We start from the raw sequence: 288,358 nt of genomic DNA, 5'->3' as shown, positions 1-288,358 counted from the left end.
TTCCTCTCTAAGTGTTTGCAGACCACTTCCTTAATGATCTTTTCCAGAATCTTGTCTGGTATTGATGTGAGGCTGACCGGACGGTAATTGTTTGGGTCATCCCTTTTTTCCCTTCTTTAGGATAGGGACCACATTTGCCCTCCTCCAATCTGCAAGATGATTGGAGAACAGGATAAGTCCCAGCAGATTGGAGGAGGCCAATTGCCAGTGGTTCCAAAATGACTTCCACTAGTTCTTTCAATACTTTTGGATGTAATTGATCCGGCCCTGGGGATTTGAATTCGTTAGTTTCAAAGGTGCCACAAGATCCCTATGCATGTGGCTTACATTGTAATGTGCACGTAAGCAGCACTAGGCACAACAAGACTTGGGGTTTGAAGTATATAATATTCCCCTACCACCACCAAGCATGTTTTCTGAGAATTCACAGGGACCGTTCCCTGTGCTAAATTTTCCAAAGTCATCTTCACATTCTCTGAGGATTGACACTTTTGCTCATGATAAGGGAGAGAGGTTCAAGTTGATGCTATAGCTCCAGACATGGGAAAGGAGAACATGTCTGGTCTTGATTCTGGTCTTGATTTAGTCTGGTCTAAAACTGTAAATGTAGGCTGATCTCAATATACAAAACTTGGCCACCATGAGATCTGTCTACTTCAAATGGATAGATACCAACTTTGCTGCATCCCTGCGGCATTCAACATTGTGAGGCCCGTGAGGCTGTGCTCATTTTATCTGGATAAGATAAGTATCTGTGATGTGATTTACAACACTGCCACTGATATTGATAGACATCAGCTTCAAGGTCTTTCTCAACATACTGAGAACCACACCTCATGCAGGAGAGATCTTTTCAAATGCTCACACCCCCCCCCCCCAAATTGCTCTTGGGCCTTCAAAAGATAGATGCACAGCATGGGACCCTAACCCCAGTCAGTTTAGCACTGCTCAGTATACAGAAATTCCTTTTTTAGAAAGTTTATATAAAAGGATACGAGGTGTGCAAGGATACCTCCTCAATTTGTTGCACCTCAAGTACTTGCTGAGGTCATTGTGAACTTTAGCCTATTCTCAGAATGGAGCTCAACTTTTAAGGGTTCCTTGAAATTCTCTTAAGAATGATATTTAATCATTCACAAAGAAAGAAAGAAAAAGAAAACTTCAGTCTCCAAAACACTCTCCCATCATTATCCTTCTGATTTTATTATAGAACTGGATTTTGCAATGGAACACAGATTAGAGTCTGCACAAAAGATCACAGTATTGTATTTGCCAGTAAGTCCTATTATAGATTATACAGCGATGGGACCAAAAAAGAAGAGAGTGAAAAGAACTGATTTGTACCAGTGATCACCTTTCATAGAGTGAAAGCTTTAAAAGCACAATCTTTTCATTTTCTCAAGAAACATCACAAGACCAGGGACATGACTGTATGTGACGGCCTTATCTTGTTCCTGTAAAAAGCCAAATGTGCAACAGTTTGTTAATAGGGCTGAAATGAGACCCAAACTATTGTCATCGATTTGCAAGGTAACTCAACAGCATTGTTAACAACTTCAACAAAGAATGGAACAGACTGAATGACAAACCTGGAAATCTACAGATGTCAGAGAACAAAGGGAGAAAGGATTAAAGCAGTTAATGGGGGGAGGGTAATACTGTTTTTTTTTTTAAAAGAAAAAAAAACATAAAGAGTCTGCCAAAGAGGTGGAGGAGTTGACGGCCTGAACCGATGAAACAGGGAAAGAATGATTGAGAGAAGAGAAGACAGTTTAGTGGTGCTAGTGATCAAAGTCTGGCAAAATTAACACTGATATTTTATATTCTTGCAGAGAACACACCTTAATATGAACAGTAATCAGGTTAATACGTAATATCATCATAATTTTCCAGTGCTTATCTTAATTTACATTCATCCACTAGTTGTAATCCTTGCAACAACAGGATTAGGTAAGTCAGTATCATTGTGACCCATAGTGGGGATGGGGGAGATTAAGGATTATGGATCAAAGACTGAGAGTGTTGGGGGTTAAGGACTGGTGATTAAGGAGCTGTCCAAGGTGCTCAGTTTTCTTCTCAAAACAATGTATTGGATAATTTGGACTAAAATAGTGAACAGATCAACTATCCTACTGACATGGGACCCAGCAGGCACTTAGTAAATTTATGGTATAGGTTAACCAGAATTTTCTTGGAGCATAGCTCAATCACTTAGCCACATGCCAAGGAATATCACTTCCCATGATACCTATAACAGATACATTTTGACAACATGGGAAAAACAACACATTATCACTAATGACATGATGTATAATTATTATTGGGAGGGAGGTCCCAATCCCAGGTCTTAGGAAAAGGCTTGTATGTAAAACTCATTCCCTTTTTAATGTAAACTGTATTTTTTTTATTTACTTTATTTACTGTATTGAAGTGACTGGCTTGATTTTGAAAGAGCTGGGGGTGGCCACAGCTGACAGGGAGCTCTGGCGTGGGCTGGTCCATGAGGTCATGAAGAGTCGGAAGCGACTGAACAAATAAACAACAACAACAAACTGTATTTATTTACTGTATTTCTCACCCCAAAGGGGATTCAGGGTGGTCTTACAATGAGCAGCAATTCGATGCCACATCAACAGACAATAAAATAAACATATATATTAAAACAAAAAAATTAAAAGCAATGTAAAAATTTAAAACATTATTAAAATCATGCAGTCTGAGAACATAGACATATTTCTGAAGGACTACAAGGATGTATCTTTTTTTTAAAAAAAAGCAAAAGAAGCAGAAAAGTAACATACTAATGAATTGCCAATAAAGTGTTGTTATGACAAAAAAAATGTCCAGCATCCTTTCTAAAAGTCAGGTTAGTCACAGAAAGAGGAAAGAGAAGCAGGGCAGAAGGAGAGAATTGTGGCAGAAGACAGAATAAATCTGGTGTATTTGGGGCTCATGATTTGCTCAAACCTGGCAAACATGCATTCAATGAAAACACCCCTGAAATAAAAGCACACCAGCAAGCTACCAGAAACCTGGCTCTAAGGCACAAATCAGCTACACTTGAGTGATAATTTTTTTCCGCAGACCCACATTTTTGACAGACCTTTCTCTCACTAAATGACAGTTCATCTATCTTTCTCTTATTTAATGCCTGTAAGGACATTTTTTAAATTTATTCTGGTTCTGGCCCAACAGCTGTTTTTCACTTTTTAAAGCCTTTTTGTTTCATAAGCCTAGATTCAAACCTGCTTTCTCTCCTTTCACTCTGAATCATTGCTTCAGTATTGTTTTCTTTTCCGTTTCCAAAAGGCATAACTATGCCTGTCTTATTCCTCCACTCCACCTTGCTTCAGGCTCTAAAATTCAATTACAGAATTTATCCCCTTGCAAACTAACTTTAGGGATAAATAGAAGTAACTATCATTTTATTATTGCCTGGTTCCTTGAAGCATCTCTTTTCTGCTTTCAACAGCTTCAAATCAAATAAGCTTGCATCTTCCTTATTTGAAATACTCCCAAAAAAACGAAGTTTTTTGCTGCCAGCTCTCCACTTACACCTTTGCAGAAAGGGGGCTAGTCACACGTACAATGCCGGTTGAGTTTTTCCTCAAAGAGCCCCGAAAGGAGAAGCAGAAGAGGAAGAAGTGGGAAGGATTCTGCTTACACAAGTCCCTTGTAAAAAACAGTCATCTCCAATGTTAAGGCTCCAAGAGAAAAAACTCAGTGGGTGCTGGATATATGACTTGTCCCCCCGCCCCCAATCTCCTCATATCCACATTCACTATGTATATGCAAATATAGGTATTCCAAAATCCCCAAAAGCTTTGGTTCCAAGCATTTTGATGAAGGGAGACCCATTCTGTACTGAAAAAAAGAATTCCTAACATCTAGTTTTACAGAATGTTCCTCCAAGTATTAAAATGACAGATATTGGTCACTACAGATTTCAAACTAACCAATTCCTGGTATCTTTGTGTGTTTTCACAACACTCAAAATCAGTTGTCTATGTAACCACTCTCGTCTGAGAAATGGTATGGCAAGCCCTTCAAAGGTGTCCTTCTCTGCCTTACACAACAATCCCCACTCACATTATATGCCTTCTGTTGATATAAATGGGCCAAAATAGTGGTTAGATACAATCCCAGACCTAATCAAATATAGCCTTTTTGTGGGTAACACTCCCTACTCTTGGCCTTATCTCCTTTGTTCTTCCCATCTATCTCCTATATGACCACTCATAAAGCCAGCTCGACGGCCCACTGGTGGAGAAGCATGTTAAACCACTGAGCTACTGAACTTGCTGACTGAAAGATTGGTGGTTTGAATCCAAGGAGCAGGGTGATCTCCCCCCGTTAGCCCCAGCTTCTGCCAACCTAGCAGTTCAAAAACATGCAAGTGTGAGTAGATCAAAAGGTCAGAAGGTAATGGGACTCCATGCAGTCATGCTAGCCACATGACCTTGGATGCGTCAATGAACAACACTGGCTCTTTGGCTTAGAAAGAGTTGAACATGACTAGACTTAATGTCAGGGAAAACCTTTACCTTTAAAGCCAGAGCCTGGAAAAAATTGAGTTTCCAGAGAACCCTAGGCAACCTGAACCACAGGCATACTAGTTAGGTGAGTCTTGCAGTTCTAATCTTAAAATGTAATTTTTCCAAACTCTGTGCTTCACACGTACGATTTACACTATTGACAAAGAATACTTGGTGCTATGAACAGTTGTCTTTCCTAAGTATATCATTCTTAGATTCTACTTTGTGATCCTACCTTTCTCTCAAGAATGTGACTCGAAAAGATTTGTTACGAAATAAATAAATGCTATCAAAAGGAAAAAATGTATAAAAGTACTAAAACAAAATTTGAAAACATAGAATCATAGAGTTGAAAGAGACCTTGTGGGCCATCCAGTCCAACCCCCTGCCAAGAAGCAGCAAAATCATATTCAAAACACCCCCGACAGATGGCCATCCAGCCTCTGTTTAAAAGCCTCCAAAGAAGGAGCCTCTACTACACTCTGGGGCAGAGAGTTCCACTGCTGAACAGGTCTCACAGTCAGGAAGTTCTTCCTCATGTTCAGGTGGAATCTCCTTTCCTGTAGTTTGAGGCCATTGTTCCACGTCCTTGTCTTCGGGGCAGCAGAAAACAAGCTTGCTCCCTCCTCCCTATCACTTCCCCTCACATATTTATACATGGCTATCATGTCTATACATGTGCATTAATGAAAACATAGCACCTGACCTGTTAAAAGCTGGCAAGTAAGATCATTTGCTACTGGCCCTATCAGAAAACAGGAGAAAATCTTTGCCGAAAGACAATATGGAGCAAATCAATTTTAGCCTCCATTGGCAGGCAGTTCCATAAACTTGTGAGCAGCTACAGAGGAAACTCTGCAGTAATTTTTCATATTGCCAATATAATGGGTTTTTAAAAAGTATTTATTTCTCTACTGATTCCTTTTATGTAGTTGGCACAAAGAAACTGCCATAGATCTTATTTTTCTTGGTTTCGCTTTTCTAACAAGGACATATTGGAGCCTTGCCATTTCTTTCTTTTCCTTCTCTTACAAAAAGCCCTCTCTATTATAAAAACATTAGCAACTAACCTTTCTTCCCCTCTCTTTCTCCTTCTCCTCCCCTTACCCCTAGCATTCTTTTATTTGCTTAAATATCCTTGACTGCAAGACATCTCGTACAGAACGTTCATCCATTTTTAATTCATTTAATCTCCTGGAAACCATGTACTTCTGAACTGAAGGGCCTCTGACAATGACACATATAGAAGTCTTTAGAGACTCAGCTCTTTTGTTGGATTCAGAGATGAGACTGTGTGGATACAAAAGACTCTGCTCCAATGAATAGTTGTTAACAGGACAGCCCATTCAAAAGCAGAAGTAACAGTTGTCTCCTCAACTCACCCCCATAAAAGAAAACATGCTGAAGAAGGGAGCACGTGTGTACAAATGCTGCCAGATTATCAACCAATGCCCCATGCTTTTCAACACTGCTGAGTCAAACTGAGTCCCAATCCAACCAAAACTGAATGAGCTTCGTGACCCCTGTCCTGTGGGTTTGGGTCAGACCTAGATCTTCCTCTGATCTCCATTATTAGCATATCTTTCCTAACTGGAGAACAGTGCATTTCCTAAATTCCTTTGATGTTTTGGGTGGCAATCATAACATGGAAACCAGTCCTTAAATAGGAGCTATCTAGATGCCACAATTTGTGCTACAGTGCCAAAGGAGATGTAGACAGATGGGTAGGGCAGGAACACAGTATGGCTGAATTTACAGAAATAACTGTGCATCTTCAAGGGGGCAACAGAATAGAAAACAAGTAGTCAAAGATTTCCCTATGCCATTCCCTCTTTCTCTTGCCTTTTCTGTTCCTTCTTTGCCTTCATCTCAGGTTCACGTCATCTCCTCTTATACACTTCTTATCCTCCTCCACCACCTCATTAGTGATGAAGCAAAGTGGTACATAACTAATATACTTTTAGGAAACCTCAGTGTTTCTGTCACTGAAATGTCAGTCTAATCAAATGTTCTATTAACTAAAAACAGTGTTTTCCTAATGATTCCAAACATCAGCTACCATATAACTACCACAGAAGAAGTGGGACCCTGGTGTCACACTATGATGGTCCACTTGCCCACAGGGCAGGGCTTTATAGAGCCAGTCTTGTGCTCCACCTGCATGGTTTTCTTCTTTCTCCCTTTGACAAATAAACCAAGCAATTAAGGATAGTAGTAGGTAAGTGTCTGTCTGATGTGTGTCCCAATTCCTGTCCCCATTAGGGGAGTAGTAGGGAGCTTGATTGCAGGCAAGAGATCCTTCCCCACCCATTGCCACACTTAACACATTTTTGACCTTCTCAAAGATCAGACTGGGAAAGAGGAGTTGCCAGAGGATCTCCTCTTCAAGGAATTATAGAAGTCCTCAGAGGGACACATTTCTTTTTGGGGTTGATAAGATGCATCTTCGGGATGAAAGGATTGTGACCTTAACAAAACTTCCTTATTTTCTTCCTAATTCACTTGTCCAGGAAACACAGCAGGATGGTACATAAATCAGCCTTAAAACATAACATTCAGAAACATTGACATTTAACTGACATTTAGGCATTTTGACCATAATGAATGTATAATAGATCCTCGATATCCACTGGGGTTTGTTACTGAACCCCTCATGATACCAAAAGCTGTAGATGCTCAACTCCCATTACATAAAAACTTAGATAAAATAGCAAACAACTCAAATGAGTACTAAGAGAGCCTGAGGATGTGTGAAATTGCAGAAGCTACAGTAATGTATACCTATACATCAGTGTAGTGTGCTCAATGTGTAGCTTTTTGGATTTTTTCCCTAGAATATTTTTGAGTTGTTGGTTAGTTTCATAAAGGTGGAATCAGCCTGTTTCCTTGGCTGTCCCTTTAAATATAGATCAAAACAGGGAATACAAATCAGAATACAAAAAGCAGCCCCTTTCACTACAATCCTGTATGTATTTACACAGAATGTAAATGCTGTTGTGTGCAGCAGGAGTGCATCCTAGCTAAGTGTATACAGAATTGTGGCAGACGTCTGATCTTCTAGGTTTTCAACCCCTCTCCTATTGTACATGAACAGAATTTGAAAGCAGTTAACAGATGCATCTTTATTCAAAGAAACATATTTTCAGTTGGTAGATGTATGAAATGAATGAGATGAAACAATGCTTGAAAATATGAATATTATGCAAATTCAATTGGGCATCATTGGATGCAGATCCCTGTCCAAAGTGTTTGTTGCTGTGTGCCTTCAAGCTGACTTATGGCAGCTCCCATCATAGGTTGTCCTGCCAACATTTTTTCAGAGGAGGTTTGCCATTGCCTTTCTCTGAGGCTGGTAAAATGTACCTAGTGGTCACACAGTGGGTTTCCATGGCTGAGTAGAGCTTTGAACCCTGTTATCCTGGAGTCTTAGTCCAACATTCAATCTACTGTACCATACTGGTTCTCAGGTATGAAATGGTCCTATCACATGAAGCATTATCCCTTTGGTATAGCAAGCTGCCTTGTACTTGGTTGTCCTATTTATCTATTTTGTCCAGTATCACAGAGCCTAATATATCTGAAGGTAGCAAACCTGCCCCAAATTTTAGTCTGATTATTACAGAAACCTAACCAATTTAGAGGGTAGGGGATGCCTCTTTCAAAGTTTGGACTAAAAGCAAGAGCAGATTCGGCAGGCTACAGATATAGTGGCTAGCTACAAACCACTTCTGCAGTATTTTATCTGGCTGATAGAATCATAGAGTTGAAAGAGACCACATGGACCATTTAGTCAAACCCCCTGCCATTTAGGAAAAGCGCAATCAAAGCATCCCTGACAGACGGCCATACAGCCTCTATTCAAAAACCTCTAAGGAAGGAGCTTCCACCAGACTCTAAGACAGAGGGTTCCACTACTGAACAGCTCTTGCAGTCAGGAAGTTCTTCCTAATGTTTAGGTGGAATCATCTTCCTGTTATTTGTACCCATTGCTCCTAGTCCTAGTTTCCAGGGCAGCAGAAAACAAGCCTGCTCTCTGTTCTCTTCTGAAGGCTAAACATACCCAGCCCTCTAAAATGCTCCTCCTAAGGTATGGTCTCCAGACCTTGGATCATTTTAGTTGCCCTTCACTGGACACCTTCCTGCTTGTCATGATTCTGCACTCCACATTTAGCCTTTCTACGATCAGTTATCTGATGTGTTCAGTGGGAGGTAAGAGAAAAGAGTTGAACCTGGTACTTTCACCAAGAGAAGTAAATGTGCTATTAATGCATTTCAGTCTCCCTTACATAAATGCATGGAAGACAAAGTAGTCCTGAGACTGACGACCTTGTCACACGGCTGCCAGTGTCACTCTGCTTTGTTGGGGCATAGGGAATCCAGTGCCTCACACCCCAGCTGAAGGCGATCACATGAGATGAAGCATGGAATGTGTGTAGAGCATGTGGCTTCACCCAATTGTGTCTCACAGCAACAAGGGAAGACTCTCATGTGCTAGCTCCACCCTCACATGTGCCAGCTCCACCCTCCTTAACCCACGGAGGTGCACCAGCATCATCTGATGCGAGCTGGCTGGCTTGGTGGGGACCGGGGCTAAATCAGCACATGCCACCAAATTTAGCCCCATTTGAAGAGGTCCCTAAAGCTACACTTAATCGTGTAGTTCTTCTTACTTCCATTTTATTTTCTCCACTTTATATTTTCCTGGTGGGAATGGAAAATTTCCCAGAGCAGAGACTGAAATGGGAATGAAGGAGAGGGAAGCATCATACCTTTTGGCAATCCACTTACAAAATATATCAGCAGCAGCCCACAAAGGTAAAATTAATGGGATGAATATGGAATGACTCCCTTTTTTATCTGGAGGCTGAGCTTCCTGCTTTTAATGCATCTATTCATCTGAATGGTACTAAATATGAATGATGGGATGCAGAACACCCTTGGAGCACAAAATCCTCTTAACGTTGCCTGTTCTGATATAGAGCAAACTCTCTGCCCAGCATGAAGCTTCCTTGGCAAAAAATTTGCATTATGTTATTGATCGTCTGGTATTTTTGCACGTTTGACCTAAGCTCTTTTGACTCGTTTCTCTTTAACTGGCATACTTGTCAGCTGTCACTCGAGCTCTAGCCTGATTTTATTGACAGCCCTTTCACTTCAGGATGGGCTGGCATCAGGGTATATTATATTTCATTCTTTTCACCTGCTGGATGGAGTGCCAGAACAGCCGGGCCGCTTCACTGGGAGGTTCAGTCTTTTCTCCCCCTCACCAGCCCCACCCCTTCCTCAGTCTCCCTGGCCTAGCTCCTTTCCTTCAGTCTTTTGTGTGCTCTTGAAAGAAACTGGCATAATCTCTTCTTTGACTCTTTCCCCCAAAGGCCTTATCCTAAAGGGCCTGTTCTTTTCTGCCTTTATTGCTTTTCAGCTATTATCTGATATGCTATCTTCTTTTTAAACTGTTCTATCAAAGTCCCATTTTAACAGCTCAGCAGATTGCCAATATGGCTTCTTCCTGTACAGGCAGTCCCCAAGTCATGAGCAAGATAGGTTCTGTAGGTTTGTTCTTAAGTTGAATTTGCATGTAAGTAAGAACAGGTACATTTTTAAGTCTAACTCAAGCCATACACACACACACACACACACACACACACGTATATGTATATATAAGCTTTGCATACCATAGGGAAGGCTTAACAACCCCATGTCTTGTGTCCCAAAGCGGGAATACTTCTATCCCTAAACACCACACCAGTTCACTAAAATCAGAAAGCATTTTACTGAAGGATATATGTAAGCAAAGCAGTAAAAATGGCAGAAACAGTATAGTCCAAAACAGTATACTCTCAAAGGTAACATAGACCATAAACTTCAAGGTACAAAGGCAAAAACACAAGATCCAAGGTTGCAACATCCAAAAGGACAAGACAGCATGGATATCCAAATACACAGAACAGGAACCTGGCTAAACTTAAAACCCACTTGGAAACAAGACGATCATGATATTTCAACGTTGACCAGACTGAGTTAAAATCCTTTCCCTGTCTCATATAAAACTTTTCCTGACTCATGAAATGAAAGGAAAACATTCGGTATGCCTTTACAACCAGATAAGGATTTTTTTCCCTTCTTTTCTAATAGATAGGCTGACCTTCGGTGACCTTGGGAACTTTCTCTTAGTTTACAAAAGTCCTGTTTTCTATCTTCAGTCTCATTAACTTCTGCACCTGACAAATCACCCTTAGAAGACAGTGTCTCAGAGAAAAGCTGCTGTGGGCCCCTTTCAGGAATTTGAACTTGAGAATCTACAGGAGATGCACCCCATTCATGAGAAACCTCAGACCTTTCAGCAAGGCCAGAATCAGGCCTTTCAACAAGGCCAGGACTTGACATCTCTGACCCAGGAAAAACCATAATCCCATATCAGAACCAATCACAGGTTGAACTACAACACAGTTTTTGTTGTCTGTTTTCCTGTTCAGAACATTTCATCTCACTTTCTGTCCCTGTGATAATTGAATTTTGAAAAATGTGGCTTGTTGTGGAAACAAGAATTGATGATAACGCTTTGGTGGAGACACTTTTCTCCATGATAACTTTTTCAGGAGTAAATTTCCCTTCCTAGAGGCAGATTTCCCTCATTTCCTATTGTCTCAGTCCTGTTCTTAACTATGAGTTGTTTGAAAGCTGGATGGTTATAATTCGGGGACTGCCTGTACTGCAGAATGGATCAGATTGCAGCCGATTGCAATCCCTGAGAAAAGGTGTCTTAAGTTTCCCTCTGCTATTCTGCTCATTCATTTAAGATAGCAGCAACAATCACTCCTCCTGGATCATGTAAATTTTATCATTATAGGCCCCAGGCAAAGTAGTGCACTGGATCCTACCTACACAAACACTCGCACAGGAATAAACATGTAAATTATTGATAAAATAAACTTATATTTATTGGTACCACCAACAAAATCAATGCTTGTTTTCTCTTTCTCCTCTGCAGCTCGTTTCCTCTTCTGTCCGCCACTTTCTTACACTTCTCCACCACAGAACAGAATTCTTGGAACTCAAATAATGGAGATTCTGCTTTTTTTTATTTTTTTTAATAATTTTTTTATTGCAGTAAAATGTGAATACATGGAAAGTGGGGGAATAATTGTGAAGGAGATAGAAAAGTAGGAAATAATAGTAAGCAAGAAGTAGGCGGTGAAGGGGGAGGGGAGCAAAAGAAAAGAAAAAAAAAGAAAAAATATCCAAAAAGAATCAAAGAGTCCAATAAAAAAAAAAAGGTCAAAAATCAAAAGTCAGAATAATAGTAAAAGTCAAAAAATAAAAATAAAAATAAAAACGTGGGTGGACTTCCATCTGTTCTTTGAAGATCTTCTATGTTTGTTTGAAAAAACAAGGTGTAGAGTTAAAAAAGAGATAGTGAGAGCCGGGTAAGAAAAAAAAAAAAGACCCGGCTTTCGTTCTCAGTGTTTCAGACTGCTTTCCTGTGGCACAGTTGTTTATCTTCTAACTTGTTACATATTAAGAAATGACCTCTATTTTTTGTTGCTTAAAATAATTTTTCACTGAGTCCCAGTTTGTTTGTTTTTTCGGTTTTCCTTCATTCGGCATTAGCCAGTATGTTAACTCATCCATATTCATTATTTCAAGTATCTTGCTTTGCCATTCTTCTATTTGTGGTATTTCTTTCAACCTCCAATTCTTGGCATAGACAATTCTGGCTGCTGTGATTAGGTAATTAAAAATAATGTCTTTATTTTTGTCTCCTATAATATCAAACATTCCCAACAAGAAGAACTCTGGTTCCTTTCTCATTTTTATGTCAAGTATCTTTTGAATATCGGTATGTATTATTTTCCAATATTTCTTAGCTTTTGGACAAGACCACCACATATGAAAGAAGGATCCTGTGTGCTGTTCGCATTTCCAACATCTGTCCGATATGTTTTTGTGGAATTTTGAAATCTTTTGTGGTGTAATATACCATCTGTGTATCATTTTTAGTTGATTTTCCTTCAAGTTATAGGAGTAGGTGTATTTCATTTTCTGATTCCACACCCTCTCCCACTGGTCTAAGCGAATTTGATGTCCTATGTTTTGTGCCCATTTAATCATAGTTTCTTTTATTTGCTCGGTTTCTGTTATCCATTCTAATAATTTTTTGTAGATTTTTGTAATTATTTTATTATTTGTCCTCATAATAGTGTCCCAGAAACCTTCTTTAGCCCCAAAGTTTAGTTCTTTGTCAATCTTATAGCAGTCCCGGATTTGCCTGTAGTTTAACCATGATAGGGTAGTAAAAATTTCTTTAATCTCATTTTCTTCTTTCAATTCATATTTCCCATTCTCTTTCCTCAATAAGTCCTCATATGTTGGCCAGGTCTCCCAGCCTAGCTCTCTCCTGTGAAAAGCTTCCAGAGGTGACAGCCATAGTGGTGTGTTACTGTAAAATCTTCTTTTATATTTTTCCCATATTTTAATTAGTCCCGCTCTGATGTAATGGTTAGTAAAGTTTTTTTCAATTTTAATTTTATCATACCACAGGTAGGCATGCCAACCCCGTCTCAGATCCGCCCCTTCTAATGTCAACACATTCTTCTTTGTTAACATAGTCCAGTCTTTAATCCAGCTAAGTCCACATGCTTCATAATATGTTTTCAAATCTGGTAATCCAAATCCGCCTCTTCTTTTTTCATCCAGTAAAACCAATCGTTTTATTCTTGGTTTCTTCCCTTGCCATATAAATTTGGAAATATCCTTATTCCATATATTAAAGATATTCATATTTCTGATTATTGGCAGGGATTGAAAAAGAAATAGCATTTTTGGTAGTATATTCATTTTGATTACCGAGATTCGGCCTAATAAAGATAATTTAAGGTTTTTCCAGTTGTCCAAATCTTTTCTAATCTCTTTCCATTTTTGTTCATAGTTATTTTTCAATAGTTGGGAGTTTTTGGCTGTCAGCGTAATCCCCAAATATTTTATCTTTTCGACTACCTGGAATTCTGTCAGTTTTGTGAGTTCTTCTTTTTTGCTTTTTGAGAGATTTTTTGTTAGTACCACTGTCTTTTTCTTATTGATTTTTAATCCTGCTACCCTCCCATATTGCTCAAATTTGTCCAACCATTTTGAAATATTTTCTGTTGGATTACTGATGATGCAGATTATGTCGTCTGCGTAGGCTCTTACTTTATAGTTTTCCTTGTTGATTCTGATCCCTCTTAATTCTGGGTCGTTTCTTATGTTATTTAGTAAAATTTCTATTGCCATTATAAATAAAAGGGGTGATAATGGACACCCCTGTCTTGTTCCTTTATTTATTTTTATATTCTTTGATTCTTGTTGGTTTATTAAAATTTTAGCCTCTTGAGAATCATATATTGCATCTATGGCATTGATAAATTGGTATCCGAGGTCTATTTCCTTCATTAAAAATTTTAAGTAATCCCAGTTAAGGTTATCAAATGCTTTTTCAGCATCTAAACTAAGTAGAGCTAATTCTTCTTGATTGTGTCTTTCGTAATATTCGATTGTGTTTAAAATAATTCTCACATTGTCTTTAATTTGCCTATTTGGGAGGAAGCCAGATTGTTCTTCTTTTACCCATTCATTTAAGAAGGTCTTTAGTCTTTCAGCTAGAATACTCGCAAAAATTTTGTAATCTGTGTTTAACAAAGAAATAGGCCTATAATTCTTGACATCTCGTGGATCTTGCTTTTCTTTGTGTATCATTGTGATGTGGGCTAGTTTCCATGATTCTGGTATTTTATTTTTTTGAGTCAGGATTCCATTCATTAATTTTAATAAATGTGGGGTTAGTTCATCTTTCATAACTTTATAGTAAGATGCTGTAAAGCCGTCTGGGCCCGGAGCTTTGTTCCCGTCCATTTTACTTATTGCCTTTTTAATTTCTTCCTCAGTTACTTCTTTATTCAGTTTTAGTCTTTGTTGGTCTGTTATTTTTGATAGATTTTGTTTACTTAGGAAGGCCATAACTTCTTCTTTTTTTATCTGATCACTAGCATAGAGTTTTTGGTAGTATTTAAAGAATTGTTTAATAATATCTTGGTTGTTTGTAAAATGTTTGCCCTCTGTTTCTATTTCTGTTATTATTTGTCTCTGTTTCTTCTGTTGGATTTTCCTGGAGAGCCATCTTCCAGGTTTGTTTGCGTGCTGGAAGTCTCTTTGTTTAATGAACTTCAGCTGTTTAGCTAACTGTTCTGTTTCTAATTTCTCTCTTTGGATATGCCAGAGTTTTAGTTCTTGTTTTATTTTTTTGTCAGTTGGGCTCTGTTTTAATTTTCCTTCTAGTATATTAATTTGTTGGTTTACCTTATCCATTTTTTGTCTTCTTAATTTTTGTTTATTTGCATTTTGTTGAATGAAATGGCCCCTCATTACTGCCTTACTGGCATCCCAAATTGTCTGTATTGAAACCTCCTGAGATGAATTTAGTTGAAAGTATTCTCTTAAAATTTCTTTATTTTTGTTTATATCTTCTTCAGATTTTATGAGATTGTCATTTAATCTCCATCTATAGGTTTTCTTTGATTCATTTAATATAAGTTCTATGGGGCAATGATCTGATATTGTTCTAGGTTGGATCTTAATATCTGCTGTCTTTGTAAGTATATTATTTGAGGCCCAGATCATATCGATCCTAGACCACGAGTCATGTCGATCTGAGAAGAAAGTGTAGTCAATTTCTTTTGGGTGTATTTTCCTCCAAAGGTCATTCAGATCAAATTCTTCTTTCAAATTTAGAAATCTTTGAGGTAATTGGTTCATTTTACTATTTTGATTCTTCTTTTTATTTTTTGATTTGTCTAATTTTGCTTCCATTACCCCATTAAAATCACCTGCTATAATTAAGTTATCAAATTTCTGATTGAGAAGGTTTTCTCGTAGATCTTTAATGAACCTTGTTTTAGGCCCATTTGGGGCGTATATATTACAGAAGAGCATCGTTTGACCATTTTCATTTAGAGTTATTCCAATCATTCTTCCGTCCTCATCTTTGAAGGCTAATTTAGGGTCTAATTTTGGGTTTGCATAGATGACTACTCCTCTTTTCTTCTCTTTAGCTGCTGAGTAAAATTCCATCCCTATACTTTTCTGGGTTAAGTTTGAGACTTGTTTCTGATTTATATGAGTTTCTTGAAGTGCCACTAAATCGAATTTACCCTTTCTTATTTGATTAAACACTTTTTTCGTTTAAACGGGGAGTTCAAACCATTGATATTAACACTCCAACACTTCAACTGCATCTTTAATCTTTATTTATTTAGTTTCGTTCAGTTGGTCAAGGTCCAGCTTAGGAGGGTTTGGGGTCATGGCCATGGTCAGCGTCGGGGAGAGGAATCTTGCTCTTTTCGTATCCCTGTCATCCGGATCATTTAGTGACTGGTCTCTTTCTATATCTCTCAGCAACTTTTTGTGAAAATTTTTTGCTTTGTCTTCAGAGGTGATCCAAATTCTTTCCTCTTTATATGTTACCATCATTCCTTCTGATCTTTCCCATCTAAATCGGATCTGATTCTTCTTTAATTCATCCGCTAGAAACTGGTATTTCTTTCTCTTCATCAGCGTGCTTATTGGGTATTCTTTCAGAATAAGGACTTTCTTCCCTTTATAGGACTGGGGATTCTTGTTATTTTCCCTCAGTATTTCTTCCCTCAAGCTTCTTCTGGAGAAGTGCACTATGACGTCACGGGCCACTTTATGTTTTTTGGCATAGCTTGTCATTATTCTGTATGATTTCTCAATATCGTCTGAAATGTCTTCTTCTGTAGCTTCTAAGAGATCAGCTATTATTTTACAGATCTTACTTCTTATGTTTTCTTTCGGTTCTTCCTCTATATTTCTGAATCGTAATTGAAATTCAGTCTCTTTTTGTTCTAATTTCTCTTGCCTTGCTTCAAGTTTGCTACAAGTAGCCTCTAAGGTCTTCACTTTTTCTTGCAGTATGTCTTGTTGTTGTTTTAGTTCTTGTTTATCCTGTTTAATTACATTGATATCAAGTTGTACTGAATTATAATTTTTTTTCATTTCACTTAATTCATTTGAGATCTCATTTTTCATCTCCAGCATTTTTTCCTGAAACTTTGTCTGATTTTCTTGGGCTACTTTTTGACTTTCAGATATTCTTAGTATTTCTTTCAAGATATCTTTTAGATTCGGATTGTCTGGAAGAGAATTTTTTCTTTGTGGTAGTTTTGGTTCTTCTTTTTCTTTTTCCGGTTTTGTCTTTGGTGTGGTCATTTTGTCTTTCAGTTAATTGTATTCAGTTAATATATTACTTGATTTAATAGCTGTATGTTACAGAGTTGTAATTTGTATGAATTTCTTTAAGTTTATTAATAAATTCAAAAATATGCAAATTGATTTATCTAGTAATTGGTGTAATTTTTAGAGTCCCGATTTTGTGGACTTTTGCTAAGGTACAGTATTTATTTACAATAATTAATTCTTATAGTTCCAATTGACTTAATTACCTTGATTACCTTGATTTTAATTATTTCATTAATTTAATTGTTTCATTCACTAATTAATTGTTTCATTCAGGTAATTAATTGAAGTTGGCTGAGTCAATTGGAATTGATAGGAAAAATTCAGTTAATATTAGGGTCTTTAATTTATCTTCTTTCTTCTATTCTTCACCCAAAACACCTCTCCGTTGCTCCCCTGCTATGCACCAATTTCTTTAGTTTTGCTCGGTCTGTCGTCAGCGCTTTGGATCTCCTCCGTCGTCCCCTTCAGTCCGTCAGTCCTGTTGTCCTGTTGTCCGTCGTCCGTCGCTCGCCCTCACTTTTCACCCCTCACTCCTTTAAACTTCTGTCCCTCGCCGTCCCTTGCCGCGCCGATCCTCTTCACTCCGTCTCCGTCGCCTCCTCTGTCCCCGTCGCCTCCTCCGTCTCCGTCCCCGTCACTCCGTCGCTCCGTCACTCCGCCTATTACTTTTTTTTAATTATTATTGGTTGATATTGTCTGTGTTTGTATTTGTTAGGTATTTATTTACTTATTTACTTATTTTATTTTGTGTGGCTTTTCTATTAGATGGAGTTACTTTATACTTATATTTGTATTTCCAGCTTCCTTATTGTCTAGGAGTCTTCTCTGTAATCAGGTTTGTCCCTCTATCTTCTTGTTTCCTGTTTCCTGTTCTCTATGGTCTTGCTTCTTCTGGCTGCAGCTTCCTGTTTCCTGTTTTCTTTCGCCAGTCAGTGAGTTGACTCTCTAGCCACATACACTTTCTTGTAACTTTGCTTTGGGAAGGAGGGAGCGTAGACAAAACAAATCCTCTCTCAAGGTCAGTATTTTTCCAAGATGTCTCTTTGTCTTTCTCTGTCTCCCCCCTCCACCTTTCCAAGTTTACTTCTGTAAGCCTTTATTTTTAACAGAAATTTCTCTTCTGCTTCTTGCCTTTACTAATTATCTTTCCTTTACTTTTGGAGAAAGCTGCATTAATCAATTCAGGGTCTTTTCCAATTAGATTATTTCTTTTAATTTCTGTCCCCTCCGTAGGGGTAATTAGTTCTTATCCTTCCCAGGAAGCTATTTGATCTTCAAATAAGAGATTCTTTCTTTTAAATACTCACTTTGTGCTGCTTATCCTTTCTTTTCTTGAAAGTGGAGGCGGCCAGCAGTGAGCCGGTTATACTACCGGCGCTGTCTCTTTAGCGGCCCGCTTGCCCTGTGGGCACCAGAGTTCCCGGGTCCGTGGACCCTCGCCCTTGAGGGGAGGGGGTCTCCTAGACCATCGGATGGTGCCCTGTGGGTTTAGCAGTCTGCCAGGTCTTTTCCACCTGGCAGAGGGAGCCTCAGAGAGGCTCTACCCGGTCGCAAAGGCGATGGCACTCGAGAGCTCTCAGAGTGCCCGTCCTGCCGCCATGCCATCCACCCGGAAGTCCCCGAGATTCTGCTTTTGATAATGGAAATTCACACTGTCACAAATTTTTGTCCCCAGCCATTAATTACCTCCTGCGAATTTGTTACAATATTCTGCTTCCATAATATTGCAAGCAATAAGAATGATAAACATTTCTCTTGTGAATGTAGACACGCACATTCTCTGTTACAAGTAATATTTTTTTTCTCCTACTGAGTTAACAAGAAATTTGAATATTGAGGCAGGTGGTCAGAAAATTAGTGTTAAATTCTGGTCTGTGCATAGATGAGCATGGGGCCCCTATGTTTGTGGGGCCCTCAGACAACTGCCCAGCATGTCTATGTGTTAAGACAATACTGCTGCATAATGATGTTGTTATTCATCCAACCCATAGCTAGATACATCTCCACTGCTCTCCACACTTCAATGGCCACTTAATGGCCAAGGAGGGAAACAAGAGTAAGGAAAGTTTTGAGATTATTAAAGGCTATACAGGAAAGATAGTGATGGTCATGAAATCATAAAGTTAGAAGAGACTACAAGAGCCATCAAATCAATTCATGACAGAAGGCTATCCAGCCTCTGTTTAAAAACCTCCAGAGAAGGAGACCACCACATTCTGAGGCAGCATATTCCACTATCAAACAACTCTTACCATCAAGTTATTCCTAATGTTTAGGTAGAATGTATTTTCCTGAGGCCCAAATCCATTGCTCTGTGTTCTAGTCTTTTCAGCAGCAGAAAACAAGCTTGCTCCTTCTTAGTATATCATTTCAACAATTTAAACATGGCTATCATGTCCCTTATTAACATTCTCTTCTCCAAGCTAAACATACCCAGCTCCCTAAGCTGCTTCTCATAGGGCTTGGCTCCCAGAACTTACAATTTGCATTTTGATGGGAAACTTGTAAATCTCTGATTTTTCTGGTGGTAAGTGATAAAGAAGGCACATCTGCTCTCCCATGTTCCTCTCCATTTTGCTGTTCAAACATGCTTAATAAGAAATTCTGGAGGCTACTACTGTTTACCTTTCCAGTTGCATGTAAATCTCAGAAAACCTCATGATAGGTTTGCCTCAAGGTCGCCATAAGTAAAACAAAAATGACTTGAAGGCACACAACATCAAAACAAACCCTCAGGATGCATCTACACTGTGGAATTAATGCAGTTTGAAACTACTTTGATGGCCATGGCTCAACACTATGGAATCCTACTAAAGTAGCTAATCATAAAATGGGTTGTTTCCTAACTCAGCTAACTTCCTAGCTTGGAGAACAACTAAGGACCTTTTCAAGAAAAAATATCATAGGGTTTTTTTTTCTCTTCAAAAACATTGTATTTTGCATCAAAAAAGCATTCTTCAACAAAACAAAACAAAAAACGCTGGATCTTATCACAGTGTTAAACCCATGTTTTAAGAAGGTTCAATGGTGATTTGATACACACTGGATACACACCCACACCATCACATTGGGATCTCTCCTTTCCATATCTAATAAAATAATGCACCTTTCATTTATCACACAGCAGAAGGATGACTCCTCTCATTCCACCAGATGTTCCCTGTAGCTGTCTTCCTTCTTTTTGTGGGGACAGATTTTGCACAACCATGCAACTTCCTGACCTCTGTCCAAATGGAGAAATGTAAAAACATATTTTTGGTCCTGTGGAGGTGCGCAGCTCCAAAATTAAAAAAAAAAACAATAAAAGGGAGGCACAGATCATGCATCTTTAAATCACTTATTTCAACAGGAAACCCACATTCTGACAAAACATTTCTTTCAGTGGGAAACCCAGTGATCTGATAAACCACTTTGTCAATGGGAAACTCACAATCAGTTAAACCACTTCTAGCCATGCAACACGATGATCTGTTAATCCACTTATTTCAATGGGAAACTTAAAATATATTAATAGAGGCAGAGCTTCTGACAACCATCAGATAGGTGTACCATTGCATGCTCCTCTGATTGGGCAGGGAGAAATAAAGGACAGGTGAAGATGATTAGGATCCCACTTTGTCTATGGGCTCCTATGGATTACTTACAAAACAAACCATGCATCATGGTGATGGGCCCCAAAAGGAACCAGTATGTAAAGCGTGTCAGAGATGGGGTATTTTATTGTGTGATAAAGTCCATTGTTGCTACATGTGTTATTGAAAAAAAGGAGGGTGTCTGCACAGGCTGAGTGATTCCAAGATTTTAAATTAAAAAATGACATTTTCCTTGCTCTGGTTGTAATAACAATGCAACATATTGTAAAGAATAGTCCTGGCCCCAGTCCTATTTTGAATGTGTGCCAATGTTGTTGTTTTAAAATATGTGGAATTATTCCAGACGTTTGATCCCTGATTTGTAGTCGGAGGTGGTACAACATAGCAATAGATGTCATCCCAAGAGATGGCTGATCTCAGGCAGGTCATGAAATACAGATGTTTGCACAATTTCAGGGATGTCAGGGACTTTCAGCAAGGAGAATTTCTTTTCACTTTTGTTGATTCTCAATTCCTTGATGCAAGAAATATGTGCCCTGGTGATAAAATGAATTGGAGACTTTTCCCCCTGCTGTATTTGTAAGTAATAATAACTTTATAATAACTTCATTCTTATATCCCGCCACTATCTTCCCAAAGGGACTCAGGCAGCTTATAGACAGCAAAAGTGCCTAAAAACAAACATAAAAGTGAACACAATATAAAATACAATACAATAAAACACATGTACATATAAAAACATCAACTCAGACTCAATAAAGCTGCGATCCTCTAACCATGGTGGTAAATTATTGGCATCATAGTCGGGCTGTAAACATTGGAATAAAATAAGTGCCAGCTTCAGTAATGGAGGGAGGGCATGGGATAAAGTACAGGATATGCAACTACTACGTAGGACAACTAGGGGCTAAATATTCTCAAAGACTTGATTGAAGAGCCACATCTTCAAGTCCCTACAAAAGGAGGACAGTGTGGGGGGCTATCTAATCTCCCTGGAGAGGAGTTCCAAAGCCGGAGGACCACCACTGAGAAAGCCCTCTCCTTTGTCCCCACTTGTGACGGTGGACAAAGTAAAGTTTTCATAGCTGTTGTATTGTATTAATTTGGATCTAAAACTCTGAATAATATGGTTAAAATAAACAGTATACAATCATATATTTTAATTTCTTGACCCTAGATATCCTAAAAGTTAAAAAAATCTTGTCTAATGTTGGAAGCCAAGCAGAGTCAGTCCTAGTTAGAACCTGAATGGGAGACCGCCAATGAATTTCAGATGCTGTAGGCTACATTTCAGAGGAAAGAAGCTGGCAAAACCACCTCTGAGTAATTGTATTCCTTGCATAAGAAAATAATATGAAATATTTGATCTCCATAAATCAACAGTCAACTTGAAGCACATATACACATTTCTTTTATTGTTATGACTTCCTTTTGAGAATGAGGGAATCTCTCAACCTGCACTGGCAGATGACTTCAGAAATTACTGTTCAAACATTATTCAGGGACGTAAAGTTAACAGGCAAATTCATTAATATTCATGGGTCTGATTCAACTAGTTAAGCGTTGTTGTTGTTCATGATGATGATGATGATGATGATGTTATTGTGTGCCTTTAACTCATTTTGGATGTACGTACCACAAGGTTTTCTTGGCAGAATTTGCTCAGAGGGGGGTTGCCAGTGCCTTTCTCCCCACCAGATACCAGTGAAATACATTTAAAGAGTAACTTACTCCCCCCTCCCCTCCAATTATGTAAATTGCATTACCTACTTTTGAATCCTTAGGTTTTTGTTTCCAAGAAATAGCAGGAATTGGTGAGGTTTACTTGACTTTTCCTTAGTCTCCAAATGCGCCAAATAATTCAATAATTTGACTGCCCTTAGCAAAAATGGCAAATGACTTTTGTAGTGCAACACATCTGGTCCAATTATGTTCCACAACAGACACCATAGCTGTGGATTATTTTTGTCCTTGGGTAAGAGCAGCTGGAAACTGATGATTGATGAAGGTGCCATGCAATCTGCCAAGAGAGAGCATCTTTCTCTAGCAGGACTTCCTGCCAACCAATTTATCTCCCACATTACAAATTCACCTGGGGGTATGAACAATATGGTCGCTGATATCTTGTGTTCCAAATCTCTCTCTTGTTCAGGATGATCCATGTGGTGTTATGACAAACACCTCAGCTGATCCTATAGTTATTGTTAAATAAAATCAGGTGTATAGCTATGGGGGGATTAGGGCATTGCCCACCCCCCCCCCACACACACACACACACACACACAATCTGACTTTAAGAGTTAGGCATCCGAAGAAAAGGGACAGATAAAGTTACAAAGAGACTCTGAACACAGCAGATACAAAACTTCTAGATGGGAACAATTTTCAATGTCTCACTTTCTGCGGTGATAGAAATTTGAGGACTGAATTGGTATTTCATTGGGGAAGAATTCTAATTTGGGGGAGAAATGCTCTCATTCTACCCTATACCTTGTATCTACTTCCCTGAAGATGAGCTATTTGTTGATAAGTTGCTAACAAATTAACAAGGCTATTCCAAGGATAACATTGGACTGCTGTCAGAGCAGTTGCATCTACTGCTTTGTGATTAAGGATATGTAAAAGCAATGCTAGCTGTTCTTCCTTTTTTTTCTTTTTCTTTTTTTTTAAAGAAATCTCTTTTTAGATCCAGGGCTGGCCTAAATTCTCAATCGAGATAAAAACACAGCCAAGAACTGGTAGGATTTTGGATTCTGTAGAATGAAAGGACTTGGGGTATGAAAAAACATTGAAATTGAACCGAGACCTCTGGTGAAGGTCACTATCACATGATGCCATGTGCATCCCACTGCTGGTCTGCTTCCTCCTTGTGATTAACTCACCCCTTGCTGTTGATAGCTTGCAATCCCTCAACATTCCCATGATCTTTCTTTGTGATGGGTTTGTTCCGCTTCTGTGTTGGCATTTCAGCAGTAAACTTGTGGCATGAGGTGGGATTCTCCTTCACTCCCACTCTCCCTTCTGCCCCTCACTATTCCTGAACTCTTGTTTTCTGTTTCTATAATATATCACAGTTATATTTACCTATTTTGTCTGTCATCACTGAAACTGCTAGACTGTTCTTTTTAAAAATTATGGAACAATTGAAGTATGGAAAGGAGAGGTTATGCAGATTTATGAAAGTGTGGAAAGAAGAGCTTATGAGGGCATGTGAAAGCATAATTGCTTCACCACTGATTGTAGAAGTGCCACAAGTGCATTAAGTAAGAGAGGCACAATATCACTTATTTCAGTGTATTCACTACTTGTGATTATGTGACTACCATGAAATAGAGGCACCATACAAAAAAGTTCAAAGTGTCTCATGTTCTGCCAAAACGGATACCACAAATCTTTCTCCAAGATCCCTTGTCCAATACTAATGGAAGCCCCAGGAGCTGTCTCTATATGGAGAAGGAAAGGGGATCTGAGATCAGGTCTCCTTTGGTATGACAGGCTTACAAACTCTCCTAAGGATGTAAAGTTGTGTTGTACATTATTTGAGCCCTTGAGAATTCAGTGGTAAGGAATACAGTATGTAACTGCCACACGTTGTTCAGTTCCAACCATTTGTGACTGGTGGCTCCCATCTTGGAGAGGGGGTGAATCTATTCTGGGGTTTAAACTAGACTTTAAATTATCTGTCCAAGGTGCTGTATGTATTAGGGGGCTAGGGTAGAGAACCCTGAATATCTCCCTTAAATTTTGTACCAAAACCCAGAGTAGGCTTCACTTCCACATTGAACCAGAAGCCACCAGCCTCCCCATGCAACTGCAAACAGCCATGGCCAACAACATTTGGAGAGCCACAGCTGCTCACTGCACTTGAAATATATTTGACTAACTAGCCATAGGTTACAATCACATTACAGCCAGTAATGCCGCTGAGAGTCAGTATTTGCCCATAAGCTGAATCTACTAGGTTTACAATTCTAAAGACTTTAAAGAACCTTGGTTACAGTCCAAGAAAACTCTAATAATTTTGTAATTCAACAAAAACTAATTATGGGTTAATTTTTATTTTCTGCGCTTGTGCAGTTTGCATAGTTGGCATGATTGCTCAGCCAGACACTGCCATCTTTTTGCAAAGCCCAGTCATTTGTTGCTGCAATGCAGAAGCAGGGATCATGCAGCCACTCACATGTGACTGAACTGCAGTTCCCAGCATTCCTCAGCATTGGCTATGACAGCTACATCTTCTGGGACTTACAGTCCAACATGAGCTGCATGATTTCCATTCTAGATGTGACCTTTTAGTTTCTTCCAATTTTTTTTAAAATTAAATTAAATTTAATTTTTTTTAAAATTCATTTCAATTATGTTTTTTATACTTTACTGCTTTAATTCTTTAATTAGCTGTTATATGTTTTCTGCATTTTTAAAAGTGTTTTTATTTGGTTAACTTATTATTGGGCTTGGTCCCACTTGTAAGCCCACCAAATCCCTTCAGGAAGATAGTGATGGGATATAAAAATAAAATTATTATTATTATTATTATTATTATTATTATTATTATTATTATTATTATTCTCTTTCAATGGTCTTCATCCCTGCACTGACACTACTTCTCACCCTTTTTCCAGCACATCCCTTAGGACCTGTCTCTTTTTCAGTTTCCGTGCATACGTTGGCTCCTCCTCCCTTATGCAAACCCTCTTGGCTAAAAGTACAGTGAAATTCTGTAAAGCTACTTCATGTCTGTTCTACGCCAAGTTTATCACACCATTATTCACCTGTGCAGTTTGAAATGATCACACCATCCATTCAGTTGCTAGTGGCAGTAAGCATCACTAGCTGAAGCCATTTAGTTAGGTTGGCCAATTGTTATCGAAAAATTAGATGCCAAAATTATGAATTATGAGATGTGACTCCATTGAGACATATAGTGCACTCGCATTGCCTTTTCCATTTTGCCTTGTAAATAACCTTTTACAAATGTCTTTGGGATGATGCCTCACCCCACCTTGGACTTCAGGAAATGACTCCCCAAATTTCTATAATAGCTTCACAATGAACTGGGAGATTAAGTTGGGGGAAACACAATAGCATAAGATCCCCTGAGTCCTTTTCCTGTTTCACCTGATACCATCTGGGTATCTTTGGGAATGTTCCCTCTCCTATGCCCCAAACCAGACCCACCCTTTCAGCACCTATTGTTTATCTGAAATAGTACCATTGTATCAAATGGAGTCAGAATATTAAGCCCATTATCGATTGTCCCACTGCATTCCTTTCTGATTGCACTCATGGGCAGATCAAAAAATGGACACACATTTCAAAATAGTCCAGTGACAATTTATTGAAGTTTCATGCAAAGACCAACCAGTGATGATATTGGATGGAGCCCTGGACCATTCAGGGAATGGATCACAGCCGGACAATTTCTGAATTTCAATCAGAAGTCAGTGTGGTTGACTTGAATGGCTGTCAAAATACAATAAATATGCTAAGTATTTGCAATCGTGATATGTCAGTTCTTTGACATGTTTTCTCCATTGACATCCTCTCTGGCCATGGAGAAATAAACCTCTGATTTTACCTTCAACCTGTCTGTGTCTCATTTGGCCTTCTGGGAAGCTAGACACACCAGGCTCTTGTGGAAGCTAAAACCACACAATACAATGATGCCTACCATATACTGATCTGCATTGGTCTGCATGTGAAAGCATCACATATTTGTCTCCTCCAATATATTTTTAAATCTTCCCTCTAAATTGGGGGTCCTTCAGATACCGTTGTGCTGCAGCTGTCATCACTAGCTACGTTGACTAGCTCTTTTGGGCCTTGGGGTCCAGCAACATTGTCAGGGCCTTAGGACTCCAATCCAGCCCCTAGCAGAGCAAAAAGAGATTGGTAGCTTAACCACAGTGACCAAAAGCTTTGTGATCTGGCAGAATTTGTATCTATCCTGTCCCCTTATGTTTCTTGCTGGACATTGACCATAGAATTGTACTGGAGGGCCTAGAGATTCCTAGAAAAGGAATCTCCCTGGGAAGCTCTAGGTCCTTCAACATAACTTTATGGTCAACTTTTAGCAGAAAATGTACACAGTCACGTTAGAGAATGTAGAGATCATATTAAACTGCAAAAAAATCTTCAAAAGTTAAATCTGCAAAGTGGAGGACTGACTGTACTTCATCAGATGCCTATCTGATGGAGTAAACTTAAGTGTATGAAAGCATATGTTGCCAACTTCTTTCTCTCAGTCCCTAATGCACTTCTGCAGTTTGACTGATGACAAGTTGAATGAAGATGAGACTTTTCCTGCAGAGATTATATTCTGATCTTCCTTTCTTTATTATATTTCTGGTTACCAGACCAGACACTACTTTTTCTCCTCTTTTCTTTTATAGTTGGAGAGCTAAAGTTATATCGCATCATAACTATAGCACTAGAACACTGTGGTTATGACAAACTTTTTAAAAAGTAAATGTGTGAGATAGGGAATGTGGATACTGGTGTAGAAGTATAGGGGAGGAATTGAGGGCATGGAAGGATGAGAGAAGGAAACTGCTGTTAACCACACCTCAATTAGGAAAAACATTTTATATGGTCATGGGAACAACCAAGATGAGGCATCATGTATAGCCCAGCATTTCGAAGGACTATTGCCCTATCTAAAAGAGCCTTGAACCAGAATTTGTCTCCCTGATTTATTATTTTATGGCAGTTTGCATAAAAACTTTTCTCACAAAAACAATATTCTCTACTGCATGTGTTGGCTTTTGTTTTTATATCCAAGGCAAATACATATTGATGTAGTGTGCCCTGGACTTTTTGTTCTATATTCATGTATTAAATGCCACACCATATATTGCCGTGGATTTGCATTTACATGCCAAGACGCAGTCCATTATTTATGATGCACCTGTAGGAGACAACGTTCTAAGCAACCATCATTTGTGGCCAACAAATGCAAAATGGCTGACTGCCAACAACAGTGGGAACAAGAGCCTTGTAAGAGATGAAGAAGCATTTTAACTATGCCAAAGAATACTACATGGAATGCATGCAGGCAAAAACACTGAAAGGAGCTATGAAAAGTCAACAAGACACACAAGCAAAAAAGAAAGCATCCAGGTAACCCTCTTTTTCTTAGAGTTGGACTGAGGCCTTGGTCCCAGGTGGCAAATTGCAAAGAGTAGAGGATCTAGACAAGGCCCCTGTCTGCTCTCTAGGCTGCTACAGCTGTCTGCCCATATGCTATTTGGTTTGCTTCATTGCCCTGTGGCCCATTGGCTACATATTTTCCAAGCTCACATTGCCGCCATCAATTTCTGTGAAGCTGCTCTCCATCTTTCACCCAGATCATACTGGTGTGAGCCAGCCAGTGTCATGGTATTATTTGTGGCAACTGCTTGCCTGGTTGATTCCTCCAATGGCTGCTGCTGCATTGATCAGCATCAGCCACTACGCTATCTCAATGGCCACATTTTTGGCCGCTTTCTGCCTGGCGAGTAACTATTTGAGAGAGAGAAAGCCAGGCTGATGGCTTGCTATTATAGATTTTTTTTCCTGTCTGGAATGCTATGAGAAAGGGAGGTAGTCACACAATCACCTGACAGAATGAGGTTCAAGCAAAAGAGGGGATGTGCTGATTCACTATGTTACAATACAGCCCCGTATCCATGGGAGTCATATTCACAATTTCACATATCTACATCTGACAATGTCCTCACAAGGCATTTTCTAGGTTCTCCAGTGTGACTCCATGGTATTCTTGGGCCACAAGTCCTTCAGTACAATAGAGTATACTATTATCCATGGTTTCATATACCCACATGAAGTCCATTAATGTATCCCTTACAAATATGAGGGCCATATGGTGCATAGCGTGGGTGAAACACCAGATTAGCTTCCCATGATGCAGTGCAAAATCAGGCAAATTACCAAGTTATTACAAAAAGTAGTGGAAGATGTCTATTGCTATAGTGCATATTTGTTCTCTCCTACATATTTTCCAATTATTGTGCATTGTTTTATAGTAATTGGCCATTGGAAGGCAAACGTATAATCTGCACACAGAAGAAATTCCACTAGGGCTCCCCGCTTTGCCTGGCATCCAGGAAGAAAAAGAGGGGCAGTGGGACAAATTTGTCACCCCGCATGCAGCTCCCTTTTCATAATGCTTTCCCCATCACATGGGGAAAGTGTCCCTCTCCTGGTGAGTCTCCATGCTGGCTCCATTGGAGTCAGCACAACACAAGAAGCCTCCCATGCTGAGGGGAAAGCATCCAGCAACGTTTTCACCCTCGGTGGGGGCATGGCCTCTGACAGATGTCATACAATGTCCGGCATTGGGCTCCATCCATTAGATGGGGTAAAAGTATTCTAGGAAGCTAAATTCACCCCATCTGATGAGGCTTCTAAACAGAGTTGCTTCAGGGAATACACATTTCCCTTTGCTTGTATCATACACACTCATACAAAACTCAATTTGAAGTAAATGAATCTCCAATGGGGGAAAAACATAGGTCAGAAAGTTTAGTTTTGGAAACACAGTACCAGAATCCTCAGATGGTATAGTTGGTGAACTTGCAGGCGGAAGGATTCTGGGAGCTATAGTCCAGAAAGTAATTTTTCAAAACTTTGTAAAACCTTGTTGTCTAAAATAATCCCTCACCACAAGTGAGCCTGCACACATTGTTACACCTCCCATCTTCCCTTGACTGAACTGAAAAAGCAGGAGCAGTGAGCAGCTGCTATGAGAGTAGTGTTGGGAGACATAAAACAAGCATTATATATTAGCCTGGAAAACATATTCTATTTTATCAAATGGCTTTAGTATTCCCTCTTCAAAACTTTGAATTTGCTTCAAAACTTTTTATAATATTCACCGTTAAAACTGAATTCTTTATTTCAAGTAGGCCAGTAATCCGCAAGGCTTATATGTATCTTACATATCTGTGCTGCAAGCATTGTAATACCATCTAATCCTGTCACATTTTTAAAGGGTCCTTTTTTCTGTTTTAAAGGGAGACATCTTCTCATGTCTAGTCTTAAGCGGGATGTACTACAAAATGTCACAATTAGAAGTCAATTTGCTTGTTATTATTATATTGTAACATATATGTTCCTGGGAATGAAGCCCATTAAACACAAAGGGATAAAGCCAACGCTTAAATAGAGTAGCTCTATTGAAATCCCGATATGTACAAAAGTGTCCACCTACCATTCAACTACTTAGTCAATGAGTGTACTGTCACCTAGATTTAGTTGACATTTTGAGTTCTGTATTGTGACATATATATATATATATATGTAACTATTCTGCCAATGTCCAGTAAAGGATCCTGTAGGGCAGTGGTTCCCAACCTGTGGCCATGAGACCTAAAATAAGGTCTGCAGCTCTAGATTATCAAATATGATTTTCTGTGGGTGAGCAGATGGCGACTACTGGATGGCACATGTTCTGTATTTGAAACTTGAGCTGATATGGTCTATCCAATGCAATTTTCTGAATCAGCTCCCTAAATAACCAAAACAAATCTAAAGTGGATCAAAAACTGGTTCATAACCCCTTGGGTACTGATGTTGGAAAGTGGTCCCTGGTCAAAGTAGTCCCTGGTCAAAGTGGTCCCTCATCAAAGTGGTCCCTAGTTAAGTAGTCCCTGGTGAAAGTGGTCCCTGGTCATGTGGTCCCTGGTCAAAGCGGTCTCTGGTCAAAGTGGTCCCTGGTCAAAGTGGTCCCTGGTCAAAAATGATTGGGAACCACTAATATAGAGCAGGCCAAAAGGAGAACAGAACATGACAAGAATATGTTTGGAATGTTTTTAAAAAGTGATAAAAGGCACGAGAGGAATAGGTAGAAAGACATGGGAAGCACCTTATTTATTTATTTATTTATTTACTTTGCTTATATACCGCTGTATCTCAAGCCCGAAGGCGACTCACAGCAACTCACTTCCCTTCTGTTCCTGAGGTGCAAGATTAAGGGATTAAGAAAGGATCCCAAACGTTCCCTAAATAATGTTAGGAAGCTCAAGGATTTTTTAAAATCAATCTCAGGACAAATATGTGTTTTCTTGCAGGCGACAAACTCAGTTTTATGAGAGCAAGTTTTTCTTGGGTAAATGATACTGAATTGCATATATAAAACCAAACTACCTTAAAATACGTTAGATCATGAGAGACACATATCACAATACAAGCAGTCCCCAAGTTATGAAAAAAAAGGTTCTGTAAGTTTGTTGAATTTGTACATTTCTTAAGTGTAACTCCAGCCATATATATATATATATATATATATATATATATATATGAAATACACACACACACACTGTCTATACTTGAGTATAAACCGACCCGACTATAAGCAGAGGTACCTAATTTTACCACAAAAAACTGGGGAAATGTATTGCCGAGTATAAGCCAAGCGTAGGAAATGCAGCAGCTTCTGTTAAATTTTAAAATAAAAATAGATACCAATAAAATTACATTAATTGAGGCTTCAGTAAGTTAAATGTTTTTGAATATTCACATAAAACTGAAATTTAAGATAAGACTGCCTGACTCTGATTAAATCATTATTGTAACCTTCTTCAGTATAAATGTGCTTACATATTCTTCTAATAATCACCATAGTTTATTTCAACTACACATTTTAGGGGGAATGCTGTGTGTATATGAATGAGGAAAAAGTGGGAAAGACTGGTGCCAGGAAGGTGTGTGCTGTGCAAGAGAAGAGGAGAGGAAGGAAAGTTGGGTTGCCGTGTGGAGAGTTGAGGGTCCTGGCAGGAAGTTGTGGGGCTGAAAGAAGCCCTTATTTCAACCCCACGCCTTCCCACTAGGACCCTCACCTGAGTATAAGCCGAGGGGGGACTTTTTCAGTCTAAAAAAGGGCTGAAAAACTAGGCTATTACTTGAGTATATACAGTACTTTGGATAGCATAGGGAATAGTTTACACCCCTGTTGTGTTTTTTTTCCTCTGTCTGTGCACCTGTTCAAAATATTTCATCTCACTTTCTGTCCCTGTGATAATTGGATTTTTTTAATGACTTCTTGTGAAAACATGGATTGGGGATAAAGCTTTGGTGGAGCAGCTTTCCCCCATCATAACTCCTGCAGGAGTGAACTTCCTTTCCAAGGAGTAAATTTGTCTCACTTCCTGTTGTTTCACCCCTGTTCATAACTATGAGTCATTTGTAAATCAGATGTTTGTAACTAGGGGACTGCCTGTACTATACTCTTCCTGGGAAATGCATTCCCCACTCTCCTGCTCCAGTAAGTACTAGCCAACTCTTTCTGCCTAGGTGTAATTTAATTTTGTGTAGAATCTTCTGCTGCTGCTGCATTCCTCCTTAGCACTAAAGAAATATGAAACACTGAAAGAAGAGGAGAATCAATTTATGGCTACAGATAAGAATTTTCACTTTCTCTCTCTCTGAGACTTACTGTTTTTCCAGCGTCCTCTTTCTGTCCAAGAAAAGACTGCATATTTCATGGTGAAATACGGTGCATGCCTATTAAGTGGTAAGCCATACTGATTTGCTTCCAGGGAAAAGTATACAAGGCTGCATTGCACCACAAAATCTTTTCCTGCTTAACTGTGGGGATCATTTGTACTGATTCAAGGCAATGTGAAGACTGAAGTTTGGCTACATACCATGGGTTGGAGAAGAAGTGCCATTGGGAACTTCACTTCCAGAAGCAAGGCACCATCAATGGTTGTTTAGACTAGAGATTTTTTAAATAAGTGTTGCTGGTTACCTGGTTGCATGATAAGCAGCACCTGTTCAAATTCAGGAGCCTGCTTCAATTATCAATCTAGCAATGCTAGGAAACTCTCAATTTCAAGCTTGCTCTCTGACCTGGACTGCCCTTTCAAACACACGTTGCACCAGAAAGCTAATTTATATTTTATGTAGACCCAAAACTTCATGATTTCACAGTAAATCAGGGGTTCTTAACCATTTTTGTTAATGACACTCAGCAACAGTATGTTGCACAATATACTGTCAAAGGCTTTCATGGCTGGAATGATTGGGTTGTTGTAGGTTTTTGGGGCTATATGGCCATATTCTAGAAGCATTCTCTCCTGACATGTTGCACAATAGTTTGTACACAGGACTGTGATCATATGTGACCTAGCATTGGGTCTAACAATCACCATAAAAAGTATCGATGAGCATAAGCAATTTTCAAGGTATGCAACAGCTATAATGTGATATGAAGCTGAGAAACAGTTTTGCCATGCATGTCCGATTTACTTCATAGGCCCCTTCCACACAGCTGAATAAAATCCCACGTTATCTGCTTTGAACTAAATTATATGGCAGTGTGGACTCAAATAACCCAGTTCAAAGCAGATATTGTGGGATTTTCTGCCTTTATATTCTGGGTTATATGGCTGTGTGGAAAGGCCCTTAGTTTAAAATGACTTCCCTTGGACCTAAACTAGCCCAGCAATTGGGCTGAGGTCTTAAGGTCCTCAAAACCAGCCTTGGGCAAAAAGAGATCTCAGGATGTGGCTTTGAACCTCCAGCTTTTATATGATCTTTCTGGGTGGGACATGAAGGTCCAAATTGTCCCATCTGGGGAGGCTCAGCTCCAAGCAAGAAGGTCTGTATGTCACCCAAGTTCAACTAGTGAGCTTGCTACAATCTACAAGGCTTCCTTGATTCCTTGCTGTAATTTATAGACTCTCCAGGAGGTCTATGTATTTACCTATTAGAGTCTCTTTTCCCTCCCAGGGCCCTTCCACACAGCCCTATAACCCAGAATATCAAGGCAGAAAATCCCCCAATATCTGCTTTGAACTGGGTTATCTGGGTCCACACTCAGATAATGTGGGGTTTTCTGCCTTGATATTCTGGGTTATAGGGTTGTGTGGAAGAGCCCTCGGTTATCTGAGTCCACACTGCCATATATTCCAGTTCAAAGCAGATAATGTGGGATTTTATTCAGCTGTGTGGAAAGGGGTCCCAGTTGTTGTAGTGCCAGGGCTCACACTCTATTTTGCTTTACATTCACCTTCTAGTTGGAAGCCAGTATGCTAAATTAAGAGTTGTTTATCCCATCTCTTTAACTGAGCAAGAAGGAACAACCCCTTCAGACCCGTCAGCTAAAATTTCTATTAATTTCTAAACAGGGAAATATATTGCGTACAATGGCTGTCACAAGGTCCCTCTACGGGGGAGAGAGGGCGGAATATACAACAAAGTAAATAAAATAAGGTTCCAGAAATTTCAACCTGGAATGATCCTGAACTGTCAGTCCCACTCCGTCAGCTTATTTTGGTCTACACGCAGAACCTATCATCTCCCCAGCTCTCTTATGTCATTAACAGTTAACATATTACAACCTATTTGGGTTTTAGATAGTTTATAATCCCTCAAAAAAAATCAATAAACTGCAGGTACAGCTTTGCCTCAGAACAAGGCAACTGTGTCCATGTGAGCGGCAGATGCTTGCAAGGGAATTCCAGATATTTCAATACTCAGAACTGCGGCTTTTACAGCATCGCCCTAACATAAAGCTGTGGGTACGGAAGACAGCAAACTTGAGCGGAGGCGTTTTGGGAACCAGAGACGCAAGGAGGCTTCTCTCTGTGATGAGTCAACCCTGAATTGCTGTCTGAGATCAGCTTCAGGCACAATAGAGATGGAGGGAGGTGGGAGAGCAGGAATGCAGGCACCATGTGCACCCTGTCGCTGCATATTTCCATCATCTGCCAAGCAGAATTTTCCTATCGGCCTTCATATCGTCCAGGAGATGAGCTACCTCCAAATGCAAATGTTCTATTTCCTGCTTGGCAGGGAAGCAAGCAGATATGAAATTCAAGGCAAGCATACTTCCTTCTTTTGTCTGCACTTTCATCAGGTCAACAGCTTTGCAGAAACCACCTGGATCTTTACAAAGTCGTTTGTTAAAATCTAAGGCTGACACCCACAACAACCCTTTATTGATCCTGAGAGTTATTCTCCATCCGGAAAGTCTTTATTTGTTTAATTAAAGCAGTTCATTGAGTCTTTCGTGGCAAAAAAAGAATAATAAAACTCTCAAGGTAGTTGACAATACCCCATCAATAAAATGAAACCAAAATCAAAACTCACTTATACTAACCAGCATTAAAATTAAGACGCTCCCCAAAAGCACATTAAGATCAATAACAAATTAAAACACATTTGATGCAGCAGCTCATTAAACACCTTGCTGAGGAAGCCACAGAGAATAAAAGGAGTCTTTAAAGTATGGAGGATGAGAAATTGGTTTGCATTTCAAAGTGATGTTAACAATTAATCAATATCCCATTTTTTCCACTATAGAAGACAATATGGAACTGCAACCATGAGTATGATGGAAAAGAAAGCACTACTAGTTGTGAAGAGAAAAAGGCTCTGATGGCAGGAGGAGGAGGAGGAGGAGGAGGAGGAGGAGGAGGAAGAAGAAGAAGAAGAAGAAGAAGAAGAAGAAGAAGAAGAAGAAGAAGAAGAAGGGGAAATAATCTGCTACCAGCAATAGTGACTGGCTTCAAATTGGCTTCAAATTGCCCATTCCTTGAATGCTCGGCTTTGGGAAAGGGTTGTCCTCAGAACCAAGGTGCTATGGAAAGAGTGGCTTAGACATGACACTCCACTCAGATCACCTTGGCTCCAAGGTCAGCTCCCCAACAATGTTCCCAGACAGCCCAACTCCTTGAAAGTAGACACTTCTCCTATTGCTGCCACCACTAGTGCCACTTTCCATGAGCATAGTGTGTCAAAGAGCTCAAATAACAGATTGTTAATAGAAGTGCCAGTCCAATCCAAAGCTGCGGGAGTTTCACAGAAATAAGAAGAACAAAGCTCTCTTTATTGCCCACCATCCCCAATAGGGTTTGTTCAAAAGGCTTTAAGGTGTCTAACATTGAATGTCATATTGGTCAGTGTCCTTGAAGGAAGTTCTGCACTGGGGAAATGTATGCCTTAAGGCAGTAGTTCACAACCTGTGGATCACAAGGTGTTTTGGCCTACAACTGCCAGAAATCCCAGCCAGTTAACCGGCTGTTAGGATTTCTGGGAGTTAAAGGCCAAAACATCTGGGGACCCACAGGTTGAGAACCACTGCCTTAAGGTTCTTTCCTTTCCAATGAATGCTGTGCCTGACGGAGGTTTCTTCCCTCCACTGCCATAGTGGTCGTACAAGTAGATTTTTTTAATGAGTATCTACTCTTCCTGCTGTAGCAAAATGGTGACCACTCAAAGGACTATCTTTTCACTCCCTTTTTGGTATCTTTCCTAAGAGAGGTTCCACTACTCAGTTTCTTCATCTTTTCCTTTCTTTAAAAGCTTGATCAAAACCTTCTTTTTCTGGAGGAAAACATTGCTCATTTTTATAATTACTCCAGTGAAAGCATCTTCAAAAGTGAATGCGACTCTGATGACCTGCTTCACTGAAGCTAACTAGTGTTATGCTTCACACTCTTATTTCACTTTAATATTTCCTTCTTACTTATCTTGTTTTATTACCTTGTAGGTATTTTATCTCTTTTTATTGCAAGCAGCTTTGAGAACCATTCTCGCCTGGGATTTATGTTTATGTAAATAATAAATAAATGTAGGCAACTATAAAAGTCCTTACAGCAATCCCTCTCCTTCTGTCTCCTACACATTCATAGGTAGAGAAAGATATGGGATAAGGAGAAAGAGCTATTAACCTAAGATAGGTAAGAGCCGCAGAGTTTTGGTTGCCCCTAAAGTATCCCCCATTTCAAATAGTTTCGATACTGTTGGCAACAGGCCCTCTCAGCTGAAAATGCTGCTGTTTAATGCCAAGTCAGAAAATGGAAAAATACCCTTGATCCACGACTGATCTTGGATGAGTATGCTGACCTGGTTTCTATTACAAAGACTTGGTTGGAGGAAGCTGGAGTGGGCACTCTCTCTCAGTTTAGTCCACCTGGGTTTTCTGTGGGGCAGCAAACAAGACCCAGAACAGGAGGGCGGGAGGCAGAGTTCCTGTTGTCTGTTGAACATCTGTCTTCATCACCAGATGTCCTGCTACACAGCTTGCTGTGTACTTAAAGGTGGATGGCTGGGGCAAAATAATGATTCTATAAATTTCCCTTCCTGGTCTTATCAATGGTGTTGGAGTGAGCTTTGTTGTGCTTGTGGACTTCAACATTCACATGGCAGCTACTCTGTCAGGAAGAGCTCAGGACTTCATTCTCCATGACAGCCACATGTCTCTTCCAAGTAGTATCTGCAGCCATCAGTGTTGCAGGACATACTTTGGACCTGGTTTTGTGTTCTAGAGAATGATATCCAAGTGTAGAGTTCTCTTGACTGATCACTACTTGATGGGGTTTAGACTAACCACCTCATCAATGTCTTCTCCCCACTTCCCTCCTTTGCCAGCACAGAGTCCCCTGAAGCCCATCACATTACACAGGGCAAGACTCTATGAGGTTTTGTTGCAGCAGCATTGCGACAGCGGAGTCCAGAGAAGTCAGGTGCCCACCCAACCCATCATAGGAAAAAGGCAGAGGAGCTGAAGAGGAAGTGGGGGCAGCATGGAAGGGATGGGAAGGGATGCCACGTAGCCTGGCAGCAGGGAATACAGCGAGACAGTTCTCTACGTTGCCCCACGATTTCCCCCTATGTCCCCGACTTCATAAAAGGCCATCTCATGAGATCCTGGGACTCAAACACTCTGCAGAGGGGGGTAATTAAGACAGCCCATGCTGAATGGATCCCTAATGGCCTTGGGGAGTTTTTTGTTGACTTGGCAGGTGATCCTATCAAAACCTTGACTAATATCTGGAATTGGGAAATGGCCAGGACAGTGGACAAGATTGTTCTTAAGCATCTCCACTCACTGACTGAAAGGTCAGTGGTTTGAAACCAGGGAATGGCGTGAGCTCCCATCTGTCAGCTCCAGGTTCTCATGCGGGGATATGAAAGACACCTCCCACAGAATGGTAAAAGATCTGGGCGTCCCCTGGGCAACATCCTTGCAGACAGCCAATTCTTTCACACCAGAAGTGATTTGCAGTTTCTCAAGTCGCTCCTAAAAAAACACCACTAGTGAACACCCTGGTTCATAAGGGAGTGGGTAGTGATTAATTGAGTAGGACAAGGTCCTAGAGCAACAATGGCAAAAGACTCCCTGTTTAAACAGCGGCATTGGCTACCAGTCTGTTTTCAGGCAGAATTCAAAGTGACTTTAAAAGGCCTAATTAGTTTTGATCCAAACTGTATAGGGCTTTTAAAGTTTAAAAAAAAACTTTATAATACATTTTTAGTGATGTTTAATGTTAATTCTGGGAACTGCAATCCAAATAAACGATCCTAAATTCCAGCTAGGTTTCAGTTTCTATTAAGAAACTTGCTATATTTGCTTGTTTTAGGAGAAACAATTTCAACTTTTTTTTGTAAAAGAGCAAAACAGAAAGAATTAAAAGGCCCTTTTTAATGAAAGATATTTGTTTGAGTTCACTTCTTTTATAGAGTCTATCGTGAGATAAAACCTATCCAAGAAACAAATGATGCAAAGAGCATACCCAAGGCACATTTTTAATATTTTTGTGTGGTTTTAAGTGGTATTTTGGTATTTGCTGACATTTCTCACTTGATTGGATTTCATGCACTGAAAAGACCAACAATTACAAGAACAAGACTGTATGCCCAAAATAATACTTTGGATTATTACTTCCTGTTATGGCCCCAAAAAACTTTCTCAACATAACAGAATCATTTCCTGCCTTGTAAAACTCTGATCAAATTGCATGTCAGTTGTCCAACATTTGCCAACCTTCATTATTTATTTTTTTAAAGATTTTGACATTATTATTATTTTTTTGCTCCAAACCCCCACAACACTTTCATCACTGCTTTTTGTTCATCCTTGGAGAAGCTGCTTCGTTCGTCCCCAGTAATTCCTCTGCTTTTCTGTTATTGCACAGTCCATGCATCCCAAGTACTTAGTGGCTTATCACATTCAAATATTCTCGTATCCTCATAAAGCAAATGAGTGCACTGCTCCCTGTTGGAGGTATTTTCAGAGCAGCGCCTACTAAAATGAACAAACGTAACACTTTCCTTCATTTCCAAATTTCTCATTTGAAATGAAATGCTATGAGAGCCCCTTCCAGCCCCTCTGTTAATAACAGTTCTGTGCCGGGTCGTGGCCCCCTCTCTTCCCCCCAGATCTCCCTCCGAGTCCTTTGTTCCCGGCTAATACATGACAGGGGGTGGGAGGTAGAGGAGGAAATCTGCTTTGATTTCTGACAACCGCTTTTTCACCTGGATGCTTCCTGCTGTCTTCTGGCTGCTGCCCTTTGCTTCACTAGATAACTCCGACATCCCGCGGGGTTACTCATCTGCTTCTCAGTCTGGCTTCAGCCGTTTCCCTTTAATAGCATTGGCAAAGCTATCCTTTGAATGCCCCAAAGGACTCTGAAAAAACTATAAAAAAAACAACAACACCCAGCCAACAGGATCTGACCTTGTTTTTCATCCTCCTAGTGCAGAAGAAAAAACAATTGGCAATCAGTTCCGTAAGGGAAGGCCTGGGATTCAAGCCCACCTGGGTCAGGTTGGTTCTTCTTCATTATTGATGGGGGGGGGGACTATTTTACCCATGCTTGATGACATTCTCTTCTCAGTTATGTCTATATACCTAGTCTGAGTCATAATTCAAATTGTTCTGCATGCATTACTTGGCAGGGAATTGAGGTTTCTCAATAAATAAGAGTCAAATCAAAATGTATCTCTCCTTATGAACCATCTAGGAACTTAAGATCATCTGGAGAGGCCCTGCTCTCAATCCCGCCTTCCTTGCAAGCACGTCTGGTGGGGACGAGAGACAGTGCCTTCTCAGCGGTGGCCCCTTGGCTGTGGAACTCCCTCCCTAGGGATATTAGATTGGCCACCTCCCTCCTGACCTTCGGAAAAAGAGTAAAAACTTGGTTCTTCAAACAAGCATTTGGAAATGCAGCTGAATAAATAATTATGAACTAGGAAGAATGAACTTGGAATGGCTAGACGATGCTGCTGGATAATAATTTTAACAGGACGACACTGGTGAGTTTTTGTTTGTAATGGTTTTTATATTTTTATAACATTATGCTGAATGTTTTAATTGTATTTTTATGAATGTATGACATCAAATTCTGCCAATTCTGTAATCCGCCTTGAGTCGCCTTAGGGCTTAGAAAGGTGGGATACAAATACAGTAAATAAATAAATAAATAAATAAAGAGTCTCAAAAGAGATCAAGAAGAGCTGCAATACATGCTAATGGCAGAGAACCAGTGGGCATCCAATTATTTAGAACCACGGTGTCCATAAGTCCACATCATTGGCCATGCTGGTTGGTGCTTCAGGAACCTGAAGTCTCAGACATAAGAAGGCACAAAGTCTCCTAATTCCCAGATGTTATTTCTCTCATTTATCCCCTACATCTCTACATGACCTGATTTGGCTTATGAGTGAGCTAGACCATACTGCTTTTTAATGCAAAAAAGTGGCAAGACCACCAGACTTCCTTGCAGATTGCAACAGAAAATACTGTCCATAGAAATATCCAATGGCTGGGAATAACAAAGGGGGAAACAGCCTTTCCAAAGACATGTCATGGTTATCCCTTGACTGGAAACCCCATGCTGGGATTGCAAATGTCATGTATTGTCCAAGCAGTGACAAAGGGGAAGGGTGGACTATCCAGCTCCTGTTGTCCCCCGGGCTGCTTGTTTGTATAGGTTCCATTGAGGTAGCTGATGGATCCAGTCAAATGCAAATGTAGCCTGATAAGATAATGGCAGATCTTCCCAGGACAAGAAAATGCAGGCAAAGATCACTGCAAGACTTCAGCTGGTGATTTCTCCAATAATTTCATATAGTAATACAAAAAGCATAAGATTATACACATATAAGAGAGGCCTGGTCCCCACAGATTGGGAGGTACACATACAGATTGGGGTACATAAGGCTTCCCTGGGTCCTGTTATGGGGAAGAAAAATATATTATAGAGAAGGACAGTGAGATGTTCACATGAGGGTCCCAGTACCCATGTTACCTATGCATACCTGCTATAAATATATAAAATGTAGAATATAGAATATAGAACATAGAACCTTGATCAAATGTACGCAGATTTAACATGGGAGGGGGTTCTGGTTAGGGTTGATGGTTCCTTTGCAGATTGACCAAGACTTAACTCTAATGATATCATTTCAGCCTGGTGTCCTTGGCAAAACTATGAATTGCCTGATTATTGGGGGGGGGGTCACCCTTGACTACATTAAAACACACCATGTGAGGAATATGTGTCAATATATAGTCAGCCTTCCATATTCACTGAGATAAGGAGTAAAGGATCTGTGTAAATGTGAAAAACCATGAATTAAACATGCTATTTGTTTAACTTGAGAAAATACGGTTCTAGGAATATCTAGGTTTTCCAGGATGACTTCCACCATATGTCAATCACAGACTAAAATTTGCAGTTTGGCGAGGTACCAACACTCTTGAGTAGGGAAAGCTAAAGAGCTTGTAAAACTACAAGACCCATGATTCTATAACATTGAGCCATAGTTGCTAATCTGGTGTGAACCTGTATTAATTATAGAATGTAGATTAGTGGTGTCAAACTTGTGGCCCTTCAGGTGCTTTAGACTTCAGTTCCCAGAATTCCTTACTATTGAACAAGTGACTAGAGCTTCTGAGAGTTGGAGTCCTAAACATCTGGAGGGCCACAAGTTTGACACCTCTGATGTAGATGCACTCTAGAACCCTAGGAGAATGGGATTTGAATCCTTCCTCAGTCATGGAAATTCACTAGGAAACCTTATGTGAGTTATATGCTCTCAGCCATGAAGGAAAGCAATATCACCCCCTTCTGAACATATCTTGCCAAGAATGATGGTGTCTCCATAGGTTGGAGTCAACATGAAGGCACATAACAAGAACAAAAACTCACCAAAACCACAGAAGCCTCCAGGAGGATGTCTAGATCCAGGACCCCCATAAATCAATGACCTCTATGACAAGTTATATTTCTAAACCCACACTAGAAGTGTCTGCCACCTACAATATTTCCATCTTGTCTGGATTATGTTTCAGTTGATCAGGGCTGAGAAGTATGCTAAACTTCTTTGCCACACAAAAGCAACAGGAAAAATTATGCTAATTATATGAAACATTTCTCCAACACAGAAAAGAAATATGAATCCAGTGAGGTCCTTTGGAACCTTGTTACAGAAATCTATCCTCTTGGGATGGGTCATGCTTTTTAGAAGAAAAATCCCAGTGCTTCTTAACAAACCATTAACAGCAACTCTTCCATACAAGGGTGGAATAACATTAATTAGTTGGACAAGAATAACATGAAAATTTGGGCTTCGTTTATAGCAGCCACCCTAATTGGTGGTGTGGAGATAATGTGTTAGTAGGAAATTGCATTTTTCAAATTTCAGAAGCATTTAGACAGGAAATCAAGTTGTACTGTGGAAAATGTAGCAAACTGCATGACCGGTAACAAAGAATAATTACTGACACATGCAAATGTATTGTCTAAATTTAGCTGCCTAATTACAATCATTGCTAAATTTCAATTTTCATGGTGTTCTAGATGACCACGAGTGTTAGACCATATGGCGGCACAAAGCTCTTGTTTAAATATGCTCTGAGTTTTTTTAAATTGTCTAAAAACATTGTAAAGAGCATCCAAGTCCTATCATCTTGTTAATGTGAAATAGGCATTATTTCCAAGGTTTTTAATCACACTACACAGCAACTTGATAGTCAAAACTTTGAAGCTTCTGCAATGTAAATGTGTTATCCATGAAATAACACTACATTTCTATACATCTGATTTAAACAGATACCAGAGCTGTTAAAAATAACTTTTAGGATCACTGTTCCAGAACACTAGAAATGATGCAAAGTAGTCCAAGGAAGTAACTTTTCCAGGTTCTGCCTCATCTCTCTCTTTCCAATTTAACTTTTTTTAAAAAAAAATCCCTTGCATTGCTTATGGAAAATGTGCAGGCACATATTTTCAAAAGGAAGGAGGAGGACACAGAAGTGGGGAGAAAATGGGGGAAATGGCTCTTCTGCCTTTCTCTCACTGTACTTCTTTAATGCATGGAAAGTACTTTCAAGAGCTTTCTGAGAATTCAGCTCTGCAATGCAGTACAGGCAGTTCACAGATTCCCGGTTCTGCCCAAGACAAGTGGCTTTTTATCTGCAAAAAAAGTAAGTGGAGAATTTGCCTCGCTGACAGATTGGGATGGTTCGGAGACTAATCATCCTTCACCACGCAAAGCACTCCTGTACCGGGCAACACTCTGCGGATGTTGTATTAACTAGGGATGCGGCGAGCATTCAAATGAGGGGGCTGCTGAAAAATAAGTGCCCATATTCAACTGCTTTGAAGCAGATTAGAAAAGGCCAGGACATGGCCTACAATCTGCTTTGGTAACAGAATGCTTCTTTCCTTCCTTAGTTAAGTGTCACAACTATGGTATTCTTTTAAACTATAACTTCCAGCATCTTCCACCCATCTTTGAGCCATGATAGAATTCAGAGCCCAAAATCCTAACTTTTGCAAGCCATGAAGAAGTTGTAATGGCAACTGCAAAGGATGTCCCCATTTCCTCAACAGTCTGGCAGGGCTTCTTTTCATACCATGGCATGGAAACATATGGTGTCTTTGCTGCCATGACCCACTGACTACAAAGTATGTAGTTTGGGTCAGAATGTGGAATATTGTTTGATCCCCGAAAGTCTTTTGCAACTTCTCCAACCAGATACATTAAAAAGACTGAGGCTTTGTGAATCTTTGACTCTTGTTGGGCTTACGAAACCTGGACCTTCGGTAATTGGATTTTAGCATGTTGCAATAAGAGGATAATAATTCAGTGCTGTCACTCACCATTGTTACTATCATCCTGACAGATCAGTTATCTAAGCCACCAGCAATGAACTTCAAACACACCTGTGTTTGAGGAAAGAAATCCCCTGTTTTAGCACATGCACACACAAAGTAGGTTGAATTATCTGTTCCAAAGCTGTGGTAGGACAAAACAATCCCTGGGTCTCACTCTCTCAGAGGCAAGGAACATGCCATCCAACAGGACTACCAGACCCAGAGATTGATTGCTGGATAGAGGATTTTGGGAATTATAGAAAAAAAAAACAGTTTCCCAATTTATTCCAGGCTTTACTGATAGCCCATTTATGAAGGCTAGTATCTTCAACTGTTCTTTCATTCAAATGGAGCTATACAACCAGAATCTTCCCCTCTTAGAATCAAAGAGTTGGAAGAGATCCAGGGCCATCCAATCCAACCCTTTCCCATGCACAGACACAGAATCAAAGTACCACTGACAAATTACTACCTTCCAGTCTCTGCTTGAAAACCACACTCCAAGCGGGATATTCCACTGCTCAACAGCTCTTACATCAGGAAGCTCTTCCTAATATTTAGGTGGAATCTTTTTTCCTGCAATTTAAATCCATTACTCCATATTCCAGTCTCCAGAACAGCAGCAAACAAGCTTGCCCCTTCCTCAATATGACATCCTTTCAAATATTTAATCATGTCCCCCTCTCAGTCTTCTTTCCTCCAAGTTAAACATACCCAGCTCCCTTTGTTTCCAAGTTGCATTGCTCTCATTTTGTATTGGCATAAATGCTCTTATACAAGTGGTGGCACTTTCTTGGAGGTTATGCAAAGGGAGTATCCCATTCCTGGTTATAGAAACCCTGTTGCACCAAAGCACTGTTGCACTGTTGAACTATTGGTTGTCCTGTCAAGTTGTCTCTGTAGCAGTTGCACAAAGGAGTGTGACTGCTTATGGTACAATCAGAGCCCTTCCATACAGCTATATAACCCATAATATCACGGCAGATAATCCACAATATCTGCTTTGAACTGGGTTATCTGAGTCTACACCGCCATATAACTCAGTTCAAAGCAGATAATGTGGGCTTTTAGACAGCTGTGTGGAAGGGGCCTCAGTGATACAGTAGTGCAACCCACTAATTCCGGTTTAGCTATGCTAGCAAACGTTTTCATTGCATAGTCAATACACAGGACACAATCTGTATTTCCAAAGTAACCTGTCATGCCATTGGGAATATAGGAATAAAAGAGCCTAGTGTTCTCAGAAGCAATTATACTACCTCTATTATAAGGCTTTATGCGCTTCTTTTCCAGGTTCATCCAAGATCTCAGGTGAAAAATATGTCTCTCCACCTTTGCCAGCTATTAATAGTGAAAGAACAGAGATGGCTACTGCCCACCAGGATCTGGACACTAACCCAGGATACCTGGATCAGCAGAGGAATAGGGTTTGAAGGTCCAGCCAAGATAGGAAGAAATATTCAGAAATGTTCTTAAAAGTGTCAAAAGTGCCATGAGAGCCTGGCAAGGAAAATCTGAGACAAGTGAAAACCTTTGCAGATCAGAGCTTACTCTGTATGAAAAATACACGTTTTCTTTGTGCAGAAAACAATAACAATGTGCTCCCCTATGCATCTTGCCAGCCATCATGTGAGACAGGCATATGTTTTTCTCACAGCAAACATTTCTTAAACAGACTCTGAAAGATCAGCCTTGGCTTATATGGATTGAAGTTAGGCTTACAGCTGTCAGGTTTGGGGACAGTGAAGTGTACATACTGCAATTTTAGTCTGTCTCCTGTTGTTTGTCTAGAAACACTATATAAGTTTGCATGGATTCCAGTTTTGGCAAGTTTTGTACTTTTCAGATGTAGGTTTCAATCATTTTGATAGACACGTCCTCCACTAGGAGCCAATTTAGATGCATTCCTGATGGGAATCGATCACCACTGAGTTGTTAAGATATTTTATTGGAAGGCCTTTTAGGAGAACTTTTAAAACAGGGGGTAAATGGCAAGTAGAGAAGAGCCCATTATCTAAATCCAAATTACACAGAGAAATATCTAGACTCCTAGGATAGTATATCAAGGGAACTGTGTTTAAACGGCAAATCTATTTATCCAGTCTACTGATGAGCCGAAGCTATATCCCTGAAATGTCTCACGTTTATATTATCTGTTTTTATTATATTTTGTTCTATGTGTTGTCAAAGGCTTTCATGGCTGGAATCACTAGGTTGCTGTGCATTTTCCAGGCTGTATGGCCATGTTCCAGAGGCATTATTTCCTGATATTTCACCCACATCGATGGCAGGCATCCTCAGATGTTGTGAGGTCTGTTGGAAGCTAAGCAAGTGAGGTTTATGTACGTATCTGTGGAATGTCCAGGGTGGGGGGGGGGGGGGACTCTTGTCTGTGTGAGGCAGGTGTGAATGTTGCAATGTGCCACCTTGATTAGCATTGAATGGCCTTACAGCTTCAAAGCCTGGCTGCTTCCTGCCTGGGGGAATCCTTTGTTAGCAGATGATTAGCTGGCCCTGATTTATTCTTGTCTGGAATTCCACTGTTTTTTGAATATTCCTCTTTATTTACAGTCCTGAATTTAGAGGGTTGTTTTAACATTGGTAGCCAGATTTTGTTCATTTTCAGGGTTTTGTCCTTTCTGTTGAAATTGTCCACATGCTTGTGGATTTTAATGGCTTCTCTGTGTAGCCTGACATGGTAGTAGTTAGAATGGTCCAGGATTTCTGTGTTCTCAAATAATATGCTGTCTCCGACTCCAGGTCGGTTCATCAGGTGTTCTGCTATGGTTGACTACTCTGGTTGAATTAGTCTTCAGTGCCTTCCATGTTCTTTGATTTGTGTTTGGGCATTTGCATTTGGTGGTCCCTATGTAGACTTGTCCACAGCTGCATGGCATATGGTAGACTCCTGCAGAGGTGAGAGGATCCCTCTTGTCCTTTGCTGAACATAGCATTTGTTGGATTTTCTTAGTGAGTCTGTAGATAGTTTGTATGTTGTGTTTCCTCATCAGCTTCCCTATGCGGTCAGTGGTTCCCTTGATGTATAGAGTTATTGATAGAAAAATACCTAGCAATGTTTAACCATGGGACACTCACAATTGAGAGGCATAGCAATGTTCATCTGGTTCATGTTGACCTGGCTGAATACTGCGATATGGAACTGCCTCCTCATACTGACTCATCTCATTGGTTAGAGTCACAGATGTTTATATGTCAGTAAATACAAGAGTTTGGATCCCTGTTATTACACAAGGGCTCTTTTGTTCCGGAACATTACATGAAATTATTAAGAAAAGGAAGAGTACAATAAAATATCTGAAATCAGAAGTTATTGAATGCATAATGTAATCCTTAGATATTTATCATTGTAAGTAAATCTCTTGAGACAGAGGCAGCAAATGTACACCGAATGTTCTCTCCCAGACTTGATGATTTCAGATAATGTAGAACAATTTCTTATTCTTTACATTAAAGCATTTGAACGAGACAGGCTTCTCATTTTGCAAACATTAGTAAACCATTACCAAAATTGGATATTGCATTTCCACTGTCTCTAAAAGCCCCTCTTTTCTTCTTAACATGAAAAGGTCTCTAAGCCATCATGTTTGCTGATGTGAAAATGGATTTCCCAGTTCTAGCACAATTGCTTTAGCAGAATTGATAACGGCCATAGTAATATGAGTGGCCTTGACTTCTTCCTAATGTTCATCCCAAAAGGAAATAAGTTTCTTCCTTAGACCAGAATGTTAATGGAAAATACTGACAACCCCACTTTCCTGTCCCATTCACTTGCCAGAAGAGATTATTTACACCAGAACTCTTCCTTTTAAAACAAATTAACAGGAATCCCACTGTTGTTACCTCTTAGCTAATTCTCATTAATATCTCACAAAAGGGAAACCTGTGGATCCAAAAGATTACAAGTAGGGAGAAGTTGACAAAAAGGTAACTTTTTGGAGCTCCAGTTTGGACCCTGAAAACAGCATGCTCCTCCATTCACTTACAAGTCAGATATGATCCCACTGGCAGGAAGAACACAATCTTTTACTTCCTTCCAATCTCCCAGAAGGTCCTTAATGTCCCAGAGGGAATCGGAACAGATTTGGACAGGAAAGATGTGTGTTGAGATAGATCAGTGGTTTCCAACCTTTTTTTGACCAGGGACCACTCTGAAACATTAGTACCAAAGGGGTAATGAATCAAGTTTTGGTCAACTTTAGATTTGGTTTGGTTATTCGGGATGCTGATTCAGAAAATTGCATTGGATAGACCACATCAGCTCTAGTTTCTGATACAGAACATAAGTCATCCAGTAGTTGTCATCTGCTCATCCACAGAAAACCATATTTAATAATCTAGAACTGATGTGGTAGCAGTAGTCTTTTGTGGGTAGTCAGCCTCTCCCTTCCCAACATCCTCCTTGTCTCAGCACTATAAGAGGGTTTTGCGAGACCAGTCACTCTCGTTGCCACGTGGTTTTCAGGCAACGGTGCAGCAATAGTGAGGCCGCAGACAATATTTTCATTCCTGGGGCCACCGGTGGTGCACGGAGCACAGGTTGGGAACCAGAGAGAGATAGGCAAACAGACAGATAGATAGATCCCACAACTACAAAGTTCCTTCTTTATTACGCAGATTGAAAATGTCATTTTTGAACTATAATTTCCAGAATCTCCTAGTCAATATAGTCAATCTAAAAAATGAACTTTTCTTTGTTCTGCTTTGTTAGGCTTATCTTTATACTGCCTGGGGAAGCAGGTGGAGGAGAGGAATTTTCCACCTGTCAGATGTTGTTGACTTTAGTTGATCTGTGCATATTGTAACTTGGATAGACAAGGAGGATCACTGTTTGCTTCTCTACCTCAAGCAACAGAATGCCTTGGGCAGGCCCTAAGTGGTCCTTGTAAGTGATGCCCATTGACCACTTCTAAAAATATGCCTTGTGCAGTGCAAAATATGTGTGCTCCTTTCAGAGAACCAGCAACTACATGCATGAAGCAAACTGCAGAGGGAGATTGTGGCTGTCCAGCAGCTGCCCGAGGACACAGGAAAGGACAAGACACAACAGATGGAGAAGCAGCAGGTTCTCCTGTAATTGCTGTGCCGTGTCAGCACAAATCATAGCACGGTCGCTTGCTGGCCATGTAACCAACAACTTCACAAGCACCTGTTCAGGCTAATTGCCCATTATTGCTTCTGAATCGTTCCTGGCTTGAGAGGTCCCCATCCAGCACTATCCTACTATGCTTTTCTGACATTAGCAATCACTTTGTGACTATGATATTGCTCATAGCAGACCAATTTAAAGGTTAACTAGCTATGGTAAAGAATCAAAGAAGAGAAGGACCTGGAGTTACAGCCTTGTGTGACCTCCTTTTGTTTAAAAGGCTTTTGGTAATGAGAAGTCATGATGGAAATGTGAAGTTTTCAGTCTTAGGACAAAGCTACATCTGACAAATGACTGGTGGAGGTGACTCCTATAGTGTGTGCAGGTATGTGGGAAGGGAAGGAAAGAAAAATATTCAAAAATGACAAATAAAATCTTTGAAAACTCTCAAAAACTGACATTTTTACCTCCAACAAAGGTAAAACTCTTCCATTTTGACTCCAATTGGGCAAGTTTTACCTATACAGCACCTATAGGTTTTTATGGATGTAACACTAAAGTCTCTTCTGAAGAAATTCTTTTTTTAAAAAAATAATCTTTATTGTGGTTTTTCACTGTTGTACATCAATTGGATGTTAATCATTGACATAACCAATGTATCTTAAAAACCCAAGGGAAGGGGAGGGGTAATGGGAGGGGGGGAGGGGAAAGGGCTAACTCCTAATATCGGGGGGGGGGGGGTAGTATGGGGAGATGGAGAGGTATCGGGTAGCCCTTATCTAGTAGGGGATGGGAAGAGGGAGGGGAGTGCATGTGGTGTGGGATGTGAGACTTGGAGTGTGTTAGTATTTGTTAGTATGATTTTATTTACTCATTGCTTCCCTCTTAGTTAGTTAGTGCCAGTGTTGTCTTCTTTGCTTTTCCTCTGTTTTCTTTTGCTTTTTTCCTCTGGTTCCATTTGTGGTCTTAGTTTCCTCCGAGATAGTTTTTAACTGGAGACCAGTCCGTTCTTGCCCCTTTAGCTGATTGTTTTGTTCTTATATATTGTGTTAAAGTGTCCATGTTCATTATGTCCATTAACTTTAATCTCCAGTCGTCTAGCTTGGGATTTTCCTCGTTTTTCCATTTATTTGCTAATACTAGTCTTGCTGCGGTAGCTATATGGAATAAGAGTCTGTCTTTGTTGTTGTCTGTTTCAAAATCCAAAATTCCAAGTAGATAGTATTCCGCTTTCTTTTCTATTTGTAAGTCCAGTATCTTGGTTGTTTCTCGATGTACCTCCGTCCAGAACTTTTTGGTCTTCTCGCACGTCCACCATAAATGTAAGAATGTGCCCTTCGTCTCTTTACACTTCCAGCATTTTTCATCAACATTTTGGTAATACTTTGCTAATTTGTTTGGCGTTAGATACCATTGAAACATCATCTTTGTCCAATTTTCCCTTAAGCTGAAAGAGTTAGTCCATTTTAGTTTAGTCTTCCAAACTTTATCCCATTCCGCTCTTTCAATTGGATGGCCTAGGATGCGTGTCCATTTTGTCATATAACCTTCTATTTTTTTCCCCCTGTTTTCCAATCTAGTAAAATCTTATACAGTTTTGTAATTCCCTTTTTCTCCGTTATCAAAATTCTTTCCCATTGTTTTTCATTATCGTCAAATCCTTCCTTTTTATCTTTGTTGAATGCGTCTGTTATTTGTCTATGTTGGAACCACGTAACTTCACCATACGTTGCCTTTATTTCTTCAAGAGTCTTGAGTTTGTATCCATCTCTTTCTTTTTTAAAGATATCTTTATATCTGGGCCATTTTTCCCATCCTAGCTCTCTTCTTTGTATAGCCTCCAATGGGGAGATCCAGAGAGGGGTCTTTTGGTAGAATTTACTTTTATATTTTTCCCAAATATTAATAAGCGACGATCTAATGAAGTGGTTGCCAATTTTTTTTTCTATTTTCTTCTTGTTGTACCATAGGTACGCGTGCCAACCACTGTGTAGGTCGTGTCCTTCTAGGGCTAGACTTTTTGGCTTATTGATGTTTGCCCAGTCCTTTACCCAAATCAGGCCGCAGGCATCGTGATAAGTTTGAAGATCCGGGAGTCCCAGTCCCTATACAGCACCTATAGGTTTTTATGGATGTAACACTAAAGTCTCTTCTGAAGAAATTCAATGTTCTCTGCATAAGTAAGGGACAGCTAGCTTCACACAGACTGGATATCAAGGGAAGTTGTTGTTTATTCGCTCAGTCACTTCTGACTCTTCGTAATCCCATGGATCAGCCCCCTGTTGACCATGGCAAACCCCAGCTCCTTCAAGGTCACGCCAGTCACTACAAGGATACTATCCATCCATCTTGCCCCTCTTCCTTTTTCCTTCCATTTCCCCCAGTATCATTGTCTTCTCCAAACTGTCCTGTTTGCTCATTATGTGGCCAATGTACTTCATCTTTGCCTCCGATATCCTTCCCTCCAGTTAGCAGTCAGAGTTTGGACTGGTTGGATCTTCTGGCGGTCCAAGGCACTCTCAGAATTTTCCTCCAGCACCACAGTTCAAAAGCATCTATCTTCCTTCGCTCAGCCTTCCTTATGATCCAGCTCTCACATCCGTAGGTTGCTACGGGAATACCATTGCTTTAACTCTGCAGATCTTCATTGCCAGTGTGATGTCTCTGCTCTTCACTATTTTATGAAGATTGGACATCGCTCTCCTCCCAAGAAGTAAACATCTGATTTCCTAGCTGCAGTCTGTGTCTGCAGTAATCTTCGCACCTAGAAACACAAAGTCTGTCACTGCCTCCACGTTTCCCCCCTCTATTTGCCAGTTATCAATCAGTCCCATTGCCATCATCTTGGGTTTTTTATGTTTAACTGCAACCCAGCTTTTGCACTTCTTCTTTCACCTTGATTAGAAGGCTCCTCAGCTCCTCCTCACTTTCAGCCATCAAAGTGGCTGGGAAGTTACTTTTCTGTTCTTAATGGAGTTCAGGGAGCAAAATGTATTAGGCTTGCCTTGGGAAATCAGTACAATATTGCTTTCATGAAAGTTCATTGGTTATTCTGTACACAAGAATAGGGTCAGGATGAAGATCTCTTTCCAATATTTGTACAAAGTTATAAAGTGAAAGAATAAAGAAAAATGGCTCAACTAAAAATTTAGAGCATATCAAGGGAAATGGGAGGATGGGGGAGACCAGGACCACAGACAACCTTCCTGGCTGGGTTCCCACCTCTCCTTCAATACACACATTTATGAGAGTTTAATTAGACTCGAGTCTCCAGGTAAGGGCCCAAAGTTCAGAGAAATCTTTTTCTTTCCATCTCACAGCTTGAAAAGGCAGTAGGCTGGCAAATGAGTCTGGTACCAAGGTAGAGAAAATTAAAGCTGTCTTTGACTTCATCCAAACCTCCCCTCCCACTCACACCCCTGTTTTCTTCTTCTTTTTCCTATCCTTTCAAAATTTCCAAGCCACTTTTAAACATTTCTGCTTTTTGGGGACCTGGGCTATTTATTGTACTTTTCTTTGAAGCCATTTAGGCTGTGCTTGCTGAACAGCAACAATCAATGGAGCATGAGGCAGAGACAATAAACCCCAATAGCTTCTACATAAATGGGAGCGTCTTGGGGAAAAACATCAAGCTGAGGTGGGCTAACAAGCCACATTTTATGCAGTAGTGCATTGTTTCAAACCAAATTTGTGACGCAGCAAGAGTTTCCAGATATCATGGGTCATCTCCAGGCAGGAGACAAGGGAGATAAATACTCCAGTTTCAGTGGATTCTGCTCCAGGCAAGGAGGAAGGACTGTGTGCAAATTTCAGCTTTATCTATTAAAGCAGAAACCTGCTCAGTTTTGCTAACTGATTTGCATGAGCAGTGGCAACCAATCTCCTCCCACCAGGAACACCAAGGAAAGACAGGTACAATGTATTGTCGAAGGCTTTTATGGCCGGAATCACTGGGTTGTAGGTTTTTTTCGGGCTATATGGCCATGTTCTAGAGGCATTCTCTCCTGATGTTTCGCCTGCATCTATGGCAAGCATCTTCAGAGGTTGTGAGGTCAGACCTCACAACCTCTGAGGATGCTTGCCATAGATGCAGGCGAAACTTTAGGAGAGAATGCCTCTAGAACATGGCCATATAGCCCAAAAAAGCCTACAACAACACAGATACAATGGTTTGAGATAACCAAAGGCCACAACTTGTTTATTGGTTACAATGAGAAAAAGGATTGGCAGCCATGCAGGTGACCTGGATCAAGAATCAGATAGCCTGATGCTGATGGATGTCACTTCACAACAGTAGGGGTCCCTGGCAGTGAGCCGACCGGTTCAGCCTGGGATACCGGTACTGCAGCACCCCTACACCAACCAGAATGCTCCCACCTCACCGATAAAGCGGGGAGGTATGCAAACTGGATCCAGGGCCAATGACACATGCCCACAAGTTGTGAGGAATGAAAATCCTAATCAGTTGAACAATAAATGCATACAACAATACAATTTCAGGGTGAGAGGGATGGAACAGCTGAGGGGCGACTGGCCCCCAGCCCTGGTCTGCCCCTGCTTTGCACTGGCTGACCAAAGCAGGGCCTGCGTGCAGCTGATCCGGGTGCAGGCTGGAGCAAACCCTTGATTGGCTGCCTGACTGAGCACACCAAGAAGCAAAGGGCGTGGGGACTCCTGGGAAGGAGGATGGCGGGTAAGGTGCGCCAGCCGCCGCAACCTCCCTGCCCGGTAAGTTGGACAGGGCATTTGTTTTTGCAACTTTCAAAGACTCTTGACAGCATCTAGGTTTTTCATTATTCAGTTTCCTTTATAACTGCCAGTGTCCTAATTATCTGCTCTGCTCTGCTCTGCCTCTATCTTCTGGCAATAAGCCAGAAATGGTCTTTCTTCTAACTCCCTATATAAAAGAGAAGGAATAATCTTGTCACTTTCTCTTGATCAGATGCCTCAGGTGATCTGCCTTAATTCACAAACAGGAAAACATGTTTGAATGACAAACTGTTCAATTGTGGTTGATACAAAATGCATAATTCTTAATGGCATCATAAGGGGCCATCCCTGCATCACATGTTTAGGCTGAGAAACCTCTGGGCCTTGACTGATCCTTAACTCACAACCCTGGGCTTTATACACATCAGGGCTATATCCCATCTCCAGTATCAAGGCTCAGTTTTATCTTGCTAAAGTTAAACTTGTTCAAATCCAAATTCAAACTGGTCCTGAAAGCCACACACACCTTGAAGCTATCTTATATTATGTTAGACCATATGTGACAATAGCCCTCTTGGCTGTTTTTTTCCCCCTTTTCCTCGGTGTATAAACTTATCAGTCGATAGGCTTTCTTATTTTCCTGTCTATTTTACCACCCATTATTGGTTGGCTTCCCTATCCAATTCCCATCTCCTCTCATCTGAGCAACTGACTGAGAGACCATAGGAACTTAAAACATTTTGACCTAAGGGGGAGATGTTTAATTCTCTGGAGAGACATAGAAATACACACATGATATGGAGGTTAGGTGGCATGTGGGTCAACAGTACAAGAGCAGAGAGAAGGGGCTTTGGTGGTTCTCTTTATCCCTTCCACCCATTCTGCTCCCTTCATTTGCCCCAGGGACACATGCACTTCCACTTTTTCCTGCAGGTTTGCTCAGGTTTGAATGACCAGTGAGGGGTACATTCATGCTGTCTTCTCCCTGCCACCTGTCTGATCCACTTTCCTCCCCACACATGTCTGAACACACATGTCCAGGTTTGAGTGACTGATGGGGAGGGGAACATGTGTGTCCTCTCTCTCCCCCTACAATCCCCTTCCCAGCCACCCACCAAATTCAGAGTGATTGATGGGAGATATGAATCATCTATCCAATCAGCTTTCCTCCATCAAACTGTCCCAGTGAATTAGTGAATGAGCTAGATACCCCTCGCACCCACACAAGTGAAAGAATGACTACATTTAATAAATTGTTCTCCTAGCAAGCAGAGAATCTCAGACCACACTTGTCAGACCTAAGTAATACGTTCCAACTGGTCTTACACTCCAACCCACCTGCACATTTGAGCACAAGACACACATTGGGGAAAAAACATTTTCTCAAAAAAAGTATAGAGTAAAAGAGGATTTTTTAAAAAAAAATCATATTAAAGTCCAAAAGAAGCAATTTCGCCTTGAAAGTAGAAGATTGTCATGTGTTCCAACACCAGCACTGAGGTAAAGACAGATTATTTTGCAGTTTAAGATCTAACCCTAATTGGAGCCACTCACTCCAATTTTTTCTCTAATAGATCACAACTCCAATTCCTCTTCCTCCTCCTTGATGGAGGAGAGCAGATACCATACCTGAGAGTTGACTTTTCACACTCAGAAATACATATTGTTCTTTTTTATAAAGTGTTTGTCAACATTCATTTGTAGCCTATGATTATGCTCCATACAAATGAAAAGGGACATATTTTCCATATGGTTGGGCAACTGACAGTAACTGCATTCAAAATATACAGTCAATAGCACCAGATTAATGACACTGCTGACAGCATGTGCAAATCATGTCCCGTAGCCACAGTTGCTTTAGCAAGCCTTGAAGGATAATTACATTGGAAGACTACTGGAGGTGACTAGGCCAGCTGGATCTGCTGATGTGTCCTTGCCTCACAACAGGAAGGTGGATGTGTGTATCATTTATCAAATAAGCAAGGGCAAATCCAGCAGGTTAACAATACTTCCTGGGTTACTTCTTTGCACACCTTTTGGCCAAGAGATCAGACATATGCAGCTCACACCTACAGTTGGCCACAAAGAAAATGATACACACACACACACACACATGCTTTCAGCAACTTTAATCAGGCCTAAGAAAGAGCTAAAAACAAAATCTATCCACTTATATAACGCTTTTGATTTTTTAAAAGTGCCTTGAATTATAAGCTGAGTATCATTGAATATAAGTGGGTAATCTTTTCATGGATGGAGACAATGGTTTTTTTAAAAGAGAAAAATGCCTCCATTTATGACTATAAAAATTCCAACCTATCCCTTTAAAAATAGGAGTGACACACAATGAAACTTTTTTCCCACAGCAGGAGATCCCAACATTTTGATCAGCTTCTTTTTACCTCCTCCATCTTCCATATAACTACCTATTTTTAAATACTATAAAAAAATGAAGCAATAAAAATCTTTTTAAAAAATACTTTATTAACAATAGCAACAAAGAAAAACAACTTTATTAAAGTGCGAGTCACTGCGTATGCCTCATAGATTCACTATGGGAAGGAAATGCAAAGAACAACTATGGGTGCTAGTACTAAAGCTTCCAGTGTTCCAAGATCTGCTATATTAGAGGATAAGATCAAACCCAGGGATAACAGAGTAGCATGGCCTCTCACTTTGACCAACCTATCTAAACACACTATATAAAAACAGTGAAAAAGTACTGGAACTTGGTGAGAGATGTACCGGGCTGTGAGAGCCCCCCCCCCCCAATTGCTCATAGGAGAACACAAAACATCAGGGATATTTTGATTCACTCAGATACAGATCCTAAGCCAGTGGCCTCTAAACCTATTCTAGTGGGAAACTATGCTTGTCATCACTGTTCTATATGTTCACAGTTTGTCCAAACTAAGTTCTTTCAGAACCAGCACACCAAAACTCAGTATAGAATCTACCGGCTCCACTGAGGGTGTAGTATATGCCATCATCTGTCCCTGCTCACTTATTTACATTGGTCAAACAAGCAGAGAAGTCAGGTTCAGGATCATTGAGCACAAAAGTAAAATCAGGAAACATTCTACTGATTCTATTCTGTATAAACATTTTGTGGACCTGAACCACAGCCCTGAATCATTCCAAGTACAGATTTTAGAGGTGGTTACACCACCCAGAGACACTGACTTCCAAACTAAACTTTTACAACGTGAATCCTTCTGGATCTTTACCCTGCAAACAGAACATCCAAAAGGGCTAAACAACACCAATTTATATGACTGTTTTTATAACAGAGTAGGTTTTACCCCAATGAATTCTTAACTGCTAACGATGTCACTATTACCTGACCAATGTACTTGCTATATCAGTAATGGGTTGAGTTATTTTGATCCTATACTCGCCACAGAATAAAACTTCTTGCAGGGTATATTACTCAACAAAGACTAGCTGTGAGTATTATATTAATTTTGTTTCATAGATATTGTATTTCTCTATAGTTTATAATTCATGTTGCAATGTAATATTACATTTAGCCACTATCTATGTCCTCTTAGGATCCACCCCTCCAGAAGACACTAGGTGAAGTGCTCACCTCAAAAGTTGAGCTTTTTGTGATAATTTGAGTAAGTAGAGTGTCTGTATATATTCTTACAAACTTGATATAACAAATTGTTCAATTGTATGTGTGTATTCATGATATGCGTTGTTTGTAGACCCAACCACCTGAGCAAGGCTTTTGCGAGTCGAAACCGGTCGTAGGTTGGAGTCAATTCATGTGACTACTGGAGTCTACTCATATGGAATAAAGAACAGGACATTTACTCACATGAAGACTGTGTTTTATATTTCAAGAGAAGACCAGTTGTTTCTACTTAATGTGAATGTGGCAGTCCTGTTTTTGTTATATGTGTATGTGTAATATATACATTTAGTTAATTTGGTTGTTTTCATATTGCCACAATCAGTGGATTTTGGTCTCCACAATAGCAGTGACATCATGTGATACCTGTTGCTGATTCACCACCTTCATGTGATGAAGCCATTAGGGGCTATTGATGGGTAAAGCCATGATTGCATCCTGATTCTGGGACTTTCCACTTGCAATGAGTCCAGGAGCATCTGGGGTGGTATCCTCTGCTCTCCACTCACTGGAAAGCAAAGGGGGAAATGGCATAGCTGGAGGGCAGAGTTATGATGTCCATCTGGAATTGAGGCTTCACACAGCCGAAACATTGCAGTCACAAGACACCAGTAACTGTGTGATGTCACATAATGATAAGGAGCTGCTGTTCCACATTGTGTTCTATGTTAATCCCTCTATGTTGTTATTTTATGTTATTCGGTGTTTTTACTGATTTTGGCTAAATTTTGTTGTATATTTTATGTGTTCTGTTTTGCACTGTTGTTGCCTTGTAAGTCCCCCTGAATCTCTTTAGGGAGATGGGACTGGATATTATTATTATTATTATTATTATTATTAGGATACAGGATGTCTGAATTCTGAGTCATTCATATTTCATATTGATGTTTCTGTGATGTCCGCAATGCAGCCCCAGCCCTGTTCATCCAGTAGAGAATATCAGTGTTTTCATGAGTACTGAGGCTGACTTATGAACTTTGGTGGACGTGAGGTGGGGATTAATGTCTAGTAAAGCTACAAGATCAGCCATGCTGAGGACATTTGGATGCAGCCTTCTCACCCATTCAAGCAGGAGATTAATGCTATCCGTTTTGACAATGCCTGTACTATGGGTTGTTCTCAAGTTATCAAACTCAGTGTCAGAAATACAAATGTGAACATCTGTCAGTCTTGATTTTGTTGAATTACTTTGAAATTCGCCTGCACTTTCATATTGTCTTCAGCACATTCTCTTCAGCTACAAAACTTGGCAGAATTTGCCTAGAAACTAGTGTATATTTTGACACATTTTCCTAGTGTGTGTATTGATTAAGTTCCACTAATCTGTGCATACTTCCATTAACCAAAGCATGTTTGTGTGTGCTTTCCCCCAGTCGTGCAGATTTCATTCATTCATGATCTAAAATGCAGACTTTGTCTCAGCCTCACAATCATTTGAATTCTGGAAACAAAGTTCATTTCATTTTGCAAGGAGTCTTGAGAGGTTTGAAAGGGCTGTTTTCCTCAAGACTGTCAAACATAAGAAAATGCTTTCCAATTTCTTGTTAGAATGCTTGTGCTAAAATTCAGTCTGGAGAGCTACGTGGGTATCTCTCCCTCCCACTCTCACTCACACACATGTATACACACGTAGCTTTTGCTGCAAATATTTGTTCCATTGGCATTTCTCTACTCTTCTCTTTTCAAGTTTTCCCACTGGTCTAATCTCTAATGACATACTAACACCTCCTCCTGCAAAATGAAAATTGCATAATGGAAAACTCTTCTCTTCTTCTTTTTTTTTTCATCAAAGGGATCGTTAAAATGTGAACAAAAAGCTTCCTCCTTTTTGACCTCACAAATGTACAATTACATTTATCAGCTTTGGACCATCTCCCTCTGAAGGCTTCAGGTTGAGCTACTGAAGCAGAGCGTACTGGCAAGTACTAAAAAGAGGTATTAGAGAGAATCTAATGAATCCTGACTACGCAGCACTGCTTTGTGCCTAAAGAATTCATCCCACCTTTTAAGACAACCTATCAATCCAGGATGGTGCAACACCCATCCAAAGTGCCCATCAAACATCAAATCAATTCCACAGGCCTGATCTCATGATGTGGTGATACATAGAGAAAGACCAAGATCTGGGGGGAAAAGCAACAGCAGTAATCAATATTCAGCCCCAGGATTGAAAACCCAAGGAGAAGGTGATAGATGTGCTTGAGAAACAAACATAGGCCTCATGGTGGGAGCAACCTAATGCCCTTGCACATGAATCACTGATGCTCATTTCTGTCTTTCATCCCATAGTAGTGTGTGTGTGTGTGTGTGTAGAGTACCAAGCTATCAACTAGAATAACAGTTGGGGTTCTTTCAGTATTCCTAGCATTCAAGTGAGTCACATGATTTGGGTGTCATGGAAGAGCAGCAGTTGATAGTTTTTATTCCTTTATGCTTGAACTGCCAGGAAATGGAAAGAGGATGCTCCTGAGATTTTTCTGACTCGGGTGCCCAAATAACCTGGTTGGTTTTGGGTACTATGCAACAATGGTTGTGCTCCATAAGATGGCCAATGTCTTAGGATGGATGGCTGAATCACATGGTTTTTTCCATACAATTTTTGTAGATTGAGAAATAGATTTAAGAAGAGCATGACAATTCTCAAATGCAATTTGCATCAGCCCTCACCAGCAGAGCCATTGCTGAGGAAGCAGAGCACTGTAATTCAACAATATCTGGAGGGTCACAATCCCCAGCTCTGCTCTAATGGAAAGGTCTCAAAGACCTCACTAACTACAGAATGGCCCCTTATCCATAACTTCAATATCCATAGTTTCATTCATTCATGCTTCAAAAAATATGATCCCAAAAGAGTGTTTAGGCCTCTCTAGATCCTTTGGTGTCATATGCTTCCAGATCAAGTATAGTCAACATATAGGGTTCATTATATTCCATGGTTTCAGGTATTCATAGTGCTATCTTGGAACATTGCTGTTGTTGTTGTTAGAACATGTCCCCTTCAGATATGAGGATCTACTGCATATGCAACAGAAACAAAAGTAGGCATTTGTTGTCATTTACAGAATTTGATATTCAAAATTTGCTTTGGTAAAGAGCCCCTGGTAGCGCAGTGGGTTAACCACTGAACTGCTGAACTTGCTGATCGAAAGGTCGCAGGTTTGAATCCGGGGAGCTTCTGCCAACCTAACAATTTGAAAACATGCAAATGAGTAGATCAATAGGTACCACTCCTGCAGGAAAGTAACGGCATGCCATATAGTCATTCTGGCCACATGACCTTTATATATGTGTGTGTGTGTGTGTGTGTGTATAGCCGAAACAGGTAGAATGATGTCATAATCCATCACCATTTCCGAATACATATCAAATATTGTTTTCATAGTGTTCTTATGTATTCCACCTTTATTTCCCACTTGTGTCTATTGATTTTACACCCTCACTTCCTCCTCCCAACCCCACCCTCTGGGAACAGGACTTGTCTTCATTCAAATATTATTTTAATTGAACAATCATGGAAAGCTCTTTATATCTTTCTTTTCCTTTGTCTTTTTCTATCAATCTTGCCCATTTCTGAACCCAGGTCTTTTTTATTCGGCATGACGTATATTTAACTCTTCTTTCAGAGATGTAGTCCTGAAGCATAAAATCTGCTAGGTAACCATACTATTTTTTAACTCCCCACTTTCTATGGTCTTTCCACCCCAGGACCACAGTTGCTTGGGTGGCAACTATCATGTATTTTTATAATTTCCCCCCAAGTTTTGATGTTTTTGTTCTTGTCTAATTTCTGGGTAAAAAATTCTTTTTTATTCAAAACCAATTTATGCCCTATTAATTCTTCCATTTCCTTCTTTACCTTCTTCTTAAAATGTTGTACTCTGTCACATTCCCACCACATGTGGATATAGGAGCCAACTTTTCCACATCTATGCCAACACAATTTTGTGGTAGCTTTAGTTATGTGAGCTAGTTTAATTGGGGTTCTGTACCATTTACTCAGTATTTTTCTTTGTGCTTCTCTAATCCTTATATACCTGATATTTTTTTATTGAAATGATCCAGTGTTCAATGTCAGATTCATTGTTATTTAGATCCTCTTTCCTTATTTCTATCAATGCTTGTTTCAAATTATATTGAGTCCCAATGCCGGTAATTTCTTATATATGAACCCCATGAGGCCTGAGCAACGACCCCTCACAAACTAATACCCATGCCAACATAAAGGCAGATCAGATAGCACACCAACTCCTGAAGAATTGGAAACCCAACTTTGCCACCAAAGTAGGAAAGAAACCAATAGCCTGACAAACAGAGATTGAGAACAACAACCTTCATGTACCCTTTACATCTACTGAATTGGACATGGCTCTCAATAAATGTAAAAATGGCAAAGCAGCTGGCCTGGATGATCTACGGATGAAACAAATCAAGAACTTTGGTCCCAAAGCAAGGCGCTGGCTGCTGGAGCTGATGAACAACTGCACTGCATCCTGTCAGATCCCCAAAATCTGGAGGAAAGCAAGAGTCATCGCCATCTTGAAGCCAGGCAAAGACCACAATGACCCAAAAAGCTACAGACCAATCTCCCTGTTGTGCCACCTCTACAAAGTTCTGGAGAGACTTATTTTGCATAGAATTACGGAAAAAATAGACCCATGTCTGATCCCACAGCAAGCTGGCTTCAGAAAATGCAAAAGCTGCACATCGCAAGTGTTGAACCTGACTCAGCACATAGAAGATGGCTTTGAAAGGCAGCAGATCATAGGAGCTGTCTTCATAGACCTGTCAGCAGCCTATGATACTGTGAACCACCGCCTCCTCCTGAGAAAAATGAGTAATCTCACAAAGGACCACCACCTCACCCGCCTCATAGGAAACCTGCTACAAAACAGGAGCTTTTTTGTTGAGTTCCAGGGCCAGAGAAGCAGATGGCGGAAACAGAAGAACGGCCTGCCTCAGGGGAGCGTGCTTGCTCCATCCATGTTCAACATCTACACAAATGACCAGCCATTGCCAGAAGGGACAGAGAGTTTCATCTATGCTGATGATCGTGCCATTACTGCTCAAGCAGGGAGCTTTGAGATGGTAGAACATAAGCTTTCCGAAGCTCTAGGTGCTCTTACTGCCTATTACAGGGAAAACCAGCTGATCCCCAACCCATCTAAAACACAGACATGTGCCTTTCATCTCAAGAACAGAGAAGCATCCCGAGCTCTGAAGATCACCTGGGAAGGAATCCCACTGGAGCATTGCAGCGCACCCAAATACCTGGGAGTCACTCTGGACCGTGCTCTTACCTACAAGAAGCACTGCCTGAACATCAAGCAAAAAGTGGGTGCCAGAAACAATATCACACAAAAGCTGACTGGCACAACCTGGGGATCACAACCAGATACAGTGAAGACATCTGCCCTTGCGCTGTGCTACTCTGCTGCTGAGTATGCATGCCCAGTGTGGAACACATCTCACCACACTAAAACGGTGGATGTGGCTCTTAATGAGACATGCCGCATTATCACGGGGTGTCTGCGCCCTACACCACTGGAGAAATTACACTGTCTAGCCGGTATCGCACCACCTGACATCCACCGGGAAGTGGCAGCCAATAGTGAAAGGACCAAGGCAGAGACATCTCCAGCTCATCCCCTGTTTGGGTATCAGCCAGCACGTCAACGACTTAAATCCAGACATAGTTTTCTAAGATCTACAGAGACACTCGCTGGAACACCTCAGCAGGCTCAAACCCAGAACTTCAACCAATGGCTGATACCAAATGAGAAACTCCCCCCTGGGCACACAGAGGACTGGGCGACTTAGAAGGCGCTGAACAGACTGCGCTCTAGCACCACAAGATGCAGAGCCAAGCTTCAGAAATGGGGCTACAAAGTGGAATCCTCGACATGCGAGTGCGGAGAGGAGCAAACTACAGACCACCTGCTGCAATGCAACCTGAGCCCTGCCACATGCACAATGGAGGACCTTCTTGCAGCAACACCAGAAGCACTCCAAGTGGCCAGATACTGGTCAAAGGACATTTAATCAACTACCAAACTCACACATTTTGTATTTTCTCTGTTTGTTTGCTTTGTTCTGTTAGAAATGTAATATAACTGACTGGCTGCCCTGACACGAGAAATAAAAAAAAATCAGGCCTTTCTCCTTTTCTAGTTTCCACTTTAAAACTTGATCAGAATCTGTTTCTGGGCCTTCCTTTTTCCTCCACTTCATGATCCTTTGTTTCAATCCATTCCAAAGGAGCCAGTTACATTGACCACATTTGTCCTTTATCATCTCCCAATCTTTCATTGTCCCATCTGGGTTTAGGAGGTCTTTTATCAATTTCATTCCTTTCTGTTACAAATTTGTTGTCACTTTGCCAAATATCTGTTCTTTTTTATTGTTTAGAAACCCTACTGGGAGTATATCTACTTTATTTATTGGGAATTTACTTTGCCATTTTTTCCAGCATTCCAGGGATGAGATCATTTGCCCCCTTTAATTTCTGTTAGAGTTTTATTGTTCATCTATCCTTTTAAGCACAAACAATGATCCCATCCATTAATTGTTTTTTCAGTTTTGGCCCATCTTCTTGAATCATTGAAATCTAATTCTATCAATCTTGTTAAATTAGGTGCACCCCATTCTCCGTTTCCTTCTGGAGAGTAAAATATTGAATTGGCAATTCTTTTTTTATTTGTTCCTACTATCCAAGTTTTTATTGATATTTCCCATATCTTGATGTTTTTGCTGGGAATACTATATGGGAGAACTTGGAACGAGAATAAAAATTTGGGGAGAATCTTCATTTTGACAATCTTAATTTTGCTTGACATATCCCACATGACCTTGAAGCGTCTACAGACAATGCTGGCTCTTTGGCTTAGAAATGGAGATGGGCACCAACCCCAAGAGTCGGACATGATTGGACTTAATGGCAAGGGAAAACCTTTACCTTTACCTACCCGGTAGGATCCCCCCCCCCAAAAAAGTATAGTAGTTTAGTATAATACAATGGAAAGCTGGGGTATCCACTCTATTTTGCCATTATTGTTGTTGTTGTTATTTGAAACACAACAAGATTAGTAGACAGCAAACAAGGTCACTATGCTGGCTGTTGTACTAGATCACACTTCGAACACTTCCCAACTGTCTAGGACTGTGTGATGTATTGGCGAATAATGCGTGCAGAGCCGAGTAAGGTGGTCTTTTGCAACTGAGAGATGGTAATTTTGTCAGCGCCAATTGTGTTTAAGTGCAGGCCAAGGTCTTTAGGCACTGCACCCAGTGTGCCAATCACCACTGGAAAAACCTTTACTGGCTTGTCCCAGAGTCGTCGTCGTCTTCTTCTTCTTCTACTTCTTCTTCTTGACACAAAAGAACAGTATGTCACAGCAAATGAGATCTCTATGCTATATTTCGTATCACAAAATCACAAGTTGAACACTTCCCAAGTGTCTAGGACTATGTGATGTATTTTCGAATGATGCTTGCAGATCCAAGTAAGGTGGCCTTTTGCAGTTGACAGATTGTGATTTTGTCAATGTTTATTGTTTCCAAATGCCGGCTGAGGTCTTTTGGTACAGCACCCAGTGTGCCGATGACCACTGGGACCACCTGTACTGGTTTATGCCAGAGCCTTTGCAGTTAGATTTTGAGGTACTGATAACAGCTGAGTTATTCCTGTTGTTTTTCCTCAATGTGGCTGTCACCTGGTATGGCATCATCAATAATCCAGACTTTTTTCTTTTCCACAATTGTGATGTCTGGGGTGTTGTGTTCCAAAACGTTTTCAGTCTGGATTCGAAAGTCCCACAGTATTTTTGCATTTTCATTTTCCACAACCTTTGCGGGTTTATGATCCCACCAATTCTTTGCTGCTGGCAGGTGGTACTATTATTATTATTATTATTATTATTATTATTATTATTATATGGAAAGATCCATCACTACCAAATTAGAGGAGTGTCACACATCTTTCACTGGTTATGATGAGTTAATTGATCCTGGGCAATTTAAAAGGGAATCTTTTATTGTGGCTGGGGCTGATGAAAGAGCACTTTTCTGCCCCTGTCTTAAGTGAATTCCTATCAACATCTGCTTTCTGTCACCTTTCTCCAATAATTCTATCAGATTTTGTCCTGAGAAAACACCTGGACTCATCTCCCCGCAAGGCTCCCTTTCCGCACCTGTTCTCTACAATAGTTTGATTAGATAAGACAGCTTAATATCCTGTTGACAACTTACATCTTCATAAGGGGACTTATGTCTTCAGGAATCAGAATAGGGCAGTTCTGTAATATCTGCATTTAGTAAAGGGCTGCAGTTATGCTACTGTTGTGGAGAGCCAGCAAAGTATCTGATGCCCATTAGGGGTGAGACACTACAGGATAGATATGCATCAGTCCCATTGGGCATCTGGACAATGGCTAGAGAGCAAAGGTGCACACTGGGATAGTCTGTTATGCATCTTCACAATTCACTAGCAGGGTTTCTTGTACTTCTGCTATGTAGCTAGATATGCATAAAGTTACACAATGCACACATTGATTAAGGAGTCTAGCCTATATTTTAACATTTGCATTTGGTACATTTTTAGCTAAAATTTGTAACTGTTGTAAACTGTTCCAAGGAGCCCCCAGTGGCGCAGTAGCTTAAACCACTGAGCTGCTGGACTTGCTGACCAAAAGGTCACAGGTTTGAATCCAGGGAGTGGTGTGAGCTCCCACTGTTAGCCCCAGCTTCTGCCAGTCTTGCAGTTCAAAAACATGCAAATGTGAGTAAATCAATAGGTACCAATAGGTAACAGTGCTCCATGCAGTCATGGCAGCCACATGACCTTGGAGGTGTCTACAGACAATGCCAGTTCTTCAGCTTAGAAATAGAGATGAGCACCAACCCCTAGAGTCAGACACGACTGGACTTAATGTCAGGGGAAAACCTTTACCTTTACTAAGCTGTTCCAGAGTCAAACTATATCCAGCTACCAGAATGGTACAGTGGGCCCTTTTATCCACTAGTGTTTGATTCCCAGAACCCCCTGCGGATATCAAAATTCATGGATGCTCAAGTCCCATTATATACAATAGTGTCGTAAAATGACGCGTCTTATATAAAATGGCAAAAACAACATTTGCCTTTCGTATTGGGGGGAGGGGGGAGTTTTCTTCAAGTTGTAGATGGTTGAATTTGTAGATACAGAATATGTGGATACAAAGAGTCAGCTGTATATTTCAAGAGTTGCCAACCCTAAGCAACACAAACAAATCTGTGAGTCTCTGAGACCCTTTCTTTTATACTGTCAGGGCAACAGACATATGATCCAGAAAACAGACTCTGGTGCCAGAACAGGCAAAGAGAGTTACAAAAAGCTGGGGGCTACAGTCACAGTTAGGCTAAGATCAACTGCTGCATTGGATAAACAAGATGAGAGAGAATTCAAAGACATGCTCACATTAGTCTGGGATATCAGTATGCAAAGGGAGCTTGTCGCACCTCAGAGACTAACTTAGAGAACAAAGTTGGTAGCATAAGCTTTGTAGACTACGTCTACTTCAAATATATGAAGTGAAGTGGTTAAGAACAGATTTTATAGGTGGACTATGTGTGTGTTTGAAGATGAGAGAGAGCAAGGCTAAGGAGAGCCATCATCCTGTGTTGATTAAATGTCTAATGCAGACTGCTGACAAACCTAGAAGTGGAGCTGGCACTTCTCCTTTGGATTTCTAGGTCAGATGACTGTTTTCTGACTGGGGGGGGGGTCTGACAACACTCGGAATAGGTGTTAGACTGATAACCTTGTTGGATTGCAGTGCTGATAAGTTACAGCCTTTGCTATTGGGGAAATGAATTAATTACAATCAACAGTAGGCAAGTGTTGGTTCTGAGCAGTCCCAAAATCGAATGAAGTCTGAGGTCTAAAGTGGAGTCTGAGGTCTGAGTTCATCTCAGAACAGATCATGTGGTCTGCAGCCCCTCCCACAACTACTCAGGAAAACATAGAGCAAAGGAAAGAGAGCTGCATACCAGAACATCTATACCAGTGGTTCTCAACCTGGGGTCCCCAGATGTTGTTGGCCTATAACTCCCAGAAATCCCAGCCAGTTCACCAGCTGTTAGGATTTCTGGTAGTTGAAGGCCAAAAACACCTGGGGACCCCAGGTTGAGAACCACTGATCTATACAATGGGTAAGCAACATGATTATATATAACAAATTACTAGGGGAGGCTTGAAGAAGGTTGTAATTTCCAACAATTTGTGATGTTTACAAGATACCTTCACCACTTTGAGCACCTTAGAGGATCTTCCCTTCAAAGTGGAAGGCATATCAGGTGAAGGAGCTAACATAAGCAATGGGCAGGAGACTGGCTGAGATTAACAGATGATGAGTGAGAAAGCTAGGAAAGGTTGTCCAAGGAAAATGTTAAAACCTTGCTCCCATATCCCCAAAACATTTGGAGACATGGGGGGTGGGGGGAAAGAAGACAATCAAGCAAGAACAGTGGTGTTAAAGAGGAATAAACAGGAAGAGAAATGAGAAATTGTAACATCTGGCTTGTTGGATAAAGAACAGTGTCTTTTGTGAAATGGAAAAACAGTCATGGGGATTATAAAAGGTTCTCTTGGGCAGAGCAAAACAGTTGTTTTTTTCAGAGTCTTTGGTTATTGGCAGCTTGGGTATTCTCGTGGGATTTTGAGTGTCTTGCTATATATTCAAATTAAATCAACAAGTATTCTTTGCAACCTTGAGTTATAAAGCCCTTTTCTTTGCCCAGAGTCAGATTCATCTCTCACTATAACCTTTTGTCATTGCTAGCAGCAGCTCTGTGGAATAAAAATAAAGCTATCACTTGCATCAGAAAAAAATAATAATTTCCTGAACATCCTGAGCAGCATCAAGACTATGGGTCCTTTGGGACTCAGCAGATTGCCAAGGAGGTATGTGTTTCTTTGTTTGTGTTTCTGGATAACTGAGTTGCTATTGGGTACACATGCCAGCGAATGCCATCAGGTATCTTGGGTGTTTTTAACATCTTTCTGTCCTATACGCTATTTGCAGTAGTGTAATTATAGAAGAAATGGGCAATGCTTGAAAGAGGTGAGCAGAGGTGTCTTGCTTTGCGGCAGATATTTGTGTGGCATGTAACTTGCATAGTGGTGACACAGAAACTGCAAAGCAAGCAATAGGCCCTGTCATGTAAGTGGAAGAAATCTAAGATATGATGAGAGAAAACTCTTGCCACAGGAATTGTGTGGTGTAATGTAAAAAATGTACTTCACGTCTGATCAGTCCACACACTATCTTGCCAGAGAAAGAAAATATGCCATGCAGATTATCAATAAAGAACAAGTAGTTTACTTTTTGTAATACAGAACATATATACAATCATGTGATCAGTTGCATCGCCTCACATAATGTCCTTTTAGAAAGATTTAAAATGGACAAAGAACGCCTTCCAGCAGCTCATGGAGCAAGAGCACACTCCAAACACTGTCTCTCTCTCCGTCACTCTGCAAGTACCTGCACAGCTCAAGCCTGAAAAATGTAACAGTAACCAAAACTCCCAGGCTCAGCTAGCTCCCTGGGCCCAACCAATCAGCTTTGGGCATCTTATTTTACCGTTAACACACACTAACTGATTTCTTTACATGCCCTAACAAATTGGCCCAAAGTGACAACAGGGAGCTGAAGATCATTCTCCATCTCTCTCAGGAAGGAAAATCTGAACCAAAATTACATACTTGGAAATGGAGAACAAATGTGTGTGTGTGTGTTTTTAAAAAAAACTTTTGTTCAGGGAAGAAAGAGAAGGCGGGAGAAGGGAGAGAGTGAGAGATTAAAATATCTTGAGTCTCTTAAAGTCTTTAATAATGTAAACTGTGTTAATAAATTCATTTCTTCAAATCTTCTGGAGCTGAAAGGGAAATTGAGAGATCCAGGGATCTTGGGGGTGTTAAAGTTAATTTGCAACTCTTCTGGATTTTAAAAGAAGCTGGCAAGCTGAACTGAACAAAGTCTATGTCAGGAAGGCCTAAGCAAGAGTGACAGGCCTGGGAATAAAGTGTGATGTCTTTTTCGCCCTCACATATTAAGCATTCAGATCACACTGTTAAAATCATTTTCTGCCCTAGACCTTTTAAATGATGTATTACTGCCTGGATTTTCACATGCTTTTTAAAATAAAAGAATGAAGATAAGATCCATGTCTGGGTTCCTTACTTTTCCCCCATCTCCATCTTCTTTCACTGAACAACAAAATAGCCTCATTTCCATTAAAATATTATAAGAACTTTGTACGTGCTTGATTCGTTTAATGTATACAGAATGAGAATCAAACCACCCTCATTAGGTCAACATGCACTAGACCTGGGAATCTGAAATAGATCTGTCCAAGGCTCAAAGGGTTGAGGAACATGGGATGGTTTAGGGATTTGGGGAACTGTATTCCAAAAGGGTTTTTTTCCCACACATGCATGTGTAATGCTTGTCATTTAAGCTATGGCTATATCGCAGTATTAGGGAAGAATCCTCTGGAAAGAAATTGCTTCCATTCAGACTGGACTGGATGGACTGATGTTTTGTTTAATCAACAGGCAACTTCCTAGGTTCCTGGGCTCAAAGGGATGGGGAGAGGTTTGGAAACTAGAACGTGGATACCTGGAAAGGTTCTAGAAAAGATAATTAAGCAGGCACTTAAGACTTTATCTCACAAAGCAGGCAAACTGGTATTGCCTTTGTGATGGTCTTCATCAAACGACACTGTATGCAAGTGCTACTGGTTTCTAGATCTTAGATACTGACACGTAAGACCCAGCATAATTATCTGTGCAATATAGTTGGAATTGACCCTGGATTGATGAATATGATTATTTGATTATCTGGCTTTGGATCTATGCACAATAGTCATCTAATGTTTACATATGTTGTTTTAATGTTGTTTTAAATCGTTGTTTAATTGCTTTTAATTGCTGTTGTTATTTGGGCATGGAATAATGCCACTTATGTAAGCCACACTGAGTCCCTTCGGGGTGAGAAGGGCAGGATATAAATGTGGTTAATAAATAAATAATAAATCAATAGCTCCCAATGCTGATATGTCCCCATTACTTCCTTTGGTGTGATGGCTCCTTTTCACTTCTGTACTGGTGTGCCAGCAGCAATGTGATGTAAGGAGCGGGATCCTCCTGTCTCCCCACTTCTTCTCCACTATTCCCAAACTGGCTGTTTCCTCTCTCTATCGATCTCTCTCTCGATCTCTACCACTGGTTCCCTACCTGTGGTCCATGGACCACCCATGGTCCGCAAGAACTAAAATATGGTCTGCAGCCTCACCGTTACTACACCGTTGTAACTGGTCTCGCGAAACCCTCTTATAGTGTCAAGGCTTACTAAATATAGTTTTATGTGGACAAGCAGATGGCGACTACCGGATGGCATATATTCTGTATCAGAAACTTGTACTGATGTTGTCTATCCAATGCAATTTTCTGAATCAGCACCCCAAATAATCAAGCAAATCTAGAATTGACCAAAACCTGATTCATAATCCTTTTGGTACTAATGTTAGAGTGGTCCCTGGTCAAAGTGGTCCCTGGTCCAAAAAAAGGTTGAGAACCACTGCTCTCCCCCCCCTATCTCTCCCTCCTCCCCCCCCCCCCCTCTACACACACACACATATGCTTTTTGATGCTGGAATTGTACAATTGTTGCTGTAGGAGGAGGAACTGTAGTGCAGGAAGGGTTACAGGGGATATAGAAATATGACTTGATGGCTTTTAACCTTCTCTGCCAAAGGAGCTAGTGCCTCACCAAACTACAACTCCCAAGATTCCACTGCACTGAATCATGGCAGTGGTGTCAACCTGCATGCATTCTACAATGTAGATGCACCCAAACTAAAGTGTAACATAGTTACACCACATAACAGGGTTATGTTATCTCTTTCTAAGTCACAGCCTTCACTTTTGGGGAAATGAATTAATTACAAGTAATGTGTGATTTGTAATGAGCCGCTTCCAAGCTCTGCTGAGGCTGAAGTGTCGCTTTGGCAAGGCCGTGTGGAAGCATCCAGTGTCATCTCTCCAGTATAATGAGGCCCCAGGATTATTACTTTGTGCCTGAACAGCCACTTGCTTATTCGTTTTTCTTAAATAAAAAAAAATCCTCTTCTGCATGTTAAATATCAGCCTCAGTCCTCTGTGACTCAAAAGACACAAAAACAAAGCTTGATTTCTAAACCAACACATGCTAAATAGCAGCTCTTTTAAAGTTTTTTTTTGCACTCGTCTGAATAATAACTGACTAGTTCGTTTAATAACTCACCGAAATGCTTAAATTAGAAAAAGATGCTGCTCTGTCGCTCAACAGGAAGCCTATTAGAGATTGTGTTGATTTGCGGCATGCAAAAAAACACAAGAAGTGGAAGAAATGGGAGCTTTATTCATATTAACTAGCTTGTTTCCAAGGTGAGGGCGGGGATGGGATAATACCCAAATTGTAAGAGCGCCATGAGAGATGACATGCAAGAATCATCAAAAGTGAGGGAAATTGACCCTGAGCGGCAGCAGCACTCTTTGGACTTAATAGGAGCAGCTGGTCAGTGAAGCATTTGCTCAGAATTTAACAAGGCTTCCATAATAAGAGGCAGGTGCCAATAAATCAAAGGGGAGAGCTCAGCTAAATGTGTTTTAATTTAAATTCATGTATGAGGTTGGCTGATTAGGGCTTCATTGCTCTTTCATAGGCTTTGACCCATTTTGGCAAGGGCTTTGGGAGTGAAGGTTGATTTTTTTATTTTTATTTTTGCAATGATAACACAGCTTTGATGAATATCCCATCCAGCCTGGTTTCATAGTTACCACCCTAGAGATCCAAGCATTCACCTTGTCCCTTCCATTTCAAGATCCTTCCCTAGAGCTGATATTCAGGTCTTAAGATGACCTCTTGTCATGGAGAACATGGATGAGGGTTTGCTGAGTGATGGCTCAGTCAGAACTAGAGCCTAACCAGGAATAAGAATTCCCTCAGCCAAATCTAGAAGGAATGACTATTCAGCCTGCTGGCCAGATGCAAGAGACTTCTGTTGAGCAGGCTGAAGAAGAGTGAAGTGTTCCTGCCTTTGTGAAATTAAGAAGAGAAAAGTCTCAGCTGAGGAGATCTTCCAAGTTTGTTGAAAAGAGGACCAGCAACAGGGATCATTTGTGAAAGTAGCATTTAAAGTACTGGAATATATTACTTGATTGCTGGCTGCAACTTCAATATCCATGCCAAGATCTTGGGACCCTGAACTCTCGTTCATGTTTGGAATCTGGGCTGCTCTAGAACTTCAGCTCTGGACTTGTAGACTCAACCTTGTCGCTTGGTTTCTCGTAATTGGTTCTTTATCCTGGACTGAGCATTTGGATTTCTCTTTAAGTATTCCCTGGAGTTTTGGTACTTCTGTGGGTTAATTGGTTATACGAGGGGTCTTCACTTCTTAAACAGAGGGCCAGTTCATGGTTCCTCAGATTGTTGGGGGCTGGACTACAGTTTGAAAAAAAAATGAACAAGTTCTTGTACATATCTTGTTTGTGGTGCAAAAACCCATGAAAACAATACAATATTTAAAATGATGAACAATTTTAACCAACACAAACTTACCAGTATTTCAGTAGGCAGTATAAACCTGCTTTTGACTGATGTTATAGTCAAGCTAATTAGGATTGCTGTTCTTCTGTGCCTTCAAATCGTTTCAGACTTAAGGCAACCCTAAGTATAAAGTTTAGGGCAGGGGCTGGGTGTCAGGATGACCGTACCAGTCAGGGAAGAAGCTGCTCCATTCCCCTGCCATAGAAGTGAAGAGGCTTGATAGAACGTAGAATATATAAGGCCAATTGGTGCTTTGAGAATTGAAACTATAGTTAGAGAAACTGTGAGAATGGTGTTTGCCCAGTAAGAGGATGGGGTGGGAATTGGTGTCTTGATATATATGGGATGTGAGGGGGGAAAACTTTAGAACTGTCTTTCTCTGATTCTGAGAAGAAACAAAGACTTGTTTTCAGTGATCATTGTTGTCAGTTGTCTTAATTCCTAAGATCTTCCAGGTTCTGTCACTGGGTAAATGACTGCATCTGGCCCATGGGCCTTAGTTTGGGGACCCTTGGGCTAGACTATGGACGGTTGTACACTCCTGGCTGCATTTAGAAATCAAGGCTCTCAACACCTCTATGCAGGACATGTGGTTGTGCTTTTCCATGGGTTTGGTGTGGGACAGTATAACCAGTTCCCCTTTCCAATTCTCAAATCAAAACATACACAGTGGTAGAAAACACAAAATAAACATGAATTCCCTGAATTCAGATCACATTCCCAGCTACCCAAACTCTATTCATATCTTATCAATTCTTCTCTTCCTATCTGGTTTTTACTCTGACTCCCCTGATTAACCCCTTTACAGAGAAGTCTCCAGGCTGCAATGTTTCCTTTGCCATATATGTCTCTTTATAGCCCACCTTGTTCAGCTTCTCTTTTTACAATAGCAATTTAGGCTCAGGCTTGCATACAGATGAAATAGAACTTGGAAAGACCAAGGGATGGGGTCATTTGATTCACAGAGATGAACCAATCAGATCGAGACATGGGGCCATTTGTAGCCATTCCTCATCTAGGACGTATCATTCAGAAATATTGACTACAAATTATATCACCAATCAGCACTGTAATGGTGACTGGCAATTGTGGATGCGATAGTCTCAACATGGAAAATGCTGTGCTAACCCATTGATTATGAATAACTGCAGAAGAGAAAGACAGGAAACAATGTAAATTGAAACAATACAAAGTTTTAAGCCATTGTGTTGAAGTCTCTCTTACCAGAAGGCAGTGGGGGGGAAACCTACAATATGGACTTAAAGAAAATAGAGGTACCTAAAGGTTCATCTACACTGTAGAATTAATACAGTTTCATGCCATGTTAATTGCCATGGCTCATTCTATAGAACCTGGGAGCTATAGATTGGTAAGACGCTAGTTCTGTTTGACTGAAAATGTTAAAAACCTCATAAAACTTAAACTCCCATGGTTCCATAGCATTGTGGCACAGCAGTTAAACCAGGAATGAGCAAACTTTCTCCCCAAGTTCCCCTCCCTGCCCTTTCCTCCCCTTCCTCTTCTCTTTTGGAGGCAGAAAATGAAGGAAAGACAGGAAACGTTTGGATTCTGAAAGGGTTGGCATTGGTCAGGATGAGATGGTGGATGGGAGAGAAAAGGTGTATCAATTAGACCCCATATTGCCTACTCCTGATATAGAATCCTAGAGCTGGAAGAGACCCCCAAGGGCCATCCAGTCCAACCCCCTGCCATGAAGGAAGGAACAGCAATAGACAGCCTCTGTGGAAAAGCCACCAGAGAAGGAGGCTCCATCACACTCTGAGGCAGCCTATGCCACACTTCAGGAAGTTCTTCCTAATCTTTTCAATCAGATCTCTTTCCCTGCCATTTGAAACCATTGCTCCCTTGGTCTCTAGAGCAGCAGAAAATTGGGTTTCCCCCTCCTCCTCAATGGGACACCCTTTAAAATCTCAAAACATGGTTCTCATGTTCCCTCTTTACTTTTCTCTTCTCCCAGCTAAACATCCCCCAGGTAGAAAGGAGGAAGGAAAAAGAAAAGGAAGAAAGGGTGGAAGTGAATGGAGGGAGGGAGGGAGTAAAGAGAGAAGGTAGGTAGGGAGGGAGGGAAGGAAGGAAGGAAAGAGAAAGAGGGAGAGAGGGAAGAAGGAAAGAGGGAAGAAAGGATGAAAGGGTGGGAGGGAATGGAGGGGGGAGGAAGGGAGGAAAGAGAGAAGGATAGACAAAAGGGAAGAGATGTGGGGGAAGGAGGGAAGAGAAAAGGAAGGCAGGGTGAAAGGGAAGGAAGGAAGGAGGATAGGACACGATAGGATAGGATAGGATAGGATAGGATAGGATAGGATAGGATAGGATAGGATAGGATAGGATAGGATAGGATAGGATAGGATGGTGAGAGAAAGGAGAGGCTGAGAAAAGAGCCCAGGGGGCCACATCAAACCCCCGGGCCTAGGCTTGCCCATATCTAAGTTAAACTAATGTCAGACTGCACCCTTATACAATCAATACACTATCTGTCATTTCAACAAGGCAATGAGATAGCAAGGATTACTCTGAGTTGTTTCGGTGGTAGAGTAGTACTGCAACAATCGGTTTTGCCTATTAAGTTAGAAGTGGCCTTAGAACAGCTCAAATTGAAAACACTCAGGCTCTTTTTATAGCACAGTATTATCTAGCAATGTCCTGTTCCCCCGGCCAAGTTCTTTCTCTTATAAATACTCAAGAAGAAAGTTCCATTCAGCAGAGATCCTTTTCCATTGATATAATCAAAGTTCCCTGTTTGTAGATTCAGCCCATGTTAGGGCCTCCCTGTTCTGCATGGCTGGATAGGACTAGTGATTAGCTGTCCTATAATTGCCACTTATTTAGCCATCTTCTGTTCTGCACAGTAAATGAGGGTGATGTTAGATTATTGGTTTCCTTCCCCCTTTGTTCTCTTATAATGAAATAGCGCTATCCATACTGCTTCTTATGCTGAACAAGCTACCAATGTTGCTTCTGATAATGGCAAGTTACCAGGGCAGCTGGTGGCTTTCAGGACAGTTGGGACGGTGAATCCAAATTGAGTTTTCATCTGAACTTTTAAAAAGAAGCCAGCTCTATTTTGGAAATAGGGTTAGTACTTTGGGTAGTTCTGGTGAAGTCTAGTATGAATTTACTGCCCCAGTGATACAGAAGCCACCACTCACACAGTTGGGATAGTGTGCAGTTCCCTTCCAATGTCTGGAATAACAGTTTTCAGTAAGCTATGATAAGCAGTAACTTCTATTCCCAAACACTGTAGTAGGAAGGCACACAAAGGGGCACCTCTCTGCCCCTGTCAGAAGTCATCCATCTTTGCTTTCCTTCCAGCAGCCTGGGACAACAACCGAAAAACATCCAGTAACTCAAAAACAAGGTTTCCACAGTGCCAAAATGAGTCATAAATATGCAGGAGTAAGGGGGAACCACTGAAACAGAAACATATTTGAACAGTAATGCTACATTCAAATCTCTTATCTGCAGCAAACTTAACATTGTGGTTAAATCAGCTTGTTTCATCATTCACAACAGATACATATGTATGAATGTTTTTAAATGTTTATCCATCAACCTTACCATTTGTAAGTTTGGTTTTTGTAGATTTGATTATTTGTGTATTTGATTAATGCGTTCACGCTAGGGAACTCTGGATTCTAAATCACAACTTTATGGCCAACTTCCAGTTGTGGAGAGCCCACTGTATTCTCTCTTGCTTTCTGCAATGAAACTCAGAGTAGCGCATAGGGATTTTCCAGAAGCCTTTCTATCCAGATATTAATGGAATCCAGTATCGCTTAGTTTCAATACTTTTATTTTATAAGATGACCTCTATTAAACATTTGATTGTACACTTATAACCTCACCACATTGGCAAATTTCCCCATTGTAGAACACTTCACCAGTGCAACCAGCACGGAGTCCACCGGATCTCTTCACATGATGCACAACTAATTCCAGTGGGCTCCATGCTGGCTGCGTCCATGAAGTTTTCTATGACAAGGAACTCTGAACACGGGAGATTACCCAGGTTCAGACTGGAAATGCTGGGGACAGTGTGGGAGCAAACCAAAAAGGTACACTTTCCGGCTTGTGATGGGCAAGCGGGTGATGCGGGGCGCTGGGCAACTGATTTGCCCCACTGCCCTATGGATTCCCCGCATCAATGATTTCTATGTGATGAAGTCCCAGAGTCATTTAACATGTTGTTGTTGTGTTCCTTCAAGTGAGTTCCTGCTTATGGAAACACCTAAGGATAATCTTTCTCATGTTTGCTTGGTAAAAAAAAATGTGAGAGGGAGTTGGCCTCTACGTCCTCTGAGATTGAGAGTGTGTGACTTGCCTAGGGTCACCCCACTGGTAGCCATAGCAGAGCGGAGATTCAGATGCTGATCACCACAATCACAATTTAATGCCCAAATCACTACACAATGCTGTCTCTCCCTGTTGAAGTATCTGCACAGAATTATACTGTCAATGCAAAAATTCTGCAACATTGTTGTCTGCACAATTGTAAACAATACCCCAAATTTCAGCCTCTTGTTAAATATAGTTTTTTCCCTCCAGAAAAACCAAAAATGAGTAGGACCCAAAAATGTCCCTGGAAGTCGATTTATTTTTGTTATAGGGCACATTTTTGTACCAGTTGCTGTAATATCTTAGGATTTCCGGAGTAATAGCACTACTTTAAAATGCCCCACACCATTTTTGGTGAACCATGAAGTGGTGAAGCAGAAGTGACATGCTCAACTTGTTTTCAGTTTTAGCCTATGGGAAGGAATACTGAAGTTCTTTGTTTTCAGGAATTTCTCCATAATAGATGTTCATTGTGGGGGTGGGAGGTAATCCAGTTTTATTTTCCTTTTAGTTCTGGCTGTCAGTGTGCAGGTGGAAGGCAATACATTCAGTTTTGCACATACAAATATTATTTTGGGTATAGTTCATCTTAATGCTCTGCGAGATGCTAGAATCCCTACAATTCACACAATGCATCTTCTTTTTTAAAAAATAACTTAGTGCAATGAAGTTTAACATAGTTCTGTGGGATTAACAAAACCAAGTAATACACACACATTCTTCTTGTCCAGGCCAGAACTATCATTCAGACTTGATTTAGAGCTACATCAAGCAGAAAAATGCAGAAGAGCTTATTTCTGGATGCAGCGCTGCGAAGGGAATCACTGACCATAGTTTCCATTTCATTTCTTCTGGGTGGAGTGGTGTCCAGGGTTTTAGCCAGGTGGCCCGCTGCTGTGGTGTTAGATTAATCTATATTCACTGTTTGAGAGACTTATTTTCAGCATGACCACCTTTGTCTGTCTTCATTGCAAGGTGCTCTCAGGCAAAACAAGTATGTATTTTGAAAGCCTGAGGAAGAAGGAAGCTCTCAATCTCGCAAGCCGCTGAGCAATAGGGAGAAGGGAGGGCACACACTCCCTCGGCGTCTGAAATTGTACTTGTTAGATAATAAGAACCACACATTATTTCTGGTTTACCAGGAAATAAATCCAGCTTCGCTTCAATGGGAAGACTTAGCTGCATTTGTACGGCCCTTTGGTTTCAAGGTGAAACCTTCTTCCTTTCTCCTCCCACCCCTTTAGTTTGAGCTTTGTGGAAATTCAAGCATATAAGTAGGGATTTTTTTGTCAAGAAAGTCATTTCTCTTGACTGTCCTTCTGCTCTGGGAGACTCTGGCTCCAGTCTCACCTTCAACAAGTTTTGGAGGCATATTTGACAGTAGGTGCAGTTTGATTACTCACGGGGCTGGCATGCCGTTTTGCACTCTGTGAAATTAAATGTGCTGCTCATGTGAATAAAAACAGCCAGACCTTGCCAGAAGGCCTCTGCATTACGGTTAGAAGTGGGGGAGGCAAAGCACATGAGGAGCTGTCACACAGGAAAGCAACCTCCCAGGCAAAAGTGGACAGGGAAAAATTGCAATGAAAAAAGTACAGTAAAAGACCAATGAAGCAAATGCACACACAGGTTGTATGAAATCTTTACAAGGCATTCGGAAACATACTAATTAGTACCTCATAGATTCATTAGGAGTTTGTGGTTTCTTTCATCTTTTCTAACTTTTTGTATGTCTTTCAAATGAGTGTATACTGTTTTATGTAGTGATTTTAATTGACTCTCTCTGGGAGCTTCCTTGGGTCCCACTCTGGAAGAAAGTCACATACAAATGAAATGATTGATTGACAGACTGTAGGTAGATAGATATTTCGAACCATGAAAAACCCAAAACTATTCTGGTTGAAACCTCATTGTTTGCTATTTTCACAGACACTTCAGTGAGTTCTTCTACTGTCTTTCTGTAACCCAAAAAGTCCAGAAATGAAGGTGTCCTAAGGCTTTTCATTTCTACCAAAAGCAATTTTTTTCTAAATTTGGTTGTTGTCGTCTGCCCTCAAGTCATTTTAAATGTAAGGTGATTCTAAGGAAAACCTATCAGACTTTTCTTGGAAGAATTAGGATTTTTTTTCCGTTGCTTTTCTAAGTTATGAGAGAGTATGACTTGCCAAAAATCACATAATAGATTTTCATGGCCAGGTGGGGATTTGAACCCTGGTCTCCCAGTATCTTATCCAGTACTCAAACCGCTGCACCTTTTAAAAACGAATGCCCCTTAATTAAAGACCAAGCTGCTCCAAAATATTACATCAGTAGTAGCTCACAATAATATACTGTTCCACAAGGGCTGTGTATTGTAACCCCTGTCTATATGAAATAGGATGAATGCACTTCTGATGTTATGTTCTGCTGAAGTAGACCCAAAGCCTCACTTCATATCTAAAACGTTTTTCCCTGACATTAAGTCCAGTCGTGTCCAACTCTGGAGGGTTAGTGCTGATGTCCATGTCTAAGCCGAAGAGCCAGCATTGTCCGTAAACATTTCCAAGGTCATGTGGCCAGCATGACTGCATGGAGTGCTGTTACCTTCCTACCAGAGCGGTACCTATTGATCTACTCACATTTGCATGTTTACGAACTGCTAGGTTGGCAGAAGCTGGGGCTAACAGCTCATGCCTCTCCCTGGATTCAAACCTGGAACCTCTTGGTCAGCAAGTTCAGCAGCTCAGTACTTTAACCCACTGCACCACTGGGGGCTCCACTGTTTTTACAAACACGTCTCTGTCTTTCTCTCTCTCTCTCAAGCTCACTTAGTAATATCCTGAAATATAATAGTCAAGCTGATGCTGGAAATAAGATTAAATTGTTATAGTAATAGCTTGCTCACTTGAGTGGAATTACATAGGAATTACAATGTCTTCAATAGGTCTATTGCATGAGGGTGGTATAACTTTATGAGTGCTTTTGAATGAGTGTCCCTCTTCATTACTGAGGCTTTTCCATCACTCAGTTATTATTGTGAATTTAGACAACAGCACTCCAAATCAAGACATGGATTGAGTGAGGGATTTACAATAACTCGATCTTTTTCAGTTTCCATGCTGATAAGAATTTTGGAATCTATTTTGTTGAAAAACAAGAAGGGGACAAAATGGGTTAGGAGTAGATCCAGTTGTGAGATTGATCATGGGAACATGAAGGACTGCTGTCAGTGACAAAGGTAGATACCTAGATTTTCAATAACTTTATATGGCATATAGAGTAAATATGAACTTGAGGAGAGCTCTGCTGGGTTCACCTAAAGGACAAGCCAGTCTAATACTCCATTCTTGTAATGGCCAACCAGATGCCTAAGGCAATACTCCTTTCTTCATCCTGTTCCCCAGCAACTAGTACTGAAAGACAGAATGCTTCCAAAAATGAAGGTGATACTTAGCATCCTGACTTAGTGCCATTAGCAATTTTATTCTCCTTGAATTTATCCAATGAATGACAGAAATGAATGGAAAACTGAAGAATAATTTGAGAGCCACTGGAGACTATGCTTGGATTCTAAACAATGTTGTGCTCACCTATTCTTGTGCTCTCAGCATTGCTGTCAACCAATCAAAAAGAAAGAAAAGGTTTAACTGCAAATAGTGAACATCTGAATTTACACATGTTTAATCTGTTGCATACTTTTAATAATGCTTATTGTGTATTTTCCTGTGTATTGATTTTCTGTTTTTGGTCCTTCAGTTTTTTTAATGTTGACTCTCAGAGTCCTTCACCATTAACTGTGTCGACTGGAGTTTCTTGGAATCAATGTTCCAAGATTGAGAACTTCTACTGTTTTCCTCCCTGCTGCTAAGACCTTAAAAAAAGAAACTGTTTTTTTATTATTTTAAAGAGGGTGTGTTTAGTTTTCTTATTCTGTGATTATTGTTATAGTTTGTAAGCTGCCAAGGGAACACTGTAATTAGGCAATATGTAGAATACGCAACTAATAAAATTAATATGTTCTTTAAGCCCTCCAGCTGTGTAAGAACTGTGTAAGATATTTGGGGATATCAGCTTGGTTTTCTGCATGTCTGGCATGTAATTGCATAGCAAGGCGAAAAGGATACAGGTTGTGCCTTGCATTCCTGTATTGCCTCTGTCTTTTTGCTTTCTTGGGTCAGTCTAACCCAACTGACTGAGTCAATCCACATTGATGCACAACCAATTGGTGATGCATCAATTGTAGGTATGGTGATGTAGGTATTTCCTGGGAGGGAAAGGAGTGAAATTGGTACTAACCTTGGTAAGTCTCCTTCTCCCCTTCCTAGGGCTTACTCTTCCATATATAGAATAAAGGAGAAGGAATGGGAGAGGAAGGGAATCATGCCCACTCAATCAAGCAGCGCTGCTGGGAACCATTGACTGGGTTTTACCATCAATGAAAATATGTGCTCCACCAACAATTTAAATACAATGCAGCAATGAGAGACAGACAATTACTTTCCACTTCTAAGAAGAGGGCTAGTGAATCTTTGGTTGACCTTCTGCTTGGGGGGGAGGGGGGAGTGTGAAGTTCTGTACAGGTGAAAATCTTCTCAATTTTCCTCTTCCTTCCTTTAAAACTAGGATGCTACTCATGATAAAGCCATTCAGTGGCCAGTTGGGAGAAATAAATGGCTGTTGCACCTCAGCTAGGGTTGACCTTGCTCAAGCACTCACCAGAAAGCCCAACGTTGAAATAAACAGTTTATTGAAAAAGCACACACAGTAAAAGAGTAAAACATCCAAATAGGTAAGATAAAAGGAGTCTCAAAAACCAGAGATAAATCTCCAATGCAAAGGTTAAAGCATGAACATAAATCCAAGGAGCAGGGTAAAATCATGAGCTTGAATAATCCAAAGACGAGGGATAAAACATCCACTTAAGTGATCTAAGAATCAAAGAACAATATATGAGCTTCAGTTCATGGTAAAATCCTCAAGACTTAAAGCAAACTTGACCAGGACATGACTTGAAGCGGGGACCAAGGCAAGAGTTCCTTGCTCTATCTGCTAAGTTGCTTGATCTAAAAACTGAAAGTAGTTTTCCCCCTTAGTAAGGACAGCAATGTTTGAAAGCATTCCTTCAGCCTTGAATAGATTCTTTCAGTGGTTTTTTCCCATCGCCTGACTTGTATCTGGAATTCTTCCCCCACAGAAGCAGTCTCAATCTCTCTTCCTCCCTTCTCTGCCTATCATCCAGCAAAACAGTTTCGTTTTCACAGAGAGTCCACCAAAACCCCCTCCATTCTCCCAACCGGGGAATAGCCATCCTATTTCAACATCCCCTCTGTCTGAACACCTTCAGAAACACCAGGCCCTCAGATCCTGCACCCCCAGACCCCTCATCATCATCCTCAGCTGACTGCACTATATCAAACCCCTCTGCATCATCCTCAGCTGGCTGAGCTACAACAATGGCTGTGTGTGTGGGTGTGTCTGTCTGTCTGTCTGTGTGTCCATGTCCCTATAGGCCTGTGGGTCCCAACCTTTGGTCCTCCAGTTGTTTTGGACTTCAGCTTCCATAAATCCCAGCTGTTATGAATTGTGTGAGCAGAAATCCAAAACACCTGAAGAACCAAATGTTGGGAACCACTGCTATAGGCAGATACACAATGACAAAGGCATCCTAATGAATTCGGAGAGGTCCTGAAGAATACCATCACACGATATTCCCAGAATATCGCTGTTTTGCATTCAGCTACAGGAGTATGGAGGATGCTTCATCATTGCTATCTACTTTCCACTGACCACCAAATGGCCATGCCACTGAGATCCCCAAGGCATCAGGTGAATTTTGAGGAGGTGAGTGCTGTTGTGCAAAGGAAGTGGTGAATCCTCCCCCCCCTTCTACAAAAAAAATACATTATTACTGTCAAGATGCCAGCCTTTTCCATTTCAGTTGCCAGTGAATTCAGAGGTATACACACATACACTCATTGCAACCAAACTCTTGTTGTATGATTGGTTTCCTGAGCAGCCAGAGCAGCACAGGACAAATGGCAAGACTTTATGATGCAGTTTATTCTTCAGAGAGATCCATTTCTGAGTTGTTTTTCTCTGCATTTTTTTTTTTTTTTGCATATGGGATGAGTCGTTTGGTATGCTTGATAAAATCAAGGACAATTAAACTAAATTGAGCTTTAATTTCAGACTGAGAACATCCTTGTGCAAATGAGCACGCATGCTGTGTTCTCCCCCTTGCTTTCTCTCTCTTCCTCTTCTACAATATCAGACACCACTGAAGAGATTCAGAAGCCAAACTAATAAAGAAAGGAAAATCCCACAACCATAACATGGCAAGCATGAGCCTATTGATTTATTAGATCATGGGGAAAGAGAACACAGAAATAGACAGAATTATATGATGGATCTCAGTTAATTATGATAAGCAATACTACTCCGAGAGGCATTCTTGACTATATGGAAGGTGAACTGATTGTTACCACCACCAATTAGATTCTGATCAAAGTACTAAGTGATCCAGATGTTGCTGAGATCCATAGGAACAGTATCTGCTAAGCAGCAGCTGTTGAATTACAGGCCACAGCAGACCTTTTCTAAAGCAAAGGCAGCAAGCAATATAGATGTGAAAAATCAATCTGTTTCTCACTGCATTTCTCAGAATCCCACCTGCATTTTTGTTCCATCAAACCCCTCATATCCTCCAACATTGTATAGATTAAAAACTGTCGCCAAGCAACATTACAGTCTGATCAAATAGAAAAAAAGTTATGAATGAGTAAGAACACACATGCTAGGAAAGGTTGCAGTGGTTTGCTTTTCCCTGCGAAAAATGCAATATTGTAGGTGTTCATCATTTTCTCCTGGTAAAATAACTGACCAATAACAACTTATATATATATATTGAACTCCGTTTGCAGTTGAACTCCGTTTGCAGCAGTTGAAGTAAACTGAGAACAAAAAAGATGCTACTAGAGGTGTGCATTTTTGTTAGTCTTCATAAGTTGTATCAAATTCATTAAATTTGTACTTATGAGGCAATATCCGATACGTGGGCATGGCTCATGCCAAAAATTTAAGAATCAAATTTACCTCACACTTTTTCATTTTAGTTTTGTAAATCTTGGAAGGCTTCCAAAGTGAGTTTCATATTCAGTGCAAGGAAGCAAAGCTGAAAGCAAAGCCAAAAAGGCTGTATTCGTGCCTTGCCTTTCCTCTGTAAATTAATGGAGTCTCGTCATTAAGAGAGGGGAACAGAGGGAGCAGTGTTTTCTGGGAACAGCACAGAACTCTGCAAAATGTAGTTTGTGAAAGGAAGAGCCCTATGGATGAGAATTCAAAGGGCCCTACGCTAAACTACATTTCCCAGAATGCAGTGCACTGCTCAGCCTCAGAGAGATTTGCACCTCTGTAGCCAGCCAGAGTTCAAATAAATTTAATATTCTACACTTTTATAAACATATTTTCTTTATTATTAAAAATGTTGTTTATAAAAACTTTTGGAAATTCCCCCAAAATCCATGGATAGGTGAAATGTTCAGAAATTTGGCAGGCTAAGATTGGTCATTGTGTTCTACCATTGTAGTGAGTTTCGCCCCAATAGCTTTAAAAATGAGGGAGAAAGGAGGCCCTGAAGTTTCCCCAATTGTAGTAATTATGCACATGCGCAATGACTATTAACAAAATAGCAACTACATTTTGTTACTCTTGTTATAGTAACAAATTTTTCCACTAACCATACTTTAGAAACACTTTAGAAATGAAACACCAGTGCTCCCCAGTTTTGTAATGACTTTTGAACCATTTTTAAATGGATCGCACATCCCTAGCATCTACACTGTTACAGAATGTCACTGTAGAATGAATGCAGTTTGGCACCACTTGAACTTTTATGGCTCAGTGCTATGGAGTCCTGGAATTGGTAGTTTGGTGAGGCACTAACACTTTTTGACCAAGAAGACGAAAGATGCTACAACTTCAATGATTCCATAGCATTCGGTGATGGCAGTTAGAGTGGTGTCAAACTGGATTAATTCTACAGTACAATGTTCCTTCACTTATCGTGGGGGTTCCGTTCCAGGACCACCCATGATAAGTGAAAATCTGCGAAGTAGAGACGCCATAGTAATTTTAATATTTATACATTATATATATTATATATTATTTTGTTATCTGCACTTCCTTACCCATCTCCTGGCCCATCCCAAATGCACCTGCCTGCCTCCCTGGCCCCCACAGATCCCGGCACAGCCTTCGGAGCCATGCAGGCAGCAGCAGGCCAGGGAGGCAGGCCTTCCCCGCCGCACCCCAGGCTGCCACACTTCCGGGGTCTGTGGAGGCCAGGGAGGCAGGCCTTCCCCGCCGCGCCTCAGACCGCTGCACTTCCAAGGTCACTGACCTCCACTGGATGTAAAAAATTTATAATCTATATTTTTTATTAATATTTTCAAAAACCCACGAAACAGCAAGTCTGCTAAAAGTGAACCGCAAATTAGCAAGGGAACACTGTATAGAACAAAAATTCTAAAGCCAAAGAACAAAAGTAGAAGGGGGGGAGACACCGGGAAATTTAAAAGCAGCTGAAAAAGTGGGATGATCAATGAGTAACCAGGGCTGTGCCTGTACAATTGGAAGGTATTTTTATTGCTAGCTCCAAGAAGACAAACATCTTTTCTGCCCCAATAAAATACAATTCAAAGCAGCTGTGGAAAAATACATTCTATAAACTGAAGGGACAAATAGTCTTTTCTCTTTTGCAGACTTTTAAGTCAGTCTTTTAGTTTCTCCCTCAATACAATTCCCACCTTGCTGCTTTGATGCCTCCTTCAGGAGGAGGGAGAGCATTAGGAAGCCTTTCTCTGGAAAGCTAATGGCTGCGAAATTCTCCCTCCAAAATCCCTGCAGCTAAAAGTGGATGTTCTGCCTCCATATTAACTCCCCATCTGCCTTCTATTCAGACAGCTCCCCTGCTCTGGTAGCTTTCATGCAAAGCCTGAGACTGCTGCATTTAGATGGGTTTTGATCTGGGGCTTTCTTTCAAAACCTTTGCTCTCTCTCTCTCTCTCTCTCTCTCACACACACACACACACACACACACACACACTCAAACACCTGGTCACAAGAGCCTTTTAGGAGTGAACAGCTGAGAGGATTGCTTGCAAAATGTGCTGTTTGAGAAAGGGAGGTCTGAGCTAATGGCTTCTCTCAGAGCTCAAAAAGGACGAGGGTAAGAGAGAGAGAGAGAAAACTCAATGCTTTCAAGAACCAAATCACCACGAAATAAAAATGATCCTGAACAATGAGTCCTTCTCTTTTTTCATTTTGCAGTGTCACTGATGGACATGAATCAGCCAACGAGTCATTAGATGGACACACAATCATTTTTTTTCTCCCCTTTTCCAAAGGTTCTGGATAATTTTTTAAAAAATGGAGAATGCTAAAAAGGCCCGTGAGCTTGCAGAACCCTAGTGTATCGTTTAATGAGAGACCACACAGGGCCAGAAAGAAAGAAAGAAAATGAATTTCACATCCATCCGAACCTCCTGTTATCACAGAAAGCCACAATGTCTGATGTTAGACAGCTTTAAAAAGTTACTAAATCAAATTCTTTGTATTCATGCCTTCCACTCATCATTTATGAGCCACACAGACAGCGTTTCATCCCTAAGCACAATAGTTGGATGATCAGCAGGTAATTATTCACATCATTTTTATCTCTTGAAGTGTTATGTATCTGTAAGGCATAAAAAGCATCTCACTACAACTTAGTGGTAATATTAACCCAATAGTGATACCACAAATGATACAGTTTTCCAGAATAACCTTAACCAAGGTTCAAACACAAGAAATAAATGTTTGTGGTTTTGTATGTGCCATTTTTTCAGGGGGTTTTTTATTGAAAGACATAGCCTTACTCTATTTGGGTTATCATCCTTTATAAATTTGTATATTCTCTATTTATTTACCATATTTATACCCTGCCCTTCTCACCCCGTAGAGGACTCAGAGGGGCTCACATATATAGGCAACAATTCGATGCCACATAAACATGCATCCAACAAAATAAACATATACAACAACAACAACAACAACAACAATAATAATAAACTTTATTTATATTCTGCTCTATCTCTCCCTTCATTATCCAAAAAGAAAATAAATTCTGATTTCAGTTGTAATTTTTATCATCTTCTAGCTATACTAATTTTCCTTGTTTTGCTAAGCTTTGCACTATATACTTTTATTTGATTGGCATGGTATTTATTTGTGTATTATTTATTTGCAGTATTTATACCCCGCCATTCTCACCCCAAAGAGAAAGGATGAGAACCCAAAGAGAGACTAAGAGCATGAAACAATAAAAGGAACAATAAGTGATACTTATGCATTATTACTAGAAGACAAACAGAAACAAGACCATCTTAGAGAATTATGGGAACTAGATTTGGGGAAAATCTTGAATATTCAAGAATATTGAATATACACATTGAATATATTTTATATATATATATATATATATTCAATATATATATTCTATATATATTTTATATATATATATATATATATATATATATATATATATATATATTCAATATATGCATTTAAAATATGTCTATAAGAATTAAAGAAAATTATTGTGACATAATATAGAGGTGGTATTTAACTCCAGTTAGATTAAATCAAATAGATGAGAAATATTCAAAACAATGTTGGAGAGGTTGTCAGGAAATAGGCTCATGTGTGGCACCACCATCTCCCTGAAAGGACTCGGGATGGCTTACAAAAGCACCACAAGGTGCAGCATACAATGTAAAATAGTACATGGATATAAAACAATATCATATAAAATTATAGGAATTATTAATTTAAAATTATAATAACAGCCAACAATCAACACATACAACATGCAAGAAAAATGGCAGAATTTAAAAACACAGAAGATCTAAGGATAACTAGCTGTCATCAATTCATAAATAAAGTTTATTATTATTTGTTATTATAGTTGTGAACAATGCCCAGCTGGCACCGTTTTGCTTGTAACAGAACAAGGAAAATATGGTTGGGACAAAAATGGTCCCAATAAATCTTTTGAGAATCTTCTGGATTGTGTGGCCAAAGAGCCCTCCTGTAAGCCAGGGCCATCTTCATACCCAACAATTCCTTGGAATTATCATCAGGGACAAAACATCCCCTGGATTTAGGCACTCAAGAGATTTTCTCCAATGTGCTAGGTGAAGGTTGAAGTGATTAAATTGTTCTAAGCTCTGTTACTGATTTTACTCTGCCTTGAGTATTTATTGTTGTAATTGTTGTTATTTGCTACCAAGTCAACTTTGACTTATAGCAATGAGAGATCTTCATGAGCCCTAATTGTCAAGAGTCCTTGCTCAGGTCTTGTAAACTCAGTGCTGTGGTTTCCTTTATTTAGTCGATCCATCTGCCTTGCAGTCTTCTCTTTTTTAATTGCCTTTAGTGTCACTCAGTAACATCCTTTTCAGAGAATCATGTCATCTCATGATATTACTGAAGTATGGAAGTCACTTTAGTCATTTTTGGGACCTAGTGAGAGTTTGGGCTGGATTTGCTCTTTATTGTCCATTGTATTTTTATAATTCTCCTCCGGTACCACCAGTCAATTACCTGAATACTCAGCTGGTTATGTGGGACCTCACGCTGCAACTGGAAATAACTTTCTACCAATGGTGATTACTATAAGAGCAGACAGATTTCATAGTAATGAGAGCAAGCAGAGAGCAACCAGAAACATAATATTGGAAGAGACCACATGGTCCATCCAGTTCATTCCCATTCTGCAATGTGGGAATGCATAATCAAAGCACTCCTGACAGTTGGCCATTCAGTATCATTTTTTTAAAAACCTCCAGAATTTTTCCTAACGTTTAAATGGAAGCTCTGTTCCTGCAATTTGAACCCATTCCTCCATGTCCTAGTCCCTGGAGCATCAGAAAACAAGCTTTCCCTCTCCTCAATATGACATCATTTCAAATATTTAAACATGTGTACAACGTCCCCTCCAGGCTAAACATACCCAGCTCCCTAAGCCACTCCTCATAAGGCATGGTTTGCAGACCTTGGCCATTTTGGCTGCCCTTCTCTGGACATCATCTTGCTTGTCAATATTCTTCTTGAATTGTGGTGCCCAGAACTGGATACAGTATTCAAGGTGAGATCTGACAAAAGCATTATTTTGTTGTCAAGGCTTTTTGCTCCAACAGCATTCAATTGGAGCCTGGCAACAAGGACATTGGGGAGTGTTTCAACATATTCATAACTCCCTATCTTTCACATCATAATCTAACATGGTCTTAAACTGATGGTTACCTAGTAATAGTTACCTCTCTGCAAGGTAGGGAGGGTGGATTGGGGAAAAGTATCAATTATCTGTATTATATTAAACCATTTTGCAACTAAATCCAACAAAAGAAAGTGAGGTTACTTCAAAAGCCAAAATATGCCTTGGTGTCATCTTTTTTTGGTCAACCAGAAGACACTGGCTTCTTCATCAGGGAAAGATATTTTTTAAAATTCTAGAATAGCAAAAGTGATGTTGAATGAATTCCAAGAGCCTACATGTCTGTTTCTGTAATTTGAGGTGTTGCACTGAGGATGTTTTCAAGCATGCAGAAAATTCAGCCACCAAATCTGTCTCTCTATCAATAAAGAAGTGGATGAACACCATGGGCAAAGTTGCTAAAACAGGTCCATACAATTTCAGTTCTTTATGGTAGCCACAGTGTCTTTTCCACTGAGATTTACTATGGCCCTATGTATTTCTGTAGCTGGAAACACAGAATCTTTCAGGAGAGGTAATTAACTCTTCCAAAATGGAGATTTTGGAGCTTCACTTGACAATGTGCTTGCTGGTTGGCCCACTAAAAGTATTTTCAAAGTGTATTTTGGATTTTGGTCTATGCATTGCCTTTTTGAAGGGCAAGTCCAGAAGGACCCAGCATTTCCATAATGGCTTTCAATTTAGAAGAGATTGCTTTTACATTTGAGATGTAGTAGGGAGGAGCAGTTGTGGCTGGCGTTGCCTCCTCAAAGCACAGTTCTGAACCTCTTATTTCAAGTTGCTTTGTTCCTAGAAGTCAGGTGTTATCCTGGCTTTCACGAGGCTTAACAAACAGTTGTGAGCTATAGACATCTCCCTGCACAATTTTCCATATGTTTCTGTGGGACATGTATGTAGAGAAAATCCTGCTAGAAACTGGTTCCCCATCAGCTAGAAAATACATCTTGATCTTCATACCATAATGTTTCAGGATTTCTCCACACTCCAGCTGAAATGATATCCAAATCCTACCATAACAACTTACCTGCCAACGTTTTCTGATGAAAACCAGGGCATGTTTGTACAAAACCGCAGAATGGGGTCAAACTGGCAAAAGTTATCAATGAGGAAGAACAGATAAGCTAAAAGAGGCTGCAGTAGTTTCTTTTGTTGGATCTACAACAGTGGTTCCCACCTTTTTTTTTTTTTTTTTTTTTGGCCAGGGACCACTTGAATAGAGACCACTTTGAACAGGGACCACTTGACCAGGGACCACTTTAACCGGGGAAAACTCCCCATCATTAGTACCAAAAGGGTTACAAATCATTTTTTGGTCAACTTTAGATTCCGTTTGGTTATTTGGGAGTGCTGATTTAGAAAATTGCATTGCGTAGACCGCATCAGCTCTAGTTTCTGATACAGAACATATGCCATTGAGTAGTCACCATCTGCTCACCCACAGAGAACCATATTTAATAATCTAGAGCCGATGTGGTAGTAGCAATCTTTTGTAGGTAGTCAGCCTCTCCCCTCTCAACATCCCCATTGCCTCAGAAACTATGAGAGGGTTTCGCAAGACCAGTCACTCTCGTTATCACGTGGTTTCGAGGCAATGGTGTAGTAATGGTGAGGCCATATAGACCATATTTTTGTTCTTGCTGACCACTGGTGGTCCACAGATGGAAGGTTGGGAACCACTGATCTACAAAAAAGAACAAGATTTTGCCACCCCTCCTTCCTGAGATTGAGTTCCTCTCAATCTACCTTTGTACTTTGAACTCAGTTTGCAGCAACTGAACTAAGTTGAGGACAAAGAGGGAAAGTTGGATAGAGAAACTGGAACATTTTAAAAGCAGCTCAAAAAGTGGGACAACAAGGATTAATCTAGACCTGCCAAATTGGAAAAGTTAAAGGATATGAGACAGAACTCTTAAATACATTTCCTAGCTTTTTGTTCAAACAGAAGCAAAATATGTCTCAACACTCAAAGGCTTACTGTCTCATCCACAAACACTATCTTACAAACGCAGGCTCAATTGCTGGTAAATATTGGGAAACTTTGACACTGGGGATTTTGTTGGAAAAATCAGCTTTAGAATTAAGAGATTTTTTCCTCCCCAAGTGTGTCGGAAGGACATAAAATGAATAGAAAGGGGTGGGAGAAAGGCAGACAAAGAAAGCATAGTTAACCAGCAGCTCAAAATAAAGTGTAAAAAGAATTATTGCATTGCTGGGAAGATATGAAGAGAGTTTAGTTGATAGAGTGTACAGAGAAAAATATACGTCCAACTGAATCACTTTGAATTTGTAACCCGGTGAAGTTGTCAAGCTATTAAATTATACAGGACACCCAGGCAAGAGTGAAAAAAATTACCTCCTGCCAAAGATTTGTTTAAGAAACATCAAAGCAGCTAAATTTAATCACATTGAGCTTAGTCTGGTATTCTCTTTCATTTTCAGCAAGTTTAGAAAATTAATAGTGTTATTGGCAAACATTTATTCAGATCGGCCATGCTATAACACTAGCCTGTGCATAGTTAAAGGTCTTTGCAATAGAATATTTTAGCCACTTCCCAGCCAATTTGGATTTGAGAATGCAGATGTGTGTGCTTCTGACAGATAAGAAACCACGAGCAAGGAAAAAATTAGGGCCTGTGAAAAATATACGCCCAGGATCACCATAGAAATAAATATCCATTGAACCAAATCAAGTTGTGTGTATCAAATAGTTTAAGTTGCTTGAAAGTGCCACTATATATAGGAATCAAGCCTCAAAGTTCTGGGGCACTTTCAGAAAATGTGGGACATATTTTGTCTCAGAGGTGTCTTGCTGGGATGAATGACACTCCTCCCAAGGAAGGTTTCTCAGGTGTGTGGAGGGATCAAGTTAGGTACACACGTGTGTGCCTTCAAGGTGTCTGTCAACTTACAGTGGTCATGAATTTCATAGATTTTCTTAAGCAAGGAATTCTGGGCACCACAATTGAAGGGAGATGTTGACAAGCTGGAATGTGTCCAGAGGAGGGCAACTAAAATGATCAAGGGTCTGGAGAACAAGCCCTATGAGGAGTGGCTTAAAGTGCTGGACATGTTTAGCCTGAAGAAGAGAAGGCTGTGAGGAGACATGATGACCATGTATAAATATGTGAGAGGAAGTCATAGGGAGGAGGGAGCAAACTTGTTTTCTGCTGCCCTGGAGACTAGGACGCAGAACAATGGCTTCAAACTACAAAAAAGAAGATTAGGAATAACTTTCTGACTGTGAGAGCTGTTCAGCAGTGGAACTCTCTGCACCAGAGTGTGTTGAGGCTCCTTCTCTGGAGGATTTTAAACAGAGGCTGGATGGTCATCTGTCGGGGGTGCTTTGAATGCGATTTTCCTGCTTCTAGGCAAGGGGTTGGACTGGATGGACCACAAAGTCTCTTCCAACCCAATGATTCTATGATTTTAATATTCACAGGTAGTTTGCCATTACCTTCCTCTGAAATACACCCTACACCAACTACTATCCTTGGCAGTCCGAAGTCACATACTAACCAGGCCTGACTTTGCTTAGCTTCCACGATCAGATGGAATCTGCTGCCTAACACACCAAATGGTGCCTACATTCAGAGCTGCTTATTTAATTAGTACATAGTAAAGTTTAAATCAGGGTTGCCTAACCTGGTGCCCTCCTCATGTTTTGAACTTCTCCTCCCACCAGTTCCAACTTATCACCGTTAATAGGAAGAGATTACTAAAGTTTGTATTCAGCAATATGTGGAGATACAAGGCTGGCAAAGACTCTTCTAAGTGCCTCACGTTCAGTGTGTGTGTGTGTGTTTGTAACTGTTTATAACCAAACCTATATCCAAATATCTCAAGGCAGGATACAGTCAAGAAAGCTATCTCAAAACTGTGTTAAATCAGTTGAAGTAATTTTAAACAATTCAGTAGAGTCAAAAATATAGTCCCATTATCCAACAGAATTCCAATCAATCTAGGATCTCAAAGAAGCAAAAGCTTGTTAAAACAAATAAGTTTTAACTAACCATGAAAATGAAGTTGACTCTGGCATCGGTTAGGTTTATGAGGAGAGAGCATTTCATAACACAAACACAATAGATGAGAAGGCCCTCTCCTACATAGCATTTTTGTGGTTGTTGTGTCCTTTCAAGTAGTTTCTAACCTATAGCAACCCTAAGGTGAATCTATCACAGGTTTTTCTTGGCAAGATTTTGTCAGAAGACGTTTGCCATTGCTTTCCTCTGAGGCCAAGATAGTATAACTGAATCTAGATCACCTGGCTGAGCAGAGATCCATAATCCTGGTTTCCAAAGTCATAATCCAATGCTCAAACCAATACACCATATGGCATACTATTCCCCAATACCTAAATAGAGGAAAGTTGTCTACCCACCCCACACTGTTTTATAGTACTACTTGGAAAGGCATATACAGGAAGAGATAGCATTGAGATTCCCAATATCTTCTTTGAGAGGCATCGCCAACATCTTGAACTTGGTCACACGATTTATAGCCATCAAATATACTTTGATCTAGAACAGGAATGGAAACTGAACAGCTCTCCTGGTGTTCCATCAGCACTAGCCAGCAATGAGTAGTTAAGAGGGAGCAAAAATATCACTACCAATATTTTTCATCATTGTTCCTTCTGACTTGTACATCTGAACATTGTAGTGCAACAAGCTCTGGATTCCCACCAGAACTTGTTGTTAGCCATGACTATAGCAGCAACCTTTATGGTCTGGTCACTCTTAGTCTGGGAGGACACCTTCTGACTTCAGTGGTCATGAGCCCCTCCTTCATCCCTTGAACATTATTCTGCAAGCAATTGGACACAAAGCACACAAATACAGTACAACCCCCTTATCCACAGACTCAATATCCACTTTCACTTACCAGCACTCGAAAATATATTCTACCCAGAAGTGTTTGTGGGCCTCTAGGTTCTCCAGAGTATGTTTCTGATCCAAGTATAGTCAAAATATAGGGCTTACTGTTATCCAGAATTTCAGATATCCACGGACAGTCCTTCCCATAAAATATACTGAGAAGTACTGCATAGTAACCAGGATGACCATACTGGCAGGTGACACCTGGGAGTTGTGGTCCAAAATGCAACTCTTCTAATTTTCCAAGTGACATGGTTAGATATGGGTTATTTTTTTTAACTGAGCAGTGCAATGTTCATCAATGTTGAGAGAGAGGTGAGGACACTAATTTTAAACTGCTCTTCCGTTTTCTTTATTTTCATCCTGGATAGGGGAAATAAGAAATGGCATCCAATTTTGTGGAAAGCAAAAAATAAGCAATGGTCCCACATGAAAGGGTCTTGGATCCCGACGTCCTTGATGATCAAAATTGTTAAAGGAAGCATGTATATTTGGCAACAGAAACTATAAAATGTCCAGTCTTGTGTAGTTCCTTTCTGTGTGCATGCATGCATCCACTTTTCTTGTGTTATATAATAATGAATACAAATAGAGTTCTTTCTGTCAATACAAATAAAAATGGACAAGAAAGAAACAAAACTGAGGTGGGGAAATTTTGACTAGTCGCAAAGGATTATAGGCATTGCTCCCCACCCAAAAAGCCTAAGAGCCAAATGTTCTTTGAGCTTGAATGGAAGCATAAAATGAAGTGTTTGTGAAAATAAATCCCCCAAATCCCCCGTGGCAGCTCTGACATGATTATCTTGGAGTCCTGTGTAATGGCTGTAGTAACATGGGCAATTTTCCCCTTTCCCACTGCATATGACAGTGAGCAACTAACTATACCTCCAGTCTTGAGAGGTACGCACTCTTGGAAATCTGGAAATAGGGAGTTTAAGGAATGAAATGGAAGGTTATACACTTGTATTTGAGGAATTATACATTCTATAAAATTAGAATTGCTTGTCATTCAACATATTGAAGGATGATATAATGAAAAACATGCTCATCAAATTTTTAGATAACACCAAATTAAAGGGATAATGGGTTGTTGTAGGTTTTTTGAGCTGTATGGCCCACTTTGACCAGGAACCATTTCACAATTATTACAAGATTAAAATTATTTTTTATGTGGAAGGAGTCTCATTTGGGCATTTTAATTGGGCACTGCATTTATACCTTCAATGGGGTAATTTCACAGGGAGCAATTTTCATCTACACTGAACATCACAGTTGGCCATGCTTACAAGCCCAAGCACACCAGAGATGTTAATGTGCTGCTTCCACCATAATTTGAGGGTTGATATATTTTTAAAGAAACAGATGTGGGTGAAGGTCATCCTCATGTTTGGGAGACTAGCTGGGGAGTTTGGAACCACCAAAAGTGGATGTGGGGAGCTGTTTGTGGACTGTGGGACAGACATTGTTGTCAGGACTAGACTGACAGCTGTTACTTATGCTGTGCCTTTTCTTCAGCTGTGCTTCAGACTGTGAAATGACATTCCAGAAGAGATTTGACACTCTGATTATGGTGTGTACCCTACCAGATAAGTACAGAATATATAATATGTCTAGTCGGGGTAGAATATAAAGAAATCAATAAGAATTCCTTTCCTATATGAACCCTGCATGGTAAAAGGATGTGGGTCCTCCAGATCCTCATAGTTTCAGATTTTTCTTCTGCCAGCTGCATACTCTGCAACCTGTCAGAGGCTCTCCTTCCAAAAAAAATCCCAGCATAGACATGTGGAGTGATTGCCCCTCTTGCAGAAGAACTCTACATGAAAGTGTTGGAAGACACGTAGCCCTTCTTTCTATAGCAATGAATCATGGAGACGACAGATGCCTTTCCATAGGCCTTGGAAAACCTTACTACAATGTCCCAGCCAGCATGTTTTCGGAGTTCTGCTTATGTAGAGTGAGCAGGGATAGCCACTAGGGCTGTGTGGCTGGCTCAAGCATACTTTTAATACATGATGAGTGTTTGATTGATTCACTCTAATGGGAACTTGGTCTGGCAAACAGAGAGATTTGGAGATGCAAAATCCACTGTGAGATATGGAGAAAAAGGGGAGCAGAAATGGTAGAAAATGGCCTGGAAAAACCTAGAGAGACATCCAACCTTATGGAGCTTGTGGGATAACACACACAGCCTCATGGATCCTGTGGGATTTTAATTGCTGTTATATATGTTTTCAGATTGTTTCAATTTATGGCAACTCTATGACTTTTCATACCACATAAATGTCAAACAAGTTCCCAAACTATATGTTCAATAGCAGCCCGTAGCTTCTATGTCAGTGAGGTTAATATATCTGCTTTAGATTTCAGTACGAAGGTTATAGGAACTACCAAATGTTATGAACCCTATCTCCAGAACAAGTTCAGCACCTTGGATACCTCCTTTTATGCAAGAGCTGGACCATAAGGAAGGCTGAGTGAAGGAAAATAGATGCTTTTGAACTGTGGTGTTGGAGGGAAATTCTGAGAATGTTTTGGACTGCAGGATCAAACCAGTCCATACTCCAGGAAATAATGCCCGACTGCTCACTGGAGGGAAGGATATTAGAGGCAAAGATGAAGTGCCACATAATGAGCAAACAGGAAAGCTTGGAGAAGATAATGATACTGGGAGAAAATGGAAGGAAAAAGGAAGAGGGGCCAGTCAAGGGCAAGATGGATGGATGTTATCCTTGAAGTGACTGGCTTGACCTTGAAGGAGCTGGGGGTAGTGACAACTGACAGGGAGCTGTGGCGTAGGCTGGTCCATGAGGTCACAAAGAGTCGGAAGCCACTGAACAAATAAACAACAATAACAACAAATGCAGTAATACTCAGGTTTACCATGCCAGTTACTAGGGGATCATAAGCCACTACTGAATGTACTTTTTAAATTACCCAACTCAGTTACCCAGACAAGGGTTCATACCTGAGAGAAAGATCCCTATTCAGCCTACAACATCTGGATAATGATGGTCTCCAGAGCTGACACTGCTTACTTTCCAAGATCAACTAGGATTGTTGCCTTTAAGGCAAGGAAAAATGATGGGACAGAGACAGATGGCAACATTTAAATAAAGACATGCAAGATACGTGAGCATAAATAGATAACTAAAAGCTAGCAAGTCTGGACTTGCAGATTAAGTTTCAAATTTTAATACTGTTCCGCCACTTATTTATTCTTTCAGAACACCAACAGAAATTCACTTACTCATGTGAATATGTTCCAACTGCCTGCAGAATTACCATTAATTTCAAAGAATTGATTTCTCTGCAAAAGAAATGCATTAAATCTTTTTTGGAAGTTGGTTTTTTTTTTTTTTTGGAGCAGAAAACAAAAGTACAGTTTTTAAAGACCAACAGCCCATGGTCAGTCTATCTGACAGCATAATCTCTGCCTCTTCTTCCAATTTTATATTATTTACAGAGTGTTCATTGGGTATGTATTTTATTTCTATTTTGGTAAGCTTGACACATGGAGCCCCCGGTGGTACAGTGGGTTAAACTCCTGTGCCGATAGACTGAAGACCGACGGGTCGCAGGTTTGAATCTGGGGAGAGCGTGGATGAGCCTTATCCCCATCTTTAAGATTCAAACTAAAGTCTAGAGCAGATTTATAACCAACAACTAAGGTTCCCCTGCATTCTGTGTTGTTTGCATAATGACCAAGATGTCCAAAGCTGCTCTGGTTATATGTTTGAAGAAGATGAGAAACCTAACCCAAAGGCATCCACCTCTTCTGCAAATCCTTACAAACAGCCATGGGCAGATTGGTGTGGACCACTTCTGGCTTTCCACAACTTTTTAAATGGCAATATACATCTGTCCTAACCAACATATTCTGTGATGAGGGATGATATTAATCCAATAACATGTGGAGGTTCACAAATTGGTCACTGCGTGGCAAGCCATTTTTAAAGATTTGGATGGATGATAAGAAAAAAACAGTTTGGTCAAGGTCCCAAAAGCATTCAAGGATTCTTTATTTAGGTTTCCTTTGGGTTTAGTACATGCGCCCACAATGCATGTGGGAGGCACAGTTGATGTTAAATCAAACAACTGTGTTTGCTTGATAAAATATGTTATTTTCCACAGAACACAAATGTGTTTTCTATTACCTCAGTCAAATTAAGGTCATATTTGCACAGCTGATCATCCAAAAACATATGGATGCTACAAGCTGCTGGCCTGAGATACAGACAACACTTCTCCCCCACCAACCTCAACATGCAGAGAATGCGGCATGAGCAACCGTGTGAAATATGGGACAGTCTTCTTCCTTCAATATTTAGGACACACCCTGTAGCTATCAAAGTAACTTCAAAGGTCAATATTAGAACTCAAAGGAAATGGTGCCATCCCAGTTACGACGCAGTGCATTTATGCCATCATTACTGAAGAAAGAAAATAATTGCAAGTATTTGGTTGTTTGTAACTAAACTTTCTACTCAGAAGGTGATTCCAGTTCTCTTCACCTTAAAGGTATAGATGATGCATGTCATTACTGTAGGTTTTTTTTTTTGTCGTGTCAGGAGCGACCTGAGAAACTGCAAGTCGCTTCTGGTATGAGAGAATTGGCCGTCTGCAAGGACGTTGCCCAGGGGACGCCCAGATGATTTTTGATGTTTTATCATCCTTGGGGGAGGCTTCTCTCATATCCCCGCATGAGGAGATGAAGCTGATAGAGGGAAATCATCTGCCTCTCCCCAGATTCGAACCTGCGACCTGTCGGTCTTCAGTTCTACCAGCGCAGGGGTTTAACCCACTGCGCCACCAGGGGCTCCTTGTAGGTATATTTATTATATCATGCAGAGTGTGAAAGGACTATATAATTTATAATGAAACCAGGATGTTCTCATAAGATGAAAAAAAGTAGACAAATGAAATTGAGCTAAATTTGGTAAAAAGAGTCCTTAAAGTTGTCGGTCATGTCAGATGAGATGGAGCATGTTGGCAACCATGATTTCAACTTCCACCTTCTGATGACTGCTCACTTTTGAGAAAGAGAAGACAGAATATTGGCTATCTCCCTTGAAGACAAGATGTGACCCAACATGAAGGGAGGAAACAAAATCCCTAAGTATTTAGGTCCAAGGATTTTAGGGGAGGGTGGTTCCAGAACTGTCTAACCCTCTGCTGCCATCCCAAGCACAATGGATTGCTTCCAACAGTTAGCAGTCTTGTGTCAGCAAGCCATGATCTGGCCCAGTTGACAATGATGGGATAAATTATCAATCAACCCCCTTTTCTTGGAGTGTTTATAGCTGGGTGTCTAGTTTTACACCAGAAACAGCCTTAACACAAGTGAAAGCAAATAAAAAAAGGCTTTACTTCAGCCAAACTAAAGATAATACATGCTCTTCGAATAACATAAAACAGAAGTCTTCACATCAGACAACAAAATAAAGTCTTTGGTAAACAGGCTTACAAGTTGCAAACGACAAGAGATTTGCCACTGGAACCACAATACTGTGCTGGTAACAGGAACTCCCCTGAAAATAGGTCACTAGCAGCCAGCACTGAGCCCCTGGCCTTCCTACTAATTTATAGCCCTGAACTTCCCAGCACAGCTATCCCTAGGGCGAGATCTGGTTGCTCAGCGTTTTTTCTGCTAACCTAACTAATCATCTTCTGCCCTCTTTCTCCCTTCGACATTCCAGAAACGTAGGGATTTCTGATAAATCTGCCACCTGTCCTCCTCCTTCTTCCTCCTCACTACTCACCCCAAATCCCTAAGTGCTGTTTCTTCCACCCCCTGTCCTCCTTCTCCCTCAGAATCAGAAGAGAAGTCCACAACACATGGGATGCAAAATGTCCAGAAATGTTATCAGTTTAACTCTAGTATTTGTCCACTTCCTGGCTGCCAACCATGCTAAGACAGGCAAAAGGAAAAGCTGGCCTCTGAAAAAGAGGTTCTCTGATCAAGATCTCAATAACTTCTCATCTCAGGTAGTCTACAGATTGTGGAGAGGTTAGGTTTCATGGCATGTAAACAAGCAGAACTTGAGATCTATAGGCTGCAGTTCCTCTCCAAAATCCCAAGTCTTGAAATGGACCATTTCTAAAAAATAAAAACAATCTGAAGTGAACTTAGCAAATAAGACAAACTAGCATTGCTGGCTGTCAGAATGGAAATGTGCCCTTTAAAATGGATGCCAGAAGCAATCACGGTCTAGTTCATTACAGGTTTAAAATGCCAACTGTATTTGCTGACTCAGGAAAGGTGCAGTTAACTCTCTCATAGTCATAGAATAGGCGGAGAGAGATGAAGGACAAAGAACAAAAATGAACAATATAGGAACAAAGATTTGGGGGCCTTTAGCTCTCTGGCCATGTTCTTGGGTCAAAGATATGTCAGAGCACCAAGGCAGAGATGGGATGTTGAGTTCATCACACATTTTCAGGCAAGCTCAAGACACTATGCTGCCGGAGGCCTCTTATTTCAATTATATTGCTAAGCTGATTTTCCTTTCAATTGATAATGGCAGCAGGTTAGTTTAAAATGAAAAGCAGGCTGCATTAAACCTGAACCCACAACTCTGTTCACCAACATGAAGGAACGGCTGAGGAACTGCGCCATTTTCCCAGTAAGCAAAATGCTCTTTTTAATGGTAGGAGGTTAGTCTTGCTGCTTATTCTATTTGCAATCATGGACTGAGCTAAAGAAATGAATTTCTAATTAGTTTGGAAATGTTTGCTGGCAGCGGAAATTGTAAATGAAAAAGTAACTTTTCCAAGTTCTGCTCTTGGAAGAAAGAAGGACTTGGTGATAAGAACTACACCAAAAAAAAAAAACAAACAAAAATGTAGTCCCCAACAAATAACAATCAGCAAGGATCTGCCGTGTTGTTGCGAGTCTTCAATTTGTTTCCAGTTTATGGCAACTCTAAGGGTTTTCTCGGGCTGGGAATGTGTAACTTGACCTACATCACCCAGTTGGTTTCCATGGTTGAATGGGGAATTTAACTCTGGTCTTCAGAATAGTAGGCCGGCACTCAAAACACTACATCACATTGACTCATATTATGATTACATTCCTTTCATTGATTTTTAAAAGACCAATTAAAATGTTAGAAGTGTGCTAGCTTCAAACACAATAAACTGTTTGAATAGTTACAACATTTCAAAATGACATAGGCACTCTTGATGACTGAGTCATTTTGTGCCATTGATTAAGCACCTATGTTTCGGAGGCACAGACACAGTTGTCCAAAATGAAGTCTTTCATGGATAATGAAAGACGTAGAAAGCTGTCCCTTGCTGTGAAGATGGCAACTTTCTACTGCACAATAATTTTAAATGCATGCTTTGCAATACATTAACATTAATGCAATCCTGAATGATGTGAGATAACTCATCCATATTAACATTTAAAAGCAATAAAATAGTCAATCAATGACAGGATTCACCCTGAAGGGCTTTTGGGTTAGTTATGACTAGTTCGCACTCCAAGTGCTCCAAAATGTTATGCCACTGTTTGGAGAGAGAACAGGCTTGATGGTCATCCCTGTATACATCCTTGACTTTTGATCAAGGCTAGTTGTAGGTATGTAAGACCATGTCCATTACATTCAAAGACTAGGTAGTAGGCAGCCACATCCATAAATAAAGCATTCCTAACCACAGCATTAGCTTGGTTCGGTTGGGACTTCACTTCAGCCATTCCATTTATACACATCCTACTCTTTTAAAGCAAGTTGCATTTTCGTATCATGGCAAATCCTTTCACTGTGCTTTTGATTAACCAGTTCACTAGACACTTCAGCCCCTCTAGCCACAACTCAATATCTGCCTATTCCATGTTACATTGTCCCTGCCCTATAGTTGTATTGCTCTAACTGATTTGAGCCTTCATTGCACTAGAGAAAAAAATCCAGTTTAAATCCAGTTTCTGCCTTCTGCAGAATTCTGGGATTTGTAGTTTAGTGAGGCTGTTAGAGGCTCCTCCCTGAACTGTAAACCCCAGAATTCTGCAGGAGGCAGAAACTGGATTTTAAGTGGATTTTTTTTCTAGTGTGATGAGGCCCATGGTCCTTCTAGCCTGGGTTCATCATCTGGCTCCTGCACTTTTCCATCAGCCCTATCCTCGTAATGGTATTGCATAAGCCCCGACCTCGCCCCTTAGTTCAGTATATGGTCTATATGGTCTCTATGTTAGGCTATTGGTTGGCTGTTGACTGTTTGCTTTATGATGTTAATATTTGTATAATTTTATTGTGTTATATTTGAATCTTTGTTTTACTGGGTTTGTCCCCCATCTAAGCTGCCCTGAGTCCCTTCGGGGAGATAGTGGCAGGATACAAAAATAAAGTTGTTATTATTATTATTATTATTATTATTATTATTATTAATGAATGTGAATAAAGATCGGGAAAGTTAAGGACAAAACCAAATAAATGCCCACCTTCCTATTCCCTTAGCCAAGCAAATTTCTGAGCATCTAGACTTTTCATATTAAGTTTATTTGCCTGGGGGGCAAAGCAAAGCAAGTATGGTCAAAAATCAAGACATTGGCTGGAATCCTAGTGGTTACTGAATATTAATTAATTCAATTAATTTCTGAATAGTGAGTCAATATGTAGGTAACTGTAACTGATTCAATGAATCTAAAATAGCAATTGACCACTAAAACTACATTCTTAAAAAAAACTAATTAAAATAACCTAAAGGAAATTGTCAATAAAATAAATCACACTTTGAGTATTGTAAGTTAATCTATGAGCGTGTATTATACGTCGGTGTGATTTCTGGACTTAAGATTCAACTCTGATGATGACAACGTACAAACTTTTTCGATGAAATGCATGCAACAGTACTACAGTTCCCAGTATAAGAAAACATCCCTCTTCAAGTACATACTAAATCTGAGTAACCCTGAATGAAGAATACCAAACCATATGTTTTTTTTAAAAAAAATCACTGTTAATCTAATTCTTTTGGAGCTTTCTCCACAAAGAATCCAGATGTCAGAAATGTATCTTCTTCTTGTCACACAAGATATTTTACAGCAGCAGTGCCTAGGCTACTGATTTGTTACCCCTCCCAGTTAAGTGTCATTTGTGCTCAAATGGTATGACTGTCTGCTATATGCCAGTATCCAAGTCATTTATAAAGATGTTGAACAACAGCAGAGCCAGGGCTGAACCCTGAGGCATTCCACTTGTCATTTCTTTCCAGGAGGATGAGGAATCATTGGCGAGTGCGTTTTTTAGTTCTTTCATTAATCCAGCTAGAAGTTAACAAAAATATTGAAATCCTGTGCTTTATCAGCTTGGCCACAATAGCAGACCTCTTTATAAGCCTTGCTGATGTTGAGATGTGTAACCACTATGGCAAACCCGAATCCACAAATGCTGTAACTCCATTCAAAGAGGGAGATTAGTCTTGCAAAAATTGTTTCTATCATGTTTTTCAAGACAATAAAGTAGGCATGGGCAAACTTTCTAACTTGGGGGACTCATGGCGGGCTGGAGCGGGGTGAGCAGGGTGGGTGGGCCAGGAGGGAGGGGGTCCTCCCCTCACAGCCCCTTCCCTTCCTCTTCTCTTTTGAAGACAGAAAGTGAAGTAAAGATGGTAAACATTTGGATCCCAAAAGGGATAGCCTTGGTCAGGATGAGATGGTGGATGGGGAAGAAAAAGTGTATCCATTAGACCTCATATTGCCTATTCCTGATATAAAATCCTAGAATCCTAGAATTGGAAGACTTCCAAAGGCCATCCAGTCCAACCCCCACCATGCAGGGAAGCACAATCAAAGCACTCCCAATAGACAGCCTCTGCGGAAAAGCCTCCATAGAAGAAAACTTCACCACACTCCTAGGCAGCCTAGGCCACTCTCTGGGAAGTTCTTTCTAATCTTTTCAGTCAATTCTCTTTCCTGCCATTTGAAACCATAGCTCCCTTGTGCCCTGGTCTCTAGAGCAGCAGAAAGTCAGTTTACCCCCTCCTCCCTTTGAAATCTTGAAACATGGTTCTCATGTTCCCTCTCTACCTTCTCTTCTCCCAGCTAAACATCTCCCAGGAGGAAAGGAGGAAAGAAAAAGAGAAGAAAGAAAAGGAGGAAGAGAAGGATGGATGGATGGGAGGAAGGGAAGAGAGAAGGAAGAATGGGGGGAAGAGAAGGAGGGAAGGAATGGTGGAAGGGAATGGAGGGAGGGAGGAAAGAGAGACTGGAGGAAAGACAAAAGGGACAGAAGGAAGGAGGGAAGGAAGGAAGGAAGGAAGGAAGGAAGGAGGGAGGGAGGAAAGAGGGAAAGAAGGAAGGGTAGAAGGGTAGAAGGGAAGGGAGGAAAAGGAAAGAGGGAAAGAAGGATAGGATGGTGTGAGAGAAGATGGCCTGAGAAAAGAACCCAAGGAGGTGCATTCGGGCCATGGGCCTGGGTTTGCCCATACCTGCAATAAAGACTAGCTCTAAGAATATATCTGTTTCTTCAGTAGCTTTGAAAGTTGTTAATCTTTCCTTAATATTTTGATTTATATAATGTATACCTATCTAGAGATGGAACCCTTCCTTAAATCATTAATTTAACCTTCCTCCCCGCCCCCCCAGAAAAGCACTGTTTTCCTTTTAGACGAAGATAGAGACAACATAGGTGTGGACTAGTTCCACCTTTCCCCTGCCATCAGGAGCATTTTCCCATCTGCTTTGTGCAGTGCATCTTCCACTTCCTTTTTCTTCCTCTTGTTCTAATCTAAAAAGATCTGAAAACATTCTTTTTTTTAAAAAAAATGCAAATCTGAGTGTCTTCTGAATTTCAGTCTTCCTGGCCTCCCTACAAACAGCAGCTATGCATCTGGATGATTCCTTGTTGGTTTGCCCCTCCCTCCATCTCCAATGCAAATTACTATTAAAATCTCCAGTATCCTGCTCTTTTTAGATGCCTCCCACTTTTCCTTCTTGTCTGATTTGCTTGTGATTTTTCCTTCTTACCTTTAAGAAATGCCATTTTGATTGGGCACTTCTGACCATTGGATCTCGCCCATTTATGACAAAGCACTGCCATAAATATATGTCAGTGTTTTGTTGCCCTCAATTATTCTCTGCACAACTCTCCAGATCATGCCCTTGCTTTCTATGCAACATTTTCCTACTCCCTCTGCTTTTACAAGTGTGATAATGATCTTATATTAATGCAAATGTCATAGGTCTATCTACTTACAGAAAAAGACAAAAAATAAAATACATAAGTATCCACAAACTATTACACATCCTGAATTTTTATGAAGATAGTATCTTCTGTTGTTCTTTCAACATTTCCTCTTACAGAATATGTAATCTGAAGTGCTGAGTGTTTTAACTTCCCTCTATTCAAATACTGCTTTTTATTTCTAGCTCTTCTGTATTTAAAAGCAAGCCATAGCTTTTTTCTTGAAGGTCTGGAAGAACCCCACTTTGTCATGCTATTGCCTATTTTTGAAATCCCTTTTTAAAAGTGTAGTTATCTGATTGCATTAATTTAAAATCAAAAACAAAAGTCGTCTTCAGTGTCCACGTTCTTTTCAATATCTATGTGTATTTACTATATATCATGGAATGTTAATCCTCCTATTTTAACCATCAGACCCTCAAAGGAGGACATTTCAATGCATGATATAGGCTTTCTTAGTTTAGGTTGCCACTTTGGAATCCCTAATGAATTATTTGTTTCTTTGGATTGGAGAAATTATGTTGTTCAGCATGCTAGCATTTGCAGATCAGCTTCATATATTCCTGATCAAGATCTTTTAGATTAGATTAATTTATAGCCAGTATGAACCATTTAGAAAACAGTGCATGAGAAGAAGCGACTTTTTGGACCAATTCAGAATCCAAGAACAACGTAGGGGGAAGAGGTCTGAACTCAGGTGTGGACCCAGTTTAGTCCTCCCACCATGAGCTGATCAATAAGGATTGATCAGACCAGGCAGTGTGTCATTACAGGGATGTGGCAGAACCAGAAAGTAAATGTCAATACTATGCAGGACCTGTCCACCTTACCCTCCCAATCCCACTTTTGCAAACTCAAATAAGCATCCAACCATAGCAGGTAAAAACAGCTGTGTATTTTGTTTTGCATATGCAGGGTTATATTTGAATTGACAAGCATTTTTTAATGTGAAAATGGCAATGGGAACGTTCAGATGGCATTTTAACTGCCCCCAACCCACACAAGTGGACTGGCAGAGGGGCCATTTTTTGTTACTGGATGGATGCCAGGCCTAGCATCAGCCTCCATCAGTAGGGCAAATGCCAGAACTGATATTTATTTATTTATTTCTCTCTCCTCCCCCCCCCCCTCCCCAAACTCTCTTTTCTTCCTTTTTGGTCAGAGTAGTAGTTTGGGATTGCTGCAAAGCAAAATGTCGAGTCTGGTTGCAATCTCATATCATCACTGTCCCAAGCGCGGTTGGTGGGGCTGAGGGAAAGGGTCTTCTCGGTGGTGGTCCCCTGGCTTTGGAACACCCTCCTCAGGGAGATTAGGCAGACTTCCACTATGTCCTCCTTCCAGAAAGAATTGAAGACCTGGAAGTTTGGACAAGCCTTTGAGAATGTCTAGCCCCAATGGTCCACAATTAATGACACAGTACTGCACTTTCGTCCCATGCCCTTGTTCATTAGCTACAACTTGCACTGTCCCATTCCCTTGTTCTTGTTTATAGTACACCATGTTTTATGACAGTTCTCACCATAGATTATTGGGCGCTGTTTTGAGTTTAAATTCTTGTTTTATATGCTATTGGTTTTATTTTATGCATTGTTTTAGGCACATTGTGCCATATGTAAGCTGCCCTGAGTCCCTTCGGGGAGATGGAGGCAGAGTACAAAAATAAAGTTGCTATTATTATCATTATCATTGCCATTATTATCTGGGTAACATATTCTAGAAATATATCCTAAATTATTTGTGTTCCCCTCTCTATCGTCCCTGCCATTTCTGTTTCCAAAGTCTTTTGATTCTCTTTAGCATGCTAGCAAGAAGAATGGGAACATTTGCTAGTTAGCCAACGAATTCTTTTGCTACAGTGCTAAAATAACGTTTGGCTCATGTACCTTTTACATAATGTATGGCTGAGCTGTGCTAAAATGACAAGAGCCAAAGTGAGCCAAAAAGACAAAAAATCCCCTGTAGATCTAGAACTTTTCCATCTCTTGTTCCACTGGAAATAGTGTCACTTTCCCACTTGCCTTTGTAAGTAGTGTTTTGTTGTTGTCATGTGTTCTCAATTGTGAGGCAGGTGATTCATTTTTTAGACGTGCCTTTTAAAGGGATTCCTTAAGTTCTAACTTCATTTACCTACTTTCTAACAAAGCTATTATCTCAGTACGAAAGGAAAATGGGAGATTCAAATATGCAAGCGTAACAGCAGTCGTATGTGGGACTTGTTTTCCTGGAGATCCAGTAAACCTTGTACGCAAACCCAAGGGCAGGAGAGCAAACAGCTGTCTTTAAAAATGTTAAGAAAGGTATTCACGAGACCCAACTCACAATCTCTCCTCTCTCCCTGTCCTTTTTTTTGGTCCAAAATTTCTTATGATACATTTGGCTCCTCAAGATGGGCATTTTATTTTCCTTTTAAAATCTCCTGCAGTCAGTTTTAGCAAAATGCTCTTTGAAATGTTTCATTGCCCTTTTGTCAATCTCTGTATAAGACACTGATGACTGGTCATTACCAAGAATGGGCCCATTTTTAATCTTTTTTCTTTAAGCAGGCAACTTAATTCATTCCTCATTGCCTGCCTGGGGCAATTTTATCAGCTGGAATCTTCCAACTCTCTTTGGTCTCCTTTCTGCAATCTTCTCCGAAAATGAGCTCTGCCAATGCAAATTCCTTTCTGAGATATCGTCTGTGGCTGTCGATTGGCTTGGTTCATTTTATCTATTTAAACCACGATGATTTCCATCATTATCCTCGCAGAGCATGGAATTATTTCACCATATTGCTTGCTGTTCTGTTTTTCGAGACTATGTTATGCAGGCACATGAAAGAAACATGCTTGAAAATGAATAGAATATTTTAAGTTGTAATTTCAGTTTAGAAAAAAAACACCCTTTATCTTAAAACATCAAAAGAGGGAATATAATACTTCAATAAAAATGCTATCACAATACCCTCCAGAAGGGCATTCAGTCGCTTTTCGTAATAGGGAGCACTTGCATTGAAAGGAAGTTCATACTTAATTTCAGTGCAAACTGCCAGCGTTTCTCACCTCTTCCATCCTCATCACACTTTTTGAGCAACAAAAAAGCTTTCTGCCAATTTGCTAAGACACTCTGCGATGACCCCAAGTCATTGCTGCCAATGACATTATTGAGGATAAGGAGAGTAAGCTGCCTTTCACCAGGAATGCGAATATGGTGACATGATTAAGAATATAGTATGATCTCCATAGACATAGAACCAATATATATGTTTTCACTTATCTATGGCTTCACCCAACTTTGCCCACCTATGTAGCATCATCTGAGACTGAGATTAGGGAGAAGGAGCTGATGTTGGTCTTAAAATGTCACCGGAAAGCCTTTCTGTGGTGAACTTTAAATGCTTGCACCTGGTATGGGAAGAGAAACAGGTGGAGATTGCCATGTGTTTACCTTGCTATTCAACTGCTTTGTTACAGTTGCTGAGGGGATTTTGAGTTGGGGATTTTTGAGACACCCCCTCTCCAGGATAATGTATTGGGGGATTTCAACAGCTACAGGATTGTCAAGTTGTCCAACCCAGGGTATCATGCCCTCTGCTAAATCTCTTGGGTTCTCTCAATGTAAGGCTGGTGACTCAACCACCTATGTTTAGCTTATGAGTTTGAGAGGGTTGTCAAGTTGGCAGCAAGGTCTTCAAAGTAAGACTTTCTGATGAGGTTTGGCTCCATTGCAGTAGTTCACCTATGAAAGTGGTTCATCTGCAAAAATATATGGAATCCCTGAACATTTTAGGAAAACTTTGGGATGCTAGAGCAGATGATTTTGTGTGGCAGTAGTCACTCTATAGAATAAAGATTGACTGGCTCCTGAATCCACTCCCATAAATGCTCCTGAGTCTACTCTCAGACTCTCTGGAGCCTGAGTGGCTTGGTAGTTTTCTACAGAGCTCCATGTGATGAGACAAACTGAACGTGAACGACAGCACTTTTAGAATAGGACTTGCTGTGATGTCCAAAATCATGTATGAACACATGTTTTCCAGGCAGCTGATGTATCACCTTGATCGGGAAAATCTCTGGAGGACAGGGACTGTTGCATCTTCTCCCAGTGCTTGCATGCAAGGATAGCCAGCCTGAAAGCTAATCCTAGAATGGGTTAGAGCCTGCAGATGTGTTTTCCATACCTTGGAGGTGGATAATTAAATTGTCCTGGGTAAGGTTGGATTTGCCCCACCCCAGGAACAGGCATATTTGGTGGTGGGGGGGGGGGTTGCTCTTGAGTTCCTCTCTGTCACTGGAGGCTCAAGTTGTCTCAGTGGCAAAGAACTTCCACGAGCAGCTTTAGCTGCTATCAGTGATCTCTGGTTTTTGATAAACTGTTTTCATGGGGTTTATTATTTGATTTTGTTTAACTACTGCTTCTGTTGTATATTTTTAAAATGTGAACGACTTTGAGATTTTTCAAAATTAAAAGTGGGCCAGATTTTTAAAAAAGAAAGAAAGAGAAGGGAATATGTCTAGATTTACCAGTTATTTTCCATTTCTTCAATATGAACTAGCGCTGTTGTGTCCAAAGTAAAGAGGATCACGGCAGGTGATAGTGAGCAAAGTAGGCAATGTCTTCTTCCAAGTCCCTTCCACACAGCTTAATAAAATCCACATTGAACTGGATTATATGGCAGTGTGGACTCAGGTAATCCAGTTCAAAACAGATATTGTGGGTTATCTGCCTTCATATGCTGGGTTATATGGTTGTGTGGAAGGGCCTCCAGTCTGTTTATCAACAGCTGCAATTATAGGTCCAAAGTGCCTTGCTGATGGCAGGAGGATTGTCAGAGAACTTAAATCTAAGCAAGGCAATAACAGAAGTAAACTTCTATTAGCTTGTCATTGATATTACTAAAACATTTAAAATACATTTTACAGTGGAGTGTAATGACATTTTCTTGGAATGTTGCTGCATGCAAACTTTTTGAATTATTTAATAGACCGCATTGTGGGTGGCTTCACATTCTATATTTCTTAAAAATAACAACAATCTGCTCAAGTTAAAGTTTTAATATTAAAGACAACTTTCCTGCTCACAACTTTAGCCTCACATGAGGGAAAGTTTTTCACCTCTTGCAACACTCCACTTTCTCTGAGGTCAGAAGTGTTGGACCCCCTATGAAAGTGGAAAAATAAATTTTAAATCTGCTCTTTTTAAGCCTGAGAGAAAAACTCTCTAAGGGCCCTTCCAGACAGACATATAACCCAGAATATCAAGACAGTAAATTCCACAATATCTGCTTTGAACTGGGTTATCTGAGTCCACACCAGTTCAAAGCAGATTTTATTCAGTTGTGTGGAAGGGGCCTCAAACTGGGACATGCAGGACACCTCTATGGAAGATTTAGAGATTCCTAACAAGAACATATTAATCAAGTCCACAAATAATCGGATCTGTAAAACTCAAACCTGCAAATGCGGAAGACTGAGTGTATTAGACGAGAACAGCCTTACTGAAACCACGTTTTCACTAGTTCTTCATGGTAATGTCATATCATTTTATAACTCTGATGAAGTCAAGAGTTTGATTCTTTGTGATGAAAATCTGAAACACTGGTACTCCATACCCAAATCTTAAGTCCCACAGAAAGGATGGCAGGAAAGTTTAAGAAGCAAACTAAACCTGCACAGTAAGACAGATGGCTTTTCTTATTAATGAAGTATAGAAACGAAGACGCATAGTCAATGAGCAAAATGTATGAAAGTAATACATTTCCTGGTAGCAGGCTAGGCTGTTGAAGCGTTTAATGACCAACTATCATACCAGATCTGGTATGCTGATGCTGGAGAAAAATTCGGAGAGTGCCTTGGACCTCAAGAAGATCAAACCAGTCCATACTCCAGGAAATAAAGCCCAACTGCTCACTGGAGGGAAGGATATCAGAGGCAAAGATGAAGTAATTTGGCCACATAATGAGAAGACAGGAAAGCTCGGAGAAGACAATGATGCTGGGGAAAATGGAAGGAAAAGGGGCCAATCAAGGGCAAGATGGATGGACGGTATCCTTGAAGTGACTGGCTTGACCTTGAAAGAGCTGGGGGTGGCCATGGCCGACAGGGAGCTCTGGTGTGGGCTGGTCCATGAGGTCACAAAGAGTTGGAAACAACTGAACGAATACACAACAACATCATACCAGGCCAGGATACTGAAGGACAAGAAAATATTGTTAGTATGAACTGAAAATTTAGAAGTGTGTTATAATATATCTGCATGACATGCTTCTAAATACGGGGTGAAACAGTTTTATTAATTTAGAAACCAAAATTTTATCCATGAGTACCATATGAAGACACAGTTGTCTTTCATGCATATTTATAAAATTCTATGCAAACTTCTGCACAGATTTGCCTAGGAAGCCTCTCAATGCTACAGGTGAAGAGAAAAATGAGTGACACCAGATCACAATTATTTGAGGAGGGAGGTCACCTTTAACTACATAAAAAGACTCAAAGTAATTTGTACCTTCACAGCTTGGAAGGACAGTGATAACATTTTAATAGACAGACTCCAAATGGCTACGGAACAAAGCACACACTGCATTTTCATTTATAAAACCAAGAAGACTTTTAAAACTTTAAAAATAGTAATATTAAATAGTGCTGTTTGGTTGCCATTACATAACAAATAAAACCTCCTCACCTAAATGGTTTTAACTCAAAACATACCTGCAAGTATAAACTATCAAAATACTAGTTTATTTTATGGTCAACATGTAAAAATGTCTATCATTGCATCTATTTCTACATATTAAAGATACTCTTTCGGCAAAAAGCAGTTTTTCTGTGCTGCCAGGACCACTACCCCCTGATAGGACCCAATGACACCTAGAAAGGTTACTTGATTCATTTTTTCCCAAATAGCAAAAATAAAATCCCTGTAGGAGACTACTGCTTGCTTTGAAAACAGAACACTTGAACTGATCTGAATATCTGGGACTTCATAACACTACTTAAGCAACAATAATCATTCATTTTTGTAACAGGTCATCCTCTTTGGGATTGAAGCTACATGCTTTTTTATTTCTCATCTAACATACCTCTTATAACTTCTGCCATGAAAACAATCTAATATCATGAACATGGTTAGTCCTTTGGAAAATCTATCTGATTTAAGTTTTGACATCATCCATTTACAATTATAATTGTACAAAAATGAAATGTTATTTTTTTCATATGTAGAATTGCTTGTGCTAATACTGCATAGAACCTAAAATAAAAGTTCAAAACTGATTCAGTAGATGAATATGCTTGTTCAAACTAAAAACAACACCCAATGCACATCCAAAAGGAGACTTACCCTTACGTAAGTTGTTTAATATCAAAAGGTTGTTTCTTTTAAAAAGTAGTGAACCTTGGTATTTTTTTTTATTTTGAAGAGTACACTGCATGAACATTCACTGCTTTTTAAATCAGTAATCTAAGGAACACAGAGGAACAATGCGAAGTGAAACACAAGAACAAATCTTAATTGGTTAATTAAAGGAAACAACATGCTCTTTGAAACATGACTTGTAAAAAAGGGGAGGGAGCTTTTGTCATGGCTTCACAGTTCAAGATTTCTAGTATAAAACCTTGGATTTGAAAGATACCTATCAAACAAGGTGGCTTTCCACATATTCCACACTTAGATCTAACCCTTTGGATTAAATCTTTCTAAATTCCACAAATCAATGTTCAACTTTCAAAGTATGGAACAAAACTGGAGTCCAGGATGCGGCATTCCAAAAAAAATGCGCTTAAGTATTTACAGAATGTTTACAATAACTTCTTGCAAAAGTTTTCCATCTGCACACATCATCTTGGAGAACTGTAAACAACATGTTCTGAAGCTTTGGTCCCTGGTGGCAGGTTATGGACGGGGTCTCTTTGGAGGAGGCGGCGGCATGAGTTCTGTGTCAGGATCCATGTGGTGCTTACGTGTCTGTTCTGGGGTCGCTGCTGCTGGCGTTGCTCCTGCCGTACACTTGTCAATGAATTCAAAGAGGATTTCCTTTGTCACTGGATATCGTATGCTGTTGCACACAGCTGGAGGGAGGAGACAATTATTTGATTATTAAAATATTTATTTCCCACTCTTTATCTAGAGATCTCAGAGCCACATACAATAAAATTACCAGATATGCTCATGTATTTGGGGTCAAAATTGTGGCTTTTGAGAAGGCCTAGTCTCTAGTTGTTCTATGCAAGAGTTATGCAGCCATGCACTTTTCCCCATGCCTTCGTTCCATGGTTACAGCTTTGCACTTATCCTATTCCCTTGTCCTATTGTTTACAACCTGGCCATGTTTACATTCACTACCGCCATTGGTTTATGGGTGTTGTTTTAACTTGAGTCTTAAATTGTTGTTCTTATGTCTATTTGTTTCATTCAATTCCATTTAATATTGTGTTTTATGTTATATTCTGTTTTTAGGCACATTGTGCTGTGTGTAAGCCACCCTGAGTCTTTCGGGAAGATGGAGGCAGGATACAAGAATAAAATAATAATAATAATAATAATAATAATTATTATTATTATTATTATTATTATTATATCACTTATGGATAAATAGGGGAGGGGTCATTACACAGCAAGGGGAAAACACCGATGTCACCCCAAGGGACCAGCCACCCTGGCAGTCAACATTTCCCCAAACAAGCATTCAAAAAGGCACCACAACAGAGAGAGTAGAAGAGTTTGGTAGTTCTTTTAGGTACTTCTGAGACAGACTATGCTCTTGCCTCTCCCCCCCCCCCCCCCCCAACTGACTTGCAGAATTCTGGGGAGCAGGTCCTCTTCCCACAAGCATAACAATGTTTCTTTCTGTTCCTTGAAATCCTAACTACCAATCTAAATGGGAGCTAAAATGAAAACTCTTAAACCAATATAAGGATTACAGTTTCCCCAATGGAAATACATGCTCTACAGTACATAAATTGTCTTTCTTGAGGTATTAAACCAGCATAACAAGAAATAACATTTCACAGTGGGTCACACTACTCCTAATCCGTGCACATCTGGGCTCTAGTCTATGAAAACGTATATTCCACTTTGGGTTGCCAGGCATCTTTGGAAGTTGTTGTTTGGTGGGGTGTGGGGAGACAAGGTAGAAGGCATTTTGTTTGTGCGTGTGAAAACATTTTAAAATCCAGGCAGCCATTTTCAAACGTTCCCAGCTTGTGGCCTCGATATGTGTCATGTGTTCTGTAAGTAAAAATGCATCAGATGTGACTGCGAATGGAAATGGTATCAACTGTTGTTGCTATTGAACTCACTTTTCTGCCTATCTGGCCATCAAAATATTGTCCATCAGGATTGCCCTGCTACGTGATTAATTGGGTTTTACCAGATTGTGGTTTCCCATATTCCCCACACAGTGCTTTCCAAAGCTAGGTGCCCCACAAGCGGTTCTGGCCCATCTCCCAACACTTTCCTGGCCTTCCTTCTCTGACATCAGAAAGACCATTGAGAAACCATTCAGATGACTAAAATTTGGTCCTCAAATACTGGGAAAGTCATCTATTGACCTAGCATGCGAACCACAAAAAAACCCTGATAGTCAGTTTGGCATTCCTTCATGTCTTCTGCAACATGTTAACATGACTACCCAACCAGGTTTTCAACAGTATTTCAAGTGTGTAGCAGTGTAATAGATTATGCAAAAGTATATTTGCCACCTTATGGGTTCAGTAGTTTATTTAGCACAGAATATACTTATATCATATAAACTTACATTAATTTTTAACTCTTCTATTTGACTTATGAAAGAAAGCTCCTCTTGAATGTCTCACTGTGTTCTTTTTATTATTTGAAGGGGAATTAGAATGTGTCACAGTCCATAAAGGGCACACCTTTGTCTTTAGCTTTCATTTGTTTAATTTCACCATTGTTTGCATACTATTTTAGGATCTGGAAATTACAATGTCTCCTCCTAATTTTGTCTTCTTCCATCTGGTGAACAATGATTGTGCCATTTTGAAAAGAACTGAAATTATCAGGGATTTTTCCCCAAAGACCCAGCTTACATAACGCATTCATATGTCAAGCTACTTTTTTTCCTGTTCATCTGAAGAAAAACAACAACCTACAAAAATCTCACATTACAATTGTCCTTGATCAAATCAATGTAGATAAAGAGATGTATTTTAAAACATTCACAAATGAAACAAATGTCCTTTGTATGCGAACACAGTTTTGGATACAGACTTGAAAAAAATCCCTATCCAAGTTAACCAATATATATTGAGAAAATATGAACAATTTGTTATACTCACCCATGGCAGTGCTATAAGCATTGGGAAAGCTTTTGTCTATCCTTTGTCTCATGAAGACCCAGCTATTGTTCTCAAATTTGCATTCTATGATCTTATTGTCATATTGTTTCAAGTCCTTTGTTACCTGTTTAAAACAAAAATTCCTGTAAGATTATGGAGAATAAAGTGCCTGCTAACTAATAACTTTTTTTCCCCCAGTCATACATATAGCTGCTCTGCACAGAACCTTTCAGAGCTGAGTGGAGCGCTTTGGTGGAAGCCTTTACCATTCAAATCTGCATATCTCAGTGTGGTTCCCACCATTTCCCTCTTGTTCTGGTCCAAGAACACAGTAGCCGAGAAAAGGAACATAAGATACACTTAGGGAGAGGAGGGAGAGTTGTGTGAGTTCACAGGACCACAGGAAGAACCACGGTTACAGGTAAACAACCTGTTATTCGCCTTCATGATCTCTGTAACTCACACATACAGATTAGCAAACTGTGCTCAAAAGAGGTCAGAAATTGAATCCTTACAGAATGGCCCTTCCAAAGTTTATCTCTCTTCATCCCCTCAATTTCACGTTGTAATGATGCACAAAAATTGACAATTAGGATATACAACTGCCTTGCCAATATTACTGAAGAATACGCTTGTTTAAAAAGCTTCAAAACAGAGACATTTTTCTGTAGTAACTAAGGCGCATAGGTAGGATAGGCTTCCTAACTGTTCCATAAAATTGTCTTCTAGCAGTAAATGCCTTGAGGCCATCATTGAAAATAGACAAGTTTTCCCTGTATTTGTGTGTGTGTGTGTGTGTGTATTAGAAAAACACAATTAAACCTTTGTTCTTCTGTGACCAATATAGAAGGTAAGAGCATTTCTGATATCCAATGTGTATGATTTTGATTCTAAATTAGTTTGCAGGATAAGAGCAAAATGTGGGACTATTTTTAATGAGTCATAAAAATAACTGTACAACGTGAGGATGGAAAGTGACTACAAGAATGAGCCCCACCTTGCATTTAGGAGAAAGAAAGACAGACAGATTGTGATGCAAGGCATGCCAGTCACTGGCCTTTCAAGAAGAGGTCACTGGAATTGGAAAAAAATACCTTTACAGTGAGTAGACAAAGATCGACTATAGACACAGCTCATAAAGCAGGAAGGGAACAATTGACAAGTCCCATGCTGGAACAGACAAAGAAACAGGTTGAAGCTTTTTTTAAAAGATACAATCAATGAGTGAAGAAACTGGATGGAATAAACCAAGTATCATGGGATGAACCAATAGAGTTGCCAAACAAACTTTTTAAGAGATGAAATCAATGGACCTTTTATCTCCCAGGAGTGATAACAGCAGCAAAACTTATTAAATGAGAAGGATTTAATAATAGCTCCTACCTAGTTGCTCAGTCTGTGTATGTCAGCATATGTTACAGAAATTGCAATGGGGATATATTTTCCTCACTGTCAAAGTGAGTATAAGCATATCAGGATGGTGAACTCTTTCTTGCTGGGCACAGTGGCAAGTTGCTGAAACTGAAAGGCAAATCATAGTTGCCTCAGCCACCAGGTAATGACTATGGCCTCTTCCACACAGGCTGAGAGAAACTGGCTTTTGAGAGGACACCTTTCCCTCAGAGCAAGCAGCAAAGTGGATTAGCCTCAGTTTCCTCCCGTCCCCTCAGCATGGTGGCAGGTTGTAGTCCTTTCCTGAGGAAAAGAAGAAGTGCCTCAGCTCTTTCCTCCCCTGTCCTTCTTTTCTTTTTTCCTCTGGGTTGCCTCTGTAGTTTCCTTCTCTTATGTGGAGAAAAACCATCAACTCTGCATTGTTCATTGCTCTCATTTGTGACGGAGAAACTTAGCATCACTATGAGAACCTCACAACAACTTCATAGTGAAGCTACATTTCCCCCTAGCAAATGACAGAAATGAATGGCAGGCAGTACCCAAGCTCCTCCCTCACAAGCGAACGGTGCAGAGTTGGCCATTTTGTCACCAGATCATGAGAAGACCTGATGCAAGATCTTCCTCTGAACATTTCCTGAAGTATAATGAGCCCCCAAAATCAGAGGAGCTCTGATTTTGTGACAGTGTTTGCATGTACATTTCTCCCAAGCACAGAGGGATGGCTGTCAGTGATTAAATGTTTGGTTTTTTTATGAAATACAGTTTTGAAGCCATAAAGAGCATAAAGACAGAAATACAGAAATAGCTCATTACATAAAGACTCCAAATGATCCAAGTGGTGATGAAGAATTTGAAGAGATCAGTCAGACAACAACAATGAAGAAAACCAAAGGTTACAGATGTTCCTATTCTAGCTGCTGAGCTATCATATACAAAAAGAAAATGTGGAGAAAAGGAAGGAGATGTGTACCTGGATACACACTTAAGAATGGGAGGGACTCCTGTCAAAAGTGCTCCACTAAACTCGGAGAGTGTAGAGTGAGCCATGGAGTTATGGGATGATACGTTGTAAATTGTGAACAAAAAGAAATTGTCAGTTTGCACTTTCTCTAATTAGAATGGGTGACCCTTTAAAACGAATTAGTTACAATGTGGAAAGTTAAAATGAGTCATTCCAGGATGCAGAGTGAAATAATGAAAGACAATAGTGTATAATTTACCACCAGGTAATTTATCCCGTTGTCTGAATTAATGAACTTTCAGAACTAATCTTCAAAATCATCCATAATATTGACATTACATCTCCCCTTAAGCTCAGAACAGCATGGCTGCACAAGAGACACAAAGGAGTCCAGGTATACAACAACCCAGCAAAATTCAACCAAACCTAGCAGAAGACAAACATACTTGGTTGCATCTATTATTTTTTGGCTGCAAGAATGGAAAAAGAGTCGGGCAGAAGGAATAGGAGGGCATATGGACCAGCAACATAGGCAAATAAATACAGATCTCTGATTTAAATTTCCAGCTAACACAGAAGTTTCCCTCTGTGCCTTTTTTTTTTTTTTTTGTATTCTAGTAAATACAAAAAGGCCTTTTTAAAGAAAGAAATGTCCAACAAATAGTAATAAAAATACCGGGAGTAATTGTGGTAGCGATTGTTGGAATTCAGTCCCTCACTGTCTAATTCTCAAGTCTTCAATGAGGAACAGTTTAGTTGGCTTAGTATAGACTAAGGGTTTCCCTTTCCTCACGTCTCCTGTATGGCAGTTGGAATATATCTAATTTCTTCTCTCCTGTTTCTTCTCCCATTCTGATCAGTTGTTTAAAATAGATACTTTTCTACTGCAAGCTTTCTGAAGCTGACTTTTGTCTTTTTACACTTTAGTATGGAGAGTATGTGCTATGTGCTTTGAGATCTCTCTCTGCTTGTGTGTCAGGAGAGATGTAGTGATTGGTGTTTTTTTCCTCTCTCTTCAAACCTTAGAAGAGATAGGTGTTAGGGTAGCACAGACCCAGTTCTTGATTATTAAGAAAAGCAGTTATTTCTTATTGTAAATAAACATTTTGTGTCTTTGTAAGATTGAATTCTGCATGTTTGCCTCCTAAGCTCTTAATTCTTTACAGCCACATAACATGGCACTTTACGTTTTGCTTACTAATGAGCTGATGCTCAACTTTTGTATCCTGCTTGTTTTTGGATGCTCTGCTATTTTTAGGGTAGTTTCCCCTAACAGCGATATTAATGATGATATGTGTAGACTTGCTCAAAAGTGCCATTGTTTTTAGGCTGGTATCAAAGTTAGGAGAAGGAGAATGGGGAGGAGGAGGAGAATGGGGAGGAGAATGGGGAGGAGAATGGGGAGGAGAATGGGGAGGAGGAGGAGGAGAAGGGAGAAGGGAGAAGGAGAAGAACTTTATTTTTCTACCCCGCCTCCATCTCCCCAAAGGGACTCAGGGCGGCTTACATGGGGCCAAGCCCAAAGCAGAATACAATTAAAAGCAAAGCAATAACAATTAAGACAACATAAAACAGCATAAAAACAGAGTAACAATAATAACAAGCAACAGCAGTAATAGCAGACTAATTTTGGAGGTGGGGGGAAAAGACCACTATGCGAGCTAGTTAAAGAATAAGGCGGTTCAATAAGGTGGATAACAATGTATAATGGCATCAGGAAATATCATGAAAACAGAGCGAAATTAACAGGATCAGAATCAATTCAATGTAATATGATACATGATATAATGCTAGTAAGTATCCTATTGATGCCTGTTTCATACTTTTGATCTAGCATGGATGTTCCCCTTTTAGCTTAGTTTTTTTTTTAAAAAAAACAAAGGCTAATGTTTCCAATTTTATGCATTTATTTATATGAGTTTTACTATTAGGCATGTTATTGTTTTACTATTCAGATAATAAACTTCCTGTTTGTTTCAGGCAGGATACCCTGTGCATCTTCTCAGCCACTGAAAATTTCCAAGTAACTATGGTAACTAGAAATGTTCTCCAGTTATAGAGAACATTTCGTTTTCCTGAACAAGACCCATGCTATGATTGCATTCATTGCCATTCGCTGTGCTACAGTCAAAGAAAGGAATAGCCTATGCCATGCCCAAGGCTGTATTTCAGATGTATCTTCCCTTTACAAACAAGACTGGACATTTCAATTTCACCAGCATCTACACTGTCTATTACTATAATGTCAATAGACAATCATTTAAGATTTTTTACAAAGCATTTTACTGCTAAAACAACACAAGTTTTGTTTTGAAGGAATTGTTCATTGACTAGGGCATCGCTGAAAGTTAATTTTTATGGACATATAAAATTGACATTTTAAATAATTGTTCTTATATAAAGCATCCCCTTTAAAATTCAAGAGCCTCCTCTCTGCCTAAGAAACCACAATTATTAATTTACTTAGCTTTTATTATGACAACTATACTGGCTTCTAAAAGAGGAATTGTGAAACTTTATCTTTCTAGCAGAGATGTTGATATCTTGGGAAGCTTTTGGTTTCTACACAGCTTTGCAGCCATTGAAAGGTGGTTTTTCCCCTCCAAATCATTCCCATCTTGTCTGCATGATTAACTCCCTGATGGGTCTTTCTTTCCACTTTCCGTAATCCTTTTCCGTGCAGCACGTTACACATTTCTCTATGTGTGAGAAAAGCATTCCTCAAACAGATGTTTCACAACCGTGGACATAATCGTCACACTCAGGAAAATGCAACATCCTTTTCTAATCCACAGTGAATATGCTTAAACACAGGAAGAAACTTAAGGCTGTGTAATGGCTTGGAAATGAATATTAACTGGCAGGAGCTGCCATGGAAAATGGTATTAATACACATCATTCCTGTTGAAGCAGGAAAAGGTTGTTAGCGAACCACCTGCTCAAGGGAGAGAAAGGGGAAGAGCCACTGCTTTAGGCAAAGACTTTCAGAGACCAGCAATCTTTGCAAGGCTTTGTCATCGATTTCTCATTCTTGTTGTGTTCCGAGGATGAAAATAGCAGAAAATTATGCGGTTGCTCTATTTGACTATGACAATTAAGCAGTTATTAACAATCTGTGTACTTGCTTGGCCATTCACTGGCAATCTGGAAAAAAATTTTCCAGAAAATGTTAACATCTAACAATGCAATGACCAAAATGTATTTTTCTATGAGAAACCGCTGATCAGTTGAAACAATGACAAGTTACCACAATTAGTTTGAACATAAAAGGAAGGGGCGGAGAAGAAATAGTAAGTTTGTTCTTTCCTGTATCATTTCTGTGACCACTATTGACCCCAATCAGCACACAGCTATACAAAACCACTGAGTAGCTAAGTCCCACTGATTCCAGTGGGGCTTACCGCCACATAATTAGGTATAGGACTGCAGTCTAAGTTGCTAGTAAAATTAAGAGGGAGGAAACATGATGAATGGACTCATTTTGGGGGGATTGTTTGTTCCCCAATTAATTATCCTTAAAAGCATTGGCGTAGGACATAACTATGTTGCTATGTCATACTCAGCAAGATTGTTCTTATAAAGGAACTATTTATTTATTTACCCTATTTATATCCCATCTTTTTCTACCCCAAAGGGGACTCAAGGTGGCTTTACATATAGGCAACTATTTAATGTCTTTGGACAACATAGTTAAAATATATTGAAGTTAAAAATTAAATTTAAAATTAATGCATACTAAAACATAAAAACATTGCATTCGGTATTAAAATCATGTCACCTACAATCGTAATCTGAGGCCGTTCCAACAATCATTGCACATATACTGTAGCTGTTATACCACTATTGTAAATCTCAGGTTTGTTTCCCTTCTGAAGGCCAGGAGGGAGGGGGCAGCTCTAATATCATTGGGGAGGGAGTTCCACAGCTGAAAGGTCACCACCGAGAAGGCCCTGTCTCTCGTCTCCACCAGTTGCGCCTGCGAAGGAGGCAGGGCCAAGAGCCAGGCCTTTCCAGATGATCCTAATCTCGGTTAAATCTAGTTAATATAAACTATCATTTATGTCCACTCTTCCATTTTAAAAGTAGACCCACATCATGCTGAAGACTAAATTAGCTGCCAGGTTTTCAGAGACTCATCTCTTCCAGGAGATCTACCCAGTCAATTTTTAACTATGAATTTTAAACTCATGTCCTATGTTTACTGTATTTTAATATTTGTTCTGTGTATTTTAATATATGCATTACAGAGAAATATGTTTTAATATAAGCATTTTACATATGATTTGTGAAGTGTTTTAACCATGTTGTGCCCCGCTTCAAGTTGCGAGCAGAAGTGGGTAAGAAATAAAATTATTGTGTTCCTGTGAGTTTTTCAGGCTGTATGGCCACATTTCTGTAGCATTTTCTCCTGATGCTTTGCCTCATCTGTGGCCTCCATCTTCAGAAGTCATAAGATGATGATGATGATGATGATTATTATTATTATTATTATTATATTAAGAATAACACTGTAATCCCCTAGAACTCAGAAAGTCTTGTTTCTGAGTAGACATGCATTAGATGTTGCTGCAATTTCACATAGAAAAACCCTTTTGTTAATTAAAGTAATTGCAGATATCAATTAAATCAGACACAAAGTGGCCAGATTTACCCAATTCCCATCTTTATCATTCCCTTTCAAAAGCATGTGCTCTTGCTCCTTACAACTACACCAGTATATATTGGTCTGTTACATCCTTCTTGTGAACTGGAACCTTGTGCCTATTCAGTCTCCTCCCAACGGCATTTCTTCCTTTATGTCTACCAGGTATGTAGCCGGGGGGGGGGGGGGGGGCTTGGGGGGCTTGACCCCCCCCCCTGAAATTCTGATGGTGGTCTGCGAGAAGGCCTTACTGGTACATTATTTAAACTGTTATGTTTATTCATATCATGATCTGATCACCATGCTCAATATATCTCATGTGCATGGGGGTATTGGGGTAACGATACAATAGGTTTGCTAGGGTAGACCCTCTTTCACTCAGACTCAGCCCCCCCAAACCAAACTCAGCCCCCCCCCCCAAAACAAAATCCTGGCTACGGGGCTGATGTCTACATATATTCTGTGATATGCTTAGTAACCAGCAACCACTTTACATGCATTAAAGCAGTGGTTCTCAACCTTGAGTCCCCAGATGTTTTTGGCCTACAACTCCCAGAAATCCCAGCCAGTTTACCAGCTGTTAGAATTTCTAGGAGTTGAGGGCCAAAACATCTGGGGATCCACAGGTTGAGAACCACTGTATTAAAGGAATATATAATAAAATTAACGAGTAAGTACTGCAAAGTCTTGCTTGCAGATCCATATATACTTATACACTTGCAAGGACCAAGGGACATGCTTCAACTGATAAGTCTGTGCGATCAATCATGGCTTTGTGTTTACTGCAGGAAATACAATGTAAACTATGTAAAAGTGCTATATATTTTTAAAAGGTCACTACATAGAAGCAAATGATTCCATACATAGGGTAAAGCATGGAATAACATGTATGTTTTGACGTATTCTTTACTTACTTAACAGGCCATACAACAGTGCAATGCTATGTTCTTGAAACAGTATTTTTCCATTCTGCCAAGCTTCCCAGCAGCTAGCTTTATTCAAGTTTTTAAAATTTAAATGAGAATTCATCACTGGGAACAATTATGCTAATACTGCCAGAAAATGTGTTTGCTTTGTTAAATTGAGCTTCAAAACCATTTCAATTGAATACACATTTGTGATCACAAGCAAAGCCTATTCTTATATCCATTCAAAATGTTTACTTTATTACAGCATATTACAAATATGCTGTCTAAAATGCAACAGCATGACTCTTCAATTTCTAGTCCATAATTTTATGATAATCATATGTAATAATATGCATGGGTCAACTTCTATGCCTAACAAAGCTCCAGATTGGTGTGATAGCAGCTCCATGTTCCCAGTGGCATAATATTCTCTGTATAGGAACATTCTTCAGTAAAAAGAAAATTGATTTAATCACATTTTTTCATTATTTTATAATATCTCATCTGGGCTGGGATACTTTAAAAGAACAAACGTGATGTCTGATCATGATATATTTCCAACAGCCAATCCTTGCTACTAAATAAATACTTATTTTATGAAACATATTCTGGATGGAGATTTAGCTTATAATGATAGTGTCTGGAGTAATTTTCATTTAGACAAGATCCAAATTGTATTTTGGGGGACTAAGTTATCATTTCAATCTTAGATTTTTAAATGTTTTGCCTTTTTGGTTTGCCTAAGGGCTTTTTCATGAAGCCAGATAAATTGTTAAATGATTCTCACTTCTTATGTAAATGAAAATGCCTTCTATATTACAACAATCCGAAATGCAGCATATCTCAAAGACTGGCTCAAAACTCCCTTGGGCATTTTCTTAAACAATAATCTCCATGACAAGCAGGGATATTTATGATAAACCATGGTGGCCTGCCATTAAATCAACTTCACCTAACCAAGAAATCAAGGCAGTATTTCCAGTTTGTTTACATGCAAAATAGATTAAGTTAACAAATGAAAGCAAAGTAATGATACAAAACACGATAGCCATGGTACATTTTTTATGAATGTTGAACTTGGATTCAAAGAGCCCTGGGTGCAAATCTCTCCTGGGAACCCACTGGGGGACAAGTTGCAATCTCCAAATATTAGAGGAATGGGATATCTTCTCTGAGTAAATTGTCCAAAGGATTTGTTCAGGTGTATCTTCAAGTTGCTTTCAGTTTATGGTGAACCTGGCTGCCATAAACTGGAGTCAACTTGAAGGCATATAACAAACACAAAAGATTGATACAACCTCTCACATGATAAATTACTTTCTGGTTAATTTTTATTTTATTTTTTGTTTATCTGGACTAGAAATAACACCTGCCACATTTTAGGGAATTGTGTGTGTGTGTGTGTGTGTCAGAAGTGACTTGAGCAACAACAAATTGCTTCTGCCCAGTGGACACCCGGATGTTTGATGTTTTACCATCCTGTAGGAGTCTTCTCTTATGTCCCTGCATGAGAAGCTAGAGCTCGACAGACAGGAGCTTACCTCACTCCCCAGATTTGAACCGCCAACATTTCAGTTGACCAGTCCTGCCAGCAGAAGCATTTAACCCATTGCGCCACCAGGCGGAATTAAAAAATCAGAAAATTTAGTATTCAAAAGAGTGATACCTTATTAGTCAACCAAAATACACAAAATGCACAATGCAAGCTTTTAAAGCTCTATGGTTTCTTTGTCAGGCAAAAGAGAGTTGGATTAATGGTCCTACACTTGGTCTTAGAAGTTTTTTTTTCTGTGGTTCTATTGAGGGATCTTGTCCTGTATGGATCATGTAGGTCACCCATGGTCAGGTTCTGGCTATATATTGCCATTGATATCACTTCTATACTCCATTTTGCACATTACAGCAACTAACATAGCAATAAACTACACTCTGTATGTTAGTAGTTGCCATAAAGATGATAGAGGTTCCAGCTGTACTCATGTCCTCTTGGCAGGTTTCCCACAGGCAACTCAAGATACAACACTTTTATGTACTAACGCATTGTGGAGCTATCCTCCTACTCATCAACCAGAGGTTCCCAGAAGACATCACGGTTCTGTTTCACCATTGCCTCACCACCAGCTACTTTCAGTGGGACAATGAATTCTATGAACAGAAAGATGGAGTAGCTATGGGGAGCCCTCTCAGCCCGGTCATAGCTAACTTCTACATGGAACACTTTGAAAAACAAGCCCTGGAGACAGCAACCAAAAAGCCCATCATATGGTTCAGATATGTGGATGACACTTTCACCATTTGGAGCCATGGGGAAGAAGAACTCATCAGGTTCCTGGACCATCTTAACAGCATCCACCCAAAAATCCAATTCACAATGGAAAAAGAAAATGAAGGAAGACTGCCTTTTCTAGATGTCCTAGTCATCCGTAAACCAGATCAACAATTGGGTCACACCGTCTACAGAAAAACCACACACACAGATAGATATCTACATAAAAACTCCAACCATCACCCAAGTAAAAAAAGAAGCACCATTAAAGCCTTTGCAGACCGTGCAAAAAGAATCTGCGAACCCCACCTCCTCCAAGATGAACTGAACCACCTAAACTGGGCTCTACAGGCCAATGGATACTCCACCTTAGACATCAGAAGAGCTGCAAGACCAAGAACAAGCCACGAGGGTAAAGATGAAGATCCATCCAGAGGAAAAGTGTTCCTGCCATACATCAAGGGAACCACTGACCGCATAGGGAAGCTGATGAGGAAACCCAACATACAAACGATCTACAGACCCACCAAGAAAATCAAACAAATGCTACGTTCAGCAAAGGACAAGAGGGATCCTCTCACCTCTGCAGGAGTCTACCGTATACCATGCAGCTGTGGACAAGTCTACATAGGGACCACCAAACGCAGCGCCCAAACACGAATCAAGGAACATGGAAGGCACTGCAGACTACTTCAACCAGAGAAATCAGCCATAGCAGAGCACCTGATGAACCAGCCTGGACACAGCATATTATTTGAGAACACAGAAATGCTGGACCACTCCAACAACCACCATGTCAGACTACACAGAGAAGCCATTGAAATCCATAAGCTTGTGGACAATTTCAACAGAAAGGAGGAGACCATGAAAATGAACAAAATCTGGCTACCAGTATTAAAAAACTCAAAAATTACAACAGCAAAACAGCAGAGAGGAAACAACCAAGCACAGCTTAACACCTCTCAACAAAAGATTCTCCCGGGCTCAGCCAGGCCTTCAAATGCTAATGAAGGTGGTTAGTTGAAACATTCACACCTAGCTCCAGCAGAGAAGAGCTCTTGGCCCCACCCCAGTCATTCCACAGATATATAAACCCATTGTCCTAGTTCCAACAGACCTCACAACCTGAGGATGCTTGCCATAGATGCAGGCAAAGCGTCAGGAGAAAATGCCTCTAGAACATGGCCATATAGCCCGAAAAAACCCACAAGAACCTATCCTCCTACAGTTTTTAGTGTCTTTTTCTTGTTGCTATCATGTATAATCTGGTGTCATCTGCAAAGCTTATAGCTGCACTATCACCCCTAAGTGGTTTTGTATTATGTAACATAAGGCATATGGCACTAAATTTGAAAGTGGCTGTTTATACAAGTATTGAGAGACTGAGGCAAATCATAAAATGTTTTCCATAGAAATGGCTTCAATATGCATGATTTTAGCTGTACAAACCAGCAAAAATTGAAAAACTCTGAGGCAATAAAGCTCATGATTGTTTGTAGATATCCGTATGTTGAAGCAATGAAAAGGATGCACCGCTCAAAATGTTCTACAAATGTCAAATCACTATTGTACTCCATGGATGAGAGAGCCGGACAATGATTTCTCATTAGAAATACAACCAAAGCAATTTTACGTGATGTACTAGCACAGGAGCAAGGGAAAACTAAGCAAAACTCTTTACTAAACAAAATCTCTTTCAAATTGTACTTGGTAATATTTAGACAGGAGTAGATAAGTCTCTTTTTTGTGGCTATCCACATCTCCTGTTTTTGCCTCTACTCAAGATTTGCTTTCACTCAATTAATTTCCTGGAGGCCTTTAAGAACAGCCATTTAAATAATGCATATATCCACATGTCCTGGTACTGTATGATATAAAAAACCTAGTTGTTCATAAACCATGGTTGACGTCCATTCACTTCTGGTTTTGATTTGGGGAGTAATTTTGGCGATTTCGGCAATCCCTAGGTCCAAAGGGCAGACAACTGGCCTCCAGAATTGCTGCTGATCTGGGGGAAGGCTACAAACTTATGCCATAATGAATTCTGATGAATCTCCTCCAACCAGCAGAACTATGGGGTTTGGATGATCCTCCCTTCACTTCTGCAGTTTCTACAAGTGGAGGAGACTTTGGGTGGAGAGGAACGGAATGGGATGACAGTTTTGTTACGCAAGCAGTCAAGTGAGAGCCCATCTTTTATAGACCTTAGGAACTTACTCAAGATAGTAGTCATACTCAAAATTGTACTGTTTTAAAATCAGTATATGTTTTGTAAATGTAAAATGAGTTACCACACTTTATGCTGTTTACAAAATAGTGTTAGCTTGAGAGATTTCTCCATATTTATCCCTTTTTTCTGAAAAGGTAAATTAACATATGTCTTCAGTGCTACCATCAATTTCATAATATGTATTGGAACATCTATACTGTGCATTTAAAAAGTAAAAGACAACAAAGAACATTTCCTTACAAAAGTTTATTGCTCATTTCTCATCTTACTGGGATATTTAGGGATTGGTAATAAAAGGAAAACAATGCCAGGGTTGCCAGAATTGAAAACTGCAAAAAAAAAGTTCTTGTACTTTTAATGGTTGTTTAGAAGAGGGATTGTTGTCAACAGGAGTTGCTTTGTCACACAATTTAGCAATGCCTACAGAAATTTCCTCTTCTACTCAACCACTGCCATCTTCAGATTTTCTTCTGCCAACATTATCAACAACATAATTTTACCAAAACAGAGAAATAAACTCCTAAGTGTTCTTACCTTAATTTGTGCAAATGGTCGATCTAAACTTCCAACATATAGAAATCCAACGTTCTGTGGGAGGAGCCTAAAAAAGGAAATGCCTTTTAAGAAAAGCCAATGCACCACACACTCTCATTATATAGATATGTTTCATGCTACACAAACATGAGTAAAAGAAACTGGTTTGTTCAGGGGTTAGTCAATCTACTGAATATATAAGACACTCTTTCATATTACGGTGGGCCTACTCGGTTGTAGCTGCTTCAAATATTTCATGTGGCTTCAATTAATTATAACTTTTATGGTTTTCATTTTTTTTAACTTAGTGAACTGCCTTGAGTAGGCTTTGCCTGAAAAAGAAGTAAGTATTTTGAACCTACAAACATAACTCCATACAACAGCAGGATTAAAAACAGCGCTTTAAAATCAAATGAACCACAGTTGAAACCTTAAATTGAGTGAGAAACCCATCTCTTCTCATACTCTCCTCCTTATTTCTTTGCATTTCATCTGCTCAACCAACTTTCTCCTTAGATAAGTAACCACAACAGGACAGGGTTCTTAGGAAGAAGAGCTAAAAGGTAGAATACTACCTGCCATCATTTCCTTTGTTCTTTAAATAATCCCCACATCCCCCATTTGGATGAGGCTATTCATTGTAACCTTCTCATCTAGAGATACACTGATAAGGTGACCTTTAAAATTAATGGTGGAGAAAAGTACAACTCACCAAATGTTTGTTGTACTTTTAACTCCATCACTCGTAGCATGGATAGCAAATGCTGAGGAATGCTGGGAGCTGCAGTCCAAGAACACCTGCAGTTCCCAATATGGTTTGCCTATCTTATGCAATCCTAGGATTTGCCATTTGTTATGACATCAAAGCTCACTGACAGAGAAGGTTAAAAAACTCACAAAACTACAAATCCCAGCATGCTCTAGCATGGAGCCATGGCAGTTAATGTGATACCAAACTGCTATATTTCTACAGTGTGAATCTAGGTTAAAACATTTTCTTTGGTTATGTTTCTCCCATCCAGAACTATAAGAAGTTGCATTTTTAAGTAAGGAAGCACCAAAATTCACAAGTACAATTTCATTACTGATTAGCATGTTTATTGGCTCAACTGAATGCAGAAAAGTAAATGTTTGATTGAGTCTGAAATGGTCAACATTTCCAAAGAATAAAGGTGTTAATTCAAATAGTGGTACTCTACAGAAAACACAGTTTTTTATGACTACTTTATTCAGCAGTGCAAAGCATTATATGACCATTACATGAAATTCTAAGAGTTTTGCCATGAATCACAGTGGTTAAACATTCAGGTGAGTGTAATAAACGCTAAAATTAATTCAGGGTCAAGATTAAAACAAACAGCAGTACCATTTCTATCACAATGTTGTACAGGTCTTTGTTGCTATTTATGTAAACATCTCCCTTAAGAGTTCCAAGCTATCAACAGGAAGAAAAGCAGTAGAAATTGCGATTAAAGGGAAATATCAAGGTTTGGTTTAGGGTTTTTTTTCCTGTTTGTTCTAAAGACCTTTTTGTTTTTGCTAAATATTGCCATTTGCAGTATTTATCAGTAGAGCTATATCATCTGACTAATCCTTAGGACACAGCCAGAGTTCCACATTTATTTATTCACATATGCAATTATAATGTGTAATAAAAATGAAAAAGACATGTTAATAAATAGTGTAACATGCCTTTACCCTGAACTGCCAGTTCCCCTATAGTGTGTTGAATATTTTGTCCAGTCCATTCATAAATTATTCAAATAATTGATCTTTCCTCATTCCTTTGGGAGATGATTATCCAGTCTAACAGCCACTGTTATTAGGCTCCCCCGCATTCCCACCAACTGTGAAGTCTCTAGTCTTTCCTTCCATTTCATGCCTTGTAAAGGTGTTTTTGTCTCCAACCAAATGAGGAAAGAAGTTCTTGGAACTATTCCTCAGTGTTTTTATATGGCTTTGGAATAACAAATTTCATTCCTATGTCTGCTTCTTGTTTTATAAACAAGATAATTAAGATTAGTTCTGGGAGGGAAAAAAAACAATATCTGAAAGATGAAAGCATTTCTTTTTCAGACTAGAGAAATATAACAGGGATAGATGACAGCCCTGCATTATCTATTCTTCTTAAATATTTGTATGATTTCAATATCTTAGAAGTATGGTTTGATGTTGTTTTTTTCCCTCCTGCTCCACATAATTCATTATTTTGTTCAGCTGACGACCTCTTCTGATATCTGTTACAATTCACATTTTCCAATCCAGACCTCTTATCTCCTCACTGCAGATGCATCAAGGTGAGAAATGGGCTAAAGTAACTCATGAAAAACATCATGCATACCTAGTTCAAAGCTGGTAAAGATGCTGGCTGCAATGTTAAAATAGTGTGTATATATACAAGTGTGTATAGCTTTCTGTAAGCAAAATAAAATTATTATTCCAACACAACACTCTGCGTAGCTTCGTCAGATGCAACCCTTACAGAATTCTAGTCTTGGCAATGCACTTGTCAGCTTATCCAATACAAGTAGCACTTGTCATATGAGTGATGACATTTTATTGTGTTAATTTACTACACGGTATAATTTTTCTTCTTTTCACTAAGCTCTCACCCATCTTGTCCACTGCTCACTTGCCTCTGCTGTTCCAAACTAAAAGCCGATGTTGTGCTGTGACATGACAAGGTGGCAGGTGCTGTTTCGAGACAACTTTCCTAAATAAGTGGGAAGGAGAATTGGGCAGATAGTGGACTACAGAGACAGTGGAAGATTCCATAAAAGCAGGTGAAGTGTGCATATAAAATATTAAACATAAACGTTTACTAACCATGTAACATTCTGACATTACTGTCTTGTGCAATCGTATATACATATAGTTATATTTAATTTAAAATATATGCAAATTTGTCTCATAAATTTATAAGACTCAGGTAAATCAGAATCACACTATGTCACTAAATTGGAAAATAATATGTTCCTGGTTTGAAAGTGTTATTTTCTGTTTAATTGTGCAGTACTTAGTTTGAAAGTAGTTGTTATACTCCAGAAACTCATTTTTGTAGCTTCCACAAACTATGTTGAAGTGGTTGTGACTTGATTAGATATTCATTGAAAAACTATAGCAAAATGTGCTGCAGGGTATCCCACAAAAACAAAGTTTTTGCAGTTTAATAAACTCTTATATGCATGCATACTTTGGATAGCATAGGGTGTTTGTTTTGCTGTGTGTGCCCGTTCAGAAGATTTCGCTTCACTTTCTGTCGCTGTGATACTTGAATTTTGAAAAATGTTGCTTCTTGTGAATACAAGGATTGGTGATAAAGCTTCAATGGAGGCACCTTTCCCCATAACTCTTCCAGGAGTGAATGTCCTCTCCTAAGGGCAGATTTCTCTCACTTCATATTGGCTCACTCCTTTCTTTTAACTATGAGTCATTTGTAAGTTGGATGTTTGGAACTCGGGGGCTGCCTGTACATGGAACGATTAATTCACATTGTGGTGACTAGTGGGTTTCTATTAAAATTAATCAACTGGCAAAAGACTTTAAAACATCATTGAAGTCTAGTAGTGCAATTGTATTCTGTTGATGTTCTTGTCATATAAATATTCTAACTGCAGTTGCTACTGCAGAAGCAGCAACAGTAATATAATCAGTGTAAATGACCACAACAGGACATGATATTAGTATAATTAACTCCATGCTGCATTAAAGCTCACCGAGACCCCTTCCACACAGCTGAATAAAATCCCACATTTTCTGCTTTGAATTGAAATATATGGCAGTGTGGACTCAGATAACCCAGTTAAAAGCAGATATTGTGGGATTTTCTGCCTTGGTATTCTGGATTATATGGCTGTGTGGAAGGGCCCCAAGTGATATGTCAACCATATCACACCCACAATTAAGAATCAACCTTTCTAATTAAACAGTACAAAAATGAATTGTTGAATGTTTTCAAGAAATTTCTGGCATATAGCAACTGTAAAGCAACCCTATCATGGGATTTTCTGGGGCTGAGAGTGTGTGAATCACCCAAGGTCATCCAGTTTGGTTTCCATGAATGAGAACAGAATCAATTGCTGGTTTCCAGAGTCGTCGTCCAAAACTCACACCATTACACCACACAAGTTGGAGCCCCCGGTGGTGCAATGGGTTAAATCCTTGTGCCAGCAGAACTGTTGACCAAAAGGTCGGGATTCAAATCTGGGGAGTGGGGTGAACTCCCATCTGTCAGCTCCAGCTTCTCATGCAGGGAAATGAGAGAAGTCTCCCACAGGATGGTAAACATTTTGGTGTCCCCTGAGCAACATCCTTGCAGATGGACAATTCTCTCACATCAGAAGCTATTTGCAGTTTCTCAAGTCACTCCTGACACAAAAAAAAGTCCCACACTAGTTAGCCATATAAAGCAACTTATTCTTCTACAGTCCAATCTTAGGAACTCTGACACAGAAGTAAATCACATCTTATTCACAGGTCAATGTGCATCTGCCTACTGTCCATGATTTTAACTTCTACCTTACCAAGAACACTATTAGTGTTTTATATTTACACTTATCTATTAGTACTATTACTAATAGTACTAAAAATTACTAATACCGCACAAATATAAACTATTTACTGCAGATAAGTACCAGTGAGAAATATGGAAGACACATTTCCCCCTATTTTTACCTTGTCTTTTCAGCCAAAAGGCTTGAAAACAGCTTTAAGAAAACACCATCTAAAATATTAACAACTGAAAATAATTTGACACCAGAATGTCAAAATGAAAATATTTCACTCATCCCCTGTCATACGCTGTAAGTGTGGCTTCACCTAGTGGGTTGTGGTAATTAAAATACTGTTTCCAAACAATTAAGCAAGGACTATTTACAAAATCTATCCCCCCCCCCTCTTCCCAAGCCTGAAATAACATAAATATCTGTAAACAGTGTAAATACAGCACCTAAAACAGATAATGTGATTCTAGGGTGCATTAATCAGTATAAAATATGCCATAGTTCAACGTATAATACTCACACGCCCTTTTTGGGGTGGCAAAAATCAGCATTTCTGATATTCTTTACATAATAGTCACATCCTTAGTTCACTTGGGTGTGACTATTGTGTAAGGAGGCATGAGCACAGGCAGCTGAGGCTTCATCCCCGGTGCTCCAGGGCTTCTTTCAGCTGGCAACGAAGGCAAACCTCATAGCTGTGGAGGGGAGAGGCGGGCGGACCGAGGTGGAAGAGACCCTTCAGGCCTCCTCCATCTCTAAGATTCTACTAGATTCCATTCAAAACTATAGTAGTAATAGTAGTAATTATTGTTGTTTGATTGTTTGTTTATTTCCCACCTCTTCTTGCGACTCAAGGTGGGGTACAACATATACATGCAGATAGATTTTCTATGAACTAATAACGTGAAATTTGCATGGCTGCTCTACATGTTGCTACATATTTAAGGCTCTCATGATAATAGCATTCTAAAACCAAACTAGTATTGATCCTACTATATGCTAGCCTTATTTCAGAAAAGTAAGGCAACTAGATTCTCCCCCCCTTTGTGGTACTAAAATTTAGGAAGCTTTATTCAGGAGGGCATTTCTTGGGACCCAAACCACTGGCTTCCTTCACCTATTCTTCTTTCTTGCTATATTTTATACCTAGCTGTTAATCTGAAATTCTATGAATGCACGTAAGTAAAAATATAAAATAAAATAAGCCAGTGCCTGATAACAGATGATTCAATTGGCACCATAATAGCTTCATTTTACTTGCTGAAGAATATTTCTCTAACTTAAATTATTCATGATCAAAAAGTACTCCAAAGCAATTGCCCTGTCACCTTCAAACCTCCCTCCAAAGATGTAACTTGCACTGGAACATGTTGTCTCTCTCTCTCTCTCTCTCTCTAGTTTTGCTTAAGAATTAGTCAACAAGATAATGGCACATATTTTACTTGGCCGATTAGAAAGCCACGCTATCTTCCCAGTGAGCTGCATAGGTAATCAACCTTTAAAGGTACTCATCGCATCCGGCATCCCAATTTGTTTTGCACTACTAGAGCAAAGGATTTTTACATTCCTCATTTAAAACATGTCGGGCCAAATCTAACCATTTTTTAAAACAAATATAAACACCATTTCCTTCATGGTTGATTATGCTCTTAAGAGGGAATCATCTTGTTTACAAAGAAAAACATCAACTGTGAACAGCAGTGCAGCCTGAGATCTATAGGTTTGGTTAATTATATTCCTACAAGGAAGCGCATGGAGATGTAGCTCTTAACACCACAGGATTTACAATTGTGAATAATATTTCCACAGTAAATGCTGTACCAAAGCAATCATGGCAGAGCCTGCAAATAAGGCTTTGTGTACATTGTTCTTTGTTTATTGCAATTAAATATATTTGCCCACAACCCAGCATCTAATCTGAACAACAGATAATGCCCAGAATTGTTCCAAAGACAACGGGAAACTCTTGTCATAAAAATAATTAGATTATTTATTGTGTACTGTTAACCAAGCAGGAAGTATGGGGTGAAAGGTAGAGAAGTTTGGATGGGAAGAAAAGAAGAAAGCGGTAGATATGCAGCCTTGGTGTCAAAGGCTGGTGACCGAGTAGAAAAATAAATTAGAATGAGATCCATAATAGGATGGAGTAGGGCTTCTTGATGGCAAATGCCTGCAGATCTGGGAGATGTCCCAAAAGACACAATACTTAATTTCCTGGGTTTAAATCATGAATCAATTATAGCCAAGGTGAGGATTTGCCGCAAATGTATTAATTCTGCTTAATTTTTTCCATTTCAATGATTTCACTAGAAAAATATACAAAAACAAATATGCCTTATTGTTGATCTGCAGCTATCAAAAAGATAGTTTTCTATCAACCAAAGTAATAATTATGAAAAATAAATACATTGATATATTGCAATGCATTGCCTGACTTTTCTTCTACTGCTGTTTTCATATGGCATTATACTTTTAAAAATAAATTATTTTGCAAAAGATGTAACTTAGCTCTAAGGCAACCAAAATAACATTTATGGACAAAAGGCAGGATAAGATGAAATTAGCCTGAAGTTCAGATGTTATATCTATTAAACACTATGCATATAAATGGCATTCTGAAGAAAGTTGACAAACAAAAGGATATCATCATGTTCTAATACAAGTCACTTTGGTTGGAATGCTGCTTCTCCAGTAACTGTTTGTAATTAGAAATGTGAGGGCCTAAAACACCCTAAGGACACTAAATCCCATTTGATATTGAAAGTCTAGGAGGGCTAACTCTGGTTCGTACTTGGATGAGTAATTGCTAACAAAAACCAGGTGCTGTAGACCGTGTTTCAGAAGAAGGAAATGGCAAAACCATCTTTATGCCTTGCCTAAGCAAACCCTATAAAATCCATGAGGTTACCATAAGTTGAAAGTCATATAAACACACAATTAAAAACTCCTCTGCCCATGATGGGACCTGCAGAGAAGGGCCTCCCAGCTGTCCTCAAAGCCTGGGAAGGATCACATGGTGAAAAAGCACTCCTTTAGGTCCTAAGCTGTTTTAGGATCTGAATCAGGCCTGGTAACTAACAAACATAGGAACCATTAGTACTACCCCATATTTGAAGAATCAATACGCACAATTTCAATTATACACAATTTTATTTATTCATCCGAAGGAAAATCATAGGATTCACTATTATCTGTGGTTTCACATATCCACATAAAGTCCAGGAACATAGCCCAGATATATATGGGGTTTGTACTGTGTTTAAAATCAATTACATATAAATATTTTTATTTAAGAAAGGAGACATAATAAAATACACAAATGTTCTTTTTAAATTCATAAAACTAACCAAACTACACAACTATATACTATTCAGTACAACTGAAATACAACTAACCAGTTATTAAAAATGCAATTACACTAGAAATCGTATTAGAAATTTTCTTTAAAAAGGAGCTCCTTAATTAAATCTTGTTTTAACTTCGTTGACTCATTAAAGTTGAACTCCCAATGTTAACTTAATCAATTAATCAGTGAATCAATCAATTAATTACTAAGGCATTTATTTATTGCAGGAATGAGAAACTATACAATGCGAGGAGGCCATAATAGCCCCCTTGACAACATGGAAGGCTGCAGTCCTGTCCCCCTCAAACCTTTTGTTTTTGCCCCTAAATACTCTTAAACACACTATGGAGCTGTGGGAGCCCCTGAGACACAGCTCCGTAGTGGAGCTGAGGAGAGAATGTTTTAACTACTAGAAGTGAGCAGAAATCACTTCTTGGGTGGAATAGTTTTGGATTAAAACCAGAAGAAAACGAGATCAACAAGGCAAACCAACCAGTAAGTTAGTACAATAATCCAGGCATGGCATAACCAAAGCCTGGACAAACGGAAGGGCAGTCTCAATAATCAATATCCTACAGATCCTAGGGATGTTCAAGATGTTCAACTTCTTAAGTACTGAGGCATATTAGTTCCTTGAGCTATTACTCAAATGACTATGTCTACATCACCTGCCTAAATATCTTTGGATCTGCATAGGTGGATGTCACTCCATTAGGGTAAAATTAAAATAATCTTACCATTGACATTATATATTATTTGGGGCATTTCATCTCCTATTCCTCAAGGTTTTTTTTAGAAAATCAACACTATTTTCAAGATATGGGGTTCTTCACCACCCATTTTTTTCACCCAAAAAGATGCAGCTGTCATTTTCAGAAAGTAGATTTGATTTTTTAGATTTGAGTTTAAATTAAAGACATATTTTCTAATTTGTACAAATTGCTAGCGAACACCAATAATTCAGATGCTCTTTGGGCGACTCTAACATTAACTTCTTTGGAACTTCTTTTAAGAAACAGACTGCACCCTCTAAGATAACTGTTGCCAGAATGGCTTAGCATATAACACCTTGTCAATTGCAATTTGACCTGTCTAGCCATGCTAAACTGTGAAAGATAATCCCAATTTGAAGATTGCAAAGATATGGATTGACTGTAGGAACAATATAGTAGATTCAGATCAAGATTTGTTGTCTTTTTCAGTACATGCAAGTTATGAACAAGATAGGTTCTATATATTTGTTCTTAAGTTGAATTTGCATGTAAGTGGGAATAGGTACATTTTTAAAGTTAACTCCAGCTGTGTGTGTGTGTGTGTGTGTGTGTGTAAGCTTTGGATAACATAAGGAAGGATTAACACTCCTGTGGTGCTTATTTGTCTCCCTTTCTGTGCTCCTGTTCAGAAGATTTCACCCAACTTTCTCTACCTGACATTTAACAAAAATGGCTTGTTGTAGAAACAAGGATTGGTGAGAAAGCTTCGGTGGAGACACCTTTTCCCCATGAGAACTAATTCAGAAGTACATTTCCCTCCCAAGGAACAGATTTCTTTCACTTCCTGTTTTCTCACCCCCATTTTTAACTGTGCGTCATTTGCAAGTTGGATGTTTGTAATTCAGGGACTGCCTGTATTGCAGCCTATCTAACAATTACTTGTGGATGCACTGCAGCAATATTTACACACACAACACTTTGAATGTCTATATATAGAGCATCTACTATGATTGCTTCAGTCGTCTTGCTGTTTTATAAACATCAATCATATCCTTAGAGAGTTTCAAACTAACTAGCCTAATTCATAAATGTTTCTTGGAAAGCACTGAATTTGATGTTAATGAAGTTAGAATTGAGTGGAACAGCAAATTAGATTTTCTCAGGCAAAATAACCTGTGGAAAACCGCCCCAGTTCCAATTTCTAAAACATTTTTAGACTAATGATTTAATGATATCTAGGACACTATGACATATTTACAGAAAGAACATTACATTACTTTATCTAGTGGGCCCTTGGTATCCAAATTGTGTCGCTTATATAAAATGACAAAATCAAGATTTGCTTTTGGGATTTTCTTTCTTTTGGGGAGGGGGGACTGTTGCAGTAGAGTGTGTTGAGCAAGCTACAACTGGTAGTAGGAGGGGAAAGAAGGCTGCTCAGGAGCTGTATCAAGAGCAGCAAAGGAAGCGAATTAGGGAGATATTTATGACACCTACAGATTCTGAATCATTTGAAGGTTTCTCAGATTCTGAAATGGAGGAGGAGGGAGATGGGGGCAGAGGCTTGAAACGGGTTACTCGGGAGCAAGAGTCAGATGAAGAGAGAGAAAGGAAGCAGATCCGTGAAATACTTAAAGCTCCAACTGAGGAGGAAGACTTCATGGGGTTCACGGAGAGTGATGGGACTGGGAGTGATGACGGGGAGGAGGATGGGTTAGATTGAACCCGTGTACAAGAGATCAGGGACATATGTACCCAACCCACATCAAGTGAGGAGTTTGAAGGGTTTTCAGGAGACTGGCAACCTGGTAATACATGGGGTGATCTAAGTCTTGACAGACGCTGGAAAAGTTGGAGGGACGGGTGGTGGCGAGCAGCTGTGGAAGCAAAGGCACCTGAGAGTGATGAAGACAGGGTGGAGTCCAGCTCCACCTCTGATGAGGAGTTATAGGATAAAAGTAAGGTATCAAACTATTGGAACTTTGCAGTAGGCAAAGTGTTGTATTGGGCTTGGGACTTTGTTGCTGCCATTACTCTCACCTTGGGTCCTGGGACTGCAGATCGCTGTGTTTCTGTGCTTCTACCGTCTGGAATCCTGTAAGTGCTGACTGCTATCTTCCTGCTGACTTCGGATTGTTTTTGGGATGACGACTTTGCGCTTTGGACTGCTACAGCTTCTTCTGGACATGCCTTGACCTTGGACTGATTCTAGACTGCGTTTTTGCTTGCTCCTACCTTGTTTATTGATGTTTATTGGACTCTGTGTTTTTGAAGCAGTTTGCTGATACTTTTTGTTATCCCAGATTATATTCCAGTATAATCCAGATTATATTTCAAGTTGTGCTTTTGCTTGGCTTTTTGCTACAGACTTTCAGTTTTTGCTAGTAACACTGATTAAGTGTTTCTAAGCTATTTTTGTTACTTTAATACTTTGTTGGACCTTTACCCTTGTGTTTGGCTCTGTTAAGGCTTCTGGTTCACAACAGGGACACTTTCAAGTAATTGATGGTTGAATACGTAAATAATCATTGGACACTGGGAGCCAACTGTATTACATTATATGTTACATTATATATTGTCTTTTGATTTTAGTTTGTTACATAACTACTTTACAAAAATTTGTATGTGGAAAAAATTAAAGGCTTCTTATCCTAGTGGAAGTAGTAATAATATGATACTCATGGGCGAACAATGCTGAATCATAAATTCTGGTAGCAATGGTAATAATGAGGAACCAGTTTCTAGGACAATTAATTGTACCTTTAAAATTTCCTCCTCTTTCTATCTATAAAAACCCTTTTCTTGAAAAAGACAATGGGAAAAAATAGTTGAGTAATTAGTCAGTAAAATGTGCATTTTCAGGAATGTACTGGTTCCAACATAATCTGATAGAAAAATAAAAAGTAAGATCTAGTTTTAAACTAAATAAAAAAAATCCTGTTTGAGAGGCAAATGGGAACCAATTCTCAAAGTTCAAAATTGTTTTTCGGTCTGTAACACAAAACATTAATTTCACTTGCAACAGGATAGGCTGAAATAATCTTTTAAAAAGATGGACATCCTTACATTTTTGGCAGCATATAACACCTCCAGCCTTAACACTGAAGCATACTTTCCATACTGGTGGAGGGGAAAATAATAGATGGACACATTGTACCATCTATCTATCTATGGTACAATGTGGCTAAACTTAATTTATTTCAAAAATTAAGAGTTATTCAAAACTAATTAGGTATTATTCTTTATTGCCTTTTTCCAATGTATTACATACACAGCTGGAGTAAATAGGCGAAAAAACTGGTTGCTAAAATGTCAATCACGGGCTCATTGCAATGATGTCTCTTATTCTTCAGTGGGCAGAACCAGGGAATCAATTTCAGCCCCAAAATGTACACTCACAGACAAGTCCAGGGCATGTTTTGAGGCTAAAATTACAGATTTCGATATGAACCATGGATAAGTAGAGGGCGATTCCACAGAGATAGGAGAGTACCCGTGTCACTTCAGGGAGCTAACCACCTCTGGCCACTGCCACCATTTCCCCAACCAGGCTTTCAAAGAAGCCAGAAGAGGCACCGCAGCAGAGAGAGTAGGGAATGTCAGTGCTATCGCCCAGGATGAACTAAGCCCTCGCCATTATACTCAGAGAAGAGGGTGGCTCCTTTTTTGATAAGAGTTAAGGTACAGTTCTTACACTGACCCAAAGATAAGTCAACTCAGGTTTTTGGACAGACTTTTTTTACTAAATTTTCTAAATGTATACATGAGCATATACATACAGCATACAGCATACATGGAGGGATGGCATTACTATAGTGAGAGGAAGAATTGAATCTATGGAGGAAATCTTAATCTGTGTCTTGTAAAACTAATTCCTGAGGGCTATCAACTTGGATGAACTTGGATATCTTATTACTCCATAAAGAAAGTAGAAAAGTGGTCACGGCGCCAGAGATAGCTCAAAATATTGCCACAACCCTAGTGTTTCTTATATGAGACATGCTGCAGTATAGGTGCACAAAAAGTACAACATGTTCCTTCAACCAAAAGAAAAACCTCTCAAAGAAAAGCAATAGCAAAGACTGGAGGAAAAATGTAAGCAGCAGCTTTTTGACTAAAGAGAGAAAAGGGTAAGGACCTTGAGAAGAAATGAGAAACTCACTCAAATGCTGCTTGCACAGCTGAGAGGGAATGGAGTAGGAAGTTTCAAGGTCTATCCCTTTCAGCTTGGGCAAGAAGGAAAAAAATCCACTTAAAGGGAAAATATAAGTATCAACTCCAGTACTTAAATTTCTAAACAGCACTTTGTATAGGAACAGACCCATACGTATGACTTTACCACAAAAACAAGCATTCAGTTCTGGCTAACCTACCATTCCTTAAAGTGCTGGAACATTTCATAAACTGATACCAATTTTGGTGCATCAAGAAAAGCAGGATTAGGTGTGCAATTCTAATGTGCCATCAAATCTAAGGTGCACCTCGATTTTAGCAATGCAATTTGGCCACATCAGGTGAGTGTTAGTCAAGTAAATATGGTAATTAAAATTGACTATAAGGCTAAAATTCACATAAAACAGTAGGCATTTTCCACATGCATTTATTTAGTGAAAGTATTGTAGTTCATATACTACGTACAAATTTGTAGATTTGCACTAATATAGCATTTGATTTTTCCCAGTCACTCGAAGCTATGTACAAAATCTTTTGTATCTTTCGATAACAAATCCACAATAATTAATTTCTGTTACACCAATCATTGCCATTTTTTTCAGAGAAATAACCTATTTCATTTATTTCTTAATATGAATGAGGTAATCCTGAGTTTTCATTATGCTGACATATACTTTTTTGGTTGACCAGAAAGTAATGTTTCTAATTTTGAAGAGAAAGATAAATGCTAGTTAGCAGATTCTAGCAGATGGACACTTCCAAAGACAATCTACTCTGCTCCGCACAGCAATGCACGATTAAAATCAAATAGTCTATAAAGGCCACAGAAGAGTTAAGATTATCCTATGCAAAATGAATAAAGATAAACTGCCCTAGCTTCAATATCTAAAATTTCTATAGATTTATAACTAATTCTGGTTCAGCAAAAACCAATGTTCGGAGAATTTTGGGTAGGACTACTGCCTTTTAGAACGAAATTGTCTATTTCAAGTAAATGCTGATTAGATAAAAGGCAAAGGTTTCCCCTTAACTTAAAGTCTAGTCATGTCTGACTCTGGGAGGTGGTGTTCATCTCCATTTCTAAGCCAAAGAGCCAGCATTGTCCATAGACACCTCCAAGGTCATGTGGCCCGCATAACTGCATGGAGCGCTGTTACCTTCCCCCCAAAGTGGTACCTATTGATCTACTCACATTTGCATGTTTTCAAACCGATAGGTTGGCAGAAGCGGGAACTCACCCTGTCCAGCGGATTCAAACCGCCAACCTTTCAGTCAGCAAGTTCTGCAGCTTAGTGGTTTAACCCGCTGTTCCACCGCGGCCCCGCTGATTACATAATGAAGATAATTATATAATCCTTGCAACATCTGACATGCTTAAAGGTAAATCATTTCTGCAAAGTGGTGTTTTTTAGATTAGACTAATGTTTGACATCTAAAAATGCACATGCAACATGATATTTAGAGTTCTTGATCAAAGCAAGATCAGTTCTTGGATGGGAGGCTACCAAAAAGTACTAGGTGATGTAGCCTACATTACAGAGAAAAGGAACTGGCAAAATCACTTCTGAGCATTCTTGCCTAATAAAACCCTATTGAATTCATGGGGTCACTACAAACCCTATTGAATTCATGGGGTCACTACAAACCCTATTGAATTCATGGGGTCACTACAAATCAACAGGATTCTGATGTATGGATTCTGATGGACTCTTTTTACTAAAGATGTATGTATTCTGATGGACTCTTTTTACTAAATAGTTTATACTCCAAGGTCAAAAATACAAATATTCACTATCCATTATTCAATTATCGAAATAATTACTACTATAGTTACACACAAATTTATATTCTGCAGATGTTACCTTCAATAAAATATATTGTAGACATATGGGCAGGTTATATTAATGAATATGTCTAGCACACATTCATAGCCTAGGTACTCTTCCCTGTCTTCTTTTTTTCTTTCTTTGTATTTAGACTTCAAAAAATCCAATAAATAAATATTGTGAATGGAAGTAATGTGAACCTTAAAAAAACAAGCCATCAAAGAAGCAGAATTTTCAAACTAGATGATTTAATTGAGAATAAAGATGGTCAGTTGAAGATTTTATTGATTACTCTCAAGTCAATATTTTGAAGTCAATCTCATGTTATCACCTCCCTTGGGCCACATTCTTATGACTTCTATAATTAAGTTAGTAATTCAATTCCTTCCCCCCAAGCACAGGTGACAGTTTTATAGCCAATTTTACGTAGGGACTGAAAGGAATTTGGAATCTGCTCCATGACCAACTTTTCTCAGCCCTTCGATTTTTTCTCAGTAGCACTTTCTTGTCTTCATGTCCTTTCATATCATATTTTCATCTCCTTATCCCTCTCATTTTTAGTTGCCTATTTCATGGGCTCTTTTTCATATGCAGCTTCATCACCCTACTTCCCAAGTACAGCCCTCCCAACAGTATCCTCTTGTGCCTAGGCAGCAAGTGGCATTATGTGTATATCCTACAGCACAGATACGGAAGATGAATGGGAAGAGTTTACATACCCTTCTCCACCAACTCTTGTTATTTTTAGGCGAAAATCCACCGAATTCAGACTGGGTGGCTTCCATTTCAAAATGTCATCACATCGTCCAGGCTTGTATTTCTTAAAGAAAGAATTAAAGGAAACTTATTTGACTCTATAAAAACCAGCATTTGATAATTTGGTTAGTATTTTCAAATGTAACTGTAAGGCCACACCAACTTAACCTACTTTCGTTGGTGTTTTAGCATAAGATAAGAAGTATTAGAACCAATACATGAAAGATGATCATGGGATTATTTGGAGATCAATATGTCCCACACACAGCTGAACTGTGGTTTAGAGGGATGAGAAGCTCTAAGTGAAATGTTAATAGTGGCTCATTTCCCCAAAATCCATGAAAATATGACCAAAATGTGATACGGTTTAACTATAGAATCATAGAATCAATGAGTTGGAAGACACCTTGTGGATCATCCAGTCCAACCGCTGCCAAGAAGCAGGATGTCTATCTCTTTATCCAACAAATTACTGGTTTAATAAATATAACACAACGCAATTTAGAAAAGTGTTGGAATAATGAAATTATTGTTAAAGATAAACTGGCATTACACTACATTAATGCCAATCATATAGCAAATGAAAAGAAATAAATCATTGTTCTGCAATTTCCAAAATTTTGAATAGATGCTGTAAATTTTAAAAAGCAGTCAGAGCATAAAGTACAACCAAAGTCAAACCTACGCACCCACTCCACTAAATTAGAGAGGACTTGTAACAGTGTTTGCAACATTGTTTTGTGAATGTTTTGCTATCTAGAAAAGGCACTATTTCGAGAAGCAGATGGGAAACTGAACCGATATGTTTGGCTGTACCAATCACACGTACAGAAAATTAAAAACCACATTATTGTGGGAAGCAATCAAATATTAACAACTCTGGTTCTAGTAGCAGCTTCTTCAATGATAGCAGCGGTTTTGACTACATTAGCAGGAGCCAAAGCAGCCATCCTCCAATGAGTGGGAATGCTCCTGAACTAGAACACACACCAAGATGCCAGTTGTGATTTGTGAGATTCTCATAGTAAGATAATGGGATGAAAAAGATTCTGGTCCTTCAGAATTATTTACTGTCAAATTCATGGAGCTTTATTAATACCAATCGTACATATTATCTTCTCCATTATATTGTGAGAGATATTAGAAAAACAACAGGATATGAGCATTGAATCTGATCCCCTCTGAAAGGTATCACATGCTTTATAACTAACCTGAAAAACAGGTTATAGATTAAAATTATCTTGTACAAGCTATGTGCATTAGCCCAGATAAATCAATGGGCTCAGACATGCCCAACTGTGCACAGGATCTAGCTACTACTCTAAAGATTGTATCTATTTCTTTTTATTTGTGTTTTCCACTTTCCTGCCCTTTCAGTCCCAGTGGCAGGAAAATATTAACCTGTGGATGGCTAACAGTCTCCGGGCCAATGTAATTTTTATCTTCCAGTTCGCACTTTATTGAGCATGTAAATCGATATATAATGAACATGGGATTCAATAGAATGATCACACATAGCAACTAGAAATTGCTCAGAAGAACTCCTTGAAGAGATCCTCCAAAAGGATCTCTACAAACAAGATGACAAGGTAATAAAATGTCAGAATTAGATGAACGACTTACGGACAAAGGAAAATCCTGACTTATCATATACATAAATAGTTCTGAATTGGCAATTCAAGAAAGAGACATTTGACTCAATGAAAATATTTGTTTTCTCTGCGACGGATTCCAATGGTAGAGGTGTGTGTAAAATAAGGCGAATTCCAGATCTCGTTTTGAAAAGATGTGAAGAAGAGTAATCCAAAGGAATATTTTTCCTACAAGGAGGGATTAAGGTATTTGGGACTTTTTAGTCCCACGCATCTTCATAATGACCAAGAGTGGAAAATAAATCATTATGCTAACAGAGCTTTCAAGCATGGATTAAAGTTATTTTAGACTGTGCTTCTGTAATGGATGCTCTAGGAATAAGCTATGTTGACATTAACTAGAATTACTTTTAGGACTGTGCTGTAAGATACTGGCCATTTCCACATATTCCAGTACTTTAATTCCACAAATTGTTCATTGTGCAAGTATGATAATGTTTTGCACATAACTCTGCATCTTCTCTGTGACTACTACTCTTTCGTTGCTCTGTCTCAATGGTTACCAACCTGTTGTCTATGGACCACCAGTGGTCCCCAAGAACTAAAATATGGTCAGCAGCCTTGCTGTTACTACACCATTGCAATGAGAGTGACTGGTTTTGTGAAACCCTCTTATAGTGATAAAGCAACGGGGATGTCGGGAGGGGAGAAGCTGAATACCCATGAAAGGCATGACAACAAGCTTCCTGACTACTGTTTCTCCTCCTCCTCCCTCCCCTTGAGCGGAGCTATTCCATGTGGTGCCTTGAAGAGGGAGGACCTTGGTGTCTTCATATTTAGGCCTGTTCCTAGGATTATTTGGGGTGCTGATTCAGTAAATTGCAGATTATTAAATATGGTTGTCTGTGGGCAAGCAGATGGCGACTAGCGGATGGCATATGTTCTGTATCAGAAACTAGAGCTGATGTGGTCTATCCAATGCAATTTTATGAATCAGCACCCCAGGTAACCAAACCGAATCTAAAATTGACTAAAAACTTATTTGTAACCTTTTGATACTAATGTTGGAGAGTGGTCTCTTGTCAAAGTGGTCCCCAGTCAAGTGGTCCCTGGTCAAAAAAAGGTTGGAAACCACTGCTCTATCTAGAATCTAGATCCTAGACAGCAGCCAGTATGTTTTGTTTAGTTTTTCACAGATCTGAATTTCACTGGATCTAGCTGTCTCAAAGAACAGAACAAGTTCCATCTGACAAGTTCCATTATATGTATATTGTCCTTGAATATTCATACCACTGTACTCACACTACAATTCAGTAATAATTGCTACTGATGCGCAGATTGAGACAGTACAGGTATATGTTTTAAAATAGCTGGCTTGGCTAAAATCTCATAGGTGATCACAGACAGATAAACTTCATTTTATCCTAGGAAAATAGGAAGAGAAAGAAGGATCTTACTCCTAGAGGTTTAGCTGATGAGTTTAGTTGACCAATGATATCACCTTTAATTGGCTGTGCATATGGTCAGACTTCCACATTTACAAGGGTTAGGCGTGCAGGACCATACAAAAATGAAACAAATGAATATTTTTAGGCCCCCATAACTTAAATCTGCCCACTTTCACCTTTGGAATAAACGAGCTCAAACACCTTCAAGCCCCACCGCAAGGTATGTTCTTGCTTGTTCAAAGGCAGAAACAAATAGCTGGGAATACCACCCAGCTCCAGGTAGCATGACAGCTCCTCCATCTGCCTGGTGGCTGGCAGGCTTCCTCACCTCCAGGCAGCAGGCCAGTCTCCTCTCTCACCTTTGAAACCAAAGAGCAAAAGCACCACAGGCAGAAGGGCTTCGAAGGTGCTTGTGCTGTTTCATTCCAAAGGCAGTAGTGGTCTGGTCTAGAAGAAAAAATCCTATTTTATTCTTAATGGCAAACCCACTGATAAACCTGCAAAAGTCAAGGTTTAACTGTATTGGTGAATACAAGACTTCTGAAACAGGATGAAAATGCATTCTTAAATGATACATATATGTGTTGCAATTATCTTCAAGAAACATTCCCTCTTCTGAAAGAATATTTCTTACCATTTGTAGAGGAAGTTTTTTTGAAGTAGAATTAAAAATATTTCAAGTTTTGCCAGTTAACTTAAGCAGCTTTGGAAGTGACAAAAACATTTAATCCATTAAGTGAACTAAGTTATTAATAAAACGTTGTAGTATACACAAAATATACAATACACAATGTTTGCATGAAAGTACACATAAAATGACTTCTAGGGATATTCACTTGAAAAAAAGTTAATGACAACTCTGAAATGCCCCAATTTGACTTATATTGTATTTGGTTCATTATTTTACTAATTAATTTTATAGACAATAGGATTTCAGGAGACAGAAACTGGAGCTTTTATACCATACACCACAGCTTCAAATAAAGGATGTTCTTGTTGAGCATTGCCACAGTATAGTGTTGAAAAAAGATGGGACATTGGGAAATGTTCGTTCCAGAAAAGGGTTAATTATTGCAGATTTGTGGGAAATGGCCCAAATTTCACAACATGATGTCTTCTTGCACAAATCAACCACCACAAGAATTTTGCACATGTCTACATTTAGGAAATGTAAAAATAACACACACACACACACTAATTGAATCGGTTGCCTGGTCACAACATTTTGATTGCCTAGCTAAGCAAATTTACAAGGTAACTTAATGAGAATATTTTTTAATTGACCTTTCTCCCCAAAATTAACATGAATAACATAATACATGAGATGCAGTATGCAAAGTGGTTTGAGCTTTGGACTGTGTCTCTGGAGAACATTGGACAAACCCTGCTTGGCCGTGGAAGCCCACTGGGTGACCACAGGCAAGTCTCCCAGCTTCAGAGGAACAAAGTAATGTTTTCACAAGTGAAGTAATTACTTTCCCCAAAAGTAATGAAAATATGAACTTCAAAGGTAATGTTCCATGCTATGGTTAAAATGCATGCACACTCCTAATATTCATTTCTGAAAACATGAATGATTTCTAGCCATCCGTTAGAGCAGTGGTTCTCAACCTGTGGGTCTCCAGATGTTTTGGCCTTCAATTCCCAGAAATCCTAGCAGCTGGTAAACCGGCTTTGGTTTCTGGGAGTTGTAGGCCAAAACACCTGGGGACTCACAGGTTGAGAACCACTGCCTTAGAGAAAGTTAGGCTGTTCTCCTCACAGACTTGCTTTGCTTATTCTTCACCATGTCTTATAATAACCATCACGTAGAAAGACTAAATATTGCATTGTGCCCAACAATGCAAGACTTCTCCTAATTTGTTTTCAGATGTAATTAGATTAAACATTTCAGGGGTAAAACTTAACTTTAGGCAGTAAAAGGGAGCAGCACTAGTTGGGCAAAAAACCCCACTATTTCATAATGCTCTTTGCCAACAGGGCACCAACATTTCAAACATTATCTATATTTTTAATAACTTGCCAAAATCTTCCTTCACCTTCCTTACTTTAACTGGTTTCAGCACTTCACAGCTCGGTCTTTATTTTCATCTGATGAATACCATCAGCAATAAATATTCAAAATAATGACTGTAAGGACATAGCTTAAACTGTATTGAAGTATAAAGCAGTTTTCAAGAAAGTTGTTCCGGGAAAACTGAATTTTTAAATCTACTCGCTTAAATGTTACATTTCTGTAGAAGGCAATTACAATCTGAACATGCCAATTGAAAACAACTGTCAGAAAGTCATCAAAATCAGGAGCAGCCAAAACACTCCTATAAAAACAAAAACTATTAACAGTATCCCTACACATATTGACATGCTATTTTAAGTGCACATTTTTGCCATCTGAACTACCCTATTCCTCGGTACTCTACTTTAATGACTTGCAGAAGGTTTCATGTGTTACATGAAAGCAAGTAATTAAAACTTGTTACCTGAATTCTATTACTGAAACATTACACAGTTGACTTATGTCTTATACTATTGAGATTTATAATGTTAAACATTAAATAAATGTATTCATCCTATCTAGTGCACTTTCAAATTTCAGACAAATGGGAGTTTATAAAAGTTTATTAGGACAAGTTGAGCATCCCTCATCTGGAATACCAAAATGCTCCAAAATGCAAAATTGGATGGATGAGATAGTGATAAATTTTGTTTCCTGCACAAAATCTTTATTATATTATATTATCTTCAGGCTACGTGTATGCACAGTATTTATGAAACACAAATGACTTGGATTCTGACATCAAGATATCTCATTATGTACAGATACAGATATGTAAATATATGTATTCCAAAATGTGCGGGGGTGAGAAGTGAAAATCCCAAACATCTCTGGTCCCAAGCATTTCATATAAGAAACATTCAACCTGAACATGTCTGAACCTGTATGTCAGAATAATAATAATAATAATAATAATAATAATAATAATAATAAACAACTTTATTTCTATACCGCCCTATCTCCCCGAGGGGGCTCAGAATTAACTCCTAGGACACATGATTAATTCAGATCATTGATCAAAGCTGTTGGAATTCAGTCACTCTTCCTGTTTATCCCATTGTTCTTCTGCAATTGTACATTGCAGGGGAAATCAGAAGTAGTGAGTAAACTGTGGTTCAAGAAGGTTTGTTTGCCCTTACTGATATTTTCACTGAGAAACATTTCCAAGAAACCCCAGGATCCTCCAGAACATAGTTATGAAATCACTAATTTAATAAGCTTGTTTTTAAGAAAATCAAACTACTGCTGATAGCTGAAGGCTACAAGACTTTACCGATGTGAACTCATTGATATATGTCTTTGTGAAACTCACATCTTTAGTGAGACGGTTTTTGTCAAGGAGTGCACTCCTGTACCCCATTGTTGAAATATAATTGTGTGTAATTAGTTAATTTCCATATGTTCTTTTTAAAAAATATTATAGCCAAATGGCAGCTGAAAGCTTCTGTTCATGCAATGCCCATAATTAAAATGTTCACATTTCGAGACAAAGCAAACCCTAAATGGAAAATAACAAGAACAAGAACAAGCACAACAATAGTAGCTGCTGCAGCAGCTAAATGGACAGAGTCTATGAAATCCGGTGCAAAGGAGTAAGCATTTGCAGCATAATCTACATTTTTCTAACTTAACCTTCTTCATCTCTGATAAGGGCATTTAGGGCTTACAACTCTGTCTATTTCTGACTCTATAGGTACACAGTGTCGTGTGTTTCTCTGGGTTATTTTTTTTAACCAGCTTGCCTGTCACATCTCCCCCTATGAACAATCTTGAAGATTAAGATCTTCTGGGCCCCGCTCTCGGTCCAAGTGACTGGAGGGGATGAGAGACAGGGCCTTCTTAGTGGTGGCCCCTCGGCTCTGGAACTCCCTCCCCATGAAATTAGATCAGCGTCCTCCCTCTTGGCCTTCAGAAAAAACATAAAGACACAGATATGGGACCAAGCCTTCGGGCAGTAAAGTAATGCAGTACAAGAAATGAATAGGACATAAGTACAATTTAAAATAGGAATGGCTTTATATTACGATTCTGAATTTTGTGATCTTAATGCTAAATTCACTGAGCTGCTGAACTTCTTGACTAAAAGATTGCAGGTTTGAATCCAAGGAGTGGTGTGAGCTCCCGCTGTCAGCCCCAGCTTCAGCCAACTTAGCAGTTCAAAAACATGCAAATGAGAGTAGATCAATAGATACTGCTCTGGCAGGAAGATAATGGCACTCCATGCAGTCATGCCACCCATATGATCTTGGAGGTGTATACAAACAATGCCGGCTCTTCAGCTTAGAAATGGAGATGAGCAACAACCCCCAGAGTTGGACATGACTGGACTTAATGTTAGGGAAAAACCTTTACCTTACCCTTAAGATGTTTTTAATTCTAAATTTAATTTTAAATGTCTGTTTGTGTTCTGTGTTCTAATTTTAAGGGAAAAAACCATTAAACATCTTACTGATGCAAAAGCCATCACTACTGCAATTTAAAATTCTACTGTAATCCGCATGAACAAAAGGCTTTAATAGTAAGAAGCAAAAAACTGATGGTATCAAAAGTCCAAACACCAAGCACCTCAGATCTTTATTGCCTCATAGCTTTTAGAAATTACATATGAATTTCCCCAATACCCTAAAAGTCAACTGAACTGGCCAAGAGTCACATCCAACCAACAAACATAACTACCATGCTTCCAAAAAAACAGAGGCTAAAAACATGTTCCCAACTGATAGCTCTCAATTGCCCTTGCATTTAGACTCAAAGTTGGGTTTACATTGGCAGCAAAAGATCAAGCACAAAAATAGCCCTAGCATTTTCTTTCCAGATTAAGGATCAAAGATATATTGATTTACTGAATAACTGCTTACCTCCAAAGATGCTAGAAACATTCTGACTTCTGCAGTGTGTTTCCATACATTTCCATTTATGATATAGTACATTAAAGCTTTATATTTCTTTAAATGGGAAACCTAAATCTGTGACTGGAATACCACACTTGGAACTGAAAATCCCAAGAGCCTAATCAAATTTTGGAGATTTTTTTCCATTATAAAGAACTACTCAGCTGTACACCTAAACTTATGAGAGAAGACTCTCAATCAACAGCAACCTGCCCTAGACTTACCCTCTACTATTTGAAAAGAGTGGGGAAATCACACAGAAGTGAAATTACTTTTTCTTCTTGGTTGAACTGCCACCTTAGCCTTAGACCCCTAGAAAAAAAATATAAAGCTAAACTTTCTGAGCAGCTCCAGCTCATTAGTCCCACTTGGCCGAGTCCCTTTGGCAAAGGGCATTTAGTTGGTACTGGCATACATGAAAAGATATGCACAATTTAAGCAGCAGTGTTCCTTGCTGCTATGTATTTCAAGAGTCTGACTAAATGCTTCTGATCACAAAACTCTCTCCCATAGACCATTACAAATTGCAAACGTACCAGGAGAAATTAGTGCCCCTTTCTCATCCTGTTACGAATCTTAATATTTACCTTGCTACAAAGTTAAAATGGTAGACCTAAGACTTGAAATATTTCTCATAAAGCATCACTTTCATCTGAATGAACTTATTTTGTTTATCCTCTTTTTCAACACAGCTGCAGATTAACGAGAGTGGGGATGTTTGTAAACTAAATTGTCAAATACAATTCCTTCAATGCATAAACTATGAAGAAACTTTAATGAAAGGTTGAATCTGGACACTGTTTCTCAATTATGTATATGGACCTGAAACGGTATTATTAAAAAATGTCAGGGATACAAATTTAATGAATATAATTCTAAATTTAGTCCACCAGTTCTAAGTGAAGAGGATCAAAAATATATGGATTGTATATTTTGCATATCTCTCTCCCTCTTTCTTCCTCTCTTTCTCAAATAAGAGGGGATACATGCATCATTATTACTGTTCAATGAGATATTTCTGGAACAAGTTTAATATATTTCTCAGAGCCACTTAAAATCTCTCTGTAAGAGCCACTGCTTCTGCTTACTGCAGACAAACTTGTTCATTAATATTTTCCAGATAGATCCTAGCTATCATCTAGACTGAAATATCAGACAGAAGAGAGCGAATAAATCAGATTTCGAAATAATATGTATTTTCAAAGTTAAAATAACATTGCAATGATTTTCAACAACACAATTTATTTTCTCTTTTTCATCGATCACAGATGAATGTGTGCATCTATCATATCTACAAACAGTAATAGGAGGCATGACTACAAAGACCGATATGCAGAAGATTCTAATAAAAATATAGAAAGAAAATAAGATTTAGAAAATGAGTTAGTATGGGTAGGACTGATGAAAGGAAGGACAAAATGTTGAGTACAGCTGTTATGATGTCCACTCCCATCATTCCATTCCATTCTCACTCCATGCTACTGAATCCCATGGCTCCTTGGTCTTCAAAGAGATACTGTGTGGATTTCTCCACTTTAGTCTGCCTCCTCTCCTCTGATCACAGTTCACAATCCCTTCATGCAAAGCTTCCTATCTGATTATTCAAGCCTTCTCCATTTCAGCAAATAATTTAGGACTGTGGGGCTCATTTTGTTGCTCTATTATCAACAACTACAAAGTTTTAATGATCTCTTGTGGATCATTCAGAGGTCTATAGCAGATCCAGATTCTCTTTTGCCTGTCTTAAATAATAATACTTGAATACATATCAAGACTTTGTGGTATTTCTTTTCTCACCCAAAAGGATACATCTTTAGCTCAGAGTTCAGACCTGACTGAATATCTAATTTTACAAGCCTACGAACTGCATTTCTTGATATACTATTGGGCAAATGGAATCATAATAAAACTTCTTTATAGCTACTTATATTTAAAGATTATAAAACATCTATTAGTTGATAAGGGAATTCACTGTAGAGATCCTACAGATTTCCAGAAGAAAACAGCAACAAACTTCATCCACATTCATTTTCTTTAATGATTCCTCATTCCCCTGTCCAATCCTATCATTAAAAAATGGAAACACGAGAATGAAGAAACTGACTTAAGGAGTTATATATGGTCAGTAATTGTAAAGCAGGGAGAGCACCAGCGTAACTAATTCCAGCAGCTAGTCTAAGAGTTCTGCTTCTACGAGATAAATGAAATAATCAGAAAGCAGTGGCATTTGCTGGTTTAGAACGTGTTATGGTGAATTTAGCAGTAGCAGTAATGATAGAATAGCTAAAACCCCATTCAAATCTGAATTAACAGTTTTCCTCATACCCATTCCATGGATTAAAAAAAGAGGTACAAACAATACTGTCTCTCTGCTGAACAACATAAAGACCTGGCAGCCTTGATCAATGTTTGCCCATAAGTCTGAAATTGCTTTACGTAATGCTCAGCACCAATGCAACTGGGAATCAGAATCGGCAGAATTTCTGTTTGGAGTGACAGAGTTGGTCAAAGTAACATAGTGGAATCCAGTAGAAACAACTGATGAAAAAATTCTGTTTTTATGACAATGTCTATGGTCTTCAAAACAATATTTGTCAGCAAAGCACAGACGTCCCCCATTTACAAGTTAAGCATTCATGGATATATTATTCACAAATTAATGTATTTTCAGCCACTTCTGCTCTTGCCATATATACAACTCAAAAATATGTTCTCTCTAGGCATTACTAGGTTTTTCAGTGCAATTCTGTTTTAGCATTTAAAAAAAATAATTATAGAAAGCAAGTGTTGTGCATGTATAGGGCGGGAAAGGTGGATCAGTCTGCACAACTTACAAAGTTTTCTATGGAAGGCCCTAAAAGAAAAATTAGGGCCTTTCATAAAAGCTTGAAGTTTACAACTTTCTGTATTTGAAAACCCAGGAGTATGGCTAATGTTAGCTGTAAACCTGTCGTGTCACTCTAATGAGTTTGTTTTCCATATTATGTTTTCTTCTTTTTAGAAGTCCAAATCATGCATGTGTTCCAAGAGTTACAGCCTTCATAGTGTAATACAATAAAAATTAGTGCTCCCAGACCTATTAACATAGAATTATTCTATATCATTTCATGTGCTCTGAAAGCAAATGGACTTAGTTAATACAATACAATCATTGAAGTGGCAATTGCTTTGATGCAGGGATCACGGTCAAAGCTTACTAATTAGACCTCTAGATTTCTGTTTCTGAAAATTCAGGAAACAGTAAAATGAGTGATGTGGCTAAGTAGAAATCATTGTATCTTCAGCATGTTCCCATGGATAAGAATAAGATAAACTATTAAACCTATACAGTGTCTCCACAATGACTGACACTTCTTGGTTGAAGGGTTCCCACCCTCAACCATTCTGAAGATTTTGAACAGCAATAAATAGAGAAAAGAATGTGTGGTTTTAAGACTCTTCAACAATCATATTTGTACTATCTGGCTTCCCATCCATGCCTCTTGTTGGAAAGCCAGCGTTAATCTTATGTAGTGTATGCAAAATGATGCCACAGATCAAGGGTGAGTAACTTCCAGCAGTTTGGAGACCACATCTATCACCATGTAGATTTCACAGAGTTGTCTTGTCTTGTTTTGATTTGAAAATTGCGCACAGTTTCCTGTTTCAGACCAGTCTAAAGAGTTTGGGGATGAAAATAGAATAAAAAGGCCAGTTGTACACTCTTTTCAACTGAATATATGAGGGGTTAGAGGGGTACTTAGAGGTTGCAATGGGAACTTGAGGTGGGGGGACCATACTTTGCCCAACATTACCATAAAAATGCAAGTGGTCATCACCAGCAGAAGCCAAAAAGCCATCTTCAACAGGCCCAGCTGCCTTGGCCCCTACAGATTATACTAAACAATCAAACCTATGCCGTAGTTGAATAGTAACCTTAATGGTAGGTCTCATGTCAGCACCCAGCATGATGCAAAAGGCCCATACAACTCAGCAGAGTTCATTGGGGCTGATGCATGTTTATGGCTTTAAAGATCAATTTCACTATCTTACAAATTGCAGCACTGAAATAGGAAGCGATAAAGTGAATGCCTGAGGCTACCTACACCTTTATTTCTCTTGGAGTTTCTGAGTTGTAGAGACCAGGTGAATTATAAAAATTGCAGCCACTTAAATCATAACAGGGGGACCCGGTCCCGCACATCCACATCAAACCCAAGGGGATATACTTCAAACTTCAACAAATTTTAAAATCTAAGCTAACACCATTTACAAGTAGTTATTAAAACCACCTAGCAGCCACCTAGCCATTTTTCCATATCAACAGCAGCCATACAAACTTAATAGCTCTTCATTATGCTTCTTGATGTCACTGCAGATGAGCACCTGTACTAGCTATATAGGGGAGAGGAACACTAACCAATAGTAGGGACAGAGCTGAGGAAAGTTTGCCAGATTTACTTGTCATGGGACTTCTCCCAAACCTAGCTCTTAATGTACCTATGATTTTTGGTTGATCCATAACCTCTAAGAATCTTTTTGTGATGCTTTGGATTGTAGAATATATGTATTTGCATATACATGCATTATCTTGGTGATCAGGCCCAAATCTAAACACAAAATTCAGTTATGTTTCATATATACAGGCAGCCTTCCACATTTGTGGATGAACTTTGCAGATTTGATTATGAATTAACAAAAATGTTCTCTCTAAGAATCTCAAGGTTCTCCAGTGTGACATGATTACCAGATTCTTCTGAAAGTTCATCACAGACTCAAGGAGCTAGAAACAGAGAGGTGTTCTCTCATGTTAAGAAATAACAACTATATTATTTACAATTTTTCACTTTCACAGAGTTCTGTGCCCATAAACCCAACAAATTTTGAGGGCAAACTATACCTTATACATATAGCCTGAATGCAATTTTATAATAGTATTTTGAATCATTTTGTGTTTGAAATTAAATTTGTGCACATCCATGTATATTTAGGATTTTAGAATTCCAGATAAAGAATGCTGAAATTGTATCACTTTTACAAACACACGGATTTACAGTTGGCATAACTCTAGAAATATTGTATATACAGATTTATAAATAAGCAACTGAAATTCACCTTCTGAGCGCTTCATATTTTTAATAAACTATGATGTGAATTGAGACTCAAAATATCATTGCACAACAACCAAGAAACAACATTATCTTTTAAAATGCATGTTCTGGTTTATAATTCTACAATGATGAGTTGTAATTACATTAAATTCTTATGCTCAGATCTAGATTAAAATAACAATAGTTATTAATTTAGAGGGAAGCATATTAACATTTTGCTTATTACCAAAAAAAAAGATATGGTAATTCGGGTTCTCACCAAACAAATTATTTTAAGAACAGAGAGCAAAACCCTCTATGTACCACCTTACTGAGAAACTATGGTATTTATATAGCTATGCAGTGAAATCCATCCTGATCCTTTCAATCCTCCCTTAGTAGTCAACATCAGCCACTGTGATAAACAAGAGTCTGTTCCTCAGTGTCAAGAAGCTGCTGACTAACATGCCCACCTTCTTGCACAAACAGTCTCCATTGTGACAGGCAGAAATAGGGTCCCTGTTGCACTTCCCCCTCAAGCTCCAGCCTGCTCGTACAAAGGGAAGGGGGCGTAACAGAGTAACAGTGGGACAGACCCACATCAACTGCAGTGGGTGTTGACTGGTAATTGGGAGTTGGGGGACTTCCCTGATCTCTATCCATCCCCTAAACAAGGAGTATGTGTAGGGATTGTGAATACAAAGTAGTCATTAATGCATAACCTCCAGTTGCTCATTTGTAAGTAATCAATAGGATTCTGCTAGAAATCTTATTTTAGAATGGACTATTTGCTAGGCAGTATGGTATAATGATTAGACTGTTAGACTTGTGAGACCAATGTTGAAATCAATGCCGTCTGGGGGATTCTAGCTGTTGTCCAAAAATGTACCATGTTTCGTTACAGGGTTGTTCTAAGGATAAAACTTCAAGGGGGGAATCATGTATGCCACTGTGAGCTCCTTGTGGAGTAAACACTGGAAAGAAATCCAACAAATAAACAGATATATTGAATTCTGGGCAACTCCTCTGAGATTACTATTGCTTCCAGCTTAACTACAGAAAAGTTGCATGTGCTTTTCAGAAGAAGGAAAGCAGAATTCATGTACTCTCGAGTCAAAAAGCAATACCAGCTCAGCAATCAGCATAGCATATACACAAGGCATGGGCAAACTTTGGCCCTCCACGTGTTTTGGACTTTGGTTTCCACAATTCCTAACAGCTGGTAAGTTGGATGGGATTTCTGGGAATTGAAGTTCAAAACACATGGAGGGCTGAAGTTTGCTCATGCCTGCTATATACCAACTGGAGACATTCAGATGATTAAATCCTGACTTAATAAGCTACTGTATGAATGAGTGATGAACACCATAAAGAGACAGCAAAGCAGCAAGAAAGAGGCTACATACGAGCATTCATGTGCATCCTGGCTTATTAAGAAAAAAATACATGGATTTATGGTTTTGCTTGACATCCAATCTAGATCAGCAACCCCTGTCACTGGGTTACTAGAAAGTTACAACTGCACAGGAGTGAACACAATGGTTCAGCTGGTTGTTTATAAATTGTACCATCAATATTTATGTCACTTTTCAGGGTAACACAAGCATAAAAGAAAGGTCCTTGCCATTAAAGATTTACAGTATGAATCAGCCATCCTCCAATTGCACTGGTCAGGAAAACAGTGTTTGAATGATGGTAATTCAACATAGCTAAATGGTACTGTGTATTTTAAGTTTGCTCAAAAATTTCAGCAGGAGAGACAGTGCAGATGTGAGAGAGGGGAGAGACAAAGCTTATATGAGCATTAAGTCAAAAGCACATCTGCTCTGTGCATTAATTGCATAACTAACATAACTTTAAATTCTACAGAGGTCTAGAGATCTTTCTCCTGGATTAATGATTTCTGGCTGCTGCTTTTTCCCTCCCATCTTTAACTTATTTTTGTCAGACACACTCAAGTGGGTGATGCTAGATAATTATACTAACAAGAGCTGAAAAAATATAATTACCTTTTCTTTCGACTACCTTTCATTTTATGTGAGATTTAAAATTTCAAAAGCAGCAGGATGCTGAAATATAATTTCATTTGAAAGAAGCATTTGCTTAATAAGAGAGGAATCCAGTTTAATTCTAAAGCAGCATTTCTCTCTTACTTCCTTCCATTTGATAGAAACCTTACTGACAATACAGAGGTAAAGAAACTAGTGGGGAATATTCTGCATAGCGACAGGAAGTGTCTAATTGTGGGACACTTGATTATCCATCTTCAGATACTAAACGAGCTGGTGTGATACTTAGCCCAAAGGCTCTTTCTACTTTCTTTTTATACACCTGGCTATCCAAATATCATTTCATGTAATCAATAACAATAATTTTGGGGACTCTGGCCAAACCCAGCACATGCAGAGGAGGAAGACTTATGGGAAGCCAACTAAGAACTTCATAGGTTCATATCACTAAACCCCTGCCTGTGGATCTTTAGGTATTTCTACGAAAGGTCACAAATTCTTGCCCTTCAAGTGTTTTAGACTTCAACTTCCAGAAGCCTCAACTGACTTGGCCAATGATCAGAGATTCTGGGAGTCAAAGTTCAAAACACCTAGAAGACTAACTTTTGGAAACACTGGTCTAAGGCCAGAAAAGTTCTGAGAAGTACTATGGGTTGTGATGTTGAATTCTGGAATTCACACCACAAAATTAAATTGGATACACCCTCAATCCATGGGAGAGTTTCGAATATAGGACAATACTGCTTTTATATTACAAGTTCATCACCAGGACATTGGAAGAAATCTTAACGGTACATTCTGAAGAAACCATCAAAACTATTAAAATCATGAAGACTAATACCCCAAACAAAGAAAGTGAATGCACTCAGTAGTATGAAGAAGTTTTAGTGTAGAAGTCAAGTCAAAAAAGTAATGCGACTGCAACAATATTGCAAATCAGTAATTTTATGAAGTTGCTCTCTATTATCTCGTTTTTCTGCCTTGTTTTTCTTGCATTCACTGTGTAAGAAAAATATGCTGAACAGAACAGTCATGATACTATGACCATTTCTTTCTAGAGGGAGAATAAAGAAGGAATAAAAGCAAGAAAAAATGAAGATGAAGTGCTAGCTTTAATAAGTATAAATGAAAAGCATTATTTAAAGTATGATAAAGGATAAACAAGTGTCAGGAATTCAAATAATTTCTGCATATAAAAATCTCAAACTGATACCCTTATAAATTTACCCTAGTAAATACTACATGTTTTTCAAAAAAATCAAGAAAAATAGTGCTTGTATACTTTTATATTAATCAATATACTAATCACAACATTGTCTGACATCTAAGAGCAAAGGCTCTCCTCACTCAAATTCATAACTTAGTTAATAAATCAAAGATTATACTATTGTTTTTATTGACCTGTTGTTTTTTTAAATTGGTGTCGAAGGCGAGAGGGCAAAAAGAACAGGCAAACATAGTCTGCATTTTTTTCCAACTGAGGTTTGTGTGCATGTTGTTTACACAAAGAAATATTACACCGCCCACAATGAATGTCAGAGGACAATACCCTTCCTAGGTTGAAGGCCCATCAACATTGGAAGTAAATGTCATGGAAACCAGAGCGCTCTCTCTCTCCATGGTAACATCCTCCCTGGAAAAGCACCTAGCTGCAACCACACTGAACAATATGTGACCTTGTCTTGGTGTATAATACTGCTTTCGCCTATACATATTACATGAACCCAACAATAAAAGATGTAATCAATTAATAATTTCAACTATAGCATTTTCGGTGTGGAGCTGAATATGTGTAGGAATAAACTGAGCAAACAATAGCAATTCACTACCAAGTGTCATTAATATTCGTTAAGGTATACATTTTAGATGTGTTTTTGTTCTGACAAGCCAAAAATCTTTATCTCTATAGAAGCACATAAATATGCTAGCAAGCACAGAACTCAGGCACTTGGAGATATATTTTTATTATTATTAAAAGTTTTACTTCTAAGAAAGTTTCTAACTGTCATGACAGATAAGATATAATAGAAAACTGGTGCTCGCCTTGTTTCTGATGTTTCAAAAGCTAAAGATGGGACTGAACAAGATTTTCAGAGATTTTCAAAGATGTTTGGTTTTGCTGTCTTAATAATTTGTAAAAGAACAGCAACATTTTTGTCAGTGAGCTTAATTTGTACATGTCACAAAATTAAACTTTTTAGCACAGAATTTAGAATACCTAGGTACACCATTTTAAAAATACAGAACACTCAGTTCTGGCAAAGATACTGCGTTATAGATAAGTAGACTGAAAGCGGGGGGGGGGGGGGGTAAATAGGCCATATATTGTCAATCAAGTATTCAAGAAAGCGTTGACTGTTCAGGGTCTTTGAAGCTATGCAAAACTATTATTTTATGTATTTATATCCTTTCTTCTTCAATTAAAAAACCCTCTAGGCAGCTTACAGAAGAAATCCACACAGTTGAAATTGATCAGTACCAAGGAGACTAGAACTCAGCTAACAATCTATTTTGAATAATTTATGACAGGTTTATCACCCTTTCCTTTGCAGAATATTCACAACCTGATCAGAAAGGCCTCACACAGTTATACAAATGCAATGCAGAAATTTTGAATATTTTAGCAATGAATCAATGGCCAATAAAATGACTTTTCACTACTAGCCTGTTACTAGGTGTTCATAATAGGCCTAAATAGGATGTCCACATGAATTAGACTGTGATGTATACCTAACTACAGGTCAAGAAATTATAGTAAAAAAAATAACACTGAAAACCTGAGTTGACGTCCGTGGGTCAGTGATAGTTTCTTATTTCTGTTACATAGGAATAAGATGAGAAGTTTCAAAGTGATCTCGAATAGACATAGCAAGGGTGCAAGCACAGTGCATGCCTGTTCTGAGCCGAACTACCCCCCCCCCCCCAATGCCTAGTCTGTCCCCTAAATTCCTTTGGGTCCCAGCTCCTGGTGATCATCGCTAGGCTTCTGCTGCCCCCTTGTGATGGTTGGTCCCTGGCAGAGGCAGAACAAAAGGATTACACTGGATAGGGGAAACAATGGGGTGCTCACTGCTCTCACAGCCCAGAGTATGACCAGCAAGAAGGGAAAACAGATATTCCTGGAGATGTGCCCCAGGAACTATGAATGGGTCATCGAGGGTGTCTGATAGGACAGGCCCAACCACCTCACTAAGGGCTGGGCTGGAGCACCGGCTCTTTGCCTTGGGGCAATGAGCAAATGTCCACCCATGACTGGCATGAGACAAGTGAATGTATGTGCATTCATTGGTCTGTCAATTTATGGGAACCCCATTAATTTCATAATGTGTTATTGGGCAAGGAATACTCAAAGGTGGTTTTGTCAGTTCCTTCCTACGAAATATAGTGTACAGCTCCTAATATTCACTGCTAGTTTATCATCCAAATACTACCCTGCTTAGGTTCCAAGATTTGAAAGGATCTGGTACTTTTAGGATATTTAAGTGATATAACTGCACTATTCAGTAAGATAATTTGAATTAGCAATTCCATTTAAACCTTAATACAAGAAAAGGCAAAAACACTAGTATCACATGGCTATTAAAGGTAAAAAAATATTGTACTGTTTAACTATCATTTAGTTATGGCGGGTGTCTACTTGCTATGTCTCTAGAGGTAGAAGTGGCGGGGTGTGGACTTTTGTGCCCAAAAGCTATCACAAAACCAGTTCATCTTTTTTTAAAGAAAAAAAATGTCAAAAAGGCTAACAAAGCATATGAGATGGAAGTCATGTCAGCTATTTCTTAATCTACACAAATGCAAAAATAGCATTAATACCTTAAAGTGTTCAAATGATTTGCTATAAGAAAACCCACTCCAAAACCAAATGCAAGAATATAATGGTTATGAGTTGTGTAACTTCACAAGAGTTATTTGTCATTGAACTCCCTTTAGTTCAGGGCTGGAATAATTGACATTACAATGGATGTGATTCAGTTTCATCAAAATGCTGTTCACATAAGAATGCAAAACAGTAATAATCTCTCTTGGGTTTAAAGAACAAACACTGAACGGCATTGCTGCGTTAAAAGTCTAACAGTGCTATATTAGCAAATGGAAAGTATTTTAAGGTAGCTTTGAAAATCTACAACATAAAAGAAAATACTTTCATTGGTACATTGGAACAGGAATGGACAACTATGGGGTGGCTGAGGGTCAATGTGCCATACAAACTCCCATGGGCTGAATTACTCCACTCGCTTCCAGCTGTCCATTTGCCAGATTTAGGAGGATTTTCTCTATGATGGAGAAGTTTTAGGGCACACAAACTTAAGCTAGCTTCCAGGGAAAATATTGCCCATAGATTACCCATGAAATTGAGGAGTTGGGAGTCCTTGAGGATTGCAAAAGATTTGGGGACTCTATATTCTCCATAGACTGCACTTTCCCCACTTCTGCATCAGACTAGAACAATATGGCAAAAAGCAGTAGATGAGTATTGAATAAAAATAATGAATAATTGAATAAATAATAGGAAAGGGTAACCTAAATTGTTACCATGTGGAGTGATAACCAACATAGAAATGAGCCAATGAAATAAATTGACACTTCCTAGTCTCTTGTCCTGCTTTGAAACACAATGAAAATTGGCCACCTTGCATCTTCTGCCTTGGTTCTACCACCTCCTTCATCCCCAATGCTGGTTCAACAAAAAAAACCTTCATTTGGTTGCAACTATTATTTCTCTTGTTTGGGGACTGGGTTCAATAAGCCCCTTCTCATTCTCAAGAGGCCTTTAAATGACCAGGGGTCTAAGGTTTATACTCAATCAGAGCTCACTCTTTAGCTATTTGAGTTCTAGCTTGGGTATAAGTGATACAAAGGGTAACTTGTGTCACATGAAAGTAGATATGTGCTTTTGGGTGGGAATCCACCTTTCTAGCGACTGACCTATTTATTCTTTTTAAAATATTTTATTGCAAGCAACCCTAACATCTTGAAATAAACTGTGGGGTATAAATGCTTAACTATAATATACATTATTTTCAAATAAATAAATAAACACCTCTAATGCTGCTATACAACTTTCTTGGTCCCAATATGTTGTGCAGCTGGGTCCATGGAACTAAAAGCAGAAAAGGACAAATGTTCCTATAAGTATGTGTGCCTTTCTCCTCTCTGCTGAATTGTTACAACATTAATGTATAGAAAGTGAAATATGTTTTCTGGTCCTGTCTCTTCACACTTTTCCTTATGAAAATTGTGTATATATAATGGCATTACATACATAAAACTATGGTGCAGTGCACCATAGTTTTATGTATGTAATGCCTTACAGATATATATATATATATATATATAGAGAGAGAGAGAGAGAGAGAGAGAGTTTAGCCTATGTCCCATTCCAATGCTGTATCCATGAGCTACGTGCAGCTGCCTGTAAAGGGATAGTTACCAGCAAAGGCATGGCTTTCCCTTCTTGCTTGTCTTAGGGCACATCTGCACTGCAGAACTAACACAGATTGAGACCACGTTAACTGTCATGGCTCAATGGTATTGAATAATGAGTTGTAGTTCTACAAGTTTTTCAGTCTTCCCTGGAAAAGAGTGCTGGTGCCTAACCAAAGTGCATTAATTATACTGTTTAAAATGTTCCTTCAATTCATTTCTTTCTTGACAAGATTCCTTTTACTCAAAGAGATTTTACTCCTGCGGCAAGATGTGGAAATTTGTCTTACGAATATCTATATGTCCATCTTCTCAAACAGACCACACTGTGTTATGCTGTATTTCCCGTTCTCTTATTCCTATGTGTTGGTGATTCAGAAAAGTGTTATGCAGTCTATGCAAGGCTGCGCGAGGGGATTTGAGTCCCTGTGTGCCAGGATCATCAGACCTGTCCATTTCTTACTGGTTTTGCTCCAGGGGTTACTGCTGTGGTGTCACTGTGACTGGCAAGTTGCACCCTGTGTGTGGTGAGACAATGTTACATTCTTACTGGTCTGAGTGAATTGCACAGCTAATGGGAGAACAATATTAGCAAGCCACTTTCTGACTAGCGTATGCTGGTGGTATTCTCAGGGTCACTGGAAAAGAGCCTGGTGTTGCTACGTTCTTTGAATGTTGAAGTGTTGTTTTCTTTTGAGCTTTACTGCATTGAGTACATAAGTTTCCAAGAACACCATGTGCATATTATATTAATCTACACAGACTGCTAGTTTGCATAGCCTATACAACTGCACAGTCTGTATGGTATACTTTAGCCTATGCATCAAGAAACTGGATTAGCATGGTCAAGACGGCGTTAAAATGATCTAGAAGAACAACTTCTGGGAAACATGCCATGGAAAATGTTCAGAATACATATTTATTCAGACCAGAAAATGCAGCTGTAAGGGTCAGAACCATCACAGAAGCCTGGCAGCATGTTTCTTACAAAAGGGCAGTCTAAAAACAATTAGAGATCTACACTGACATGGGAATTAGCCAATTTTAAATGTAATGGACTTAATTAAGAATATTTTTAGAGGAATAACAGAGGCATGGAGGGACATGACCACAAATAAAGATAAAAAGATTGGCTTCCATTCTCATATAAACCCTGCCCCTGGGTACAACTATATTAAAACTTTAAAAATACACCAAGAGGTCATACCTGTTACTATTGTGAAACACCTCAATTATTTTGAAAGACAACCAAATTTAAGCAGGGGCACATTCTATGAGGAAACAGCTCCAAAGACAGATTATTATCCAGAGACCCCTCCCAAATTAGCATTTCACCCTGCTTGGCTTGTTGATAGCTACATATTTAAATGCATTCATAAATTTATAAAAGCTATTTTTATTATCAAAAGAGAAAATGATAAAAAGAAAAGTATGATTCTTAACTTCATACAGATCAAAGGGGAAAATATTTAAAGATTAATTACAACATAGTTTCTGCACTAAACAGATTCTTTTCTTTAGCAATGAACTACTTATTAGATCAGAAGTTAATAGGTCATAAATTCCAGGTCACAACTCTAGGCATGGTTCTTCCCTAGATAATCAACTTACTAGAATTAATTAGACACTGGCACCATCATCATCATCATCATCATCACCAATTTATTGATTCATATAGCACCATCTCTGTACCTGGCACTTTAAAAACCAATAAAGCAGGCTTACAATCTAAATTACGTTGTTAATCAAACAAACAAAAGCCAAGATACAGAGGCCATATACAGAGGCCAAAAGCATTTCCTGTGGAGAGAAAGATTGTCTTTGGAGAAAAAGTAAGAAATGCCACCACTATGATTCTGAAACACAAGGAATAGAAACTTACAGGAAGTTTTTATTTCTGGGATGTGGGACCTCAAGATGGAAAAGACAAGCTACCTCAACTAGCATTACGGCTATAGCAGGTTCCCCAACAATGAACAAAATCTAAACCTTCTCTCAAAATGGAGGGGTATGCGGAGGGCTCCTCTAATATTTCAGTGTCAGTAATCAGAGCAGAAGGTAAAGGTAACGGTTTTCCCTTGACATTAAGTCCAGTCGTGTCCAACTCTGGGGGTTGGTGCTCATCTCCATTTCTAAGCTGAAGGGCCACCGTTGTCCGTAGACACCTCCAAGGTCATGTTGCCAGCATGGAGTGCTGTTACCTCAAGGTCATGTTGCCAGCATGGAGTGCTGTTCCCAACAAGGTAGTACCTACTGATCTACTCACATTTGCATTTTTCAAACTGCTAGATTTGCAGAAGCTGGGGCTAACAGCAGGAGCTCACACTGCTCCCCAGAATCGAACCTGTAACCTTTCAATCAGCAAGTTCAGCAGCTCAGTGCTTTAACCCACTGCACCACCGTGGGCTGAGAGCAGAAAGGGAAACACAATCTCACAAAGACTATGCAGCAACCTATCAATGCAGACTTTGTGGAGATACATGAAAACACCCTTGTCTCCTTGAACGCCAGGCTAGAATGTAGCACTTTGAGCATTCAAACTAGACCTTATTTTAACCAAAATGCACCTAGGGAGTCAGTGTGATGCAGTGGGCTGTTTGAGCACTGAACTAAAACTCATGGTTCAAATCCCCACTTAGCCATGGAATCCCTTCTGGGTGACTCTGGGCATGTCACATTTTCCCAGTTTCAGAAGAAGGCAAAAACAAATCCTCTCTGAACAAATCTTGCTAAGCAACCTCCGTGATAGGTTCAGCTCAGGGTCACCATAAGTCAGAAGCCACTAGAGAGCATAATAATAATGACAAAACTGTTCCCATCCACCCACGCAGGTTGAAAATGTAATGCTCCCTCTTCAATTTATGGAAATAGAGCATTGATTTTATCTCAATGAAAGTTTACATGAAAACAGACTGTTGAGAGTATATAGCTCAACAACTTCAAATGTAGTTTGCCATGGTTAAATAGCAGTTTTGCATTGCTCTGAAGGAAGAAAGGTGAGACTGTACAATGGCACACAGGTATGCAAAAGAGCCTTGCGTTTTGCTGCAAGTTGTTTTTGTACTCTGCATAGGAGCAGAAGCCATGCCTGGAGAGGAATTCCATCTGAGCCATTCCAGGAGATGGAATTCCATTCCATCTCCTAAGGGATATGCTCCTCCTCGGGCATAACCACACTACAGCACAGGTAACAGAAAAATCGAGCCAGAACTGAGATGAAACCTCTCCCATTGATGTCACTTTTGCTGAGTCAAAGAAGACATTGGGGGGAAGAAATTCAATTCATGTTTATCTTCCAAAGGCCAATAATAAAACAAAGCATGCTAAGTGCATAATACGTAAGTACTATGTTATGTCATATCATCTACTATGACAGAAGATAGCTTTCACAACTTGAGACTATGCCTGTTCATAAAATATATACTAAAAACTGTATTGTCTAGGTTGATCCCAAGAAAAGATCATTCCCTAAAAAAAAAGAAAAGAAAAGAAAAGAAAAGACTGACCCATCCAGGAACCACTTGATAATGTTTAACAAAAACATAAAATTGAAGAAAAACTAAAACAGTAATACTTCCATTCAGGAAGGACCAGTCCCAAGAGTACTTTCTAGACTCTAATCTAGATCAGATCATGGATAAGTCATTTTAATGTAAGACAGATTTTAGAAACATAAATCTAAACTTTAGAAAGAGGAACTAGTTAGCTTACTGTTTGTTGTTTGATTTATTATTTGAAAATGTAATGGAAACAAAAAGCTGGCTATTTGTGACTTTACTTTCTTTCAAGAGAAGCACTTGACTTAAACAGTTAGGAGGAAGAGTTTACACAAGCCAGACTCATAATACATATCACCTCTGGGATACTCCCTCAGTGTATTTACAGAGGATGGAAGACGCAAATACCATCGAGAATAAATTCTTCTAAATCACACATGTGAAAAGAAATAAAGAACATACAGAATAACAATTTCTCAGCTTTTCTTAGAATAACCTTTATTAGAGTCAGCACCTGGATTTAAGTTTTTTAATTTAAAAAGTATTTAATTTAAAAAATAATAACATTGGATTTCTTAAACAGAGCCACATGTGTTGTCCTCCTCTGTAATGCACTGTCCTCAGCTAGCCCTAACCATGGAGAAACATTCATGCTCATCTAAACAATCGTTCACACAACATGCAATAGCCATACGATTATTGATCAAAGTTTAGAAATAAGCTACAAGTAGGAAAAGTGAAGTGGGGAGATACATCAAAGAGGGGGACAGTTCAAAGACCCTACCGTCTTTATTTTGGTCCACTGACTCTTAGTGTTATCAAGCCACAATATCCCCTACCCCCCAAAATATTTATAGCACCCCATGAGACTTCAAGCAAATAATATGATTCCCCCCCCCCCCCCCCCCAATTAATTAGATTTTTTTTCCGGAGATCTGGTTGCAAAACGCCAAAGTGCTCAAGATTCTGGAATGGACCTAGAAGCAGGTGTACCCTACAAACTCTATCAATTCTAAACCCTTTAATTAAATGTATCAATTTAATGATTTTGTATAACTTGTATCTTTTATACAGTGTGTAAATTCCTTATATGAATTTACACTCTCTCTCTCTCTCTCTCTCTCTCTCTCTATATATATATATATATATATATATATATCACAAAATGTAACTTGAAGGCAGCCACTTCTCCATGACCCAGTTTACATAAGCCCTTGGGAAAGGGGACTGTGGTCAGGACCCCCCAAGAAATTTCCCAAGCCAAATAACTATCAGGGCCATTGTGTATATATGTAGATAGATGATCCTCTTTGCCAGGATTGTCCATTAAACCTGAGACTGAGTCTGCTGCTCCTGTGGAAGAGTGCATTCATTAACTTCCTATGCCTGCTGCCAAGGCCTTGATTGTCTAAAATCACCACCTTTTTCTTCTGAATCTTGCACCTTTGTCTCACACAGAACTGGACTCTTGAGTTAATTAGAAACTCATCAGCAGATCTACACCATTATTTCCTCATGGACTGTGTCCTCCCAGGGGGCATCTCTGCAATGGATTGGTTATTTGAACTGACCAACTACGGCTGCTGTTCTTCCTGCCATGGGAATCTCTTCCTGCAGGCTGTGACATCAAAGGAACCACCGGCCAATCCGGACACAGATCTTACCTAGCCTCTTTTTCAGCCAATTGGGGAGGAAGCAAGAAGTCTGTCAGAACTGTATAAAATGTCATGTATTTCTATGTGACTTTATGCTTGTACATTTTGAAGAAAAATGTTTGTACTTGTATCCTTTTTGGCTGAAATATAACAAACCTCTGATTGTGTTGCCTTCAACCTGGAGAGCTTGTTTCTTTGTCCTGGCTGATCTAATTTAGTGGATGCTCATCGGGTCCAGGCCTCTTAACTGAGGTCCTAGCTGAAATGACTACATTAGGATCTACTGGAGATTAAGGAAAGGAGAAGAATCTCTTTTCATTCATAGTGGCTGTTGAGGAGCACTTACTAAAAGCTTAAAAGCAACAAAATCCATTTGATCATTTTCGTTCCTAGAAGGGAATTTCATTTTCTTAAAGAACAATGAAACAGAAAGCTGTGTTTTTAGGCAGTAGCTGCAACTAATAATATATAAGTAGCATTTGTTCTGGGATACAAATGCAATCCAATAGTTGTTTACTCAACGATGAAGAAATACAAACCCTGTAAAGACTGGAATACTGTAATATAAAAGAAGAAAGTATGTTCCAAAATATGCACCACGTTTTCAGGGTAGAACCCTATGAGTTGTGTCTGTCAGATGAGGTTTCATCTGCCAGTGAAACCAGGAGGAAAATGTTGCCCCATCAGTCCTGCAGCTTCCTGTTTACTCTAAAAGCTGTTCCAAAATGCTGGGGAACCCTCTTTTAGCACTGCAGAAGACTTCTGGAGGAGAATATGGCAAAATCTCAAAGCAAATGCTTGTATAATAGTGGATTTAGCCTTAACAGTATGAAAACGATAACTTCAAGTGTTTATATCACAGGGAGCATTAACCTATATCTTTTTTCATCTTCATTCTTAAAATTGGATGGAATTCTCTTGATTAGTGGAGCCGCTGAATCAGTAACTGAGTGGTGGATTAACACAATGGTAAATCCCATTGATTCAATGGTTCTCCTCTAGTTTGGATTAACAATAAAATTCAGGCCACTTAAGCTTCAAATTGTGCTTAAGACTGAAAAAGAATCAGAAACACGACTCTTCTGGTCCCCCCTCTCTTCCCAAACTGTTTATCAAGCTAAATAATAGCAAGGATCATTCACTTTTTCCATATAGGGCATGAAATGCCTCCCCCTATCTCAGATATATAGATATGTTTATATTGCAGGTATTTGGTTGCTTTCTTTTTTTCTTTCAAATATATCCTCATATTAGGATTCATACTATTTCCACAAGACACAGCACAAGTGAAATTGAGTACAGCTAATGAGTATTAACAATAATAACAATATTAAATAATAATAATTATGCAGAGAATCTATTTCTAATTATGGTGTGCAGAGCCAAATCTTAGCTTTGCATATAGTTTCTAATTAACATTATTGAAAAACCTCTTGCCAACTCACACATTGCTTTTCTTAAAAATCATCAAGTATTAAGAAACAGAGATCACCAATTACACTCTGGGAGATGGTGCAGGGAAAATTGGCTCTGTGTTGTATTACAAAACATAACCTTTTGTGCAGTTTAATAGATTCTTAACTGGTACTAACTGAAATGCATTTTTACAATGCAGCAAAATGATGAAGCTAACCTGTTTCAGTTAGAATAATTTTTAAAAAACTCTAACACATCATGATAAAGTCCAGCTCACTGCATTTGTCAAAATGGTTCTCCTCAATGTTTGTATGTTAATTCTAACTTCATTCCTTCATTTTTTTGGTATTGTTGCTATGTATTCCATGGATCTCCCTGAAACCAAGATATTTGAAATATAGTTCAAAACACCATGATGGATTTTCTGTGCAAAAGCATCACTTGAAAGCATACTGAAATTTACCAGCTAATGATATCAGTTTAATTTGTGGCATAGACTTAACATATATGTATAAATCTAGGATTTTTTGTTACAAAAATCAACCTGAAAAATTAGTTAAGACTTATCCACAGGTCAATGTGAGTACTGTACTTAACACATATTTTTTTCAAATTTCCCCTTTCTGAGTAGTGACAAAAGCAAGAACTGAGTTCATCTTAGGGGAATCTAAAAAGCATTCTGACCCCCTCCCCCTTGATTCTCCAACTGTGGCACCACTTCTGGCCATTTTGAATCCCTGAGTGGGAAAGGATGGGAGTGGCCAGGGATAACCAGCCCTTGGAGGTGGCATTGGTGATTTCACCTTTCTGCTCACTGACCCTCAGTAAACATTGGCACTAAGACTGGTCCTCAGCTTACACATAAGGTCGACTTATACCTGAATATATATGGTAATAAGAAAGGGAAGAAAGTGAACTTTTTTCTGAAAAACAAGATCTACAGCATCAACATCATTCTGTCTAGAGACAAGATCAGATAATTTAGTGGATCTAAGAAATGAAATAATCAAAGTTACAGTGAAACTTATAACTTGAAAATAATGGCTAAACTTTTCCTGAGTACTCTATAGAAATGCTTCTGCTTCATCTTAATCTCTCCCTATTTGCAATCATTTTAGGTTAGCTTTATGAATGGAAATATGCTCTCTTCCCTTTTTCAGAGAGAGTCAATAATGCTGCTTCTACGAAAAGGGTAAAATCAATTTTGCTGTCTCTTTTGCATAAAAATCAAGTGGCCTCAGCCACCTAAAAGACATCCTACCAAAGAGTTTAATTTCCAAAGAATCTAGCTGAAATAATTTTTCCGATGAATAGGCATTATTGTTTCCTCAGAACAGTACCAATTTCAAGAAATAAAAGACTTTGGAAACAACACTTTGAACAAGCAAAAGAAAACAGGAAAACACCGATTCTGAATGACAATATGTAAGCCTACAATCTTGCTTAGAGGGAAAATTACTCTAATTTAATAGTAAACAACTACCATTAAATTAGCATATTTTTTTCTTTGAGAGATTATAGATTGACAAATAATTTTTATTTCAATTGTAAAACATTGGCACTTTGTGCATGCCTTCCTATATAAATAGTTAGAACGCAAAGCTTTCAACAAAGAAAGGATCTAACTGCAGATTTTATGCAAAAGAAAATAAGCTGAACCCTCAAGGTTACTGATGGCTGTTCTAGTCCCTTAATAAAATGCTCCAGGCTTTGGCAATATGTTAACTACAAAAAAAGTAGAAAACCGGACCAGAAATATTAATGAAAGCCTAGCAATATGGGACTTTAATTAGCTGTAGTTGTACAGCAAACTGATGGGGGAAAGGAAACTGACATTGAGGGGCACAGGAAAGACGAGAAGAACAAAAGCAAGGGGTCACACAAAAGAATCAATGGCAAGGAAATAGCATCTCATTTTCTGTCCCTAGCGTGCTTATGAATATCAACTGTGCGCATATTATAGATGGGAAAGCTTCAGGGCACTTCCCTTTGTAAAAGCAAGTACTTGGCATATCCCAAATACTATTCAGAAACAGGACTATTAGGAATATTTTAAACAACATCTCACAAGGTTATTCTCTTGCATTTTTGTACCGTAGAATCCATTTTACTAAAGTGGGTTGTGTATACATCACAAGAGTAGAGAGTCCATCCAGGCATATATAACATCTTTTGAAACAATCAGATTCTTTACAAAAGAATTAATGTTTGATATGCTATAATGCACAATGACCCCAAGGTATGAGATATCTGATACTAGGATTCTCAAATGCTAGAGATGCGAAAGCAGTTACTAACAATAATACACGTTGTTAACTCAACTGTCGGTGCCATTAAAGAAATCAATGTTAGAAATTTATTCAGATTGGGTCTATCTACAGACCACACCAGAAATATTTTTTTAATTGTAGGACCAGATTAATTTACTTAGCAGATAGTGTCAACATCTAGATAGAACACCAAAAGTCGCTTAATCATATCTATTTGTTTCACTCCCCTGACAAAATGCTCTTTGATTCAGAAGTGGCCTCTAACAATCTAACATAAGATGATGCTAGTGATTCCCCTCATTCCCCAACAACCTCTGATGCTTTCAAAGGGCTCCCCAACAACTCTGACACCCAGCAGCATGATGTGGTTTGAGTGCTGAACTATTACAATAAGAGACAAAGACTTAAATCTCTCTTCATGGATGGAAACCCACCAGGTGTCCTTGGGCAAGTCACACACACGTTCAACTTCAGAGAAAAACAAAGGAAAACTTTCTCTGGAAATAATCTTACAAAGAAAACCGTATGAGAAGACTGTCCTAAATTGGCACCAACGTGCAGGCATGTAACAACTACTCCCACCCACTGGAAAAGGTTGGAGAGTCAGCAGGGAGGAAAAAAGCTCTGTGGAAAATTGCCTCTGTCTGCTGATTCCAGTGGATCAATAAGTCTTCTGTCAACAGTAGCAAAAAATGAATATAACCCATATGTGATGAGTTTTCTCCTAAAGTGTATGTACACATTGCCATTGTACCAGATCCCACATGGTAAAATAGATAACTCATTTTGTTATTAACATCCACTCTATAGCTAGTTATATACAAAGCAGACACAGGGGGAAAATATGTTCTACACAGACTGATGACTAATAAACAACTTTTGCATTAAGTCTTCAGAAAGTCCTACAATTTGAAGTTAAGTATTACTTATTGCTTCTATTTCTTTTTGTTCCATATAATTATTTCTTCTGTAGCTTTTTTGTATTATCAGAAAAACGTCTAATCAATAGACATGGAGTTCTTTGTCCTGTTACTGTGGCACATAATATCCACGAGAAAGAAACAGCAATAAACAGTATACAATAATTCTGTGCCAGCTTTTATTTAATCCTTTAATGTGTTTAAACAAAAGGAAACAGATAAAATATCCAAAACAGACAACATAGAGGGAATATGCTAAAGTATTGTGGTATTTTATTTATATTAAGTGTATATGTGCATGTTAAAATATCTCATAAATTATTGTGGAGATTTCAAGGTAACAAAAGATACTATCAATTGAAACCAACTGGTTGTTTGCAAGCCCAAGAAGGGTGTATACAATAAAGTATTTTAAAAATCCTGCAAATCTCTTGGAAAGACAGGTGGACAAATGTCAGTGTGCTGGAAGAAGCAAAGACCACCAGCATTGAAGTGATGCTCCGTCAACTCCGCTAAACTGGCTATGTTGTCTGAATGCCTGATCACCGTCTTCAAAAGAAGTTACTCTACTCCCAGCTAAAGAACTGAAAACGGGATGTTGGTGGACAGGAGAAGAGATTTAAAGATGGGCTTAAAGCTAACTTTAAAAACTGTGGCATAAACTGAGAGAACTGGGAAACCCTAGCCCTTGAGCGCTCTAACTGGAGGTCAGCTGTGACCAGCAGTGCTCTGGAATTTGAAGAGGCACAAATGGAGGGAGAAAGGGAGAAACGTGCCAAGAGGAAGGCGTGTCAAGCTAAACCTGACCAGCACCACCTTCCACTTGGAAACTAATGCCCTCACTGTGGGTCAAGAAGAGGGTTCCACAGTCACCTACGTATCCACTGCCAAGACACTACACTTGGAAGGCCATCATACTCGAACAACAAGGGATCACCTAAGTAAGTAAGTATACAATAAAGTAATTGCTCTCATAAATATTCTGAATAAAAAAATCAATACCAGACAGTTCTCCATATCTAAAATACAGTTAATATAATTTTTGAAAAGACTAAGTCAACTTACTCCTGTAGGCTGGAAAATTAGTCCATCCACTTCATGACTGACTTCTTTAGCAAAATTTCCTTCAAGAAGCTGCAAAAGAACAGTAAATAATTACATGACTATGCAAATATGGCATAAAATAACCATGGCATATATAAGAGATACAGACAGATATTTAGAGCAGGGCTTCCTAAACTTTTTCCACGTTACTCATTTCTACCTGATAAATTTTTATGTGACCAAAAGTATTTAGGCATATGCAACTGGTATAAAAATCAAACATTTACTGACAATAAATTAGCATTTGAAAGACTTGCTAAATAGGCTGATTTTCCTTTTTATGAAGCATTTTCTGCAGATTGTAAACACTGTATATATAAATATCTAGGTAGTGTTCAGAAACCTTTCATTATTGCCCATTTGTGACTCCAACGCTGAGTTAAGGGATCCCATTTGGGGTCACGATACACAGTTCAAGAAGCAGTGATCTAGGACCACTACAATATAGAGTTGCCTCTCCATATCCATAAGGGATTCGTTCCAGGATTCCCCATAGGTACCAAAAAAGAAGGTAAGTTCATTATATAAAGGCACAAGAAATAAACTTGAACTCTATCAATTCCTTCTACTCCATTATACGTATGCACATCCCAAACACAATTTCCATCTTCATGGGCCTCAGCCTCTTTCCCTACCCACTCTGTCCACCACAAAGGTAACACTAATGCATATATGCAGGCCCCAGCCACCCCACCCTACTCTTCAACCTCACCTCCCCCACGAGGTACCTGCTATGTGCACCCATAATCCCCAGATCACCCTTGCCAGCTTTCAACACCCCTCACACCCCAAAGTATTTTCTATGTGCACAAAACCATCATTTCCCCCCACTATATACTGTTACACTGCATTGCGTTTGAATTTAAAGCATAAGCTGCTGGGCGAGAAGAGAAGCCTGTACATCACATCTAGACTTATCATCATCATGAGGGTGTTTTCTCTAAAATTACACTTCTCCCTACCTTTTCTCACCCATGCTTCTTCCTGTCATTCTGTAAATATAAAATATTTACTTTCCAAAGAAAATATTCTATTTAGAAACAATAGCCTTCTGTGGTTTTACAGTTTTACAGATTTTAAAAAACATAAATAGGTCTCTGGAGACAAAAATATTTCACAGCAATTTATGAGGATTAAAGCAACTACGAAAAACTGTTCTAAAATGGAACTGACTATATTTCCTTTCAAAACAGAATTGCAAACTACTGTACTTATTCCACCCAAAGATGAAGGTGAATACTCAAGACACTTATTAATAAAAGCAAAGACTTCCCCACAGCTTGCAGATAAAAACCCCACAATAACATTATAATGCATAACTAATTGGGCAGCTTGCCAATTTAAAACAAACCTGAAATCACAAATGACTGCTGCATACCTTCACCTACTCCCAGATCCATTCACACTAAGACACACAGCCATTTGGAAACTGAGCCCAACTATCTAAAAACTGCTTTTGCATTTTTCTCTCCAGCTACCCAAGTGGCTACGGGATATACACCTAGTTCTGAATGAACTTTGTAAATGGGAGGCTGAAGAGAACAAGAATGTTGTTGTTCATTCGTTCAGTCGTCTCCGACTCTTCGTGACCTCATGGACCAGTCCATGCCAGAGCTCCCTGTCGGCCGTCACCACCCCCAGCTCCTTCAAGGTCTGAACAAGGATATCTGCACCATAATAGAATTTTTTGAAGAGCTTTGAGAAAATGTATTGCAAATGAAACCAACTCGCATTCTCCTCAGAACCGCGCAGCTCTTCTAATGTTTTTAAACGCCACTCATTGTTCTCCTTTTAAAATAATTCTTTGTAAGTGTGCCACTTTTCACTGGGGATTTCCCTCTTGTGGATAGCCTCTGATGGTAAAATCCACAATGGGGTTTTGCTATAAAAAAATTCCCTTATGTTTCTCCCATACTTTTAGCAGTGCTGCTCTAACATAGTGATTGGTAAAGGGTTTTTTTCTTTCTATTTTTGCTTTGTTATACCAGAGATAAGCATGCCAGCCTCTTCTTAGGTCAAAGCCCCCTAATGTTAGCATCTTCTTGTTGGATAATGTGGCCCATTCCTTTACCCATGTAAGAGCGCATGCCTCAAAATACAATTGCAGGTTGGGGAGTGCAAGTCCCCCTCTGTTTTTTTAATCTGTTAGGGTTTTTAATTTTATTCTCTTTTTTCCGTTCCATATATACTTAGACACATCATTTTCCCATTTGGTGAAACATATTTTCATCCTCAGGATTGGGATAATTTGAAATAGGAAAATCATTTTTGGTAGGACACTCATTTTAATGACTGAGATTCTACCTATCAGTGTCAGATTTATTGATTTCCAGTTTTCTAGTTTCTTTTTAATATCTGGCCATGAACATTCATAATTATTTTTCAATAGATGTGAGTTGTGAGCTGATATTGTTATTCCTAGATATTTTATTATTTACCACCTCTATTCCTGATATTTCTTGTAATTTTTCTTTTCTTTCCTTTGGGATATTTTAAATTATTAATTTTGTTTTGGACTTATTTATCTTAAAACCTGCTACATTCCCAAATTCATCTTTTTTTTTATCCATGTTTGTATTGTCTCTATGGGTCTTTCGATTATGCAGACTACATCATCTGCAAAGGCCTTGATTTTAAATTCATCAGTTTGTATTTTGGTCCCCTGTAGATCTTTGTACACTTCACAACTGTTAACAAAATAGTATAAAAACTATGATAATAAATGCGGGAAATGCGGGAAGGAAATCGGATCCTACTATCATATATGGTGGGGCTGTAAAATAATCAAAAAGTACTGGAAAACAATTTACAAACACACACAAGGCATCATTAAAATAAAATTTGACCTGAAGCCTGAGTATTACCTATGAATATAACAGACTTTGAAATGGAAAAAAAAACAGAGCCAAAATTTTATTTTATTTGACAATTGTGGCGCGAACAATAATAACACAGAAATGGAGAGAGAAGGGATCTCCCACAATAGAGGACTGGTTTATTAAAATAGCTGATAATATGAATATGGACTCACTGACACAACTACTAAAAGATCAGAATAAAACGAGTAAAACAGATTGGAAATTACTGAGAGGGTACCAACAGGAAAAATGAATCTAAATAAGTAAAAGGGAGTGGACAGATAGAACAAAAAAAATTCTCTGAGACAATTAGGTGATGAAACTCAAGGAAAGAAACGCTAACCAGGAAGAATACCTCTCTACAGAATCGACTGGAAGATCTAAACCCTTGACGCCCCCCCCCCCCCATCCCATCCCTTCTCATTCTTCCCATACCCAATCACAACTCCACCCCCCACCAACTACCAACCCCATACTATCCTATTTTCCTACTTTCCTATACACTTGAAATGTTCCTCCTCTTTTTAATGTACTCAAAAAAAGCTTTAATAAAAAATATTTTTTAAAAGAGAGAAAATGTATTGCAAAGAAAAACAGTGGTCCTCACCCAGATTTCAAAGGATGAGGCAGCAACCCAGAGGACCTTCAAATGCTGCCAATCACCTCGAGGAAAGGCCTATAAGACCAACTAAGCGATATCATTCCCAAATCAGCCATAGGTGATCACTAGAGCAGCTCCTATTCTCTCAAATACCATTTCCTCCCCTCAAAAACGTCTTCCAGGCTAGGTGGCTGCAGAAGTAGTACAGATACACTTAGGGAGGAGGAGATTTTCCTTTGACTCCTTCGACCTCAGGCTCCTTCGACCCCCTGCTACATAGTATGTTGAGGAACATCTAATAACTCATGAAATAGTTCTGCACTTATTATATACAGTAACCTGATCGACCATGGAATCACAGCAGAAGATGTTGGACAAGTCAAATACTGTCAGCCCCAGAAAGTCCCATGTTTATGGTATGCTATAGTATAGGAATGGCGTTCTATGCAGCCATGCTGGCCACATGACCTAGGAGGTGTCTACGGACAACGCTGGCTCTTCGGCTTAGAAATGGAGATGAGCACCACCCCCCAGAGTTGGACACAACTAGACTTAATGTCAGGGGAAACCTTTTTCTATACCTTATAGTATAGTAGGTCTATTTTAATAGTAACTCTCAAACAATCCCCATGGGTGTTGGTTAACTGAGAGTACAGTGATATCTATTTTACAACAGTGTTATTGACAATAGTAATCCCAGGAGCCAATACACAAGCACCAATTTCAAAAGAGAACTCTAAGGCACATGCCAAGCAAACATTCTGCCTCACTTATTCTCAATAGTATGCATGGTACGATCAATTAGCAAAAGTCTACCCCAAAGTATTTACAGGAAAGGCAATGCTGTATTAGCCTGCTTCATGCAATGCCCTGTGTTCTTTGTCTTTTGTAATGTCTTTCATTAATGCAGGTTAGTGATTAAATCATTGCTGGGGAAAAAACATTCTCCAGCATTTCATTTTACCTTGCCTTTTCCCTTATACAACACATTATCTGTATGCTCCCTGCTCAACTGTTCTCATTTTATCTTGGACAGAGTGCAGGAAGTTAAAATACTTCCCCCCCCAAACTTGTAATTAGGCACCCACCTAGTTGCCTGTGGTGAATAAAATTGCTTCCAGCCAACCATGGTTGATTTACACATTTGAGGTGCCTGTTCACCCATTTCCAACAAAAAGAAGAGACACAGCACATCATGAGGTTCTACCAACATGCTATCAGCATGACATATTGTAGGTCATACCCTCAATCACATTACAAATATATGTTGGATAATGGAGTGCACCAAAGAATTTCAGAAAGAAATCAGCCTATGTTTTATAGATAACATAGCCTTTGATTGTGTAAATGATGAATAACTGGGTTCATGAAAACTATAAATCACTCTTAAAGAAATGGGAATGCGACAACATTTGACTGTCCTGATGCCTAACCTATATACAGGACAAGAGGCCGCAGTCAGAACAGAATATGAAGAAACATAATACTTTCCAAATGACAAGGGGATCAGGCAAAATTTCATTTTATCATCCCATCAATTTAACTGGTCCTCAATTGTGCATGTAGCAGGGCTCAGACTGCATTGTGACAGGTGGTTTGTGGTTTGCTCTTCCCCACACTCGTATGTTGTGGACTCTACTTTGTGACCCCATTTATTAAGATTAGCTCTGCATCTCAAGGTGCCAGAATGCAGTCTGTTTGGTGCCTTCCAAGTCCCCTAGTCTTCTGTGTGCCCAGGAGGGAGTCTCATTCGGTATCAGCCATGGATTGAGGTTCTGGGTTTTAGCCTGTCACTTTTGGACTCTTGCTTGCTGAGGTGTTCCTACGAGTATCTCTGTAGATCTTAGAAAGCGATTTCTTGATTTAAGGCATTGTCGTGCTGGCTGATATCCGAACACGGGATGGGCCGGAGATGTCACTGCCTTGGTCTTTTCATTATTGGCTGCTACTTCCCGGAGGATGTCAGGTGGTGCCATACTAGCTAAACAGTATAACTTCTCCATGATGTAGGGTGTAGGCATGCTGTGATAATGTGGCATGTCTCATTAAGAGCCACATCCACTGTTTCAATGTGATGAGATGTGTTCCACATTGGGCATGCATATTCATCAGAATAGCAAAGCACAAGGGCAGATGTCTTAACTGTGTCTGGTTGGGATCCCTAGGTTGTTCCAGTCAGCTTTCGTATGACATTATTTGTAGTGCCCACTTTTTGCTTGAGTGGTTCTTGTAAGGCAGTGGTTCTTGTAAGTCAGCACAATGCAGGGCAACTCCCAGATAGTTTGGTGTGCTGCAATGTTCCAGTGGGATTTCTTCCCAGGTAATCCTCAGAGCTCGAGATGCTTGTCTATTCTTAAGGTAAAAAGTACACGTCTGCATTTTAGACAGATTAGGAATCAGCTGGTTTTCCCTGTAATAGACAGTAAGAGCACCTAAAGCTTCAGAGAGCTTCTATTTAACCATTTCAAAGCTCCATGTTTGGGTGGTGATGGCATGATCATCAGTATAGATGAAACTCTCTGTCCCTGCATGCAACCAAACAAATCCCAATTGATTCCAATGAATAATCAAAGATTACACTTAGGACAGGCTGGGATTCCTCTCAATACACTGAAAGAACAAACAGGGCAATCTCTACACAACCACTGGACAAAACAAGCAGTTTCAACTCCAGTGGGTACACGGGCACAGATCTGACATTACACATAGCAAGAAACCTGATGCAGAGTAATTCAATGTCACAATGCCAGGGCTCTGCCTTATTCAGGTAGCACTTATTTTCTGACTGTTTTAATAGTCCAAAACATAAATATAGCACATAAAACCTAAAGATAGCAAACACTGTTGTAGGTTCAAGATAACACTGTAGTCAAAAGGTCCAATCCAGTGGTCAAACGCCGAGAGTTCAATGAGCAAAGTCCAGGGATCAAGAGTCTATACTGTAATCAAAAGCCAGTCCAAAGATTCAAGGTTCCAGGGTTCAAGAGACAGGTCAGGATACCGAAAGTCTACAAACCTAGGGGAAAACCAGCAGCATCTACCACCAAAATAAGACAAATACTTGTCCCAAGGCTAGCTCATTATATCCAGAAGCATCCAGCTGCAGCCTATCTCTTGCATACCTCCACCCTTAATTGCTTTCACTCATGAAGTCTTACTTACAGATTACTCAGCCCTTTAGAACTAAAACTCAGATTATCCCTTCCATCACCAACTGCTAGGCCTACCGCCACCAACCACCAATAACTGCAGAACATGATACATGACATTCAGCCTTCTTTGACATATACAGTAATTTCTATTTTATAAGTAGCTGTTTTCAAACAAAATGTAAAGGAAGATTCAAAAGAGAAACAGTTGAGTTAGCTATACTGGCAAATGCAAATCCTGTAATAAAGGTTATCAATTCAGGCAATGGTTTCTTGATACACTACATCTATTGATACATTTTCCCTACTAATCAGGCATGCAACAAAAGCTGCTGATTTCAAGGGACCTGACTGAACAGATTTACTGCTTCCACCTCAGAATTGTCAGAAAACCAGTATCGCAGACAACTCAACTGTCTAAAGAATTAAAACCAGTCTCATAAATTGCAGCTTTTTGCTTCTTATTATGGTTTTCTTGCACCTCTACAATTAAAACATTGCTACTATACCTGTGGCTTGATATAAATTTCATTGTGAAAGCAAACTGAAATCTATGAAAACTTGTGCTAAATCTTAAAAGTTGCTGCTGGATTCTCTTCCCTTTTAATGTAGCAAAAGATGAACACAGCTATATTTCTTTGAAAGCTATCCATACCTTGGTCATGCCTTGACATCTGGAAAGACAACATAATTGTCCAGAAATGTGAAATATGTTTCCAAAAGATACCAAATCCATAAAAATGAAAGATGAGCGACAGATGGCAACACATTGTTGGCTAGGAGTAGAATATTGTGTACAGTTCAGAGCTATCAAAATATATCAAATCACTTTGGTACAGGGTTTGAAGATTTTCATTTCATTGCATTTTATAGCAAAATATTGCATACCTTCCTCAGTACACTTTTTTTCAATTCCTGTAAAATTTATTAAGATGGATTTGGTATCTTTTGGAAACTCGCTCCACAATGTGCTTGATTTCTCTCTCAATGTACATAGCTTTACCTTCTTAGTTTAATGGGATGATAGGTAAAATGCAGGTAAAGGAAATTTTAGAGGAAAATCAGATAGTAATCGAAACTCAGGGTTTCTTTCCTCAATCTGAGAAGTTGATAAGAAATAAAATATTAACCATCACATAATTGTCTATCTGTTTGCATACAAGAGACCCAACAACTAAAGCAACATGTCACACAACTGCAGCTCTACATAGCTGTCACAGTTCTGGAAACAAAGCCGTGGAAGACAGATGTCCTCTCCTTCTTACCAGGAGGGAAAGTGAGAATGTACACAGACTTGGAAGTAAGAGCAAGCGGGAGGGATAATGACTTGCCTCCCAGGGAGTCCCTGGCTGAAATAAAATCTGAACTGGACTTGCTGCTACAATACACCAACTTGCCATAAGTTCTGCAGTCACCCTCTCATGATATAGGGTCAGACTAATGCATGGAAAGGAGGAATGTTTGTAGCACAGAATGCTAAGAGTAGCACATGTTATCACTAACTAAACATTAATTGGTCCCCCTCCCCTTTTTATAAAAAAATATGCAACCGTGTGATACTTTTGCTCACTAATATCATCAGCTCACTAATGACTATCCATGATTAATTTGTAGCATTCCAAACCTGATTAATGTCAGGTCAAGTTTAACATATGACAAGGTTTATTAGTAATGCTATCCCACCGCTTGTCAGTCTTTCACAGCAAGTGCCATCTGCTATGTGAGGGAATAACAGCCACAGCACTGGTAACTCTGAGTTACCGCAAGTCACTATGGTATGGTTTCAAAGTTGTATCGGGCAGTAAACTGATACGATCTGGCACTATTACAAAAATAAACATTGCAAGACTATTTGTGTCATACGTTTTTTCATTTTCATAGGAAGTCATGCTCTTGCAATTCGAAAATTATCAGTTTCATGCAATTCAGTGCCTTTGAACTAGGATACTTATCAATTTCGGAGGCAATTTTTACAATCAACAATGAATGCTAAATTGTAACGCTATGATTCACGTCACGAAATTGTAGATAGGCCAATATCCCCCATGGTTGAGGTTTCCCTAAGTAACACTGCTTCCAGATGGACTCTGAAGCCTTTGTGTCTAATTGCAAAAGGTTTTACAACAAACTTGGTAATATTCATACTAAACTGGTCTTGTAACACTTCTCCATGAAGTTTGAAACTGTCCTCTATCGTTGCAATCTGAGGTATGTTTACTAACAAGGAGCCCCCGGTGGCGCAGTGGGTTAAAGTGCTGAGATGCTGAACTTGCTGACTGAAAGGTTGCAGGTTCGAATCCGGAAAGCGGCATGAGCTCCCGCTGTTAGTCCCAGCTTCTGCCAACCTAGCAGTTTGAAAACATGCAAATGTGAGTAGCTCAACAGGTACCATTCCAACAGGAAGATAATGGCATTCTATGCCACATGACCTTGGAGGTGTCTACGGACAATACCGGTTCTTCAGCTTAGAAATGGAGATGAGCACCAACCCCCAGAGTCGGACACAACTGGACTTAATGTCAGAGGAAAACCTAAAGCCACATAATTTCAATTGGACTTACTTCTAGGTAGGAGGGTATTTTACTCCAGGATGAATAAATGTGGACATTCTTAGATTTTTTTTTAGAATCCATACATTTTCATTTCTACATGTATCTTCAACTATATGCTGTATCTAAATTCTGATAAAATTACTGCTTGAGATTAAAGTAACCTCATCCTACCTAATAACCAGAAATGTCTTTGACAGAAGGTTCATATCATTAGATTAAGCATTCTACAATCCTTCACAGTGTCACCGTTTTTTAAAAGGAAAAATGTCTTAATTCCCCAAGATAGTCTCAAGTGCCACTTGAGTCAGAAAAACAAACATGATTGAGAAATTTTGCTGTCTGATCTTGGAGAACACTTCAAAAGGAAGGAGATCCTTAAAGGCAAGAAGGACCATTTTGAAGAAAGCATTTTCAAGATTTAATTTCTGTGCCATCCTTGTGTTATTCACCAATAAGAAAAAGATGGTGGCTGTATTCACACAAAACCACAAGGTAGCATTACAAAGAGAAGCAATAGAAATCCTTGGCCTTGCATGCATTTGCCTTCCTGCCCAAATGCAAGGGAAGAAAAGTTTATTTTAGATTAGCAATGATTTCTTATGTTTATACTACCAAGACATTTGGATCTACTTATGTAAAATTATCTTAAGGTCATATTTGAAGGGGAAAACTCCTCAGTGTAGAATCTTCCATACAGTTGGCTTTAAAATAATCATTTTGGAGGAACAGATCCATATTAGCCCACGACTTCTTGTAGATCACTCTCGTACTGTTACTATAAACTGCAAATGTCACACAGCTGTGGCTCTTCAGGGCTGTGTCGCAGCCCTACCTGCTACACAAGCCTGAGGACCGAACTTGGTTGGCTTGTTTGCAAAATAAGAACTTTACCAAAGAGGCCTGGTTAAGTTTTTTGTAAATGATGCTTTACCAATATATTTTCTTTTTTAAATAAATGTTTATTACATTTCTATTCATTTTGTTAGAAAAAATCCATCTCTACTATTCATGTAGTTATGTATTCTCCTTTGCCCCATTGTGCTACCCGTTGTGCTTCCCATCTCCAGGGTCCTTCTTTTCTTTATGATCCCACCAGAACCTCATTTCTTCTGGTGGGGTTTAGTTCCCATCTTCTTTCTTTAATTTTCTTCAATAACTTTTTCCCATATACTTTCAAAATCATTAGTCTTCATTTAATGCTAATTTCCAAATGTTCTTATAACATTCTTTTATCTTAATTTCCACCTCTCCTTTCCAATTTTTTTTGCTATTAATAGCCTTGCAGCTGTTAACAACAGTTATCAAATTCTTTTCATTTTCATTCCTTTCATCTTTATTATACACAGATAACAGTATAACTGCCGAATTTAAATGATTTTTTCCTTTATAATACTTCTTATCTCTACCATAACTATTCTCCAAAACCTCTGTACATATTTGCATTGCCATCACATGTGAATATATGTTCCCCTTTCCTGGCAACCCCTCCAACATATTTTTTAAACAACTCTTATCCATATGGTGCATCTTTATCAGAGTCAGGTACCATTTCCATACAATCTTGTAGTAGTTTTCTTTTATTTTAATTGATAAATTCTTGAGGTGCCTTGCTCGCCAAATTTTTCCCAATTTCTTTCTCCTATTTTATTCCCAATTCTTCCTCCCCTGTTTGTGTCCCTTTTCTCCCCCCTTTTATTTCTATTAATATTTTGTATATCGCACTTGCTATCCCTTTTTGATACTCATTTTCTTCTTTAGTCTGCTCTTTTAATATTATATTCTCAAATTTAATTGGTTCTCTTTCCTCCTAGCGGTTTTCTTTCCAATTTTTGAACCACTGATCCAATTGAGCCCAATGGAGCCATTATATATTTAATTCACCTAGTATTTCCCTAACATTGTTCTTCTCCTTTATTTGTTCCATACAGCTTCCAATTTTGTCTAATTTCTTCCTTTCCAACTTCTGATCCATCACATTTTTTAGGTTTTTAGGAAATTTCTCCTTCATTGTAACTGGCATTATTTTAGAATTCCTTTTGATTAGGTATGTTTTATATTTGTTCCATATTATTAGTGTATCTTTTAATGGTACATTTCCCATTTGACTGATTTCCTTTTTTTAGTATTCCTTAAAATATATTTTTTCTACTCTCATTTCTATATCTTTAGTATTTATTTCCATCCAGTCTGTGTCAGCTTTGTTTAGCATCCCTTCTCAATTTGTTCACTTCATAATAACTTTTAATTTTGGGTAGTCCTAATTCTCCTTTTTGTGGTTTGTAGCAGTAGCATTTATTTATTCTATTCTTTCTGCTGATGCTGAAATGAATAAATGGCAGCAATTAACAAACAAATTGTGTAATAATAGGGAAAGGAAAAGAAAACAAAAAAGAATAAAACAAATATATTTTCTTTCCTTCTTTAATGCCTAACCTTTCTTCTAGCTTCGAACTCAAAGCAGAAGAAGTGAAGATGAGGATTCTGTGTGCAAAGGAGCTATGCACATTTTCAAAGCCTTTCATTTTACTGAGGAGAGTCATAAAAACAAATATGTAAAAGGCCAAATTGGCCAAGTACAAGGAGCACTTCTTGGGCAAACAGAATGTGAAATGCGAGAGGAACCATTTCCAGCAGAGTTCAAAATTCTGTATAATCAGTGCAATCTTTTGAGACAAGCATTTAAGAGGTGGCATAAAGTTCTGCTTTTGGAGACAGAAAAGGAAGAGACAGGCTTCCGGAACACAAGAAAGCTCAATATGTTAAGTTATTTAATCCTTAACACTGCAAATACAAATGGCAAGACCTCTTGGGATGGTTAAATATCAGAATAAAAATCACAAACTGACAGGGGGAAAAGGGCAAGAAAGGAGTTTCTGCTCACAGCACCCAGAAAAAAAGGAATAATTGGAATCTCTCAAGAAAACAGCACAGAGGAAACCCCAGCAACATTATGAACATCATTGCAAAAGCCACAAGCTAAAGAAGGTTGCACAATAAAAGAGTCGGAAATGCAAGGAAAATGGACTTTTTACAAAAATGAGTGTTAAAAAAAGAACCCCTTATCAGAGGAATGAAAAAGAGGTGGAACCAATAGCTAACAAACACAGTGCTACTAGTCAAACTGAATTATTAAAACAGACTTCTAGACTTATCTAGAGCCCCGTTTGCCAGCAATGTGGGATTTGTAAGAATGTGAGGGGCTAGAATCTTATAAGATGAGTGATTTTCCCCAAGGAGCCACACACTTCCTGTTCTTGCTGGCCAATCAGGAGTGGGACTGATTGGTGATGAGCAGTAGGGTTTCACTTCCAGGGCAGTGTGGACCTGCAAACAAAGGCCTTCTCTCTGGGCTGCCTGGGGGGATTACAAACCCACTCAGCCTGACAGTCTCTTGGACTTGGCTTTCACCATTCTCCTTCTCAAGGTTCAGGCTTTCCTTAAACATTCATACAATAATTGTGGTAAACTCTTTGTTCTGTTTATGGAAACTTCAGTCGATGATGGTTGTGACACTAGGCTCGATCCATTAGGAGTGGGGCTTTTTCATATGGCTCTATTGCTTTGGGAGCTAGAAATGGACCCATTCAAGGGCAGGCACACCTTGAGGGCCACTGCCCGTGCTTCACCCTCAAATAGTAGTAAAAACATGCAGTGACATGATATCCATGAGGACCCTGTTAACTCCTATCCCATGGGCTCCTCCATGAAGAAAATCAGCTCACTGTTTATATTGGGGGGAAAAAGATTTACTACTATCCCTTATTTGGATAGGATCATTTAGATGTTTACAGGGGACATCCTTGAGATAATTTCTGTATATTGAAACTCAACTCTGCATTATTTCAGTTATTTCTTTTTGTCATGTAGATTTTGTTTGTCTCACTGGTGTCCAATAGGTAAACTCAGCATATTTTGGTGAGTTTTTCCACCATTACAAAAAAAGGCTAGCTCTTTCAGGAAATGACTGAAACATGATTCAGGGTATCTCAAAGCAGTTTGGCTAACACTCGTGAGATCTCCCATTTGTGACAATGCCAGAAGCAACCTAGAGGATGACAGTTTTATGCTCCAAAACATCAATTCATTCACCAAATGTTGGTAACAAGCCTACACATTTTATTATTTAGACACCTACACAACAGCTATTGCAAGAACATATTCGTATCTCAACATACACCACTTTAGGAACGCTAAAAACCAATGACATTTGAAAATTGATCTGAGAGAGTATTAGGAAACATTTAAGAGAATTGTGCATAGACTTTTAAAAACCTATATTATAAGTAATATAATATCCATAATATTATATTACTTATAAGTTAAAAGGAAATTGTGAAGAATATGATAAATGCAGGTGATGCAAAACCTTTGGTGCAAATTAATTGCTTTATAGAAAGAAGCTGGGTATTCTGTGACCTTCTGAACACTTTGAGTTCTTTAAAAGATAGAGTTTAAAGTGTGGGTAAGTGAACATAATCATTAATGTATTGCTTTTTGCAAACATTACTGTTAAAGAAAACAGCCATTGCCTTTTATTAGATAATTTCTGCAGAGAATGTGGTCATTATAATGAAATTGGCCCATCGTGAATGTTCTTGGGGAAAATGTGCTATATAAAGATACTCTTAGTTTTGTTTCAAATTTGATTTTATTTATCAGCTTTTGGAATTATTTATTGAAAAAGTGCTTATTATGATTGACACTGTGTTGCAATTTTAGGTATAATCATGCTTCATGTTATAGACCTATTGGTGCAAAATGAAAATATTTCTTCCTTCCCATCCCGTCAATCCTGAGTTCCTTAAGCCAAATGTAGAAGTCCCCTGTAAAACTATACAAAGTAACCAGGAAGTCAAAAGCAGATAAATTCCCATGCCACACTATAATATAATGCAATATATATTATAATGTAACATAAGTTGAAAGAACATTTGGAGATCTTGGGACTCATAAAAGCAAAATCTGTGGAGATAATTTTGTGATCCCAGACAGAACTGCATTATATTTTGTATCAAATTTTAAAATTGATTTTATGAATGACAATTAAGGATTTAGGGGTCATCCGTTCAGGAACATTACAAAGAAGTTATGAACTGAATAAACCTTCAGAAGAATTCAGCTTCCATTTGTATTAAAATAAATGTTTCATAACAATAAGCAAGCACATTATAATGCCTGGCCCATTTATGGCCACTTGTGAATGTGAACTATTTAGCACAAAATATCTTTCCAGTTTAAGGAAGGTGTATCTCAAGGAATATATCTTGCATATTAACATGAGTTTTTGTGCATTTTAGTAGACTACTTCAATATTAAAGGCAAAGGTACTAAGCAGTTACCTAATGGTGTAGATTTGGGGGCCTCTTTCTTTCTCAATTATTCAGTTCAAGGAAACTAATTACCACATGTCACTTTCTTTCTATTAAGGAAAACTGATTACTTCTTTACAGAACTATTATTGCCAAGAAGCAGTTCACAGTCTGCTACTTTCCAAAGAGGCACAACAGGCCATACTAAACATTTGTCGTTCAATTAATGAGAAAAATGGCAGTGGAATATCACAGCCAGAGGGACCATAGCTTGCTTCAAAAGCCACCCGGTATATAATAATCTATGCCACAGTGCCAAGTAATATGGAGATGGGGACGCAGGCAAAGAACATCTTGGCTTGTGAAAAGGATGCTTGAGTTTTGATGTAAATATGTATAATGTTTCTCAGTCTCCACACACATGCTTAAATCCACAAAGAGACGGGCCTCTAGTTTGCATGCTGAAGACAGGGGGTGTGGATATTTTTCTCCTCAAGAATATCTCCTCAACCATGCATACTAGTGCACTTTGCATGACACACCTTAGACCCAGATTATTTGAAGGACCGTATCTCTTTATGAACCAGTTAGAAATCTATGATCCTCTGAGGAGGGCCTTCTCTCTGCCCCATCACCTGCTGAAGTGCATTTGGTAGGAACAAGGTAGGAAAAGACAGAAAGGGGGCCTTTTCAGTGGCTGCTCTCAGACTGTGGGATTCCTTCCCAAGAGAGAGCAGGATGCCCCCATCCCTGCTGGCCTTTTGCAGGTAGGTCAAAACACATCTCTACCAACAGGCATTTGGAGGAGGATGGGAGGTAGGCTGCTGAGGATGTTGGTGGTGGGATTTTGAGGGAAATAATGAGCTTTAAATGTTATGACCCACCTGGTCCTTTTTTGTTGGATACCTTCCAACTTGTGATATCTCTGAGAATGCTGAGAAAATTCTTGGAGAGGTTAGGGCTACCACCTGTATCCTGGACCCGTGTCCCTCATGGCTTCTTAAACAAGCCAGGGAGGGATTGAAGCAATGGATGGGGGGACTGATTAATGCCTCGTTACAACAAAGTGTGGTTCCCTTGGTAATGAAGGAGGAAGTAGTTAAGACCTCTGCTGAAAAAGCAATCGCTTGATCCCACTGAGTTGAAGAATTACCAACTGGTGTCCAATCTACCATTCCTGAGTAAGATCCTGGAGAAAGTGGTGCTCAGGCAATTCCATGGGTTTATGGATGAAGCTGATTATCTGGATCCATGTCATTCTGGTTTCAAACTGTTGAGGACTTAAATCGGCTGTCATGGATTGAATGGGGACTAACAAGTTGAAGCTTAATCCAGACAAGATGGTCCATATGACGGACCCAAGAATAGTGACACCACCTGTGCTGGATGAGATCACACTTCCACTGAAATCACAGGTTCACAGCTTAAGGATAATCCTGGACTCTACCCTAAACCTGAAAGTCCAGGTGGCAGTGGTAATCAGGACTGCCTTTGCTCAGTTAAAACTCCAGCTACTACTGCTCCTGGAAAAGTCATACCTGGCCACAGTAGTACATGCATTGGTTACATCCTGTTTGGATTACGGCAATGTGCTCTATGTGGATCTGCCTTTGAAAAGTGTTTGGAAACTTCAATTTGTCCAAGGGTTCTAACTGGGGCTAGGCTAAGGGAAATATTACCCTTCTCCTGAGACAGCTCCATTGGCTGCCCATTTGTTTATGGAAACAATTCAAAGTGCTGGTTTTAACCTATAAAGCCCTTTATGGCTTTGGACCAGGATACTTGAAACAGCGTATCGCCTACTATGTACCCGGAAGGCAACTTTGATCGAGTGAGGAGGGACTGCTGACACCTCTACACCCATCCCAAGCACGGCTTAAACCTACTCGAAAAGGGACCTTTTCTTGGAAAGGCCCCAGCTTTATGGAACACCTTCCCTAGAGAAGTCAGGGCCGCCACCACTCTTTTATCATTTAGGAAAGGAGTGAAAAGTTTTCTGTTTGAACAGGCCTTCTGGAGAAATTAAAATTATAGATGTACCATGGTTCTCTCTAGATCCAAGAGTACAGGAAATTGGCTCCCAGTGGGGTTAATTAATGGTAAATAAATATGTATTTTATATTTGTAAATACGGTTTTATCACTGACAGTTTGAGAAAATAAGGTTGCTATAAGGAATTTATCAGGTCGTAACCTTTTTTTTTTTTACTTTATATGTTCTTATTGTATTGTTAGCTGCTTGAGTCTCGCCTTGGTGCAGGAGAAAAGCTGGGTAAAAATAATAAATAAATTTAATCTTTTTTTTTATTTTAGCTGTATCACAGATATTTAATTTTTAAAAAAAATTGTACTTGGCTTATTTTAAATTTTTATTAAGTTGTGTTATATGATTGTTAGCCGCCTTGAGTCCCTATGTGGGAAAAGGCAAATAGAAATAAAGTTAATACTATACTACTAATAACAACAACAACAACAACAACAACAACAACAACAATACTAATAATAATACATGACAGCAGAGTGAGCTAACTCTCCTTTCCATAACTTTATTTCAACTTGGGGCCTATCTATACAGGCCACAGTCTGCAAAGGGGAGCAGAAGTTTCACTTGGGCATACACATAACATCCAGGGACTTTCGGCACCTAATGTGGGTAATCTAATTTTACTCTGCATTATCAAAAGTCACAGAATGCTCCAGGATTCCCTGGAGCTGTGCAGCAGTCCCTCACTTGGAGGAGACAGGATGACTAGCTGGGCTCATTCTGGTTCTGAACCAGTTAGTGCTGCCATCCTGTTTTCTCTGCAGTGCAGGCAAAAGGGGATAGCACTAGCAGTTGCTATTGTGTGCTGTCACCACAGCAGCTCCAGATATCCCCTGGCCACTGCTGTCTGCAAAAGCACCACAATTTAAGAGAGATATTGACAAGTTGGAATGTGTGCAACTAAAATGATCAAAGGTCTGAAAACTATGCCCTTTGAGGAGCGGCTTAAAGACTGGACATGTTTGTCCTACAGAAGAGAAGGTTGAGAGGAGACATTATTGTCATGTACTTCAGGGGTCCTTTGATTGTGCTTTTCCTGCATGGCAGGGGTTGGACTAGATGGCCCATGTGGTTTTGTCCAACTCTATGATTTTATAATTCCTGATTAGAAAATTAGGATTATTATATGGGATTGAAATGGATTCTTCTTCCTACTCTGTAACCACTTCCCTGCTCACTTTCTGTTTTTGAGTTAACTACAGGGTCTTCCTGCATTTGCTACTCACTGATGAAACCATATGAATAAATAATAGAAGATGATCCCAACCAAAATGCCAGCATGGTGAACTGGCTTGAGCACTGGAAATGACTCTGAAGACCAGGGTCTGAATTGCCGCTTAGCCATGGAAATTGACTGGGTGATCTTGGGAAAGTTACACTCTCTCAGCCTTAGAAGGCAATGGCAAATCTCCTCTGAACAAATATTGCAAAAATAAAAGTGTATTCATATGTTAGAAACAACCTAAAGACACAAACAGCAATAATCCCAAAACCAAAGAATGTATACTCATCCGTCTGTTCAAAACCAGAATAGACTAGTAATACTAATGGCTAGTAGGAAAGAAATGATGGATCAGAATGTAAGCCATTAGAAAACATCAAGGAAGAAACAGTAGCAGTGCGTATCTAGATGATATAATAAATCCCCTCTAGTATATTGTACTTCATCTTCGAAACACAAGTATTGATAGTGTTAATTATAATTAATTACGGATTTTTTAATAATACAACTTGAAAGCTGTGAACTGTGTGCACTGCAGTAAAGGAGAGAGTACTGAAAAGAACTAATAGCAAAACCAGAAAGTATTAGTTTTACTGCTAAACTGCTAAGTGTAAATAATCTATGAATTTTCTTTAAAAAATACTGGGAAAAATGAAGGAGAGAGAGAGCAAGAATGACTACTGAAAAGGAGAAGGCAAAGCAGGGAGAGAAAGCAAGAGAAGATGATGACAAATAGGGCAAAAAACAAGAAGGAACAGATGGAGCTAGGAGAAGGGCAGGCAGAATAATAATGCAAGTTCTGGCAGGAAACCCAGAGCTGATATAGGTGAGGTGATTCAGTTCTTCCTGAAGGCATGGGAAATGAAAACAAAACTGAAAATAAAACAAAGAAAAGAGGTCATGTTTTTGGCAAAAGAATACCTCCAGATGGTGTCCAATTGTTTCTCCACCCAAGCTATGGAACTCAGTAGGACTCGCCAATACACACAAACCTCCTTGCTTCTTCGTCTGTAATTTTAGCTCTACTTCCTTTGCACTTTTTCACTCTATACCAATGCATTACTGAATCCCCCAAAGTAGTTCTCCATCCTGTATTAATTACAATTTATTCAAATATATGACTCTGGATCATCATCACTTAGAAATTGCCCCATGCTGATGAGATAAGGACACAGCAACATCAAATGTTGCATATTATAAAAATAATTTGTAAAACTTCGGAAAGTGACAACTGTATAAACATTAAAGGAAGTGAAGAAAATTCATAAACTATGAAACATGTGCTTTCAGAATGCATATTTGTCTCCGGATTTAAAGCAAGTACCATGCTGTTTTATGGTTTCTTCTTCAAGGCAGAGTTTGTCATTTTCATTCATCTCCTGCTAGGACCAGCTGTCATGTTTTAATCAGGTAACATTCTTAGATGTGACACATCACCACTATAGTGTAGGGTGGTATTTGAAAAGGGTTACAAAGGTTGACTTAAATGCCATTATTTCACTTTCAGCCCTAGCCTTTCACACAATGTGATCCACAATCATCCTCAGGTGAGACCATACTGCTATAAAAAGAGGGATGGACACAAGTCATTTTCTGCTGATATTAACTATTTCTATAGCCTATTCAACTGCAGAGAATGCCCTGGTGAGACACTACCGATATTACCCTTCAATCTCAAGTGTGCTAATAGGGATGGATTTATTCACTTACTTCATAACCATTACCAAAAAAAAAGCCTTGAGCCCACTTAAGAGTAGAAGTCTGGCTCATGCATATGTGAACGTCACTTTATTATTTGATTCACAGTTGAACATGAATTGACTGATAACAAAAGACGCATACTCAGAGTGATGCAGACCTCATGTCTCTGGCATTTTGGCATATAATGATTCAATTGCATATTAAAGTCTCCACATCATGCTGTAGACCTGATGTCAAAAATAAGCATTTGTGAACCAACTCTGCGTTAACTCTGACATACAAACAACCTTCATCCCTGATGTGATATGAATAGAAAGAATAGAAAGCATTTCAGATATTAAATTTGAATATCAGAATATTACACCAAGTACAGACTGTATGCAATTATTATTACAGAAAACCACATTTGCAGCTTTCACTGCAGATTTTATTATTCACAAATTTTATTTAAATACCCTCTCTCTAGGAATCTCTAGGTCCTTCATTGCGATTCTATGCTCAGCTTCCAGTGGAAGTCCTGCTGGGGGACCTAGAAATTCTTAGAGATATTCTCTCAGATGAAAAATAGAAAAAAATGTAAAGTTATATTTATTGGAATTTGTATATACCAACAGACAAGAACCATCATAAATAATATGGTTCAAAAAGAATAGGCCTGAGCACTGAAATTACATAATTCTCTTGCTCTCAAGAGGGCAACTACATCCAAGAGTACTGAAGGAAATAGCAGAAGTAATTTCAGAACCACTAGCAATAATCTTTGAGAATTCCCAGCAGGCTGGAGGAGAGCAAAATAGATGACCCAAAGAATTATCTACCATCCAGTCAGTCTGACATCAATACTAGGAAAGATTTTGAAGCAGATCATTAAGGGAGCAGTCTGTAATCACTTAGAAAAGAATGCTGTGATCAATAAAAGACAACATGGGTTTTTTCAAAAACAAGTCATGGCAGAGTAATCAAAATGGCTAATTGTATATGCTGCTAGGAAAAAAATGTTAGGTGGATTTGGTTGAGCAACTGAACCTAAAGTGGTTCCTCTACATTCTGGAAAAAAGTGACTAGTGGGGTCCTGCAGGGTTTGGTCCTAGGCCCAGTGCCATTCATTATCTTTATTAATGATTTGGATGAAGGTACAGAGAGAGTGCTTATCAAGTTTGCAGATTACATGGAATTGGGAGGGATAGCTAACACTCCACAAAATAGGATCAGAATACAAAATGACATTAACAGATGAGAGAGCTGGGCCAAAACTAACAAAATTATGAAGGTTATCTGGAAAGTAAGGTTATAAGGAATGTAGTTCTTGCAGGGAATTTTCTCGGGGGAAGTTGGTATCAATGCCGTGTAGCGGGAAGCCAGCAGAAGCGAACAAGCATTGCTAGTCGTCAGTAGCTGATCAACTGGCGTTGTGGTGAAGGTTAGAGATGAGCATCCTCATTCTGTTTCCCTCCAAGTGTGAATTTCGCACTGTAATACGCTTTCAAATGCTAAGGGCATGAACACCACTGTGATTAATTGGTACAATGGGCGGAAGCCAGGTTACTAACTGGTGCGACTTACAGAGAGCGGTCAACCCTCCTGTTTAAGGAGCTCCACTGGCTGCGGTTCATTTTCCGGTCCTAATTCATGGTTCTTACTTACAAAGCCCTGAACAGTTTGGGACCCGCCTACCTGCGTGACCGCATTTCTGTGTACGAACCCACACAATCTCTTTGATCATCTGGAGAGACCCTGCTCGTCCCCACCTCCTTCGCAGGCGCGACTGGTGGTGACGAGGGAGAGGGCCTTCTCGGTGGTGGCCCCCCGACTCTGGAACTCACTCTCCAAGGACATCAGACATGCCCCAACTCTGGCAGTCTTTAGGAGGAGCCTGAAAACGTGGTTGTTCCAGTGTGCCTTCCCAGAATAAGGAACATTCTCAGCAATATGCCCTCAAAATGTACTTTACCACTTATTTAAGACTGACTGCATCCCCTCATCTCTCTTTGAAAACCTTGTTCATGCCCAGCGTTATTTTTTAAATTTTAAACTACTACATTTGGCCCGGCCATAGGTTTTTAAACGCTTGTGTGTAATTGTTATGGCTTATTGTTATGTGATTCATATTAATTGTATTGTATTGATTGCTTTGTTATTGCTTTTGTCTATTGATGTACTATGGGCTTGGCCTCATGTAAGCCGCATCGAGTCCCTTGGAGAGATGGTAGCAGGGTATAAATAAAATTTTATTATTATATTATTATTATTATTAATCGCAAAATCGTTTCAGTTTATGGAAAGAACGTAATCTCAAGACAGCAAGTAACAAAATGGGTACGGAATATATTGTGAGACCATGAAGAAACTTCGCAGAGCCATCCAAAACAAACGCCATGGGATGGTGACAGCGGGAGTCTGTCTCCTTCATGATAATGCATGTCCGCACACCGCTTATGCAACACAAGAGTTATTGACTTCATTTGGTTGGGATGTTTTAAGCCACCCTTTTCACAGACCCAATGTTGCACCCAGTGGCTCTGTTCACTAAATTGAAGGAACACCTTGGTGAAAAACACTTTTCCAATGATTATGAGGTGAAAATCTAAGAAACAAACTGTCTGAAAAAGGTGAAGGGAAACTTCTATGACACAGGCATCAAAAACTCATCCACAGATTACAAAATATATTGAACTGAATGATGATTATGTGAAAAAATAATGTAATACCTATGCTACAATCCATGTAAGTTTTATTAAAATATATTCATTCTTTGTATTTCAAAAAACATCTAGTAACCTTACTTTAAGGATAACCTTCTTAATTTCAACAAAGAGAAATGTGGGATATTTCACTTAGGCAGAAAAAAATGAAATGCAAAGATACAGAATGGGTGACACCTGGCTCAATAAAAGTCCATGTGAAGGGGATCTTGGACTCTTAGTAGACCACAAGTTGAACATGAGCCAACAATGTGATGCAGCAGCTGAATAAGCCAATGGGATTTTGGGCTATATAAAAAGCGGGATAGTGTCTAGATCAAGGGAAGTAATGGTGCTAGTTCTGGGTGCTCACCCCACACTGTCTCTCTTATTCCTGACTGGACTGCTGTATCCAGAGGGGTCACTACCTTGGAGCCAAAAAAGAAAAATGAACTTTGCAACATGGAAGGTATGGACATTGTTTAATATATAATCCTATTGGAGAACAGGACTGCATTTTAATAATATCTGAAAGTCTAATAATTGAAAACCATTTTCCATATTGACTGCTGAGGACATTGTATCCATGGCTGTGGACATTGTATCCATGGCAAAAAAAAAAAAAGAATAAAGAGTTAGAAAATGCAGTATCAGTGACTGGGATAAAATGCATGTAGCATTCAAAATCTAAACAGTAAGACTTTACACTTTCCTTGTTTGATGACCTTTGTGGTACATTGCAAAGTCCTTCTATTGACTCAGGCACTGACCAGTTGGAATGGTTGAATACATGCCTACATTGATGAGTTTTCTAGATTGACATTCCAACTGGAAATATAATAGCATGTTACGTTTTGAACATGAACTTACAAGTGTCAATAAAGTCGTCAATTAAATAAAAAGGCATATTATTATAAGTGAAAATACAAATGAGTACAGTATATACTCGTCTATAAGTCAGCCTCATGTGTAATTGAAGGGCAGATTTTGGGGCTAAATGTATGGCTTTTGATCTGATCCATGGATAAATCAAGGGTCAATCCATGGAGAGGGAAAAGTGCCAGTGCCACTTCAGGGGGCCAGCAACCATCCCTGGTTGCTGCCACCATTTCCCTACCCAGGTATTAAAAAAAAAACAAACAGTAATAGTAATTGGGATCAGTGGTTCTTTTAGGTTTTCCTGGAACAGACTAAGGTTTTCCTTCACAACTGTACTTGAAGGGCATCGTTCATTTTTGAGAAAAGTAATGGTACAATACTCACACTGACCTGTATAAATTGATCCAGATTTTTTGACAAAAAAAATTCTAGGTTTATACGAGAGCATATAGGGTAATCACCGAGTGATGATAGACCTATATTTAAGGTTAGGACCAAGCAATGCAGTATATCTGCACAAACTGAACCCAGATTATTTTGCCAATTTCTCTAATGTCCATACATAGCACATTCAGTGACATAATCTTCAACCTTTCAACCTAAGTTTCTCCCTTTAGAAATCTCAGCTGTTACCCCTCACATCAAACTAAGCTAGAACATTTACGCCAGCTACTGACTTGCAAATATGTGTAAAAGCCATTACAATTTTTTCTTTCACACTCTTCACAAGGAACTATGCATGAATTTGCTTCTTTGACCCCCTCACTATGTCCCTGACAATTGCCATCAAAGAAAAATAACCCATAAGAAGAACAAGACAACTCTAGCAGTACTACTTGTTAAGATCTGCTTTCGATAAAGTCATGACTCAGTTGCAGGTCATGACTCAACAGTTGAGGGCCCATGTTGTAAGGCACTCATCTGAGAAAAGCAGAAAAGGGCAAATTCAGACAAAAACTGAACTTACTTGATAGTTTTAAGACAAGGTCACCATCTACAACATTGCATGTACTAAACAGGACAGCACACCAGAGAGATTGTTATTTAATCGGTTGGACATATAGATAAGATTGCACTCATAAAGTTTCCTGCCTACTCCTAAACATTTCACACACACACACCCTAAAAACCCGCCTTTGGGTGTCCGCAGTATGAGAAGTGGTGCAGTAGGCTTCCATTGTAGAGTTAGAGTGGGGGAGTTAGTGGGAATGTTAACTGTCAAATTGCAATGCTCAATAATCTTAAATCCAACTAATTATTTTTGTTAATAGATATTGGGGTTCAGCTCATAAACAGTCTAACAGGACACACAAAATGGAGAGACACAGTCCATTCTTGGAGCAGGAGTCCAAGACTCTAGATATAATGTTAACACCTTTGTTCCAGATAGACACACCTATTGCAACCTTAAAAATGGAAAGCAAGTTGAGAAAACTGATGTGGCTACAGGGTTACTAGTCTTTTAGTGCATTATCACGTCATCAAAAGAGGCTAATTGCTATATGCTTGGAATTAAACTAATGTCACTGTCCTTTTGGCGTAAATTTTGGGGAAATGTAAGGGAGAAAAATGAATATGGGATGAAACCATATTAACTAATTGCATGGTAAAGACTGCTTTGAAGATTATTACCAGTTATTAGCATTATCAGACTATTGTATTCTTCTCTGGCTAAATTAAGATGCTCAAGTTTTATATATCTAATGCCAGAAAACCTCAATCACAATTATTTTGTTCCATTCTTGGTTTTTCTACAGCAGTGGTTCTCAACCTGTGGGTCATGAACCAGCAATGGTCTGCGAGAACGAAAATCCGGTCTGCAGACCTCCTTCCTCTTTATTTTATTTCCGCTCCTTTGTGCAGAGCTAACCAGCCCCACCCCTTACGGTACTAATGTTGGAGAGTGGTCCCTGGTCAAAGTGACCCCCAGTCAAGTGGTCCCTAGTCAAAGTGGGCTCTGGTTTTTTAAAAAAAGGTTGGGAACCACTGTTCTACAGCAAACAATCTTCTATTCCACTAGGAACCCATTAAATACAATATTTAAACACAGAAAAATAGATTCTTCCTAAATGTCTCTGGGCACTGAGGTTTTGAGGCAACTCTTATGCAAAATTAGAACCTACCTGCATCCTACCATACAACTTAATATACTGAGTCAAAAATGGCAGCTTCTTCACTATGTTTTTCTTACACTTTCTGGTTTGATTGCTGACTGCCTTGGGGACTGCTTTTTGAGATGGAGAGGCAGGATAGAAATATTTCCGTAAAATGTTTATAAAATACTTTTATAAAGAACATTTACATAACTCCCGTTTCAGCTGGGAGCAGTTAAGGCATCTCCTTTTCTCCTGATATAGCACAGCTGTCATTAAATCATGTCTATAAATAATCCCAGTCTAGAAACAATCCCAAATCAATATACCAATGACTCAACTAGGAGGGTGAATAAACGAGCTCACCCTTTCATCATGCCAGAAGGGGCAAAAATGATGAGCCAAAACTTCCACCTGGAATTCAAAAAGGCCAAGCCCAAAGTTCAGTCAAAGCTTGAAACTTTTGGCATTATACACAAGAGTCCTCACAAGTCTCACCTCTTTTCTCACATTCAAAGCAAGAAAGGGGAGGCAAAGGCACTTGTATTTGGATTTTCCCTGAAGCATATGATCATCAAGTGCCCATTGTGTGCGGAGATGGAGTATCCTGACATGATTCCATACCTCCACTTCAGCTCTGAGCTAAAGAGGAGATAAAGGTATGTGAGTTTACTGAATACTAAATAGATGCTTCAAGATTAGATTGCACACTGCCACTTGCTATAATGAAACTATTGGCGAGTGATCCTTGAGGACATCTCACAAAGAGTCCAAAACATGGCTTAAGATCCCCTCTGTTTTACAGCCTGCTATCATGAAACTATTGGGGAACAGGTAGTTGTTTTCTGGCAAGTGATCCTTGTGTGTACCTTGCAGAGTCCAAACCACAGCTTAAGATCCCCTCTATTTTACAAGCATAGTTTAAAATATAATTTTATGAATAACCAATAAAGGAACATTTTATCACATACGCATCATCAGCATCAGTATCACGACCATCATCATAGGCTATCACTCATGGCCGAGTATGACTGTCTTCCAAGGATAGAGTCTCGGTGGTGAGTCAGGAAGTGACTGTAGAGACCTATTTTGGATCCAAATGGTCTTTCACAACAATGACGTATATTTCCAGATGAAACGCAGTATCAACAAGGGTTTACTTGATGCGCCTTCCTCTTGGCATGTTTCTCCATTTCGCCGTCTATTTGTGCCTCTTCAATATCCATAGTAATGTTGGTAACAGCTGACCTCCAGTTAGAACGCTCGAGGGCCAGGGCTTCCCAGCTCTGGTGTTTATTCTACCTTTTTTAAGGTTAATTTTAAGCCCATATTTAAATTCTTTTGCTGTCCATCGACATTCTATTTTCCGTTCTTGAGCTGAGAGTAAAGTAACTGCTTTGGGAGATTGGGCATTTGGACAACGTGGCCAATCCAGCAAAGTTGACAGCGGAGAATTATCACTTCAATGTTGGTCTTTGCTTCTTCCAGAACATTGATGCTTGTCCGCCTATCTTCCCAGGAAATTTGCACAATTTTTCGAAGGCAACGCTAATGGAATTGTCCCAGAAATTGAGAGTAATGTCTGCAGACGGTCCATATTTTGCATACAATAGAGTTGGAAGGACAACAGCTTTATAAACTAGCATCAGTTTTTTATTGGTATGTTTATATACAGCATTGAATTTTGCTGGAGTTGTAAGCCACCTTGAATCTCCTTCGAAGTGAGAAAGGCAGGGTATCAATGAAGTAAAAAAAATAAAAGTAACAGCTAAATTTGTGGGTTTTATTTTTAGAAATGGTTGCTTATGGAAGGAAATGTACTTCCATTAATGTTAGAGAAAGGCATGAACGTGTGTGTACACACTGCTAGTAAGATCGAGAAGACTGAAAGTAATCTCCCCCCACCTCCATGTATTTTTTGTCTTTCTATTTTTTATTGTACTGTTATTATAACCTGTAATAAATAAAAATGTAAAAGTTTTTAAAAATGGAATGTCAAAGTAATACCAGTATATAATATCAATTGTTCATTAGGTTATGAAGGTGCCTTGTTTGCCCTTTTGATGAATTAAGTAATGTTGATTCTTGTTCCACTCCTTTAACTCCAGAAATTTTATTGGATCTGAAATTACTACTGTTTGTTTGTTTGTTAAATAACATGAAAACAAATGTTATTTTCAACATTAAATTTGGGTATAAAACAAGGCAATGTACAAGACAAACTTGAAAAACACATCAAAACTAGGAAAAAGAAACTTCTTTTTATGTAACACTTGGCCCAACTGTTTTCTCTATGCCAGCGAGACATACAAAATGTTCCTTGATTAACCTTTTTGGCTCTAGAAAAATGTCAACTACTCCACAGACCAGAGGAGTATTTCTGTTTCTCCTTAATTCTGGTTGCTAGAGGGAAGAAATGATTAATCTATGCAGGCACAAAAAGGCTGGAAATAGGAAGAGTCCTCTAGATCACCTCCAAATGTATAAGATGAGCCCAATCTCTGCAGGACAACAGTGTCCTCAGTTTCCCACCTGGGAACTAAAGGCCATCTGCTTGGGAAGGAATAAAATAATCACAGCTAGACAAAAGACTCAAAGCAGAAATAGAAAAGGTAGGGATTCTAGCCAGGTATGATCATTCTGCCTAAAGGAAATGAATTTGTGAGCAGATTATCTGCTTTTACAACTATCCATTTTTTCTCTAAAAGATTCTGAGATTCTCATGTTTTCCAAATACATTGATAAAATTTGAAAGTCTTTGTCACATCCTTAACACTTTCAAAATATTTTGAGATCACACTGGAAAGCTCCTAAGCAGACTCATGGCAAAGCTGTAAGGCCTCTGTTGATTCTAGATCTCTCTAGAATGAATAACTATTTACCAGAATCCAACATCTAAATTTTGGTAAATTCTTTAAAGAAGGTATCAGAGCATATGACAGCCTCCCAGCTTTGAGGATGAAACTGATTATTTAGAACCATTTCAGTCTGGTTTCAAGCCTTGTCATGGAAAAGACTTTGGTCATCTTGATGGATGGTTCTTGTTAAGAACCAGATAGAAAAACAATCCCTGTTTGATTTTGCAATGGTTTTGTTCTCTCTTGGAAGATTTATTACAGAAGACGGTGAGAGAGAATTCCTATTCAAAGTTATGGCCATTGGTCTATGGGTTCCTCAGTGCTCTGCTTTATCTTCCATGCCATTCACCATTTACATGAAATTTCTAGGAAAAGTAGGTCCAGAGATTTAGGGTTCAGTGCTTCCAGTATGCAGATGGCACTGAACAATATTTACTCCTTTCCACCTAACTCCAAGAAAACTGCTTCCATTCTAAACCAGTAGCTGGCATCAGGAAAAGAACTGGATGAGGTAGAACAAAATGAAACTTAGGGCACTTCCAGACAGCATGAAAATACAGGTTTTAAATAAAAGACAAAAAATCCCGAGACCTGAGAGCATGTCCCCACACAGACCAGTTAGTCCTGGGATTTCTTCTCCCATTTTCCTCACAAGATTCCTCTTTAATGGAACAAGATGGAGGGCAGACAGAGGACATCCTGCAGAAGGCTTTTAAAAAATTGCTGCATTATGAGCTGGACTGTATACATATAAATATAAGCATATTCGCATGTGCGCATATGAGGTTCAGTACATAACAGAGTGATTTTTTAAAAAAAAAAACTTCTGCTGGATTTCTCCCTTTCTCCAATTGTTTATTTAAACTCTGTTTAACATTATAAAGTTTACAATAAAGCGTTTCAGAGAGTTCTAACTGTTCTCTGTTTGTGCTTCCTTCAAGTCAGCTATGTGTCCATTTCACAACCCAATCAGCCGATCAGCTGTTTCTGGCTTTTTAAAAGTGGACATGTGCTGGAGCAGTCTCCACAGGGGGTAGGAAAGGAAATCATGTGTTTTTTGTGAGTGCAGGGATATACAGTAATGCGAATATGCACATTTTGCAGCAAGAATTGGGATAAAAGGGGACCTTTTCACCCCATGTTTTAGTCCATTGTAGCGAATCAGCACAGGCTTACAGTTAATGTCATGTAGCCACCCTCTAACCTGGTAACTTCCATATTTTAGGTGCTGTGTAGATAGACACTTAATCTAGGCATGAGAGTTATCAGAGCCTGTGCTGTATGGGGTTATACTTTCTCTGAAGATACAGGCTCACCATTTGGCTATATTCCAGGACCCCACCTTGAATTGGGTTTTCATGGTAGCCAGGAGTGCTTTTGCACATGTAACACTAATAGACCAACTATAGTGTTCTTGGAGATATCTGATGTGCCTCTGTGAAAAAAGTCAATGAGAGAGTCCAATCCAAACTTCCTACAGAGTGAGTTCCAGAACCTAAGAACAGCAACTGAGAAGGCTCTTCCTTGTTTCCTCATAAATCACACCTGCCTCCCTGTCAATTTCTGCACACAAATCAAAATGCTGGTTATGACCTATAAAGTCCTATATGGTATAGATTCAAGCTATGCGATAGACCATATTCAGAAGGGGCACCCAAACCTCCTGATGAAAAGTTTCAGAGGCAGGAAAGAAAAATATATATCAATTGTGCAATTTGTTTCCATTGATAGATGCAAACCCTATGCTTGTATATATATATTTAAACACAAGGAACTCTCAAAAGCATTCAAAAGCTCACAGGCAAAGAGAATTATATCATCAAAAAGATATTTACCTTTTTTGCCGCATTAATATCAAAAAATGGTTTGTGACGAACACTGAAGGGTTCTTTTGCTTTGTCGATTTGCCCGTTCTTAATTTTATCATGTCGTGGTGATATAATTTCTTTTTCAATACATGCCAGACGAACGTTAAAATCGCAGTCCCCAACTGGTTGTCCCTGTAAAATTAAAGTAACAAAATTCCATATTATTTAATGTGTTTGTAACATCTAAATGACATGCATAAAAGGCTGACCAGATAATGACCTGCACCTAAAAATATTACTATACATTTGATGAATACAAAAATGAAGTGGTAACAAAACTGATAACCAAAGTAATATCTGAAAGGGATACAGCCCTCTTACTCTAAATTCGAAGTATGTAACTCAAATCACTTAAGGAGCCATTTAAAAAAAACTATTGATTCAAGCGAGTTACATCACCAATACCTCCAAAAATGGTAATTTAAAGCTGTTTCTTTTCCAAAATATATCTTTCCCCTTCTTAGCTTTAATCCCATTAAAACACTGCCCTTTCCTTTGCTTCATCAAATAACTCACTTAAGCAAGAGCTTTGAATTTGGCTCTATTCTTGCTTTGCTCTAGACTGTTTCCTCTGAAACCGCTGAAAGATAGCCACTGATGTGTGATTGCAATATCAAGGGATTTATGTCTGACTACTGTAAGTGATTTTACTGATGTGGGCATGTAATCTTTATTCTTACTTAAATTGTCATCTTCTGTTTAAGCTCATAAGGGAAAATATCGACGTGGTAAAATTACAAAGCTTTACTCATCATCAAAAGCAGAACAGTCTACAATAAATTTATTACTCCTAACATTTGATATATTAATAATTCAATACCTTGAAAAGTATTTTGCCTGTGAATTCATTTTAAACTTCCCTTTTGATCTTAAAAATAGTTCATTGAGTTTTCTGCCAAGGAAATCTAATACTACACGGGCTACTGAGACTTTTCCAACAAAAGTTTTAGATATATATGAAAACTATAGAATTGTTAGCATTTCTACCACAGGAAAACCACAGGAAAACAAACTAGTGTGCCAATTATTATATACGATTAATTTGCTTAAACATAAAGTGTAATAACATGGTGATAGTAATGCATGTAACTGAATGCTCAAACCTGCAGAAACAGTATTGCTACTGCAGTATGATAAAATATAGGTTTACAACTCAAGAATTAGGTTTAATACCCAGAGCTTTAGAAATTTGGGAGGATTAAATCAAATCACTTTTATGTAATCATAGTAGTCCTGAAGGGCTTCAAACATTTCCAGATAGGGACAATTATGTGCATAATGTGCCTTCAACTCACTCATCAACCTACACTGATCCCATGAATTTCATGGGATTTTCTTAGGGAATGAATAATGAGAAGTTGTTTACTATTACATTCCTCTGAAATACCACTTTAAAACTTCCTAGGCTATCCAACTTAACTTCCAGGGGATTATTTTTCCTATCACAGAAACCTGGAAATCACTTGACTGTCCAGATGTTTCTGAAGTGTGTTGTTGTTCATTCGTTCAGTCGTCTCCGACTCTTCGTGACCTCATGGACCAGCCCACGCCAGAGCTCCCTGTCGGCTGTTACCACCCCCAGCTCCCTCAAGGTCAGTCCAGTCACTTCAAGGATGCCATCCATCCATCTTGCCCTTGGTCGGCCCCTCTTCCTTTTGCCTTCCACTTTCCCCAGCATAATTGTCTTCTCTAGGCTTTCCTGTCTCCTCATGATGTGGCCAAAGTACTTCAACTTTGTCTCTAGTATCTTTCCCTCCAGTGAGCAGTCGGGCTTTATTTCCTGGAGGATGGACTGGTTGGATCTTCTCGCAGTCCAAGGCACTCTCAGCACTTTCCTCCAACACCACAGCTCAAAAGCATCGATCTTCCTTCGCTCAGCCTTCCCTAAGGTCCAGCTCTCACATCCGTAGGTTACTACAGGGAATACCATGGTTTTGACTAGGCGGATCTTTGTTGCAAGTGTGATGTCTCTACTCTTTACTATTTTATCGAGATTGGACATTGCTCTCCTCCCAAGAAGTAAGCGTCTTCTGATTTCCTGGCCACAGTCTGCATCTGCAGTAATCTTTGCACCTAGAAATACAAAGTCTGTCACGGCCCCCACGGTTTCTCCCTCTATTTTCCAGTTGTCAATCATTCTTGTTGCCATAATCTTGGGTTTTTTTACGTTTAGCTGCAACCCGGCTTTTGCGCTTTCTTCTTTCACCTTGATTAAAAGGCTCCTCAGCTCCTCCTCGCTTTCGGCCATCAGAGTGGTGTCATCTGCATATCTGAGGTTGTTAATGTTTCTTCCAGCAATTTTCACCCCAGCTTTGCATTCATCCAGCCCCGCACATCGCATGATGTGTTCTGCATACAAGTTAAAAAGGTTGGGTGAGAGGATGCAGCCTTGCCGTACGCCTTTCCCAATCTTGAACCAGTCTGTTGTTCCATGGTCAGTTCTTACTGTTGCGACTTGGCCCTTGTACAGATTCCTCAGGAGAGAGACAAGGTGGCTTGGGATGCCCATCCCACCAAGAACTTGCCACAATTTATTATGATCCACACAGTCAAAGGCTTTAGAGTAGTCAATGAAGCAGAAATAGATGTTTTTCTGAAACTCCCTGCCTTTCCCCATTATCCAGCGGATATTGGCAATCTGGTCTCTCATTCCTCTGCCTTTTCTAAACCCAGCTTGAACATCTGGCAACTCTCGCTCCATGTATTGCTGGAGTCTTCCTTGCAGGATCTTGAGCATTACCTTGCTGGCATGAGAAATAAGGGCCACTGTACGGAAGTTGGAGCAGTCTTTCGCATTTCCCTTTTTTGGTATGGGGATATAAGTTGATTTTTTCCAGTCTGATGGCCATTCTTGTGTTTTCCATATTTGCTGGCAAATGGCATGCATCACCTTGACAGCATCATCTTTTAAGATTTTAAACAGTTCAGCTGGGATCCCGTCGTCTCCTGCTGCCTTGTTGTTAGCAATGCTTCTTAAGGCCCATTCAACCTCACTCCTCAGGATGTCTGGTTCTAATTCATTCACCACACCGTCAAAACTATCTTCGATATTATTATCCTTCCTATACAGATCTTCTGTATAGTCTCGCCACCTTCTCTTGATCTCTTCAGCTTCTGTTAGGTCCCTGCCATCTTTGTTTCTTATCATACCAATTTTTGCCTGAAATTTACCTCCAATGTTTCTAATTTTCTGGAAGAGGTCTCTTGTCCTTCCTATTCTGTTGTCTTCTTCCACTTCCATGCAGTGTAGCTCACAATATATCTCATCATTGGCTATGCCGGATAGGGTTGCTGGGACTTGCAGTTAAAACAACACTGGGGGAGTTCCCTCATTCTGACACTTGCTTTAAGGACACAGAGAGACCCATCAGGTGTATTTGAGACTTTCCATAAATAGCTGCCAGAACCCTTCTGTACATAGGGAAGGCCTTATATAGTGTGAGGAATCCAATACATCCAGAAAGGCTTTTGAGTACCAGTCAAGCATTCCAAATTCACAGACCTGGTCATTTTAAATCATGTTAATATCATAGCAATTTCGTAATTTCTGTAGATTGAGAACCTTTAGTCAGATGAGCAAGGGAGAGGCAATCTCCATTCCACACACTCAAGACTTTCCACTATAAATTAATTCAGAGATGAATAACTTCAACAACTTTCTTTGACACAGTTGTCACCTTTCCAACCCTTTCCATCACTGCTTCCTTGCAACAGTGGCAGGACTGGAATTGCTAGCTTGCTTAGAATAGATTTAGTTTATGGCTTCCTACCCTTTTTGGGGGGGGGGGGGGAGGATTTAACAGAAATAAGGATTCGAATATATGAGTTTAAATACTTAGAAAAAACGCATATTTATGATTCCCTGAAGGTTTGTTCAGTTTAGAAATATTTAATTATCAATGCTTCTTCTATGGTAGCATATACACATTTATGAACTCTTAACTAGCATCAGAAAATTGCTTCACATTTTCTTTTAGTCTTAACTTCTCTATTTAATATTTACCAGGAAAGTATCATTAAATAAGTCACTATCACAACCTCTCTTGGCATTTTCATATATGTCATGTATTCACATCCTGTGAAGGTATGCTTCAAAAATAATGGCTAATAGCTATACAGTCTGTGACTGAATGATGTTGCAGAATAATATTGTAATAGAGGTTACATCTCCCATATCTAGAAATCAAAAAATCAAAATACTCCAAAAACATAAACTTTTTACCACCAGCGAACCACTTTCGTCTTTAGGGTCACATGTCTAACTAGGCGAGTTTGGGTTGTTGTAGGTTTTTCTGGGTTGTATGTGGATTGTGAGGTCTGTTGGAAACTAGGAAAATTGGGTTTATACATCTGTGGAAAGTCCAAGGTGGGAGAAAGAATGCTTGTCTGTTGGAGATAGGTGTGAATGTTTCAATTGGCCACCTTGATTAGCATTTGATGGCCTGAGTTGTTAGGTGTGGCTTGTTATTGCCTGGGAGGAACCTTCGTTGAGAGGTGATTAGCTGTCCCTGATTGTTTCTTGTCTGGAGTTCCCCTGTGTTTGAGCGTTGTTCTTTATTTACAGTTATAATTTTAGAGATTTTTTTTAATACTGGGTGAGTTTTTCCCCAAATAGCCTTATTGGGGGAAAGAGAACACAAGAAAGGTGGGAGGGCCCTGCTTACATAAAGCTTCTCTTTAAAAAGGCTCTCCAGCAGCTTCTGTGTTTGCTCTCTGCCCAGTGTGGCAAGGGGGCGTCCAAGGGTGAGTGCAGAATTGCTATTTTGGCCACTGTTTGTATCCAACCCAGAAAGAATGAAAAAGGCTCAGTGGGAGGGGAGAATTTTTCCCTCCCTTCCCAACTACTTTACTAAAAGTGTGGAAAGTGTCTGGCAGCCTAGCAAGCATCTGGGACATGTGACAAAACACATTTTACCCACTGCTCATTCACCATGTATATGCAAATAGAAATTCAAACATCCAAAAAACTTCTGAATAAGGGAAGGCCAACCTACAATTGAGCAAACAAAAAGCAAGGCAGTGGGTTTGTTTTTGTTCAAAAAGAGTTATTTTCCCCTTTCTTAGTTTGATACCAAACACACTATAGGACACTGGCTTTCAGCTCCATTCTTCTAGCAGGCATTGTCGGCTAATAGGTTGCATCCAGGAAAGCCTTTCAAATAACTGAAAGAGCTTCTGTTTGCATAGGCACTACACATTTCACCAGCCTTTGCACCACCACAGGCACACATGAGCATCAGCCATCTGCCCCTTCCCACCAACTCAAACAGTTTGGTAGGGGAGAATTTTTGGAAGAGTTTGGGATATGAGAAAATACTAAGCAAAAAACAAATGTTGCTGACTTCAACAAAAGGAAATGCTTTGCTTTTGTGAAAAGTCTCAGTAGCATACTTTCCAGCTAGATTTTGAAAGAATAATCACAAAGAGGAGGCTATTGATGTGCTGCTGAGAGTTATTGATACACTACACTGAGTGAGAACTTGTAAAATCATGGCCTGAAAGGAAACTGACTGAATAATTTACTCGAGAGCATACGCCCACTCACGTTATGCCTATAAGACATACACTTGCCTTAATAGACTCAGCCAAAGCAAAGCATATGCCACAACTATCTTAACGTTAAATTACTCTGAAACCAAATTTAAAGCATTACAAACAGCTATAGCTTTCTAGAACAGTCATTTTAATAAATCTGCAAACCTTCAAGGAAGCTAAACGTTTTATGTGAAATTGTATGGAAGTACTTTTTTAATTATGCGTTTGCAGTCATATTTCAAAACAGGTGTGTCTATGTTACAAGTTAGCAGAAGTACACCTTGAGTAATTGCTAGATCTCTGGGTGGATTATAAAACTCACTTCTGGCTCACAAATGTTTAAAAAACGTGGTGAAATGACTCCATGTTTTACCCTGCATTTCCTGTTGAAATAAAGGACAACAGAATAATCAAGAGCAGATTACTAGATGGAAGGGTTGTATGCTCCATTAATTCTCCCCAATACTCCAAGAAAATTAGGAGCTCCTAAATTCTTAAATTTTAAGTGTATGTCTTTTGCAAATGGGCTCTGGTCTAAGGGCCCTGGCCCTTGAGCACTCTAGCTGGAGGTCAGCTGTGACCAGCAGTGCTGTAGAATTTGAAGAGGAAACCAGTGCCCTCACTGCAGGAGAACATGCAGGTTAAGAATAGGGCTCCACGGTCACCTACGTACCCACCGCCAGGACATCAAACTTGGAGGACAATCGTACTCAGACAATGAGGGATCACCTAAGTAAGTCTGGTCCATGTGTCTCAGCTTTCATGCAAAAAAAAAAAAGCAAAGCATAGTAAAAGGTTTGTTGCCAGGGCTGAAGAAGGGCTTCTCTAAAACTATACCTGAAGACCAAGAAAAACATTGCCTCCAAAATGCTCTCCTGATGGGGGATATTTGGGAGTCCCTAAGTGTTTTGGCCCACAACTTCCAGAAATCTCAACCAGTTGATCAGCTGTTAGGATTTCTGGGAGTTGAAGGCCAAAACATCTGCGGACCCTCAGGTTGAGAACCACAAACGGGGGGGGGGGGGGGGGGGGGAGAGATGACATATATCGGTTAAATTTGAAAAAGATGTTTAAAAGGTAGGCAGTATAACTGGAAGCTACACTCAGTTCTTTCTGCATCGTAATGACACTAACTATATGGCTTTGGGTGGCTTTGTAGAGTCCTTATTTCAAGTTAAATTTTCAATAATGGCCTGAACTTCTAACATAAGCTAACACAATGAACTAAAATCTACTGAGCTTGGAGTTGTTGTCAGTTTGTTCTCTGTATAAGTTTCAAAGAATCAAGTGTTGGAAAGATCTAAAAGATAATCTGTTCCACGCAGCAGCTGGGATACTTCTTTTGTGGCATCGTAATGGAAAACATTTAGTAATGACTGAGATCAATGTTACAGGAATCGAAAAGCATCTTTAAAGAGTCAAAGACTTTAGAGGTAGCTATCCAACATATTCAAAAATATAATATCAAACTTTCAAAAACAGAACATATGCTGGTAACCTACCATAAAAAAATGTATTTTAAACTAGCGAAGAAGAACAGGAACAAGAACAATTTCACTCCCTATATTAACAAAAATAAATAATTTTCTAGTGAGCTATTGTTTTTTATGTACCATATTTGTATTATAGTCATTTAAACATTATATAAAAAGGACAACCTGAATCTGCATCTTAGCCCAATGAGTTATCCAGAAAAGAAAGAGAACAAATCTTACATTTGTTTTCACAAATAGTTATCTGTTTACTGTGCCTCAAATATTATGGCCAATAGGATGCCATAAGAGATGATTTGTAAAGTTCATAAATATCACATGGTAATAAAATGTCTTTCATTAAAGACAAATTTGTATTAAACTGTACAAACTAAAGTATTGAATCCAAACAGTAATTGAGAAATGGCAAAACTGAAGCCCATTTACAATTTAAAATAGTTTAACTATTTGTTAAAAATTACAATTTCAAATAAGAATATATTTTAAATGACACACAAGCACAATAGCTTCATAAATAACTAGCTGTCCCCTGCCACGCGTTGCTGTGGCCCAGTCTGTTGATCTGGAAAATAAAGTAATGAGAAAGTGTTGGTTTCTAATATATGTAATTTCTTTATACTTGTGGGTAAACAGTATTTCTTGCTGTTTCTTTGTCATGTTTGTTGATGTGGAGATTGTCTGATTTGCCCACCCTGGAGCATGCAAGATATCATTATCCTTTTTTAAGGGTCCCTTTCAAATCTATGATCCAATATCTCTGCATGTGTGAATCATATCTATCTGTCTATCTATCTATCTATCTATCTATGGCTGGATGGCTCTTTGTCAGGAGGACTTTGATTACGTTTTCTTGCCCAAGTGAAGGGAGTTGGATTGGATGGCCTTAAGTATTTTCTGTTGGTCATGAGGGTTCTGTGTGGGAAGTTTGTTCCAATTCTGTCATTTGTGGGGTTCAGAATGCTCTTTGATTGTAGGTGAACTGTGAATCCCAGTGACTACAACTCTGAAATGTCAAGGTCTATTTCCCCCAAGCTCCATCTATGTTCATATTTGGGCATATTGAGTGCTTGTGTCAAGTTTGGTCCAGATCCATCATTGTTTGAGTCCACAGTGCTCTCTGGATGTAGGTGAACTTCAACTCCCAAGCTCAAGGTGAATGCCCACCAAACCCTTCCAGTATTTGGCCAAGGGAGTTCTGTGTGCCAAGTTTGGTTCAATTCCATCGTTGATGGAGTTCAGAATGCTCTTTGATTGTAGGTGAACTATAAATCCCAGCAATTGTTTTTATATGTTGTACACCGCCGTGAGTCGCCCTAGGGCTGAGAACGGCGGTCAACAAATGCAGCAAATAAATAAATAAACTACAACTCCGAAATGACAAAAATCAATTTTTTTGAGTAATAGTCACTCTTTGTGTTGTGAGATGTTTTGTTGCCAAATTTGGTGTGATTTCGTTCATTGGTTCTTTTGTTTTTAAGGTACTAATTATGCACAGAGCATTTATATATATATAGATGCATGGTCCTGCCTCTTTTCCCAATTTCTCACTTACTGGGAATGGAAAGTTGGGGAGCACTCCTTTAATTGAAGGGGAAATGCTGGAGGAAAATGGGGCATCCAACAAGAGCATCAGATAAGATGGAATGTCAGATAAGTGAAGGTCGGCTAAGCAAGACTCTACTGTATCTAGAAACCCAGTACAGTAGGCTCCTAGTTAACCGGCACCCATGAGGATTGGTAAATACTGAATAAATGTAGTTTTTGGTTTCTTTGGAGTTACTATTAAAATAGGCAATATCCCATATAATATTGGAATACAGTAATTAAAAGCAAATAAAGACAAACTTAATTTAATGTAATACAGTTTTACTGTATTATAAACACTAATTTTACTAGATTATAAACAAGATTTTATTTACTTCTTCAATAACACTTTAAATATAAATCTAAAGAGTTCTGGTTACTTGAGGTCCAGTTAACTGAGAGTCTACTGTACCTGCAATTCTCTTTCTCTTGTCAATTTTTTCCTTGAGAAAACTCAGTAGGTGCTGGATATGGATATGTAACTAGCCTCTTTTCCTATCTCTCCCTCGTCTGTCTGTCTGTCTGTCTGTCTGTCTGTCTGTCTGTCTGTCTGTCTATCTATCTATCTATCTATCTATCTATCTATCTATAAATGCTCTGTGCATAATGAGTACCTTAAAAACAAAAGAACCAGTGAACAAAATCACACCAAATTTGACAACAAAACGTCTCACTACACAAGGAGTGATCATCACTTAAAAATAATGATTTTTTCATTTGGGAGTTGTAGTTGCTGGGATTTATAGTTCACCTATAATCAAAGAGCATTCTGAACTCCACCAACAATGGAATTGAACCAAACTTGGCACACAAGACTCCCCTGATCAACAGAAAACACTAGAAGGGTTTGATGGGCATTGACCTTGGGTTTTGGAACTGTAGTTCACCTACACCTAGAGAGCACTGTGGACTCAAACAATGATGGATCTGGACCAAACTTAGCACGAATACTCAATATGCCCAAATATGAAAACAGATGGAGTTTGGGGTGGGGGAAATAGACCTTGACATTTGGGAGTTGTAGTTACTGGGATTTATAGTTCACCAACAATCAAGGAGCATTCTGAACCCCACCAACGACATAATTGGGGCAAACTTCCCACACAGAACCCTCATGACCAACAGAAAAGCATTTCAAATCAGGCGGTCTCACTCTAGGAGCCACAGTGGCACAATGGGTTAAACCCTTGTGCCGGCTGAATTGAAGGTTGGCGGTTCGAATCCATGAGACAGGGTGATCTTTCAGCTCCAGCTTCCCATGTGGGGACATGAGAGAAACCTCCCACAAGGCTGGTAACACATCTGGGCGTCCTCTGGGCAACGTCTCAGCAGATGACCAATTCTCTCACACCAGAAGCAACTTAACAGTTTCTCAAGTCACTTCTGACATGATAAAAAAAACTCTATATATTGCCAGCCTGGGTCTTCAGCTTGTGAATACATGAGAGTGTTTCTCTCCAAATAAAGCAATATGATCTATGTCAAAATGTGTGCTTTCTGTATTCATTTTCACTTTAATTCTCATGTGATAAAAACAAAGATACATCTCTATAGGAAACATGGGATACAGAAGTTTGCAGCTCTCTTCAGAATTGCATATATTCACAATTTGGCTGCTGGAAGGATGGTGGGAGCTTTCGTCCAAAAGATTTCAAGATCTTCAAAGGCTAAGCACTTTTTGCTCATGCTGAAACTACTTCAGGCACAGACAGCAAGAAAGACAACCCTGGACTACAGCACAGCAGGGGAGCAGCCCTCTCCAAAACCCAAATGCTCAAAACCTGCCTGCAAAAAGTACACAGGAGATCTCAACAGGCATTTCCCCAGTTACATTTCTTTTGGGATGCTCCCCAAGGAGACACAAGAAAAATTCAAAGGTTTCTTCTCCCCTGCTCCATCATCAAAGGAATATATTAACGATTACATTAACCTGCCCTCCCAACAGAATGCTTGAAAAATCTTCCTACACAATAATTTTAATGTATTATTCTCACAATCAAGTGCATTTTAAAGAAACAGTAAGCCAGACAGATGACATATACATGTACAGAATGGGAGGACAGGGGTAACATAAACAAAGCCAAGAGTTTGGTTTTTTTAAAAAATCTTTTCAGTCAATAAAGAGATTCTAGATAGCATAAATTTCTAAGGAATAAGGCCAACATCCACCAAGGAATAAACAAACCAACAACACATGCTCCTTTTTCGAACAGTGCACATTTCTAGATCAGTGCAAATTTCTAGATCAGAGTTACAAGAACGAAAACCTTTTCTGCGAACCTCCTTCCTCTTTATTTTATTTTATTTATTTCCATTCCTTTTCACAGAGCTGACCATCCCCGCCCTTTTTGGTCCTAATATTGGAAGTGGTCCCTATTCAAAGTGGTCCCCCGGTCAAGTGATCCCTGGCCTAAATGGGACCTGGTCAAAAAAAAAAAGTTGGAACCCACTGTTCTAGATGCTTGTATTTCAGATTCCAGAACTCTCTTTTTTTGAATTAAGGAAGCAATTAAATTGTTTCAAAAACCTATTGTAGAAATGAATATGGATAATAAATAGGTAAATTAATTCATCACAGAGTGACCAAATTATAGAGCCAGACTTTGATTTTAAAGGCCGGAATGCACCAGATTAACTTGTCTGACCTCCTGTAAAGCACAAGCAATTACATTTCTTCGTGTCATCTAATATCGGAGCCATCCAATTTGCATGTCTGTGAAAAAATATATTTCCTCAATTGAAGCTCTGCACATTACTTCTTGCCATTTACAAACTCACACAAAATAGTAGTCTCCTTCACCCCCTTCCCTGGGTTTCTCTAGCTTCAATGTATGTGGCTTCCTTCCTTTACAGAGGCCAAAAGAGAAAAGACTCTCTTGCAGAAAGATATATGAAAGTTTTATTTTCTTATTTAAAAAATCAACCCATCTATCACCACTGTAGCAAAGAGATCTGTTTCATTCAACAGAGAATTAAAGAGTCATTGAAAGGTTGCATCCATTTCCTTCCAGGAAGAACACTACAGCAATTGGAAGACCCATTTGGCCCACTAAGGGAGCCCATAAAATGAGCAGCTGCAGGAAGACTGCTTTTCCTTTCTGTTTGTGCAAGAACACAAATTCATGGAAATTGCCCTGGGAAGAAAGAGGATCATTTCATCTCCCGCTTCTCCCATCATTTAAGCTGTGTGTATAAGGTCAGGCTCCATCTGATATTTTCACTGATTGATAATCCCAACCAGTGGCAATAGCCCATTTCGTACATACTCCCAGAGTCTAGATCAACATTTCTGGCTTTTTGTACAAACCACAGCAAGCAAAACAGCATTCCTTCTCTAGTTAGGACAATTCAGAAGCAGGCAACCTTCAAATTGGACTATAAAAAGGAGGGAAAAGGAGCAGAGAGGGAGGAATGTAGCAGCACCTTTATGACTAACTGGTTTGTATTTCAGCATAAGTTCCATATATATAAAACCATGCTTTCAGAAGCAAGACAGTTACATCCAGGACTCGGGATATAAAGCATATTTAGGTAATTGTAGGAGTAGAATGAAGTGTAATAGGAGCCAGAAATATATGAATCATGCCCCTTTCCCAAACATTTCAAAGGATGATGTGATGCAGTTTTTCAGATCTTTGCAATGGTCAGTTAGTACTGATGTGTAAAAAGGATAGATCTGCTTAACAAAAGTTAGTTTCCTTGGGTTCAAACCCATCTAACAAGATTCCTTTAGTTACATGTGTAGTAAGGAGTGAAGACTTGCATTGATACATACAATGTGCCATGAAGCCATGCATCTACTCATTGATTAGAATTCACCTGTTTCTCTTTCTAGTCATCCTTTGTAATTTCCTTGCTCAAGGCTTGCAAGCTTTTAAGCCTACACTGTATACCAGTGGTTCCCGACCTGTGGGCCACAGCCTACTGGTGAACCATGAGACTTAAATTAAGGTCTGTAGCTCTAGATTATTAAATATGGTTTTCTGTAGGCGTGCAGATGACTACTTCTGTATCACAAGCTAGAGCTGTTGTGGTCTATCCAATGCAATTGTCTGAATCAGCACCCCAAATAACCAAACTGAATCTAAAGTTGACCAAAACAGATTCATAACCCTGGTCAAATAGTCCCTGGTCAAAATGGTCCCTGATCAAGTAATCCCTGGTCAAAAAAAGGTTGGAACCACTGCTGTATAGCCAGAGAAGCTGAAGCCCATTTCACATAGCTGAATAAAATCCCACATTATATGCTTTGAACTGGAATATATCATAGTGTGGACTCAGATAACCCAGTCCAAAGCAGGTATGATAGGATTTTCTGCCTTGATATTCTGGGTTTTATGGCTGTGTGGAAGGACCCTGAGGTATCCTATAACTGGTGTTTGGTTATGGCCACTTCTAATGTCTAATTTATGTCCATTGACCTGTTTTCATAGTAACTGTCTTCTTTGTCCAATGTAGAGGACAGGGCATTACTGGCATAAGACGGCACTGGAATGTAAGTGCCACAAACCCTTAACAGCCAGATTTGTTGGAGAGGATGGGAGTTGTAACTCAAACCAGTTGTCGTGAGCAGGACAGAGCCTTCCAATTCCTTCTCACGTCTGTGTCAGAAGAGAAATTAGCACATTTTTCCAAGGTCAGTCAGAACTCATGCATGTTGCACTAGAGCTGTATTTTAGAACTGTGTGTGAAACAGGTTATATGGCACAGTGAATTTTGTTTGCTATGTGCCACTTTATGAAATGCTGTCTGAACAGTGGGACATAAATAGGATTAACACATCAAGGAAACTTATGGACATTTCCACCAACACTATTTTGTAAGTCTCTGAGAGACCATTTGTTCGAGCTTTTCAAAATGGGTATATTTCTCATACTTGTCAGAATGTGTAAATTCCTCAGCATTTTTTAAGCGCTAACAGAATCAATGTCTCAGGATTAATCACAGATTCACTGTAATTGGGGTGTGGTAGTTGAGTGCTGAGACTGTTAGCTGTAAGTTTGTAGTAGCCCTGTGTTGAGTTGATGAGGGTTATAGGTTGGGGAATGAAGGGAAAGGGATTGTACATATTGTAAATACTGTACTAGTATTTGTACTATTAATACAACTTAAGAAAGAAAAGCCTTCTGGTTGGAACGAACAGCTTTGTGTCTGTGCATTATTTTTGTTCCTGAGGGGACCAGTTCACTGCAAGAAGGTATTTGGCTCCCTAACATGAGTGAAGATTCATGCTGATTGGAACTCCTGACAAAACTGTCGGCTGCATGACCTCACTATCACACAGCAAGGTTTCCACCTGAAATGATCCCAATGGCAAAAGACCCCCTTCACTTAATAAGTCTCCATGTCCCATTGATCATCACTGTGAAATACCTCATCATTCAGACTTTAAAAAGTTTCATCTTGCCAAGACAAACAATTTAGCTAAACTATTTTTATAATTAAACTTCTATAATTAGCATAAAGACAGTTTGCTGGGTTTTTTTAATCTTTTCAAGCTTGGCTACTGTTAATGGTCTTTTTCAGATAAAGCCTTGCTTCTGTTTCTGCTGATAACATGATGTCTGGAACTGTCCTTGAACTGGAAAGCACAATGCTGCTCAGTAAATTCTCTTCACAGAATCCAGCTGCATTTAAAACAACCTAAAGTCACTCGACTTCAAGCATTACTAGTCACAAACAAGGCTAACATGTTTCTTTAATGACTGAAGGTTGTCCTATCTGCATATGCCTTCCTTTCTTTCTAAAACAAGCATCCAGTTGAAGATCTGGAATATTCCACTTTGTTTTAAGTGGAATACATCTCCCTTATCCATGGATTAAATATCCACAGTTTCACTTACCCAAACTCCAAAAAATATTCATGCTGGAAGTGTTTGTGAATCTCTCTGGGTCCTCCAGTGCAATTCTATGGTATGCTTCTGGACCACATACAGTCAAAATATAGGGTTTGTATTATCTATGGGTTCTGGTAGCCTCAAGGGGTTTCAGTACATTTCCCCCATAGATACAAGGGTCATATTGTATCTTTGCTGACACACATAAAATACCTTCTTAATGTACAATCAAACCATCTATTATTTTTTTTAAAAAAAATAATTGAATAGTTCTGCAGGAAAGAATGCAACTACATTTTCTTCAGGTGGAAGAAACACAAATGATAGGCAAGTTTGGAGGTATATATGATTTACCAAGGCAAGAAATATAAAAGACTTGCTCCTGCCTCATTCTGTTCTCATACCACCCATTTCCCCTTTCTTCACCAGCATGCTACAATGGAAGGATTTGCTGGCAAATTAAGCACACTTTCCTATTTTGTCCCAAACTAGCTAAATATAGTTATCAGGTCTGCAATAAATCAACATTGGAAAACATAGTCTGACATTGGTTATACATAAAACTTTGCATCCTTTCTAGATGTGTTGTCCTTTGCTGTACAAATATCTGTTGGCTGACATATTGTCTTAAGCAATATAAACTGGCAGTTTTTCATTCTGCCTATTAGATTATTCCAAAATAGGTTGCTTTTTCCTCCTAGCACAATTTTCACAACTTTCATAGCTTTGTAGCTGGAGGAAATTCAGTGAACAAGATTCACAAACACTCCCCTGTAAACACTTGAAAAAAAAAACCCACTTGCTAATTAGGAGGCTGGGAAGATTCTGTGTAATTGTTTTAAGAAAGCACAGAATTACATGGCCATATCTGACTACTAATGTAAGTGTGCAAGACTACAAACTAAATTGGTTATGCCTCACTGTTTCTACAATTAACTCCAGTTTGAATTGCCCTCTGAGCCTACAGCTAGATATTCATGCAGGTAACCCACTGACATTTGGATGGAGTTCCCAACACTTGGTAGTTCAAAACATCAAATGAATTCATTTCTCAATGGACATTTTGTGCAAGCAACCCTTGCTTTAAAAAAATCAAGTTCTTTACTGTTGCTTGCAAATCCTCCTCATTAGACATCTCTACTGGTCCTCACAAGCTTGGGTAATACATCTGTAAGGAAACTCAGAAAACCTAAACATAAAAATCAAGACGAGTCTGCACTTGCTAAATTACAATTAAAAATCTACATATCTTACACAGAATGATATGGAAACCTATTACATATTTCAAAGTCTGTTTGTGCATATGATACATTAATTTGTTCCCCTCAGGTAATCTTTCCTGTCTGCCAGTAGCAATCTATGATTATTAAAGCTGGTCTCATAGTACCAATATAGCATAAATACAATATGATTTGTCTAAACTAACCAAAACAAAAGATACTTACATTGAATTTTATTATGTCATATATCAAGTATCGAGGGACAACTTGGTCATTTACTTTGTCGATTATCATTTCCTGAAAAGATAACAAAAATAGGGCCTTAATGTTTAACACTTAACAAATGTCAACTAATTTTCATTTAAACATTTTTACTATAAATTATATTTCAGTTTCTTATGATGTTTTCATGCTTTCACAGGGAGAGGAAGCTTCTGGTACTGCACCAATGGCATTTACAATTTACATTTTGTAAATATACTGACTGACTTCTCCAGATGCAATGGTTCTCTTTCTTCGTAAAACCCATGACATAGAACCAATGACAATATAACATAAGGCTATAAGAGCTAGTACACTGTTATACAGGTGATAAATCAAATTAAAACACCCCTGGTGTTTAAAATGTATATCTGAATACTCAAGGATATGCCTGAAAAAGATCCAATCCAAGTTTCAGTTCAATGTTGTTATAAAATTATCAGATTTTTCTAAACCAAATGGGCATTTGTGGTGGTGAAGAATGTCCAAAAGTCAGAAAACAAATGGGAACATCCACAAAGCTGCCTTGATCACTTGGACAGAGGAGGACTCTAGAGTTCAATAGCATACAATGATCTGTGAACATATTTTTCAAATCTGAGCTGCTACTCTGTCTTTTAGGGCTCAAAGGTGATACAATTAAGAAGATAGTGCAAGACTTTTAGTGTGTTTTCTGAAATGTTGATATTCTTTCATAAAATAGGTGTAGTCTGGCTCATTGAGGGGAGATTAGCAGGGGGGAAAGCACACTGGCTGAGAACCTAAAAGATCATCCCAGGACATTGTCATCTCAAGGCAAATGTAGGAATTAATTTCCCTCCGCCCTGGTCAGAGTAGTAAAGACTTCTTTGTAGCTTTCATTAGCATAAAATCAATAAGCAAACCCAAAGCCAGGCGCATTATTGAGCTCTGGGGCAATACTCGAAACAACAAAAATACATCTTTGAAAGTTTATATTATCATAGTTGTGTTGCTATGGAAACTAAAAAAAGTAGATTTTCACCGGAAAGCCTACTTGAGTTACTGTGTAGAGTCCTGAATAGCTGATGTAACATTCACAACTGACTAACATTCTTCATGGCAAAGTGAAAAGGGCACTTCTAGTAAGCATGGGTTTTGGTTCAAGTATAATTTAATATGCCTGTCCATATGTTTAGTATAGTTGAAAATCATTCTTCAAACCAGTAATAAAGAACAAAAATAACCAGAGGAGGGGAAAAACAAGTCTATATTTCTGTCAAAGAATATTTTGCTAAAACTACTGCAATATCGATTATAGCTTTAAACGTCTTTACATATGTCTCCTCTTTTTACTCCTTCTTTCACTCCTTCTTCCTCTTCTCCTCCCCTTCTCCTGCTTCTTCTCTTTCTCCTCTTCCATCTTTCTTTCTTCCTCCTCCTCTCCTCCTTCTCTTCCTCCTTCTCCTCTTCCATCTTACACTTTCCCTCCTCTTCCTCCTCCTCCTTCTGGTGAGTTATTTTGAGTCCTATTCTCCACCCTACTCCATACTCCAAAATGGAAACAATGCACTATAGTCCTGAAAGAAAGACATTTTCCGACGCACTTAAACCAGGCATGGGCAAACCTTAGCTGTGCGGATGTTCTGGACTTCAACTCCCACAATTCCTAACAGCCAGTAGCTGTTAGGAATTGTGGGAGTTGAAGTCCCAAACACTCGGACAGTCCAAGTTAGCCCATACATGACTTAAACCATTATTCTTGGGGAAATGGAGTCACAAATCTAAAAGAAGCAATACTGAGCAATATCAGCCATTCGATATCAGCCATGGAATGACAGTCCTAGCATTAAGGGCAAAGAAATCCAGAGCCTTCCTCCTTAGAGTCCATCATAATCTAAACACAACCTCTCCCATAGCCATGTTGATTTGTATCAGTATACAATGAGGGTTTTAGCTTCTTTAAAACTAATGAGGGGATAGAATTTTGCAGCATATACATTCGTAGACTCAGTCTACTTCATCAGATACAACTGGTAAAGAATCACATAAAATGAAGGTTATTGCAGATTTTAAAAGGCAAATAGTGACTCATTTAACTAAATGAACTATCGGTTTGAAATATTCAAGAGATAAATCAGTAGAACAAATGACTCGAAGCTACAAACTACCGCAATGGCAAAGCATCACAGAGAATAATTCTGAAACTCAGCAATGGTATGGCAGTTGCTCTCATCGACCAGGATCAATTTCAGTCTTTCTACCATCAGCACCTACCATTGCTCACATAGCCTATGCATAACATCTTTTTAATGATATAGTAAGGCCACGGCAGAGTAGGAAGATAACCTCTTGAATAGGTTGTTCCCTGCAGAAGCAAGGATACTGGTGTTTCAAACAAAGTTTGGATTTAAGTGAGCAAGTGACATTGTGCTTTTCAGTGAAGAGAAAAAAGGAAGGGGCAACGGAAGGAGCATAAAACAGTGCTTCTCAACCTGTGGATCCCCAGATGTTTTGGCCTTCAACTCCCAGAAATCCTAACAGCTGGTAAACTGGCTAGGATTTCTGGGAGTTGTAGGCCAAAACACATTGAGAACTACTGGCATAAATCCTCAAGTTTTAGACCTGAAATTCTTAGGCTGGTAATTATCCAGCTTTATTGACAATTTTTAAATGAGCTATTTTACTTTTAGCTGAAATTTGATAGACGTTCCCACACAGATTCTGCTTTATACGAACCCAGACTGCCACCCCTGGCAGCTCAGAAAGCATCTTTACAAGGTGCTTCTTGTAAATTTTCTTAATATCTTAAAATGAGCAGATTATCAAATGCATGCATTCATCTCTTACTTCAAGATTCTTTTCAGATTCCAAAAGTATTGATGCAAAAATAAAGAAGCATATGGTTCTGGCAGATGCAAACACTTACCCCATCCAATAGTGTATTTTCTAGGTGTACACGTGGATCTTTACGAAAAGGAAACTCCAGATTAGATACATGAAACACAGAGTTATCTCTGTCAATCATATACACTTCATTCTTGCCATCGATCAACATCATATACCTATGAAAAAAGACACCAATTAATCAAACCATTATTTTTTCTATAGAGGTTTTTATTAATTATGAAGTAAAAAGGCTATATAAATATATTATACATTTGTTTGATATCATAAAGAAATATTATATAGTCAAAGAGAGCCAGAATTCAAAGAATAAACAGTTATGGGTTACTGACAACTCAGAAAAAGCTTTGAATTTACTACAAGCCTGTATGGAGCAGTAGCCAAAAAAAAAAAAGGCAATAAAAAAGGTCAGTGCATGACTCTATTCAAATTACAACACCAAAGTAGAACTTGAATCTGTATGCTACAACCCAAACTAACAATATGATACTACAGAATCTCTCACCCTAAATTTGAAGACTCCAGACATTGAGAAATGTGTTATACTGAACACAAAACAATCTTGGAACATAAGAAATAAGTAACACACCCCAAAGTCCTTTAATTCTCAAAAGTAGATCTATTCAGTAACTTATGTACATTTCAGTTACTTCGAGACAAGTGAATACCACAATTAGAAATAGGAAGTTTCAAAATTTGGTTCAAAAAGTTAGCACATCTGCAGTCAATTAAAACTAAAAGATAAAGATGGCTATTTCAGCAGCCTGACTCAGAAAATGTGAATTACTTGTCATTGTCCTTTCTGTGCCAGTGAATCCATTTCTAGCTTCTAGCTTTATAAAAAGAGGAAACATTTGGGGTAACAAACAGCTTCATTTTTCTCTACTCTTATTTTATAGCTAGTGTAACAGGAAGAGCAAAAAAAAAATGCAAAAAGGTATACTATGTCATTTTGGTAGAATATTTTAGCACAGATACATGCAAACTGTGACCCAAAACAGTTTTTAAAGTTCAAAGACTCCCAAGCAACACCCCTTAAATTAAACATTTATATTTATTTCTTTTTAAAATCAGTGTTAAGGTCCTGCGGGTGTCCAACGTGCACTTCCAACTCAAGGAAGCTGCCTCACCATTAAGTAATTCTTATTTGTGACATCATTCATCGCCATAGCAGCAGCCTTGAAGATCCAAATAACCTATGGCCATAACTCGGCGTCCTTACCAATGTAAGCAAAGGTGCCTGATGTAAGCAAAGGTGATTCCCGCTCCCTGCACTGAGTTGCACAAGAGACTTTGCTTACATGAGTAAGAGTACCAAGCAATGGCCACAAGCTCTCTGGAGCTTTGAGATCAGTGCAATGGCAATAAATGATGACACAAACAAGTGCCACCCAGTTTTTCCTGTGCCATGGGCATAGGGAAAGCAGGATGATGTCACTGGTCAGTGTGAATGGCAGTTATTATTATTATTTATTATTATTTACTATTCTTGTATACCGCTGTATCTCAAGCCCGAGGGCGACTCACAGCGGTTTCCAGAAAGCAAACAACAAAGACAGTAAAAACAGCAGTAATCAATATATCAAACCAGTTAAACTACACAGTTCCATTTCTAGCATTAAACAAACCTCAATACACAATTATCACAAAAACCCATCCCGAATCGCCTCATCATCCAAACGTGATCCAAAATTCGTTGTCCATGTTCCTTTCCTATGTTCAATTTCCAGAGATTGCACTGAATTACTCAAATTACTGTTACTTACTTACTTAGGCGATCCCTCGTTGGACGAGTAAGATGGTCTTCCATCATGGGTTTCCTTGTGGGTCCGCATGTGGCTGTGGAGCCCTATTTTTGCTCTGCATCTTCTTCCGCAGTGAGGGCATTGGTTTCCAGGTGGAAGGCGGTCCCGGTCGGGGTTGGCTTGACGCGCCTTCCTCCTGGCACGTTTCTCTCTTTCACCCTCCACTCGTGCCTCCTCGAATTCTGCAGCACTGCTGGTCACAGCTGACCTCCAGCTGGAGCGCTCAAGGGCCAGGGCCTCCCAGTTCTCAGTGTCTATGCCAGAGTTTTTAAGGTTGGCTTTGAGCCCATCTTTAAATCTCTTTTCCTGTCCACCAACATTCCGTTTTCCGTTCTTGAGTTCGGAGTAGAGCAACTGCTTTGGGAGACGGTGGTCAGGCATCCGGACAACGTGGCCTGTCCAGCGGAGTTGATGTTGGAGGACCATTGCTTCAATGCTGGTGGTCTTTGCTTCCTCCAGCACGCTGACGTTTGTCCGCTTGTCTTCCCAGGAGATTTGCAGGATTTTCCGGAGGCAGCGCTGATGGAATCGTTCCAGGAGCTGCATGTGACGTCTGTAGACAGTCCACGTCTCACAGGCATATAGCAGGGTTGGGAGGACAATAGCTTTATAGACAAGCACCTTGGTCTCCCTACGGATGTCCCGGTCCTCAAACACTCTCTGCTTCATTCTGGAAAATGCTGCACTGGCAGTAGAATTTCTCCTTGATGTCTTCATCAGTGTCTAGTGTTGGTGCATAGGCACTTATGATGGTTGCCCGTTGGTTTTTGGCAAGATCAATTCGGAGGGTTGAGAGTCGTTCGTTGATGCCAGTGGGTGCTTCGGACAGATGTTTCACCAGATCATTCCTGATGGCAAAGCCAACTCCGTGCATTCTTTGGTCTTTTTCGGGCAGTCCCTTCCAGAAGAAGGTGTAGCCTCCTTTTTCTTCCTTCAGCTGTCCCTCTCCTGCTCTCCGGGTCTCCTGAAGGGCTGCTATGTCGATGTTGAAGCGTCCCAGCTCCCTTGCGATGATGGCAGTTCTGCGTTCGGGGCGTTCACTGACACTGTTGTCCATCAGAGTCCGTACGTTCCACGTACCGAAGTTCATTTTTCTTTTTTGGCCGCAGGATGGTGACCCCACTGGACGCGGCAGTCCAGTCAGGGATAAGTGAGGCAGACTATGTTTAGGGCACCTTTTCTAGCCCCCTCCCCGTGTGGGGTGAGCAGAGTGGGTCCTCAATAGGGCTGCTCAGTCGCGGATACAGCTGCCGAACTACTCAACTGCCTCGGACCTTGAGGTAGAACGACTGAGTCCGTACCCACCGCCCATGTGCCAGTCTGTGACTAGGGGCTTCCAGATTTCACAGTCCTGCCCCCGTCGCCACTCGCTGATCGCCATGGGACTTTGGTTGCTTGGTTTTTATTTTCTTTGGAAGACGCCTGTGCGTGGGTTTTTTTAATGTGTGGAGGTCAGTGCACAACTGAACAACACACAGTCTTCACAGATGAGGTTCCACTGGTGATGTAGTTTAACACAATGACCATGGCTTCTCAGTCTGTTGCAGCCTTCTTCCGCCTTCGCAGCCGTTGTAACATGTGCCATGTTATCCTCCGCCTGCTCCGCCGTTGAGGTCTTTGGGTCTTCGGACTGTGCTTGGTCTGGGACCTCCCCCGCGGCCACTCCTGGGAGTGCACGACTCCAGTTGTTGTGCCCACAGGTTCATCGGAACACGCAAGCCCCCTCACCACGACAAGGTGACAGTCCATCGAGGGACTGTCAAAAGCCTGCACAAACATCCAGGTCTTCAACTTTCTACGGAATGTCATAAGAGATGGTGCCAGCCTAACATCTACAGGAAGGGCGTTCCACAGCCGAGGAGCCACCACCGAGAAGGCCCTATCTCTCGTCCCCGCCAACCATGCTTGAGAGGCCGGCGGGACCGAGAGCAGGGCCTCCCCGGAAGATCTCAAAGTTCGGGTGGGTTCATAGGCCGAGATGCGGTCATAGAATCATAGAATCATAGAATCATAGAATCAAAGAGTTGGAAGAGACCTCAAGGGCCATCCAGTCCAACCCCCTGCCAAGAAGCAGGAATATTGCATTCAAATCACCCCTGACAAATGGCCATCCAGCCTCTGCTTAAAAGCTTCCAAAGAAGGAGCCTCCACCACACTCCGGGGCAGAGAGTTCCACTGCTGAACGGCTCTCACAGTCAGGAAGTTCTTCCTAATGTTCAGATGGAATCTCCTCTCTTGTAGTTTGAAGCCATTGTTCCGCGTCCTAGTCTCCAAGGAAGCAGAAAACAAGCTTGCTCCCTCCTCCCTGTGGCTTCCTCTCACATATTTATACATGGCTATCATGTCTCCTCTCAGCCTTCTCTTCTTCAGGCTAAACATGCCCAGTTCCCTAAGCCGCTCCTCATAGTGCTTGTTCTCCAGACCCTTGATCATTTTAGTCGCCCTCCTCTGGTCAGATAGGTATTTTGGGCCGGAACCGTTTAGGGCTTTATAGGCCAGTACCAACACCTTGAATTGGGCCCGGTAGCAAATCGGCAGCCAGTGGAGCTGGTGCAACGGGGGGTTGTGTGCTCCCTGCGCTCCGCTCCCGTTAGAATCATGGCTGCTGCGCGTTGGACTAGTTGCAGCTTCCGGGCCGTTTTCAGGGGCAGCCCCACGTAGAGAGCATTGCAGTAGTCTAGGCGGGATGTGACAAGAGCGTGTACTACCGTGGCCAAGTCAGACTTCCCAAGATACGGGCGCAGCTGGCGCACGAGCCTGAGCTGTGCAAATGCTCCCCTGGTCACCGCCGAGACCTGGAGCTCCAGGCTCAGCGACGAATCCAGGGTCACACCCAAGCTGCGAACCTGTGTCTTCAGAGGGAGTGCGACCCCATCCAACACAGGCTGTAACCCTATACCCTGTTCGGCCTTGCGACTGACCAGGAGTACCTCTGTCTTGTCTGGATTCAACTTCAATTTGTTCGCCCTCATCCAGACCGTCACAGCAGCCAGGCACCGGTTCAGGACTTCAACAGCCTCCTTAGTAGAGGGTGGGAAGGAGTGACAGAGTTGGACATCATCTGCGTACAGATGACAACGTACCCCGAAACTCCGGATGATCTCACCCAGTGGCTTCATGTAGATGTTAAACAGCATGGGGGACAGGATAGAACCCGGAGGAACCCCACAAGACAAAGGTTGTGGAGAAGAACAGGTGTCCCCCAATAACACCTTCTGGGAACGACCCTCCAGAAATGACCGGAGCCACTGTAAAACAGTGCCTCCGAGGCCCATTTCCGCAAGGCGCCCCAGAAGGATACCGTGGTCGACGGTATCGAAGGCCGCTGAAGGTCCAGAAGCACCAACAGGGACACACTCTCCCTGTCGAGATCCCGGCGCAGATCATCCACTAAGGCGACCAAGACTGTCTCTGTTCCATGCCCCAGTCTGAAACCAGACTGTGCCGAGTCCAGATAATCCGTGTCTCTCAAGAATACCTGGAGTTGTGAGGCCACCACGCTTTCCAGGACTTTGCCCAAGAAGGGAAGATTGGAAACAGGCCGAAAGTTGTCAAATTTGGTGGGGTCTAGTGATGGTTTCTTCAACAGCGGTTTTACTATAGCTTGTTTTAAGCTCGCTGGAATTCTGCCTTCCCGAAGGGAGGCGTTAACCACCACCGTTACCCACTCAGCCAATCTCCCTCTGGCCTCTTTTAGAAGCCAGGATGGGCAGGGGTCTAGGATGGACGTGGTCGGCCTCATTCCTCCAAGTATCTTGTCCACATCCTCGGGCTTCACCAATTGAAATGAATCCATCAAAATAGGACAAGCAGGTGCTCTTGTTACATCCACAGCGACTGCATTTAACATGGTGTCCAGACCAGAACGGATCAAAGCGACTTTGTCTGCAAAGAACCGAGCAAAAGCTTCACAGCGAGAGATCGAGTTGTCAAGGACCCCACCTTGAGTGGTGGGGCTCAAAATTCGAAACAGCTCAGCCGGACGGTTCTTTGCGGCTTTTATTGCCGTGGCATATGCCCTCAGAAAGGACACAAACCGTGTTCGATTTGACTCGCTCGGGTCCGAGCGCCACACACTCTCTAGTTCCCTCTTCCTTCGCTTCATCACTGCCAGCTCCTCGGTGAACCAAGGTGCTGGTTTAGTTCGGCTACTTGAGAGGGGACGTTCCGGAGCGATCGTGTCAATTGCCCTGGTCATCTCCCCATTCCAGAGAGCAACCAGGGCGTCGACAGGATCACCTACCGAGGCGGCGGGAAACTCCCCAAGAGCCGTCAGGAATCCATCTGGATCCATAAGCCTCCTGGGGCGGACCATCCTAATGGGTCCTCCACCTCTGCAGAGGTTAGGGGGTGCAGTGAGCCTAAATCTGACCAGGTAGTGGTCGGTCCATGGCAACGGAGAGATGGTCAACTCCTCAACACCGCCACCTTCCTCCCATCCCTGGCAGAAAACTAAGTCCAATGTGTGTCCTGCACAGTGAGTGGGGCCAGTTACTTGTTGGGACAGCCCCATGGTTGCCATGGCAGACATGAAGTCCTGAGCCGCTCCTGAAAGGGCCGTCTCGGCGTGGACATTGAAGTCCCCCAGCACAAGGAGCTGCCGGGACTCCAATGCCAGGCTCGAGACCACCCCCGCTAGCTCAGGTAGGGAGACTGTAGTGCAGCGAGGTGGACGGTACACTAGCAGAATCCCTATTCTGTCCCGGTCACCCACTCTCAGGTGGACGCATTCAAAATTTGTAGTCTGCGGGATGGGGCCCCTGGTCAGAAGGATGGAATTTCTATAGACCACTGCAACCCCGCCTCCCCGCCCTCCGGATCTTGGCTGGTGCTGCACGGAGAAACCTGGCGGGCAGAGCTGGATGAGATTCACCCCCCCAGCCTCGTCCAACCAGGTCTCCGTGATGCACGCCAGATCTGCCCACTCATCCAAAATTAAGTCTTGGATGAAGGTGGTTTTTCCGTTGACAGATCTGGCGTTCAACAGCACCACCTTCAAACCGGAGGGACCGCCAACCTGGTTACACCAATTTACCATATAAGGAGACCGGTTTGGAATTACTAATGTAGGTGCACGGTCCCTAGGCCGAATTGTTGGTCTCCTTGTTCCGCATCTCCCCTTCCCCACCACCACTTCTATGGGGGCCCCTCGGCTGGCGGAACACCCTCCCCCCTCCATGCCACATTCCGTCACTGTGTGCTCCGCTTGCACTTCATTATTAGTTGTTTGATTTATTAAGGTCTTAAGTCGGTTCACATTTCCACTACCTTTGTTTCCCCCCCCCCCGCCCCATTGTTTCCTCCAATCTCCAGCCCGCTACGTCCCTTGTCCCCTCCACAGATAATTAACAGTACAGATAATATATACCAAGGAATGGTGGAACACATGGGTACAATTGCACACTTCCTAGCGCTTCACGGTCTTAATGTGCAGCGAATACTCTTTACAGGTTCTTAAAGTGCGATGTGCAAAGTGCTATTGGTATCTGACCAAAGCCTGTTAAAGTGCAGCATGGAGGTAAAGTGCTAAGATGGATCAATAGCAGCAAACAATTAGCAGCAATAGGGATGGGGCAGTTGGCAAAGTGCTATTCTGAGCAAGCTTATAGACTGTTAAAGTGCGGCGAGTAGTGCAAAAATCATACAGTTTTAACTGGCAGTGTCAGTTAAAAATCAGAATCAGACACATTATGCAAATAAATTTTCCACGTGTCCTGGAGTTTACATCAGGTCTTGAATTTAACCCCACATGTTGTATCTATACTCAAAGACACCGAAAAAGAAAAAAATGATATAGATTAAATTATTAGGAATCTAACAAATTGTGGAAACAGATCATCTACTACATGTGGTCTTTAGAGACCATCTCAATTAAGTAAAACAGTCTATACTGCCAAAAATGGCTGCAGTTTCTCACTCTCCTGCACTGAATAACAGCTGAGGTATCTTGGTACAAACACACTAGCATTATGGGAAAAAACAAAAAGGATAATGCTTTGAAGAAACAGAATAAAAGAAAGTTGTAATACCCAAAAGACAGCTCCTGAACATGAACATAAGTGACCGTCAGAAGACCCCCAAAATATAGATGCAATCACAAGTGTTCATACGTTCCCACTCTATCCATGAGATATTTTCATTTCAACATTTCAGTTTTTCTTTCCAGTTGAATGTATTTTCTTTTGGAGGTGCTATTTTGGTGGGGACATATCTTATCTTTTCTGCAAAACAACTCTAAGGTAATGCAATGGCACTCACTGCCTAGCAAGTGTTTGGGATTGCCTCTTAATTAGCAAAATCCTCACCGCATGTCATATTACAATAAGCCAAGCAAATCTGTTTTCTCAGTAGGGCACCAGTTTAAGGTAAAGTGCTAACATAAAATAAGGTTACAAGTACTCACAGAAGTTAATTTGATGAATAAACTAAATCAGGGACCCTATGAACTCTGCTTCCTGGGGAATAGCCTTTTGATGTTTTAAAATGGCCAGTGCATACTTGCTTCTCCCATCTATTCATTATTCTTTTTTAAACCCGCAACAATCACATGTTACAAAGCAAAGGAGGAGGTAGCATATCAATGGTCATATATGTCATAGTACAGTATATAAGTGATCTCACCATCAGTGAGTTTGCTGCATTATTTTGATGAAAGATATAAATCTAGTGCACTCATTACTACACAAGTAAGATATTAAATGGTACCAGTTGAATGTACAAAGAAATAACCTATTACAGTAGCTCTGTGTATGGATACATTGCCAGTTACCCGCCTAGGAAAAAATCCCTCTGAAAAAATATGAATAGATGAGTATTTCATCATCTTACATTGGACTTTCAAACATGCAACTTTGAGATGATCTATATTGACAATCCTTTATTGCCACGCACATATTTGAAATTAAATATTCTTCCAACTCTTAGGTGAAAACACTCTTTGAAATGTCAGGTAGGAAGCCTTTTGAGAAGTTAAGATTTCACCTGATACTTGTATGCAAATATATATGGCATTAATAATGAGTATTTTGCCTCCATTTTCAATCTTCAAAAGCATGATGGGATTGCACCGCCTTTTAGGAATGTTTTCTTTCTTAATTGCAGAGCAGGTGTATGTTGTAATTTCAAACTCTTGTTTCTTTCTAAGTGAACAAAGAGAAGGGAACAAAAGAATGGCGGAAGAAACATCTCTTCGGAAGTGTGGAATAAATCCAGCTGGTTGCATCAGAGAATTAGATGACATAGTATAACCCACTCCAGAATTATCTGTATCCATGGCCATTTTACCTGGTAATTAAGGGTAACAACGCAGAAGAGAGACATGAGCACGTTTCCGTTACATACTGTTTTTATTAGATTGGAAACCCGCCCACTGGGACTGTATTATTGAATCTTGGCAAAACACCCAGAACACTCTCTGTGCTTTGTAATATAAAGAAGGAGCAAGACATTGGAAGCTACAGTAAAAACTGGAACTGCCAGGAAAGTCCATTGTAGATCACCTTTATGCCTAAAACGTGGTGGACGAAACAAAGCAATGTACTTAAATTTGTTAGCAATAGGTTACCTCCAAAGTAATATGGCTAGACTACCAACTGCACAATAGGAGCAGGACACACTTCCCCTCCTTTCCCATGAAATACCCCACACATATACCAAATGCAGTCATTATATTGCCTTCTCCTTCTCATAAAATATACAGTAATATCTCAAATCTCCAATCCAGACAGCTTAGTTTTACTAATAGTATCAACAGCAATGTTTATAATGAGCATGTATATTATTACCCATTTGTCCATGGATTTGATATCCACAGTTTCACTTACTCACACTCCAAAAACTATTCCCTTTCCAGTAGTGTTTGTGGACCTTTCTCCTGTACAATTCTTTGGTATGCTTCTGGCCCACGTATAGTCAAAATAAAGGATTTGTTGTTATCCACAGTTTCATGTATCTACAGGAGTGTTTTGGAACATACTCCCTGTGGGAATGGAGGTCGTACTGTATTCTAAAATTATTCTTAACATTTATGGTAAAAATGTTAAATTGTCCATTGAACAATTCTGTGCATTTTCAAATTAGGACACAAAAACAGAACAAGACATTTAAACTATTTTAGTAAGTGTCTACCACCAATAAAAAATTAAAAATTCTAGCAAACCATAAAGCTCTCTTTTACTGGGCTATGCAGGAGAAACATGAGGCAGCTATTCTGATAAAAATTATTGAACTATATTTTAATTACAACTAACAAAAAATAAATCACAAAATTATGAAAATATCATTCCAATGGCATAAGTTCTTCCTTGCAATGTTTAGTCAGTGTGTTATATTCTAAAACAGTGACCTTCAAACCTGTTGACAAGCTCTCACTTAAAATCTTTAGAAGCAACAAGACCAAAATTGCCCTTTTCAAAACTATATTAAAAGCATTCCTTTCTCAATGTCCAATAGTTGTAAAATTGGAATGACGAGGGATAACCAAGAAACTATTTCCGCCACCTTCTCATATGTTCACCTGGCAAAAGTAACCAATTGGGTAGGGAGCACTGATTTAAAACTACTGAGATAGAAACCGAAGAAAACGTTTAAGAAAAAATGGCCATGATTGGAAGGAGGCTTACATTTGAAAAGATACAGAATATACCACCACCATCCAAACATTCTGATGACTTTTCTAATGGTACAGCTCTGGAGGACCCACAATAATAAAGGATGGGTTTTTCAAATGCATGGGGGCTGCTGCTGAAAAAGAAAAGCTGAATGCCTGTATACACAGAAGAACAAGGATCCAAGAACAATCCAAACCTCACCAAATTGCTTGAATAAGCAGCAGCACATCATTAATGCAGAGGGAAAATACAGCTGAGGTTCAGGTTTGGAATGGCTCAGATCCAGGATATTTGAAAGACCAAATGCATACATCCCAGATTGCCTGGGCTCTAAGATATTAAGGAGAGGCTTTTCTCTCAGTCCAACCTTCCTCATCGGCCTATCTGTTGGAAATACAGCAGAAGGGCTTTTTGCTGACTGCACCTCACCTCTCAGACTCTTTATGTTAGGGAGCTACAATGCCCCCTATCCTAACATTAGCAGACAAGACTTTACTTTTGTTTCAGCAGGCTTTTGGGAACTAACCTTTTTAACAAATAGCTTTAAATAAATTGCTGAACTATTTATCAATGTATATTTTTAACGTATGCATTAACTTTTTAAAACATTATTGATAGTTTAATTGCATGTTAACGATAACATTCTGCATGCAAATTATGTTATATCAAATGTATGCATTAACTTTTTAAAACATTATTGATAGTTTAATTGCATGTTAACGATAACATTCTGCATGCAAATTATGTTATATCAAATGTAATCCCAAAAAGAATGGGAAGGTTTAAGTAGAATTCATCATCATCATGTAGAACATGGGCATAAATGTATGAGGCCAACAAAGTGCTCTAAAAGAAAAGAAGTGGAAATACATATAAATCTAGAAAAGTTTTTCTAAAAAGTGTACCAATGTAACAGACTGCCTATAGTATTAGTCTCCCTCTCCATGAATTGTCACTTTGTTGTGGTGAGGGGGTTTGTGTGTTCCAATGAACCTGTGGGCGTAATCGTTGGAGTCATGTACTCCCAGGAGGGGATGCAGGGGAGGATTCAGACCAAGAACAATCTGAAGACCTCAACGGTGGAGAAGGCAGACAACATGGTACATGTTGCAATGGCTGCGAAAACGAAAGAAGGCTGCAACAGATGAAAAGCCATTGTCACAGAGTTAACCATGCCACTGGATATGCATCTCATTCTGTGAAGACTGTATTGATCAGGTGTGCACTGATCTCCACACATCCTGCAAATCTCTTGCAAAGACAAACGGACAAATGTCAGCATAATGAAAGAAGCAAAGACCACCAGCATTGAAGCAATGATCCTCTGCCATCAACGTCACTGGACTGGCCACGTTGTCTGAATGCTTGAGCACTGCCTCCCAAAGCAGTTACTATACTACCAACTCAAGAATGAAAAACAGAACGTTGGTGGACAGGAAAAGAGATTTTAAAATGGACTTAAAAGCCAACCTTAGAAACTCGTGGCATAGACACCAAGAACTGGGAAGCTCTGCCCCTTGAGCACTCTAACTGGAGGTCAGCTGTGACCAACAGTGCTGTGAAACTTGCATAAGCACAAATAAGGGGCAAAAGGGAGAAACATGTCAAGAAGAAGGCACATCAAGCCAATCCTGATCAGGACCGCCTTCCCCTGGAAACTGATTAACTCACTGTAGAAGAACATGTGGATCAAGAATAAATCTCTATAGTCATCTATGGACTCATTGCCAAGACACTAGACTTAGAAGACAGTCATACTCGGACAAGAGTGATAGCCGATGATGAGTATTAGTCTGCATATACTATGTCCAGGTTCAAATACTCCATCAGCTATGAAGCTCAAAATGCAGCCTTAAGCTTTAGCTAACTGTGCCTCACAATTTGAACTCTTTGAATGAATAGAAAAGAAAAAGCAATCAGTAGTACTTAATGAGCCCTACTACAGTGTCCACATAATATCCTCTGGGGTTTAGTTCCAGGATAATGAGTGGCTACAAAAATCCATGGATGATCAAGTGCCATTATATACAATTTCATACTAAAATGATGAGCATCTCAAACAAGACAGCCTAAGACGCTGTAAAATTACAGAATCCTACAGTAGGGCGTGCTTTTTTGCATTTTTCCCCTCAAATGTTTGTGAGTTGTGGTTGGTTGAATCCGGTGGACCGAGAATACCGAGGACCGACTACTTATTCAGTGTTATGAGACCAGCTCCCAGTTCACAGAAATAGGTTAAATTAACAAAATTATGTTTCTGTATTCTGAACAGACATTGGAGGAATGTGTGTGGCTTCTAAAATTTTCAGATGCAAAATCAAAGTTGAGTCTAACATAAATACATGAGTCATCAATGCTACACCAGACTCTAGAAGGTAGCTAAATGAAGCCCTGAAAATGGATATGGTCAAATCCCATATTCTGAGCACTGTAAAACTATCATGACCCTTAGCATGACCCTAAAATGGAAACAAAAGACAGCCAAGTTCAGAGAAGTGTATATGAATATATAGAAAAGATACATTCATTTCAGAAGATGCAATAAGATAGAACCAAAAGCAAGGCACAACAGTAAAAGGCACCTTATGCGCCAGACTACAGCTACCTCAGTGCTTCACCTTTTTGGAAACAGTAGATTGAAATACATTTTATTTCCTGGACAAAGTCAGCAGCATGAACTTCTGCATTATAAGTAGCCTATGTATTTGGACTTTATACTTCTTCTGTTCTATAAAACATGATGAAAGGATATTTGCTCTTTCACTGATGCATAGGCACACTCGGTGCTTCCACAACTCCAGAAATACATAAATGAAAAAATATAAAAGGGAGGGGGGATCCCAAAGGGTAAGTATAAGTCCTTCAGGAAGCTTTGGAAGCCAATCAACAGGACATATGAAATGAAAGTAAACTGAATTTATTGGTAAATTGTAGGATCCTTGAAAGCAAAATTGTCATTTTTGAAAGGTAAAACATCATGTTTCACTGCCATCTACTGACGCTTTCTTGGCATTTGCACCCATCCTCTGCCTAAGATGTACTATTAATGTTATCTGTAATGTGGCCACATGGAAAGCTCACTTGAGGTGTCCTACCAAGATTTCAATAACTTCCATCCCACTATCCACCTGAACCTGGAACAGCCAACACAATAAATTCACTTTCTGGACACTACTGTGAAACTGCAGAAGAGATTTCTAAGCACCTCACTCTATTGAAAACCCACTGATTGCTACATTTACTAACATGCTTCCAGTTTCCACCCAGAACACATCTGCTTAGACACAAGACAGAAAACTCAAAACTCTTGAATTTTTAATAAGAATATCTCAAACTACAATACCCATCCAACAAAGTGAAGCAGCAAACCAACAAGGCAAGACTGATACCCAATAACCATCTACTACACAACAAACCAAATACACAAAATGACAGAACCCCCTTAGTGATCACCAACAGTCCCTAGCTGAGACCATTCAAACACATCATCAGAAACCACCGCACCAAAGCTGGGCCAATGCAGGAGATAATCACTTAGGAGCATCAGGTGGAAGTTGATCATCAAGTCACACTGGCGGATGTGGAGATTCCTAGACGGAACATTTTTTAAATGACTACAAATAATCAAATTCACAAAAGTTAAACGTGCAAATGTGGAGGGTTGACTGTATCATTGTCCCTCTTTCACATGTGATTATCAACTACTTCATTGAAACAGATGCAGGCATATCTGCTTCCTACATATTTGACAGTATTAGGAACAAAAGGCCTTCCTCCACTCTAGAGAGAGCAATTCTTGCATAGCTATTCCTCACCTCCTTGCTCCCATTTTGTTCAATCTTGAGGGTCTAGCTTTTCAAAAAAGCAAAGTAGATCCTGCATCAAAACACTGTCGCCAATATATTAAACTGCAACTTTTAGAAAAATGCTGAGCCCTCGAGGAAGCAGCAACAACATGGACACATAGGAAGCAGTTTCATTAATAGTTTGCTTTAAAATATGGCCTCTCTTAAGAACTGCATACCAAGAAACACATTTCTCCCCTTAGAGAAATATACTGCCTCACTCACTACACTTATTTGCCTTTTTTTAAAAGTATGCATTTGACAAAACTGTGCAAGCAATGCAATTTTCTGAAGACAGTACTAGCAACAGAAGACCAAAAAGTTATAGAAATTTTATTTACATGAGTCACCAACTAATTAGTCTCAAACTAGGAGTTGTTGCATTTTGACATTTACACATAGGCCATTTTTGAACAATTTTGCTTGTTACAAGGTAAGTAGTAAGGCACAAGATATTAAAATACAACAGCTTTTCCCAGAACTGTTCTGTGTTTCATTATGTTTCAACTATTTCATCTCATAGGACTATTTCATTTCCAGAAACATTTCCCCGCAAGCTAAATACATTCTCTTTCTTTCTTTCCCTCCCCTCTTTTATTTTTCTCTCTCTTGTAATGTTGGAAAATTGCAAGTATCTTTTTTTTAAAAAGACAGCCATATGTGCCTAGAGATTCAGCTTTGCTTATCAGTTTTTGGTTCATTTGTGAACCAAAACAAACGGTGAAGGTTTCAAATGTAAAATGCAGAATTGCACAATTAATCCCCAAAAACTAAAATCTTTTTTAATACTGTCAGTATTTTTATTCTCCCAGCGATGGACAGCTCATTACCTTCACTATCCTACTCCATTCATTCAACTCCACTCATTAGAATAAACATCTGCTGCAAACATTATTAATGAGATACATATCCAGGGATTGAAGAAGCCACTAACCACCTGGGCTAATTTTCGTTGCAAAAGCCAATTGTAGCTACAAGTACAAACCCGCCTCGTCACATTGTGATAATTACCTTATTCATACTTTCGGTTTCTGATAACCTACTCCTTCTAAATTGGGCACATTTGTAAACCATAGTTCCCTAAGCTACCCTCACATACAATACTATATCCCGTATCAGGGCCGCAAGAATAATTTCTTTAATAGAAAAAAAAACATTTTGCCTTTAGATTTCTTTCTCATGAATATATTAGCATAAAAATGTTTCAGGAACAGCAGCGGCTTAATAAAAACTGATTTCAGTATACTCATTATATGATTCATTTCACGGAACATTTAAAGGCAAGGTTTTAAAAGCTAAATAGGATAGACATTGGAAATGTATCTCGGGTTCTCTTTTCCTCAAACTGCAGTCAGAAGCAAAAAGCTACACAACAAATGGTTTTAAACACAGGCATAATGAAAGGGCGTCTCTGTGCATTTTTTAGAGCTGAAATGTGGGATGTCAGATATCTGGGGGACTCTAGCCCGCTAAAAACTCCACTAACAGGAGGGGGAAAAATGGCTAAATTTATGTATGCGGCAGGAGGGAGGTGTATGTATGTGGCAGTGTTCTGATTGGCTGCCTCTTTCACAGACCACTGCGACCAGCACGGGTGATGCAACTGGACCGAACTTGGCACACATAACCCCCATGACCCACTTTACATCCTGGTGCGGTTTGGGGGTGGTGGACCATGGATTATGGGATTTGTAGTACTTTAAAATGCTTGGACGCCCACAGACCACTGTAGTATAATTTGCATATGATTTCTGATTGGCCAGCCTCAACATTCTAACATTCTTAAGTGGCTGAGAGGGGAAAGGAAAGGGCCTGAGGCTGTCAAGAATGGTGGGAGTTGAAGACCAAAACACCTTGAAGGGTAGAAATCATAATCATCATGTAAGCAAGACACAAGGGACATAATTTTTTTCTCCAGAAGTTTTTAATATTTGGCCGTTTTACATAAAAATTGACTATGTCCCTCCTCACACTGATTGGAAGAATCATGTGGTAGTCACAATATATATTGTGATGCACCTCTGCCTCTAACAAGTTTATCTTGATTTTTTCTCAAAAGGACATACATACTCAAGTATAAGCTGACCTGAATATAAGCTGAGGCATCTAATTTTACCACAAAAACTGGGGAAACGTATTGACTCAAGTATAAGCCAAGGTTGGGAAATGCAGCCGCTACTGGTAAATTTCAAAATAAAAATCAAGACCAAACTTGGCACACATAACCCCCATGACCCCTTTTATGTCCTGGTGAGGTTGGGAGGAGGACTGACAATGGATGATGGGATTTATAGTGCTTTTACACCCTTCGGTTCCCACAGACTACTGCGGCCGCCAACAAAGACTGATAAAGACCAAACTTGGCACACAGAGCTTGCATAACGTACTCTACATCATACTGCGGTTTGGAGGAGGGTGGACCATGGATGATGGGACTTGAAGTACCTCCACTCACTTCCCGAGACTACTGCGATCCTAATCCAATGACTGAAAAAGACCAAACTTGGCACACGGGGCCCCCATGACCCACTCTACATCCTGGTGTAGTTTCGAGGAGGGTGGACCACGGATTATGGGACTTGCAGTACCTTCACTCACTTTCTGAGACCACTGCGACCCTCATCGTATTAGTGATGAAGACCAAACTTGGCACACAGAGCCTCAAGACCAACTCTACATCCTGGAGCTGTTTGGAGGAGGTTGGACCATGGATGATGGGATTTGCATTACCTTCACTAACTTCCTGAGAGCACTGCAAGCCACATAAATAACTTTTTTTTTGTCGTGTCAGGAGCGACTTGAGAAACTGAAGGCGCTTCTGGTGTGAGAGAATTGGCCGTCTGCAAGGACGTTGCCCAGGGGACGCCAGGATGATTTGATGTTTTTTTATCATCCTTGGGGGAGGCTTCTCTCATGTCCCCTGATGAGGAGCTGGAACTGATAGAGGGAGCTCATCCACCTCTTCCCGGATTCGAACCTGCGACCTGTCAGTCTTCAGTCCTGCTGGCACAGGGGTTTAACCCACTGCGCCACTGGGGGCTCATCCACATAAATAACTGATAAAGACCAACCACACCACACAATGCCTTTCTCAAATAACCCGGGCACCGCCGGGCCGCCAAGCAAGTTAAAAATAATTGTTCAGGATATTGATGGAAATCAATTCCCCTTTATCTATATACCTATGATTTTGTGGTTGAACCAACCAACAAGAACAAGCAAGGTTCTGAACAACTGGGTTACTGGCCTCAGCCTCTGGCTAGAACAGAGAGCACATGCTTATGCATTTAAAAGTGTGCATTTCATTTAGAGAGAGGGTTGTATTCAATCTCAAAAAAGTTCTCAGAGATCACATTTCAGTGGAATATAAGAGTAGGATCATAAATGCCAATATATTTCACATTGACATTCTCACTGATGATTATGATGATGATGATGATGATGATAATAATAATAATAATAATAATAACCCATCTCCCTGAAGGGACTTGGGGTGGCTTACAAGGCACTCCAGAGTACACATATAACATAAAATTATAACAACAACCCCCATCAACACATGTAGTATAAAATCAAAATAATACCCATTTTAAACAACAGTAGATAAAACTTGATAGGGTGGTGAGGAGTAGAGACATCACACTGGCAACAAAGATCCGCATAGTTAAAGCAATGGTATTCCCCATAGTCACCTACGGATGTGAGAGCTGGACCATAGGGGAGGGAAGGCTGAGCAAAGGAAGATAGATGGTTTTGAACTGTGGTGTAGGAGGAAAGTGCTGAGAGTGCCTTGGACAGCGAGAAGATCCAACCAGTCCATACTTCAAGAAATAAAGCCTGACTGCTCATTGGAGGGAAGAATAGTAAAGGCCAAGATGAAGTACTTTGGCCACATCATGAGAAGAAAGGAAAGCTTAGAGAAGACAATGATGCTGGGGAAAATGGAAGGAAAAAGGAAGAGTGGCCGACCAAGGGCAAGATGGATGGATGGTATCCTTGAAGTGACTGGATTGACCTTGAAGGAGCTGAGGGTGGTGATGAACAGGAAGCTCTGGGGTGGACTGGTCCATGAAGTCACGAAGAATCAGAAATGACTGAACAAACGAACAACAACAAGATAAAACTAACTGCCGTCAATTCACAAAGTGCCAAGTGTCAGCTTCATATGAGACCATTCAGCTTACTCAAGGTCAAAGGCCTGTCTGAACACCCATGTTTTCAGGTTGGAATGGAAGGATTGAAGGGTGGGGGGTAATCTAATCTCTTTTGGAAGAGTATTACAGAGGCAGGAGGCCACCACAGAGAAGGCTCTCTCTCTCATCCCCACCAACCACACTTGAGACGGTGGTGGGACCAAGAGAAGAGCCTACCCTGTCAATCTCAGAGCCCATGCCGATTTGTAGAAAGAGATGAGGCCATTAAGATAGGTTGGACCTGAAGTGTATAGGGCTTTATAGGTAATAACCTGCACCTTGAATTGAGCCTGGAATCTTGTAAGAAGCCAGTAATTAGCCTTTAGGGAGCCATTCCAACTTTTCACAATTCGGAGAAATCTACGGAAAAAGTGAGAAACCACCAAATAATGTTAACAAAGAAACAGGAGTGCAGCCATCTGCACTGGACCCCAGGAAAGCTGGATTCAATACCAGGAATGGAGGTTCCTCACCCTCAACTAATTAATGACCATAAAATAAAAAGAACTAGAAAGAAGCATTCATTAAATATTTTCAGCTTGATCGACTAGGGAAAATATACTAATATGATTATACTTTTATTAGGACCAATCTCAAATTTATAAAAGAAAGTCAATGAACTCATATGAGCCTTATTCAGAATCAATTTTATGCTAATTGTGTGTGTGTGTGTCAGGAGCGACTTGAGAAACTGCAGGTCGCTTCTGGTGTGAGATAATTAGCTGTCTGCAAGGACGTTGCCCAGAGGACATGAAATAAAAATAGCAAAATGAGGACAATTGTAGAAAAGTGTAAATTCAGAATTGAAATGGACTCATGCCTTGCATAACTCATAAAACAGTATGGAAGGAACAAAACCACAACATCCGTGTTATCATCCTTAGTCCTTTCTCCCTGCAAATGGCATTGCTTCTCTCTATATTTAAGTAAATACAACTAACATTTTGCAAAACTAGGTATAATTTTAATTGTAAACAAAATACTGTCTCCCATCGAAAATACTGATGATGTGCATGAAGGGAATTCAACAGGTTCCACACTATGTTCCTAGCCTTTATTATAATGCTGTTATAAAATGTGCAAACATCATCATAATTTAAATTGGTCATAAAGAATATGAACTTTGATGTTTTAGAGCTCAGTCATCCTCATTCTAAGGGAAATGTTGTCCCTGGAACTTTGGGGCGGATGAAAGGAATATGAAAACGGATCATGCAAAGTAAAGACAATTATGTCAGCAACACTAAAACTGGAGGAGAAGAGCCAAAGGAAGATACCACATTTTTTTTCAGGCATGCCTTATATTTATTTTTAAAAAATTTTAATTTACCATATTTATATACCGCCTTTCTCAGCCCGAGGGCGACTCAGAGTGGTTTACAAACAGCACAATTCGATGCCCACAATGAAAAACAATAAAAACATTTAGCATAATTAACATTAAATAAAATAATATTTAATGTTATTTATATCAGTATGTGACAGTGAGTGTGACATTCTAGAGATCAAAATTACATAAAAGCACACTGTTTGGTGAATTATGATGCAGTTATTAAATACACATTCTGGATCTTTAAACACTTACATAATTGGATGTTCTGAGATCCTTATATTATGGAGCAGATAACAGCCAAAGGAAATCTACAGAGGGTTTAAGATGCAACTTCATGTATTAGGTCATCTTGGGTTTCTGCTTTTTCATCTTCCTCTGAAGAATAAGGCATACAAAGGAAACGTCTACTACTCTTAAGAAAGCACTTTCATTTTTCAGGATGTTCTATTCCTAGCTGAACAAAGAAGGCCTCGAAGCCAAGAACGCAACAGGCCAGAAATAGTTATTTTTCCCTCAACTATAAATGGTCCTCATGTTAGCAGCGAATATTCCTGGTACATAAAATTTACATAGACACTAAAAAATTGGAAATTTGTGGGACTACCATTATGGCAAACATTTTCTCAGCTTTTTTTTATCTCAGCTTTTCACCTTAAAATCCTCTGCGCCAAATCACCCAGTCTAATGTGGAGCTAAGTCTAGAAAGCAGTGGTGCAAAATGATCATTGTCTTTAACATTCTACGACTCTCAAAAATTCTGCCATCTAATTAAATGTGTTTATTTAATCAAGAACAAATTCTGACAAAGTTAATACACAAAGGAAGTTTACTGAATCTGTATGATTCAGATCTGTTTACTGGAATCTGTATGATTCAGATCTATTTACTGGAATCTGTATGATACTAGATCTGTTTAAACTACATTACATATTGGAGGAAATAAGTACCTTATGCACTGGTCACTGACAATTGCATTAGCTAATATCATACTGAGATGTTATCAGAATTGCCTCATTTCCAAATGAATATGGGTGCACATATTCCCAGTCATAATTTCAGATAATCCCAAAATGTAGCAAAAATGCCCATATATGTATGTATGAAGTAGAACAAGTGTGCACCTGCCCTGCCATTTATCCTGCACATTGTTCTCCTTTCTCAATTACACTGTGTTTTAGGGCCAGTTTCACAGATCTGTTCACTTATAAGAGCCATTCTAAATCTGTAGCTAAAGGTTCTCATTCTTCCTTCAAATTTCAATTGTAGAACTGGAAAAAAGTCCCTGCCTGTGCTCTAGAAAAATCCAGAACTTGATTTTTGCTATATATGCCTTTATAAAGAAAGCAAGTAATAAAGGCTACAGGTTCTGTAGCCTTCTAGCATGTATGAAGAACTTTGCAAGGTGGGAGGAGTTATAGTTCATATCTGGGATCACAACTAATATCAGAAGCAGCTTCTAAGTGTTTCTAAACAAAGGATAAAGTCAGAGGTGGTTTCCTTCTAAATCCTAGCATCAAGGAAAGGACTAGTCTTTTGCACATCTTTGTACAGCTTAGAATGTTGCTTTTTAAAGCTATAGTTGCTTGCTGCTATAGATCAAAAAGCAGTTGTATTACTCAATACTAGCAAGTTGTCACAGTATAATCGTGTGTTCAATCTTCCTTCCCCATCTCTCTCTATCCCAAAAGTTGTTCTAAATGTCATTCCTGAACCAGCTTCAGGTGTGCAGAAAAGCATGCCCACCTCCTCTCAACTCTCAGACCGCTCATGCCAGCCAGTTAATCCGGGTTAATTCCTTACATTGCTATTTGGATTAGTCACCCTGGCATGGAAACCTTCATTAACACACATACACACTTGCATTTGCAGCAGTCATTTTCATTCAGACACAATAAAAGGCAAGAACAGTCTTGCCTTTTAATTTCTCAAATTTCAACTCATTTGAGTCTCTACTTCAGCTCACGTCTTCAGGGTATCGCTTCAATCTCTCACTCTCCCCCCCCCCTCCTTTTTTTCTTCTTGCTGACTGCATAACATCACATAAAAACCTCTTTCCCTTTGCTCAAATTGAGTCAGAACAGCCCAGTAACAACTAATAGGCAGAAATCCTGTTATGCTACACTGAAAAGTAGCAAATTATAGTCATGAGTGTTACAAGGGAAAAGCAATGCCATTCCAACTCACTGCCGCAAAAAATAATAATCAAAGTAGTAGCTCTCAACCTCAGAGTCAATGCCATGGTGAGCAAGTGAACAACCTTCACAGCTAACCTTGTTTAGTAACACTGTAAACTAAAGCGGTAAAAACTATAACACCGGGGGTAATTATATACTCAGGAGGCAATGCATATATGTATGTGAAAAAGCTGATGTGTCAGACAAATTCATGTTTGTTGTATGGGGCTTCCTTAATGTGACTACAATTTATGGAAAAAATCAGACTTACCGAGTTCCATCTGCTTTCCAGCTTACTTTGAATGGCTTCTGCTCTAAAAATTTAATATTTTGCTCATCCATAGAAACAGGTTGTGCTCCAGGGAAGCCAGTTCTAAAGAGAGGGGGGAAAGTCCCTTTATTCATATTTGGTCATCAACCGGAAAGGCCATCAACAATTTCCAATCAAACTTTTCTAAGCCTATTCTTCACATTTTAAACTCCTGCAGTAGAAGCTTTAGATAGGGAAGGTCTTCCAAAAGAATGTGGAAATGCTTATGAAATATTTCCATGTTGTGTCAATCATTTCTTTTGCAACTCGTTGCAATTTTTTATAAATTATGGAATTTCTAAATTACAAACAGCCCACTATGTAGTATACTTCTACATGACCAAGTATCTAGAACTACAAAGGTCTCATGAATTTGTTATCAAGGTTTGCTTTCTAGGGAACGTCTAATAGCTATCAAACACTAATATAGAGACATGGGTTGAAAATTGTCCCCGTTTTCTTTGCAATAAGTGAATTCTCTTTTAAGAGATTATTACTTTTAACAGATAAAATATATTATGTCAGGCTTTTTGCTGCTTCTGTGCTATTGCTCTTGGCACTCATATCAAACTACTGATAGGTGAGAGTAATTGCCAGATATCTTCAATGCATCTACCCTATTCCAGAACTTTTACTTGTGGAGCCCCGTTGGTATGAGGGAGGTGATTGTCCCTTTCCCTTCAGCCCTCCAAGAGCCCCAAAAACCTGTTCTGCCAGCACTGCAGTGCCCCCATAATGCTAGGTTTAGGCAGAGAGCAACACCATCCCAAGGTCTCTATTCAGGCTTCTTAACAAACATGAAAAAATATCGAACTAAAAGAACTGAGGCACTACAAGTGCTAAAAGATATCATTATACTACCAACAAGTTGTGATTATATGTGGCATGACTCACTATAGGCACTGCAGTCTTTTTGAAGAGCAATATGCGCCATTACAGAAAATTACATGTTATGAAATTCAAATAAAGAAACAGAAGTATTTTAAAAATTCAATAAACCCTAGATCCACAAACAATTGCTCAGCAATTTGTCAGAACAATGTTGTTTGTCATTGGTTATGAACTGATAAAGTTTTTAAAAATGTGAATTCACACAATTGAGTAATCTGTGCTGGAGCAAAGCACTGTTAGGGACCTTCTAAAATCATCAGACTTCGCTCACCATCCCAAGGTTATACAAGTCCTAGTTGCTGCCCAGTTCCTAGGCCAAAGCTGCAGCCCTGAGTGGCATGAAGATATGTGGGGAAGATGGGCAGAATTGTGTAAATTCACAGATGACCACTCAAAGAAATACAGTTACAGGTAAGCAACTCATTTTTCTTCTTTGTGGTCTCTGTGAATCACACAATTGAGGGACTAGAAAGTGAAAGTTATTGGAGGCAGAGGTCTTACTTACTTACTTAGGCAATACCTCATAGTCCGAGGATGATAGTCCTCCAAGTGTAGTATCCTGGCGGTGGGTCCGTAGGTGACTGTGGAGCCCTATTCTTGATCTGCATCTTCTTCCACAGTGAGGGCATCGGTTTCCAGGTGGAAGGCGGTCCCGGTTGGGGTTGGCTTGACGCACCTTCCTCTTGGCATGTTTCTCTCTTTCGCCCTCCATTCGTGCCTCTTTAAATTCTGCACCACTGCTGGTCACAGCCGACCTCCAACTAGAGCACTCAAGGGCCAGGGCTTCCCAGTTCTCAGTGTCTATGCCAGAGTTTATAAGGTTGGCTTTGAGCCTGTATTTAAAACTCTTTTCCTGTCCACCAACAACATTCCGTTTTCCATTCTTGATTTTGGAATAGAGCAACTGCTTTGGGAGACGGTGGTCGGGCATCTGGCCAATGTGACCAGTCCAGCGGAGTTGATGACGGAGGACCATCGCTTCAATGCTGGCGGTCTTTGCTTCTTCCAGCACGCTGACATTTGTCCGCTTGTCTTCCCAAGAGATTTACAGGATTTTTCGAAGGCAGCACTGATGGAATCATTCCAGGAGTTCCGTGTGACGTCTGTAGACTGTCCACGTCTCACAGGCATATAGCAGGATTGAGAGGACAATAGCAGAGGTCATAATACACAGAATAAATCAAAAAGATTTATTCACCCTGAACAATGTACTATAACAAAAAACTTCTGTAAAGAGTCCAATGAAAAAGTGTGAAATGTATCCTACAACACATGTGTAACAATCAATGTTTGATGTCAATGTATCATCAATAAAGTATGAATATACTTGCATAGTTGTACAAAATAAAGCTTTGAAAAATGTAAACTGACTCTTTCCGGTCATTCGGGTATGTGATCACACATAAAAGTGCTCAATGAGCATTGGATAGTCTTTGTGGAGACACTGGTAGTCCCAATCTGTCCTTAGCATAAGCAAGGAAAAGTCTATGCAAATTCAAAGACCCATGGGTCCTGTCTAAGTAAAACGATAAGGCACATTTCCCATCAAGCAAGTGAAGCTTTTCCCCCAATGGAGAGGTCAGGTTTGGAAACAAAGTAGGTAGAACAATATCTTGATTCAAGCAAAAGTAGGATACTACTTTTGGCAAAAAGGTACTATCAGGCTTGAGAATGAACCCTATTGGGTCGAACACACAGGTGTGGATGGTCCCAGCACAGAAGTAGTATGGACAGTGTCAACACCATTCAAAACAGCTTTGCATTTATGAAAGTATCGACAAATCTCAGATCCAAGATAGAACAGAGGCTTCCTTCCTTCTTTGGCAAAGCATAGAAATGGAGAAAATGGCCCGTCAGAAGTCCTTTTTGTGAATGGGATTTTATTGCCCCTTCCCAGAGAAGTATCTTGATTTTCTCTAACACCAGAAGAGATGGCGGGGTTCGAAGGATTGTCTCCGTTGGGGGTATAGAATCGCACTTGATGGTATAGCCGAATTTGAGGATGTTGAGTATCCAGTGATTGCGGGTGACAGTAGACCAAGAAGGAAGGAAGTTGGAGAGATGATCTCTAAAGACAGGGGACAGATGGCAACAGGGAGAGGTTGACTAACACAGCAGGGGTAGTCAGCTCTTGGGGACAATGTGAGTCAGGTCTTTCAGTGTTGTGGGTCGGCTGACCTGGAAAGCTATCGGTACTGCTGGTTAGGGGCTGACTGTTTCCTTTGATTGGAAGGGTACTGCCTTAAGAAAGAGCAACCCTTCGACCTCTGAGACAGAGGTGATGAGCGGCTCCAGAACTGCTGGGAACCCTGCCATCAAAATAGGTGGCACAGAAAAGGGAATGGACCAGAAAATCTTCATTACTTTGCAGAAAATAAGGTGAAAAAGGCCACTATGTGTCGGAAGCAGCAGCCCACTAGGCATCTTTAAATAGTAGGTCATTGACAAGCTGCACTGATTGTTTTATCTCGAGCCCCAACACCGTGACCATCCTCCGTAGGACCTCTTCCGTAAACAGTCTCAGATCATCGGTAGAAGGTGGAGACCCTCAGTTCCGGCAAGCGATCAAGAAAGTAGTAGCCCAAAGATGCATAAAAGCCAACCTCTGACCACAGAGACTAATAGGATTCACCAGCAAAATCTCCATCCATAGAACAGACCAATCTCACCAGATAATTGTACCCACTGGAGTCAGGGAGGGGGCATTGGAAGTCATGAATGTCGAGCACCCTTTTCACAGTGCCGAGGAACTACCAGGACTCCTGGTCCACTTGTTGGTAGTGTGGTGGCACCAGAGGAGCATCTGCCTGAGCAGGCCAGTCTCTGGCTGGTCTGTTGAGACAGGGACCCAATCCTTACCGACTCAGTTGCATAGTCAGCCAGAGGCATAGGTGGTGGACCCTCAGTGACTTCCACGTGTGGTTCAGTCTTCTCACCTTCAGAATGTGGGTTGGCAATGTCAGGCCTTCCTTCCACAGGCAATGCCGAAGGAGATGTTTCAGGCATTGTCCTCTGGGCCCCTGGTAGCTCAGTGGTTAAGACTAGCGGCTCACTATGAGACGAGAACAAAAGGGCCTGATCATGCAGAGAAGAGCAAAGTCTGACCTCCCAATTTTTCCTTGCCTGAGGTGTAAAATCCTGGCAATGAATGCAAGATTGGAGCAAATAGCCTTCGCCCAAACAGAGGAGGAACTTAGAATGTCCATCTGTGTTGGGGAGGTTTGCCCACACACTACTCACACCACTTGAAGTGCGTTGTGGAGGCCATATTCAACTAGGCTGCAAACACAGTACTCACGGAGCAAGATGAACCAAAAGCAGGAGCCTCTACAATGCAAGGCTGGAACAAAGTGCTCCCATGGAGGTAACACAGCATTCAGAGTTCGCTGTAGAAGGAAGAAAAAGTCTGAAGAACAAACAAGTTCAACGAGTGAATGCTCCTGAAACTGGCTGCAGTGTGGACAAAAGGAACTGAGGGGTTTCAGCAGCAATCAAGCCTTTAAAAGCCTTGGGGGGGGGGGGTCGGGTTACCGCCAAAACTTTTCTGCCTACTGAAGGTTCTGAACTGTTCTCTGCGCCTGCGTAGATTACCCAGTTGTGTGATTCACAGAGACCACAAAGAAGAACTTCAAGATAGTCAGAAATGATTGCAATCTTAAATTCACTCACTAACTACAACTCACTTTTGAGTAAAAAGCTTAAGTGCATTAAATCTCTGTGGTTTTCTCTAATTTCTTTCAACAGACTACTGCTTTATACAATTTCAGTATTCAGTATTTCAACCTACACAAGCTCAAAGGAAATTTTACTTATTGTAACAAACATAACTGTATTGTTCACATCATAATCCATTTTACTTAATCACTTCAGAAGGGAGGATATTATTATTTGACCTCTTATCTAAAGATATAAGCTATTAAAAGATTTTATTTCAGTAGCTTTTAAAGAAACACTAGTGAAAGTAATGCAACACACAAATCCTATTTCTAAATTATAAAAATTTAAATTAAAAAAAATGTTCTCATACCCTTTCCAGTTACAAAACTGCTGGCATTTCTGTTGTATATCTCCCAGTTTTGGTTGAGCTGTTATTTGGGTTACACCTTTAACAGTTACTCCTTCCAAGAACACTGCACCCTAAAAATAAACACAGAGAACACAACAGTGTTAGAATACAAAAACCAGCCATCTGAAAACAAGATATCAATGTTAAGCAAGCTTCCTTTTGAACTGAGTGTAAGATGTAAGAAATTTAATTAAATTGCAAATTGTTGTCCAATACCACAGTTACACTGATACATTTTCCTCAAGAATGTTTAATGTTAAAATGCCCAGATTAGAGATGTCCTCAGAACAGCTATGGAATTCACAATAGCTAAATTGTATGATTGCATATTTGTATTCTTTTTGCCTTGTTGTAACTGCTGGGTTTGGCCTCATGTTAGCCGCCCCAAGTCCACTTGGGGAGATGGTGGTGGGGTATCAATAAAGATGTTGTTGTTGTTATTATGATTATGATTAACCGTAAGTGGATGTGACTATCATCAAATACAGATTTTCCAAAATTGAAAACATTTCTGATCCCAACCATTTTGGATGAAGGATACCCACTCTGTACGACTTCCATAATTAAAATAGCATGCTCTTAAACACCAATCACTAGACCAGGCTATTTGGCTTCATGGCTTCCTTTTGGGTTTTCCAGAGGCGACTAGCTAGCCTAGTCAGCAAAGAACAGGATATTGGACTAGAACAGCCTTTAGTCTCAGAGAGAGAAAAAGACACAGAAAGTGAAAGGAGCTCTGTAGCCTGAGGGCTATGGTTGAATGAACCAAAATCAACCAGTTGAAGAGTGCAGAGAAATTCTGGAAGTTAAAGTTGATCATATGTGAAGAATCCTTTACTTACCCCTGTTTCAAAGGGATTTAAAAGGTAAAGGTTTCCCCTTGACTAATCATGTCCAACTCTGGGGTGTAGTGCTCATCTCCATTTCGAAGCCAAAAGGACGGTGTTGTCCGTAGATGCATCAAAGATCATGTGACTGCATGGAGTGCTGTTACCTTCCCACCAAACTGGAACCTATTGATCTACTCAATTTGCAAGTTTTCAAACTGCTAGGTTGGCAGAAGCTGGGCCTAACAGTGGGAGCTCACCGTGCTCCCTGGGTTCAAACCGCTAACCTTTTGATCAGCAAGTTCAGCAGCTCAGAGGTTTAACCAGTTGCACCACTGGGAGCTCCACTCAAAGGGAATACTCAGAAGTAAATCAAAAGCCACCTCAACTAGAAATATAATTCTAGTTGAGATGGCTTTTGACTTACTTCTGTGTAAATCAAAACATGTAAGTTCTAAAAAAAATCCAAATTCTAGTTAAAACACTATGGAAAAACGTAAGTTGCTGAACAGTTTTCAATATGTCCACCAGTCAAGTATGGTGTTAGAGTAACGCATCTTTACTATAATTAAGGAAGGTGTGATAGCGGACATATTGCTGTTCTCCAGGAATGTGCAGAAGTAGTATACAAGCCTGAACTATGCAGCAAAACTCCTGCCCATGACCTTCTTGCAGGGAAGAGTGTCGCAGCTGTGGCATCTTTAATCAGGAAAGCTAATCCAAAAGAATCAGAGTGAAATGCTCAACTGGCTGCACTTCGGAAATTCTATCTGCATTTTCAAGTTATATAAACTAAGCAACATTCATAACAAAACATGCAGCTGGCAAAAATAAAAAATGAGTTTCATTTGACATTAAATTGAAATTAAAGAACTTTGTGGTCGCTACAGCTCTCAGTGGTTCAGTTTAATTTCAATTTTGCAATTTTATATATTCGGATTACGTGTATCTGGGTACTCTTTTTTTGTAATTGTGTTCTGTTAGCCTTTTTTGGATAGGTTGTTTTTGTAATGACACTGGATTGGCTTTCATATCTGTATTAATCCCTTGATCCCCTACATTGCTTTTTATTATTAGATTGTATGCTTTTGGCAGGGCTTCTAGTCTGTTTTATTGTTTTATTTTTGTATAATTCCATTTCCAATAATGATGCCATAAAAGAAAATACATGCAAGAAGGAAGAAAGGGAGTAGTAATAGCAGCAGTGGTTCTAATACCTTACAAATTGGTCAGATTGAGACACTGAGACACTCAGTTCCAAGGAGGTGACTTCTCACCATTTAGAGCAAAGGCATTTAATGACTGAACGCAGTCAAATGGTAAAAGCAAAGAAGAGAAATTGCCATCATAGAGAAGACTCTAAAATGAGCTCTATATCATGCTTCCTACACCTGACATGTGTCTAGCCAAAATCTATGCTGTTTTATTGTCACCAACTATCAGAAACCAGAAGATGCTGAACAAGCATTCACAAGGGATGTGATCATTTTGACTGCATGAGAAATCTTATAACATAATAAGGGCTTCAAATGGACTATCAGGAAAGTCTTCATGAGTTATTAGGAATCAATCTAGATCAATTCATCTCTAGCACCATCCGATATAGCCATTCTACATCCCACCAGGTATTGCTGGTCTGTAACTCTAGTTATTCCCAGCCTGCCAAGTCTGTCTCGCTATTCATCATTTAAATACATTACACTTTACCCTTGGTTTGCTTCTGATACGATAAATAAAAAAATATTAAGGTCTTACATCTACAGACATCGGGAAGCAGAGGAAAGAATGACAACTTTCCATTTATGAATCCAGTCCTGATTACTGGATTTCTTTCAGAAAAGCTACTACTGTATGGTATAGAAGTGCTTTGCAGGAATCTGCATAAGTCCCATTAATTCCCCTAAATAATTCTTAGCATATTCAGAAAATGAAAAGTACATGGAAGACCTCTAAAACAGATATTTTTCCTTCACAAACCATTCAAGAAGTACATTATGTTTCAACTGACCTTTCTGAGAATTTAAATATATATATACTGTTTCTACTTCCCAAGCTATCTTATAAAAAAGAATGCAAGCATGGGAAAAGGCCTTATCAATCAAAGCTACCCATATTTGGCATACCCATAAGCTATACAGGCAGTCCCCGAGTTAGATAGGTTCTGTAGATTTGTTATTAAGTTGAATGTGTATGTAAGTCATAACAAGTACATTTTTACATGTAACTCTAGCCAAAAATATATACTGCTTAGCTTTGGATAGAATATGGAAGGGCTAACACCCTGTGCTGTTTGTTCTTTTTCAGAAGATTTGACCTCACTTTCTGTCTCTGTGATAATTGGATTTTGAGGGGGGGGGGAAGGCTTGTTGTAGAAAGAAGGATTGGCAAGAGTGTTTCAGCGGCGACACCTTTTCCCCATGATTATTCTTCCAGGAGTGAATTTCTGTTCCTAGGGGTAGATTTCTCTCACTTCCTGTTGTCTCGCCCTCGTTCTTAACTAGGAGTTATTTGTAAGTCAGATGTCTGTAACACAGGGACTCCCTGTACTTTCTTTTTGAATCTATACATTTGAAAACTCAGCTACACTGTACACAGTTCAACCTTGTAAATTAATTTTAAAATTCACAAGTTTATATGAGACTAACTGATGTCTCAGCTGTCACTTTGAAAATTCTGAATCGCACATGTGTGTCTTGTTTGGTTTTGATCAACACTCTCAGCTGCACTTCTTGAAATAAGATTTCAACTATTTTGTCCTTCGAAGAGTAAAACACCTGCCAGTAAAGCCACTGCAGTTCTGCTATCTTGTATTAAGAAAACCGAAGCCAGATCAAGCACAACAACGCACTGAACCGGAACCACCCACTCCGGTTCACAGGAGAACACTCTAGCAGCCAGAAGCACTGAAAAAACGCTATGTAGCTGTCACCCAGATGCAGAAACGATATGCAAAATACTACATTCTGAAACGTCTTCAATAAGTGCCAGCAAAGAACAAATTGTGGAGTCCAAAACTTGCCAGGAATGTTAATTCTTTGAAACAATTTTCGTCTTGAAGCTAACAGCAACTTTTGTTTTCAGTGTTTTAAATAACCAACACACACTAAAATCTGCCATACATAAAATTATCTATAAACACATTTTCTGTGTGTAGAGTCCAGTCAAACCGACTGCGTCTTTCCCTATTAAGTAATGAGCAAAGCTGAAGTCTGCTGCTGTAAGCATGAAGCAGAATTCCTCTCCTCTGTACTTTTTTTTAAAAGAGAGGGCATATTCAAAGCTCTAAAACTGAATTATATGAATATGCATATTAACCAAATTCAGTTCCCTCAAATTTCTTCATCCTCGATTCTGCTTTAATTATTAATACGCTTATTCGCACAATTTAGCTTTATGTCTTTTCACATGACTAGGTGATAAAATGAAGAAGAGTCATAGCGCTGCTTCTTATTAGACGATGCATCTGAATTAACAGATCAAAGTATGGCCTCATTTGAATAAAGAAACTTGCAGCCTAATTTGCTGATGACAGCTACTTCACACTTCTCCAAAGTAGGGAGTAGTAATAAGTAGTAGAATTACTGTCCCTATCCAGAGACAATGAGTGCACGAAGAACTGGTTTCTGAATAGGGGCAATAGGGGAAAACGAAGGGAAATCCACACACCCTCACAAGTTACATCTGGCATTCCAAAGCTCCTTCCTTATAGGATGAACTGCTGATATTTTCCCCTCTAAGAAGCCATTCAGAACTAGCTGACTAGAAAAGGAAATCAAGGGATGTAAAAGCTCCCCAGAACCCAAGACTACTGAAGAGAGTCATATCATGGCTCACTAAAAAAAGAGGATAATGTTTGTTAAGGCAGTAGGAAAAAGGAAGACTTTATTTCAGATGGATAAACTCAATCAAGCAAGACAAGTCCTAAGTCTGCAAGACTGGAGCAGGGAAGCTGATGATAGTGTGACTCTCTTATTTATAGGGTTGCCACATAAGTCAATTTGAGTTAACAACAACAAAATGCCAATAATACTATCTGCATCAACTGGTTCTGCAACTGCCCTTTTCCCAGTGGGGACTGGACTGATCCTTGTACAATTAGGATGTTAACAATGAAATATACAACTGGATTATTTTTACAAGGAGAGAAGGGAGTTGGGAGTTTCTGTTATTTCCATTTCAGCTGTGTCTTCTGGTTTGTGACATGAGGCTCAGGGATTGGGTAAGCGTAACAAGAAGAAAGTAAAGGCAAGAACATTGTATTTTGAAAGAGAATGCAAGGGCAAAGTGTTAATGAAATGGAAATGAATCATTGTTTTCAATTCACTCTCTTTTATTTCATTAAGTCAACTAAACCTATGACTTAGATCGTGAGTCCTTGAAAAACACAGATATACAATGCCTGCAAACAGCCCTGAGCCTACTGAAGACGACAGGATATAAAAATAACAAAGTCAAATCCTTGCTAGCCAATGCAATTATTCTCACACCTTTCTTGCCATCAGTGGAAAATTGTATCTTCTACTCAAGTGTTACTACAAGAAATGAAAAATAGGATGTATTGTGGGTATAAAAATAACCTGGAAACAATAGCACTGCATATGTTTTGAAATGAAATTTCTTAGTGATTACCTTCTTATATTTCCTAGCCATACACCTCAACCCAGAGTTACTAAAGTTAAATAATAAAAAACCAAGAAAAGCATGGTTCATATTTCTTATTGGCAAAGTAGTTCTTCAGAAACAAAGGAATAGACTATTATTGCCTCATCACAAGCTACTTCCAGTGGGACAATAAATTCTATGAGCAGAAAGATGGAGTAGCCATGGGGAGCCCTCTCAGCCCAGTCATAGCAAATTTCTACATGCAACACTTTGAAAAACAAGCCCTGGAAACAGCAACAAAAAAGCCCACTATATGGTTCAGATTTGTGGAGGACACCTTCACCATTTGGAGCCATGGAGAAGAAGAACGAAATAAGTTCCTAGACCACCTCAACAGCATCCACCCAAACATACAATTCATCATGGAAAAAGAAAATGAAGGAAAACTGCAATTTCTAGATGCTCTAGTCATCCGTAAACCCAAACAACAATTGGGCTGCACGGTTTACAGAAAACCTACATACACGGATAGATACCTACAAAAAAACTCCAACCAACACCTAGGTCAAAAAAGAAGCAAAATTAAAGCCCTGGCAGACCATGCAAAAAGAATCCGCGAATCCCACCTCCTCCAAGGTGAACTGAACCACCTAAACTGGGCTCTACAGCAGTGGTTCTCAGCCTGTGGGTCTCCAGATGTTTTGGCCCTCAACTCCCAGAAATCTTAACAGCTAGTAAACTGGCTGGGATTTCTGGAAGTTGTAGGCTAAAACACCTGGGGACCTACAGGTTGAGAACCACTGCTCTACAGGTCAATGGATACTCCTCCACAGACATCAGAAGAGCTGCAAGACCTAGAACAAGCCATGAGAGTAAAGACAAAGATCCACCCAGAGGAAAAGTGTTCTTGCCATACATCAAGGGAACTACTGACCGCATCGAGAAGCTGATCAGGAAACACAACCTATAAACTATCTACAGAACCACTATGAAAATTCAACAAATGCTCCGTTCAGCAAAGGACGAGAGGGATCCTCTCACCACTGCAGGAGTCTACCATTTGCCATGCAGCTGTGGACAAGACTACATAGGGACCACCAAACGCAGCGCCCAAACACGTATCAAGTAACATGAAAGGCACTGCAGACTCATTCAACCAGAGAAGTCAGCCATAGCAGAGCACTTGATGAACCAACCTGGACACAGCATTTTATTTGAGAACACAGAAATGCTGAACCACTCTAACAACTACCACATCAGACTACACAGAGAAGCGATTGAAATTCATAAGCATGTGGACATTTTCAACAGAAAGGAGAAAACCATGAAAATGAACAAAATTTGGCTAGCAGTATTTAAAAAAAAATTAAAACAGGTCAGTAAAAAAAGAACAACACTATGAAAATGGGGGGAACTCCAGACAGGAAACAATCAGGGCCAGCTAACACCTCCCAACAAAGGATTCCCCCAGGCAGGAAGCAGCCAGGCTTTGTAGTTGCAAAGCTATTCAATGCTAATCAAGGTGGCCAAATACAACATTCACACTTGCCTCAAGCAGACAAGAGTCTTTCTTCCATCCTGGACATTCTACAGATATATAAATCTAATTTTCCTAGTTTCCAACAGACCTTACAACCCCTGAGGATGCCTGCCATAGATGTGGGCGAAATGTTAAGAGAGAATGCTTCTAGAACATGGCCATTTGTTCCAGCAGGCACAGTTAAACAAACAATCCTTTATGTCAAAAATTAAATAATCCAGAATAAAAATTCATTTTAAAATTCAAATTTCCGCTTACCAAAAATGCTATGTGAAGTATATATACCAGTTTAAGAAATATTCAGTGCAACAGTTTTGTAGCTAGCTACAAGACATTCATGTTCCATACCTGTATCCATTAATTAAAAGCAAGAACAATCCCAGAAGAACAATCAAGATGTTAATTATGACTCTAGGGCAGGGTTACCATGTCTCGAGCCTTCTCTGTCGAAAGGTGATGGTGCCTAACAAAACTGCAACTCCAGGCTCCCATAGCATTGAGCCAGGGTGGTGACAAACTGCATTATTTGTTCAATGCAGATGCATCCTCTGTTAGAATTTGGTTTAAGGAAAAGCTAAGCACTCTTTGGAACAACTTTACCAGCTTCAAATGTTCTTTTCTTCTTTTCCCCGAAAATGACGTTGATGACCCTGCTTCAGATTCCGGGGTTCCGGGTTTGCAGTTATCCTCCTCGTCCTCTTCTTCGTCTTCATCAAAGCACCACTCTGGTAACGGGGGAGGCGCGGGCACATCTTCCACATCCCCATAACGACGGAACAGTTCCTTCAAATAATCACCTTTATAGATACCAGGTGGCCTAGCTTGGGCAAAGGTGGCCACAGCTGCTTCAATGCTGCAACAAAATGCAAATTCCATTAATAAATATGGAATAGGAATTCAAGAAATAATCTAAAAGGGTAGGAAGAGAGCACTAGTGGGTAAAGAAGATAAGAACTCTAAACTTCAAGGAAAAGCAAAGAATTATCTTAGCTAAGCCTAACCTAAAATGCTGCACCAGGATTTTCAAGGTTTGCCCACATGTTTTATAAACAATATGCTACCAGTTTCCAAAATCAAAAGCAATCTAAGAACATGTGGTTTATATGTTATAACCATTGATTTTTGTAATCAGTCACACACAAAAAACCTGACATTGAAAAACAGTTATTATCATGATGTCTGGCAACCTTAGTGATCAATCCTTGATCAATTTTGCTAGATTCTTAGGTATGGTCTTTGCTGAGGCCCATCCTGTATTCCACAGGCTTGGGCATCCTGAGTGCACAGGATAGTACTTAGCATCCCGTGCTTTTTTGGCATCACAAAGGCCAGGGGTGCTATGGCTAATGTTGGTTACTTGTCTCCTGGAGTGATGTTGGCTGAGGCACAAAGGCTATTGGAGAAGGTGTCAGGATTTGTAAGTTACACAACATTTCTTTTAGTGATAGCAGGATCAGTGTCTCAGGCTTAACCTTAGGTGTCACTGTAATTGGGGTGTGGTGGTAAGTACTGAGACTTTCCTTGAAGTTTACCACCACACCCCATTTATTACAACCTATACTAATGTTGAGATGGAATCTCCTTTCTTGTAATTTGAAGCCATTGTTCCGCATCCTAGTCTCCAGGGCAGCAGAACACAAGCTTGCTTCCTCCTCCCTATGACATGGCAATCACTTCTCCTCTCAGCCTTCTCTTCTTCAGGCTAAACATGCCCAGCTCTTTAAGTCGCTCCTCTTTCCTCAAAGCAAGAAAAACCTTCCCGTTGGAACCAATAGTTTTGTGTCTGTGTTGTTCTTGTTTCCTGAGGAGACCGCTTCACTACAAGAAGGTATTTGACTCCCTAACAGGACTGGAGAGTCCTTTCCGCTGTACAACACGGAAATTCAAGCTGTTTTGAACCTCTGACAGAAGGAGGTTCTCCATCCTGCAGCGTTCTGGGGCCTAGCTGATGTCACTCCAGGCAACAAGGCGTGACTGCTACAACACCAAGAATGGGAGAGGGATTTTAAGCATGGCTGTGGGCTCTCCTGGACAGTCAAGACTCCCTCCTGCTCCCAAAATGGCAGTGGGGGTTGGGCTTGTAATCAAAATCATTCCAAGGCCAATCTGATATTTGCCCATTCAGATTGGCAGCAGGATAAAATATCTGTGTAGAGCTACTCTGAGATGCCAAAAAACAAAAAATCTGATGAAACTGAGAACATAAACAACTTTCAGTAGCTTGTGTCTCAGAATAAGTAATCAGTTCTCTTGCCATAATGTATCTCCTGCTTAAATGCAAGTTAAAGGAGAAATAAATAATACATATCTCACTTCAGTTAGAGAAGCCTTGTATCATACAAAGTAGTAGCTTTGCGCTCTGATCTACTACAAATGTCTTGGGGAAACACAACTAGCACTACTCAAGTAGAACACACAGTCACCCAGTGAGTGACTGGAGGGTTCATTCCGTGATGACCTTTCCTCAACCCACTATAAAACTCATTTCAGCATTCACTACACCACTACATCTTTCTATTTCATGTATTCAAGAAATTAACACAGACTGCTGTATAACCTATTCAACAGGGAACACTTTTCCCCATTTGCTACACAGTTCCAGCTGAGAGGCTAAGGAGAAGTGACTCCACACACACACACCCTTTCTAAGACTTTTTCTCTTTAGCCTCCTTAGGTCCAGCTTGCTTATAGGATCGCTTTCTCCCATACAATCCGCCCCAAACACTTAGGTTCTCTGTGGGTCATCTGCTTCAGCCTGCGAGAACCCAACTAGCAACCATCACCCGGAGAACCTTTCCAGTGGCTACCATATGACAGGATTGAGAAGAACAAGGACTGAATTAAAAATTCACCTATTATACCAACATAGTCTAGTGTTCAGAAAACGATTTAAGAATAGGCTGATGAATTTCATGACACTAAAAATACACAAGTAAGTGTTCGGAAAATAATTTAACTTGTAATTGCAGTGGCACAGCATAGTGGCATCATAAAACACAATAGTACTTTGTCTAAAGTGTGTGGATATTGGTGATATTTGTAAATACAAAAATCTTTCATTCAACTGATACTATGACAGCTATCAAAAACTGGATCCATAAAGCAAAGGCTGGCTTTAAAAGCATAGTAATGAGACTTTTAATTGCTTCAGGCTATTAAAACAAATTTAAATATATACAAACATACATGCGATTTGAGAAATCATATCAAAATAGATTCCTTAATAGACATTTAAGTTTATTACTATTATGTTTATTTATACCCCACGTTCTCTCCACAAGTAGACACAATTAATTGCCATGCATTTGACTTCTGACGAACTTATGAATGAGAAACCTGCAAGTCACTCAGCTATCAACAGTCCTGCTCATGTCTTGCACACTTAAAGTTGTGGGACACTTAAAGTCCATCTACCTTTAATGTGGTCTTAATCTTTTCCTATTGTCTTCTAACTCTCCAAGTATTTCTGCCTTTCCTAATGAGTCGTATTTACCCATAAGTTTACAATTCTGGATTGTTCAGGCTTTTTTTGCTCCCAGACTCATTTATCTGTCCTCCTAGAAGTCTAAGGTAGCCTCAAAACTCTCCTTCAGCGCCACATTTCAAATGAGTTGGTTCTATGTATTGTCTAAGGTTTTCGTGACTGGAATCACTGGGTTGTTGTAGGTTTTTCGGACTATGTGGCCATGTTCCAGAAGCATTCTCTCCTGACGTTTCACCTGCATCTATAGCAAGCATCCTCAGAGGTTGTGAGGACCTCACAACCTCTGAGGATGCTTGCCATAGATGCAGGCGAAACATCAGCAGAGAATACAGCCCCAAAAACCTACAACAACCCAGTTAGTCGGTTCTCTTCCTATCTGCTTTCTTCACTGTCCCGCTTTCACAAGTATACATAAAAATCAGAAATACAATGGTATGGACAATCCTAACTTTGACATTAGACCTGGTGTTTAATATTTTAGTACAGGACCTTTTCTTTCAGAAAAATCTAAGTATCCTTTGGAAAAAGAGACTTGGTGAAGAAAGAAATATTTTGTATGCAATTATTCAGTAGAAAGGGATTGAAGGGAGCACAGAGATGCAAACAATCTGTTATTGTTTGGTATTTTATGTGTACAAACTATGGGGAGTAGCAGTAATGTGACATGTTAAAAATCTAGCAGGGAATAATGCAAATACAGTTTATAAGGGCAAACACAGAAAAACAATTTTCTGATAAGCAGCACATATCTCTTTTTAGTAGCATAACAAAACATACCCAATGGCCAAATGATAAAGCAAGAAAATTAAAACTAAGAAAATAGCAAGGAAAGGGCCATTTAAAATGGCTTTACAAAGAAAACTAAGAACAGGTTCTATGCATATTTTAGCACATGGAATCAAGTATAATATCAGAATGTGGACAAGGAACAAAACCCAATATTAGTTGCTACTAGAGCAGCCAATTGAAATCAACGCTACTTACTTAAACTGAGGTTGAGAAATATTGTTCATTTCAATGTGTCTACTCAAGTTCAGACTAATATCGGATTTAGTTGAGCTAAAGACATATTGAGAAGAAAGAAAACTCAAATGGTTTGATGAGCTGCAATACTTCTACCTTCTGCTTAAAGAGAAAATTATTAGTACCTCATCGTTTGCCTATGAATTAAGGAAGATATGAAAAAGTTTCTTAGCACTCACTGCTCCTAGAATAGTGACTCTTAACCTTGGGCTTAGCTAACTTACCTGAGAATTTGATGAAAGTCATGAACACCCTCCCCATAAAATACATGTAAACACAATTTTCAAAATGACAAGAAAAAAATCATGGAAAAACATGATCTTTTTGTGTCTAGTTCACAGACCTCCTGAAGCCCATCTATAGACCACTAAGGAAACATTGACAAGTAACATTCTTACCCAAGACCAGCTAATTTCCTGGTAGGAATTATAAGGAAAAATACAGCTGTGGGTGACCCAAACACACCATTACTAGGTCAACTGTTGTTGACATGTGCTGAGAACCAAGCAAACAGTGGAATGATGCCAAGACTAGAACCCAAAAAGGAGGTAGTTACCTAAAGTATTTACTTTATTTACTTTGCTTATATACCGCTGTTCTCAGGCCGAGGGCGACTCACATAAAGTACATAAAATTTGACTTGTTCCAACAATTTCCAGATTTGTATACCTGTTAAAACTTACCTTATTACACAAACCCTTCTGAGACAATTCAATCTACTGCCAACTTCATGGATAACATTAATACTGTTGTTTTAATGGTTTACATTGTCTATATTATTGTTGGCCAGCAGCATATTTTGGGAAATACACACACACTGCTTTGAAAACTGCCAAGTAAGCAGTGTGAGTGTGTATTTCCCAAATATAAAACTGACCTTAGCCAATAGACCAGTGGTTCTCAACCTGTTTGTCCCCAGGTCTTTTGGCCAACAACTTCCAGAACTCCCAGTCAGTTTACCAGCAGTTAGAATTTCTGGGAGTTGAAGGCCAAAAAATCTGGGGACAAACAGGTTGAGAACCACTGCAACAGACAAAGTCAATAGAGTACGCAAGAAAGCCTTTTTACTGGACAACAGGATGGTGAGCTTGACAAATCCAACTTGTTCCTGAAAGCAACCTCATAGCTTTAGTAGGCTTTGGATACGACATCAAAAATGTCTGAAGTCATATAACTAGTCTATACTAAAAACTTTACATGCACTATTGCCATGTAGTATAATCCTATACCTAAGGGAAATTAAATTTGATGTTTAAGTGGCATGCAGAATAACAGACAAAATATTTAAAAGTCTTGTGACACGTATTCCAATTTCCCAATTTTTCCTTTATGTTAAACAAGGACAAAACACCATACTGACTCTCAGCAGAAAATTAATGCATGTCTGTTCAGAAACAGTTAAATTGGATTTGTTCTCAGGAAAATGTGTACCTTTCACATGAAAGATGATCAACACGTAGCATCCAACCTATTATCACCAGGGACTTTGTATTGCATCACTCCCTAATTTCAGAGATGCTTTACTGGTAGGAAAAACAGTCTGCATAAATTACAAACAGCATTTGCCTATGTAACCCATCAACTATTGTTCAGCATTACTATTTTTGTCACATTCATGAAACAGATACTGAACAATTGTACTAAATGGAAAATAACACAATTTGTATTTCTGCATGCTGCATACTGGAGCAGAAAGGAACATAAAAATCATATTAAGCAATAAAAAGAAGGACCCAATGCCCACATAAGCCATGCAGCACTTATATTTATGTGCATTAATGTACAATTAGTAACATGTTGCTTTTTAAAATATATATATATAAAGTTACCTCCAGTCCAGTTTCTCAACCAGAAAGGCACAAATGAGAAACCCGGTGCGATTGAAACCATGTGTACAGTGAACACCTAGAAAGCAGAATAAAGATTACAGTTGTTGTTAAAGAGTTCATTTTAAAGCCAACAATCAGTTGTTCTGAAAATACCCAGGCTTCAAATAGGATTCCCTTTAAAATGGTATCAGCCCCAGCTGATACCATGCCTTCATTCTGTCACATATTTGAAATGGTGGTATTGTGCTGGAGGGAATGGGAACCATATTAAATGCCTCCCTGATTATATAAATGCTTCACTTCCTTACCATCTATCATTAAAACTAGAGAACCACCACTCCTCTTAATGTTCCCCCAGTAACAGCAAGAGTATCCCTCTGGGCAGCTAAACCAGGAAATCCCAAATGGATCCCCCCCCCCCCCCCCAATGAGGGTCTGCCTCCAGGGACAACCAAGAATGGGCAACTTGGAAGTCTCTGAACAGACTCACAAGTGGTGTTGAGAGATCAAAAGACAACTTAGCTAAACGGCACTACCTAGAAGAATCCTCCACCTTGTGCAACTGTGGAGCTGAACAAACAACTCAGTATCAGTATGCTTGCTCAAAATGCCCTGCCTCATGCACAGAGGAAGAACTGCTTAAAGCTACAGACAATGTGGTCGCTGTTGTCCGTTTTGGTCTAAAATTATTTAGTCACTTATGTTCCCTCTATTTTATCAGTTTTATACTTGTTTTTTGTGCAATGCTTTTGACACAGAATTTAAAAAAAACCAAAACTAGAGAGCAACACATTATAGCAGGCAGTTTCTCCAAAGATGAAGACACAACGAGCAACACCAGACCATAAAATCTTGAAGAACTGCCAAGATGTTATCTGTCCCTGCTCACCACAATTGAGAAAAAGTGAAAAGGTGAAACCTAAACCCTAATCTCCCTAGGTCATCTTCATTCCCAAGTTGTAGGAAACCACCAATTATTCCAACGCAAGTCCCTTCCACACAGCTGTAAAAATCCACATTGAACTGGATTATATGGCAGTGTGGACTGAGATAACTCAGTTCAAAACAGATATTGTGGATGATCTGCCTTAATATTCTGGGTTTTATGGCTGTGTGGAAGGGACCTAACTCCACTCGAATTCCCATCCTTCCTGGTAGCACAATTTCTTGTCCAACTATAATCCATTGGGGCCTATCTTGTACCACTGTAGTTTAGAAAGCCAAAGCAACAGGCCAAGAAATCAGCAAGTGCAAGTGAGGTGAAGAAAAAAGACAGCAAACAATAATGGGAATCTTTCAAGCATCTTTTGTATTAACAACTGCTTTTCTTTCTGGACTTCAGAATTATGTTAGCACTTCAGCCTGTTGCTGAAGACATACTGGAGGAAGCATTTCATGCATTAAAAGATAAGGAGACATACCTGCCAGTTTATCTTATTCATTTGACTTGCCTCCAATAAAACATTCACATCCTTATAAAAGCAATTCAATGATAAAATCTCATAGCTCATCTTCATTCATACCAACAGCCTGCACAAAAGCAGCTCAAACCCACTACTGGTAAACTGCACCCAATGGCTCCGGAATACTCATGGTGTAGAAGCCATAGAAATGCCTTAAAATAAGCATGGAACAGAAACCTGGGGGGGGGGGGGGGAGTTGACAGAATACATTATTTGATTTGCTATTAGAGCTATAAAACAATACTAGAGTTGGGATGAGCAATGATTTTGAGTTCAAAATCAGTAGCTGGTGCTGGGAGGTGGGGAGATAGACATACGAACAACTATACACTATACACACATCCCTCAGTGTACAGGAATAAGAAAACGTATACCTGCTTTGTCCACTTAGATCTAAAGCAAAAAGTCATTCCCACCCATAGTAACTGGCACTGATATCATTGGTTCCTAACTATCAATAGCAATAGGGAACATCAGTCTTATTCAAAAATAGACTCCTACAAATTATGAAAGAGTACCAACCCAGAGCTAATGGTACTAAGGTCAATTCGAATTTCCATTATTACACATTACCATCAGTAGACACTCCTTTCCTTGTAAGTGAGATAACTTCCAGGGATGAAGGATGTAAGAAACGGTGTTAATAGTTCTAATGTATTAAAACAAACTGTTTTTTTCAGATAGCACTTGTATAGCATTCTTTATATAGACATCTATATAAATAAAAATGCTTGTGGGATTGACATAACTCAAAAACCACTGGACGAATTGACATCAAATTTGGCCACAATACACCTATCAGGCCAACAAGTGACCATCACTCATAAAAACACTGAAAAACACAGCAGAAGGAACTTAAAAAGCCAAAAAACACATTACAACGCATGAGCAAAACCACATATATACACGCAAACACACATATACACATAAAACACATATACACAGACTGGGCCACAGCAATATGTGGCAGGGGACAGCTAGTTCTTCATATAGAGAAAGCACATGTGAATTCACATGATATGGTGTCAGCCACTCTGTATAGACACATATCACTTCTATTTTGAGAACATCAACAAGGTGGAAATCCAACCATCTTGTTACAGTTAAATAGCGATGACACATGATAAAATATATAGTGGGGGCCTCAATATCCATTGAAGTTTGGTTCCAGGAACATCCTCACCCCTCACCTCAGTGGAAACTGAAATCCATGGATGCTCAAGTAATACAGTGGTGTAATAAAAGGTGTCTCTTATATCAAATGATAATATCAAAACTTGCTTTTGGGATTTAAATATATATATATATTCAATGGTGGAATCCATGAATGCAGAATCTATGGATTTGGAGTGCTAGTGTGTGTGTGCATATGTGTGTATATACGCATGCACACATGCACTCACAGACATAGGCACACATACACATATGCTTTATTATAACATGTAACTGGACTATAGGTTTAAAAGAACATTAGACAATAAACAAATAGATGCAGAGCTGGGTCAATTTAACAGCAATTCACACTGCCATTTAGATAGGGACTTCAGATTAAGAATCACTGTGCCTCTTAAACTCATTTCTTAGAGGAGCCCTATATTTGAGGATGTTACTAAAAGCATATAACAGGCTGCTATGAAACACAAGGTGCTACAATATGTTGGGTCCCTGTTTTGATCTATGTTTCTTCTTATGCTTTTTGGCTTTTTCAACCATTGTCTGGGTTTTTTTTTAAGCTATTTATTTATTTATTTATTTACTGCACTTGTAGACCGCCGTTCTCAGCCCTAGGGCGACTCACGGCGGTGTACAACATATAAAAACAGGTACAATTTGCAACATAAGCAATATCACAAACAACAATAAACAACATCACTATCAATAATACAATTACACTAAATCATTCGCGACGTCTTATCATTGAATCACAATCCAAGTCTCGTTATCCATGTTCCGTTCCAATCGTCATTGCCATCTTTTAATTTAAGCAAAAGACACTGGTCAGAGATCAACAACTACTATAAGAAAATTCTGAAAGTATGAGATTTAAGGGATTGCATCTGAAGCAACAAAACAAATAAGCTTATTCATGGCATAATAGCTCCGTCTAGTGGTAAAGTGAAACTCTACTACATACAATGCAAACTCTATTGAAGGAGCTGTAGTTTTAAAAGAGAATTTTCAGATATGTTCCCAGTGCCCATATGTCCTGATTTACTGCCATATTGGCCTTTTTCTGCAGTAGGCCTTTGTTTACAAAAATGCTGATTGTTTGAGAAAACAGTGCTGCAGAGAGAAAGTTACTATTCAAAGATGACAGTATATCCTGACAAAACCAGCTAGCTAGTGCCTAGTGGAACCCCCAAGTTCCAAGTCACTCTGGAGTTATGTTTGAAATAAATAACAGATAAAATTGATTCATTAAAACAGCCATGGTCAGAGAACAAGAGACTATAGTTGTGCTACAGTTGTGCCATTGTTAGGGTCCCACGTATGCTATTATATCAATCAAAATCATAAACAACCAATGAGCAACTGCACAGCTAGCTTAGACCAATGAAATGATTTGTCTTTGGAAACCAATGAGAATGTGTTTTCAGTTTACTGCCAAAAATGATAAAAACTCTGCAGCCCCATTGAGGGTTGAGACAAACCCTTTGCATTCCCGTATGCTTGTTTGTCAATATTGCTATGGCCACGCAATAAAGCCTTTGTAGTAAGAATCCACCTTATGGCTTCGTCCTTGGATGGCTACATTGGATCATTGAGGGAACTCCTAAGTTTGTGCATTTGGAGTGCCCCTACACCGGTGCCCCTTCACTATTTTTTTTCTCTTGCATCTAAGTTCATTATAATTGTCAGGTGTTGATGTATTCTTCGATATAAGATGTAACTCATTTAACACAGAGAAGCAAAATGGTTGGTTCTACAATGTTTTCCTTTACAGCATTTATTTATTTCTCAGCACTAGGCAAGCTAAATGTCTATTTCTAGTTCTTTTTGACTTGCTTCTGTTATCTGCTTCACTTTGATCAAGCTGAAACAGATGTGGTTCCCTGCTCCTATCTCTTAAGACTGAGGATCCTTTGCTCTTTGTCAGTTTATCTGTCCAGAAACACCTTTCATCGCATTCTGGCCACCCAGATATTCAGCTGGTTGCCCACAGTCAAACCCAAGCAGACACTAGCATCATTTAATAATTCTTAAATATTGGAAGCTCAGCACATTTATAAGGAAGAATGAGCATGCGCTCTCTTTAAGCCTTTTGAGACATTTATTATATGCTGTTAGTGTTAACGGATATACAAACAGGCACAATCCCTTTAGAAAGAAACAGACATTTCAATGTCTAGACATGTTAATTTTATTACATTACATTGCATGTAAGGCATTCTACATTCATTACATAGCAACTATGACAGATCAGCTGTTAACACTTTCATATAGACAGATCTTCTACATCTTTTAACAAACCTCTCCATAGCTACATAGATAAACAATGAGTTTTTCATCTGTGGCTAAATTCGTAGACATCCAGAGATTTTGTCCCTGCACATTGCTACATCTGTACAGCATCCATTATATATCTATAAACATCCACAACAGGAATCCATTACAATTATAATATTTTTATTTCACATAACCTCATTGAGAGCAGAGATTCTCTCTCAGTAGTAAGGTCTATCTCAGGCATGGGCAAACTTCAGCCCTCCAGGTGATTTGGACTTCAACTCTCACAATTCCTAACAGCTGATAGAATGTTAGGAATTGTGGGAGTTGAAGTCCAAAACACCTGGAGGGCCAAAGCTTGCCCATGCATGGATTATCTTCATCAATAAGACTATGGAACTGCCAGCGAGAAATAGCATAGTTGTTTATCAACAGCTTGGTAAGGTGGAAGTGGACACTCAATTGCTTCTCAGCTTGTTTCATATATTTCCTAGCCTAATCACCTGGCACAGTTCATCCAAAAAGATAAGAGACCTTAACAGGTCTCCACTAATGTAAATCTCTTTCTATCCTCCAATTAGTTTCTTAAGAGATACTCTTGGATGCCATCAGGTTACATCAGCCATCTGATTTCATCAGTCAAGCTCTTTAACCTGTCTAGGGTTCATTACAGGTCAACTGACTTTAATATTAACACCTCCTTGTTGATCATTATGTTGCCATTATTCCCAAAATTATCCATTTCTAAGCAACACATACACACACATTCAATACTACACAATCCTTTTCTTTAAATGTATGTTTTATAAATGTATTATTTCTATTCTGAAGTTTTAAATTTCACAAACTAGAGTTCAAATCAGTGTGTAGCCGTGTATTCTCATATTTACATGCAGTCAAAGATCCACATAATCTCACATTTATATGCAGCCAAACATTTTTGTTTCTTTCGCAATACTATTGTATTAATGCAGCTCATAGGGGTTTCCTTATTTATACAGAGATGCTTTTATAAAGTGAAAATACTTGTTTTCACTTTATAAAACCAAGCTTAAGTAGTTTACTTCAGCAGGGTACTACTAGTCTATGGCTTTTGCAAGCTCAGTGATGCATAGAGCCACTGAGATAAAGGAAAGAATTTTTTTACAGTATTCAAACATTTCTTCAAGGAAAAGTGTCACCCATTTTTTCTTCAGCAGCCTACCTGACATAGTGTTTATTTCATACTGCAAAAATAGGTGACACTGTTTATTTTATACTACAAAAATAAAAATATATTTTCAATATCTTTCTTGAATTGTGATGCCCAGAATTGGACACAGTATTCCAGATGAGGTCTGACCAAAGCAAAACAGAGGGGTACATGGCTTCCCTTGATCTAGACCAGTGGTTCTCAACCTGGGGTCCCCAGATGTTTTTGGTCTACAATTCCCAGAAATCCTAACAGCTGGTAAACTGGCTGGGATTTCTGGGAGTTGTAGGCCAAAAACATCTGGGGACCCAAGGTTGAGAAGCACTGATCTGGACACTACCCTCCTTTTGATGCAGCCCAAAAATCCCATTAACTTTTTAGCTGCTGCATCACATAATTAGCTTATGTTTAACTGGTCCATGAAGATTCCAATATACTTTTCATATGGACTGTTGTCAATCCAGGTGTCACTCATCCTGTATATTTGCATTTCATTTTTTTTCTGGCATTTTTTTTCTTACATTTCTCCTTGTTGAAATTCATTTTGTTAATTTTGACCCAAATCTCTAATCTATTAAGGTCATTTTGAATTCTGATCCTGTATTCTGGAGTATTAGCTATCCCTCATAATTTGGTGTCATCTGCAAACTTGATAAGCATGCCCTCTAAACCTTCATCCAAGTCATTAATAAAGATGTTGAATAGAACTGGGCCCAGGACTGAAGCCTGCGGCACTCCACTAGTCACTTCTTTCCATGATGAAGAGGAACCATTGGTGAGCACCCTTTGGGTTTGGTCATTTAGCCAATTACAGATCCACTTAATAATAGCCCACATTTGACTAGTTTGTTTGCAAGAAGGCCATGGGGGACCTTCTTGAAGGCCTTACTGAAATGAAGATATGCTACATCCACGGCATTCCCTGCATCTACCAAGCTTGTAACTCTGTTGAAAAAAAGAGATAAGATTAGTCTGCCATGACTTGTTTGTGAGAAAACCCATGCTGACTTTTAGATCACAGCATACTTTTCTACGTGATTACAGACTACCTCCTTAATGATCTGCTCCAGAATATTTCCTAGTATTGATGTTAGGTTCCTGGACATTCCCTGCTAAGGTAAAGACAAATGAGAGGGGGGAAACAGTCCTTCTTTTACAGGAGGCTAGGCCCATAACTTCTTACTTGGCCATGCACTGCATCCTATCACAGATAATAATAATAATAATAATAATAATAATAATAATAATAATAACAACAACAACAACAACAACAACACTTTATTTGTACCCGGCTACCATCTCCTCAAGGGACTCGGTGCGGCTTACATGAAGCCGAGCCCAAACACAACAATACAATATAAGATACAATACAAAATAAGGTATTTTCTTAGTGCCTCAGTGGAATTCTTTGAAATTCCCTCTCAAGGTCCAGAAAGTGTGAGGCAATGCTTCTGTTAGAGGAGGCAATGGCCAGATAGAGTAAGCCACATACATACCCATCCTTCATACTCCGCCAGGAGATTCCAAAGAACCCCACTAAATTATGGAGTATGTGTTTACATGGGTGGGAGAAGGGGAAATCAGCATTTCTTTTACCAGAGAGTATGGCCAGAAAGATCATTTATTCCATCCAAACATCACCTCCTGTGACATCTGTGACAGGTAAAAATATGTTTTTTTTTCTAAAAACAGCACCATCTGCTGCCGTTCTCCAGGCAGAGAGCTGAAGGAGGTAGCAGCAGTGACTCACCCGCTCCCCAAGCGGGGGTCTCCGGGGAGCTGTGGCAACAACAGGGAAAGGCCAGCAGTGGCAGCTCCCATGACCAGGAGGAACCCAGCCAGTGGCCTCATGGTGAAGGAAGGGCAGTGGGGAGGCACAAGAGGTAGACAAGGCGGAACTGAAAGCAGCAGGCAGCGGAGCCCTAGCACTCCAAGCCACTCCTAGCACTCCAAGCCACGCCATGCCCCTCCCGTCAGTCTTAAAAGGCCAGAAATCCAGAAGCCAGGACTTCCTGCATGGAACACCCTCCGCTGGGGCCCCAAGCTGTTTGGACTTCAACTCCCTGAATTCAAATGCACAGGTTTCTAGGAAATGAAGTTCAAAAAAAGCAGGAGGTGGTTCAAAGGTTGAATGCTACAGAAAGAATTCATTTACTTATTTATTTATATTCCACTCTCCCTCTCTTCCTATGGGCCCTTCCACACAGACATATAACCCGGAATATCAAGGCAGATAATCCTGGATTACCTGAGTCCACACTACCATATAATCTAGTTCAATGTGGATTTTATTCAGCTGTGTGGAAGGGGCCTTATAACAGTTCACAATCAAAAACTGTCAATCACTGTCTCATCTGAGGGGGGCGGGCCTTCCTCCCTCCTTCCCTCCTACAATGCCACCCCCGCCCTCAGGAATGCCACTGTATATTTCTTATTTACTTCATTGGAGCTCCTTTGGACACCATGTGTCTTTCTTTAGGCCCTTTGCACACAGCTGTATACGATCCACATTGAACTGGGTTACATGGCAGTCTGGACTCAGATAACTCAATTCAAAGCAAACATTGTGGATGATCTGCCTTGATGTTCTGGGTTATATGGCTGTATAGGAAAGGTCCTAAATCAACACTGACAAATAATCCAGTATAAAGCAGACACTGTGGATTATCTGCCTTGATATTTTGGGCTGAAGATGTTCTCATTCCTCACATTCCTATGATTTCAACAGATATGCCATTTCAGTATAAGAGATTGCAATTCCCAGTTTGATTGGTGTTTGCAATCACCATCAACAAAGCTCAGGGCCAGTCTTTTGTGCGGGTCAGATCTAGACATGGATAGCTTCTCACGTGGACAATTATATGTTGCATGTTCTAGAGTGGGCAAACCAGACAACCTCTATATCTGCACAGACAATGGAACACAAAATATTGTATACATTGTGAAATTAAATATATTAGAAATCTGCTCTTTCTCTTCTCTTTCTTTTCCATTTAACCACACTGGGCCACAGCAATGCATGGCCAGGGACAGCTAGTATATATATAGTTATATATTTTTATTTCGCATCAAAAGCATTGCTTAAATTAGTATAAAACTGATAAAAATAGAAGGTTAAACATCTTTTGACCAAAAATGGGTAACAGCAACAGCATTGTAGCCTCCAACAATTCCTCCTCTGTACATGAGACAGGGCACAATGGACAAGCATACAGATGCAGAGTTGTCTGTTCTGCTCCACAGTCACACAAGGTATGGGATTCTTTTAGGTAGTGCCATTTTGCCAGGTTATCTTTTGATCTGCCCACTCCGCTTCTGAGTCTATTCAGGGACTTCCAGGTTGCCCATTCTTGGTTTGCCCCTGGGGGAAGACTCTTGCGAGGAGGGGCATCCAGTTGAGATTTCCTGATTTAGCTGCTCAGAGGGATACCCTTGCTGTTGCTGGAGGGATGCCAAGAGGAGTGATAGTTCTCATAAAGCTTTTCCTTGATTTGAGTCTACTGGGAGGAGGCTGGTAGCCATGTAGTGGATGGCTTTCACAGTGTTCAACCTTATTTCTCTCACATTTAGCAGCAACTTCCCATCGCACAATCCAAAAGCATTGCTTTTAAACATATATATAGTAAATAGGCAGAACGCTAATAATATATGCAAACAAACCCAAAGTAAGTCAAATGGTCACCTAAACAATTAGATCCTCACATGACAGCAAAGATTCACAAGTCAGGTTGAGGAAACCTTTAGCTACTGCACAGTTCCCACAATCCATAACCCTTCACGGTGTGTGCCAGGATGTTTGAGAGTTGATGGAGGGCCAAAGGTACCTAACTCTGCCATAAGTGAAGGAGCAAGCCAATCTCTTGAAGTACCAAGTTCCATAATCTGGTGTGCTGCCATACAAATGCCCTCCCTTTATTCTCAATTTTTAATTCTCAGCATATGGTAGAATACATAAGAGACTTTTTAATACAACCTTTCACATCAGTCTGTGCCCAAGGGAAGGCATTTCTATTTCACTGTACAAAATAAATACTAGAACTGAAAAGCCTTGCAATCATGATAAAAAATTATTTTTATGCAGCAGCAAAGACAAATTAAGTATCCCTTCTATGGAATTCTGAAATCCAAAATATTCCCAAATCCAAAATTGTTCACATGGGTGGCTGACAGTAACACATTTACTTTTTGAATGGTTCAATGTAAACAAATTTTGTTTCATGAACAAAATTATTTTTAAATATTGTGGATAAAATTGCCTTCAGGATATGTGTAAATGGTATATATGAGACAAAAATGGTCTCATCTCAAAGACAGTATGCATATGTAAGCATTCCAGAATTCAAAAAACCATCCAAAGCATGGAATTCTTAGTCCAAAATATTTGGAATACGGGATACTCAACCTGTATTGAATCCCACATATTTTGATCAATAAATAAAAGTTCATTATTTCTTGTTTCTTGTTCTAATGTTTAATACACTACCTGCACCATTCAATTTTTCCATAAAAGCATATGGCATAATAAATATGTTAACATGTAAGGCAATATAAGACTCATGCATTGTGCTACACTGAAGTAATGTGACCATAGCTCTTGTCAGCATATTGATAATAAATATTACAACATACATTGGATGAACAGCAAGTTCAAATGCCAATAATTCCATTCCAAATAAAGTTCAGAGTAATATATTCCCAAGTGTGAGCAAATGTCAGCCTTCAGATACAGTTGATCTGCTACTCCCATGTGGCATGAGGTGATAAAGAGTTGCTAACCAACAATACCTGAAGAGCCAGAATTGCCTATCTTCTATCCACAGTTATTTGTAACCTTTTTCTCCCACAGGGTGAACAATTCATCTGATCCATCTAACCAAAATATTTTCAAATTATTGTTTTTAAAGTATTTTGGCAATTTCAGAATGTGTTGGTTTTATGTGCTTTTTTAATTGATATGATGTGCCAGGTTATTTGTTGTTGTTCCCTAACTCAATCAACAAGGAAGAGGTGGGTAAGGAATACGTTGTTGATGCTTTTGTTATTCCATAAGCAAGCACGGGGTCTAAATGAAAATCTAAATTCTATTGTTAGTTCCAGTTAGAGCATACAACAACAACATCAACATCAACAACTTTATTTTTGTATCCCACCACCATCTCCCTGAAGGGACTCATGGAGGCTTACATGGGAACAAGCCCAGTCAAACACAGATTAAAGTATCCACTGAATCAATGGTAACTTAGATCCTAAATGTGTATGTAGCCCTACAGATGTGCAATTCTCTTCCCAGCAGCTGTCATCCCCAGCAGCTGCCAAGCCCTGGGAGGGGCCTTACTGCTAATGCTATCCAATGGGAAAAGCAGAGAAATTCACAATGCAGAAAAAAACATCTAGTCAAGAATTCAGAAACTTCATGGTTTAAATCACTCCTCAACTCCACCCCTAATAAGAAGTAGAAGCAGCATCCCCTCTTGGGCCATGACAGCTGCCAGGCATGTGAAATTTGAGGGCTGAGGACAAGGACAAGAGAAATAGTCCCCTGCTTTCCATCCAAAAAGGGATGTACGTACATGTAAGTCACTAACACAGAGACACTGAAAACCTAAGTTCCACTGATTAAATGGGTCTACTCTAGTTGGAATTAACAGCACAATTTACATCATTTTGAAACCCATCAATACATTAAAATATTCATCAGAAGCCTATGCAAATGCAAAGTATTTTTGGAATTAACAAAACAGCGCAAATCAATTTAGGGTATTATCCATGCACTACCACTTCATACAGTGAAGATCTGTCATTGCCCAGCTCTCTGCTACAGTTAGGAAAGGCACTTTATGCATTCTACCTACTTTACTTTTAAATTCATCGTTGACTGTGATGTCCAATTTTAGAATTAATGCAGATTCTGAAATGGTACAAGACTACAGGAATTTCCACACAGCCATATAATCCAGAATATCAAGGCAGGAAATCCTACAATATTTGCTTTGAACTGGAATATATGACAGTGTGGACTCAGATAACTTAGTTCAAAGCAGATATTGTGGGATTTCCTGCCTTGATATTCTGGGTTATGTGGCAGTGTGGAAGGGCCCCACATCTATAGCATCATTTCTCCAGTTAGCACAAATTACAGTTTACATCCTCTCCTAATTATGACTACAAATTGTCCCCTAAAACAAATCACAGTTCACAAAACACTGGAGTGCACCTGACACTGTGCTCTGGTTCCACATATTAAAAGCAAAACTTCACGCAGACTACTGGCACTAGTAATACGCTACCGAAATTCGTTTGCTTAACTGCTTGACTGAATATATGCAACTGAAGTCATTCAGCCTTGTCTTCTGCACATGAAGCAGCAGTTCTAGGAGTGGAACGTCCTCCACACTTGGTGATTTCATTCCGTTCTGCTCCTTGGTTCTATTTTTCACAGACATTCTGTAATGACTGAAGAATAACTGGCCCCAAAAGGAGATGCTAATATATTTCACTGTTTAACTTTGGTCATCACACAGATATGCTATACAATCAAATACTTTTGTGAATTCATTCCACAACATCAAGACCACTGCAAATGTGCACACCTGGCTGTTACTTGTAGTATAGGAATAAAGAGATCAGAAGATAGTTATGTAGGCAAACAAGAGAAATACATTGTCGAAGGCTTTCATGACCGGAATCATTGGGTTGCTGTAAGTTTTTCAGGCTTTATGGCCATGTTCCAGAAGCATTCTCTCCTGACATTTCGCCTGCATCTATGGCAGACATCCTCAGAGGTTGTGAGGTCTGTTGAAAACTAGGAAAATGGGGTTTATGTATCTGTGGAATACTGTTGTGTTTACTGTTATGATTTTAGAGTTTTTAATACTGTAGCCAGATTTTGTTCATTTTCATGGGTTCTTCCTTTCTGTAGAACTTGTCCACATGCTTGTAACAATAAATAAAGAGCAACATTCAAAAACAGGGGAGCATTCAACAATAGAAAGCTAATGACCTCTTAACAAAGGATTCCCCCAGGCAGTAAGAAACCACACCTTGAAAAATACTAGGCCATAAAATGCTAACCAAGGTGGTCAATTGAAACATTCACACCTACCTCCAACAGACAAGAGTTCTTTCTCCCACCCTGGACATTCCAAGGATATATAAACCCAATTTTCCTAGTTTCCAACAGACCTCACAACCTCTGAGGATGCCTGCCATAGATGCAGGCGAAAAGTCAGGAGATTATGCTTCTGGAGCATGGTCATACAGCCCGAAAAACTAACAGCAACCAAGAAAAATATAGTCAAAACATAGAAAGATCAAATATACATACCTATAAGATCAGTTGGGTTCTTATTACTAAAATAGTCACATACACGGAGGAATGCTTCTGTGTTCTCAGTTGTGGGACATTCACCATGTCTGAAAAAAAAACCCAAAAGGATCAGTGCTATAGGCACATTTTCCAATGTAAAATAAATATTCATGATTTCAACCAACTTACCCTTTACATTGAAGCTTTATATATACAATGCCATCTTTTTCTATATCACTCTTGTCATAGAATCTAGTGGTATTTGTCAGGTCTATCAGCAAACACATTTTAACCTGAAAATAATAAAACATAGTATTCATTATTTATTGCTATATATTTGATAGTTCCATTAAGAGTAGGCCCACATAGTATGTGAGGGACTGGTTCCAGGACTCATAACGTACTACTAATTTTGTGTAATCTGGAACCCTTTTTTCGTATCTACATTAGAAAATATCTTGGTCTTCCCACTGAAGCATACCATAGATTTTCACGGTGTAGGGAAGTACCCTCTCTAAGCATCAGGCACGATTCTATAGTCAATTTCCCTCAAAATTTCTGGCAACAGTTAACCACAGATTTGTGCTGAAAACACTAGACATTATACAGGTCCTCCAAAGTAGTTCTATAGTATTCAAAGCTCTCCCAAGTATAAATGAAACTACAGTCAAGCAGACCTACTGTATGTCTTGACTTTCCTCAATGAACTGAATACGGGAAGTCCTCAAGTTACAAATATCTGACTTAGAAATGACTTGTAGCTTAAAAAAGGGGGTGAGACAGCAGGAAGTGAGAGAAATCAATTCTTAGGATGGAACATCCACTCCTAAAAGAGTTATCACGGGGAAAGGGGGTCTCCACTGAACCAATCCTTGTTTCCACAACAAGCCAAAATTTTCAAAATCCAATTCTCACAGGGACAGAAAGTGAGGTGAAATCTTCTGAACAGGGGTGCAGACAGGAAAACGAACAGCGAGGTGGTGTCAGCCCTTCCCTATGCTATCCAAATCTCTCTCTCTCTCTGGTTGGAGTTACACTTTAAAATGTACCTTTCTGTGAGATGTCTGAATGTCCACTCTGACACATTGAGGAATTACTTTAAAAATGTCAAGCCCTGAACACTCCAAGGAATCATGTAATGGGATTAATGTGAACTGGACAGCAAAAAAATGTTTTATTGAAAACATCAAAATGTTAAAATGCATTCAGTTTTGCAAATGTGTTGTCAAAGGCTTTCATAGCCGGAATCACTGGGTTGCTGTGATTTTCCGGGCTGTATGGCCATGTTCCAGAAGCATTCTCTTCTGACGTTTCACCCACATCTATGGCAGGCATCTTCAGAGGTTGTGAGGTCTGTTGGAAACTAGACAAGTGAGATTTATACATCTGTGGAATGTCTTGTGAGAGAATGTTTGTTCAAGAGGCAGTGCAACTGCAGCCAGTTGTCCAAAATTTTGGAACTAGGAAATGGGTTTATATATCTGTGGAATGACCAGGGTGGGACAAAGAACTCTTGTCTGCTGGAGCTATGTGTGAATGTTTCAACTGATCACCTTGATTAGCCTTTGATGGCCTGGCAGTGCCTGGGGGAATCAGAGAAGCCATTGAAATCCACAAGCATGTGGACAATTTCAACAGAAAAGAGAAAACCATGAAAATGAACAAAATTTGGCTACCAGTATTAAAAAAAACTCTAAAATTACAACAGCAAAACAACAGAGACGAAACAATCAAGGACATCTAATCACCTCTCAACATAAGATTGCCCCAGGCACTGCCAGGCCATCAAATGCTAATCAAGGTGGTCAGTTGAAACATTCATACCTAGCTCCAGCAGACAAGAGTTCTTTGTCCCAACCTGGTCATTCCACAGATATATAAACCCATTTTCCCACCCTGGACATTCCAAGGATATATAAACCCAATTTTCCTAGTTTCCAACAGACCTCACAACCTCTGAGGATGCCTGCCATAGATGCAGGCGAAAAGTCAGGAGATTATGCCTCTAGAACATGGCCATATAGCCTGAAAAAACCTACAACAACCCAGTATTAACTTTATTTTTCAAATGTATCAAGTATGCCCTATTTCAGCATAGACATTTTGTAGAAAAAGACTGAGGTTCACAGACTGTATGTGGCTCAACCAGGACACTGCAAATTTTTAAAAAAATTCTGGAAAAGAACTGAAAAGAACTGCCACACAAATGTCATCCAATGGTGACAGCAATTTCATCTCACATTCATCCCTCAAGTTGCCTTACAAATTGTATTGGAAAAAATACCTCTATTAAAATGACCCAAAGAGTGAAAAAACACACATGTGGGACAAAACTACACCAAGGCTGCTGGTCACCAATGCAGCCCCCAACCATGCAGAGTAACCTACTCCTAGCCCTTGAAACACCAACAATGTTCATGTGAATCTCACCTAACCAAGCAAGAGCCCTTGAACTCAGGAGTCCTCATCCAGTAGTTCAATTCCTTCAGCATCTCAAAGGAGGGCTTAATTAACATGCTGGAGAATGGTGTCAAGAGAACCCATCCAGTTGACTTCAAAAACATACACTATCTTAAAACCAGCTCTTTCTTGATCACCCAGATACTTCATGGAGATATGATAGATTTATTTATTATTTACAGTATTTGTATACCGCTTTTCTCACCCCGAGAGGGACTCATGTCTTTACTTCAGAATATACTACTTCAGGATATACTACTGCATATGCAGTTTATACTGTTAATGAATCAGATTCAATAGTGGAAAAACAGTCATATTGTGTCGGGAATGAAATAATTACATACCATGTATTTCTGAATTTTCTTTCCCCTATGAATTATCCTTCACTAATTAAGCCAAAGAGACAAGCTGCCTTAGATACCTATTTCTACCATTCTATTTCACAGAAGAGAAATTATTAATGCTTGAAAATAATAATCTTTTGCTCCTTACCTTAAGGCTCTTTAAGTAGTTTGATAACATACTGGGATGGAAACGAGACTCTTCAGCAACTTGATCATCATATTTTGGCCCTAACATAGTCTTCAGAGGTAAAAATCGCCCTGTTTTACAACAAAAACATATTATTACAATAGGCATGTTATGAACATGCATATATAAACAAGCATATAATCAGTATTAAAATATTCAGAGAAGTACAGAGAAGTTTGCTAGATTTCATAGAAGCCTGTACTTTAAATTGCTAAATAAGGGAATACAGTAGTACAAAATGCAGCTTATGCCATCAGGTGTGTTCTGAAATCAATATAATCCAACAGGGATGAAGCTGAGCAGATCAGATCAGATCAATACTGGATCCCATGTGACTTGTTCTTATGTTGCCCAGTGAAGACTAGGATGGTAGCTATTGAAATCAGTAAGAGTCTAGAGAAATCAGCAAACCAATAAAATTATTCCTTTCAAAAAGACAGTAACCAGCAATCAGCCCAGAGAAAGCAGGGATATGTAAACAGGAGACCAAAGGAAATCTATCCCGTGTCCTTCTGACTTCATATTTTGGATAAAATCACAGTCTTCCTTAAATAAAAGATCTCCTAGATCTGATCTGCTCTAAGTACTCAGAGACAGCTGTGAAAGGTAGTGCTTTGTACCGTTTTTTTCTGGCAACATCAACTGGCATCTAGGCAAAGTATTACATAACTTGGCAATTTCTAAATTTGACACTCAACATATTAAAGTCCTGCCAAATCAGAAAAAAGTTTGCTCATTTGTGATCAAGGACCATACACATAATTAAACAATACTGCAAAAACTTCAATTGTGTATCTCTATTGTGGCTGCTTAATTGTTTTTACAATCAGATAATCTTTTTTATCAATGACCTCACAATATTCTTTATCCAGTTGACCACAGTTCAAAAAGGATATTGATAAACAGGAACAGAGGCCAATATGATCAAACATAAGAAACCAAGTCTTAAGAAGAACAAGTCAGGGAACTGGATATGTTTAGTTTAGAGAAGACAAAACAGAGATACTGAGATATGTATATAGGACACCAATCCTTGGTGGATTAGAGACATGAGAGTTGGCTTTAAATATCTGAAGGGGTGTCATGTAGAAGATGGAACCATCTTATTATTTGCTGCTCCAGAGACTACAACATAAACCAATGGATTCAAATTACAAGAAAGGAAATTCCATCTGAACATTAGGAGCCCTTTTTTATTGTAAGAGAGGTTCAGCACTGGAACAGATTGCCTTACAGAAGTGGTCCTCAACCTGTGGGTCTCAGATGTTGTGACCTTCATGGCCAGAATCACTGAGTTGCTATAAGTTTTTCGGGATGTATTCCAGAAGCATTCTCTCCTCCTGAGGAGAGAGTATCCTGAGGAGTGAATGCTTCTGGAACATGGCCATACAACCCGAAAAACTTACAGCAATCCAGGGATGTTAAACTTTCACAATGCTATCCATAGCTTTTGTGTGTGTGTATATATATATATATATACACACATACATATATGTTTGTGTGTGTGTGTATAGCAGGAGTTATACTTTAAAATGTATCTATTCCAACTTACATACAAAATCAAATTTTGGGTTGTTGTAGGTTTTTTTCAGGCTATATGGCCATTGTCTAGAGGCATTTTCTCCTGACGTTTCGCCTGCATCTATGGCAAGCATCCTCAGAGGTATATTCAACTTTTTTTAAAAAATTCATGTCAGGAGCGACTTGAGAAACTGCAAGTTGCTTCTGGTGTGAGAGAACTGGCTATCTGCAGGGACGCCTGGATTTGTGTGTGTGTATGTGTTTTATCATACTTGTGGGAGGCTTCTCTCATGTCCCCGCATGGGGAGCTGGAGCTGACAAAAGGGAGCTTATCCGCGCTTTCCCCAGTTTCAAACCTGCGACTTGTCGGTCTTCAATCCTGCCGGCACAAGGGTTTAACCCACTGCACCATCGGGGGCTCCTACAAATTCAACTGAAGAACAACTCATAACCCGAGGACTGCCTGTATATGGTCACTATTCCTTTAACTGGGCAGGCATATCTGATAAGAATCCACTTGGTGATAATATTATTGTGTCTGGTGGCTTCCTGTGGTTTGGTCAGAAAGTCAGTCCGAAAGCAATGGAAAATGGAGAGAAACCTACAAAGCTGGGCCTGGGCAAACTTTGGCCCCTCCAAGCGTTTCGGACTTCGATTCTGCTTAAGCGGCTGAGGGGGAAAAGGGAGGGGCCTGAGGCTGTTAGGAATGGTGGGAGTTGAAGTCCAAAACACCCCGAGAGCTGAAGTTTGCCATGCCTGATGGAGACTGGAGAATTCATGTAGTTTGCCATCACTTGAACTGCCATGGCTCAGTGTGCTGGGATCTGAGAAATGCAAGTGAGATGCTCTACAACAGGCATGGACAACTTCAGCCCTCAGGTGTTTTGGCCTCTAACTCCCACAAATTCCTCAGACCCTTTCCTTTTTCCTTAGGAAAGGAAAACGATGGGGTCTGAGGCTGTTAGGAATGGTGGGAGTTGAAGTCCAAAACACCTGGAGGTTGGACCAAAAGTAGCCTGTACTTTTGTGGAGGGAAGATCACTTCATCAGGTGCAACGCAAAGACTCTGCTGTGTCCCTTTGGAACATCACTCAGTGTGGGAGCATCCGCTGCCAGGGCTATGGAAGTGTGAGAGGAAGTTACCCGGGCCGGGCCAGACTTGGGCAAACGTTGGCCCCTCCAAGTGTCTTGAACTTCAACTCCCATCATTCCTAACAGTCTCAGGCCCCTTCCTTTTGCCCCTCAGCCGCTTAAGCGCCTGAGGGGCAAAAGGAAGGGGCCTGAGACTGTTAGGAATGATGGGAGTTAAGTCCAAAACACTTCAATGCTATGGAAGTGTGAGAGAGGCATTTTCCCGGGCTCTTCCGCCTTCTCTGCCACCTGGTGCCCCGTCGGATGACAACTCCACGACCCCACAGCAAGGAGCCATGGCAGCCTTGCCCAGTGAGGAAAGATGCCGCCTTGGGGGAGGCGGGTGCGAGGCGTCCGCTCACCGGCCACGAGTTGCCCCCTCCTGGGGCAGTTCAGCCACCGCGGGGGGATCTTGTTGAAGGACATGGCGGAGGAGGAAGAGGACGCCGTCGCCGCTTCCTCTCCCCTGGCAGCAACACTTCCCAGCGCTTGCCGTCAAGCCCAGCAACGCCGCCGGACCACAATGCACCGGGGGCAGAGCGCCACCGGTTCCGCTTCCGGAATGCTGCCGGCTTCGACCGCTCTGGCAACGGAAGGGAGGCGGGTTCTCGTACACTCTATGGTTAGAGGGCCTTCCACGAGTCAGAGCACAAAGCTGATCATTCTGGACATGTCATTGGGCCACTTAAAGGTGTATTGTCGAAGGCTTTCATAGAATCATAGAATCAAAGAGTTGGAAGAGACCTCGTGGGCCATCCAGTCCAACCCCCTGCCAAGAAGCAGGAATGTTGCATTCAAATCACCCCTGACAGATGGCCATCCAGCCTCTGTTTAAAAGCTTCCAAAGAAGGAGCCTCCACCACACTCTGGGGCAGAGAGTTCCACTGCTGAACGGCTCTCACAGTCAAGAAGTTCTTCCTCAGGTTCAGATGGAATCTTCTTTCTTGTAGTTTGAAGCCATTGTTCCATTGTGTCCTAGACTCCAGGGCAGCAGAAAACAAGCTTGCTCCCTCCTCCCTATGACTTCCTCTCACATATTTATATATGGCCCTCATCATGTCTCCCCTCAGCCTTCTCTTCTGCAGGCTAAACATGCCCAGCTCTTTAAGCCGCTCCTTATAGGGCTTGTTCTTCAGACCCTTGATCATTTTAGTCGCCCTCCTTAGGACACATTCCAGCTTGTCAATACCTCTCTTCAATTGTGGTGCCCAGAAGTGGACACAATATTCCAGGTGTGGTCTTTGACAAAATAGAAATAAAGCAAAAACAAACAAACAGTTAGAAATGAACAGTTTAAAATATGCCAATAAAACAGCCTAGGATAAAACATGTAGTTGATAAACCTCATAGATAATACAATAATCTGATAAAATCTGTATAGATATATAAAAGTATACAAATGTGAATACGTGGCTCTCCAATGAGTTAAGGTAATATAATTTCTGTCAGCAAACCATATACAAACAGTATTAAACGTTGATATTAAAACAATCCACGTTAAAACCTTAAAAGCATATAAAATCACATCGCAAAAGCACAGCAGCCCTTGATGGTCTTAAACGCCTTCGTCTTTAAAAGCCTGCAGGGAGGAGGCCGTTCTGGTTTCTGGTTATGGTTCACAGAAGTTAGCTGATGCGACTTAAGGCCCTTCTACACTAGACCAAGGGCAAGATCCGCCAACAGAGAGCTCTGGCGTGGGCTGGTCCATGAGATCATGAAGAGTCAGAAGCAACTGAACGAATAAACAGCAACATAATAGATATAATGCACTTTGATGCCACCTTGACTGCCATGGCTCAATGCTATAGGATCTTGGGATTTGTAGCTTGGTGAGACTCCAACACTCCTTGGCACACCCCCTGAAAAAAACTCAACCCCCCCCCCCCCCCGAATCGAAATCCTGGCTACGGGCCTGCACAACACACAATTTGGACAGCTCTGGTTTAGAGATGTTTCGAAAGAATACATCTCTAGGGATTTGCAGGTCCTCCAGCATGATTCTGTGGCCAGCAGAAGTTGTTCATAGTCACATTGGAGAACCTAGAGATTCTAAAAGCAATTTTTTAAAATTACCTTTTTAAAATGCATTTTCCCACTTTTATAGTGACCTTATGCTCCTCAGTAAATTGGAAGAATTATTCCTCTTAGTGACTTTTAAAATATTTACATGTCGGTTTCAGAACAGTAGATGGAGCCATAACTCCACTCACAAGAATACACAAAGCTTCCGCTGGAGGCGATTGCAGCTATAACAATGTGCTGCAATGTTTCTGGTGCCATCTAATTTTGGCTTCTTCAGATCATGCTGAAAGGCAATTGCTCAAATAGGCAGTAAACCATTGTCAGTCAGCTGAGTAGATTCAATATCAAACCAGTAGGAACTTGGAGTTACAGTACAGCGTTGCCTCTGTGAATAAGGAGGCGTGGATGTCTAGCTCAGACATGGGCAAACTTCTGCCCACCAGGTGTTTTGGACTTTAACTCCCACAATTCCTAACAGCCTCAGCCCCCTTCCTTTCTTTCCTTTCCACTTAAGCGGCTGAGAGGAAAAAGGAAAGGGTCTGAGGCTGTTAGAAATTGTGGGAGTTGGAGTCCAAAACATCTGGAGGGCCGAAGTTTGCCCATGTCTGCTCTAGATGCATATTACAGTTGCTACTTTCAGTAGCATTTGCTTGTTTCTATACTTTTGCATTCATTCTCTTAATCGGGTCATGTTAAAATAATGCTTTAGTCCCTACCTAGGTGAGTGTTCCATAAAACCCAATGGCACTTACTTCGGAGGAAACAGCCATGGGAGCCCACTGGAAAATAATAATAATAATAATAATAATAATAATAATAATAATAATGAGGAGATATTGGAAAATAGATATTTATTGATTTATGCATAACATTGTAAGTACTTTACAAACACTGAAATATAGAAAAATCTAGTTCTCTCTGTGTGTAGAAAGAATGCTGAAGGAGATCTGTGTCCAAGGCATGGCAGGAGGGAGGAGAAGGGGGGCAGGTTATCTCTACATTCCAGGAGATAAGCCCATCCTAGCGGGTACAACTAGGCTCTAAGGAAGGAGCCAATCCCCCCTCCCTCCTGACAACTCAAAGTGGGCCTCTTGACTGATGGATGCAGGCTGCTCCTAGAAATACACAGACATGCCTTTTTGCATGTTGGAGGTTAGAACTTGATGCTAAGATGACGTAGGAATTACGTTAATGTATGTAGTAGCATGTTTCTTTGTTTGACTCCGATTGGAGACTATAAAAGGCACAGTCAATGCCTCTATCATTTGCTCTGGTGCTTTAGGAGAGAACTCCTCACCAGGGTCCCAGCTGGTAATAAATCCGTGCTTTTCAGACCTCTGGGACTCTCTTTGCCTCTCCTTTCCTTGGAACCTTTTCCCTGCCATTTCAATAATAATACTTTATTTATATTCTGCCGTTCTCACCCAAAGGGGACTCGGAGCAGATCACAATACACATACACGGCAAACATTCAATGCCACTCTGTATAGACAATACACAGACAGACAGAACAAAAGGAGGTGTGTGTTGTTTCGACTCGGTGTCCAGCTGTAGGTGCCGTGGAAGGTGAGTCCAGCCTCTGGGGGGTGATGTCACTCCATCCTCTGTGATGAAGAACTGTGAGAACTTCCTCCTTCCTTTTGGTCAACCAGCATTTTCTGATCTTCTTTCTTTATGCTGTCGTAAAACACCTTTCCCACTTTTAGCGGTAATTTCTCTAATCACAGCTAAAGCTGTTTTCGGCTGCTTAGGTAAACAGTGAGCAGGGCTGACAGTCGGCAGCTCATGCCGATCCAAGGCTTTGAACTTGCAACCTTTCGGTTGACAGATCTTATAGTTGCTGGTGATTTACCAGCTGTGCTAAACCTCTGGCCCTTATATGTATGTATTTTCCTATATGTATGATTTATTCCTATATGTATATACTGCTCTTCCATCCTATTGACCTACAAAGTGACAAACAGTGTGTGTGTGTGTGTGTGTGTGTATGTGTATGTGTATCCATATATTTGTAAAAAACATAATATATGAGACATAAACAGATCATAGTAGAGTTCTATAAAGTGGGGGGGGGGGGCGAATAAAGCTCAAATGACTCTGATGCTAATGTTTTCCATGCCGGCATGTCTTCTACAGAGAGCCAGATGAATGTAATGTGCAAGCCTGGGCAAATTTCACTGAGAATGAAACTTAACTCCCTCCCACCTTGCATTACAGTCCTGAGTTGGGATCACTTAGCTAAAAGAAAGAGCTGGGAGGATTTAAAAGGAAGAGCTGGGAGATGCATCCACATATCTCCATCATAACATAAAGTACAGTGCTCTAGACAAGTAGGAATTCCTCTTCCCTCGGTCAGTATCAGTCACCTTGGCATTCTCTGAATCTGCCTTGGCATATTCTTTCAATGGGCAAATCCATATGGCATGCAAATTATGTTATGGTAATTGGTTTGATAGTTGCCGATCTTCAAGATATTAAATTTACAATTTGCATGCCTCAACCAAAGATCAGGAATTATGGTAATTCAGACCAGATGCGGTGGATCACTTGGGAGGGATAAATTGGAAAAAAAGAATTGGTTTGGAAAGATTCACATACTGACACACATGGACTGGGAAACGTGGCCGGCACGTGGTGGAAGGAACATGAAGAGGAGGCAGTCCTTTGCTAAAGACACCGCATGTGATGAGTGGGAGGATAAAACAAGCAGGCACTTATGGCAGTTACAAACAACATGGCACAAAACAAATGACAGCACAGTCGGCCCTACAAATTAGCAGGTTTTGCTATTATAGATTATTCATAAATTTTATTGATATGGTCCCTCTAGGCCTTCCAGTGTAACTTGATGGCCAACCTCCACCACAAGTCTAGAGGACCTATGGATTCCTTTTAAGATAGATTCCTTTTTATTTGCCGTATTTCCACTTTTGTGGGGGTTCTGTGCCTCTAACCCTAGCAAATGTGGAGGGATGACTAGTTGAAACAAATTACACTGTTGAATCCTGTATCACAGAAAAACCTCTGGTGTCCACAGGAATGGTTACTCACTGTGCCTCATTTTTGTTTAGGCTCATATGAACTGAAAATGTAAAAAGACAAGATCGGTGCAATCGGCATAACTTTCACACTGCATGAATTCACCAAGAGCCTCAAAACTGAACTAAGTCAA

The 288,358-nt window shown here is 39.6% G+C and overlaps 1 protein-coding gene across 1 annotated transcript; it reads right to left on the bottom strand.

The window, feature by feature from the left end:
* Window positions 1–111,569: 111,569 nt before the first annotated feature.
* RNGTT (RNA guanylyltransferase and 5'-phosphatase) lies at window positions 111,570–283,702 on the bottom strand. Its single transcript, XM_060753013.2, has 16 exons — window positions 283,527–283,702; window positions 280,474–280,583; window positions 277,711–277,814; window positions 277,540–277,628; window positions 264,114–264,189; window positions 258,378–258,630; window positions 250,770–250,879; window positions 245,813–245,914; window positions 223,605–223,740; window positions 220,682–220,753; window positions 204,755–204,919; window positions 174,935–175,003; window positions 143,583–143,683; window positions 128,304–128,370; window positions 115,371–115,494; window positions 111,570–113,141 (listed from the first exon to the last, which is right to left on the bottom strand). Exons 1-16 carry the CDS (start codon window positions 283,588–283,590, stop codon window positions 112,966–112,968), a joined length of 1,818 nt encoding a protein of 605 aa, XP_060608996.2. The 5' UTR covers window positions 283,591–283,702; the 3' UTR covers window positions 111,570–112,965.
* Window positions 283,703–288,358: the final 4,656 nt, after the last annotated feature.

The sequence above is a fragment of the Anolis sagrei genome, chromosome 1, assembly GCF_037176765.1.
Source record: "Anolis sagrei isolate rAnoSag1 chromosome 1, rAnoSag1.mat, whole genome shotgun sequence".
Classification (NCBI taxonomy): Eukaryota; Metazoa; Chordata; class Lepidosauria; order Squamata; family Dactyloidae; genus Anolis; species Anolis sagrei.
This window is presented reverse-complemented; position numbering and strand designations above follow the sequence as displayed.

Excerpts from the sequence above, each read along its gene's own strand:
- RNGTT (XM_060753013.2), bottom strand. The coding sequence starts at position 283,590 with ATGTCCTTCAACAAGATCCCCCCGCGGTGGCTGAACTGCCCCAGGAGG. Across the intron at positions 223,741-245,812 it reads TGGAAAGCAGATGGAACTCG|GTATATGATGTTGATCGATG; the intron begins GTAAGTCTGATT and ends CTTTTTTCATAG. Across the intron at positions 115,495-128,303 it reads GACCATTTGCACAAATTAAG|GTAACAAAGGACTTGAAACA; the intron begins GTAAGAACACTT and ends TGTTTTAAACAG.